General features: G+C 44.3%; 2 protein-coding genes across 13 annotated transcripts; one reads left to right on the top strand and one right to left on the bottom strand.

Moving 5' to 3' along the window:
- Positions 1-19,228: 19,228 nt before the first annotated feature.
- On the top strand, positions 19,229-172,811 carry CYRIB (CYFIP related Rac1 interactor B). Of its 12 annotated transcripts, XM_030875799.3 has the most exons (14): positions 19,720-19,938; positions 58,185-58,237; positions 119,326-119,364; positions 141,136-141,218; positions 142,142-142,224; positions 148,924-149,045; positions 153,109-153,214; positions 159,230-159,366; positions 160,771-160,848; positions 162,848-162,964; positions 163,873-163,952; positions 165,578-165,704; positions 167,148-167,218; positions 172,071-172,811. In XM_030875799.3, exons 5-14 carry the CDS (start codon positions 142,152-142,154, stop codon positions 172,132-172,134), a joined length of 975 nt encoding a protein of 324 aa, XP_030731659.1. In that variant the 5' UTR covers positions 19,720-19,938; positions 58,185-58,237; positions 119,326-119,364; positions 141,136-141,218; positions 142,142-142,151; the 3' UTR covers positions 172,135-172,811. The 12 variants fall into 12 exon arrangements, with proteins under 12 accessions (XP_060143074.1, XP_060143072.1, XP_060143071.1 ...); XM_060287091.2 differs by lacking the exons at positions 19,720-19,938; positions 142,142-142,224 and adding an exon at positions 19,229-19,299; XM_060287089.2 differs by lacking the exons at positions 19,720-19,938; positions 141,136-141,218 and adding an exon at positions 19,231-19,299.
- Positions 172,812-189,575: 16,764 nt separating this feature from the next.
- GSDMC (gasdermin C) lies at positions 189,576-194,394 on the bottom strand. Its single transcript, XM_060287075.1, is given in 6 exon segments — positions 189,576-189,816; positions 190,495-190,573; positions 191,034-191,157; positions 191,482-191,621; positions 194,179-194,217; positions 194,220-194,394. Coding segments are annotated over 6 exon segments (798 nt in total).
- Between the last annotated feature and the right edge of the window lie 68,207 nt (positions 194,395-262,601).

Raw genomic sequence — 262,601 nt, 5'->3', positions numbered from 1 at the left:
AGGTTTGCTCTGCCCACTGCATACTGCTGACTCTCACCCAGTAAACAGGAGGCCTGACAATGGGCCTCTTTCTATGGTGCATTAAGCTGCAGAACAAAGACGCACAAGAATACGTTGTCTGAATGCGCAAGCTTAGTTCCTGCTCAGCTGGAACCACTTAGAAAACCCAGCCACCAGGGCTCCCCTGGCCTGCTCCACCTCCGGAGAGCAGTCGACTGCTTCCCTATCTGGGTCCCCTTTTACGGCTCTGCCACCATAAGAAAGCTCTAGAGCTGATGAGCCGCGAGTGCACCCAGGCTGTCCTGCTTTCCCTTCCAGACCAGTGCCGGTGGCCGGGGTCCGCTCTCCAGCCTAAAGCCAAAGCTGAGTCTGGTCTGTGCCCAAGTAGGGGGTGCGGGTGATGAGCAGCTCACACGGCGCGGGGAAGGGAAGGGAGTCTGGGTAGGCCGAGAATAGGAGCAGAGTCAAAGTGAAATCGGCTGAATGCCTACAACAGCTAGACATATGCACATGCCCCGTGACCCAAGGCTCCCGGGCAGAAGTCGTGCATGTGCTGGGCAAAAAAACATGCTAGAGTGTCCATAGCAGGACTGTTGATAACAGTAAAAACCTGTAAACTACCCAAATGTCCGTCCCAGTAGAATGGTTATATAAATAGGGGCATCTTCACACAATGTGTACAGCAATGAGAATGAACCAACCACACACAATAGGGGTGAATGTCACAAATGATGTTGATTGAGGCAAGAAGCCACACTCAGGAGAATTCACCTTTGATTCTACATAATGTACAAAAATAGGTCATATATGTGGTTACAAGTCACAATCACGGTTACCCGAAGGGGAACTTGGAAGGGAGGCTGGGGGAGGGACTTTGGGATACAGATGCTGTTCTTTCTTCTTCTGGGTGCTAGTTACACAGGTTTGGTTCAGTTTGTGAAAATTCCTCGAGCTGTTTGCTTCTGATAGGTGCACTTTTCTGTGTGTATGTTATCCTCAGTACAATGCTGATAAATGTGTAACCAGCTCTCAAAAAAAAAAAAAATTTTTTTAAGGCCCTTATTTGTAGCATTTGCCAATTCCCATGGTGTAAATATTTCTACCACGGCTGATTCCAAGCTACCAATATGATGTCGCTGAATGCCAAGTTGGGAAAAGAGGTATACGATCCGTTACAATCCGTTCTTGCAAGTGGGACTGAGCCAGCTCCAGCAGACCACTGGTTATACTTGAACAAAAGTGTTTTAAAAAGTAAAGTCTGCTAAAACGCAGAGGTGAAATTAGGGCTAATGAGGATAAGCCCCTTCTGACCTAGCTACCTGCTTGGCCCCATGTGAGCAACACCCACCACCTACCCCCCCACCTCCCTATACTCTTTTTAAAAGAATGTTATAACAGGCTTATTGCAATATAATGCATATACCGTACAATTCACTCATCAAGTATACATTTCAGTGGTTTGTTTTTAGAATTGTACAACCATCATCACAATCAATTTTAGAACATTTTCCTCACCCCCGAATGAAACCTTATACCCTTTAGCAATCACTCCCATTTTCCTCCAACCCCTGACAACCACTAATTTATTTCCTGTCTCTACAGAGATTTGTCTTTTTTGGAAATTTCATATAAATGGAATCCTAGATGGTCCTCTGTGACTGGCTTCTCCTACTCAGCATAACGTTTTCAAGGTTTATCCATGTTGCAGCATGTATCAGTATTTCTTTTTATTGCCAAGTAATGTTCCACTGTATGGATATCCTTCATTTTGTTTATCCACTGCTGAGCAGTTGGGTTGTTCCCACTATTTTGACTATTATGAATAATGCTGCTATGAACGTTCGTGTGTAAGTTTTTGCGGGGACGGGTGTTTTCGTTTCCCTTGTGCGTATACCTAGAAGTTGAATTGCTGGGTCAGAGGGTAACTCTGTGTAACCGCCTGAGGAACTGCCAGACTATTTTCCAAAGCAGCTGCACCATTTTGCATCCCCACCAGCAGTGTACGAGGGCTCCAGTTGCTCCACATCCTTGACAACACTTGTTATGATCTCTCTTTTTTATTACGGCCAGCCAAGTGGGTGTGGAGTGGTATCTCACTGTGGTTTTGATTTGCGTTTCCTTGATGACGTGACGTTGAGCATATTTTCATGTGCTGACTGGCCATGTGTACATCTTCTTTGGGGAAATGGCCATTTAAAACCTTTGCCTATGTGTCTTTTTGTTATTGAGTTGTAGGAATTCTTGATATATTCTAGATAAAGTCTCTTATCAGATGTGAGATTTGCAAACATTTTCTCTCATTCTGTGTGTTATCTTTCCCTTCTACCCTTTTGAACATGGATCTTGTCCTCAAGAAGATGGAACGTTCAGGAATCACAAACTCCAAAGCCTTCAAAAGCCAGGCAAATCACCTAAATATGTGAGATGAACTTGGGTTCTTCTCCAGTAATACCACTGTTCAGGCTAAATTAAGCGTCTCTGGGGCCTCTGCAAGCATAGATGTGGGCAGTGGATTCTCTGGCCCTGGGTTTGATGTTGCATGCCCCCCGCCCCATAGCTGTGTGAATGTGGGCAAGTTAGCTGGCCCCTCTGAACCCTAAATTTTCTTTTTTTAAAAAATAAATTTATTTATTTTTGGCTGCGTTGGGTCTTCGTTGCTGCGTGCAGGCTTTCTCTAGCTGCGGCAAGCGGGGGCTACTCTTCCTGTGGTGCACGGGCTTCTCTTGTTGCGAAGCAGGGCTCTAGGCGCGCGGGCTTCAGTAGTTGTGGCACGTGGGCTCAGTAGTTGTGGCTCGCAGGCTCTAGAGCGCAGGCTCAGTAGTTGTGGCGTACGGGCTTAGTTGCTCTGCGGCATGTGGGATCTTCCGGGACCAGGACTCGAACCCGTGTCCCCTGCATTGGCAGGCGGATTCTTAACCATTGTGCCGCCAGAAAAGTCCCCTAAATTTTCTTGTCCATGAAATGTGGGTACTACCGCTGCCCTCACAAATGGAGATGGACAGAGAACAACTTGGAACATTTTGTAGCAGGCCCTCCTGTATAATGGTTAACTCTGTGCACACTTTACTTTGATAAATTTTTTTACTATAATGTAAGACCTACATCTGGTCTGGCGTCTGTTAGGGCTCTGTCGGGGGTAGTCCCCTCTCCCACCCTGCTGTTTATGCCAAAGAGCCCCGCCGGGCTGCCTCCACCCTCCATCCCCTGAGCCTTCCTGATTGCTCAAAGCTGCCTTTAGCTGCCTGAACCTGCTACCTCTTAGTGCAGTGGGGAGGGCGAAAGGGCTAAATATTACTACTTTTGCTTTTATTATTATTAAATCGGAGACCAACAAATGTTTTTCAGCTTCTGGGGCCAGTAAGAACTTTACCAATAATTGAAACCAAAAGAAAGTGTGGTTTCGCTCTCCTTTCAAGAGGAAGTAGCCTTTTGACCCCATCAGGGGTTTCTCAGTCTCCCCCGCGGTAGCCACCACCCCAGCCCCTGCAGCAGAGCCCAGCTGGGCATTTGTGCCCCTGGAGCCCGGGGCCTGGCTGCTCTGACGAAGCCCGCAGCCCGTGAGGTCGGCCTGCAGAGGGGCTGAGGGCAAGGGGCAGGGTCTCAGGTCCCCGGGGGAGCAGATCTGGTGGTTCCAAAGCCAGACTTCCTTTAACAGACAGGTATACTCAGGGATCACGGACACACCACCCAAGGTCGAGCTGTGAGTTTCAAAACAGCAATGAAACTCTAGAAGTGCCTCATCTCTGCCCCTCTGGCTCTTAACAGTAAAGTCACTCCCTTCCATGAGTCAGGCTGGGAAGTGCTGATTTCACGGTAACGCATCACCTCTGCTTAGAGAACCCTCCCTGCCAGGCAGGATTCTTGCGGCTCCGACACACTCAGCTCCCCGCGCCCTGCGCCCGGGGTGCCCGTGGGGTCGGGCCGTCCTTGGGGAGCCAAGCCCAGAGCAGGAACCTGCTGCTCCCCTTCCTGAGGCAAACCCGCCCATTAAGCTCCATCTATCTCTGCGTCCGTCTGTCTTTATCTCTACTTAAGCTGTGGGTCTCAGACTTGAGTGTTAAAAATGCAAACCCCGCACCCTGACCTCCCTGATTCTGAGTCAGCGGGTCAGGCCGAGCAGGTGGGACCCGGGGTTTTGTGCGTGTAGCAGATATGCCTGGGCGCTCTGATGTGGGTCGTCACGGACTGTCCTTCGAAAAATAACATTCACATGGTTCAACATTTTTTTTTTTTTTAAACCGAAGCAACGTGTGGATCTTGAAGCCAAAAGAAGCGCTTTGTTGGGTGCTGGCCTGGCCCCTCCAGCTTCATCCTGTCTCACCGTCCTCAGCCCCTTCCAACCCTGGCCGGGGCCCTGCTCCATCACAAGCACCTGTGGTCTCCTCCAGCCTATTCTAGGGCTCAGGCCACCGACCAGACATAAAGCTGCTAATAGGTACCGTCTCTGCCTGCCTTTCAGCTCCCTGCAGCCAAGAGCCCATAGGGTTCCTCAAACAACAACTTTAAGTAAGGGGGCCACTAAAACCCCGACCCCAATCCACCAACGTTATCCTGAGAGAAGAAAGACGTCAGAATTACAGGAAGTGGTGTCTTTCCTCTGGCCTGGTAGAGGGTATTCAAACACAGCTCGTCTGTCTGCTGTCGAAATGGAGTCCAGTTGGACTATCACAAATAAAACCCTGCTTGTGGGGCTTCCCTGGTGGCACAGTGGTTGACAATCTGCCTGCCAATGCAGGAGACATGGGTTCGAGCCCTGGTCCAGGAAGATTCCACATGCCGGAGCCACTAAGCCCGTGCGCCACAACTACTGAGCCTGCGCTCTAGAGCCCACGAGCCACAACTACTGAAGCCCACACACCTAGAGCCCGTGCTCCGCAACAAGAGAAGCCACTGCAATGAGAAGCCCGTGCACCGCAACGAAGAGTTGCCCCCACTCGCTGCAACTGGAGGAAACCTGCGTGCAGCAACGAAGACCCAATGCAGCCAAAAACAACACCCTGCTTGTGCCTGCATCCAATTAGGAGGCGAGAAGGTGTGCAAGGGGGCAGCTCTGCAGGGCAGCAGGGGCAGGAGAAGCACTGGAACCCGCCCACTGGGGTCACCACCCCCAGGGCTGCTGAATTGAGGAGGGGGAGCCTGTCCTTGCCTGGCTCCAGCCAACAGAAAAAGCTCGGGCGAGCCTTTTCCCCTCTACGCTTTAGTTTCATCGCCCGGAAGATAGGGATTGCATAGGTTGGCCTATGGTTATGCCATCACATCTCCTTTTTCTGATTTTGACCCTCTCACCACCCTTTAGAATGAATTGTGATATCGGACCAACTCAGGCAATCCAGGAGAGTCTCCCCATCTCAAAATCCTTAATCACACCCACAAAGTCCCTTCTGCCATGGAAGGTCATATAGTCACAAGTCCCAGGGGTAAGGACATGGCCGGGGCAGCGGGGGCGGGCTGCTTTATTCTGTCTATCACAAAGAGCTCAAACAAGTCTCCCAAAGTCACAGCGCTGGAGAGTAGAGAGTCTGGGTTAGGTGACACCCAGGTGGCTTTTGCTTCCTTTAAACCTCTGTGACTCCATGCTGATGATCCGTGAGCTCCACCCTGTTCTCAACGGAGTGGCAGAAGCAGCAGCAGGACCCATCTTCCTAGACTCACACTCCATCCTCCTCCGAGAGACCCCTGTCTTTCAGCAGGCATCTCTCGTGCACCTACTATGTGCCAGACCCCAGGGACACAGGATAATCAACACCACACGCGCCGATGTGGACACTCAGAGTCAAGTCAGCAAAACATATGTCCTCGGTACTTCAATAACGCAGCTTCCAAGATGGGGGCAGTCTAAATTATCACAATCCTTTTGGCAGTACATAAGAGGCCCCCCCAAAATATTAATACACTGGCCAAAATTCCAACTCTTGAGAATTTTTCCTAAGAAAAATAAAAGATTTATACTATGCTGTTATTTAAAAAATTCACATGGCTGATTAATTATGGTACATCCACCCAATAAAAGAATATGTAGCCACAAAAAACATGCAAACATACTTAATATATGGTGTTTCAGGGTACAATCTAACCACCACCAACAGGGGACTGATTTACAAAGGTAAAGTGCTTCCTGACAATGGAATGCTAATGGCTGTCACAAAGAAGAAATTGGAAATTCTCCACATGTCAAAAGAGAAAGATCTCCATTACATGCATGGTTTATACGTGGAAAAATTCTGGAAGGATTTGAGTACCATAGTTCTGAGGTCAGAACTATACTTGGCACTTCCTTATATTGTGATATATATATTTTTAATCTATTATTATATATAGTAAGCTGTGGGTAACAAAGTGTAGCATAACCTCTTTGGAAAGTGGGTAGTAATATTTAATAAATTCAAAGTTACACGTATCTACCTACTACTCAGCTACTCCACCCCGGGTACAAAGAGATTCTTTCCTACATGTGCACAAGGGGACATGGAAAAGAAGATCCGTGCAAAAGCACTGTTTAAAAGAGCAAAGTATTGGAATAATGCAGATGTCATCCCCAGAAAAATGAACAAAGCAACCGTGTTAAGTTTATCCAGCGGAATACTACCCGATGTTGATTAATTCTTGGAATGAATTAGCCAAATTTTTCAGGTATGTACTAGGTACAGTTCTTATACCTAAAAAATGATCCCGGCTCTCATGGGGCTCCCACTCAACTGGGGAGAGGTAGGGAAGAGAAAGTGGGAGAGACACAAAGACTCCACAGTTTTTCACGTGGTAGTAACGAGTGCTGTGAATCACGGAATGAGTAGACATGGGCTACATGTAGCAACATGAATAAACAGTGTGGAGTAGAAGAGAAAGTTGCCGGAAGTGTTCATACGAAATGAAACCATTTATATGAAGTTTAAAAAAAATCTACAAAATTCTACGTGTTGCTTATGGATATATGGGGATGATTAACCCCAAACTCAGGGTAGTGGTTGTCTCAGGGAGGGGGCAGCGGGGGAGCCACAGGCATGGATGCTGGCATAGGGCTTCCGCTCCCCCATCGCCCCCTCCCAAAGAACAGGAAAGAAGCAAAGAAGGAAGGGGAAGATCTGATGCAAACATGGCAAAATGTCAAGACACGACCGAGTACGTGGAGAAGGTGGACCTGGAAGGAAGGTTGTGATGTTCACGGTTGGGACCTGGGGGCGAGGAAAGGGCTTTCCGGAGAGAAGAGCCTTGGGAACAGACAGGTGCTTTTTCTATCACGGAGCTGAAACTCTTTCATAACTTTAAAGAAATGAAAAACCAAGTTGCTTTTCTTTCCTGGGCCTGAGCTGTAGTCAGGATGGCATCCTCCCTGCCCTTGTCCACATGATGCTCAACCTCATCTTGGGTCTGTTTATTCATTTTTGCCTCTTGTGGTCCCTCCCGCTCTGGCCTTTTCAGCCAGCAGTTGGTGAGAAAGTACACAGGATTCTCCCATAAAGCACAGCTGTCCAAGCTCGCGTGCAAATGCCAGCAGCCCTGGGGCTGGGGAATGTCTTCTGTGTTCTTCCAGGAAATACTTACAGAGCACCCGCTGGGTGCTGGGCCCTGCTCTGTGCTCAGGATACCACAGGGAAAAGGATAGACAAGATCCCCATTTTCCTGAAGCTTCCATTCAGTGGGAGGAAGCAGAAAATAAATAAGTGGAATAACTAATACCTGATAATAAGTGTCCTGGAGAATATGAAACCAGATAATCTGAGAGTGACAAGTGTCGCTTGGTAATCCCAGGGTAATTTAGAACCTTCTCTTTTTCCCACAACAAGGTTTAAAATGAACTTTTGTCAATCCAAAAAAAAAAAAAGGTTTTAGGTTTACAATTCTATTTCACTGAAAGAAGAGGGAATTCAGGTTAAAACAGTGTCATTTTCCCAACTGTTAATTTTGGAAAGAATCATTTTACTCTTTCTTGTCCTCCCGAAATATCTTCAGTGTGCCAAGAATGTGACTTTTCGGAGCTGTATCTCTCTGATGATAATATCTGTTCTATCCCTGTTCTTGCCACAAACAGTTAGCAACAACTATTGCAGGAAAAAAAAAAAAAAACAGTTCCTCCTGGTACCCATCAGGTGGCATACCCAAAGATTCACTTTTTTAAACTGTAAAACAAAAATATCAAGGGAGACTGTGATGATTATATCTGTACTCTTTTATTTTTAATTAATTTTTTAAATTGACATATAGTTGATTTACAATGTTGTGCTAGTTTCAGGTGTGCAGCAAAGTGATTCAGTCGGTTATACACACACACACACACACACACACACACACACATATGTTCTTTTTCAGGTTCTTTTCCATTATAGGTTATTACAAGATATTGAATATAATTCCCTGTGCTAGTAGGACCTTGTTGTTTATCTGTTTTATATATATTAGTGTATATCTGTTAATCCCAAACTCCTAATTTATCCCTCTCCCCTTTTTCCCCTTCAGTAGCCATAAGTTTTTTTTCTAAGTCTGTGAGACTCTTTCTGTTTTGTAAATAAGTTCATTTGTCCCATGTTTTAGATTCCACATATGTGATATCATATGGTATTTGTCTTTCTCTGTATGACTTCACTCAGTATGATAATCTCTAGATCCATCCATGTTGCTGCAAATGGCATTATTTCATTCTTTTTTATGGCTGAGTTATATTCCGTTGTATATACGTACCACATCTTTATCCATTCATCCGTTGATGGACATTTAGGTTGCTTCCATGTCTTGGCTATTATAAATTCACTCTTTTAAACGCCTTTTTTTTTCCTTTTAAGGATAAATGGCACAGGAAAAATCATTTGTTCTTCTTTCCAGAAAAGTTTCATGAACACCATCCTGTGAAGACCATTGTGTTTGGAGTTGGGGTGCAGATGATGGAAGGTCGGAGCCTCCTGACTATCAGGTCCTCAGGCAGCCCTAGCATGAGGCAGAAACGCATCGCCGTAGGATTTCAGGGCAGAACAGAGTATACTTCCAACGGGGACATTCAGGGCCTACTCGTGGAGCTGGTGACAGTGGGGCTGGGCTTTGAAGGATGAAAAGGATTCCCAAGTGAGGCACAGAGGCTGGAGGCACAACCCTCTTTATCTTTTGTCAGGAATCACTGTCCTTACTGCCTATTGTCCTGTGTCTGAAACAGTATTTTTTCCTTTTTTTTTCAGTTAAGGATGGAGAATAATTCCAGTCCTGTTACCCTACCTCAGCTAGTCCTCCCAACCTGTTTTTATGGGTAAAACCTCTTCCTATGGGTGGTCCCTACGATTCATATTAATGGGGTTACCCAGTGACTCGGTTCCTAGGTATCCGAGGGCTCATTTGGATTCTAGAGTGGGTTCTTGTAACGGAGCTGAGCACGGGCATGGGGTCCGGAGACCAGGTTCAAGTCCAGCGCCTGGTATAAATAGACGGTGTTGGGCACATCACTTTGACTCTCAGGCTGCCATTTCCTCTTCTGTCAGATGACAGTAGCAGTACCTGCTCACCTTGAGGGACAGGATTTGAGGGTTAAGAGAGTGGGTGTAAAATCCCTCTGTAAACTCAAAAGCCCCATGTATTGCAAGGTCTGTTTATTAGCCAATTTTACAGCCACCCTTCTATCATCCAACAAAGCTGGTGCTCAAGGAACCGTTGGATGGTGGCTTAATCAACTTATAAACGGGCACGAAAAGCAATGACAATATGTTGAAAAGATGTGTGTCAAAGACAAATGTAAATGGAACGAATGCGTGTGGCATTCACCTTTCGAGGATTATCTGTGCCATTTGCCACCTCCCCTTCTTCATTTGTATATGTAACCACAACTATTGCTACAGATCATCTTTCTTAGAACGCTTCAGGGGCTTTTCCTTTTCATGAATGTGATTTTTACCAGCACTCTTCTCCCTCCAAATAGCGATAATGAAAAAGCAACAACCACTAACATCCTCAGTCAGCTCCTCGTGTGCCCTGTGCAGCACTAAGCACCTCAGCTGTGTTAATCTCATTGAATCCTCACCGTGGCCCTGTGGGCTGGACCGTGATCATCCCCATTTTCCCGACGGGTAACCTGAGGCTTAGAGGATTTCAGGAGTGAGTGCCGGATCCTGTCTCTAACACCTTTCACTATTCAAGCAAATCAAGTCAGATTCTCAAAAGCCAGAATGCATCCAACTAGAACCCTCAATTAACTGTGTGCGTGTGCACACGTGTGCATTCTTTCCAGCCCAGTCAACTTCAAGAAGAGAGAAATGACTATATAAGCTTATTTTGAGAATTCTTGCCTTTTTCTTTAAGTACAGCTTGAGGGGTTATGCCAGAGTCAGTTGACACCAGGGAACTGTAACATTCATTTCATTCATTCATTCATTCATTTTCTTTCATTCATTCATATTCGTTCATTCATCTCACTTATTTAGCCCTGACAGTTCCAGGCACTCTGCCACGTACACAGAAACATAAAAAATAATGACTTGAAGACGTATTGAATTGTGGTGAAGAGAATGGATGCAGGCAGCCGTTTGCATACTGTGTGGCCTTGGGCCAGTCATTTAGATTCCTGGGCCTCAGATTCTTCATCTGAAAAATGGAGATGACAGTGGTGCCCACCGCTAAGTGAGATCACGTATGTCAAGCACTTAGTTGGGTGCATGGCATGTAGTAAACACTCTGTGAGTATTTCCTATGGACACCCAGCCGAGGCACAGCCAATGGACTGGAGCCACTGGGCTCCCAGCAGCACACCGCTAACGATCGTGATGGGGGTTTCTGTCTGGAGCAGCTCCAGGTGCCCAGCTCTCCTGCCTCCAGGGCCGGATCCGGGCTGGGTGCCCACGTCGGTAGGCGTGTTGCAGGCGCCCCCTCTGCCCCCACGCTGGGTCTGGGCATCTTGCTCAGCTTCCCCAGCCTTTGGCCTCCACTACTCTGGCCTTCACAGTTGATGTGCCCACTTCAGAGCTGGCAGCTGCCGGTGACCCTGCCCAGGTCCTCGGAAGCTGCCTGCCACAGTGAACGTTGGGTGAAAGAAAGGGCAAGGCTTATTCTAGACCTCCGTGTTCCTCAAACTTGAGTGTGCCTGAGAACCACTTGGCAATGGCCATGAAAATGCAGGTTCCTGGGCCCACCCAGACCTACTAAGCAAGACAATGTGGGAGGGGGCAAAGCCTGGGAATCTGTATTTTTAACAAGTACCCCCAAGGGATCCTGATGCAGGTGGCTCTGGGACCATGCTTTTGGAAAACTTAGTTTTCTCATCTGCAAAATGGGAACGCTAATAAAACTCCAAATGACAAGCATAAAGTACAATTATTTTCATAACCAAAAATTGTTAAAGAACACGGGATTGGGAGTCTGGAGAGCTGGGCTGAGACCTATGTCTCTAACTCGTTGTGTGACCTTCTGCAAGTCACTCAACTTTTCTGTGACTCAGTTTCCTTGTGTGCAAAGGGAAGGGAAGAGTAGTGCCTTATCTTCATCACGGGGCTGTTAAGGGACATCCCAGGAGACCATGGCTGTGGAGATTCTTTGAAATGTAAGAAGTGCTGAGCTTCTAAAACCCAGGCCCATGGAAAATGAAACCAGAGCAGGAAAGCATGAGGGCTGGCCCAGAGGCAGCCAGGGCCTCAGGGAGAGCTGAAGGGGGGGACCCAGGGGACATCCCTGGGGAGGCGGGGAATGTCCTGTGCGTGGGTGAAAAGAGGCCAGCACGAGGGAGGCAGCTCTCCAGGTGAGGCAGTGAGAGTAGACAGACCAGTATAGACACACTGAGACTATAGCCCTTAATGGGATGAAAAGAGATCCTTTAATCCACATGGAGCCATTGCAGAAAGTGTCACTGGAACTCAGACAGAAAACCCAAGTTACAGAGGGATATGTACCAGGAGACCTTTTATGTAAGTTTGAAAACGTGTAAACAATATTTCATGCATATTTTATAGGTGCATACATATGTTTACGTAGTAAAAGTGTAAATATATTTAACAAGCATGTGTATGTCACTCTTAACGTGCCAAACTCTATCCTAGGTGTTTTGTAAACAGTAGTTCATTTAACCCTCCAAACAACATGCAGAGGTGATACTATTCATATCTGCAGTTTGCAGACGAGGACCATTTGGCCCCAGAGAGGGTTATTACTGGGTCAAAGTCACACAGCTAGAAGGTGGCAGAACCAATATTCCCCACCCAGTTGTTCTGGCTCCAGAATCCTCATTCACAGTATGGTTCTGGCTCCTGGTAAGAAAGGTAAAGAGTAAAGTTAGGACATAAGTTACCCCTGGAGCAGGAAGGAGAGGAACAGGGGATGGAATAGAGGGAGCTCCAGTTCTATCTGTTATGTTTTTTGGGTTTTTTTCAGAGAATCTGAGCAAATATGAATGTATTTGTTTCCCACGGCTGACATAACAAAGTACCATAGACTGGGTGGCTTAAACAACAGAAATTTATTTTCTCACAGTTCTAGAGGCTGGAAGTCCAAGGTCAGGGTGTTGGCAGGGTTGGTTCCGTCTGAGGTCTCTCTCCTTGGCTTGTAGATGGCTGCCTTCCCTCTGTACATGTCTATGCCCTAATCTTCACTTCTTACAAGGATGCCAGTCACTGTGGATTAGGGCCCACCCTAATGGCCTCATTTTAACTGTAGGACCTCTTTAAAGGCCCTATTGCCTCATACAGTCACATTCTGAGGTCCTGGGGGTTAGGACTTCAACACAGGAATTTGGGGGGCGACACAGTCAGCCCATAACAATGGCCAGATGATAAGTTATGACAGAGCTAATGGTGGGTACATGGTTGTTTGTTATGTTAATCTCTACACCGCTTTGTATGCATGAAATATTTCTTAATAAAATAAAATCAGTGTGTTTGATAACAGTACCGTGTTCACAGTAGTGATGAAAACACAGTGGCTGGGAAGGCACAGGAATCCAAGAGGAATAAAAGGGCCACCTGGAGCCTGTCTGCCATCCGGATCAGGCTCCTCAGCCCTGGCTGCACATTAAAAGCACCTGAAGGGCTTCCCTGGTGGCGCAGTGGTTGAGGGTCCGCCTGCCGATGCAGGGTACACGGGTTCGTGCCCCAGTCTGGGAAGATCCCATATGCCGTGGAGCGGCTGGGCCTGTGGGGCATGGCCGCTGGGCCTGCGCGTCCGGAGCCTGTGCTCCGCAGGGGGAGAGGCCACAGCGATGAGAGGCCCGCGTACCGCAAAAAAACCGCCCCCCCCCCAAAAAAAAAGCACCTGAAGAGCTCTGAGAACATGCTGAAGTCTGAGCACACCCAAGATCAATTAAATTGGAATCTTGGGCTGGGCTCAGGTATTGGCGGGTAAACAGCTTCCCCAGGTGATTCTAATATGCACCAGGGCCGAGATCCGTGGCTCTCAAATATGAGCGAGTCTGGAATCACCTGGAGGGCTTGTCAAACCCCAGGATGCCGGGCCCCACCCCCAGGTTTCTGAGTGGGTAGCTGGATGGGGTGGAGACTCCTTTCCTTATCGGTTCCCAGGTGATGCTGGTACTATTCTCCAAGGACCCTGCTTTGCGAACACTGCTCTGAGAGGTTGCCCACTGCAAACAGACGCCTGGTTTTTGATGAGCACGAGGTGTTGTAAAGATTGGAACGTGAATGTCTAAGGATGGAGGATGTGCTCCCCTTCACTACAGTCCCCACCATTCCCTGTTGCTCAGATGGGCAGGTGTCAGTGGCTGGACCTGTCAGGTAAGGTATCAGTATCTCTCCCCCATTCGCCCATCCATTCTTTATTCAGCGCACCTTTATTTAGCAGTCATAATGTTTCGGGTACCATTCTAAGGGCTGGGACCTCAGTGCTGAACAAGACATGGTGTCTGTCCTGGAGGAAATGGCACTGAAGGAGTGCTTTGCTCTCTCACATGCTCCTTCCCTTCTGTGTGGGTTTCAGGCCAGCAGTGGCCTCCCAGTTTATTATTTAAACCTGTGTGGGATGAACTACCTCACGCAGAAGTGAATGAAGAAGTGAATTCAACATTGCGCATACAGTGTGATTACAACTGTTTTAAAATGCATTTTAAAAAGACTGAGAGATAATACATCAAAATGTTAAGAAAGAATGGCTGACCCTGGACAGGACATTATGGATGAGTTTTGCTTGCTTTCTTACACTTTTCTCTCTTGATTTTTCTTTTCTTTTCTTTCTTTTTTTTTTTTTTTGCGGTAAGCGGGCCTCTGACTGTTGTGGCCTCTCCCGTTGCAGAGCACAGGCTCCGGACGCGCAGGCCCAGCGGCCATGGCTCACGGGCACAGCCGCTCCGCGGCATGTGGGATCCTCCCGGACCAGGGCACGAACCCGCGTCCCCTGCATCAGCAGGCGGACTCTCAACCGCTGCGCCACCAGGGAAGCCCTCTCTCGATTTTTCTATAGTGAACATGTATTACTTCTTTTTTTTAATTTTTAAATTTATTTTTGGCTGCGTTGGGTCTTCGTTGCTGTGCACAGGCTTTCTCTAGTTGTGGTGAGCGGGGGCTACGCTTTGTTGTGGTGCACGGGCTTCTCATGGCGGTGGCTTCTCTTGTTGCAGAGCACGGGCTCTAGGTGCGCGGGCTTCAGTAGTTGTGGCTCGCGGGCTTAGTTGCTCTGCGGCATCTGGGATCTTCCAGGATGAGGGATCGAACCCGTGTCCCCTGCATTGGCAGGCGGATTCTTAACCACTGTGCCACCGGGGAAGTCCCATGTATTACTTTCATAATTAAAAAAATAACTCATATAAACACCCTCTTGCCCCGGGTGTGTATGCACGTGTGTGTGCACGCTCACACCTATACTTGTGGACCAGGGTAGAGACATGTTTTATGCTCTGAGAAATGACTCATTTAGAAAGTGGTTTTATTTCAGTGTGATCGTAGGGGAGACATTTCTGTGCCTTCTCACGTAGGGCCATTTGATTTCCCATGGAACATGTCACTGATACAAGATCACACCTCCACGTAATTGAGTTTTTCTGCACAGTGAAAGTTGACCCATTTACACAGCAATTCCCCTGTAAGTAACTGTTTAACAGCACTGGCTCTAAAATCACTCCCAGCTTTTCTCCAGGATTTAGGCTCTTCGGAGAGTGTGAAGGGCTAGTTTCCCCTCCCACCACCATCACTACATGATCCCAGGGAGTTGGCAGTGTTTTCACTTTGCTCTCTTGCGTTTAGTGATTGTCACTTTGCAAGGGACCAGTGACAAGCCGTGCGTGTCCATCGATTCCCGGGAGGGGCGGAGAGCGAGCGGAGCCGGCTGCGTCTGCGTCAGTCACATCACCGCTGCCTGCCACGTGCTGTGCTTGGGCACGTGTGAAATCCCTCTTGCAGGTGTGCTTTGGTTTGTGCAGTTCCAAGGCTCTGAAGTCTAGGCAGTGCTTTCTAAAGTTCCCCCAAGAACTCTGGTTCCTTTTCTCCGTGGCCCCGTGCTCCGGAAGACACTGTATATCATATAGTAAGAGCCACAGCAACGGCCATATACTAAGTATCTTCCAGGTGAAATTCTACCTGTGCTCCACACTCGGCCCCCGCAATGACCCCATGGCGTCGGTGTCATCGTCACCCCATTTTACATGACAGGGAAACACAAGAGGCTGAATACTTTCCCCAAGGTCCTGAGGCTGATGAGAACTAAAGTCAGGATTTGAATTCGGGTCTATCTTGACCCTGGCTTTCCCACTATGCCACTCTCTTTTCTCAGAAACCCAAATTAAGGTACAATAATAATAAAAATATTAATACCCAAACTGCATTATTTCATGCTAATTGCTTTTACTTTCAGTTGTTAAAGGATCCCTTATATAAACTGGCTGCTCGCAAGGAGTTCCAGCGCCTGGTTGCCCAGATTCTGACAGTTTGGTTCATTTGTGCAGCTCTATTGTGGCTCTGTTGAAATACCAAAAATATACTAAAGGTCCTGCTCACTAGCTTCCCCCACCCCTGGCCAAATTTTCCTTCCATCCTTTTTTTTTTTTAAATCCAGGTAAAATTCTCATAACCTATAGTTAACTGTTTAAATTTTTATTTTATTTTTTAATTGAGAAACAGTTGATGTACAATATATAGTTAACCATCTTAAAGTGAACAGTTCAGTGGTATTTAGTACATTCACTGTGTTGCACAACTACCACCTTGATTTAGTTTCAGAATATGTTCATCACCCTTAAAGGAAACCCCTAAGCAGTTACCCCCATTCTCTTCTCCTCCCGGCCCCTGGAAACCATCACTCACTAGCCCTGGTTCTGCATGGCAGGTTAGGGTCCCTGTCCCAGCCTAAAGGCGAGCTCTCTCTCCACCTCTCTGAGCGGGATTCTCCAGCCGGAAGGGGCTGCCTGAGCCACCTGCAAGCCCCCTTCCAGGAAGGCAGCCCCTAGAGGGTTCAGGCTTTGTCTCCTCCCTTAAGTCTGTTAGTTCTGAATGGCTGGAGGTGAAGGGACCCAGGTGACCAGGTACGTAGAGCGTCACTGAGTTTGCTTTTACCCCAATGGAAAATGCAATCTGCTTAATTGCAAAATACTAACCAGCAGGACAAAAACGGAGTCCCTGTGTCTCCTGACTTCTACCTTCTGTTACCGTGTACACGTAATAGCATTCACTCTTGGGGAAAACGCAAATGCTCAGCAGGGAAACATAGTTTTGAGGGGCTTTTGCATGTGTGATGGAAAGAGCTAGCTACTTTGCTTGAAAGATGGGTGGACTGCCTGTGCCATGGGAGGACAGGATTCTAAGACTGAAATTAAAATGTGCATATGCTATGTTACAGTTTATACAGCATTCAAAATTCATTACCTCATGGTGCCTTCTCAACGACAGAATGAATGTTATTATTCCCATTTTACAGACAAGCAAATTAAAGGAGTCAGAAGTTAAATGACATGCCCAGGTTGCACAACTGGAAATGGTAGGCCGGCCTTCCCGACTCCAAAATCAGCTCTGTTTTCAGCATGCTGGATGTTACGAACTGCATGTTTCTGTCCCGCCAAGATTCCTGTGTTGAAACCTAATCCCTCATGTGATGGTATTGGGAGGTGGGACCTTTGGGAAGTAATTAGGTCATGAGAGCAGAGCCTTCATAAATGGGATTAGTGTCCTTATAAAATAGACCCCCAGAGAGCTCCTTCCCCTCTTCTGTCATGTGAGGACACAGTGACGAGGGCCGTCTATGAACCAGGAAGCAGGCCCTCGCTAGACGGCAAATCTGCTAGCGCCTTCATCTTGAACTTCCCAGCCTCTAAAACCATAAGAAGGAAACGTTGGTTGTTTAAGCCACCCAGTCTGTGATATTTGGTTACAAGAGCCCAAACAGGCTGAGACATAGATTTCTACCTACTGTTGTCAGGGCTGATACCTCAGGGAAACAGAGCAGGTCACTGCAGTGGTGAATTGCCGGAGCTTTTCCCAGGCATTATCCCCAGGTTTCCATTTGCTTGAGTCTGTCAGATCTATCAGGACCTGATTGAATGAGGCAAGGTCAAAGGCCAGAATCATCCCCTTAGCCTCCCTGTATCCAGTGAGCGGAGGCACACGCATATGAGTTGGACCTCTCCTCTCCGGCATCTATGAATTCAGCGGAGTGCAGGGGGAGTGTGATGCAGCCCCTGCCCATGCCCTCACCTACCCTTCCCTGCTTCCTGACTCCCCACATTTACACTCTAGGTTACAATCACGCCAAGCTGTTTGCAGTTCCCACGCGGGCCAGAAAGTTCCTGCCCCCATGCCTTTAACAGTTACTGTGATGATAACTACAATGGTGATAGCTCTCTCCTGGGTCCTGTTAATGTGCTAGGTTCTACACATGTGCTATTTCATTTAACTGCCCCCCACACCACCACCTAATGAAGTAGTTATGATCAATCCCATTTCACAGATGAGCGAGCTGAGGCTCAGCGTGGCTAAGTGCCGGGCTTTGAGCCAGACAATCTGGGTGCACGCCCAGCTCCACCACTATCGAATTAGTCTGACCTTGCGCAAATTCCTCCGGACAGCTCCAGTATCTTGCAAAACACTGAGCCCGATGAACCTGCCCCCTGGGGCTGTTGTGAGAATTAAATTAGATGGGGACAGCGTTTGGCACCTGGTGAGTATTTCCGAAATGTTCAGAATTTTTCATCCCACTGTGTAGGCGGCCAAGAAAGAAACTAAACTCAGCTCAGCTGTGTCTGATTCCAAACCCTTTCTCTGCTTCTGGTCACATTCATAGTTCAAGACCCAGCTGTTCCACTCCTCCCCATGCCACCCTCCATCACTGCCAGGGAGGCAGGCATCTGTTCCCCTTTTGTAGGGGTGAGAGCGCCAGTGCTCAAGCAAGCTTCCAGGTGCTTCTAATGCCTCCCAGAACTTCTAGGAAGGGCTTTCTGATTTCCTCCTGTTGTTCTCTCTTTGGCTCCCTCCCTTCCAAGCTGGGTAAACACCCCTTCCCCCTGTCTCCTCTATACACTGTCATCTGTCCTACTTTCCTGCAGGTACGGATTCATGTGGGCCCCATCTCCCTCCAGGGCTAGGAGCCTCTTGGAAGTCCTGTTGGAATCCTACCATCTCAGTGCCCCCAGCTCCTAGCACAGGGCTTTAGAAGGGCTCGCTAAAGAAACAAACAGGTCATAATCAGGTAAGTCAGCACTCAATATTATTTGGTGACTGGTCACCACATCCCCTTTCCCGGCAACACATCCAGGAGAGGTGGAGGGTGGAAAGACCATGGAAGCTTCTGAGGTGATTCTTGATGTCCTGCTGGAGGTCAGAGGAAATACTTTAAAGAACATTGTCTATATTCCTAAGAAATTTGGCTGAATTTCAAGACAGTGCTGGATGCCTTTGAGGGCTGGGGGAGCAAGGCAGAGGGAGGAAAGAAGCATTTCAGTTTCCTAGGCATGTCTTGCTACATGGAGAGAAATGCACTCTTTGCCATTACAGACGAGGGGAAAGATGAGGTTTCTTACAATACCGGAAACGAGAGTTCTACTGAGGGGCATTTTGTCTGGGAATTTCAGTGCTGGAAGTCCTTGGAGAGCCTCGTAGGGTAGCACAGATGCTCCAAACCCCCCCTCCCCGCCCCCGCGGTATCTTTCCTTCTGTAGCATTAGCACCACCAGACACATCGGATGCTTGTTTATTGCCTGTCACCCCCGCTCCCCACCCCCGCCCCCCACCCGCGGCAGGGATGTTGTTTGGATTCCCAGCTGCCTCTCGGGGACCTAGGACGGCCCTGGCACTTGGTAGGCCCTCAGCGAAAATCTGTCGAGGGCCGAATGGATGTTTTGAACGCACAAGCTGTCCACGCCTCCCCCGCCAGGGGGGCGGGGCAGGGATCAGCATCCTTCCCCACGCACAGGTGAGGGGGAAGCGGACCCAGGGCTGGGAACCCGGCCGGCCTGAAGGTCGGGGGAGCTGAGGGCCCGACGGGCTGTGCCCTCGGGCCATCCCCGCGCCTCGCTGAGCTGGAGTTCCCTCGTCTACGCCACCGGGAGGGCGCCGAGCCCCCCAGCGCGCCCCCGGGAGGCCGCTCGCCCGCCTGCCGCGACTTGCCCAAGGTCACCCGCGCCCCGTACCCCGGGTTGTGGGGCGGGGGCCGGCGCGGGGCGGTCCCGGGGCGCCGCGCGCGCTGACGCCGGGCCCCGCGATGCGGCGGGGACTGGGCGCGGGGGGAGGCGGCTTCGGCGGGCGTCCTCCTTTTGTGAGAGCGCCGGCGGCGCGGCTTCTCGAAGGTAAACGGCGTTTCCTCTTCCTCCTCGATGCGTCTCTTCCTTTTATAGTTATTTCTCGCCTGGCAGTCGCCGGGGCTGTTGCTGCTGCTGCTGCTGCTGGGCCGCCGCGGCGGGGGCCGCTCGCAAACCTGTGGCGGTGACGTGAGACCCGCCAACCCGGAAGCAGCGGCGGCGGCGGCGGCGGCACCCGAGGCTCCGAGGCTCCGAGGCTCCTGCGCTCCAGCGCCGGCGGCTGCGCTCCCCTCGCCGCTCGCCCGGGCCGCCAGGTACGTGCCCGGGGCTCCTCCGGCGCCGTCGCCCGGGCCGCCCGGCTCGCTTGCGCGCGCCCTGGGAGCCGATCTGCCACCGGGGAGGGCGTGGGGTGCGGGGCGCGCGCGCGATGGGTGCAGGGAGAGGTGGGAGTGCGATCCGGGCCGCGCCGGGCGCCCTGCGGTTGGAGAGGGGGCGCCGCAGCGGTGGGAGTCCCCGGCGCGTGGGGCGCCCCGAGGATGCGCCTCAGGGGGGAGGGGGCTGGAGGGCGCGAGGGGCGCACGCCGAGGGGCCGCCGCCCGGGGCCGCCCAGCTGTGGGGAGCGCGCGGCTGCGCCTGGAGGGAGGGGTGCCCGGCGTGGCCGCTCCCCCGCAGACCCCTCCTGCTAGCCAGGTGCGGGCGCAGGGTCTGACCCCCGGCGCCGTGCACCCCCCAACCCCCCAGCTAACTTCGACTGGGGGCTTGGAAGGCCAGTCTCTTAGAATTGAGGAACTGGAGGGGGTGAACAGAATCTCCCTTGGCTTCAAGACTTCCTCGTGGGGTAACCACCCGCCTCTGTTTAAAGAGCACTTCCTCTTTGCCCTTTATCTTTTCGTCGAATTTTTTTTTCCATTTTTTTGAAAATGTAAGTTCAGTGTTAACGAGTGGATGCCCCTGTAGCCTGCACGGCTTCCCTGGGGTTGTGTACACACCCCGTGGGTATGGAACCTTGTGTGTCCTGTGTCGGGGGTGGAAGGAAAGAGGAACCGAGGACTTCCCTTACTGGAGCCCCCGGCGGCGGTCTTTGATCCTCCCCCTGCCGCAGAAATGGAGCCAGAGGGGGAGGGGTTGAGTGGGAAGGAGGCCCCGCCGGGGAGTGTCACGAGGACTTTGCACCTAGGTTTAATTCCTTGCTCTGCCACTTAATAGCTGTGTGACCTTGGGCAAATCGCTTGCCCTCTCTGAGTCTTAGGCGCCTGTCTCTAAAATGGGCTGCTTTGAGTTGGGCCTCGAGAAGAGGAGCGTGTATTTCCTGGCCTGGAGAGGGCGCAGTGATTGGACGTGTCATTGTCAGTCACCTTTAATTTCTGCATCCCCACCGCCTAGAAGGGGGGCCTGGGGCACATGGGAGGTGCTCCATAGATACCTGTGAAATGAATAGGTGGGTGGTGAATTTTCAGAAGTGAGTGGCTGGGTGTGGTCCCACATTTTGGCTTCCTTGCCCTGTAACATCCATTCCATGGTCCCCAGAGAGCCACATTTTGCCACCTGGGATATATGTAATCCACCCCCTTCCCAAGGAGGATTAGCTTGTGAAAATATTGACTTCTTATGAAAAGGAGCTTAAACTCTGACTTTGAGCCTCTCCTATTCTTGGAAGATTGCATTTAGTGGAAATGAAAAGGAAGCCTCATTTTGATTGCCACCGCCAGATGACTGGCCGCCGGGGCGGGCTGCCAGGGCTGACAGCTGGGCTGATTTCCCAGGCATTGGGGTTCCTGTAAACAGGAGGAAGCTAGGGAGAGGTGGGTTTTCTCCTAGGTGGGGCGTGCAGAAGTGGTCAGCTGGCTTGAGTTTTCTTCCTGGGGAGGCACGTTGTAATTTGCATTATCTGGATCCTTGCTAAACTTTAGGCATAGGGAGGGGCAGAGCGTGTGTGCTGAAGGAGCCTAGGGTGGATTCACCCTCAGGGGTACTTGGAAATGGCCTTCGTATAAAGGCTCACTATGCATTTCCGCAGGTCACTTGGGGAGATTTTCAGGTAATTTTGCTTTCTCTGACAGCCATTCCTTTTCTCCTTTCTCAGCTCTCAAAGGCCTGTGTGCACTTCTCTTAGGATCCTTAGCTGTGCTTTTTTTTGGTTTTTTTCTCTCACAGCTGGAGGGCAGGAGATGAGCCTGAGTGCTGCTATCATTTTAAGAGGCAGAAGCAGGCACCTCTGTGTGGCCGGCTGCGGTTTCAGCATATGCGCGGATTCATTTTTAAGGCATAGAGTGGCCATAGTTACCTATGAAGTAGAGATTTTATTCTCATCTTGCGACTTAGAGAAAGTGCAGGACTTGGCCCAAGACCCTCAGCCAATTAAGCAGCAGATTCAAGGTCCTTCCTCTAGACTTCCTACTGCAGAGCTCTCCCGCTTCCCGGTGCACTGTGCTCCCTTCTGAAGGGCCTTTGTGTTTCCCCTGGCACCTGGCAGGCTGTCTGGCATATGCTGGATACTCAGTACATGCTTTTTTTTTTTTGACAGAATGAACAAAAGAGGGATGGTTTGCTCTTTGTGGAGGTACAGTCTGTCTCTACCTCAAGGTCAGCGCACTGGCCTGTAGGTGACCTTTTGCACTTGTTCTCTGGCCATTCCTCCCAAGTGTGTCTTGGTTCCCCATTGTGGAATCCCAGTCTCTGTCAGTTCCTGCTTCAGCACCCAGAGCCCATGACGGGAGGGACTCCTGAGGGGCACCAGTGCCAGGAGGTTGTGGCCTTAGGCCCATCATCTCCCTGATGGAAGAGACCACTGTCCTGTGGCTTTGGAGGTCTGGGACTTGGCCGCCAAAGCGGTTTCTCTCTCTCCAGAGAAACCATCTTCCAGCAAGCATTGTGGCCATAGTGTTGTGTCAGTGAAACATCAGATTTAAAATCAGTCCACTTTAGCTATGCCCTGGCCTGAAGCCTTAGAGAGGTCATGGCCTTCTTAGAACTTTCTTTTCCTCATGTATAAATGGGCAAAATCATCCCTGCCCCATTCCATCCAGTTCACAGGACTCCTGAACATGAGGACAGGATCCACAGTCACACCTCACTGCCCCCTCTTACTGCCTGTGTGCATGTCACAAAGTTCCTTCACCTCTCAGAGCCTCAGTGTTCTCATTTGTAAAATGGGACGATCTGTCGGGGGGATGGTTTTGCTCATTGCGGTCATGTGAGTGATGCTCTCAGCACAGGCCCCCGTTAAATGGCCATAATCGTCAATGTTTATTATTATCAACAGCAGCAGCAGTAGTGATCCCTGTGTCCTCAACTAGAGAGAGCATAAGCGTCTCAAGGGCCAGAGCCATGTCCCTTTTTTTTTTTTTTTTGCGGTACGCGGGCCTCTCACTGTTGTGGCCTCTCCCGTTGCGGAGCACAGGCTCCGGACGCGCAGGCTCAGCGGCCATGGCGCATGGGCCCAGCCGCTCCACGGCATGTGGGATCTTCCCGATCCCGGACCGGGGCACGAACCCGCGTCCCCTGCATCGACAGGTGGACTCCCAACCACTGCGCCACCAGGGAAGCCCCATGTCCCTTTTTTAACTTGAATTGGAGCTTCTGGATAGAAGTAAATTGAGGAAGGGTGGGGGGAAGTGTTGATTTTATTCTTTTTCTCCTTCCCTGTCTGGGACACTTGATAAAGGCCTGATGAAGAAAGAATCATGATGATCCTGTTTTTCATCCATCCCTGAGGGTAAAAGGTCTTTTTTCCTCTCTCTCATAAAGTGAGCTCTTTATGTGCCTATGACACTCATTTCATATCTTCTCATAAACTTCGTATCCACTCCTTCCAGATATCACCCAAGACTTGATCCCCCCAGATTGTCAAATAGACAGAGTTCTGTTGTGTGGGTAGAACTTTGGGAGTTAAGTCTTCGATGGTCTTAAAAGGGGTGATTGGCCTCACCAGGTTGAAGGGAAGATAATAGCTTTGTAGCCAAGGATGCATGAGGTTAACAGCATCTGTATTTTCCTCTCATCCTTTTTGGCTTCAAAGGCAGCATGGGTGTGGGTCTGGGGGCCAGACTGGCTGGGTTTCCATCCTGGTTGTGCTGCCTACGAGCTCCGTGGCTTCCTCTCTCTGGGCCTTCCTCATCTTTCAAATGAAGAATAATGTTTGCTGCCTGGAAAGGCTGTTGTGAAGGTCAACACAGAGGTGGTCTGGGGAGCCTCCCAGCACAGTGTATGGCACATAGACGGTGCCCAGCAAATGTCAGTTACTTTCCTGCCACCCCTGGGCTCTTTCTGTCCTGGCCCCAGTCCCATCGTCCTGTCCCTCCGTTAACGGGGCTCCAGTTCCCACTGCGGATCAAGCCCTTGGGTGACAGCTTCATCCTAGATTCAAGTTCAAGTCTCCATGCTTTTCCAAACCACTTGTTGACTGGCCACAGTATGGTGCTTCCACTGTGAATGGAGAGATCCTTGTACCAGAGCTTGTCAAGGAGAGTAAACTGGGGAGTCACTGAGTTTACGTTTTGTCCCGTTGATTTTTTTCCCTCTCCTTTCCAGAGACTTACTAGCTGCCATCTGCTCCGAGGGAAGGAGACATCATGTTCATAAATACATAAATAATCGAAGCTGACGAGGAGATTTGTTTAAAGAAGTGATGCTGAGAATGATTTTTATAAATATTTAAGATAATCTGAAGCCATTAGAGGAATCGCAGGGTTTATTAAAAAAAAAAACTGAAAGCATGTTTTGGAAGGGTTCCTTTCCCTTCCAAGTTGAATAAACGTCAAGAGTAGTGGACGCAGGGCCCGCAAGGGGCAGGTGGCCTGCGGGTCTGTTTGTCTCTGCTGTTGGCTGTTGGCAGTCATCCATTTATGGGGGCTGATGGATGGGGAACACGAGGGTAGTCAGAGCCACAGCACTGAGGGGGAGAGCTCTGAACATTTTGAAGCTGCCTGGGCTTCCTTGAGACTCAGAGAGCCAGTGGGTCACACATGCCAGGAGTCCCCCTGGGGGGGCTGTACATTTCAGATGCTGCTTCTAGAATCTGAGAGTCAGTGGCAGGCTTCTAGAAGGTTCCTAAGGTGAATGTTTTTTGCTTAATGACAGGCTACATTTTAGTGAGCCCTACTGAGGCCCACAAGTCGAGAGGCAGCTGGGTGGTCAAATCGAGGCATGTGGGATAGGGCATGTCAGAACCAGGGGACACCTTGCAACACTTCCCAAACTGGCGTGTGCCCCCGGATCCCTTGGGGATTCCCTTGCAGATTCTGAGTCACAGGCTGGGGTGGGCGGAAGGCCTGCATTTCTAACACCTCCCCATGTGATGCTCTGGGTTGTGGACCACACTTTGAGTAGGGAGAGCTTGGAGGTCCCCACCTGCCTCATTCATTTGGGACCCCAGCTGGCACTGAGGTTGTGGATCAGAATAGAGTCCCGGAGGCTCCTGGGAGCCGATGGCTTAGTTAGCAGAGGAGACAGACATGCCCCAAATCGCACGGTACGAAGATGGTGGGAACTGAAGGGAGAGTGGAGAAGAGCTCCCTGCACCCACCCAGAGGTGCTCCATAGCCCAGCAGGGCCCGGGTGCTCTGGGCAGTCCAGGTGGGGTGGGAGAGGGAGGGAAGGGAGGGAAGCAGGGGGAGTGTGCCAGGCCTTCACCCGTGATAAGGGCTGGAAGGACTGGACAGGAGCCTCTTGCTCAGAGTTTCAGGTTTCAGGCGTCCCGTACTCTTTTTTTTTTTTTTTTTTTTTTTTTTTTTGCGGTACGCGGGCCTCTCACTGCTGTGGCCTCTCCCGTCGCGGAGCACAGGCTCCGGACGCGCAGGCTCAGCGGCCATGGCTCACGGGCCCAGGCGCTCCGCGGCATGTGGGATCCTCCCGGACTGGGGCACGAATCCGTGTCCCCTGCATCGGCAGGTGGACTCCCAGCCACTGCGCCACCAGGGAAGCCCCGTCCCGTACTCTTAATTGAACAGATGAGGGAACTGGGATCCAGAGGGGGAAGCATGTTGCCCAAGAGGCAAAGTCAGGACCGGAACCCAGGTCTTCTGGCTCCCAAACCGAGCTTATCACACGGCTCCAGAGTGTCTTTCTGCGAGCGCCTCGGGGCCGCCTTAGTGCAAGGCTCTGAGGCCAAGGAGATGCTGGGGGCTGGACGTCCCCAGCGCAGAAGGTACCTCTGCCCCTGACCTTCCTTTGGCAGGGGACTGAGCCCTTAAACCCACAGTGAACAAGAAGGCCCGACGCGGGAAAAGTGATGGCTTTGAAGCCGTGCACCCCGCCAGGCTCCTGGCCTCCTCTCCCTTACCCCAGTCAGCACCCTCATGTGAGCGGGGGAGGGCAGCGGTGCAGCCGTGTGGAGGGGCTGAGGGTGGGAAGAGGCCTGGGCAGCAGGAGGAAGAACAGCTCCATCCTTGACTCATTCGCTTCGTGGAGTCTCCTGGGACCGGCTCTGTCCGACGGCTGGGGGCTCTGTGGAGTGTTACCCCAGTGCCCACTCAGCAGATACTGTCGGACTGTGGAGCCGGAGGCGTCCTGGCGCTACCACTCAGTAGCTGTGTAACCTTGGGCGAATCGCAGGGCCTTGCTGAGCCAGAACCATCTCGGCCAGAGCTGGGCTAATAACACCTGCCTCTCTGGATTGCCTGGAGGACTGAATGAGGTAATGTGTGCCCTAGTTGCTAACCTAGCCCCTTTGTAGAAACACTCCAAAAAGACACCCCCCGGCTTCCCTGGTGGCACAGTGGTTGAGAGTCCACCTGCCGATGCAGGGGACACGGGTTCGTGCCCCGGTCCGGGAAGATCCCACATGCCGCGGAGAGGCTGGGCCCGTGAGCCATGGCCGCTGAGCCTGCGCGTCCGGAGCCTGTGCTCCACAGCGGGAGAGGCCACAACAGTGAGAGGTCCACGTACCGCAAAAAAAACAAAAACAAAAAGACACCCCCTCCCCACGAAGACATAGTCACCGCTGGGTGGGGACGGATTTGTCCAGTGCTGATTTCAGGCCAGGGCTGTATCCTTCTGGCAGTGACGCGGGATATGGATTTGAAGGGAGGGTAGGTATGTCTGGAAGGTCATTGCAAATTGCTGCAGTGCTTTTATGCAAAACTGAACGCTGGGGTTGGCCCCCCTGGGGTTCTCCTTTGAAAGGGAGAAGAACCGTGGAACTTAGGACCTGGGACCTCCTGGTTCACACATGACTCCCTAACTGTGGCGTCTTCTGCAGCTTGCCTAACCTCCCCCGGCATCCCAGTGCCTGTTTTGCAGCTCGTTGTGGCTCTGAAGTTGGAAACCGGTGCAGTCGGCCTGGCGTAGGGCCTGGCCTCTCACAGGTGCTCAGTACTTCGAGGCCCCTGTCTCCTCAGCCTCAGGGTCTGGGACTCTGGGAGGAGTCCCAGGGGAGGGGAGGCCTTTACTGCCAGTTTGTGTGCTGGCCTGGCCCCAGCTTTGCTCAAAACCAGAGGTGAAGTACAATACAGAAAGCAGCCAGGAAGTGAAACTCAGCCAGTGAAACCCTAAAATGTCTGCTCTGCTCCCCTGAACTCTGGTTTTGTGTAGCGCCCCAAGCTCTGGAGGCACTGGAGACCGGCCAGTGCGGGCGTTCAGGTCCCGCAGGCTGCAGACGAAAGCTGAGGGGTATCTCACAGTCCTTTCCAAACACGCTTTCGTAGCCATCAAGTGTTCAGTGCATTGTGGAGAGAGCAGGTCCGTCCTGCTCTTCAGCCACAGACGCTGAGTGAGTACCTACTACGTGCTGGGCCCGGTGATGGGTCCTTGGGGGGAATAAATACTATGTGACCCCTGACACCCCACACAAGTCCCTAAGGGCCTGAGCAGCTTAAGAAGGAAGAATTTGGATTTGTTTCCTTGGGCTCACCCAAGCCCAGTCCCTCCAAGCCTGTCCTGTCCCTCAGGAATTGGAAAAGTGCTCTAGCTAGGTTTGGAGATAGGGCAGTAGGGAGAGTCACCGGGCACCAGAGGACAGGGCGGCAGGGTGATGGAAGGGGATGGGGGCAGGGCAGCGGGAGTTGGGGAGCGAGACAGCATATCTGACACTTTGTGTCGCATTTATGACCCAGCCAAAGGCCTCCCTAATAACAAGCCTCCTGTAAATGTCACATTGCGGGTTTTTGTGATTTTGGTTTTTTTGGGGTTCTTTCGTCTACCTTGTTATAGTAATAACTTTCCCTTATCGGACATGGACAATGTGTACTTTGCAGATGGTATTTCTTACCTCACAGTAACTCTGTGAGGCAAGTTATATTATCCCCACCTTACAGATGAGGAAACAGAGAACACTTAGAGGCTAATAAAAAGCAGAGCTGGAATGCAAAGTGCTACACCAGCTTCGACACCTACCTATTGTTTTTACTACCTCTTCTGAGTGTACTTCAAACATAACTCGAAAAATCTCTGAAGAGAGTTGTCTACCGAGGAGCAGACACGGCTGCTGCTGGACGATGCTAGATGTTGCTAGAAGACGGTGGTGGTTTTCTAAGTGGGCATCTCATTATGATAGGCGCCTTGGCAACCATCACTGCCGAGAGCCACCTACTGTGAACTTGTCAGCCCAGGAAGTTCCGGATTTATAAATGACTCTTGTAAGTAGATTACTTGGGCTAATTTGAGTGGTGAGGTTTTTGGTAAATTCAGTGTGAAACTGACTGGTGCTGTTAATACACCTCTTGATGTGTTTGGTGTTGGGACGTGTAGCACATGCATCGTCTGCATTACTCTGTCTGCATGCTCCCCCAACAAGGCAAGGTTTTGGGGGGAGGAAGTGTGCTCTGGGTTCATGCTTTGGGGTGGATGGTTGAATTGGGCAGGAAAATCCCAGTGTTTGGGCACTGGTCACTGTAGACTTGAGAAAATAAGGTGGATACAGGATGAATCGCTGGACTTGTAGTGTTTCCCCCATCCATTTTCAGTGTGTGAATTTACCAGAATATTCTAGGTGTGGGTTTCCTCTTGCCCAGTATTTCTTTTATCTGACCATAACTTGCGTATGTTTAAGCTTCCTGGGTGGGAGGGTCAAGAATCCACATTTTTAGCAAGCACTCAAATGATTCTGACGCATTGGTCCTTGTCACCCAGTTAGAGGAACCCCACGTAGCATAATCTTTTACCTGTGTACCACCTGCTTCTAACTGCTGAGGGTGGGGCAGTTGGTATAAGATGGAAAGGACATTGAAGATCACCTAGTCCCATCCTTCTCAGCCTTTTTCAGGCCACAGCCCACTCAGGAAACAGAATTTATAAGGTGTGGGTTGGGGAATGGGCAGTAAAAGAGGAAGCATCTCTCGGCTGGAGATGACTGACCCTGGGGCCACCCACCCAAAGTGCTGAGGAGGTCAGTATCTCAACACAGTGTAATCTCGTCTAGGAATCCCGCTTGGGAAGCTCTGATTCTCATCCAAGGTTGGAACCTGTTCACACAGCCCATGGAAGCCCAGAGAGGTGATGTGAGTTGCCCAGAGTCACGCAGGAACTTGAAAGTCATCTAGGTCACTCACTGAAAGAATGATCAGACCGAGGAGGGGAAAGCCCTACTAAGGACCACACGGCCAGCTCGTGGCCCAGCGAGGAGTTCTCGTGACCAGACAGCCTGTCCGTGGCAGGCGGGTTGCCGAGCCATGGTGGCCTCCCCAGCACTCACCAGCCTTGGAGGTCTGGTTTCCTGTTCTAATCCGAAACTGATTTTCTGCTAGTTCCTGACAGAGAGACACATCCCTCAAGACCTAAAAGCACCAAAGGAGAAGAAACCTTACACAGGGGACACATCTCAATCGTGAAGTCCGGAAGTCAGCTCAGCAGGCGGAACTGCATATGGTGAAAACGATTCAGACAGTCTCCTAGTTTGCCCCTGAAGGATCGTTTGTGCACACGTGATTTTGTGTATGTGATGCTGTGCGGTAACACGTGTGTGTAAATGTATCGCACAAGCCATAGTGTACAGTATACGATAAAGGACAATTATAATATCCAGACAGAAATTCAGTTAAATACAAGAGACAAAGTACACTTTTATTATTTAAATTAAAAAAAAAAGCATTTGGCCCTTTGAGTGTAGCTGAATACAGCTAAGTTAAATGAGCGTGAGATACAGTTCCATTGTATGTTGTGATACATTGAGGACATCTTGAGAACGTGTAGCTGTCCTGACCCAGTGGCGTGCCATATATTACACGTGTATGTACAGTTATTTCAGGGGTCTCTTCTGCTTGAGTGTGATTAACTTTGGAGACTTTTGGGGGGTCCAGCTCCAGTGTGGGAGACCTAGTAGACTGGAAGGACACAGCCTCTCCTGGCCTAGTGAGGCCCGACTCCGTTTTTTGAATGAAAGCAGTCTCTGATCACAACCTCACGCCTGTGGTTGAATGCCCCATTCTGGAGTTGATCTGAAAGGGCCTCCTGGGCCCATGGGGGACTCCAGCCTTTAGAGAGGACCCCAGCTCCCTGAGGCCCTCCTCCCCCTGACCCCAACACCCGCAGTGGAACTGTCTGTTTCCCCAAGCGGTGTTTCTCAAAGTTTCAGTGGTGAAATGCAGAGGAAGTGTAGAAAAACGAATTTGCATACTTCTGACTTCACCCTGGCCCTCTCCCTCTCGGCAGTAAATGAGGAATAGGTGAGCTGTGACCTTTTGAATGTCCCCCACCCATTCCCCCAGGGACCCCCTCCCCCATGATCATGGCTGAGAATGTGATTGGAAAATGCTTCTCTCCAGCTAACCCGATCTTTGTCTCGAGACCTTGGACATTTAAAACCCAAAGAAAAGGAACCTGATCTTTTGTTCCCGATCTGTTAAGTGGGGCAGGAGGGAGTATTTGATTCCACCTTGGAGCTTATTCTCCTACGCATTATGGAGCTGCCACTCAACAGCAGGGATTGAAGAGCACCTGAGATGCACCTGCTGATGTGCAGAGACTGGAATGTTCTCTAAGAGCTCACTCAAGAGAAAACCCATCCGGTGCCCCGCCCTCCCCCCAGGATTGCTGTGAACCGTGTCATCCTCGGAAGGCACCTGTATCTTCTTGCTGGTGGCCAGCTGGGTCCTTGATCAACCCTTCTGGGCAATCATGGCAATTTATATCAAGAGCCATGAAGATCTTTGTAACCTTTGACCCAGTGACCCCACTTCTGGGAAGCTGTCACAAGGAAACAATAAAAAATCTAGACAAAATGTTGCACAGAGATCTTCAACTCAGCTTTTTTGACAATAACAAAATAAGTTGGAAATAACCTAAGCGTCTGACCATAACCAAAGACCTGAATCAGTTCTGCTGTAGCCACTCAAGGTGAAGGCCCAGGGAGGCTGGGCGAAACTGAGCAAAGCAGTCATATATAGGAAAAAAGACTGGAAGGAAATACACTCCAAAATGGTGTCAGAGGTAGTGGAAGGCAGATAAGAATCTGGACGAATTTCTTTTCCTTTCTCTCTTTGACGCATTTTCTGTAATGTGGTGGCTATGTCACTTTTATGGGAAGAAAACCTCTTTTCTGTCTCTTCTTCTAAGAAACTGAGAACTCTGCTGTTTCCAGGGAAAGCAAGAAAACCAAAGTGGAGATCCCTTCCTACACGACGCATAACAAAACAGACCAGCTCCTGAAGCTTAGTCCCGGGCATTCCTGAGGTTCCAGTGCTAACAGGCCTGTTAACAGGGATATAAGACAACTGGAAAAAGAATAGCTGGTAGTTCTTGAATATAACAGCCACCCTGGATCAGACAACCTAGACCCAGGCAGAAGACATTATTGTTGCCATTTAATAGTAGTAAAATAATCAATGAGGTAACCCAGGGGTGGGGGTGGGGGTCAGAGGAGGTCATGTGACTTTTCTAGACTCACCGTGTCTAGAGACACCACAATCCCAGGAACTCTCCTCGGGTCATATGGAAATCATTTTCTGGGAAGGGTAAGGTGAGGGTCAACTACCAGTGAACAATAGCAAGGTTGTTTTCTGTTTGGGTGGCATTGTCTTTGTAAGTGGCAAGCAGAGTGAACTCTGGTTCCAATGGAGGAGAAGCTGCCCTGGTGTGTTCTGAGTGGAAGAGATGTATCCTTATGTCCACAAGCAGGGGAAGGCGCCGAGGTGAGCTATAGCCAGTTACGGGGATAGTAAATTTCCAGACAGTCTCTGTTGTGTTTAAAATGCCATTTTCTTTCAAGTTCTGTAGCTCACCTGTCATCTTTGCCTTCATTTTGGAGCAGTTCTGATTCAAATAACTCCTCAGCCATTTTTTTAAGGGAGGCACAAAAAAGGTGCCTGGGAACTAGGTGCCAGAGGTGGGTTTGAGGAAGAAGCGTATGAATTAATTTTCTGCTTTGGGTGGAAAATTGAAATGGGAGTGTTTTAAAATGTTCACTTCAGGGACTTCCCCGGTGGCGCAGTGGTTAAGAATATGCCTGCCAGTGCAGGGGACACGGGTTTGAGCCCTGGTCCGGGAAGATCCCACATGCTGTGGAGCAACTAAGCCCGTGCGCCACAACTACTGAGCCTGTGCTCTAGAGCCCGCGAGCCACAACTACTGAGCCTGCGTGCCACAACTACTGAAGACTACGCGCCTAGAGCCCGCGCTCCGCAACAAGAGAAGCCACTGCAATGAGAAGCCCATGCACTGCAACAAAGAGTAGCCCCCGCTCTCTGCAACTAGAGAAAGCCCGTGTGTAGCAACGAAGACCCAATGCAGCCAAAAATAAATTTTAAAAAAGGTATAAAAAAATATTCACTTCAAACCCCAAGATTCATATTTTTTGTGTATGTGTTTCTGTGATCACATAGGAAACGGGGACACGTTTTAGCATCATTTCCAAATAGCCATTTATTGAGTGTCCGGAAAAGCCCTTGTTTTTTCCATTCTCTTCCTCCTCTGTTCTCTGTTGGGCCCGGCATCTGGGCCCTCTGCTCCCAAGCACCTTCCAGAGGAAGTGACAGGTAAATCAGGCAGTTGTGCTGCTCTGGCCGAATGACTGAAGCTACTTGCTGAGCTGAGCCCTGGGCCACAGAGCTGAGTCACTCCCCTCCCTCATCTTCGCAGTTTCCAGGGTAAGGACCAGAACACACGGTGGGCTAAGTTTCTGCCTGGGCCCATCATCTCATTTAATCCTCACCTGCACTCTGCCGGGAGATGCAGGTCAGCTCAGCAAGTCCTAGCGGGCGACCCATCAGGTGTTAGGCGGGTTTAGTAAAAGCTTTCATCCTTGGGCGAGGCTGAAGCCCATGAAAACTCCAAGGTTTTTGTTACCTGAGGGTGTGGGTTTCATCTGCTCCTGAGAGGGCGGAGGCTCGGGAGAGCCGCTGCTGGACACGAGGCCTTGCCTCTGCCGTGGGTGCCCAGCCCCGCGAGTTGCTTCACGTCCCCTCGCTTCTCTGTGGAGGGGGCATCATGAAGCATCCTTACAGGAGGAGGAAGCTGGGTGTGTGATAGGCCTGTCACCTCCCTGCCTCCCTCTCCTAAGGACCATACTCTGAGGGCTCAGTTACCCGTGTCCTCCCAGAGGGGTGTAGCTGCTGTCTGGGCAGTGTGTGTGTGGGGGCGTCTGTTCTAGGTCTGCCCTGCTCTCCCCTCCCATCTTCCTTCCCTGTCTGTCCCCCTCGCCGCTGTCAGAGCCTGGGACAAGCGCTCCGTTGGAGAACCATTGAGAGCTAACTCGAGGAACAGTCCTCTGTGAATAGATGTGCCGGAAAAAAGCCTTGGCCAAGTGTAAGCCCAGCTGAATATTGTTGACGCTAAATTAAAGATGAGCCTCCTGGCTCTCTGGTCTACTTCGCGTTGACCACACACCACATCATGACCCTTAAAAGAAGAAACAAGGAAGGGAGAGAAAAAAGCAAGGGGCTTCTATGACAGAAAATAAAGTCTAATAGCAGTACCTTATATCCGTAGCGTGCTTTGTGTTTATGCCGTGGCCTTCTTCCACTAAGCATCGCCGAGCCCTGGGACTGGGCCTTTTACTCTTTGAGGTCCACAGGTCAGGCCTCGATCCAAGAGTGTTTGTAGAATGAGTGTGTAATTTTTTCAGAAAATTGAAGCCCAGAGAGGTTGAGTGATTTGCCTAAGGCTGCACAGCTGCTGAGGGCCAGAGTTGGGACTCAGTCTTGGTCCTGGCTCTTCTTCAGCTCTACTTGATGGCCTCCTTACAGGTGCCCTTCAGGCTGGCAGAAAATTCAGAAGTCAGGAGACACACCTAATGAATGGAAGGGGCATTTACTGAGGCCTCATCCCTCCTTTATTCTGAAGGCTGGTATTCCTTGTACTCTGGAAATCAGCCTGCTCTCTGGCCACCTGAACTGTCCTCCCATCTCTCCGGCCCTCGCACGTTTAAGCATTTTCTCATTTGTCTCCTCCAGAGCTCCTGGAAGCCCCCTGGGGCTGTGTTATTTAGTACCGTCGTTGAAAATCAGAATGCAGCCCACGGCTTCGGCTGTGGGAGCTGGAGTTGAACGAAAGAGTGCATTGGTCCTCAGTGAGAGAGGACCTTTGCTGTCCGTCAGAGGGTCCCCAGGTTGGGTCCTCTCTGGGCCATCACACTTTCTGTTCCAGCCTCTCCATGTTCTTATCTGCAGAAATGATGGTTCGTTCACCAGGCAGGCCCAGAGCCCCTACTGTGTGCCAAGTACAGTACTGTGGGTTCTGTCCTCATATTAAATGCTGCTCTGCCCCTTCAGCCAGCTCTGGGCTGGCTTACTTCGGTTCTGTACGCCTTCAGACTCCAGGGATTGGGAGGCAATCGGATGGCTCCTTCTGCATCCCTCCCCCCATTCCCTTTTTGGGTCCCGTGGGGAAAAACCCTGTCCTCAGTGTTTTCTTCTTTTCCTTTTCCTCCTCCCCCCTCTCTCCCCTCCCCCTCTTCCTTCCCCTCCCCCTCCTTTTACCATTTTCAACAAGCAAGCATCAAGCATGAGCTACGTGCCAGGGTTTGGGTTGGGTGCCCATATAGAGAGCTTAGCGGGAATCATTGCTCACAGAGGGTCCCGGACTGTGGGAGGAGATGGACATAAAAACAAGTCATTGTACTAATATGCAAAGTGTTATGGTTATGCAAAATTTACAACTTGCCAAACAGTGATATACATTGTTTAAGGAGTACAGTCATATGTAGTAAAAGCGTAAAGAAATGCATGGCAGTAAGAATACCCCATTCAGGACAGTGCTTGCCTCTGGGGAACTGGGGAGACAGATAGTTTTGGGGTGGGGTACCCAGGGGACTTTGCTTGTATTCACTATATTTTGTTCCTTAAGCTTGGTGGTGGGCAGAAGAGGCGGTTTTATTATTCTTTATGTATTTTTTTGTACATCTGAAATATTGCACAGTAAAATTTTTTTTAAAAAGTTGCAAGCAAGAAGTTATTTGGAGACACTAGCCTGGGAGGGTCAACAGCCAGATATGGGGAAGTTTCTCTTCTCTGTGCATCCAGCCAAGCACAGCCCAGGCTCACGCATTCAGGACATGTTGAACTGAACTTTGCCTGAAGGGGCTAGGGCAGGCTTTATAGATAAGGTGACAGTTTGAACTGAATCTTGAGGGCTAGCGCCGGGAACAGCATTTCAGACAAAGGGAAGAGCGTGTGCAAAAGCTGGCAGGCAGGCCAGCGTTCAAGGAGCTACATGCAAATGCTCTCAAGGAGCTACATGCATTTGCTCTCCCAAAGTCCCCCACCCGCCTGCCGCCTTTTTCTTTTGGGGATGTGCCGCAAGGAGGAAAGCAGACACTGGCCCTTCCGCCTCCCCCCGCTCTTCGGAGCACACAGCAGTTTCCCAGATGAGTCTTCAGTGTCAGACAATGGTAACCTCGGCCCTTTTTCTGTACAAGAAGAGCTTTCTCGCCAGTGTTTGCTCTCTGCTGGTCCAACTCCTTTATCAGAGTCCCGGTTTACCAACGGCTTCCTCCTGCCTGGACTGAGGGAGAGCAGTTTGCGGGCAGCTGTCATTGGAAGGGACCTTAGCCAGTGTCTGGTGCAGTGACCAGATGAGGAGACCGAGTATCCTGATAACAGTGAATGTTCTGGAAGGTGGCGGCCTCAGCTTCTGAGCTTCACGTGGGATCTTAGTTCCCTGACCAGGAATTGAACCAGCGCCCCCTGCATTGCAAGCACAGAGTCTTAACCACTAGACCAGAAGGGAAGGAAGTCCCGCTGTTGATCATTTATACTCAGAATGGCTCAGAATCCAGGGTGGTGTGGAGTTGAGTTGACTCGGGATGGGCTTCGCTCTGGTATTAACACGAAGTCAGATTCCCAAGAGCACTTCGACGTTTATCGGGGCCTTGGCTTTGTGAGAGGTTGGTCCCAGCCCAAGGGGATGGGCTTTGGTTTCAAATGCAGAAAGCCGGGCTTCCCTGGTGGCGCAGTGGTTGAGAGTCCGCCTGCCGATGCAGGGGACACGGGTTCGTGACCCGGTCCGGGAAGATCCCACATGCCGCGGAGCGGCTGGGCCGGTGAGCCGTGGCCGCTGAGCCTGCGAGTCCGGAGCCTGTGCTCCGCAATGGGAGAGGCCACAACAGTGAGAGGCCCACGTGCCGCAAAAACAAAAACAAACAAAAACAAATGCAGAAAGCCGTTGGTAAACCGGGACTCTGATGAAGGAGTTGGACCAGCAGAGAGCAAACACTGGCGAGAAAGCTCATCTTGTACAGAAAAAGGGCCGAGGTTACCGTTGTCTGACACTGAAGACTCATCTGGGAAACTGCTGTGTGCTCCGAAGCGGGGGAGGAGGCGGAAGGGCCAGTGTCTGTTTAGTGGCTTTTGGGGAATCATGTATCTTCAAGATCATTTTCTTTGAAAACATTGCAAAGCCAACAAAACTCCTGGGGGAGCCAGATCAAAGCAGTGACGGGGAATTTCATCAGCGCTTAATCAAAGACATCGACTGTTTTCTGAGCCTCACTGGTTCCTCTCCCACTGTTGACTTTAATTGTGGAAACTTGTTCATTAGGGTTTCGTTACAGCTGGCCCAGGGTGTCACCCCTCGTTTGCCCACTTTGATCTCTGGGAAGTCGTGGCTTTTTGGGAGATCCTTGGGCTCCTGGCCATTTCTGCCATTCCCATTCAAATTCAGGCCAGACCTGCACCCAGATTTCAGGAGAGAGGTCCTTTTCCACACCCCATGTTCCTGCCTGGCCTGAGGAAGAGCAGTTTGTGGGCAGCTGTCATTGGAAGATACAAGGAGACTCCAATAAAGATGTTAAAATTAAAAAAATAAAAGATACAAGGAGATAGGAGCCTATCATTAAAACAAAGAAATGGATTCCTAATGATGGAAGGTCGAGTACTCATTTATTCATTAAACACATATTTACCGAACACCCACGGTATGCTCAATTTTAGGGGCAGAGATAACTCCTGATAACAGTGAATGTTCTGGAAGGGGGCGGCCTCAGCTTCTGAGCTTCATCAGGTGCCTCTTTTAATCTACGAGAGGCTGTCCCCAACGAACCTGCAAGTCCACAGGCTTTTTAGATGCAGTCTTGACGAGCTGTGTAACAACCTAGTGGCAGCAGGGGGCAGGGAAAGGTGCAGGGTCCGGAGGAACTCAGCGTGGGTCTCCCACCGGGGACCAATTAATTCCGCAGGAAGTTATGGTTTACATTTTGCCCTGGAAACTCAGGCCCTGCACACACTCATGCGCCTTGGCCCTCAGAGCATCCTCTTCGCGAGTTTTGTTTAATCACAGTCATAGTTGAAAACTCCCAGCATTTTCCCCTGATTTTATTAGCTAGTCCTTACCCGCATTGCATCTGCCTTGTCTTAAACACTTTTTTTGGGTCTGTGTTTATAGACCCTAAGTAAACTTTAATTAGGAAGCCAGCAATGGCCAGAAAAGGTTCATTCTGTCTCTTTCGTACTGTAGCTGTTGAAAGTGCAAGTGAAGGCAGGGAGATCCCCAGTAGCTAGTAGAGTGACCTGGGGGTGAAGGATTGTGTGGTCTCACACCCCCCAACAGATCAGGTGCCCTGAGGCAGCTTCAGTTACATCGACATTACCTGCAAGAGATCACTTGATGTTACCTTTGATTGATTGATTGATTCATTCATTCATTCATTCACCAAAGGGATACCGCCTTTTTGTAACACCATCTCGTGACCAGACCTTAGAGGGCAGTGATTTTTGCCTGTGTTCACTCCTGCTTCTCTGCCCCTAAAATTGAGCATACCGAGGGTGTTCGGGAAATATTTGTTTAATGAATAAATGAGTACTCGACATTCCATCATTAGGAATTCACTTCTTTGTTTTAATGATAGGCTCCTATCTCCTTGTATCTTTTATTTTAATGGGATCCGGATTTGGACATACAGACCTTGTTCTCGGTACCGTGATGGCTGACTCAGGAGGTAGCTCATTGTGTGTGTGTGTGTGTGTGTGTGAATGGAGTCATGCCCAGCAATTGCTAAAAAAGGTCTGCAGCTCATATTCAAATCCCTAACTCTGCACTACAGTTGCCATCCCCAAAGCAGAGCTTGCTCTTTTTTTAATCCTCTCCTTCATCCAGCTGAACTTCTGGAAGCCAGGGATGGCAACTGATTCATCTTTGTAACCCTAGAACCCAGCAGGGAGCCTGGCACATCTGGATCTTGGAACAGTTTGCAGAGTGAATGAACAAATGAATGATAATGCCAATTAAGTTATCCAGAGTGTAGCTGATGCCTAACGTCTTCATGGGGTAGAGAGAGAGGATGTTTCTGGAAATGACCCTTTGCTACTACGTTAGGTGTTTTGCAATAGCAGATGCTTGAAATTCTGCTTGACGCTTGCTCTCTGGGGTGAGAGATGAAGAAACACTTCCTTTGTTCACACTTGGCTCCGGGGCTGTGTAGACAGGCAGAGGCCTCTCACTTCTGCCGCCCTGGGAGCCCCTGGGTCCACCCTGTGGGCCAGTTATGGTGAGACAGGGCTCGTGGATCTGCAGTGACCTAATTGCACAGTTCAGTGAGTTGGTGTGTCTTGTGGGCATTTTCTATATTTTGGGGTGCTCAGCATCCTACCCACCTCCCTCTTTGGGGGATCTCCCAGGATGAAGGTCTTGGAGGGGAGCAGAGCTCTGCCCCCCGGTACGGGAGCTGAGGTGGACCAGACATGCTTTCTTCCCACGTCCAGCTGCTCAGGCCGTGGCGTGTGGCCTCCGTGTGGCCACGTGGCTTAGATTCCGGGTTGAGCGGAGCAGCAATGCAGGTGAGTTGGAGGTTCCTCGGAGTCAGGAGTATCCTCAGCAGAGGTCCTGTGGGCACAGCCTTGGCCACATTTCCCCTCTGCCCATCTCCCCTGGCCCTTTATCCCAGCCTGGTTCTCCAGCCTGCCTGGTGATTCTGGGAGCTTCCCCTTATTGTCTCATCAAATTCCGATTTTCCTTTTCTGCTGTCTGTAATCAGTAACCCTGACTGACAGGTACCACTGAGGCCAGCATGAGGCGCCCCGTCCCCAGCAGGGACCTTGGGAACATGGTGAGACAGGTGAGCTTGCTCTGGATGCCTCCCTGTTTGTGCTCTAGACACCATCCAGCCTGATCCCATTCCTTGAAGACCCAGTGTGCTGCAGTTCAGCTCCGTAAACATTGGGCCACCTACTGTGTGTCAGGTTCGCACTCAAAGGCACAGGGATGCGGAGATCAAGAGTCCCTAATCCTGGCCGATCTGGGGCTTTCTGGCCGTTCATCCCTTCAACCAGTATTTATTGAGCACCTGCTAAGTGCCAGCAGGCACTGTGCTAGGGCTTAGGGATGCGGAACCAAAGAGATGGAATGTTTGCCGTCCTGGAGTTTGCATTTCAGCTCTTCAGCCTGTTCTTCCTTTAAACCATGTCTTATTCTTTGCCTGTTCCTTCATTCATATATATATGTGTGTGTATGTATACACACTTACACATATATACACACACACACATACGCATACACACATATACATACACATATATATCATTCACTGAATACCTATGTTCTCTGTATAAAAATACTTATATACGTATACTTGTTGCTGTATAAAACATGCATATATATATGAAAGCAAGCTTTCCTTGAATACCAACTGTATGCTACAGATAAAAACATGTTTTTATATATATATAACATGCATATACACTGTATACATCTACATGTATCTACAAGTGTTTACTGAATACCTGCTTTGTGCCTACACTGTGCTAGGCATGTGGCAGAACATAGCCTAGCAGAAGAGACAGAAGAAAACACTGTTTTCATACACTGGGAAGGGCCATAACTTTGAAGGATTAGGCAGAGAGGTGAGCTTGGGAGGGTTACCATAAGGCGTGAAGGGAGAGCAGGCATCAGGCTGCCACGGAGCAGAGGCCGGTCCTGGTTGCTCTCCTCCATTACCTTGACAAGGACGGTCTGGTCCAGGTATCTGCTGAGGTGGCAACTCTGAGTGGCTCCTTATGTATTGATTTAGGTGCTTGCCAAAATCAGAGGTCGTCTGGGGACTAACTTAATTTAGGTTCCTTTAAAATAATCAATGAGATGGAAATTTCAGAACACTAAGACGCTCAGATCTGTGCAGACATGAAAGTTCTCTTTTTCTTTAGAATTGACAGTGAGGGGAGGACTAGGGCAGGGGGTCAAGTCAGTGGAAACTAAAGGCATTTCTCCCACTCTCCTTTCATCCTCTCATTCATCTAGAACTTGACCAATTATCCGGGTCTTCTTGCCAGGATTTAATTGTTCTCTTGCCCCATTCCCTCCTGGGTTTTGAGGCCAAAATGAGGACCCTTTCAGTTCATTTACGCTGCACGTGCTGCCCTAGGACAGGGCTCCGGAGGGCTTCTTCAGCGGTGGGGGTTCTAGGCGGTCACCTGCATGGGTCCCACATGCTGGCCACATCCCGCACTGGCTAGTTTTTTGTTTTTGTGACAGCTTTAATTTTTTAAAAAATATTTATTTATTTATTTTGGTTGCGCTGGGTCTTAGTTGCGGCGTGCAGGATCTTTAGTTGTGGCGTGCAGGATCTTTAGTAGTGGCATGTGGACTTCTTAGTTGCAGCATGCAGGATCTAGTTCCTTGACCAGGGATCGAACCCAGGCCCCCTGCATTGGGAGCATGGAGTCTTACCTGCTGGACCACCAGGGAAGTCCCATGACAGCTTTATTGAGGTGTATGTTAGACAGAATAATGTCCTTCCAAAGATGCCCAGGTCCTAATCTCCATAACCTGTGAATACATTACCTTATGTGGCAAAAGGGACTTTACTGAGGTGCCTAAGGAATCTTGAGATGGGAAGATCATTCCGGATTATCCAGGTGGGCCTTAGAAGAGGGAGATGGGAGGGTCAGAGTCACAGAAGGAGGTGTGATGATGGAAACAGAGGGTCAGAATCAGAGATTTGAAGCTGCTAACACTGCTTTCTTTGAAGCTGGAGGAGGGGGCCACAAACCAAGGAATGCTCACAGCCACCAGGAACGGGAGAACAGGTTCTCCCCTAGTAGAAGCTCTGGAGGGAGCCTGACCCTGCTGACACCTTGACTTCAACCCAGTGAAACCCATTCTGGATTTCTGATCTCCAGAATTACAAGACAATACATCTGTGTTATTTTAAGCCACTAAATTTGTGGTAATTTGTTACAGCAGCCCTAGGAAACCAATGCACGGTATATTTTATGTATCTAAAATCTACCCATTTCAAGTGTACAATTCAGTGATTTTTAGTCACTTTACCAAGTGGTGCAGCCATGGCCGTAATATAGTTTTTTGAATATTTTCATCAGCCCGCTGAGATCCTTCATGTCCATTTACGGATAATCTCTGTCCTCAAGCCCCAGGTAACCACTGATCTACTTTTTGTCTCTATAAATTTGTATGTAAAATTGCCTTTGGGACATTTCATATAAGTGGAATATGGGATCTGTGTCTGGCTTCTTTTACTGAGCGTAGCGTTACTGAGGTTCACCCATGTTGTCAGTACTTTGTCCTTTTTACTGTGGAAGAATATTCTGTCGCATGGGTATATCACGTCGTTTCTCCACTCACCAGTTGATGGACAGCTGTGTTGTTTCCAGTTTGGGGCTATTGGGACTAACGCTGCTATGAGCATTCGTGTACAAGCCTTTGTGTGAACGTGGGTTTTCATTTCTCCTGGGTAGGTGCCTAGGAGTGGAATTTCCTGGGTTGTGTGGATTTCTATATTTAACTTTTGAGAGGCTGCCAAACTGCTTTCCAAAGTGGTTGCACTAGTTTTTATTCCCACCAGCAATTCACGAGGGCTCCCTCCACCCCCAGTGTAAACCCCACAACTCAAGGAATTATTATTAACAGTCTGTTGGGGTTCTGGATCTGTGACCCTTGATCCACCCTACCTTCTCTTATCACCAGGTTTGTTTTGGGTGTTGTCAAAATTTGGGGTTTTGGCATTGGATGAGACCTGATGTTGGTACTTGTAGTATAAATAATGAGGCAGAAAGTTCAGGTCGAGACATTGGGTGAATCGAAGGGTTAACTCACCGTGCCTTTCTTCTTTTATTATTATTATTTTTTTTAATTGAAGTATAGTTGATTTACAATGTGTTGGTTTCAGGTGTATAGCAAAGTGATTCAGTTATACATATACATACATTCTTTTTCAGATTCTTTCCCCTCATAGGTTATTACAAAATACTGAGTATAGTTCTGTGCTCTACAGTAGGTCCTTGTTGGTTATCTATTTTATATATAACAGTGTGTATCTGTTAATCCCAAACTCCTAATTTGTCCCTCCCCCCCTTTCTCCTTTGGTAACCATAAAAGTTTGTTTTCTGTGTCTGTGGGTCTATTTCTGTATCATTGCTTTTAGATTCCACACATAAGCAGCATCATAGGGTACTTGTCTGTCTGGCTTCCTTCACTTAGTAGGGTTATCGCTAGGTCCATCCATGCCGCTGCGCACACCATGCCTGCCTTTCTTACTCCAAGCAGGTCTGCCATACATTAGCATCCCCCCCGCCGCCCCGTTCCAGCTTCTGCTTATGAGTTCTGCTTCTCCCCCCTTGTCTGAGCCCATCTAGACTCCTCACTGGGTGGGGTTGGGGGCTGGCGAGCAGACATAGAGGGTTCAGTCTATAGACAGATGTCTACCCAGAAGGAGATGGGGGTGAGGGGCCCTGACCCTGCCGTAGGGGGGGTGGGATTGACAGAGATGAGATCCAGACAGAAAGCCTGATCGTTCAGTCTGAGCTTGGTGGGTAGGCAGGCCCCTCTCACTTCCTCAGTGACAGCAGTAAACAGAACACAAGCTTCATTCCGGACAGAGATGGGTAAAGGAATCTTGCAAGCATTGCATTTTCAATGTGGGAAAGTGTTGTATAGACTTCAGTGACTTACTTTAAATTTCCACGAGGGAAAAAGCGAGTAATTTTATGGTGACCGTTAGAAGTTTTTAGGCCTTTGAGGAGAAACTTGACCGTGGGGCTTCTTGGCCAGACCTGGATGACCAGGTGGTAGAGCTGGGCCCTGGAGCTGACAGGGCCTTGGGGGCACCTGACCAAGGGGTGGTTGGTCCCCAGGCAGGAAGGCGGCCGCCTAGGGCCTGACTCTGCGTGAGAGGGAGGTGTGGATGGGATGACGTTGGCTGGCCTGGTCTGAGCGGGTCTCTGAGGATCGGTCTCTGAGGATCGTGGCCTGTAAGTTAAGCAGTTAATGGGAGGCGGAAAGACTTAGAGAATCCAAGGTGATGACCTAGGTCAGCAGAGCGGCCAAGCCCCCCCTTTTCTTTCTTTCTTTTTTTTTTTCCTTTTGGCTGTGCTGCGTGGCTTGTGGGATTCTACTTCCTTGACCAGGGATTGAACCCGGGCCCTCAGCAGTGAGAGCACAGAGTGCTAACCATTGGACTGTCAGGAAATTCCTGCCAAGCCCTTAAATAGAGCCCGAGGGGCTCAAACTCTGTTCCGTGGTTGGTGTTTCTGCCATTTTATGAAGATGTAGCAACTGAGCCTCAGAGAGGTTAAGTGACTTGTCTAAGGTCACACAGTGAGTGAAAGGAGCCGCCAGAAATTCAAACTCCAGGCTGTTTCTGAAATCACTGCCACTCCGCAAGATGCTTTTTCTTTAGAGATGAATGGGACATACACAGAACAAAACAACCCACACTGAGTAATGAATGAATGTCCTCATGACAAGTTGCTGGGTCCAGGGGTGGGTAGACATTTTTACAGAGTGCTGCCTCCACCGCCTAGGCCCACTTTAGGAAGTAGAGGCTGCCTCTCATTGCATAACCAGCAACTGTTATTGTCTGTGTTGGCCCTGTTGATGTTGTTTATGGGCAGCAGGGAGGGTGAGAAACCACACAAAGTCTAAGGCCTGGAGGGCTCCGGCGGCGCTGCCAGGAAACAGAGACCCCAGTGAGATGTGCAAAGAGCAGAAAATACATACAGAACTTCTCTGTGGCTCACATTTTTAAGTGAGTGTGTATGAATTAGTGTTGTAATAAAATAAAGTAAATGAAAGTAAGGTTATTATTTCTAAATTATTAGGGGGGCAAGAAGCAGAGAACCTGGTGTTTTGTCCTGGCTCCTCTGCCTCCTGACTGTGTGACCCTGAAGTATCATTTCACTTCTTGGACTCTCAGTTTCCACTTCTGTAAAATGGGAAGGTTGCACTGGGAGTTCTCTAAAATCTTTCTTGAAATGAACTCTCTGTAATTATAAATGCTGTCTGTTTATGTTCTGTGTCAAGAGAAGTTTTATCCATAGACTTTTTCCTATGGCTTTGAATGAAATTTACACAGCCAGGGCTTCCCTGGTGACGCAGTGGTTGGGAGTCCGCCTGCCGATGCAGGGGACGTGGGTTCATACCCTGGTCCGGGAAGATCCCACATGTCGCGGAGCGGCTGGGCCCGTGAGCCATGGCCGCTGAGCCTGCGCGTCCGGAGCCTGTGCTCCTCAACCGGAGAGGCCGCAGCAGTGAGAGGCCCGCGTACCGAAAAAAAAAAAAAAAAAAAAGAAATTTACACAGCTGGCCGATTTTTCAGTGGAAACTTGGTAGGGGAGCTTTAATTTACATAACAAAGGCTTAACTCTGAGCCACTTTATGGCTTCCGTAACAGTTAGAAAGCTTTTGGGAGGGCCTTGAAAGTCATCTGCGGCGGGCGGGGAGGGGGTGGGGGTGGGTGTGGGTGGGTGCGGTGGGGGGGGGGCGCGGGAAGAGGCTGTGTTTATGCAGTTCTCTCAACACTGACTTAACTCCTGTGAAGAGTGGGGTCTTTGACCTCAGTGGACAGGATGTGGTTTACAGAACATGAGGTGCTCTGGAAGAGCTTATGTAGTCAGCTGGGATGGTTTGGAAACACTGTTCCTATCTGGTGGAGCCTGCAAGTGCCCGGACCTGGGAGGGATCTCGGAGTAGTTCCGCGTGGCTGGACTGGAGGGTTCTTGTGGAGAACACAGGTCATCGGGGCCTGTGATGGCAGCCTCGTGAGCTGTGTTCAAGGAGCTTGCATCATAATCCTCAGGCAGTATGGGGCCACTGCAGGATATGTGTATTACAAAAGGTAACTAGGGACATCCCTGGCGGTCCAGTGGTTGACTCTGTGTTTCCACTGCAGAAGGCGTGGGTTCGACCCCAGGTCCGGGAACTAAGATCCTGCATGCCCCGCTGCGTGGCCAATAAATAAATAAATAAAACTAAAGAAAAAAAAAGAAGCCTTAAAATTTTTTTAAACAAAGAAAAAGAGAAAGAAAAGGTCAGTAGTGGTAGCTTGGGAGATGGAGGGCAAGAGACCGGAGTCTAGGGGTCCAGTGAGACGGATGCTCAGTTTGCAGGGAGCGGAGGCTGTAGGGCCTGGAGCCAGCCTCCCAGATGCCACCAGCAAGCCACAAAGTCACAAGAATTGGCAGCCAGGGCAAGAAGCAGGGCCGGGTAGCAACGAGCATCTTCTCACGCACCCACTGAGGAACGTGTCAGTCAGTGCTCCGGGTTGCAAGTGACAGAAACCAAACTCAAGCTGGCCTAGGTTTGAAAAAGTTCATTTACTGTGTCAAGTCGCTAAATGGTCAGGGGTGGCTGAACCAGGGCCCAACCATGCGCTGGCCGGGTTTTGTCTCCCACTGTCTCTTGGCCCTGCTTCCCTCCCTCCTTGTTTCTCAGGCAGTCTCTCCCTGTGAGATGGGTTCAGGCTTTCAGCCTTTCAGGTTAACGACCCTGTGTGTGGGCGAGGAGGGCACCCTTTCCTGGTGCCTTCAGCCAAAGTGCTAGAGTAGGTTCTGATTGGCCAGTTCGGGTCACATGACCATTCTTGAACCTCGAGAGGACTCTTTTATTTAGCTAGTTACTTATTTATTTGGCCTCACCGGGTCGGGTCTTAGTTGCGGCATGCGTGCGGGATCTAGTTCCCTGACCAGGGATCGAACCCGGGTCCCCTGCACTGGGCGCGTGGAGTCTTACCCACTGGACCGCCAGGGAAGTCCTGAGAGGGCTCTTACAGGCCAGTTTTGGTCACATGCTTGTTCTTGTAGCAGCCACTGATTCTGGAAGATTCTGTGCTTTGACAGCCCTCCCCTTGGTGATATGCTAGCCCCTGGAGCACGTGGAGGGGAGGGTCAGGGGATGCCCCAGAGGACACTGGTACCATCCCAGAGGGGCTGGAGGCTGGGCAGGGCAGGAGCCCAGAAGCTTCCTTCTGCCTGGTTACGGTTAGGGTTAGGGTGAGAGGTCAGCACAGACTTTCCTTTTGCCTGGCCAGGGAGGCTTCTGTGACAGTGGTGTCATGACCTTGGGTGGAGTGAGTGGCCCAGAGGGAGGGAGGCGCCGTGGTTCCGTGGCCTGTCCTAGGTGCTACTGCCAGCAAACATTTATTGAGGGCCTTGTCCCTTTTCTGAATCCCTCAGAATGTTATTTGCCTTTTTCATGAGCCTTAACTGTGCCCAGGGGTGATGGTCAGAATGTTTAACATTGGGCACCCATCAGAGTCCTTTCTGGAAGCTTCCACAGTGCCGGATGTTCATCCTTCCCTTGCTGGGTGCCGGGGTAGGTCTGGGAGCTCTGGGGAAGGGCCGCCGGGGAGAGGGGCTCCGGACAGCAGCTCTTTCCCAAGCTGTGTGGAGTCCTTCGGTGTTTTAACGCCAGCTGAACGCCGCCGGCTAGTTTGGAAGCTCTTGGGGCGGGGCTGGAGGAACTCCTCCTGGCTCGCACCCCTCCCCCACCCCTCCTTACACTCACACCCTCGAGGATTCCCCCTGGGCCACGGGCATGAGCGAGTGTGCCACTGAATTTGTGGAGGCCGCTGGAGAGAGGCCGGGGAGATTGCTCTGGAAATGACAGCCTTCTCCTGCTCAGCTGGGCTGAGTGCTTCTTCAGATCGGCTGCCCTTTCCTCTGAGCTTCAATGAGGCCGCTGCTGCCCACACTTGCTCTCTTTGCACCCAAGTTTTTTTTTCTCTTTCCTGTGAGCAGTTCGGGTTTACAGGCCTTGGAGAGTGTGCAAATATTTGACTTCAATTAAGGAAGTCCCGAACGAGGAATAGAAAGAGTTACTTCTCGTTTATTATTTCTGGGGAACTCGGGAGTGAGGGTGGGCATGACCTCTGATGCCCCAGCCACCTGGTCCTCCAGGGCGGTGCAGGCACCCAAGAGGCCAGGCCAGGCGCAGTGCGGCGGGCCAGCTGGCCCAGGGTGGCCTGTGGGAAGAGAAAGGCAAGAGGGTGCAGAGTTTAGGGACTTCCCTGGTGGCGCAGTGGTTGAGAATCCACCTGCCAACGCAGGGGACACGGGTTCGAGCCCTGGTCTGGGAAGATCCCACGTGCCACGAAGCAGCTAAGCCCGTGCGCCACAACTACTGAGCCTGCGCTCTAGGGCCCGCGAGCCACAACTACTGAGCCCGTGTGCCACAACTACTGAAGCCCGCGCGCCTAGAGCCCGTGCTCCGCAACAAGAGAAGCCACCGCAATGAGAAGCCCGTGCACTGCAAGGAAGAGTAGCACCCGCTCGCCGCAACTAGAGAAAGCCTGCGCGCAGCAACAAAGACCCAACGCGGCCAAAAATAAATAAATAAAGAGGGTGCGGAGTTTGGAGGCTTCTACCATAGGCCTGAATCTGGAGCGCGGAGCAGGTGATGAGAAGGGTGGTGCTCGCTACCTGAGTAATACCTACCAGCTGTTAGTACTTCCTGCCGGCTGGTCATGGTGCCCGTGTGATCTGTTTGACTGACCTCACTGAATAATCCTCTCCACGACCGTGAGTGGTAAATATCATCATCCCCATTTACAGCTGAGGAAGCCGAGCCCAGAGAAGTTAAGGCATGTGTCCAGGACCACGCAGCTACTCAGTGGCAACTTGGGTATGTCAGGCTCCAATGCTGGGCTGAAAACCAACCCCCTGTATAGTGCCCAAGGGGTGCTCTTAGACTCCATGGACTGTTTTGAGGACAGGTGAGGGGTCCTAGAAATCAGAGCCCAAGGATACTAGATGAGAGTTTACCCTGGTGGTCAGAGCCTGGATATTGGCTGCAGGAGGGAGAGGAGAGAGCGTGGGTGAGGGTAGAGGAAGCAGTGGGCCTCAACCTGGGGTATAGGAAAGGGAATGAACCCAGGCACCCAGAGCTCCTGTCCCAGCCCTGCCACCGCACCATGGGCCTTGGGTGAGTCATACCGTCTCTAGATTCTGGTTTCCTTTTGACTGAAATGAGAGTAACGACCACAATGACAGCTTTTACTGTGGGCTTCCTCAGTGCTGCGGCCAGCCCTGGGACCCCAGGACCGAGAGGTGTATGGATTAGGGCTTCTGCTCACGGGTGCTCAGGGGCTAGTGGGGAAGGAGGCCCCTCCCCACCGGTGCTGCACATGAGACATGGGACAGGTCAGCCCTGGTGAACCGGAAGGGTCCCTGCCAGTTGGGGCTGGAAGGAGGGGAGCAGCTCGTGTCCCAGCTCTGGTTGCGGGGTCCTGCTGCCATCTGACTGTTGTCCCTGCAGCCAGAGGGAGGGACCCGTTGACAAGGGACTTCTTTCCCCAGCCCTAGCGCTGCCCTAGACAGTCCTCAGCAGAACCACCTTCCCAAGCGCTCAGGTGAAGAATACCAAGTCCCAGCCATGCCGCATAGTCACCTGGGAGCTGTCTGCAAATACCGATTCCCAGGCTGGGGAGCACTGTTTCTAAAAACTCCCCACGTGATTCTGACCGCAGCCTGCTTCTCCGGGGACCTGCTGCCCGTTCCTGCCGAGGGTATGGATTCATTAGGGCTGGGGAGAGGTTCCAGCAACCAGATGCCTCAGGGGCTTCGCAACTGCACCTGGTTCCCAGCTCGTTACTGTGTCCTGACCCTTTCGAGAGGCAGCAGGGGTGGCATTCCCTGTGGATGTGCAGGACGCGGGATGTCCCCAGTGTGCCCCGAACCCCTGGGCACCAGCGGCCGGCCTGGGGTGCACGTGAGCCCTCTGGGGCACCTGGGCTTCCTCTGGGCGCTGCTTCCTCCCTGCTCTGGGAAGAGCCTGGATCCCTACCCCTGGGACTGTGTAGGGCCACGCTCAGGTGACCTAGCACAGTATCTCCCCGTACCCAGTGCCTGCTGCCCCAGTGGGACTCAGTGACAGCCAGCCACAGGCCTGGGACAGAAATCAAGCAGGACGGCCATGGCAGTTTAGAATCCGAATTTAAACCTGACAGGGGTGTTGGAGATCTGGTCGATATGATGCTCTTGCACTCTTGGGTTCAGAATCAGATTTTTCTAGCATTTTTACATTGATTTGGTTTCTCTCCTTCTAGAGAAATCCTATTTCTTGAAGTTCTACTAGGGGCCAGCCACTTTCTGAACATTGTGTCGTAGTAAATTTGCAAGGATTACAGAGGGAGAAACGAGATTCCCCAAGGAGTTGTGACACGTTTGCAAATGACTGAGTCAGGTTTCGAACCAACGTTGGTCTGACTTCAAAGCTCATTTCTGTGCACAGAGATGTACTGTAGCTCCAATTATGTAAAATCAGAGCTGAGCTGTTCCGTACGGTGGCTGCTAGCCATATGGGGATATTTAAATAGAAATTAATAAAAATTAAACATAATTAAAAACTCAGTTACAGTAGCCAGAGTTCAGCCGCTCTGTAGCCGCATGGGTCTGGTGCTATGGTATTGGACAGTGTAGGTATAGAACATCTTCAGCACTGCAGAAAGTTCTATCAGATAGTGCTGAGCTAGAGTGACCGAATGGCACAGACAGGGCTCCGGGCCTGGCACGTATGGCCGAGGATGGTTAGAGGAGGGGACATGGTGAGCAGGCCGTCTCACCCTATTGGCATCCGCTGTTAGCGTCACCAGCTATCCTGGTTTGCCTGAGACTGAGGGGTTTCCTGAGACTTGGGACTTGCTTTGCTAAAGCTGGAAAATTCCCAGGCAACCTGAGACGAGTCAGTTACTCTGTTCGCTGCACAGTGTCCCTGTAGATGTCACGCCTGTGCTCAGGTCCAGGACACAGAGTTGAGCAAAAAGTTGCTGCAAGTTCGGAGGGAAGCTAGCTGATGGAGTGGCGGCACCATTCAGGTAAAGTGGGAAGAGTGCTCTGAGAAAGGGGAGCACCAGGTACGGTGTACCCGGAAGCCTCTCTGAAGCGGGATACACCCGAGCTGAGAGTGGACATCCGGTATGCAGTTAACCAGGTGAAGGAGTTTGGAAGTGTGCGGAAACTCAGTGATCAGCCCTGGGTAGTTAGGAGTTGGGAATCTTGGGAGACGGTTCTGACTCTGCTGTGATCCTGCTGTCTTCACCACAGGCATGTTCCTTTCCTTCCATGCTTCAGATTCTCTCACCTGTAAAACCAGGCAGTTAGACCAGATACCCGCAATAATATTCTCTAGCTCCACCAATGTCACTTTTTCAGGTAAATTGTGATATGTCTTTAAAGGTAACAGCCCTACACTGACAAAGTGTTTCAGAAACAACATCTTTACCTTGCTTCTCTGTTAATGAGCTTCTTTCCTTTTCTCCAGTTTGAAAAGGGTAGGGCTAGGGCTAGCCCACAGGATTGAGGTTTTCCTGAGAGGGTATTAAGTCTGGCTGTTCAATTCCCAAGAGGTCTTTTCCTTCCTTGTTCACCTTCTTTCTTTCTTTCTTTATTTTAATTGTTGAAGTACAGTTGGTTTACAATGTTGTGTTAATTTCTGCTGTACAGCAAAGTGACTCAGTTACACATATATATATATACATTCTTTTTCATATTCTTTTCCATTATAGTGTATCACAGGATATTGAATATAGTTCCCTGTGCTATACAGTAGGACCTTGTTTTTTATCCATTCTCTATATGAGTTTGCATCTGCTAACCCCAAACTCCCAATCCATCACTCCCTCCCTCCCTCCCTCCCTCCCTCTTGGCAACCACAAGTCTGTTCTCTGTGTCTCCCTTCTTCACCTTCTTGTTAGATTTCTTAACTCAGTGGTGTGCTGAGCTGCAGCATAAAAAGAAAAAGAAAGACCATTTATTTTTATTTATTTTTAAAATATTTATTTATTTATTTTGTTGCACCGGGTCTTTGTTGCAGCAGGCGGGCTCCTTAGTGCGGCTCCAGGGCTCCTTAGTTGTGGAATGTGAACTCTTAGTTGCGGCATGCATGTGGGGATCTAGTTCCCTGACCAGGGATCGAACCCAGGCCCCCTGCATTGGGAGCATGGAGTCTTACCCATTGCGCCACCAGGGAAGTCCCCCAGGACACTTATTAAAGTACACAGTAATAATTAATGTTATTAGTTTAAAGAAATGATTGATTAAAGCTTTAAAATATTTTGAACATTTACCAACATGTAAGCACTCTACTATGTAGTGTCTCCACTCCCCCTAAATGAGGGATTTTTTTTTTTTAAGGTTAAAGGCAAGTTTATTACCCAGACATAGAGCTGCAAGTACTACAGCTTCATTAAAAGTATTGTAAAATATATAAGCAGTAGATCATGATACTCTGGAAAAAAGTGTGAGATGTTTATACATCTTCAGCTGAAATCAGCCTGTGCAAGGAGAATGGTTAAGCATCATGTAGAAACTATGTTTTGGATTTTATCCTGCTTCAGAATTCGACCCTGAAAATGGTCCATCGTTCCAGGAGAGAAGGGATGTAGAGGGAAATGATAATAAACGTTATTGCTGAATATTATCTTTGAAAGAGAATAGCTCAGTACAATAGCAGTGTCTCCCCAAATCTCAGGCCCTGGATTTGGGAGAAAGGTGAGCTCCGGAGTCAGGTCAGAGTCCTTCCACTTAGAGGGTTGCCACCTCGGGGAAGAGAGTATGTGAGTAAAAGAAGCTCGAGTACGTGCATACCTTGTTTTATTGTGCTTCGAAGATACTGCATTTTTTACAAGTAAAGATTTGTGGCAACCCTGTGTTGTCAGATAATACAAAGTGGCATAGGATTTAGTGTGGCATAAGTTTAGGTGATGGGCGTCGAGAGGGTGGTGTGATTGATGAAAGCTGCAGTAGTTATTTTAACATTGTTATCCACAACCATTTATCTCCTATGTGCTTATTTATTTTTATTTCCTAATTTCTGATTCTAAATATTTAGGGCTGCCCCTGTGACCCTATCCTTTGCGTTTCCTTGTCACCCTTGGGTCAGAGTCACACTGTGTCACAGTAGCCAATCCACACTCTCCTTGGAGCCTGAGATCCTTGAAGATGGGAACTCTGTCCTCATGTCCATCTCTCTGGCACCTTTGGAGCTGCCTGGCATGTGGCAGTCAGTCATGACATTCTTATTGAGCAAACCAAGCTGTTACTAGCCAAAGGCCCATGTGTGGTCACTTTCGACTTTGTTGTTTTAGTTGTCAAGGCTGCTATAACAAAGTGCCACAGACTGGGACCTTATAAACAACAGACATTCATTTCTCACTGTTCTGGAGGCGGAAAGTCTGAGAGCCGGGCGCCAGCATGGTCGGGTAAGGGCCCTCCACCCATGACAGAAGGAGTGAGGGAGCTGTCTGGTGTCGCCTTTATAAGGGCACTAATCCCATTCGTGAGGGTTCCACCCCCATGACCTCCCAAAGGCCCCACCTCCTAATACCATCACATTGAGGGCTTAGGATTCCAACACTGGAATTTTGGGGGGACATAAACATTCAGACCAATAGTGCTTGTTATTGATGTATAATATGCATGTAAAGAAGGGCACGTCATGATTATTTTTGCATGTGTGTTGATTTAAAACATGAAATGGCAGATGTTTGGAGATAGAAGGCAAAGAGAAGCAAAGGGTAGCGTGCTCAGGTGTGAGCTGTGGAAAGGTCTCCCGATAACAGTGTGAATCCTGAACCAAGCACAGCAGATCTTCCAGCCTAGCTGCTGAACGCCTCTTCTGCTTAGCGCAACCCGAGACAGATGCGGACTGGCGTAATTCATCTGAGCAGGGCAGCAAGAGGTTTGGAAATGTTCTAAATAAGACCTCCTCATCCTGATTAAGAAATTATATTCTTTTTTTTAAAACAGATTTTTGGTTTCTTAGTTAGAACTGAGGGGTAATGTGAACATATAGAAAAATCACTTTCCTAATTCAGGGTCAGGGAGGCAGTGGTAGGGACAAGTCGGATTAAGAGACCACTTTGAGCTAATTGCAGTGTTAGCATTTTCAAGTGGCTATGGAAACTGCTGAGTGTTCACAAGTTACTTTTGCAGGGCCCCCTTGAATGTGCAAGATAAGCTATCTACCTGTGCAATGATCACATTTAATATTTTTTTCACAAATTTATAGAAAGAATTGATGTGCTTAAAAGTCTCTTTTTATAAGTTTGTTAAAGATTGCCCGGGTAATTTTTTTACATTCTTGCTAAGTCCTCCAGATAGTATAAAATAAGTTTCAACTGAAGTTATAAGAATTATCATGAATTCTTATAAATAGCTAACATTTGTTGAGTATTTAGTATGTATTAGCCACTGTTCTGGGGGAAAGTTTTATTAAATAAGTGATTAAGAGTTGTTGGAAATACTACAGAGCTCCTGTAATTGAACAGGATTATGGGTATACGTTTCTAATTTTATTAACAAGGATAGATTCTAGCCAATCATGGCTAAGAAAAAACAGCATGTGATAAGCCAATAAAATTACAAGATGAATTTACTGAGGAGAAGGAGTAATTATTTGAATTATTATTTTTTTGTTTAATTAACATTTATTAAGTGTCTTCTGGGTAACAGGCCCTGTTAGGTACTTTTACATCTGCTGTTTTATTTAATTACGATGCGTTTTTCACTTCCAGATAAGATTTCCCATGGGCTTCCTTTGTCTAATGAGTTATCCTAGGCCCAGTGCTTCACTGTCCTGTTTGCACCATACAATCACCTGGGGATCTTTGGAAAACTATAGTGCTGGAGTTTCATCCTTAGAGAGTCTGTTTAATTGTGCAGGCTCGGGATCCAGCGGCAGTATTTTTAAAGGTTTTCCTCCCTCCCCTGTGGGCTCTGGTTGAGCCGGGGTGAGAACCACTATGCTAGGCTGTTTGAGATGTTACTTCACTGGCAGAAAAATATTGCCTTAAACTCTTCAGCAATAAGCAACTATTGCAAACTTTGGGAGTTTGCTGTGCCAGGTGGATATAAGTAAAACACCTGCTTTGCTTTGTCTGTTTCCTATTAACTGGGATATGGGAAGTGTCAGAATAATAATTAAATGAAGCAGGCTAGAAAATGTCACCCTCAGTGTCTCAGACCCAGAATTTCCAGGTGCACTTAATTTGTCACCTGGGTTTTGCTCGGGGGTGGTTTCAGAAACATCATGCCACTGACTTGCATACTAAGTTTTTTTTTTTTTTTAAGAAGAAAGTACTCTAAGGAACTTCTACACTAAAGGTAATTCCTTTAAATGAAATACATGTGTATGTACACAGTATAGATTTGTGAATAAAAACTTTAGGAGGACACAGGAATTATGAGGAATTCTGTTGATGGAGGGGTTATATAGGTCGAAATGGCCTCCTTAAAAATCGTGTTTGCTGTCACAGTAAAGCTAATGTCAAAACATTAAAAAAACAAGAGGGAACTAAGTGGTTTGGGGAGCTCAACTTTTCTTTAAAAATTCTTATAGCCTGAGATTACATAATAGAGATTTAACCTAAAAAATGATCCGTAATCCAAGAACATATTCAATCCCTAAAAACTTTTTTAGTCACCTTCATAAATAGATTTGTTTCAGTGGGAACTTTTAGTCCTGCCTAGAAAATCCCAGGAGTTTTGAAAGTGTGGTGTAATTGGCGGTCAGGTAAAGGAAAGATTCCGTTAGACCTGCCAACATTAAGCATTTTCCCCTAAAATAAGCAACGTTTCTGGTAGGTGTGACTAGATAGCCTTCCATTTAAGAAAGTTGTCCAAAAAAAAAAAAAACGAAAGAAAAAGAAAGAACGTTATCCCCCTTTTAAAAACATTATATTGCATTTGCTAAGAGACCTTGGGCAAGTCATATCATTCTTTCGGACCTGAGGTACTTCATTGGTAAATAAGGGGGGCTGTTGGTTTTCCGATGGGGCTTTGCTGAGCACCTGGAGTGGCTTAGAGAGCCCTGGCAGAGGAGTTTTGAGCTGGTACCTCTCTGGGTCTCTGGGTTTCCCGCTCTGGCCTCAGACAGAGCTGCTGTCTGGGGCAGCTCTGGATGGGTGCTCATTTGCAGAGAGAGGAAATCCTTTCGTTCTGCATGTGTTTTTGATGACCTGCTGTAAGTCAGGAATAATACCAGGTGCTGGGGACACCAGGATATGACCAAAACAGAGTGGGAGCCCTCAGGTAGCTTGAAGTGTCCTGGAGCAGACAGACAGGGACACAGATAATTCCAGTGTTTCTTCAGCTAGGTCAGGGGCTGGGTGGGAGAAGGTTGGTCAAATAACTGTGTATGTGAGCCTTGGGTGTAGTTTTTTAGAAACAAATGACAAGAAGAGGACAGTTCCCTCCTTGAGTCACTGCCTAGTCACTCTCAAAGGGAAAAGAAAGAGGAAGGAGGAGGGCCCATGTGGGATGCTTGGGACTTCCCTCGTGCCCTGGAGTGGACTCAGGGACTTGGCTGTGCTGGTGAAAGGGCTGTTGGGAAAAGAGGACGAGCTGGGCTCTCAGAAGACCACAGAATTAGCCCTTAGGACTGGGAGGGCCCCTGGGAGGTCATCTAGTCCAGGCAAGTTACTCTGGCAAGCCCACCTGCCTACATATCCAGGTCTACATATCCTATGTCTCTCTCCCTACCTCTTGTGCTTGACCTTGTAAAACAGCAATTTGGTCTGTGGGCCTTTGCAAGTGCTGCCAGTTCTACTTGGATCCCCTTGGTTGGGCAAATTCAAACTTGTCTTTCGGTTCTCAGCTTAGATAACACCTCCTTGGGGAAGTCTTTCTTATACCCATCACTTTCCATCCCCTGCTGAATTAATTAAATACCCTTTCCTGTGATTGCCCAGCACCTGTACTCACCCCTGTTGTAATACTTTTTGTTACTCCATTGTAATTGCATGTCAGCCCGTAATTGCCCCACTAATCGATGAGAGCCCTTTGTGGCTGGGATGGTTTAATTCCTGGAATTATTCCCATGGCCACATGCTTGGTACATCGTAGGTGCTCAGTAGATAGTTCTTGAATGAATGAGTGTCCTCACTTGATAGCAGCGGCTGCAGGAGCTCAGAGAGGTTCAGTGACTTGACCAAAGTCACACAGCTCTGGGAGACCGAGATGGGACTAGAGCCCATGCTATGAGTCTAAAAAGGAGACAAGATCAGATCCAGTTTCTGGAGTCATGGTCCTGGTTCTCTCTGCCCATATAGAGGAAGTGAAACAAAGTCACCCCTGTTTTGAGATGAACACTTTCCTTCTAGGGGAGACATACTCTATCTCCTGGGTTTGTCTCTAAGTGATGCAAAGACCAGCTTACTCTTCATGTTTAAAAGAACTCTTCATGTTCTTAAAATAAAACCAAACAAAGAGTTTTGGGGGCTTCCCTGGTGGCACAGTGGTTAAGAATCCGCCTGCCAATGCAGGGGACACGGGTTCCAGCCCTGGTCCGAGAAGATCCCACATGCCGTGGAGCAACTAAGCCCGTGCGCCACAACTACTGAACCTGTGCTCTAGAGCCCGTGAGCCACAAGTACTGAACCCACGTGCCACCCCCGCACATCTAGAGCCCGTGCTTCGCAACAAGAGAAGCCACTGCAATGAGAAGCCCGCGCACCGCAATGAAGAGTAGCCCCCGCTCACCGCAACCAGAGAAAAGCCCGTGTGCAGTAACAAAGACCCAATGCAGCCATAAAAATAAAATAAAGTAAAAATAGTTCCTTAAAAAAAAAAAAGTTTTGTGAGAGTGACTTAGTATGCTTTTTTCCAATTTCTGGGACTTTCAGCCAGGACCCTAAAATTTTTCCCAAGTAGACAGCTTGTCCTGTTTTCTGTTTTGTAAATCTGGTCAAAGAATCAGAAAGAAAGAAAAAAAAGTCCTTTATGTAGCTGCGAGACATAGCGAGTGGAGTCAGAACTGTCATCATGTCTCTGGGCATCTGTGTGCGCGTGTGTGTTGTGTGGTACGTGCACGCGCATACACGCAGAGTATGGAGCGTGTGCACACATCTGAGGTCTTAGCTTGTGAGTATGTTTAAATGGTTCTAAATGAAATCCCCTTTTTCTTTGGCCACTGGGCAGTTTTGTGATTTTTCTTTAAGAGAGAATTTTAAACCACACTCAGGCAACAGCGGAAAGAAAACCTGTCCTGGTGAACAAGAGGATTGCTGGCAAAGTAGCAGGAGTGGTTGACGTGATCGGCTGATAATGTTCTCCCACGACACTTAGGAAGGGCCCCCAAACCTTTTGTGAATAAAGTGAGGCTGGTTAAGTGGCTTCCGGTAGTCTCAGCCCCCGGTGAAAAGCAAAGAGAAAACACCAAGGCAGCTGAAGATTTAATCAAAATTAAGGCCAGAAGAGGGCATTCTTCCAGGCAATAATAAGAGCGTCTAGACACTGCAGACCTTGCTCCTATCTTCACACTAAATGCTGGTGAATCGGTTCGAATGGGATATTGTTTAACTGTGGTTTTATGGAGACTCCCTTTGATTCATAAGTATTTGTCACTGTAAGAGATTTTGAGGGTGACGAGGATGGTGTAATATACATGTTTGTTTTCCTTTCTCTGCGGTGTAGAAATCTAAAGCAGGAAGCGATTCAGGGGTAGAATGACTAAGACCAGTTCAAACTCAAGTTGAGCTGAGTGTTTTGCTGAGACTAAGACTTGCTGAGGTACCCCAGGGTTCCAGCATCCTTTATCTTAGAATTCTGAGTCTGAAAGGACAGCCAGGCCCCACCTTCTATGTCCCTGGGACAATGCAGTCCAGCCAAACTGTGCCTTCGTCGGAGGAGTTTGATTTGGGTTTGCTCTTTACTTGCTGTGCAACCTTCAGCAAGTTACTTAACATCTCTGAATCTCCATTTCCTTTTTTTTTTTTGAATCTTCATTTCTTTATTTGTAGTACACAAGACTATTTTGAACATTAAATGAGAAAAACGTTTGTGAAACATGCTCTGTAAACTATAATGGTCGGGAGAAATGTTATTTGGATTGAAATGCTATTGGATAGAAATGCTATACTGGGTTGTTATTCCTGGTACAGGAAAAAACAACAGTGGTTAGGATTTACTGGAGGCTTTCTTGTGTGCTGGAATCTTGTGACTTGCTTAATCCTTGCTATAACTCTGTTTTACAGGAGAAGAAACTGAGGCCTGGAGTTTGAGTAATTCGTTCAAGGTTACCAAGTTGGTAAGTAACAGAGCTGGATTTGACCACCCGGCTTCAGAACTAAGAGCTTCATTTGAATTACCTTAAGCTTCGCAACAGCCCTAGAAAGTTGAGGTTCAAAGAAGAGAAGTAACCTTGCCCAAGTTCATTCCACTGGTAACGAACGGGTCGTCTTAGTCTGTTCAAGCTGCTGTAACAGAGTACCATAGACTGGGTGGCATATATACAACAGAAATTTAATTCTCACAGTTCTGGAGGCTGGGAAATCCAAGATCAAGGTGCTGGCACATTCGGTGTCTGGTGAGGCCCACTTCCTGGTTCTTTGTGTTATAACTTCACATGGTGAAAGGGGCAAGAGAGCTTTCTGAGGTCTCTTTTATAAGGGTGCTAATCCCATCCATGAGGGCTGCATCCTCATGACCTAATTAATCACTTCCCAAAGGCCCCACCTCCAGATACCATCACATGGGGGGTTGGTTCCAACATATGAATATTGGCGGGGGGACACGGACACAAACAGTACACTGCAGGGGTCGATTCAGTATTCCCGTGCAGCAGTCTGGCTCGAGAATTACTGCTCTTAACCACTGTAAACTTGCTGCTCTTGTAAAGCCCCTCACGGAAAACCAGTTCTGTGAGCCTGGGTGCCCTCTACCCCCGAAAGGGCACTTCCCTTTTCTGCCCTTTCCCTACGCTTCCTGGTACCCTCACTCCCCTCCATTTGACTGTCCATCTCTGGAGAGGTTTAGCCATAGAACGAAGACAGAACTGGCAGAATGTTATCCAGCAGTCTCTCCTGCATGCCTTTAACTTTTATTTTAGTTGAGGTATGACTTACGGACTGCATAATGCCCATCTTTTTTAAAAAATTTAATTTTATATTGGAGTATAGTTGATTAACAATGATGTGTTGGGAAGAGATATGGGAACATATGTATATGTATAACTGATTCACTTTGTTATAAAGCAGAAACTAACACACCATTGTAAAGCAATTATACCCCAATAAAGATGTTAAAAAAAAAAAAGAAAAAGAACATTAAAACCTTCAAATGGAAAAAAAAAACAATGATGTGTTAGTTACAGGTGTACAGCAGAATGATTCAGTCATACCCATAGAATGCACACGTCTTAATCATATATCTTGATGAATTTTTAACATGTTGCACTCATCGAGCCGCCACTCAGATCAGGATACATGGTATTCCCGTCACATAAGTTCCCTCATGCCCCTTTGCTGTTAGTACTGCCCCTGGAGATAGCCACTATTCTGACTTATAGAAGTCAGATCATGTCTGTCATAGCATAGGTTCCTGCTTCTATCCTATCCAGATCCATATATACTTGCTCCACAGAAACAAAATAGAGGGCTTCCCTGGTGACGCAGTAGTTAAGAATCTGCCTGCCAATGCGGGGACACAGGTTCAAGCCCTGGTCCTGGAAGATCCCACATGCTGCGGAGCAACTAAGCCCTTGCGGCATAGCTACTGAGTTTATGCTCTAGAGCCCGCGAGCCACAACTACTGAGCCCGCGTGCCTAGAGCCCATGCTCTGCAACAAGAGAAGCCACAGCAATGAGAAGCCCGCGCACTGCAACGAAGAGTAGCCCCCACTCGCTGCAACTAGAGAAAGCCTGCGCATAGCAATGAAGATCCAACACAGCCAAAAATAAAATAAATAAAACAAACAAACAAAAACAAAATAGAGGTAAAAATCACACTTTAAATAGCGTGGGTGACCCTGTCTTTCCACCAAGCAGGCACGTCTCTTGGAGTGAGCTGAATGGGAGACACAGATCTGCTGTTCCTTCTGTTGGTCTTTGTTCCGATGGCTTTTTAGGGGGTGAGCATCTTGTGCTATCGGGTGTGTTTCTCATATTTATAGATTTTAATTATCATACAACGTGGGCCCCCAAATCCAAGCCGGCTATCTCTTCTTGTGCTCAACCTAAGAAACGCAATCCAGTGCTGAAGAAGAAACTGGCTGTGTTGCACTTAATGAGAGATGGTTTGTCCGTCTCCGTGATGAGCCTTTATTATGGGATTATCAAGAGGAATTCCGATGCCCTTCCACTTTCAATATTACAAGTAGACTTTAGAGGCTAACCCTTGAGTAAGAGGCAGTTGTAATGTGGACAGAACTCCAGCATGGGTAATTGGGTGTGTTAGACTTGGTGACCTGGAACACTTCTGGCAACATGGTGGACTGACTTGTGTGACTCCTTCCTGATAGGAACACAGAGTTGACTGAAATACAACAACTGTATCTAGGGCAGCTCATCAGAAAGGGAAGTCTACAAGTGTCAAAAATGAAGAGAGATGTCTAAGCCAAATGGTTATGTGAGCTGAAAGCCTGACAGCTTATGGGGCTTCTGCACCCAGATGGAGGCTGTAGAGTCTGGGAGTTAAGGTTTTAAGACCACAGTGGGTCTAGAAATGAGCCCTGGGTCCAAGGTGGACTTGAGTGCCCAGGAGCGTTAAACATTACACGTCTTCATGAAAAGGGGCTAGAAAAACTCCACTGTCTGGAGAAACAGAGAGGAAGCTTGTTTTGAGTGGAAAAAAGTCACCAGCAAGAAATGAAAAACCTGGGGCTGTACCGTATGTGGTTGTGGAATCTATATTGTTATTGTCATGAGATATGAGAACTCCTCAAGCTGAGAAATTAACATAAAAACTGGCTGCCTACTGTGGGAATCCCTAACACAAACACAGAATCACTCCACGAGGATACTTCAACAACCCAGACTTAACAGGACGCCTACAGAAAGAACCCTGGGATGAGTTCACAATTAAATCATATGGACTTCTCAGGAAATGAATGACTTTGAGTTGAAAGCAATAGAACCATCTAAAAGAGACTATAAGATAGTGTACATATATATATATATTTTAAAGTATCATGTTTTCATTTTAACTATTATTTTTTTAAAATTTATTTATTTTTGACTACGTTCGGTCTTCGTTGCTGAGCACAGCCTTTCTCTAGTTGTGGCGATGAGGCGCTACTCTTCGTTGTGGTGCACGGGCTTCTCATTTTGGTGGCTTCTCGTTGCAGAGCATGGGCTCTAGGTGCACGGGCTTCAGTAGTTGTGGCATGCAGGCTCAGTAGTTGTGGCTCGCGGGCTCTAGAGTGCAGGCTCAGTAGTTGTGGCACACGGGCTTAGTTGCTCTGTGGCATGTGGGATCTTCCCAGACCAGGGATCAAACCTGTGTCCCCTGCATTGGCAGGCAGATTCTTAACCACTGTGCCACCAGGGAAGTCCCAAGCCAGTATATTTTCAAATGATTAAAGACTAAAGGTGATTCAAAAATGTAATGAAAGACAGAAAAAGAATAGGTTGATTTGAAAAGCTGCCACATGGAAATGAAAAGTAGTCATTGAAATTAAAATCTAACAAAAGGGTTAGCTGACAGACTAGACATAGTGAAAGAGATAATTAGTGAACTGGAAGACAATAATAAAGTTTACGTTTGTTAAGTCCTTAATATGTGCCAGACACTGTTCTGTGTCCTTGCATTAACTCATTTAATCTTCAGAACAAAATTATAAGGAAGGCATTATCATTATCATCTGTATTTTATAGATGAAGAAACTAAAGTGTAGTAGTTCAAGCCACTTGCCCAAAGTCACAGAGCTGGTAATGATGGAGCTGGGATTTGACCCCCAGTTGCCTAGTGTAGCCTAGAGTCTGTGTTTGCAATTACTACACTGTAGAAAATCATCAAGAATAAGCACTAAGTGATAAAGAGATAGGAATATGGTAGAGAGGCATGGAGGAGAGAAGGAGAGGGTACTACTTAGGTCTCAGCACAGGGACTAGGGGAGAGGCATCATTAGAAGACAGAATAATTAGCTGTCCCTTCAGATCTCCTCCAGTCCTTAGGTTCCAAGAACTTGTGCCCCTGTTGAGGGCAGAAATATTCAAAGAAGGGTAGCAGAGCCTCAGTTTCCACGATAGTATGAATTGATGGGCTGATGTTTGACAAAGGTCTCTCTGGGGGAAAGAAAAGAAGCCCTGACTGTAGCATATACCAATGTCTATGGTATAAATACTTCCACCACGACCAAGTTCAAGCTACCGACATAATGTCAGTGAACATGGCCTTGGGAAGAGGTGTGCGTAGTTGGCTCTTTTGAGCCAGTCTGAGCCAGCTCAGCAAACCAGGGGGTCTGACGTTCATTCTTTTTTAAGCTCTGATCTCTCGGTTGTGCATCCAAGGGGCAGAATTTTCAGGAAGTAGTAGTATCATGTGTAATATCTCAGGGGCAGGAAGAGACAGTGGGACAAGAGTGGAGCTCTGCCCCCACTTTCTTCCCTTGAATTTAAGAAACAAGAAAACATTTTGTGAATGTGTGTGGAGAGACTGGTATCCTTATGACACTGTTGGTGAGAATGAAAGTGAGTCCAAGCTCTTTGAAGGCCATTCAGCACCATCTGCCAACATTTTAAGTGCAAGTACTCTTTGACCCCGCAATTCCACTTCAAGGGTTTTATCTTATAAATCTCATCTTTCCTGTAGTTACACATACGTGTGAAGATGTGTGTAATGTATGTTCATTGCAACATTGTTTGAAATAGCAAGACCCTGGAAGCAACTGAAATAAATGTATGTCAGGAGAGGATTGATTGAAGGGATTATGGTATATCCTTACAGGAGAATACTGGGCCACTGTTTAAAATAGTAGGTCTTATATACCAAGAAGGAATCATCTCCAGGATGCATTCTTTTTTTTAATATATGTAAATTTATTTATTTTAATTTTGGCTGTGTTAGGTCTTCGTTGCTGTGCGTGGGCTTTCTCTAGTTGTAGCGAGCAGGGGCTACTCTTCCTTGTGGTGCGTGGGCTTCTCATTGTGGTGGCTTCTCTTGTTGCGGAGCATAGCTCTAGGTGCTCAGGCTCAGTAGTTGTGGCGTACGGGCTTAGTTGCTCCGCGGCATGTGGGATCTTCCCAGACCAGGGATTAGAACCCGTGTCCCCTGCACTGGCAGACGGATTCTTAACCACAGCACCACCAGGGAAGTCCCCATTCTTTTTTTTTTTAATTGAGATGTTCTTTATAGTTGACATATAACACTATATTAGCTTCAGGTGTACAACATAATGATTCCCTATTTGGATATAATGTGAAATGATCACCACAGTAAGTCTAGTTAATATGCATCACCATATATAGTTACAACATTTTTTCTTCTTGTGCTGAGGACTTTGCAGATCTACTCTCTTAGCAACTTTCAAATATGGACTGTAGTATTATTAACTATAGTCACCACACTGTACTTACATCCCCATGATTTATGTACTTTAGAACTGGAAATTTGTACATTTGACCCCCTTTACCCATATTTCCAACTCCCCAACCCCCAATTCTGGCAACCAGCAATCTGTTCTCTGCATCTATGATTAGGGATTTTTTTGTTTGTTTGTTTTTTAGAGTCCACATGTAAGTGAGATAATACGGTATTTGTCTCTCTCTGACTTATGTCACTTAGCGTAATGCCTTCAGGGTCCATCCATGTTGTGGCAAATGGCAAGATTTCCTTCTTTTTTATTGCTGAGTAATAGTTCATTATATACATATATACAATAGATCACATTCTCTTTATCCATTTATTCCAGGATGCATTCTTTTTTATTATTAATTAATTTATTTTTGGCTGTGTTGGGTCTTTGTTGCGGTGTGAAGACTTCTCATTGTCGTGGCTTCTCTTGTGGCAGAGCACGCACGGGCTCTAGGTACACGGGCTTTAGTAGTTGTGGCACATGGCTTCAGTAGTTGTGGCTCGCGGGCTCTAGAGCGCAGCCTCAGTAGTTGTGGCGTGTGGGCTTTGTTGCTCCGCGGCATGTGGGATCTTCCTGGCCCAGGGCTCGAACCTGTGTCCCCTGCACTGGCAGGCGGATTCTTAACCACTGTGCCACCAGGGAAGCCTCCCTGTTTAACTTTTGAGGAAAAGCTGAGGCAATGGTGGGTCTCGGGTGGATGGAGGATATCTTACTGTATATCCTTTTTTTTTTTTTTTTTTTTGGGGTTCGCGGGCCTCTCACTGTTGTGGCCTCTCCCATTGCAGAGCACAGGCTCTGGACGCGCAGGCTCAGCGGCCATGGCTCACAGGCCCAGCCGCTCTGCGGCATGTGGGATCTTCCCAGACCAGGGCACGAACCCGTGTCCCCTGCATCGGCAGGCGGACTCTCAACCACTGCACCACCAGGGAAGCCCTGTATATCCTTTTTTTAAAAAAAATTTTTACGGAATTCCCTGGCGGTCCAGTGGTTAGGACTCTGCACTTTCACCACCAAGGGCACAGGTTTGATCCCTGGCCAGGGAACTAAGATCCCACACACCGCACAGAGCAACAACAACAAAAATTGTTTTTTTTTTTTTTAGGCATAAGCATATGATATTTTTATTGTTAAAAACAAACTAATTAACAAAAACTTCACTTTGGGAGCTTTCAACCCAAACCCCTCTTATTTTTAGGGGAGATTGGCAGGTCTCCATGGGGTTGCTGATCCCCAGCATTTATTGAGCACATGCCAAGTACCAGGCACTTGCCCGTGTTGTCATACGCTGTGGGTCTCTCCATTGTCTGACTCTTCCCGGACTCTAGTAGTGGCCTGGTCAGTGTGTGATAAACAATAATCCCATTTTCAGGAAGAGGGGAGGTAAAGTCTTTGTGGGAAGTCATGTGGCACGCAAGGAGAAGAAGTGGAATTCAACAGCAATCTTAAAAGTGCTTTGTGAACAGAGGGAACCAAGCCGCTTCTTAGCAATCCCAGTTATCCGCAAGGCATCTCAAGCCTCTCTCCCTCCTGCCATTAATCCCCGGAATCTCTCTTGAGACCACATGAAAGTGTTCTATCAGTGTTAATTTTTCCAGCTCTAAGATTCTTTGCTCTGGAAAGTTGGAGCTGTGTTTCTGGACCAAATGAATCGCTGATGTGTTTAGAAACCACAAAGGCAAGGAGAATTTGTCCTGTGCTGTCCTCCTTTTCTGACTTATTTTATCTTCACAACTCTCCTGTTGAGTTCACATCATCAAAGATCTAAGAGACACTGGCTCTGTTCACTTAAAAAGAGCGACCTTCAGGGCCTTTCTTAGCAAAATAGATGTTCCCAGAGGTGCTTTCATTGTTGCCCTTGTTGTTTTCAGCAATCAGCCACATTTCTAGCCCATCATGATACGTTTTATGGAACCAGAGACTTGCTTTCTCTCTCTCTCTCTCTCTCTCATCATTTGGTAATAAATTCAGTAAATAGGTTATACGTCTTGAGAGGGCTGTTGTGATGTTTTTGTTTTAATTTATTTATTTAATTTATTTATTTTTGGCTGCATTGTTGAGTCTTCGCTGCTGAGCACGGGTTTTTCTCTAGTTGTGGCGAGCGTGGGCTACTCTTCGTTGTGGAGCACGGGCTCTAGAGCGCAGCCTCAGTAGTTGTGGTGCACGGGACTAGTTGCTCCGCGGCATGTGGGATCCTCCCAGACCAGGGCTCGAACCCATGTCCCCTGCATTGGCAGGCAGGTCCTCAACCACTGTGCCACCAGGGAAGGCCCTGTTGTGATGTTTTTGTGATTTGATCAACAGTAATCCAAATGGGCAGAAAAACTGGAGTGAAAACTTAAGTTCATGGAATCAAAATCACAAAACCTGACCTGAATATTATTTAAGAGTGTAACATCATCTGTAACATTGGGATGAAATTCTTGCAAGGGAGGGCTGTTTGACCCTGCTCTCGACTGTTGCTGTTTTGTGGGCTCATCCAGAGAGCACCCCTTAGTGCTTTAAGTGTCATTGGCCATCCTGCAGTGTGGGACGTCATGGTTTTGGTTTACTGTGAGATGACTGTGTATCAACAGTGTTGACTTCCCCTAACAGTAATGCTATCTTCACTGCCGGAATGAAGATACAGAGGACGTTGAAGTGATATTTCTTGCATGAGGCCTGCCCTGACTCCTCCCTGTGTTCCCACTGCGCTGAGCATTGCTTTCTGTAGTATTTAGTTCAAGCAATTATCTTATTGGCTTTATTTTTTTAATGCCCTTTTGTTGTTATTATTATTTACTTATTTATGTATTGGCCGCACCGCGCAGCATGCGAAACTTCCCCGATCAGGGATCGAACCCATGGCGCCTGCAGTGGAAGCGCGGAGTCTTAACCACTGGACCGCCAGGGAAGCTCTGTTGGCTTTAAATAATTGTAGTTGTTTGTAGCTGTCTCCACCTCAGACCAGGTGCCAGGAAAGATGGCCTGGATCCTCTCGCTTCATCTGTTTATAACCAGCATGCAGCTTATGTCATGGCACTCCACATTTCATGAGTTAGGATTCTTTTGACCTCGTAACAGAACCCCACCTTGAACTGGCTTCCACAGAAAGGGGATTTGCTGGTTTATGTAGCTGCAAAGTCCAGGGATGGAACTGAAGGTATGGAGGCTTAGACAGTGTTGCTAAGGCTTACACAGGTTTTCTCCATCTCTCAGCGCTGCCTACTATTTCTTTTTGGATTGCGGCGGCAAGATATCTGTCAGCAGTTCTAGCAGCAGGGAAGAAAAGGCCACTTACCCAACAGTTCAACAAAAGTCTTAATATCTCTGATTGGTCTTCCCTGATTGGTGCCCGTTCCTAGCCAATCCCTGTGGCCAGGTGAATGAGATGCTCTGACTGGCCGCCTTGGATTAAATGTCCGCCCCTTGAAGAAGCCGGGGTCGGGTCTGCACCTCCCAGAGCCCAAGAACCGAGAATGAGGGAAGGCAGATGTTCCCTGAGAAAATCTGGGAACCATTTGTGAACGGGGGTTAGGCAAAAGCAAGGATGTCCAATATAGTAGGTTTTTAATCAGTGTTTACCCAGTGAATGAATTAACAGATGAATGAGCAAACAAGAGCTGCTGCTGATTCTGTGAGCTGTTTATACGATACCCAGAGTGGGGTTTTAACAGATGGAGCCTTTGCAGAGAGGAGGATAAAAGAGAGCCTTGAAATCAAGTCATGTAAGGATGACATTAAAGTAGCTGAGATACTTAACAAGAAATAGGAGACATATGATGGCTGTTTCCGAATGTCTGAAGGGTGTTCATGGGGACGAAACATTTGCTGGGTTCCTACTTTGTGTCATAGGTTCTAGGCTAGATGCTTTAATCGCCATCACCTTACTTTTATTTTCATGTTATTTTTACTACACCACCAATTTATGTTCCTTATAGAAAATCCAAAATGCACAAAAAAAAAAAGAGAAAAATAAAAGTCCTTCCATGATCTAACTACCTAGGGCTAATTGCTATTAATATTTTGGTGTATATTCTCTCAGTCTTTTCTCCCTGTTTTACAGATGCATTTAAGAATTCTTATCTAATCTTGGTAGTTGTGTTTGTCAGAGAGAAACTGGCTTAGAGAGTTTAGGAACTTGCCTGAGGCCCCAGGAGTAGGCACTAGAATTCTAGGACCAGAATTTGGTCCACACCTGTCAGCCCCAGAAGCCCTCTCTCATTCCCTGGTCTTTGATTTACCTGTTGCATAACCAGCACTCTGTGTCCTAACTAACAGGGTTTTACTACAGTTCTATTCAAAAATCTTGATTTCATCGCTCTTTGCTTATCCACACATTCATCTTTATTCAGGTACTCAGGAAATATTTCATTGGGTGTTTTGTGGGTGCTGGGGGTAGCCCAGTGAATGAAGCGAGGCTGCTGCCCCTCTTGGAGCTGACAGTTGAGCTGAGTTCTGCATCACTGTAAATGGTTGAATCAACAGCCTCTAGGGATGTGCAGATCTGGGATACTGCCAATTGCACAAGTCTCACACCTCTTTGAGGAAGCAGCCAGCAAAGCCAAAAGGAAGCACCATAGCCAGAAAGCTGGACAACCTAGTTTTACATGTGCCTTCTGCCCAAGACCCCTCTCCTAAAGGGAGTGGGTTTGTGTCGAAGGATGGGAGGCTCAGGGTGTGCGTTACCAGTCCCAAGGCTGGCTCTGCTGAGTGATCTGGGGTGTGGCCCACCATCATGTACATATGATGACTCTACCTTCTGAACTCTGGATCAGAACCCATGGTATGAAGCAGGGTTAACTGAATGGAAGGAGGGAAATACACATTTCCTGAATATGGCCTCTACCCTGAGTGCTTTCACGTGGCCCTTCTTGCGCAGGAAGATGCGTATTATTATTCTCATTTTACAGGGGAGAAAGCTGAAGTTCATTTGGAGTTTTGACTTGAGCTCAGGCCTGTCTGATGGCTCCAAATCCTACGAGCTTCCTCTTCAGGCTCTTCTGATAGAGGCACATCTGGGGAGTGGGGCTCTGGAAGGTTCTGAAGCCCCAGGTGCTTTGGTTTCATTCCATTCACTTATTTTAAAAAGTATTTATTGGGCTTCCCTGGTGGCGCAGTGGTTGAGAATCTGCCTGCCAATGCAGGGGACACGGGTTCGAGCCCTGGTCTGGGAGGATCCCACGTGCCGCGGAACAACTAGGCCCGTGAGCCACAACTACTGAGCCTGCGCGTCTGGAGCTTGTGCTCCGCAACAAGAGAGGCCGCGATACTGAGAGGCCCGCGCACCGCGATGAAGAGGGGCCCCCGCTCGCCGCAACTGGAGAAAGCCCTCGCACAGAAACGAAGACCCAACACAGCAAAAACAAATAAATTAATTAGTAAACTCCTACCCCCAACATCTTAAAAAAAAAAAAGTATTTATTGAGGACCAGGGTCCAGGAACTCTGTCAGGCGCTGGGATGTGGGATGACCAAGACCAGTGAGGGCTCGTGCTCCTAGGGAATTTGAAGTCTGAGTTAAGTCACTGGCACAGCGATGATGCTTCTGCACAATTCTTTGTTCAGTGATTCATTCAGCCTTGCAAGAGGGTGTATTAGGCTGCTTTGAGTTGCAAGGGACAGAAAACCCAGTTCAAATTGGACAATTGATAGAAGCAGTTAAATGGTTCACATAACCAAGAAATGGAGAGGTAATGTAGGTTTCAGGCACACTTTGGTCAGGGCTCCAGCTTCCTCTTTTTGTGATTCTCTTGGCTCTGAACTTCTGTCTGTTGGCTCTGTTCTCTGGTGACTCCCTTCATAATAGTGAGAGGGCTGCCAGCAGGGCTTCTGTATTGCTCGGCACCAGGAGACACCACGTAGAATACACGTGCTCGAAGAAGTACAGGGGAGAGCTCTCCATTTGTGGTGGCCGGGCTGCTGGTACCTCGCAGAACGCAAGCTTGCTTGTTTATATCCAGGGAAGAAAGAGCTACCATCTCTCCCCAGAGCCATGGAACAAAATTTCTGAGCTTCCCTCGGATTGGATCGTCTCAGGATGCGCTCTATCTCTCAACGAATCACGGTGGCAGAGGAAATGGGATAACACTGATTGGCTTAGACCATTCCGGACCCACCCCTGGAATTGGAGATGAGGGCTGAATGAATGAGGGGGTGCTGCTTGGTGGGAGAGGAATGGAACAGATGTTAAAGAAGCAATTGCTCTCTCTAAGGGGCAGCGTTTAGGATCTGGGTATCGAAAGATGAGTAAGGCATTGTCCCTTCTCTTGAAAAGCTCCCATTCTAGTGAGCTTCCTGAGAGTTTGGCAGTGATCAGGGGAAAGAGTGTTTACATTGTTGAAGGCTTGGCACATTACATGTTTTCTCAGTTCTTATAATGTTCTTGTCAGGCAGGTATTTCCATTTTACAGGTGAACAAACAAGTTCAGAGAGGTTAAGTGGCTTGCTGGTAATTGCACACCTAGGAGAGGAAAGCAAGGTGTTTTGAGCCTGTGGATTCCACATTTCTTCCTCTCCTTTTTGTGATGTAGTGAAAATAGATTAACAAAGACCCTGCAAAGCTTCGTCCGATGACTCCTTCACAATAAGCAGGGCCTTGGGAGTAGGTATTGCTTTTCATTTCAGGCTTTTATTAGCGGGATCCTGCCTGCTTTTTTTCTTTAACTAGGTCTAAATGGGAGGAAAACCCCTCTCCCTGGTCCAGATAAGCAACAGATAATTGAATGAGCTTCTGAGGAAAGCAGAACCATTGTTAGCTCACAGTGCATCAGGAGAGATGGTTGCATTCAGATAATTTTACAAAAATGATTTCTCTCTCCTTTTGACTTTGCTGCCTGAGGCTTCCATTTGGTATAAAAATAATAGAGTAACTATTATGTAATCGTATACAATGCCTCCTCCCCCTGGGCCCCGAGTTAACGCGAGTGTTCACAGCACAGAATACATTTTTTGGTAAACAGTTTATGTAAAGCCAGAGTGATTCCTAAATTAAACGGCCCAAACAACGGCAAAGGAGTTGGAATTTTAGTTTTCTGCAGACTCTGCAGAGCCTTAGCATGCAGCAGAGCAGGAGATGATTTTGCTCGTGTACTGGTGGCAAAATGTCCGTGTTCATACTGTTGCCTGCACCCAGCGTGCGTATCTTGTGCTTTGCTGCCAGGTGAGAGGCCCTTGTTTTGTTCATAGATCTCCTGATCTCACTTCCACCCCAGCAGATGTAATTTCATCCTGAGAGAAAGGAACCAAAAGTGGGAAATCAAAATGATGGTTGGTAAACACTTGACCCATAAGGTTTTCAACTTAGATGCTGTACTTTTTGAGTTTCTGCTTTTCACTTCTTTTTACGTAATTAGTGATGATAATGAATTTACCTATTTATCCACATTTCCCTTCAGTTGGCTACTATGTTTTGGGTCTTGGGGATCGAGAATTAACAAACTCATAGTCTCAGTTACTAATAGTTTTGGTGGCTCTCCTTTGACCAGATGTCCTCCCAATCTGTCTCCACTAGTATAATTTTTTGGCTCTGATTTACTATGGGCCTGGCAAACTTGTGAAAGTAAAGAGGAAACAAGGTCTGGGGGTAAACTCCATAGGCCTCAGTGTCAGGTAAAGACCAGAAAAACATGGTTGCTGGGCTCATCTAGTTGACCCTGGACGGTGCCCACTGTAGTTGTCGTTAGGGTTAATATTTAGGGGCTATTTGTTGCCACTCATAACCTCACTGACCCAAATGATATGAACACCACTGTTATAAAGGTGGCTGGATTTATGGGACCTGGGAGCAGACCAGCTGGTGTGTGTACACAGGGACATATGTGTCTGTATAGATGTGAAGCTTGCTGCCTCTATGATGGTGGTTCTCGAACTTGTCTGCACATTAGAATCACCTGGGGAGCTTTCAAAATTCTAAAGCCAGGGCAACAGGCTAGATGCATTAATTCACTGACTCGGGGGCTGGGACACAAGCACTGGTAGTGTCTAAGCTCTCCAGGTGATTCCAATGTGCCGAGGAGTAAAGGAACCACTGGTGTATGAGAATTATAATAATAACATCATTATCATCATTTGAAGATGAGTAGGGATAATGGTTATGACAGGGGTACTAGCCACCATTATCATTTACCAACTGCTGCCTATAAGCTAGGCAGTGTCCTGGGTGTCTAACAAACAGGATCACATCCAGTCCGTACGGCAACCCTGCAAGACAGCTTTATAGGTGGTTGGATAAAGAAAGCAGGGGGTCATGTCTTTGAAACTGATGTCAGCTACAGAGTTGCTTAATCCAGAGTGTTAGGTAAAGTCTACAAAGATGGAGTTGTTGGGTTCCTTGTGTTGATCCTAGAGTGACCAGTGTGGTCATCATTGGGGTTGAGATTTAGGGCTTGTTTGTTACCACAGAGTAACCTGGACCATCCTGACAGATGCAGCCATCCTTTTAATAACCACAGTGGATTCGGGAGTCGATATGCAAAAGCGTATTTTGCAAAATTATAAATTGAGGGAGAGTTTATTTTGGCTTGTGGCTTGGAAAGAGAAATGAGTGTAGTAAACCAGGCTATTAATCTTGGGTTGGTTGATTCGTCCATCAAAATCAATTCAAGGAATCAGGTGAAATAAATTAATAAAACATTACCTTGTATTTCTGTAGCTCTTTTCTCAATGGAGGACATGGTGCTATGCAAACCTCATACCATTGCTAGTCTTTTTGAAACATCCTAGGAGGACCGTCAGGTTAAGTAGGGCTGTGTGTTACTGAAAAAGGTAAAAACAGGAAGTAATTCACATTGAAATCCTTATCCAATGTCCATAGAGATGCCTGACCGGAGTCTTGGTGGGTAGTTTGGATGGGAAGTATGGGAGTGGTGGGAAGGGTGTTTGTAATAGAGGGAACAGCATGGGCAAAGACACAACAGCAGGAATAGTATTTATAGGAACTCTGTGAATAGTTCAGTATTACCACCAAGAACGATACCATTCCTCACTTAAAGGTGATTGGGAAGTCCCATGAAATCTGCATTTCCACTTGTTTCTTTTTTTTTTTAATCTTTATTTTATTTTTGGCTGTGTTGGGTCTTTGTTGCTGCACGTGGGCTTTCCTCTGGTTGCGGCAAGTGGGGGCTACTCTTCGTTGCGGTGCGCAGGCTTCTCATGCGGTGGCTTCTCTTGTTGCGGAGCACGGGCTCTAGGTGCGCGGGCCTCTGTAGTTGTGGCATGTGGGCTCAGTAGTCGTGGCTCGCGGGCTCTAGAGCGCAGGCTCAGTAGTTGTGGTGCACGGGCTTTGTTGCTCCACGGCATGTGGGATCTTCCTGGCCCAGGGCTCGAACCCGTGTCCCCTGCATTGGCAGGCGGATTCTTAACCACTGCACCACCTGGGAAGCCCCACTTGTTTCTTTATCCGTCCGTACATGTCTCCTAACTTTTTTTTTTTTCTACCTTGGAAGAGATTTGTGAGTAATGAAGGGCCAAATAAGGGTAATGTTTTAATTGACCTTGTTTACCCTGGAAGATCACACCAGATACCACACTGAATGTTACACACTGCTTATTAGTAGAGATTTTTTTGCAGGACTCTGTTGACGCCTCAGTGATCCAGACTAACCTTTGGAAACGAACTCAGCAGTTCTCTGACAGTGTAGATGGGAACCCATGTGATCCTCACTCTGGGCCCAGAGTCCAGGCCTGGGGGGCTTTGCTCCTGTGGGTCCCCTCTGGACCTGTCTTGGGCCCCTCCACTTTCTAAAGAGCAAAATGTTAGATAAAGGTCAATTCCAAGGTTCTTTCCATGTCTAAAATTAGGCGATTCATTCAAAAACTCTGATGCAGGCACTCATTAATACAAGTGACCTATTAAATAAAAATGTTAAATAAAATGCTGAAATGGATACCACAGACATTTCTCCAAGCCTGTGGGTTCAGACGAGACCAGAGCTGGGGCATGGCAGCATTCCGCTCTCTTCTTCTGTGCATTGAAACTGAGGAGGGATGCTCTCTCTTTAAACCTGTCTTCTAACATGAAATCAGCACCAGGATTTTAGAGAGGAAGCTAGCTAAACCGGTTAAGCTTCTTCTTAACTTGGGCCATATTGGTTCTCTCTTGGAAAGGTTTCCTCTTTTCTTTTCTTTTTAACCTTATGCAATATCTTTTCTTCTGTAGCCCCCAAATTCGAAACTGTGAGAATCTAAACTCTTCCCAGGCTCTTAGCTCCTGTTTGACTTATCCCCATTGTACTGTCTAAAGCTCTGTATTTCAACTCTTGGGTCACACAGCTAATGACCTTATCATTTTGGCTACTTTGGGGAGGGCTTAAATCTCACCTTCTTAAGCTGCTTATCCAATTCCCTGGTTCCAGGGCTGTGGCCATATTAGGGCTTCAGAGTAGGGTAAAGGCCCTAGGCCTGGGTTAACTCAGCCTGGACGCATGCCATCTCTTTGACAAGCTGCAGCGGTTTGAGTGCGTGCCTTGTACCAGGCATGGTGCCCGGCTCTGTGCTAGCACTGGGATACAGCGATGACAAAACAGGATGGCTTCTGCCCTGCTGGAGCTCACAGTGTTCAGGGAAGTACACAAATCACCATACAATTACAATTATGTTATGTGCTGGAAACAAGAAACACGGGTCGGTCCCAAGAACTCTCCCAGCTGGGGATCTGACCTGCTTCGCTCAAAGTTCAAAGGCATGGCCGCGATGAACAGCTCAAGCGAGCGGTTGGAGGCTGGAGGCATTCAGAGTAGCATGTGATCCCAAAGGCAAGACAGGACCAGGTGAAGGGTTCAAGATTAAGTCCACAAACAGCACTAGGGGCCCAGTGATTTGGTAAAGTTCAGGACAAGGCTGGACATCTCCTCCCTGCCCCCTCCCCTTGGACTCCCCCAAACCAAAAGGAATGATTCTTTCCCTTTAATTTTCCAGGCCATTTGTCTGTATCAATTTCTTTGGCAGTTGTGTGTTGCTTTGTATTGTAATAAGGTAGTGTGTCTTTCATCCCCTGGAAGGGAAGGCTGTTTCCTGTACTCTGTGTGTTCCCCCCAGTGTGTGACCCTGGATGGAATTTTCGGTCAGTTGGTTCATGAAAGACCTGTGGTTTACCAGTTAACTGTAGTATGTGGGCCTCATTCTTCTTGCATCCACAACAGCAGCTCAAGAGAAGGCTCAGGACTGATGAGAACAGTAACAGGTAACACCCCAAGGGCCCCTTAGTGCTCAAATTCACCAAAGCTTCCGTTGATTGAGGCAGTTAATGGGGAACTTCTATCAACCTGGGAATAGTTTAATAGATATTCGCTTGTAATTAAAAGTTCAAAATAAATTGGCTTTTCTTTTCTGCATCAGATTACCTACTTTTCCTTCTGCCCCTGTGATTCTGTTTCCATTCACAGAGTAACTAACCGCCCAGAGCCTTCTATCCCCTACGGCCCCGGCCCTTCCTCGTGCCCTCCTTCAGGTCCACTCCCATTTCCCGTGGCTACTTCCATTTCTCTTTCACTTTTCTCCTCTCTACATGCTTCTCTGTTCGAATGCTATCTTTTTGAACAAATAAAATTGTTCAAAACATTGAAGGAAAGTAAAATTCTTTCATCCCTGCTCTCATTGTGTTGTCAATTGAGTTTTAACTTCTCTGATCCCATTTGCCATTTCCCCATAAGGGTAGATATTTTATATGAATGACATTCTGTTTTATGTATATACTTTTGTACTTTGCTCTTTTAACTTAATATTCACAAATTTTCAATCAGCAAATGTTAATTGAGCTCCTACTATGTGCCAGGCATCACTCTAGTGGCTGGGGATAGACAGATTGGTGAACCAACCGGACCTACATCCCTGTTCTCCTGGTGCTTCTGCTTATTTCATATTCACAATAAACATAATAGAAATTCTGTTAGGAGGTGATCACTGTTACAGAAAAAAAAAAACACAGGGTTAAAGGAGGTTGGGATTATTAATTCATAAAATATTTTATCATGTTGCTGTCATCTTTCTATGTACCTAGGGGTTGCTTATTATCCTTGATGTTGATGGATTATAATTTATTTAGAACCTTAGGAATATAAACTTTAAATCTGGAGAGGGCTTATGAGTCATTGAGAGCAGACCCTTCATTTTCGAAGTGAGGAAACAGATCCAGAGAAAAGAAATGATTTGCTCAAAATTATATGGCCCCTAAGTGGCAAAGCAGGAGCTTTTAAATTTTAATTAAATTGGTTTTCATTAATTCTAAAGACAGTTCTTTCAAACCCAACTGTGCTGTTTCCCTATCGTGGGAAATTTCATTTGTTTTTGGTTTTTATTATACATAATGCTAATATGGGCGGCTTTATGCAAATACTGTCTTAATGAAAGTAGCAAGTTAATTAATAATAACAATAATAACAAATAATAGAAGAGACTGCTATTTATTGAGCACTTACCTTTGCCAGGCAGTGCGCTAAGTGCTTTACATGAAATAATTCTGAAAGTGAATACCATTACTTTCCTATTTAAAAAAAATAATTAATTTATTTCTTTTTGGCTGCGTTGGGTCTTCGTTTCTGCGCGCGGGCTTTCTCTAGTGGCGAGCTGTGGCTACTCTTCGTTGCAGTGCGTGGGCTTCTCATTGCAGTAGCTTCTCTTGTTGCGGAGCACGGGCTCTAGGCGCGTGGGCTTCAGTAGTTGTGGCACGTGGGCTCAATAGTTGTGGCTTGTGGGCTCTAGAGCGCAGCCTCAGTAGTTGTGGAGCACGGGCTTAGCTGTTCCGCGGCATGTGGGATCTTCCCCGGCCAGGGATGGAACCCGTGTCCCCTGCATTGGCGGGAGGATTCTTAAACACTGCGCCACCAGGGAAGTCCCTACTTTCCTATTGTTTTTACAGATGAGAGAATTAAGGGATTCAGACTCTGAGTCCAGGGTCTGAGCTCTCAGCCACTGTGATATACAGCCTTCCGAGTCTGAATACTAAAACCGCAAATTTCAAAACCCAAGATAGTCTGTAATGTACATTTTTTAAAACCATTTAAGAGTTTATTTGGGCTTATTTGCTCCGCGTGTGCCTATTTTATAGATGACTAGTCTAGTGTTTTAGAAGGAGCTTTGACATTAAGTGGTTTAATTAATGTTTGTAGAAAGAAAGGAGGGGTGGGAAGCAAGGAAGTTTGAGTGACTCATGAATATAAACGGCTCTAGGACCTGGGGCCTAATCCTGGCTCCATCTCTTAGTAGCTTTGTGACCTCTAGGAAAATACTTAAAAACTTTTTGTACCTTACCTGAATTTTGTTACCTGGAAACTGGGAGCGATAAAATCTTTCTCATGATGTCATTATAAGGATTGAATTATAAAATGAGTGGAAATCATTTTGTTCCAAACCAGCCAAAATGAAACCATTGATCAGAGGTGTTGGCGGTAATAGTTCGTTCTGTCATCATTATATTTCAAACCAAATTCCCTTCTCTTTTCTCTAACCATGGTATTTCTGGAAAACACACACAAAATCTTTTTTTTTTAAATTGAAGTATAGTTGATTTACAATGTTGTGTTAGTTTCAGGTGTACAGCACAGTGATTCAGTTATATGTGTGTATTGTTTTTTAGATTCTTTTCCATTGTAGGTTATTACAAGATAGTGAATATACTTCCTTGTGCTATAAGTAGGTCCTTGTTGTTTATACATTTTATCTATAGTAGTGTTTATCTGTTAATCCCAAGCTCCTAATTTATCCCCCTACACCCCCGTCCCTTTTTGTAACTGTAAGTTCAGACAAAATCTTTGTTATTTTTTAAGATTTATTTTTATTTATTTAGTTTGGCTGCCCTGGTCTTAATTGCGGCACGCAGGATCTTTTTTTTTTTTTTTTTTAGTTGCGGCATGCGGAGTCTTAGTTGTGTCATGCGGACTCTTAGTTGAGGCATGCATGCGGGATCTAGTTCCCCGACCAGGGATCGAACCTGGGCCCCCTGCATTGGGAGTGTGGAGTCTTACCCACTGGACCACCAGGGAAGTCCCACAAAATCTTTTTTAAATGGCATCGATAAATTAGTGACCGATGACACAATTAGGGATTCTGTTTCTTTACAGATAGTTTCCCTCTGCCTCCGATGGGGTACCATATAAGGTGGTGGAATAGCAGATTAACCTCTATTTGGGTTTCTGGGTCGCAGGGTGGTGAGGCCCAGGAATGGAAAGGCCCACCCAGCCCTTCCTCTCCCTTCCCTCCCTGCGGCACCATCTCTGATTTTATATCATCTCAGCCCCACCTTCAGTGACCCCCTTCTGTGCCTGTGCATCTTGACAAGGTGGCCCACCTGCAGTGGGGGTGGGCAGGTGGTCCAGGCAGCGGGCGCCCTGGCACACTGACGGGTCCTGCTGGAGTGGGGTCTGCTGTGCCAGGTGGGCAGAGGGAGGCCTTTTCTCGTGGAGGGTGTGACTGTCAGAGCTGAAAATGCCAAGTGGCTCCCGACCCACACAGGGGGCTGAGAGAGCTGTTTGTGGAAAAGGGCAGCACATCCTCGCGTGCCCTCTTAGACTTTTCTGCAGCCACCTCTGCTTTAAACGGGGCAGTGGGCTTTGGCCTGTGGACTGCTTACAACAGCAGTAAACTCCGTGGACCAGTCCATCCCTCTTGGGAAAAACTTGGCCTCTAAACAGGGCTTGGGAAGGAGAAGTGAAGACGTACAGAAAGTCTTTCTTTTCCTCTTTTTACGTTAAAGTCTTGGCAAGAAAACATGTTCTTTATTTCTGTCGCCTGTATCAGCAGCAGATTCCCGAATTGAACTCCTAGGCATCATCCTGGCTTTGTCATACTTCAGCGTTTCCGGCTGCAGACAATTTTGCTTCTCTAGTTGACGGGGACTCTAATAACTCCAGGTGGTGAATGGGCGGCGGGGAGTACAGTTCTGTAGAAATACAGCTCTAAAGCAATACAAACACAGAGGGAAAAAATGGGAAGCTTGTCAAGAAGGAAGTGCTGTATTACAACATGTTACCTTTATTGACATTGAAGAGACCTCCCCTTTAGCTTAACACTAGGAGACTTGTTAAATACTTTGTGGTGTAGCTGCATGGTCCAGTGCATACGTATTATAGAGCCTTTAACAACAAGGTGCTGAAGTACCTTTGTTAAGGAAAGGTGACTAAGATAAATCTTGAGATGAACACAGCAGATGATAATTCAGAATATGAACCATTTTTATAAAAATATATGCATTATCTTTATATGGGTATAGACACAGAAAAAAACATTTGGAAGTGTAGCCACATGGTATGGGAGGTTGGATCATGGGTGTTTATATTTTCTTCTTTTTGCTCATCTGTATTTTCCAATTTTTTTCTGCAATCAACATGTATTATTCATATAATCAGAGTGAAAGAAAGGTAGAGGGGGCCAGGAACCTCTCTTTTTACCCAAACTTTTACCCAAAAAAATCATTCCATGTATTTATTGAGGGTCTCTTAAGAGCTGGGTGGGCACAGTGACAGGTGTCGGAGTGGGCAGGGTAGCCCTGGCCTCTGTCTTCACTGAGCCGACATTGTGTTGAGAGTCTTTTCTTACTTAAAGTGTTTTTTTTTTTTTTTTGTGGTACGCGGGCCTCTCACTGTTGTGGCCTCTCCTGTTGCAGAGCACAGGCTCCGGACGCACAGGCTCAGCGGCCATGGCTCATGGGCCCAGCCACTCCGTGGCACGTGGGATCTTCCCAGAACGGGGCACGAACCCGTGTCCCCCGCATCGGCAGGCAGACTCTCAACCACTGCGCCACCAGGGAAGTCCACTTAAAATGTTTTTTAAGCTCAAAAATAAAAACAATAATTACAGGTTGTGATAAGTGCTATCAAGGAAGAAGAAGCCAGTGACGTATGAGGGGATGATGGAAGGGAAGACTTTATGATGGATGATGGATGGTGGACTTTAGGAAAGATGATGGGACCACTTTGAGGAAGCGACCCTTGAACCTGGAGACTGAGAGACAGCCACGTGAAGATGCTGGAAAGCGTATTGGAGGCGCAGGCAAGGACCAGCAGATGCAAGGCAGTGAGGGTCTGCTGCTTTCCTGCAGGTCACTCAGAGGGCTGGTGAAACTTGAACTAGAGCTGCCCACTTGTGAGAAATGTGTTACACTTGGAAATGTGAGGAGCCTCACAGATACACCCTGTAACTGGGGGAGTCCGGTCATGTGGACAACTTTATGGCCCCGGAGAGACTGGTGACTGCTTTGCTAAATAACCAGAACGTATTGGGTTTGAGCTGTTGGCTTTGTTCTTTGGTTCTTTTCGAAGGGCAGCTCTGATGCCATCTCTCATGCTGAACAGACTTCGACTGCTGCTCAGGCATTCGCAGGCCTCCTTCCTCGTGCTCTTCTGTGTTCGTTAAATGCACCCACTGTGTGGATGCGCATCTGTAAGGCCTGACCCTGGAGTCTTAGTTCTCAGCCTGGGCTGTGTTGGAAGTATTTGGGAAGGCACCTCTTTGTTCAGGGATTCAGTATTCATTCACTCTTTGAAGAGGAGGAGACAAGCAGTCGAGAGAAGTTCCTGAATGTTAGATTGAGGACAAAGACTGGACACAGAGGCAGCGGAAGCTATAATCTAGGCGCTTAAACATACTGAATGGTGTATGTGAGTTAACGATGACAGCAGCTGTTCACAGGGTCCTAAGAGCAATTGGGCCGTGCCAATCAGGAACCATAACGATGTTCAGATCCTTCGACCCAGTGATTACAATCCACGGAACTTATGCTGAAGTCATCATTTTTTTAAATGGGAGAAACCAAGAAAACAGTGAGGTCTATAATAGCAGTCATAGTCAGTAATGACATAGTGCTTTGGGGTTTTGAACATATTTTCCTATATAGTATTTATGAGAGCATCACAACATTCCTGTGGATAGGTTTTTATTCCCATTTCACAGATGGGAAATGGAAGGTTAGAGAGATGAAGTGAGTGCCCTGCTTCACTCTGGCAGATTCAGGCTCTGAACTCCAGCATGTGCACTGTCACCTGGTGGGTGTGCTCAGAAACTAAGGAAAATGTTGGAGTCAAGGAGGCATAGGGGAAGGATCCAAGACTGAAAATAATTACTGAACTTAATGTATGCTTCGTTCTGTCCCAAATACTGTACAAATTTTACCTAAACTAATCCTTACAACAAACTTGTGGGGAAACTGGGGCTCTGAGAGGTTCACTTGTGAAGGGTTTTGAATAGACTTCAAAACCTGGCGGGGCTAAATCCACAGCTAAATAAAGCTGCCTTCAGCTCTGCTTTATTGCCCTCTGCTTCACAAGAATGCATTGCTCCAAGAGGGAATAAATGAATGAAGCAATGAATGGATTAGGTGGGTTAGGACTTGAGAACCAGCTTCCATAGGGAAGTAGACATCAGGATTCCCACGGTTGATAGGTTCTTTTCAACAGCTTCGCGATTTCTGCTTGCAGTACAGTTGCCCAGCCTCTCCCACGAGAGTTGCAGCTTTGCTGGCCCTTGAGGCTATGCTTCTCCAATACCCTTCCCCTAAAGGCTCTCTTTCTACGCTCAACTCATCCTTTGTAAAATGCCTGGAGCCAAATGAGTCTAGGGTGAACCAGGCATGCAGGGTGTGGACCTTTAGCAAGTGAAGGAAACAGAGCTATTTCAACATGATGAAATATTCTGCAGCCATTAAAATGATAAATGTGACTGGAGAAATAGGAAAAAGTATTTGGGAAATAGTTGCAGACATCTGAAGATACCAACTGAAACAATGTGCGTTTACAGGGATAAAGGTTGAGAGAGAACAGGAATGAAAGCTGTGTAAAGGTTTTGGGATTGGATGGTGTCACCATTCAATTAGTCTACTAAGCTAGGAGCCTCAGGGTCATGCTCCACAGCCCCTGCTTTTTTTCCCCTACATTCAGCTAGTCACAAACTCTCGTAGATTCTACATCCGTAAATATCTTAATTCTGGTGCCCATTCTTCCTCTCCATTGCTAGTTTCCTAGAACGAGCTCTTATTATCTCTCGCCTGCACTTCACAACAGCTTCACTGGTCTTCTGGTCTCCATTCTCTCTCCCACTGTAGTCCATATTGGACACTGTGGTCAGAGTGATCTTGATATAAAACACATGTGATTATGTCTCTCCTTTGCTTAGAAGCTTCTATTTACCAGTGGTTGCCTTCAGGAGGTAAGTTCATACTCCTTAGCTTGGCATATGAGGAGGTCCTTTACAGTCTTACCACCCCAGCATGTGTGAACTCTCCTTCCTATGCCTCTGTGCCCATGTGCCTTTGCCTTTTCTTCGTGGCCCTTGCCTCATCTCTTCAAGACCAAGCTCATCTTTTTTTTTTTTTTTTTTTTTCCGGTACGCGGGCCTCTCACTGCTGTGGCCTCTCCCGTTGCGGAGCACAGGCTCCGGACGCGCAGGCTCAGCGGCCATGGCTCACAGGCCCAGCCGCTCCGCGGCATGTGGGATCTTCCTGGGCCAGGGCACGAACCTGTGTCCCCTGCATTCGCAGGCGGAGTCTCAACCACTGCACCACCAGGGAAGCCCCAAGCTCATCTTCTCTGAAGCCTTCACAGCCATGCCAGGGAGGGTTAGTTCCTCCACCCTCCTAAATTACAACGAATCATGCCATGTCATAACTGTGAGCTTATAGCCCTTCCTTTTACGAAAGTTTGAGCCCCTCCAGGGCAGGGACCACATGGCTTACTGTCCTCCACCCTAAACTCTCAGCATGGTGCCTGGGACATAGTAGAGGGGCAAAAACATGTGTTGACTGAATGACTCAATGACTGATTTTGTAAAGTAAAAGAGGAAATGCGAGTCGAGGGCTGATAGCATAGTGCTTGACACATACTAAGGACTCAAAAAAATGCTAGCAAGCCACCATGATTAAATTATTGGAGCTTAGTGCTTTTATGTAAACATCTTTTTTTTGCATCCTTCCGCTTGTTTTTTCAACCTAAAACTTTGACCTCAGCTGAAATGTGATTCCATTCATGCAGAATGATGAGGAGAGGATTGTGGAAGAATAAATTCAGCACTTAGGGTCTTGTTTTCTGTTCCTTCTTTCAGGACATCCCCCATGGGGTAGTGCTAGAGCTTCCTCATGAGTTCTTACACAGATCAGGAACAGGTCTAAGGCTGATAAGGACAAAGGTGCCTCTGAAAGGGGCACTGCATCTTCCTCACGGGACTCATTCTATTTTTTGGTTATCACTCATCAAATGGACTGTTTTCTTTGCTGGACGGTAAGCTCCCCCAGGCCAGCATCATGTCTATGTTGCTTTCCAGAAATAAAATTAGAACCAATGGATGACAGTTGTTGGGCATCAGATTTCTGATCAGTGTAAAAGAAGAGGCTCCTCACAATTAGAGGAGGCTGACCATTGTGATAATGAGCTCCCCATAAATGGAGATACCCCCCCCAAAATGGAGATACCCGAGCTAAACTGGATGTTCAGGTGTTGAGGATATTACAGAAGAGATTTCTGCTCTCAGTGGGAGATTGGGTTACAGGTGTGTGATTACTCAGAGCTCATCTCTAAGGGACTGAGCAGGTGTAAGAACTAGATAGAGTTCAAATAGAGGCTGGTGGGTTGATATGGACCAGGGTTATTTAAGAGTGGGTGTCCGTGTGTCAAACAAATGGACCAGAGTTCTTGGATTGTGAAGACTGTTCTCTCAGCATTAGTGTTTGCAAAACCTCAGCTCCCTGTGTTTAATTGAAATTAATGAAGATTATAATGGATACAGTGTAGGACCCCTAAATCATCCATAAGTATGATAATTAGGGTAAAAGTATGAGGCCTTGGACTCTTGCCCTTAGAGTGTGCCTTGAAAAAGTCACCTACTCTCTCCATGACTCTCTTAACACATTTCTTTGTAATATGGCCAATATCACTTGGTCTCCGTGTAACTCAAGAGGAAGAGGAAGACAGAAGGCTAAATAAGGTTAAGGGCTGCCCTTCTATACTTGGGGCAAGGAGTGATTTCTTGGCTACATGTGCTGAGGCCCAGATAGTTACTGGGATCTTACGCATTTGACTAGAACAAGGGTTCATAATCAGGGTTTCACAGATAGGCTTCCTGGATCCAAAAATCTCCTGAAATTGTGTGCAAATTTGTGTGCACATATGCATTTTCCAGGAGAGAAAAGTGCATACTTTTATGGGGTTTTCAGTAGGGCTCTTGACCCCAAAATGTTTAGAACCATTTACCTCCATAGTAACGACCTGCTCCGCAGTCACATTGAAAATATCCCTGGGAGAGGTAACGTTGTGATCGTTTACACGTTAGTGTTAATGAAAAAATCTGAGAGTTTCATAACAGTATTAGGATGAGCTAGCTAGATGGAATGTTCTGGTTTTGTAGGTAAAGAGGGAGCATTTATGCTCAGAGTGAAAAGGGAATTAGGGAAAAATGAAGAAGCTGCGCCCTCTGTCACATTCAACTTCTCTGTCCATCAGATATCTTTGCCCAGAGCAGACCCCAGAACAAAGTCTCGTTTGTCTGAAAGTGCTATGAGTAGCACCGTGCAAGTCTCACGTGGCGCCTGATTTCTGTTCTCAGACTGATTACTTAACACCTCCCAAGGGCGTCTCCAGGATACCTTCGCAGGCGATACCTTCGCACTCCCAGTACCTCTCGGCTCTGGGGAGCCTGCCAAGCGCATCTGCCTTGTCTGGGAGTGTGAGGCTCAGTACCTGGCAGAGAGGGAAAGGCGTGCCCACCAGCCCAGCCATTCCACGCATGGGGGGGTGATGGTATGTGACGACTTCGATGGGTTCAGCACAGAGCCCCGACCCGCGAGTCTCGAGTTCCAGTTTCTGCCATTTCTGAGTTCGCTGACCTGAGGTAGGTCGCCGTCACCTCTGAACCTCAGTTTTCCATCTGTAAAACGAGACGTCTGCAAAACCCCGACCCACCCAGATGCCATCTCCGCGCGAAAGTGCTGCCCCTTTAAGGAGGGCGGGGGGAGCGGAGAAGGTGGCCGCGCCCCCTTCGTCTCCTAGCTGAGCCCTCCAGACCACCTGTCTTCGGCCTCGCCCCGCCCCCTTGGGGAGGGGCGGGGAAGGAAGGCTGAGGGTTTACCTTACGGGGGAGGGCGCGCGGCGCATGCGCACGGCCGGACAGGTCCGCGGCGCACTCACTTCCTGGCATTCCCCCCTCCCCCTCCTCGCCGTTACCCTGTACATCCGGGTCACTTGCCCTCCCAGCTCCGAACCGCCGCTGCCGCTGCCGCTGCCGCCGCCGCCGCCGCCGCCGCCTGGCTCGTCGCGGCTCCGCCACAGGGGCAGGTGCGGAGGGGCTCCCGGTCCGGCTGCCGCCGCTGCCCCGCTCCGGGCCCGGGGCTCCCCCTAGCGCCGCTGAGGAGCCGCCGTCGGGGCTCGAGGAGGGCGGAGGAGCGGGGCTGAGAGAGCCTGGAGGTTCGCGCGTAGGGTGAGTGATTTATTTTTACCATTTCCCCCTCTTCCCTCACAGTTCTCTCTTTCCTGCTCCGCGCGCGACCCCATTTTGGCGGAGAGGCGAGTGCGGTGGGACCGGCGCCGGTGCGGGGCTTTCTCATCCCCTGGCGCGGGGGCCCGCCCCGGCGCTGCGGCTGCCATCTCCGCGGGCGCCCCCGGCCCCTTTCTCCGCGACCCGGGCCCCCGCGGCACTCATTCATTCGGATCTTCCTTTCTTCCGCCGCTTCCTTCCACTCGCACCTCCGCGCGCGTGCTCGCCGCCCCCTCCCGCCCCCGAACCCTGCCGCCGCCCGTGACCTTTGGCTCCCCGGGTTCTTCTCACCACCCCCCGCCCCCGCCCCGCGTCGAGTTCGCCCCCTACCCGCAGCTCCCACCGCCCGTTACTCCTAGCGGCCGCCTTCTCTCCTTCCCTCTCTGCCGGTGCTGGTCCCTAGTCCACACCCCCTTGTCCCTCGGACTCCGCCATGCCTCGCCCGGACACCCGGCCCTCCCGGTCACCCGCCTGGAAGTTGGTGCCCCCATCCCTTCCACCTGTGCGGCCAGACCGTCCACCTTAGGTGCTGCGTTGACCTCTCACTTCGCAGCATTTAAAGTCCAGATTCTCAGTCCTAGGGTGTGGTCTTAGTGTGTTTCCAGAACACACATTTCTAGTCTAATTACCCAAATCCATGACTGTCAAACTGTAGTGGAAGTGGCATTTGGTGTGTGTGTGTGTGTGTGTGTGTTCCGCATGGCTATTCTGCGTCGTACCAAATATCTCCTTTCGCTCTCCCCCCCCACCCCCGGAGGACTATGTATCTATGATGGATTAATTTGCTCTGAATGTAAAATTTGGCGGAAGATTGTTACTTTTTCGATTCCTCCACGTTCCTTCCCGCGCAGTCCCGTGACTGATTTGCAACATTACCTGTTAATACTGTTTGTTGGTGAGACTTTTTCTCGGCTCATCTGTCAACATTAGTTACTGAGTGGCTCCCGGTGTGCCGAATGCTGATGAAATGCCTGAATTCGTGCAGTACCACGAAACGCCATTCTGGATAAGACAGATTTGGGGCATTTGTTTACACTTTTTCCCCCCCTCCTGTGAATTTATTGAGCTTGCCATTTTTTTACTCTTTAATGTTTAATGTAGAGAATGAATATCCATTTATCGATTGTGTGTTCTTACAGTCTTGCCATTTGGAAGACTGGCATTCCAGAGGAGTGTTTTGTATAGCTGAAGGAATTTCAGTCACTTGGGTGTTCAGGGACTTATTGCAAATCATTTTAGACTAATATATCTCAAGAAAAATACACTGATCCTTTTAATTCTTTAATTATACTTAATAGAAACAGAAGCTTTGTCTGAAACAGCTTGATAATTGGGGCTTATTTGATAGCCTGCTTGTAAAGTGTTGCAGTTAACTAAAACTGCCTGATTCAGCATTCACAAAATGAAATGACAGCACTTTTTTTTTTATGTGACATTCATAGTCCATAATAATGAACTGCAAGGAAGGTACTTAGTCCTGAAGTACACTTACCTGCGTATCAGTGTGATACAATTGCTATCAATATTAATAGCTTTTCCTAACAGCCCTTTCTTCTGGGGAGCTAGGTACTAAAATGGTGGTTGGTTGGTTGTCCCCTTTTAGGTTTTGGATGACCGCTTTAAGCACTAAGATTACTTAATTCAGAGTCAATATTGCATTTTTTTGGTAGAGCAATATTGCTAGATAATATATTTTTAAAATTCCTTAAAACTTTAACAGTTATGTAGCTTCTTGAGAGGAAACTCTTGTTTTGTAAAATGTAGGATATATAGTATGAACTCTAGATTATTTGATAGTTGCATCGAGGCTAGATTTTTCTCTCCTAAGAAAATGGTTCAGCAGAGGGAGGCATGATTGGTAAATTGGTCCTAGTCGCCTCAGCAAAAATGCAATTTCAGATGCTGAGTAAAACTCAGTGAATGTAGCTTATTTCTGATAGGTTACAGGTGACATTTAACATCAAATTTAAGATTTATTTCTCTGAACTTTCCCCCCAAAATGGGTAAAAAATTATGTTAGTTAGAGGTCACTCTTGAGATTACTTGACTCATTTGAAGTGGCCATTTACCTTTACTTAGTAAGTAATTGAGCAGTAGAGAGGGATGCTTATTTCATTTAATCCTAGTCTCCATGGGGAAGATATTGTACTGTCACTTATATGAGGTTACTTAACTCATTAAGTATTGATGCACTCAACCGTTAGAGCCTACAATTTGCTCTTTCACTGTTCAAGGAAAACAAAATTATAAAATTTCAAAATATTTAATAATATTGTTAGTGGCTTGCCCACTCTTACTTTTGGTCTCTCCTTTTCTGTTACTACACCAGAGTTTAGCGCAATGCCTGCCTAGTGCACAGTGGATATGCAATAAATGTTTTGACTAATTGAATGAATGGCAGGGTTGCAAAGAGTTTGACTCTTAACATTGTTTTGTAATTATGTGGCAAAAGTTCTGGAGAAAGATGTTGATTCCTCTCAGCTGCAGTTTTCTCAAGTAACTTGTACATTTTGAGAATTGTTATATTTGATTATCATTATAATTATTTATTTATTTATTTGCGGTACGCGGGCCTCTCACTGCTGTGGCCTCTCCCGTTGCGGAGCACAGGCTCTGGATGCGCAGGCTCAGCGGCTATGGCTCACGGGCCCAGCCGCTCCGCGGCACGTGGGGTCTTCCCGGACTGGGGCACGAACCCGTGTCCCCTGCATTGGCAGGCGGACTCTCAACCACTGCGCCACCAGGGAAGCCCTATTTGATTATTTTAAACTGCTTTGAAATCTTTGGGGAGAAAGTAAAGTAGACATTGGTTTGTGTTATGCTTTAGTTCACTGAATAGATTTGTTCACTTAGAATGGGTATTTGATATGTGTATCTTGTCAGCATTCATGAGCAGTGGTCAATTCAGATAATTTCTGTGCATTTAAAGTTTCTAAAAGTCAGCATAAAAATTCTTGAATGTGTGAGCTCATGTTATATTATGATCAGTTCACTAAATTAGGTTAATTTTTCAAGGAGCATTTTTTCATATAGTAGAAATGTAAGGAATAATCCAACGTGGCAATGGTTACTTAACATTTCAGTGGTGATGATGATAATGACATTATTAGTAACTAACACTTACCTAGTGTGTGCTACTTGCCAGGCAAGTGTTGTAAGACATTTAATCTTTACAACACCCTAATGCTAATAGGTGTTAGTATTTCCATTTTACAGACTAGGAAACTAAGGTTAAGTAACAAAAGTGACGCAACTACTAAGTGGTAGATCTGGGTCTTGGCTCTTAATTGTTACGCAGTAATAGTGAACACCTCTGTGCCAAGTTCTCTGTACACATTAAGTTAGTTTTATGACAGCTGTGCAAGGTGTAGGTTAATTCCTAGTTAATTGTTAATTAACATTAGGAAAGTAAGGCGCAAACTGCTTAGGTAACTTGTCCAAGCACACGCCCAAGTAGGATGAGGAAGGCTGGCATTTAAACCCAGGCCTCTGTGACTTGTAGTCTTCCCTAAAATTCTGTTTCAAAGTATTAATTTGAGGTCCTGTATTTTACGTTATATGTTTAGAAGGCATACTTAAAACGGCAAATCTCCAGACTTTTTCACCTGCCACACAGGGTGGATAGTGTTCACTGTTCTTTACTCTCTGAGCATATACAGGATTATAATTTCCTGCTCACTGGCTGTAGCTTCACCCCTTTCACACTCATGCAAGTATATTGGAATGCAAATGAGTGACATTTGTAAAACTATTTAAACAAGGAAATCATTCTAAGAATTTTGATCCTTTAACTATACGCATTTCTTGTGACATGTGCCACTTCCTGATTGTGGTACCATGGGTGAAAATAGCTGTTTACAAAGACATTGGGTGATTTTGTTTAAAAAGAAGACCTAATGCAAAGATGTATTTTTGTAGCTATTTAATTTGAAAAGATGATGTTCTGTGGTACTATTCTGTGCAGCGTTGTGAAGCTTTCAGTCCTGTACAGTTATTTTCTGCCATGCAAGTAATCTCTGCTTGATGTAGTCTAGTTGGTGCATTATGTCTGGTCTATATTAAATTTAAACTGATACACTTTTCACTGTGTCTACATATACTGTGCCTAAAATCCTCCTCCCCGTCATAAATTGGCGTGTTCTCAGATAATCCAAATTACACTGACTACTAAGGTCACACAATTTGAGAAAACGCTGTGAAAAAAAATTATGACGGCTTCCCTGGTGTTGCAGTGGTTGGGAGTCCGCCTGCCGATGCAGGGGACACGGGTTCGTGCCCCGGTCCAGGAAGATCCCACATGCCGCGGAGCGGCTGGGCCCGTGAGCCATGGCCGCTGAGCCTGCGCGTCTGGAGCCTGTGCTCCGCAACGGGAGAGGCCGCAACAGTGAGAGGCCCGCGTACCGCAAAAAAAAAAAAAAAAAAAGACATATTCCCAGATATTATTTTTTGGGGGATTATTTATGCCATTTCTCTGTTCTAAGTGAGGGTAGTGGAGAATTGAAGGCAGTAATTTAAATGAAAACGGAGATTGACTAATTCTTGAAGTGGACTTTTGTAGTTTGTTGACTTGTGCTCTTTTTGTTTTTTTTTTGGCCTTGCCGCATGGCTTGCGGGATCTGAGTTGCCAACCCAGGATCGAATCTGGGCCCTTGGCAGTGAAAGCGCGGAGTCCTAACCACTGGACCACCTGGAAATTCTCAACTTGTCTTATTGATAGATTCTACTTGTAAAATTTTAGTATGTATGGACAAAAACATTGCATTTAAGCCCTGATTTGCTCTTGTCTGATAGTATTGTCAGATCTATAAGATAGGAATAATACTGCCTCTGCTACGTGCCTCATAACACTCTTGTGAAATTTTTGTATTAATTTCAGTGCAACATAATAGGGAAGGATGTGATGCATTTCTAAGTCGAATGATCATTAAAATTCTTTTTTGGTTTTGATCGTTTGTTTTCTTTGACACCTGGCACAATACCTGGTGTATGATTGCCATTAATTACGCAAATAGTTATTGAGCACATAAGCAGGGTTATATAACAGTGAATAAAATGTTAGTGGTTCCTTTTTTTTCAGCAGAAGAAAAGATAGAGAAAAATAGACAGTATGAATTTCGCAGGTACCTAATCTTATTTTATGAGTCAGGATAAATGCCCATGTTGTAATGCCATCTAAATTAAGATCTGAAGAGTGGACCATTAGTCAGTTGGGCAGAAGGAAGAATGCATGCGCATTGGAAGAGGGAGAGGCCAGAACCTGGAGATAAGAGAAGTCCTGTACGTCTTTGAGACGGTTATTGGTTCTGTATGGCAGTAATACAGGTTATAAAAGAGGTGTGGGAAAGAGGTAGACAGTAAGTAAGCTGTAAGACTGGCTGTCTGAGTCATGTTAACAAGTTCAAGTCAGTTTGGACTGAAGGCCAGGGGAAACCATCATAGGACTTTAAAAGGGATGAGAGTGAAATACTCATTCGTCCTTTCAGAAGATTGTTCTGACAGCTGTTAAAGAATGGATTGAAGGTAAACTAAGATTGAATACAGGCGAGCAAGTTAAAAGGCTGTTGCTAAAGTCCAGGAAATAATTGATAGTGATCAGTACTCCTATTGACAATGGAGGGATGATGTTAAGTCTACAAGATGTGATGATTTACTGGATGTGGGCTCCATTGAACCCATAACTTTGTGTCCAGTGGTAGAATAGAGGATGAATTTCCCCCAGAGGGCTCACTACCACTTTTTCATATAAAGTTGAGATGTGGGGCTAAGGCAGTCCAGCTCTGTTTGCAAATATGCGTTTTCAGTGACTCTCCATATTGTTAGTCATTGAGTATGAGTTGATTCACCCCAAAGTAGGAATATCAGACTGGAACTTATGAGGCCTCCATGAGTTAGGCATTCAGTTTCCACGAGAGCCCAGTAGCAAGCTAATAGCTGCTTAACAAAAGGAGCGTGCCTGATAGCTGTGTCAGGGAGGCAAAAGAGTCCAAACCCCAGGGGCACCTACAGGTGGCACCTTTGTCAGAGGCTCCAATCAGTAAAATCGTGAGTCACAGAGACTTGTGACTAAAAATGGTTATGAGGGTTGTGGAGCCCCAAAGGTACTAGCATACTAGCACTTTTCTACATGCAGCCCTTCCTGATCGGGAGAATCCCCTCTGGGACATACAGGAAGGGGAAGTACAACCGTATACCACATAAGTTCCTACTATACATGAGGATGGATGTAGAAGCAACAACAAGAGGACGTTGAATTGGCCCAAAGAGCCCCAGCAATAAGTCACTTCATTTCCCTTCCCAACTGTAAATCCTGCCCAAACCGTATTAGCTGAATCTGATGTCCCTTCTTCTGTGGGACCAGATAGGAGGGTGTCTGTATCCAGGAGAGCCATAAAACTTTGAGTCTCTCTCTAAAGTTTTCTGGACAGCTTCTCAGGGGTATGTATGCCCTTCAGTCCTTCTTGGGGGTCAGGGAGACCTCAGCCCTATCCCTTATTATTTTTCTCTGTAAAGCAGAAGAGTTTGGGGATAGTAGTAGAGAGGGATAGAGAAGAGGGCACCAGGGAGAGAGCAACTCTGTACCAGGAATCAAGGCTTTTGTATTCACTTTTGGTCATTCCGTTGTAATTCAGCCAAAAGAACTTCTAATACTTTTGGACCATCTAAAGCTCTATATTATCAGCAAGGTCTTCATTACTTACATAATCTATTTTAGCTCTAGGGACTCTTTGGCTCAGCAGTCACAGCCTTTCGCCTGGAGACACAATGCATGTTGCCCATCATCATGACACATCCCTTCCTTTGCCAGCCCAGGGGAGAATGAGTAACAGCCAAGTCACCATTTCAATGCCTGATTTTGATCCCACTTCTCACTGCTCAGTTTCCAAACATGAATTCAACTCCTTTCATTAACCGGACAGTGGGGATCCTTATTCCCACCTTCTGTCCACCCACCACCAGGATCACTCTGATTCGTGTGTCTTCTCATTTCTCAGAACTCTGACCTCAGGGGGCCTTTATTCTCTCTCTCCTAGGAAGTCATGGCTATGTCAGTATCCCATTCTTGTTGCCAAAACTGTCCAGAATCATGACGATCTGAGATCTTATCCTACTTTGAAGTGAATAAGTTTCCCTGCCACGTTTTCATGGTTGCTGGTAGAAGACATGAGACTCCTGTGTAAGAGAGGAAGGACAGTTTATTCCTCTCAGTAATAACAGTAGCGAGAGTATCAATCAGCATTTGTAATGGTTTCCTGATCCTCAGGCACCCATAGTGGGTCCATGTTAGTGAAGAGAAGCCCTGCGTTTAGGGAACCCACATCTTTTGTAATGAGCAGTAAGCAAGTCTGTCCTTTGCTCTAGAGGGATACATTATACTGGACAGTAAGCATGCCCATCCTTTGCTCTAGAGGGAGCCACTGTCTTTATCTTTCAAGGCTGTTTGCTGCACGGATGTCCTTGAAAATATAGTTCGAAGGAAAAGGCAGTTGGTACGTCTGCTTGCAACATATTAAAAAGACAGACCTATAGAGAATTGTTTCCCAACATACGTAAATTATACTTCAATAAATCTGATTTTAAAAAGAAGCTGGCATGTAATAAGAACACAATACGTATTATTATTGGTGTTCATGTCCTTGATTTGTTTTTGAGGGCAAACCTCTATGCAATGACTTTCGTGGAATTTTGGGGTTAATTTTCTCCAAGGTAAGTTGCTAACTAATAACATTTACTCAAAAAGTAATGTCTAACATGTTCAGATGCCTTTTGATTTAAAAAAAAGAAATCATATGTGGAATTTCAGGAACATTAAAGTGAAATATGAGAAAACCACCTTGGGTTGCAAGGAATGGGACTACTTTGCTTTTCTTTATATCAAACTACATTGCTCTACTTAAAATTCTGGCAAATTTTAAGAAACAAAACAATGGTAATTAAGTACAGTGTTTTTTTAAGTGAGGCTTCTTTTTCTCTAGATCTTGAGGCAGTATAGATTTAGGGGAGAGGCTAGCATAGTTAGTTGGAGGGAGGTTTAAACTTGCAGTTTTTCATGTTTGTTTTGTTTTTAAGGGGGTAGGGCTCCATTTTATCAACTTGCATTTTCTAAATCCTTTCCAGTTATTTTCTGTAAACAAGCATTATAGACGTATTATTTTGAAAGTGACTTTACTTGCTGAAGATTATGTTTGAACTTCTTTTGACTTAAACATTTAATGTGTTCTTATATTAAGTAAATATATTTATCCAAGTTGTTTTTAAAGGTACAGAGAAGTCAGCTTCATTTATTCCATTCATTTGGCTTAAAGTGTACATGAATTTAGACTTGGAAATGTAAAATAATCTTCTAGTTATGGTGGCACTAGTGCTAAGTTGCTAGTGGGTAAAAGTAGGTTGATGCCTAAAAATGAAAGGCTGAAGCATTTTGGAAATAGTCTTTGATAAGTGGGACTTCCTATATTAAAATGTGAATATAATTAAACTAAAGCTTTTCTTTTTATTTATAGAACAGTATGTTGAAGCAATAGTCAAAATATGTAGCCTGGAGTTGGCAACCCTCTGAAATGGGTGTGCCTAAGTTCCATTATAGTATGTGTCATGGTGACAACTGGCCAGTGTTCTGTCTTTGGTATGTGTCACTGACCCCTTTTTAGTAGTCTATTAGCATATTTAATGTGTGCCTTTTAAGAACTTCGTTTTAGTTGATTTTCAGTGTTTTCTTTATAAGCAACTTAAAAATGGTGTTATCTTGTTTTATTAAAATCAAATTTAACTTTTTAAACCATTCTCAATTTGTCTAGTTTGGATAGGTAGATAGCTTATGCATTTAACTAATTTTTAAAAATGTTTAAGCACTTTGAAATTCCTAGTTGAGGTATACAAGCAGAAATTTTTGTGAAGTCCTTTTACTGCCTCTGGTCTCTCAGACCCCTTCTAGGATTTTATTTGGGCCTCACAAGTGAAAGATGAAAGAACAGTTTTTTAAGAAGTATAACTAGTTTATGGTGTTACAGGAAACTGCCCTCAAGTCATAAAGTAGGGTTAAACAGGCGCTCTAAGACAGTTTATCCCAGGCACGTCTTTCCCCTTGTAGCAAGGTCACATTGCACATCAGGGCTTCTTAACTAATTCATTGTGCCTAAAATCTTTATGTACACTCTCTTCCATCGTCTTCTGTAAAATGGGAACTGTAAGTTACCTTTTCATGAGTTAGTTGAGGTTTCTGGAAAAGACTGCTAGGAACTATTCATTATTTGAATAGTAGTGAATAGATTTAAATATTTAATATGTTCTGGTATTTCATAAATATATTTACCAAGTTATTTTCAAAAGTACCGAGAAGTCAGCTTCATTCATTACATTCATTTGGGTTAAAGCATACGTTGAATTTACCTTCAGTCCCCTTCTCTTTAGGTATAACCTTGCTGGATTCCTATCCAGAGAGTTCTGGAGCAGACTTTGGATAATTCTGCTTTCTTTTTTAGTCTCTGGTATAGGAATATACAAATATGTAATATCCATGTGTGTGTGTTTGTCTTTATATAGCTTTATTCCTGTTATGATCCTGTATAGCCAGATTATATAATTAATATGGAAGAAGCAGGTGACTTCTTTTTTTAATCTTAGTAAAGATGCGGGGCTGTTAGCTAATTTGGTCAAACAGATGTACTCCCATGACTCTGAAGTACTGTACAAAAAAGTAGAAAGTAAAAATCACCTATAGTCCTGATAATGGAGATAAGTGTTACGTGTGCTATTATGATATGCTATTTTAATGTATATTTTCTTTTAACACAGTTTTGTTGTATCACTGGTTTTTAACGTTGGCATCTAGAAGAAACCAATAATTCTGTCAATAAACATAACCATGTGTTAACTACTTTCCTGCTATTGTTTAAAAAAATTTTTTTACTGAAGTATACCTATCATAAAATTCACCCATTTTGTACAATTCCATGATTCTTAGGAAATTTACTGAATTTGAAAATTTACTGAATTTACTGAATCATAATCCAGTTTTGAAACATTACCATCAACCCGATAAGTTCCCTGTTCCCTATTATACTTCATTTTCATCCCTACCCCCAGCCCCAGGTAACCGCTTACAGTAGTTCCCCCTTATCTGTGGTTTCAGCCTGGTCACCCTGGGTCTGAAAATATTCTATCAAAAATTCCAGAAATAAACAATCCATAAGTTTTAAATTGTGTGCTGTTCTGAGTAGCATGATCAAATCTTGTGCCTGTTCCATTCCATCCTGCCTAGGATGTCAGTCATCCCTTTGTCCAGTATATCCTGCTCTTTAGTCACTGAGTAGCCATCTGGGTAATCAGATCGACTGTCATGGGTTCGCAGTGCTTCTGTTCAAGTAACCCTTCTTTAACTTAATAATGGCCCCAACTGCAAGAGTGGTGATGCTAGCAATTTGGATATGCCAAAGGGAAGCTGTTAAGTGCTTCCTTTAAGTGAAAAGGTGAAAGTTCTTGACTTAATAAGGACAGAAAAAAAGTCTTATTCTGAGGTTGCTAAGATCTAAGGTAAGAGCAAATCTGTTTGTGAAATTGTGAAGAAGCAAAAATAAACTTGTGCTTGTTTTGCTGTCACACCTCCAACTGCAGAAGTTATGGCCACAGTGTATAAGTGCTTAGTTAAGATGGAAAAAGTGTTAAATTTGTACAGTGAGATATTGTGAGACCACATTCACGTAACTTTTAAGTATGTTGTTATGATTGTTTTATTTTATTATTAATTGTTGTTAATCTCTTACTGTGCCTAACTTATAAATTAAACTTTATCATAAGTATGTATGTTTAGGGAAAAACATATTATATATAGACAATTGAAAATCTGTGTATAACTTTACAGTCTGCCCTCTGTAGCTGCAGTTCTGCATTCTCAGGTTCAGCCAACCTCATCATGTAGTACTTACTCTATTGCATATTTATTGAAAAAAAGTCCACGTGTAAGTGGACCTGTGCAGTTCAAACCCATGTTATTCAAGGGTCAAGTGTATACCAATAATTCGTTCCTTTTTATTGCTGAGTAGTATTCCATTATATGGATATACTACATTTTGTTTATCCATTTACCAGTTGATGGACATTTGGATCGTCTCTTTTTAAAAAAATATTTATTTATTTATTTGGCTGTGTCGGGTCTTAGTTGCGGTGCGCGGGCTGTTCGTTGTGCCGCGCGGGCTTCCTTCTAGTTGTGGCATTCAGGCTTAGTAGTTGCAGCGTGCAGGCTTAGTTGCCACGTTGCATATGGGATCTTAGTTCCCTGACCAGGGATCAGACCCGTGTCCCCTGAATTGGAAGGTGGATTCTTAACCACTGGACCACCAGGAAAGTCCTTGTTTCTACTTTTTGGCTATTGAGAATTATGCTGCTTTGCACATTTGTGCAGCCATATGTTTTCATGTCTTTTGGGTAGATGCCTAGGAATGGAATTGCTGGGTCATGGTAAATTTATGTTTAATTTTTTAAAAACCTGCTGTTGTCCAGACTACCATATGAGGATTTCAGTTTCTTCAAATCCTCCCAACACTTGTCATTGTCTTTTTGGATTATAACAATTTTATTTATTTAGTTAGTTATTTTTATAAATTTATTTATTTTATCTTTGGCTGCGTTGGGTCTTCATTGCTGTGTGTGGGCTTTCTCTAGTTGCGGTGAGCGGGGGCTACTCTTCGTTGCGGTGAGCGGGGGTTACTCTTCGTTGCGGTGTGCGGGCTTCTCATTGCGGTGGCTTCTCTTGTTGTGGAGCATGGGCTCTAGGCGCGTAGTCTTCAGTAGTTGTGGCACGCAGGCTCAGTAGTTGTGGCTCGCGGGCTCTAGAGTGCAGGCTCGGTAGTTGTGGCAAATGGGCTTAGTTGCTCCACAGCATGTGGGATCTTCCCGGACCAGGGCTTGAACCCGTGTCCCCTGCATTGGGAGGCAGGTTCTTAACCATCGCGCCACCAGGGAAGTACCTGGATTATAACAATTTTAGTTGGTGTGAAGTGATATATTACTGTGGTTGGAATTTATATTTCCTTAATGACTGATGACTAATGATGCTGAATATCTTTTAAAGCCATTTTTATATCTTTTTCGGTGAGATGTTTTTCAAATCTTTTGCCCATTTTTTATTGGGTTGTCTATTTCTGAGTCATGAGAGTTCTTTTATATAGTCTGGATCCAAGTTCCTTATTAGATACATGATTTGCAAATATTTTCCCCCAGTCAATGGCTTATCTTTTTATTTTCTTAATGGTCTCTTTTGAGTTGCAAGGTTTTTGAATTCTGATGGAGTCCAGTTTATCTTTTTTTCTTTTGTGTTTAGGATCGTGTTTTTGGTGCTGTGTCCAAGAAATCTTTGCCCAACTCAGGGTCCTGAGATTTACTCCTATGTTTCCTTCTAAAAGATTTACAGTTTTAGCTCTTACGTTTAGGTCTTTGATCCATTTTTAATTAACTTTTGTATATAGTGTGAAGTAAAATTTAAGTTCATCTTTTTGTATATCAATATCCAGGTGTCTCAGTACCATTTATTGAAAGAGACTGTCCTTTCCCCTATTGAATTGCCTTGGTTTTTTTTTTTTTTTTTTTTTTTTTTTTTTTGCGGTACGCTGGCCTCTCACTGTTGTGGCCTCTCCCGTTGCGGAGCACAGGCTCCGGACGCGCAGGCTCAGCAGCCATGGCTCACGGGCCCAGCCGCTCCGCGGCATGTGGGATCTTCCCGGACCGGGGCACGAACCCGTGTCCCCTGCGTCGGCAGACGGACTCTCAACCAGTGCGCCACCAGGGAAGCCTGCCTTGGTATTTTTGATTGATATTGATTGTTGATAATCAGTTGACCATAGATATATGGGTTTATTTCTGGACTCTCATTTCTGTTTCATTGGTCTACATATCTGTCGTTCTGCCAGTACCAAGTACTTTGATTACTGTTGCTTTTCATACCATATTGTAATAAAGCAAAGAGCATTCTTCTTTTCTTGTAAAAATATGTACTCATATTCATAAAAATTGAAACAATATAGAAAAGTAAAAAGCAAAAATCACCATCTAAGTAGTCACTGTTTTGGTGAACATGTTTCCAGACGTCTCTGCACATATATGCATGTTGTATGAGTGCACACACACCCTCCACAGTTATACATAAAGACACGTCAGTATTTGCCCACGCTCCTTGTTCTTGTGTACTTTTTGAGTGAATGCATCTGTTGTCAGCTTTGAGAGAACTGATTGTTTTTCTTTCTTCGGGCGCTTTTGTAATTCTGTGAGTTTTTACTGACACAAACTTGTGAGAAGAGTGAAGATTCTTTGGACTGAGAACTATGAATGCTGTTTTCTTGGTAGCATGTTAAATGGAATTTATTTCTCACTTCATCTGCTGAAACATGGCTTTAAAACAAAATTTTAAATGTGTGCTCCGTGAATGGATGGCAAATTATATGTGAAACTTTAACAAAATTAATCCCCAAATCCAGTTTTAAACATTTAAAGTTTTGGGACTTCCTTGGTAGTGCAGTGGTTAAGAATCCGCCTGCCAGTGCAGGGGACACGGGTTTGAGCCCTGGTCTGGGAAGATCCCACATGCCACAGAGCAACTAAGCCCGTGCGCCACAGCTACTGAGCCTGTGCTCTAGAGCCCGAGAGCCACAACTACTGAGCCCGTGTGCCACAACTAATGAAGCCTGCGCGCCTAGAGCCCGTGCTCCGCAACGAGAAGCCACTGCAATGAGAAGCCCAAGCACCGCAACGAAGAGTAGCCCCCGCTCGCCGCAACTAGAGAAAGCCCGCACACAGCAACAAAGGCCCAATGTAGCCAAAAATAAATGAAATTTTATGAATAATTAAATGAATAATTCATCCATTTAATTATTATTCATAATTATTATAAATGAACAATTTTTTAAAACCCAAACGTTTCAAGTTCCCATAAATCTCCTCTTGAGTATTAGATAAACTTTTTGGCAGTTGTGACAATGAGTGTGGAGCCAATAAATATATATGTATGGGTAGTAATAGTTTTATTTGCAGTCAGATGGGGACTGATCCCTGCTGCAAGCTTGGTTTTTACCATGTTATGAAGGAATAGCATATTTGCTCTTTTGTGCTTTGTGAATTCAACCTCCTCGCCTTGGTGAAGATGGATCCTGAGATACTTTGAGTAGCCATTGTGGAGCTGTGACCAGACTCATGTGAGTGTAGGTCAAATTACATGATCAGAAACTTCTCCGACATTCACATTTTTCTTGCAGTATGATTTTATATGATGAATACATGGTTTAAAACCACATTTAGAGGTGTAGCAGATATAGGAGACCATACAGATTATGCTTAATTTAAAAAGATTGAAGTTTAATTTCTGGCAGTGGGGATTTTGACTTTGGGGAGTGACAGAGAGAGACAAGTTTCAGAAAGCTACCTGCACATTGGTTCAGTGGAAATTTGGTGTTTGAAAATGGCATGCTTAGATTGTGTGGAAAAATGGATTGCTCAATGAAATTATATAAATGAGGTGTTTTCGTTCACGATTTTAAAAAGTTAAAACTTGAAATAGGAAATTTTCAGATGACAAATGGACTCTACAGAATGGAAAGCAGTTAGCAGTGGCTAACTCTGGTGGGATTATGGATTTTTCTTCCCACTTTTGGTGGAAGCTTTAGAAAAAGTGTTAAGTATATTATGTAATAAGATGTTAAAATGGAACTCTTACTCTGAGTTTAGCCCTCAGTCAGTAGATGCACAATTCTGAGATGAGTTGTAAGAACGCCATTCAGGTCTTGCAAAAGAAAGAGCCAGAAAATGGATCTTGTGACTTCTAACACCTGCCCCATCTGTTGGTATAAAAAGATTCAGGAAGTTGGAAATTAGCAGAGTTTTTGAACTGAGTTGTTGGTATGCTAGGAGTTTCTTCTAATATCCCTCCCAGTCTGGTGCCCCGCCCCCAAGTACAGGCAGTGACTTGGACAGCTTACTCTGCGATTGGTTCAGTTTTGGGGGACACAGTGGGTTGATGTCTGTCTCACCCATGCCTGGGCGAAGGAGACGTTGTCTGCCCTGGCAGCTCAGGAAAACGAAGACCCTTTGTGGGTTAGTGTTCTTTGGGGCAAGGGGTACGTGTTTCCTGTGGACCTTATGAGGGCCACTAGTGAGAGGAAGCCCATAGGAGCAGGGTGGTATGGGGCGGAGTGGGGAGGAATAAACAGCTGGATTCCCAGAGGAGATGCATTGTTCTCCATCAAGGGAATTTCAATGAGAGATCTCAAAGGGCTGGGGTGGGTGAGAGCTTCCCAGGACCCTGAAAGCAGTTCCTGACAGATCGGCTTTATGCGTTTTTGAGCTAAGAGGGTGCCCATGTCCTGCAGAGACGCTTAATTGACCACCCTGGGTTACTAAGGTGGAACGGAGAGGGGTAAAGCACAGTCCTCTAATACTGCCTAAGCTGCTAGCCTGCATAGGGGAGAAGCTGTAACATTGAATGAAAAATTTTGACAGTTGTACTAAACTGGATCTATCAATTTGTAAACTCAGATAGTTTTTATAATTTGAAAATGACCAAAGTCATAGGCTTGCCGAAATAAAAGTTCAGGGACATTAACTGTCACCAAAGAATAACTTTAAAGGACAGCAGTGAACAAAAAGTTGCTTTATGGTTACATCCCACAGGTTCTGCTTATTCAGGGTAATGGTTACTATTGTTTTTCTAATAAGAAAAATATCAATGAAAACAAATTTTTACGAGAAGAATGTGCCCATTGAGGCATTTTGTTGTGGATAAAATGACATCAGCTTTGGGACCAGGCAGATCTGTGCTTGAGTCACCCCTTGTTAGCACTGACATGAGGTAAGTAAACCAATTTTTGAGGTTAATTTTCCTCATTTACTTTTTATAAAAAGGGTAACATCACCTGCTTTCTAGTGTTTTACAGAGAGGTTATGGTCTACAGCAAAATGTGTGGCACACAGTAGGTATTCACCAGTACCAATAGCCCCCTTTCCTCATTGAAGCAGATGTTTCCTATAGTTCTAAAGGTTCTTACTCCCCTTAACATGTGTTTTACTTCCTCTAAATGTATTTCTTTAAAATACAAAACGGATTAGGGGATTTATAGGACTACAGGATACTACTATCAAGGATGTAAGAAGTGTTAGCTTTTAGTATAGCTAAAAATTCACTTTTGACTTGAATTGTGAAAGGTTTTCAGAAACAATGAAAAGTAGTTTTACTTATGTGTTGGTTTTTAGTGAGGAAGCATGTGAAATAGGGGTCTAAAGAAAAGGTAGACCCAGGTGGAGAATCTTTTCATTACTGTTCTTGGAGCAATTTATAAAGAAAAATGAAGGCATCCTACCCCAGAGAGAACACTTTGTAAAAACCGGTATCATTCTAGTGTTATTTTCTCAAAACATGCTTCAGTGTTTAATTTTTCTGGAAAGCTTTTTTAGTTTTTTATTTGATTGATACAGTTTAAAATGATCTTGGTATTTTGTCATCGCTTCTGGATGTTCTCTTATACTTTTTTTAATGTTCAAATTTTATACTTTGGAACTTCAAGTGTTAGTTTTAGTGATACAGTCACCTCTTAAATGTCTCAAAAAGCTGATTTATGTCATCTTTAATTTCATAGTATTTTCATACTCTGCACCTGAGTTACATTTGTAACATAGTTAAGTTTTGCTTATTTGTAGGAATGGCTTTAAATCAGGAAGGAAATTATAATTAGCTTTGTATTTGAGCCCAGAATATTCTTTATAATTAATTCAAACATCTTTGGTTGCAACTTGCAGAAATTGACAGGGTGATTTGGATAGAAAAGGAATTTATTGGGAGGCTGGCAAGTAAGCTCACAAAATTGGTGCAGAGACTAGGAATTCAGGCTCCAGAAACTGAGCAGTAACCAAAGGGGAGGGCAAGCATCAGGAAAACACAGTCCAGGTTATATATAGTCTGGTTAGGACACTGGCACTGGTCTTTTGTTGCTGCCACTGTGAATGATTTCTCAAGAATCCCTGGTCTTTGGATCATTTTCTCAAAATAAGAAGTCGTAGGGGTGGAGGTGCAGTATTTGTGGGCTGACCTTCCATGACCTCTACTCTTGTACTCCATCCACCCTCCGTGTATTTTTCATTTGGAGGCCCTTGACCTGGCGCATTTAACATGGCCGAAATGGAACGCCTGCTTTTTTTTTGGTAACCTCATACCTGCTCCTTCCAATCCAGGCAGGTTGTCTTAGAAGTTATTCCATAATTTGGATTTGTCTGTTTTATGTCTCCTTGTAAATAGATTCAGGCTAAACATATTTGACAGGTATTTTACATAGGATATTATTGAGGATGTCCCATTGTATCACATCAGGAGGCATGCAATGTCTGTCACGTTTCTTGATGATACTAAGTTTGATCCCTCATTTGAGGCGGTGCCTGCCAGATCTTTCCCTTGTAAAGGCACATTTAAAATTTTAGATTTATTTTTAAATTATGTGATTTATTTTAAAATCATATCTTGTTCATTTTTTTATATAGGTAAAAATTACTGATGATATGAAGGTATTCATAACAGCAGTTGAAGTATTGCAGTGATACATTCCTTTGGTTTGTGGATGTTCATCTGTTAAATCATGTAAACTAAGTCTGTAAAATAAAGATAGCACAATATTAGTTTTTTCTCTACATAGGTTGGAGAAGTTTTAATTTATTGATTTGCCTTATATTCTTGTGTTTATACTAATGTTTAAGAATAACACTCATACACTATTTTGAGCATGTAGCACAAAATGGTATGTGTACATGTTGACAGTAATTTCAGGAAATGACAGTCCCTTCTTAGTACATAAGAGGCAGCATTAGGTAATATACATATGTATGCCAAAAATCTGGAAATACTGCTTATTTTCCACTTGTATATCTCTGTAAAACCTCTTAAAGTTAGGAAAAGCAAAGTTCCATTAAAGAATTACCAGCTCTTTTGAGAAATTAAATTAACCTATATGATGTGATGTTTTTGTAGTTGTTTTTGTTGATGTTTTGTATCTGTTGAACCCATTAGATACCATGTGGCTACTTTCATTCTTAAGAAAAAAGCCTGTAGGATATGTAAGTTTGTTTTTAAAGAGGAGAAGATAGACACACAAAAAATCGATTTTATCCCAAGATGTGTAGCTTTTTTGGACAGTGTTTTAAAGATAAAGCTTTAACACACACACGTGCGCACACACACACAACACACACACACACTTTGGTCATTAAAGAATAATTTTTAGAGTAGTACGTGTTTTTTTCCTATCTGTTTATTCCAGTTTTATTGAGGAGTGATTGACATACATCACCGCATAAGTTTAAGGCACACAGCATGATGGTTTGATTTCCATATATTGTGAAATGATTACCACGATGAGTACATGTCCTCTCTTGAACGTGTTTCCCCCTTAGTGGGTATATAAATTCAGGCTTGAGTAGTCAATATCTAGAATTATCTAAACTCTCCAATAAGTAGAAATAAAAAAAAGACAAACAGATTAAGATTTAAACATGCATAGCAAATGGGCTAGTAATTGTTGAAAAAATTGGCGTGGTTTTTGTTGTTTAGTGGGACTGAAAAATCTTACCTGTTGTTCTGTGGAATTCTTTCTTTTTTTTTTTAAGATTTTTTTTGATGTGGATCATTTTTAAAGTCTCTGTTGAATTTGTTACAATAATGCTTCTGTTTTATGTTTTGATTTTTTTGGCCCCGAGGCATGTGGGGTCTCAGCTTCCCTATCGAACCCACACCCCCTGCACTGGCAGGTGAAGTCTTAACCACTGGACTGCCAGGGAAGTTCTGTGTTCTCTGGAATTCTAGATGTTGCCTCAGTCTCAGTTTAACAAAGCTTTTTCTTAAGGACTTTAGCGTTAACCTGTTATGTGCCCCTTGTTAGCAACCAGATGGATAGCATTTAAAATGCCCCTTTTAGGAGGAGAGAATATCCTTTTTTCCCCGGTTAATGGATATGCTCATATAAATACTTAAAAAAATGTTTTACTTAATTTAAAGCATATGAAAAATGTTTTTGGAAGTTGTTAGTGGTGGTGGTGTTTTTAAACATACAAGGCAAATTCAAGGGCCATCACTTCTCTAGCTTTCTCTGACACTGTCCTCTAGGCAGAATTCAATTACTCCTTCATTTGTTTTCCCAAAGCATTTTATCCACAGAACTCTGGTATAGCATTGTATTACACTGTATTGCAATAATTTATGTGTCTTCTCATAGACTGTGAGCTTCTGGCGGGCAGGTCTTATATTATTACTCAGCATTTTATACTCTGCCTTGCATGTGACATCTGGTGTTGGAAGTCCTCTACTAATCTTTGTTGAATTGCCATTAGGAAACAGTTTAGCACATTTTTTTAAAAAAAATTATGTGACAAGGCATTTTTTAATAGTTTTGAAAAATCTACTATTTGATGACTACTCAGATAATTGTGCAGTAATACTACAAATCAGACATACAGTATCTCTTCAAAGTGGTTATGCTTGTTGCAATTGAATTATTTTGTTAGCCTGGAAAAACCATTATCTATAAAACCACGGTGCACACCTTAGAGTAATTTATTTAAAGTCTGTTTATTAATTTAAATTTAAATAGGGGAAATAACACATTTTTCTAAATTTTATCAGTTAACCCATTACTTTTTTTTTTTTTTGCGGTATGCAGGCCTCTCACCGCTGTGGCCTCTCCTGCTGTGGAGCACAGGCTCCAGACGCGCAGGCTCAGTGGCCATGGCTCACGGGCCCAGCCGCTCCGCGGCATGTGGGATCCTCCCGGACAGGGGCATGAACCCGTGTCCCCTGCGTCAGCAGGCGGACTGTCAACCACTGCGCCACCAGGAAAGCCCCAGTTAACCCATAACTTTAAAAAAATATTTATTTATTTGGCTGCATAGGGTCTTAGTTGTGGCACTCGGGGTCTTCGTTGTGGTGTGCAGGCTCTAGAGGGCACGGGCTTAGTTGCCCCGCGGCATTGGGATCTTAGTTCACTGACCAGGGATCAAACTCGAGTCCCCTGCTTTGGAAGGCGGATTCTTAACCACTGGACCACCAGGGAAGTCCCCTAATCCATTACTTTTTTACTGATCTCTCCTTATCTCTCATTTTCCCAAACAAATCCTTTTAGCAGAATGGCCAGTCTTATGGGGCCATAACTCTAAACAAGTCACATTTATTCTGGTATCCTTAAATCATTTTTCATATTGTTTGCTTAATTCACTCATCCGCTCATCCAGGATACACACATTGGAGACTACAACGTGTCAGGCATTGTGCTTAGTGCAGGGGATACAATGACAATGAACAGGCTTTCAGTCCTGGGAAAGAGCCAAACATTTTGTTGAATGAACTGATGTGTTGTGGGGTCCATGAAAAGATTCTTTAAAAAAAAAAATTATTTATGTATGTATTTATTTTTGGCTGCATTGGGTCTTTGTTGCTACATGTGGGCTTTCCTTAGTTGTGGCAAGTGGGGGCTACTCTGTATTGCGGTGCGCGGGCTTCTCATTGCAGTGGCTTCTCGTTGTGGAGCACGTGCTCTAGGTGCGCGGGCTTCAGTAGTTGTGGCTTGCGGGCTCTAGAGCACAGGCTCAGTAGTTGTGGCGCACGGGCTTAGTTGTTCTGCGGCATGTGGGATCTTCCACACCAAGGCTCGAACCTGTGTCCCCTGCATTGGCAGGCGGATTCTTAACCACTGTGCCACCAGGGAAGCCCCATGAAAAGATTCTTAATTATCTTGGAATATACCTTCTCACACTAAATTTTATCTAAATTTCTATTATAATTGTAGTCTGTAACAGTGATCTAGTATGGACAGAATTGTTAAGGACTTGTTACTTTTTCCATATGCAAGTATCATTTCCACAGGAAGTCATAAACCTCTTTCAGGATAAAGATTGGCTTATTTCTTTGTATCTCAAGCACAGCTGGAGATAAGATAAAGATTTTAGTACTGCTTGTTGAATCAACAAACAGAAAACTCTGTCACCCTCCGGTGCTGCTTAAACTCTTTGGGCCTTGAAAACTGCAAGAATGGTAGTAACGGCACCTATGCAGAGGGAATGCTGTTGGCCTAATGTGACAGGTTAAGACCTGGAAAAAGAGCCAGACAGTGGAATAAGTGCCCCTCGTACATTATTTCTGAGTCTCTCAATCTTATGAATAGGTATTATCTTCCTTTCTACAGATGAAGAAATTGAAGCTTTGGGAGACTTAAGATTCTTGCTTAAAGTTTAAAAGCTAATGCTTTCTTTCTGTCAAATTGTATTACATATGGATCCGTATTTTTGTCAGGAAGATGATTAAATATTTGTTTGGGTCATAGAACTCTCTGGAATTAGGAGAGCAGTGTGTGACAACCCAGGCACAGAGCTTCTCTCTGAAGCTCACAGGCCCAGTATGGATCAGGTCTGTAATGCTGGCTTGGTTGGTGTCATTCTGCAGTAGCTCAGACTAAATGGTGCACTGGTTTATGTTATTTGTAAGCAACACAAATTACCTTTCAATACAACCAGATTTTGCAAGTTACTTCCCTTAATTTTTAATGTTATATTAAGGATTAAGAAACTTTAAGAGTGGCATGCGTACATTTGATTTTATCAGTGGTTCCTAGTTTTATTTTGCATAGATTGGTTTTTTTCATTCTAGTGTATGGAATAAGGCTTTTTTAAAAAGACTGCATAGATGACTCAAAATATAACCATCTGTATTTTGAAATTTGTGATACTGCAGTTCAGACCCAGAAGTTTGAGAACATGTTGCGCTTAAATATATACTTTTGTAGAGCATTATCTCAATATTTGGCACTTTTGGTATATTGCTGCCAAACACTTAGGTTGTGTATTTCCAGCAGTAGGAAAAATGGCTAGAGCAAATTAAGAAGTGGACTTAGCCTTGGGACTTTGGATTTTCCAACCATGGACTTGTCTGTCTCTGTTACTGTGAAGTGTAATTTTCAGAGGTACTCTGTGGACTGCCACAGTTGTAGAAAGGGACATGAATGGATGGACTTTGTATTCTTTGCTTCCAAAAGAGACCATTTTCCTTTTGTTAATGTAGGTTAGACCTATTAATATTTATGTATTTTTACATAGGTTAGATCTATAATATTTACTGAGAAATCACATGCTTCCTGCCCCCCGCCCCGTTGTATAGCTTACAATATGGAGTATCATTTTTATGGCTTGGCCAAATTGTCATACGTTTTTCTAAGTCTGGATCGGCTTCCAACATCCATTGCCTTCTCAATGTCATGAAACATATCTGTGAGTTCCTTTAATAAGAATTTTTTTGTCGGTGTCACTTCCTCTGAGACATCTTCATCCTTTTCATCATACCCACTTTTCTCACTTACATTGATAAGTTTGCCTCCACGAAGTTCTTCCTCCGACTGCGTATTGGTCTCCCTAATGGCAGCAGTGTCAACGTTCTTCGCAGTCAGCTGTTTCTTCTATAGCTCCACTTATGTTCCATTAGAATTTGACTTCCAGTGTTAGCACTTTTGTTCCTTTACTGTAGCTTTATCTTTGTTGGCAAGTTCTCTTGTTTAGTTATCCTTTTTTGTAAAATGTCACATGGGTTTGTCACTGGGAGACAAGGAGGAAACACAACCATATGCTTTGCAGTCTGTGTATGACCTGGATAGCAGATGTTCAGTGACCAATCATTGACTGGCTTTGAGAGAAGTGTTGTGATTGGTCACTAATAATGATGTAAAAGATTGGAGAAAATTATAAAACTAGAAATATAAAGCATTCTGTATTTTCAGTATTTTCATTTCTCATTACATTTTAAAAAGACAGCCTGGTGTTTTAGAAAAAATATATCTATGGGTATCGTTTATACAATAAACCATATTTTAAAGTGCTAAGCATATATTCATTTACTCCTCACAATAATCCAGTGAAGTAGGTATTACTGTTTGTTATCCCTTCTACAGATGAACAGAGAGAGAGTAATTTGTCTGGAGCTTATCCTGACAGTCTGACTCCAGAGTTCATGCTTTATGTTACATTTTGTAAACCAGCACTAGTTCATAAACTGTTGCCAGTCTGCAAAGAATTGGGATTTGAATTTTGCAAGTCTTTTAAAAACTACTTTTTTTTTTTTTTTTTTTTTTTAGTATTCTAGGGTTTTTTCCCTAGTATATTAGTATTCTGGGTTTTTTCTCTTTGGACCATGATGGATGGAAAATTTAAAAACAAAACAGCTGTCCTTCACCACAGAGAGCTTGAAAAATCTCGGTAGGCTATGCAGGAAATCCCATTCAGTACTCTAGAAGTGATCCGTATTCAAAGAATGTGTCTTGGTCTTCATAAAAGGATTAGCTAATGAATATGCCATATATATTACATCTATCTATCTCAATCAAGAATTTTGCTGAATTGAACAACTTCTGATTCTGATTATCCTGATGGAGAAAAGAGGGCTTTTACTGTAAACCTTAGAAAGAGGCAAGGCTTCTCTTAAAAACTTCTGCTATTTTGAAACTGGAGCAGATTCCTGAAAGTCAAGGTACTAAATTGTACCATTCACCTTTGTGCTTTGTGTGTAGGTTTATCAGTTTCTTTAACAGTGATAGGAGAAAACATGCTTGTTTGCTGTCACCATAAGCATGACATGCAGATTAAGAATTCACTGACTCATTTTACCGAACCGTTCTGTAATGTGCTTCAGCACTTCATATATGAAAGATATGTAAGTTATAAATCATTAATAAGCATAAAGTGAAAGTCCATGAACCTCACCACTAATTAAGATCTAGGAACCTACTTTGTTGCTTCCCTATACAATTTCCCTGCCTCCCCCTAGAGGAAAATACTCTCTTGAATTTTGAGAGTATTTAAAAGTATTTTGAGAGTATTTAAACTTTTGAGAGTATTTAGAAGTTTATCACTTTTATAGATTAAAAAAACCCATAAATGTCTGCATCTCTAAATAATATGTATTTTAGTTTTGCTGTTTCTTGAGCTATGTAAAAATTGTTATGTAGTCTTCTTGAGACTTTTAATGAATTCATCATTGTTTCTGAAATCATCCTTATCTTTCTAGGTGGCTGTAGCTCCTTTGGGCTGCTCTATACATTTTCATTGTGTGAAAAAGCTACAATTTATTTATTCTCCTATCAATGACAGTTTAGATTGTTTCCAGTGTTTTGTTATTTTTTTTTTTCCCCTCTGTAACAGTGAATGCTGCTTTGAGCATACTTGTACATTTCTCCTGGCATCTATATGCAAGAGTTTCTCTAGGTATATACCTGAGAGTAGAGCTGTTAGATTGTAGGGTATGTGGTGTTCACTTTAACAAGATAATGCCAAATGTTTCCTAAAGTGATTGTAGCAATTTATAATCCCACATACTGGGTGTCTAAGAGTACCTATTGATACCCATTTCTGCCAGCACTTAATATTGTTAGAGTTCTTAATTTTTACTAATCTAATGGGTGTAAAATGGTATTTCATATTGTTTTATCTGATAAATGTCAAGGCTGAGGATTTGCCTTTTGTGCTTCTTTTTATTGAAATGCCTCTTCATGACTGTGGGCCTTTTTTCCATTGATTTCTTTGTCTTGTTATGAGTTCAGCAGTTCTTTGTATACTAGATACTAATCCTTTCTCTGTTATATACATTGTCAGTATCTTTCTGTAGTTTAGTGGTTTATATATTCAGTTTCTTTAAAGTGTCTTGATAAACAGGTTTTTGATACTAATGTAATCAATTTTATCAGTCTTTTCATTTATGGTTAATGCTTTTTATATTTCATTTAAATTAAACACCCCTTCCCTACCTTGGGATTGTAAAGAACCATTCCTGTATTTTCTTGTAAAAGTTTGAGTTTTGCCTTTCAAGTTAAAGTCTTTAATCCCGTGAGAATTGGTTTATGTATGGTATAGGATAGGGATTTTATTTTATTTTTTATGTGAATAATCAATTACCCCAGCTCCATTGATGCAACAGTCTCTTTTCCCCAGTGATCTGCAGTGCAGCCCCTTAACATTTACTTTCTCTTCATAAAAGTCTGTATTTGTTCCTGTACTATGCATTCTGCTTTTGGACTGTGTGCTGTCTTTCATTTGCCAGTTTGTCTTTATGTTAATACCATTCTGTCTTAATTACTATTGTTTTATTTTATTTTACTTATTTATTTTTAATTAATTATTTTAGGCTGTGTTGGGTCTTCGTTGATGCATGCAGGCTTCCTCTAGTTGCAGCGAGCGGGAGCTACTTTTCATTGTGGTGCGTGGACTTCTCATTGCAGTGGCTTCTCTTGTTGCGGAGCATGGGCTCTAGGCGCGCGGGCTTCAGTAGTTGTGGCTCATGGGCTCTAGAGCGCAGGCTCAGTAGTTGTGGCACACGGGCTTAGTTGCTCCGAGACACGTGGGATCTTCCCGGACCAGGGCTCAAACCTGTGTCCCCTGCATTGGCAGGCGGATTCTTAACCACTGTGCCACCAAGGCAGCCCCTGTTTTATTTTACATGTTGATATCTGATTGGGCAAGTTGTCTTGTTTGATTCCTTGAGCGTTTTGACTGTTCTTTGGGTTTTTGCTTTTTCACGTAAAGTTTAGAATCAGCTTATAAAATTTTATAAAAGAATACTTTGGGGATTTTGGTTGGAAATGCATTTAATATTTACATGAATTTTAGAGAGAATTGACATTTCTTACAGTATTGAGTCTTACGAACATGATGTCTTTACATTTATTTATGGCTTTTTATAAAGTTTTATGATTTTTTCCATGCATATATTGCAGAACTTTTGTTAGATTTATTCCTAGTTACTGTATTTCTTTTTGCTATTGTAAATTGTGTCTGTGGGGAAAATTCTCTTTTGAGCTTTTTACTGGAAAATAGAAATGCAATTGAGATTTTCATATTGATAATAATATTCAGTTACCTTGCCAAACTCAATCAATGAATTGATTTTTCCTTAAATTTTTTTTGACCCTTAATCTCTTTCTCTTGACTTTTAAAGTTGGCTTGAACCTGCAGTATGGTGTTGAATAGAAGTAGTAATAGCAGACATGTTTGTCTCACTTCGATTTTAAAGGGAACGTTTCTAACAGTTCTTCATTAAGAATGATTTAATTTGTTATAGGCTTTTGGTAGAGGTAGATACCTTTTATCCTTTCTATTCTTATTTTGCTAAGTTTTTTTTTTAATTACACGTAAGTATAGCTCTCATCAAAAGCTCTTTCTGCATCTTTACCTGTTCATATGTGAGTATTTTTCCTTTAATCTGTTAATGTGGTAAAAATCAGTTCTAGGTTTTCTGACCCGACTTTGCATTTCTGAGATGAACCAAATTTAGTCATAGTTTGTTTTTTAAAACTTTTTAATTCAGAGTAGGACTAAGAGTGGAGAGAGTGGCAGTGATGGGAGGGGTAGAGGTGATGAAACAGGGCAAGAAGCTGGAAAAGATAGTCATTTCAGTGCTAATACAGTGACTTAGGATGCTTTTGGGGCATTATGTTCTTAGGAGGAAGTATAATTAAACAAGTAGGTATTTATTTGATCTTTTCTAAAATTGACCCTAGGGAAAATGATATTTGCCTTACATATAGAATTGTAAATTTTTCCTGTTATTACCTCTCTTCTTATTTACCATTCCTTTAAAATTAAATCCTATGTGTAAATTATATAAGGGATTTTGAATATATGGAGTAGATTACATGAACAACACTGAAAACTATTTTCTTTGAAACAAGCATTTGTTTTACAGAATTTGAGTTTATGGGACTGCAAAAATAGGGTATGTATTTGTTTTACAGAATATATCTTAAGCCTGTGGAATCTTTAGGTTGGGATGGTTGCAGCACCTGTTGTCCACAAATGCATCTTACAATATGTTTGCTGCCGTATGTTCCAAAACATACCTGAATTTAGGTATTAGAGAAATCCCATTGTAGAAAGTCCAGTAATCAGGGCAAGGCGATGACGGTAGCCAGGAGATCCAGAAGTAAGAAGGTTCTGCATAATGTTCCCAAAGCCTGGTGATCATTTTTATGAAGCCCCTGCCTCAGGGTTTCCAGTTACGCTGCTGTGGGTTGTTTTTTAAGGAATCATTGTAATTTTACGAGGAAGTTAGTAGGGAAGTAGTATTTATTTTACAGAAAGTCACATTTACAGAAAGGAATATTGTAACTGTTACTGCTTTAACATTTTCCTGAAAAATAGTTCTCTCACCTATTCCCTGCCTTCCTCCCCCTCTTTCCCTTTCCTTCTTCTCTACTTTCACCCCTCCCTCTCTCGTGACTCTGGGTAAGCTACTTCACCCTTTAAAGCCTCATCAAGGAAAAGAGGGTAATAATTTTAATCTCATTAGATTGTTAGCCTTCAATGAAATAAATCATGCCAAGTGCTTAGCATAGTGTCTCAAACACCATAAGTACGTATGAAATGGCAGCCTAGTAGACAGAAAGATAATATTTAAAGACCATATCTAACTTTATCATATACATTTATATTGAGTGTTTGATCTAGGAAGTTCAAACTTGACAGTGATCCTCTTAAAAATAAGTAAGGCCTTGATAGAAAAATGAGAAAGGGTTAGTTTTACAAATGCGGAGGAAAAACTACTATATTAGTAGTTCAATAAAAGCAGTGTGGAAGAAGGCACCATATTGTATGTGTATGTGTACAAGCACACATACAGGCACACTTTTTTTTTTTTTTTTTGCGGTACGCGGGCCTCTCACTGTTGTGGCCTCTCCCGTTGCGGAGCACAGGCTCCGGACGCGCAGGCTCAGCGGCCATGGCTCACGGGCCCAGCCGCTCCGCGGCATGTGGGATCTTCCCAGACCGGGGCACGAACTCGTGTCCCCTGCGTCGGCAGGCGGACTCTCAACCACTGCGCCACCAGGGAAGCCCCACAGGCACACTTTTTAAACAATGAAGCTCCTGTCCAGGATGCATGGTTCTGATGACAGTATAGATTGGAACACACCTTTGTAAAGCAATTTGGCATTAGGTATCAAGACCTCTACGTATCTTAGTTTAAACTTATTTCAACAAAGATTTGTGTTGGTCATAGCCAGGATAATTATTCACATTGTTCTCTGCACAAAGGGGCCACATCTGTATATCAGGCACAACACAGAAATGTCACTTCTGAGGTCATGGCTGGGTTTAAGGATCAAGGCCTTCTGGCCACACTTTGGAGCAGCGGTTGCCTGGTATGTAGATGCACAGCAGCATCTGTGGCGTGTCTGGACTCAGGAGTGCTCATGCTCACGGCCACACTGGTGTGTACAACAGTGTCTTGTCTGGATTCAGTTCCAGGCATCCCCTGAGATTATTTTTTCACTTACCTGCCCTTTTAGGGGATGATTCTCAAACTCCCACCTCCCTACCCCTACCACCCCCTCTGACAGGAACTAATGTCGTAGTCTCTTCTGAGAAATCTGGGGCAGGCGTGTCTGGCACTGGCTTAGGCATATTTGTGCCTTGATGTCCAGGGGTTATTTTTGTGAGTACGCAAGAGCATGACTCATGGGCAGGGATACATGTATGCACAGCCAGATCTGTTGCTTGCTGGGGTTCTTGAACCCCAACCCTGGCACAGCTACCTTGTGTAGTTGTTCAAGTTGTACAATAAAATACCAGTTCATAATTTGAGAATGGGATAACTTTTGCTAATCTGCACAAAGTCTTTATGTGCTTTTGGAGGCCCTGGATATAGCATGTACAGTAGTAGGAAAGTGTTTGAAAAAAATGTGATATACCCATATGATAGGATGGGATGTAATGATTTGGGAAGAATTTTTAATGATGTGAAAACGGTGCTTATGATATGAATGATAAAAAACAGGATGCATACAAAGAAAATGGTGTTCAATTGTGTACAGATATGCATAGAAGAAGCATTAGAAGGGAATGAAATAAATTGTTACAAGTAGTTAGCTTTGGTTGTGGGATTACAGGTAGTGATATTTTTTCTTTCTATTTTCCCTCTGTATTTTGTTTAGTGAGCATGTGTTGCTCTTATAGTAAAAGGGAAAATGAAAATTATAAGAAATTTTTAGAACCTACAAAAATAAAGTCATGTTCTGAAGACCTGCAGCTGTCTATTCAACTGTTACTTGTAAATTTACTTCTTCCTGGAGATAATACAACTTCTTTAGACTCATGAGAAATGTCTATAATTTATACCTTTGGGAGCATGAGTTTACAATAGAGTTTACGCATTTACTGATAGTGCCAATTTAAGATGTATTTAAGTTATGTAGTATCAAAGGATTATATAGTTAGAGAAGGTATTAATTATTACATAATATCAAGGTTGATCGTATATATTATATATACCTTGATAATTTATCAATATAGAAAATGTAGTTCTTGGTATAGCACGGAGTGGGGCCCTTAATGTAACCTTCACACTTTCTTCTCATGAAACCAGCTTTGTGGTAGTAATTATGGTGTAGGATGACATAGAAGCCTGAGATTTGTATTCATGTATTTTTCTGCAGTGTCTTAGACATGGATACTTTTAAGTATAGTGTACTCGAGATAGAATATCAAAATAGATATGTATATATTGTTGTAATTTTAATATTAAATGAGAAAAATAGTGATTATGTTCAACAAAACTGTCATTTCCATTAATCTTCATACAATCTTTAAGATTATTTTTGCTATTTTACAGATAAATGAAACTGATGCTCAGATAACATTTTACAGATAACCTAATAATTTAAATAAGTGGAAACTCAGCCCAGGTTTATCTCATTCCAGAATCAGTGTTATAAACCACTTTGCTTATATTTCCTTTTTATTATTAGGGAATATACATTTTTTCATATATGTGTTTACTGTTTTGCTTTCTCATACAAATTACCATGATAATCTTTTCCTCTCTTGATGTGATTTTGTGTATATTTACATGAACTATTAAAACATTTTAGATTTCCTTTATGTTAAATTTTTATATGGTTGATTCTCTCCATTTTAAATTTCTTATAGTGCTTCAAGTTATTCGTCTAAAGATAAGTAAGGTATTATTTTCTATTTTTTGAGATTTAGCTTTAAGAAATTAAACTCTTCTCTATCTAGAATATGTAGGCTGAGAAGGTTGTATCTTAGTTTTTCATGGAATTATTTCAGCACCATTTATTAAATAAAGTTTTCTTTCTTCATTGCCCTGTGATGACTACTTTATACATTCCTCACATGGAATGTTCTCTTTGTACTTTTTACCTTCTTGTCCAGATGCTATTCATTCTTCAGAATCTACTTTAGCTACCAGAGCTCCATAGCTTCATAAAATCTTTTCTAATACCTGATTTCCTAGCTGGAATTTTGTAATTGCCACGGCACTGTATGTAGCTGTTACTCATGCTACTCATTTTTACCTTGAACATTTAAATTGCTATAGTAAGACTAGACATTTTTAGAGAGCACAGTCTTTTTCATCATAGTATCTTGTAGGTATCTATTTTGGTGCTGTATACATAAATAGACTTTCTGATAAATATTTGGTGGTGTTTTTTTGTTTTACATTTATATACAGTTGGGCCTATTCTGATGTCTGTTCTCTTCCCCTCACTATATATCTATACCAGTTCCACAGTGTTTTAATTATTAATGAGTAGGATGAGTCCATCTCACCTGTTCTTCTGTCTTTCAAAAAAATTTTGTAGATTTGCATGTTTCTTTTTTCTCAAATAGATATAGAATAACCTTTTCAAGTTCTCAAATTTAAAACTTAATCAGATATTTGTTGGAATTATGTAATAATGCACTTTTGTAGTATTGTCTGATTTGCAAACATGGTCAATAGGCCCTTTATTTCAAGTGCTCTTTTCTGTTTCTAAGATGGCTTTTTAAATTGCTTTGTGTATGTTGAGGGGAGCTTAAACAAATTGAATTCAATTAGATTTTATCATGTACCCAAGTGAAGGAGGAATGCAATCTAGGTTGAGAAGGTTGTATCTCATTTTTTCATGGGATTATTTCAACACCATTTATTTAATGCAGTTAGATTTATTTACCATCATTCAAAATATTGGAAAGCTGTAAATGTGGCTGACAGTGCTCTGAAGTCATAACTCTTATGTTTTGCTGGAGGCAGAGAAATTTTAACACTTGAGGAACCTCTAGGTTTAAAGATTTTAGATGCTTGGATTATCTAATTTACATATTATCTAATATTCATTACTTAGGACCTGACATTTGATTTCTAAGGGTGAAAACAGTTACAAGTGTTTTATTATTTCTTGATTTATTAAAAATTAGAATCAATGGAACTTTTTCCCTGTGGTTTTATGTAAGTGGCACTGGTTTTTCTCCTGTGGTTTATGCAAGTGGCCAGCCAAGCCACTTGTTTTATTTCTGGGTGGCTGCATTGGGTCTTAGGGAAGGAAGTTTTCCTTTGGCAGAAAAAGCAAAAATGTGTTTATTCATTCCATTTGTAGTAGCATTGATCCAAGAGGAGCTTTTGAGGAAAACCAGAGCAGTTAGGCTTTGAATATAAATAACTTCCATTCATCTCCTAACTGATGGAGGAAAGTAAAAGATTAAGGATTAATACTATATCAATTATAGACAATACAGAGTTCTAGAGCAGAAGTTGTAAACTGATGGTTCATCAACCAAATATAGCCCTCAGACTGTTTCTTTTGCCTACTGAGTGTTTCCAAAACTTATTTAATTACTTTATAACATCTAAAAATTGTTTTATATGAGTACTTTGCATTGGATCGATCACCTGTATTTTCAATCTGGCATGTTAATAGCTCTGGCACTCTGTAGATATTAAGCCCCACTTAGCACTTCTAACATGGTCTCAGCATCTAACTTTGCAACGCCTGTTCTAGAGGCGCTTGAATACAGAAGTAATAGTAGATCTAATACTGCTAATGCTGCGCTGAACCTTCAACATTGAGTAAACAGGAGATAGAATAGTAGCCATGAAGATTTTAGGTAGGGAGAGTTTGAGTTGAATATGGGATGTATGAGAAAGAGTAGCTGCGGAGGAATCCAAGGTTTTTACCTGAGCAGCTGTACGGACAGAAGTGCCATCAACTGAGAGGAGGGAGACTGCGGGCAGATCAGGTTTGGGGAGTGAGATGGAGTTCAGTTTTGAGCATGTTAAGTTTGAGGTCTCTGTTAAAACATCCTAGTGGAAATACTGAGTAGGCAGTGCTATGAGAGTGCGGAGGTGGAGAGAAATGTCTGGATTGGATAAATAAATTTGAGCTATATAGATGATCCAGAAAGTCTGAGATGGGATGAAGTCACAAAGAGAGTGGAGAACCTGGGACTGAGCCCTGGGACGTGTCAGCATTCAGGGATTTTAGAGAAGAGGAGTTCAGCAAAGGAGATGAAGGAGCATCTAGTGAGGTGGGACAGAAAGGAAGGAGGTGTGGTATCCTGAAGGACAAGTGTCTAGACCTGGCTTCACCCCCAAAGCAGAGCCTGAGACAGGGACTTTTTAGGCAGGTGATTTATTTGGGGAAATAGTAACAAGAAACAGAAGTTGGAGAACTAGGGCACGTAATACAGAGAAGGAAAGTCAGTCTAAGGGTGTATTATTGACCTGGTCAGTTCTGTGAGCAGCTGGGGCTTGATCCTTAGGAAGCCCTCAGAAGACATGAAGAATATGCCTTTTGGTGGGAAGAAGAAGGTATTTATCTACCAGACCTCATCCCCCCATCGGTTAGGGGTTGCCCAGCGTGTTGGTATTAATACCTTCATGCTTCCAGGTTCATTATGACTCAGGATGGCCGAAGAGTTCCATTAGGTATCTCTTATTGCAAAGCCTTTGAGCGAGAAGTGAGCCCTAGCAGTGCAGCAAGCAGCTAAGGGGAGGTGCCTCAGCTGTACTGCAGATGTGAGGCAGAGCTTGAGAGGTGTCCCATACAGCCCACCCTCTTGTACCCTCCATTGAATGCTTGCCCTTTACTGCGAAGCTTTCAAGGTGGTGGCTGGCCACAGTCTCTACATCAGACTTATAGCAGGAGGGTTAGTGGAATAACGTTCATTATTTCAGTCCACTGCTTATTCTAGATTTTCCTCACCTTCAGCCAGCAGTTCAACAGGCTGATCCATTCTCCTGGTAGAGTGACCCAGATTTTCTTCCCCAGGGGATCAGTGCCTGTAGTGACTTTATCCTTGTCGGGCCATAGTTGCTGCAGCTGCCCATTTCCAGTTATCCCTGGGCACGGCAGCCTCAGTCGAATCCCCTAGGTTCGCGATACCCTCTCTCCTGTGCCTGTTGTGTAGCAGCAGCCATAAGTCCTCGTGGTTGTTAGGGTCAGTCTACAGGACCCCCACCCCCCGCCGCCCCGCGCTGCCACGTCCCCTCATTCCTCTCCCGTTTGATTATTGCTTTGGAATTCTTCCTGTAGCTCCTGACTGAAGCGCCTCCCCTTCTCCTGCAGAATCAGAATTTTTAACCCAGTGGAGCCTAAGGTTGCCAGTCTACTTTTCATCTTTTGGTTCCTGGATTCTTGTTTTTATTTTTTTTTAATCTGTCAGAGACACAGTGCCACATTTTGGCCTTGGGAAGACTGTGTCAGATCACTTACCTGCTTGGATGACAGTGCCCAGTTCCCTCAAGATGTTACCAGTCTTTTATACATAGAAATTTTTGTTATATTTGTTAATCTGGGACTCTTAGGTTATATAAGATAAATAATTAGGGGAAGAAAATTTCACATAAAGGTGATTAGTTACATTAGCCAAATGTATCTCCTCACTCTGTGAATTAAGCTAGTTTGTTATCTGGCTTTGTTCTTAGTTGCAAAGTTAGAGTAAACTCATTCTTAAAATTTCATTTCACCTAAAATTGTTTAATAAGGCTTTGAAAAAGTAAAACCAGTCCTAGAGAGGACTTTGTGGTTCGGTGAGTTTTGCCAATGTGCCTCTGGCTTATAATAGGTTATTGTCATGGAATATAAGGATCTTAGTGCCTGTAATAAAACTGATTTTTTAATACATTGAAACAACTTAAACTGTGATAAGAATATAGAAATATGCCTCTTTTGATAATTTTACAAGAATAAAGATGAATTACTAATTTTTTCTCTTGGTATGTGAATAAAGAAGAATTACTAATTTTTTTTCCCTTGTTATCTCCTGCTTCATAAGCTATGATGAGAACTGTGTACTTTTCTTGGTACACCTGCTTGTCTTTTAATATCTTGAGGGTGACAACTAGGGTGTTGTATCACCTATTGGTATTTCTCAGGGCTTAAGATCATGCGTTACTCTTAGTAAGTCCTCCATAAATAGTTGTTGAGTTAATCCAAGGGGAGAAATATATGGCTCATGCATGTGGTATGTGATAGCATTGATGAACTTTGTTGTTAAAGTTAGTTTTCATAAAATTAAAACTTGTTTTAAATTAAAATAATGTTTTAGACTTTCTTCCTTTTTTCTTTCTTTAAACAGATAGAGGGACAAGAACAGAATCACCAGCACTGGCTGAAGGTAAATATGTCTTTCGGGGAAATGATTATTCAAATACAAATGAAAAGTTATGATTTAAATAAAAAACTATATTGACTAAATATAAATTAAGGAAAATGTTCTGTATATAATACTGAACTGCTAAAAATGTCTGTAGGAAATACCCTATATTGTTTAGTTTCTGGCTTAGAATGGGAAGTAATATAGATTAATTAGAAGTTTTTTTTGCAGCTTCCTTTCAATAGGAGAGGTATGTGTTTTTCTTTGAATTCCTTTTTAAGTCATTTTAGCTGTCACCAGTATAATTGATCAAAAAATGTCTAAGCCATAATTGTAGTAGTTAAAAATAAAATGTATATATATATTTGAAAGCTAGCTAGAAGGAAAGACACTTCTACCTATAATGGCTTTTGGTCCTTTTATAAAGTCTTGAAAGTAAAGAACACAACCACAACAAAAAAATAATTACCGTTAAAGGGTCCTGAGTACCTAACCATTTATAATCCTATAATTGTTTTAATTATAACAAGTTAATAGATATTTGAAAATGTAATTTTTCTATACACATACTTTGTGTTCTTCAAGTGAAAATGATCAGCTTAAAGTCTCTGTGTTCTTTCTAATTATAAACAGATATTTATATTTCAAAACTTGCCTGTCATTTTATTAGAACTGATATGACAGTTATCATAGTAGTCCTTTGGAATTGTAATCATCTCACCTACTCTCTGTGTTACAGTGCAGGAGTTCTCAACCATTTTTTTGTTCCATGAATTCTAATAATAATCCATGATTTTATGAAGTAAAATGCATAGATTTAAAAAGGAAACCAGTTAGTATTGAAATGTAGTTAACAAATATTAAAAATGCAATTTTTTGTTAGAGTATTATATATGCTTCTCACATTAGAGAATAAGCTTTAGTGACAATTCTGCTAAGTACTGCAATTTTGAATAATGATGAGTTTGCAGTAATTGTAATGTAATGTGAAAATACCTGTGATGTTTATTAATGACAAATTCATAGATATTTCTAGTCCTACTGTGGTTTTTTACCTATAATCTTAATTGAAGGAATTGCTAAATCTCACATAGAGGTTAGTAAGAAGTTTCCCATCCAGATTCAGCAGATCACTGAATTCTCTCTCTGAACCTCAGATTAAGAACTCCTATTAGTGAAAAGTCAGCTAGACCTTTCTTTCTCCATCATATTTGAGTAAGTGTAGTTTTTTATGTTCTGTATAACTAATCTTACAGAAGTAGAGTTATACATCCATTCCTTAAGAAATATTCTAACCGAAATAGCTTTGAAGAAACTTCTGTTTGCTGATCAATAATCAGAGAAACAACAGCATATTCTATAGAAAAGGGAACAGAAGATAAGTGTGAAGCCCTGGAGAGTGCTTGCCTTCAAAGACCTCACATTCTTGTTCAGGGAACATGAAATAAACATGTAGAAAGTAACATATCAGTTTGAGATGCTAAAAGTTTAACAAGAGAAATGTCATAATTGTCATAGGAAGGACGCAAATAGTAAGTGCTCTGATGCTTGTGTTATGGAAGCACAAAAAAAGGTCAAGACTTGTAAGAAGTCACCAAGTGTCTTCCATTTACTTCAGGGGTATGAACTATACATGAGAACATGCCAGCCTAAGCCAGGAAGAGCCTGGAATGGTGTCACTAAATTTGAATGTCCAGGACCTTGTAGCTGACTACTAATAAAGGGAATGGCAGGTGTATTGAAGTTTGGTTGATGACAAAAATAGCCCTAATATTTGTTTTGAAGAGGACATGGAAGGGGTGTCTGACTTTCATGGTGTTTGTTTGGGTTTTTTGGTTTGGTTTTGTTTTTTTTCCTTTTTTTTGGTCGCGGTCCTTGATTCTTTCTATCAGTGTGATCTGACTCTGATGCCATATTCTAAAGATGTTCTTAAAAGCTGCACTGTCAGCGTCATTGGAATAAGCCCCACTTTTAAAAAACTAATTTGCTGCTTTTGCCCAAGTCACCAAGTTTCTCTAGTCCTCAGTTCCCTTCTTTTATGAATTTAGAGAATTGAGCTACATGATTTCAAGTCATTTCATGAACCTTATATTCTGGCCTCAGATTTTCTATCCCTTGTCATTCCCTTCATTTCCATCCTTTCTCTTCTCCTTTCTCCCTCCCAGCAACTTTAGACATATGGTAAAAAGATTCAAAGTAGTTAAGTGATTTGACCTTGGATTTATATAAGTGTTGTCCTTGTATATGCTATGAGAAACTTTAAAAGCTATAATTATTGGGTAGCATACTTAATTCAAAAAAGTTTATATGATATACACATACTGCATTTTGGTCTTACTTAATGGTTTCAAAAATTCATTTAAAAGTAATATGCTCCACTATACTGAGAAACAGTAGATTACCTCCAATTTTTTGTAAATCAGTTTTTTTTTGGTTTGTTTTTGGGTAAATCAGCTTTTATAACATTAGTTAGTGAAAGGTATCAGACCATGGTATTTGAAAATAATTATAGAGTATGTTTGTTAAATTTACTGAGGGAATCTGTCTACTCTCTAACTGAAGTAAAGTACTATTTTTAAAAATGATATAAATAAAGCATATATAAGTGGTTTTAATTACCACCTCCTCTGAAAGATCAAAGTGTAATGAATGACCCCTGTTGGAGTCTTTTTAGCATTATCTCTTAAGAGAGATATCATATAATCTTTTAAGATACTGATTTAAAGATGTACAAAATGTAGAAAAATTATTGAAGTATGTATCTTAAAACTTATATGATTACAAAGAAGAGAAAATTTATATTTTGTTTTTGTATTCTGTTTGATTATGATGAGCCTGGAGAAGTTATGTGTAAGAGATTTTAATTTAAGTTCAAGAACAAGGAAAACGTTTAAATTCCTTTTATTTTTAATTTTTTTATAAATTTATTTATTTTTGGTTGCGTTGGGTCTTCGTTGCTGCACGTGGGCTTTCTTTAGTTGCGGCGAGCGGGGGCTACTCTTCGTCGCGGTGCGCAGGCATCTCACTGCAGTGGCTTCTCTTATTGTGGAGCACGGGCTCCAGGTGCGCGGGCTTCAGTAGTTGTGGCTCGCGGGCTCTAGAGCGCAGGCTCAGTAGTTGTGGCCCATGGGCTTAGTTGCTCTGTGGCATGTGAGATCCTCCTGGACCAGGGCTTGAACCCGTGTCCCCTGCATTGGCAGGCGGACCCTTAACCTCTGCGCCACCAGGGAAGTCCCTAATTCCTTTTAAATTCCTTTAGCGTGCCAGGCTCAAACAGAACAATCTGACAAGGTAGAGAAATATTTAAGGACATTTCTTAGTTAGCATCTGTTGTCTTTTTCTAGTCATCGTATTTTTTTTTCCTTGAAATTTTTTTTCTGTGAGAGTTTTATTCCTAATTTAGAAATTTTAATGCTGGTACTGAATTAATTTCTTTTAGGAATAATTGAAAAATTTCTTAACTCCTTTCGGATAAATTATGTGTACTTTTATTTATGACCAAGAAGCAGTACGGCCATATGGTTAAGAGAAATGTTGGGAGCCAAATTTCCTCAGTGAGAATTCCACCTTCATTGTTTACTAATTGTTGACCTTGAGCAAGTTACTTAATCTTTCTGACCTCAGGTTGCTCAGAGGTAAAATAAGGATTATGGTGCTAACTAACCACATAAAATAGTTGAGGATTTTATGAGATAATACTGTATCTGTAATACTTTAGCATATTATGTGATACACAGTAAGATCTCATTCATTGACTTTTACTTTTCATTTAGTAATTACTTTCCATTAGCACCTCTGCGAGGTGCTTTGGATATAAAAGTTAGGTTATAGTTGCTCAGGGAAAAATGAATTCTGTTGCCCTTAGTTCCTTCAGTCTGTAATGTTTAAGAAGGTCCTTAATTTCCTAAATAAACCCTTCTAAATAAAGTTCTTTCAGAAGCTAAATCCTCGTAATTACGAGACAGGAGATTATCTTGTAGTTTTTTGCATACGTGAGCGTGTGTGTGTGTGTGTGTGTGTGTGTGTGTGTGTGTGTGTGTGTGTGTGTGTGTGTGTGTGTGTGTGTGTGTGTGTGTGTGTGTGTCTGTGTGTGTGTCTGTGTGTGTGTGTGTGTGTATAGTCTGATGCATAACTTTCTTTTACCTCAGTTTAATATATTTTAAGCTACTTCAAATGTTTGATGAGTTGTCAAGCAACACAGGGATTGTTTGGTTAGTTTGTTTCCAAGAGGCCAGTGGAAACTGGGACCAATGAGGAGAAATTAACAAGTGGGTGAGTTTCAGCTTAATACAAGTTTTGTGTGATTCTTGAGGGTTGAATTCATGTCAGATTAAGTGTGTATCATTTGATTATTGGCTGAAGTTTCTTAAAAAGTTTTTAAAAATTGACTTGAGTCTAAAAATTTGTCATTTGAAAACAGAATGACTTACTCTTTGGATGTAGTCGTGCGGAGTAAAGTATTTAAGTAGAGGCTAAATGACTACTTGGCATAGATCGATGTTGTAGAATAAGTTCTTACTAAGGTTAGATGGTCAAGCTTGAGTCTTCCATTTTAGTGCATGTCTTAGTTTGGGCTTCTTTAACAAAGTGTCATAAACTAGGTGGCTTATAAACAACAGAAGTTTATTTCTCACTGTTCTGGAAGCTCAAAGTCCAAGGCCAGCGTAGATGGTCCCTTCCTGGTCTAAGATTCACTTACTCATTGATGATTGGATATTAAGCCATCCTGCCTGATAGCTTTCACTCCTCATGGCGACTATTAATGTTAAGAAGAAACCTCAGTCCACCAAAAAAAAAAAAAAGGGACTTCTCACTTCAGGGAATACTTTATCTTTTTAGTTCAAATTATGAGGGAAAGTAGAAGGACAGTTTTTTTTATTTTCATTTTTTTGTCCGTGCTGTGCGGCATGTGGGATCTTAGCTCCCCAACCGGGGATCGAACCCATGCCCCCTGCAGTGGAAGCACAGAGTCTTTTTTTTGTTTGTTTGGCTGCGTGGGGTCTTTGTTGCTGCGTGTGGGCTTTCTCTAGTTGAGGCGAGCGGGGCTACTCTTTGTTGTGGTACGTGAACTTCCCATTACAGTGGCTTCTCTTGTTGCGGAGCACGGGCTCTAGGCGCGTGGGCTTCAGTAGTTGTGGTACACGGGCTCAGTAGTTGTGGCTCATGGGCTTATTTGCTCCTCGGCATGTGGGATCTTCCTGGACCAGGGCTCTAACCCGTGTTCCCTGCATTGGCAGGTGGATTCTTAACCACTGCGCCACCAGGGAAGCCTGAAGCCCAGAGTCTTAACCACTGAACTGCCAGGGAAGTCCCGGAAGGTCAATTTTTAAGAGCCTCTTGACCATTTCAATCATAAAAAGATAACTAGAAATGCTTATTCCTATATATCAAATCCTGGAAGATTTCCTTGAGATTGGAGGTCTCCTGCTTTCCCCCCTCTTTCTCCTCCTCTGAAATCTCTGAGGGGAAAAGAATGATGACAGGTTCATATTTTATCCTTTCACTACCTTGAGACCTCCTAACTTGGCATTGAGGCCCAACTTCCTTGCCGTTTTTGCTGTAGTTTGGTGGCTGAGAGAGGAATCAGAGGCACTCTGATTCCTGGAGGGTGAGGCAGAATGTTTATATGTAGTGGATGAGAACCTCTGTAGCCCTTAACCTCCGTGCCAAAATATATTAAAAAGCGATTTTTCTGAGGATGACTGTTGTGTTGTAGGATCAAGATTTTAAGAATTTGGGCTCTCGTTGCTGTAATGCATAGGAACACGAGAAATACCGATGATGATTAGTTCAGTGGTGATAAAGGGTGTTGTGGGAAGGTGTCAGTGCTGTCTAGACCAGCTTTGATGTGTTAGCAGTAAACCTTTGCCTGCTAACCTTGCCCTTGATTGGGTTTCTCAACTTTGTGGAGCTTATATTTGCATTACCCCTTTGTAGGCAACACATTCCATAAACTTACTCCCTACTTTGTGTGTTTTTTGTTTGGTTTTTTTTGTTTTTTGGCCGCACCACACGGCATGTGGGAATCTTAGCTCCTTCACCAGGGATCGAACCCGCGCCCCCTGCAGTAGAAGCGCAGAGTCTTAACTGCTGGAACCTCTGGGAAGTCCCACTCCCTACTTTGTAAAGTTGCAGTTTGTTTCATTTGACCTAAAGCTACACCTTTTACAGGATGCCCTTCGTTTAGATATGCTCTTCTTTGATGAACAAGCTTTTTTTACTTGAATTTTAATTCATTCATTAATTCAGCTAATGTTTATTGAGTAGTGACTGTATAATAGAATGTCTGCCAGAGGCTAGAGGTTCAAAGATGAAAAAGATGTTTGGAAGAACTTTCCCATAAAACTCATCAATGAACTGATGTGCTCTATCTTCTGTAAACTGTTCTATAGAAAAGAAAGAGCCAATATATAAAATATCAAAACCAGATAAGAACAGAGAGAAAAATTACTGGTTGGTCTTACATGAATAATCCAAAGTAAAATATTAGTAAATCAAATCTAGGAATATGTATTTCTTTAACTGACCAAATAGAGTTGGTCCCAGGAATGCATGGATGGTTTAGAAGTAGAAAATATATTCATGTAATCTACCATATTCATAGATTAAATGAAAAAATTGTTGATATTTTATAAAAAATGGCAATTTTGCCTCAGAATAATATATATATATATATGTGTGTGTGTGTATATTTAATGGAAAATCAAATCAAAGTCCCATCGAGATTTTTTTTTTTGTAGAACCTGACAATCACATGAGTGAATAAAAGGCCAGGAATTGCTAAGGTAGTTTTGAGGATGAAGCATTACTTAAACAATAAGCACAGACCACAAAAATATGATGAAAAATTGGATTGCATGGAACAAATGGCACCGTAAACAAAGTTAAGACATATTACGGACTAGGAGAAAGTATTTGCTATGTATATAAGCACCAAAAGATTGGTATTTAGAATTCCTAAAGCCCAGTTGGGGGAAAGAATGGGTGGTGTATCAGTTGGAGTCAAGTTAGGAAAACATACTACTCAGTATTTCAAATAGAGGGAATGTAACATAGAGGATTGGTCATTAAAGGTATTAGAAAGACTGGAAGAGCAAAAGGGAGAAGGAGAGGAATAGAGTGACAAAAAAAGGTGGGGTGTTGCCTGCTGCCACCAGAGTTAAGCTGCTACCTCTGCTAGACTTCTGTCTCTAACTGGGGCATTGGATACTGGAATCACCCCAACCAAACTTCTCCTACAGCAACTGCTAGTCTGTGTTGGCTAGAAACAGGAAGCTTCTCTCTTTCTTCAGCCTTCTCCTCGCCCTCTAGTGCCGCTTATCGAAATAACCTAACAGGAACCCAGCTGGCAGGGCAGGATGTCTAGGGGATGTCGTTTACAGATCCGAAGCCCCAGCAGTATGGAGTAGAGTAGTGTATGCAAAGGTGGGTGTGGGGCTGAGAGACAGTGGAAAAAATAAATGGCACAGGTGGCAAAGGATATGAACATACATTTTACAAATGGCCTATAAACATACAAAGAAATACACATTTATTACTGGTAATCAAGAAAATGCAAATTAAAACATCAGATATTTCACAATCTAAAAATTAAAGCTTGAGGTTTTGGAGGCTAAGAGAGAGGAAGTCTTTTGCTAGTGGAACAGTGCATTGATAGAAGTACTTTGGAGAGCAATTTGGTACAGTTTAGTAAAGTTAAAGCTGCCTTTTGATTTCTAAATAGCTGTTCTGTGGAAACTCTTCTACATAGGCACAAAGTATGGGTACTGTGTGTAAAGTAGAACTCATTAATAGAGAGAATTTGAACATCCATTGTCCCTCAGTAGGGGAATGAATAAACTGGCTTCTTTGAACAGTGGCGCAGTATGTAACATCTAAAATGACTGAACGTGGATAATTCTCAAAACACCATTGAGTGGGAAAAGTGAGTTTTAAAGGAATATGGACAGTGTGTCATGTATGCAGATTGAAAAGCAGAACAATACTATGTTGTTTATGAATACGTACCTTCGCAGTAAAATTTTTAAAATATGTTTGGCAAGGAAGCATGTTTTGAAGATGCTGATTACCTTAGGAGATGTGAGAGGGGAAGAGAGGAAAGTTGGTTGGGAGAGGTTGGGAGATTAACTACACAAAAAAAGTAGGCCAGAGTCTGAAGCAACTATGGCACAAAGTTATTGCTGGGTGGTAGAGTATGTGAATATGATATTTTTAATGTTTGAATTATTTACTAATTTAAAGAGATAGAAAATAAGAAAATTAAGAATCAGCTCCTCTGGGAAGCCTTTGGTTAGGTGTTCCTTTTTCTGTATGTTCATAGAGGTGTTGGCATGCTTCTGTATGGGAGCATGCCACATTATCTGTCTGGTCTCTTCCAGTTGTCTGAGAATTTTTCAATGCCAGCTATTCAGTCTTTGTCACAGTGATTGGCAGATAGGAGCCAGGGAAAGATTGTTTGATTTAAAACAGCAATAGCAACAACCAGGCACTGTAAACAGCTAGATATAACAGTTAGGGTTTTATAATGGTAAGATTTTCATTTAATGGACCATCCATGCATTGCTGCATGTGTTTTGGGAGAGTTCAGGCACCTGAATTCCGCTCTGGTCATTTTTGTTGGGCATCTTTGAATGAGCCACATGTCTTCTCTGAGCATCAGTGGCTTTAGTTTTAAAATTTTTAGAATTATTGATACAGACAAAAGAATGTATACCTTTATTTGTGAATTTAAAAGCCTAAAAACAAAAGATTTCCATGAATCCACCAGTAATTGAGGGACTAGAGTATTTCCTAAACCTTTGAAGTTTCCCAGTCCTATGGCCCTGTCCCTTGCCAGAGATAACCAGTATCTTAAATTTTGTGTTTATCATTCCCTTGCATTTTAACATGTATATTTTTACCACCTATAGGTATATATAATTTTTTCCTGGATTTGAAAATAGTGGTAAATTTTAAGAAAGTGAATTCAGTTCAGTGATCATATTTTTTTAAAGAGAAACTTTCATAATAAATCCTTATAAAATAGGTAATTCTGAGTTTCAGTTTTGTTTTGTTTTGCTTTAATATTTCCATCACACACCATCCTGTATACTCCTAAATTATTTACTTCAGAACTTTATACTGTTCCTTCTCATAACCTTTGTCTGTCCCTGAATACAGGACGTTAGAGGAGGAAGCATTTCTTTCCTCTAAATTTGCAACTCAGGCAGCTAATTTGCATTGGTGGTTTAATTTTTAATGGCTGGGTACATAGAAGAGTACTAGTACTAGTAATCTTTGAATCAAACTCCAAGATGCCATGACAATCTGATGTAATACTCTTTTATTATGGCTCACTTCCATTTAAGGAGCAACATTGGTCTCCTAATTTATTGTACTTATTGCACATAGCCAGGCATCCTAGTGAGTGTTTTATTTAAAATAGCTTAACTGGGAATTCCCTGGTGGCACAGTGGTTAGGAATCCACCTGCCAATGCAGGGGACATGAGTTCGAGCCCTGGTCCGGGAAGATCCCACGTGCCAAGGAGCAACTAAGCCCGTGCGCCACAACTACTGAGCCTGCACTCTAGGGCCTGCGAGCCACAACTACTGAGCCCACACGCTGCAACTACTGAAGCCCGCGCGCCTATAGCCCGTGCTCTGCAACAAGAAAAGCCACCGCAGTGAGAAGCCCGCACACCGCAACGAAGAATAGCCCTGCTTGCCACAACTAGAGAAAGCCCACGTGCAGCAACAAAGACCCAACATGACCAAAAATAAATAAATTGAAAAAAAAATTTAAAAATAAAATAGCTTAACTAAAATTTTTCTTTTTAAAATACTAAATTTAAGTGTATCCACTAGATGTCAGCATATCGTACCATATGTAGACTCAGCGCCAGAACAAATGTGAGACATTCAGTCTACCAAGTGAACTGACCTGTGTAAAGTCACATATTTTGTGATAGAGTCAAAACTAGAAATCAAGTCTCCCAATTTTCATTCCATTCTTTGTTTACGTCATATTTCTTTAAGGCAAGTAGCTTAACTCCATGTTAATCACTAGACTAATAAAATACATTGTGCTAGGGATTGGTGGTGAGATTTTAGTACTAGTATGATGGTATTGTAGCTGCATCATGCTTCTCTTCCTTTATATTGCAGAGTAAAGAGAATCAAAGAGTCAGTTTATTAAGAGGTACACTAATACCTGGTGATGATAGATTAGATAGTGTTGGTAAGGTTAAGAATTAAGCTACTCTCTGTGAGTTCCTCTGTATAAGTCAGATTTCAACTAGGAAAGCAGAAACCTTGCTAGATATTTTAAAACAGGAAATTTAATATATGTATTTATTTACGCAAGTGTTGGAAGCCTGAGCAAAAAGAGGATGCTGGGGTCTGTGTTTTTACTTAAAACAACTTCTGTCACCAATTCTGGACTGTTTTCCGGCACCGCCTCTGACACCAAATGTGTGGGCTTTTTTCCCCACACCAGCCAGTTCTTCAGCTCTCCAGACACTGTCTAGGTGTCCTATGATTCATTTAATTGTAACACTATGTGGAGTGAGTGTAGACCCCACAGGTTAAGGGCTGCATCCCGTAAGACTGCCCTCCACTCCAGACGCCTGTCTCAAATCCTAGGCCTCCTCTACTTCTGACCAACCAGCTCGATATTGGGGCTTCCCACGACCCCCTTCTCAGGTTCAACAAACTGCTTTAATGACTCACAGAACTCAGGAAAACACTTACTCGTTCCAGTTTATTATAAAGGATTTTATAAAGGGTACAAATGAACAGCCAGATAAAGAGGTACATAGGGTGAGGTCTGGAAGTATACTGAGCGTAGGAGCTCTGTCCCCGTAGAGTTGGGCTGTGCCACCCTCCCAGCATGTAGGTGCATTTACCAACCGGGAGGCTCCATTATGTAGGCATGACTGATGGTAAATCATTGGCTATTGATGGTCAAACTCAATTCTTTTTTTACAATTAAAAAATGTTTAATGCCACCCATGACCCTTCGATTACAGAGTATATTCATTGGAGAGAATAAAATTCCTTAACCTGACGTCTAAGGCTCGCTCTCATTTGACATCAAGCCATATTTCAGTAGAGCAGAGTGGCTAAGGGCACATGGAGACAGGCCGCCCCAGCCAGAATCCCAGCTCTGTGGGAATCTCCAGTCCTTCTCCCCTCCCCAGAGGTCAGGAAATGGGGCTGAAAGTTCCAACTCTATAGTCACGCCTTGGTCTTTGTGGCAACCAGTCCCCATCTTGAAGCTAAGTAGGGGCTTGCCAAGTATCATCTAAAAAACAAAAGAGGCTCCTTGCCACCCAGGAAATTCCAGGGATTTAGAAGCTCTGTGTTAGGAACTGGTGATAAAGGTCAAATATATATTTCTTATTATATCACAAGAGGTAACTGAGATATTTTGAAATTTAAAAAAATGATTTATTTATTTTTGGCCGCATTGGGTCTTCGTTGCTGCACACCGGCTTTCTCTATTTGTGGCGAGCGGGGCCTACTCTTCATTGCGGTGCACGGGCTTCTCATTGTGGTGGCTTCTCTTGTTGCGGAGCACGGGCTCTAGGCACACAGGCTTCAGTAGTTGTGGCGCACGGGCTCAGTGGTTGTGGCTCGCGGGCTCTAGAGTGCAGGCTCAGTATTTGTGGCGCATGGGCTTAGTTGATACTCAGCGTGTGGGATCTTCCCGGACCAGGGCTCGAACCCATGTCCCCTGCATTGGCAGGCGGATTCTTAACCACTGCACTACCAGGGAAGCCCAGTAACTGAGATGTTAATGGTAACCACAGGAAGTAACCATCACTCCTAAAGCTGGGGGAGAAAAGGCAAGAGGTGGATTAGGCAGAATTTAGGTGTGTGAAGGAGGAAGGCTGGAAGCTTAGACCTCTGAAGGGGGCCAGGCATTTTGCTGCTGCCAGGAGTTCCACAAGAAGCTAGAGCTTGAAACCATAGCTGTCTTTTGCTCACAGGAAATGCTGACAGGACTTGAAAAACAGAAAGAGAGACCTTCTTTCTTCCCACCTTCTAGTTTTCTTTTAGTGGTTCTCACTGATGGAATATACTGAGAAGTCAGCTGACAAAGTAGTCTAGGACGTACACTTCACAGCTTCCTTTCCCCAACATCACAGAGCAGATTATAGAAGGATAAGCTTGGGGGTGTGAGAAATAGGTAACAAACCGTCACTGTCCACCTCTTTGACTCCACGGCATTCGTTTAGCCATGTTGATTTAAGGACGACAATAACAGCATTTTCATGCTTCCTCTCAGAATTTTTGTTCTTGGATAGCTCCTGCTCTAGGGGTACAGGTGGAACGGGAAAAACACTGTATGAATCCAGAGTCCCAGAGAGGACGCTGAGTCTACTTATTTTGCAAGTTCAGTGGAACCAGATGTGGGGAGAGAGTTGCAGTCCTGGGAGCTCAGGTTCTGCTTAAGCATGTTTACCACAAAAATATCAGAAAACAGCAAGGGCAAGAGCAAAAGGGAAATCTCGGTTGTGCTATTTAATGAACAGATATTTGTTGCCAGTCACTGTCATTGTGTTAGAACAAAAGATTCTGTTTAGCAGCTTCTCTTGTTGGGAAGAAAGGGGGAAAGGAAAGTGGAGAAGTAGGTGTGAGAAGGTTAGGGTGTGATGTGCATTTGCAGTGCCATCAGGAAAGCAAATGGCTTAACGTCTTGATAATTATTACACATACTTTTTGATAGACTTGCTTGAGTTGGTTATTTCTCTCCATTATACTGGCACTCAACTTTTTCAGCTTCTTACGTAAAATTATCATGTTTAATACCATTAACTGCTATGTTCCTAATGTGAGTTGCAGCATTATCAGAAGCTAAGAAGGAATTATGATTTTACTTCTCCTTTGAATTATTGGGTACCTAACTGATCCTTTACATAAAAGAAATACCAGTGGATCCACCTATTTACAGTCATTAAATTAATTCATTAGATACTTACTGACTATTAACTCTGCCCTATGTTGAATATTTCCTTTGTGTACTTGTATCAGGTACATCAAATACACATTTGGCCAATAATCAATATTCAGCCAAGGCCAAAGCTGAAAATCATCACAGAATGAACTTCTGAGATGCATGAATAAATCTGAAATTTTATCAAAATTTAATTATTATAATGTTATTAATTGTAGTAGTCAGATTTTAAAAGTTTGATATATTGAAATTTTTATTCTTGCCCTGTTGTCAGCTGCTGGATCACTCCTGGAGTCACTTCTGCTGTTCATTATTAAATCGACACTTGCTTTCAAATCATGTGGTGATGCAGTTTAGGAGCAGTTCTGCAAACAAGACTTTGTGCACTGTTTGAAAAAGATGGTGCCTGGATTTCAGAGGCAGACGTGCTAAGTGAGATTGTTGATATCATTTGAATCATTTTGAAGTTTCTACTATTTTAGCCTGTACTTTCTGCTTTATGTAATCATTTGAGAAATGTTTATCCTTAAACCTTAGACCTAGAAATGTGGCGCTGGAGTTACATAACTGGTTTTCAGGATAGTTTCTTCTTGCCTTTCACTTTTTTATTCACCAAATTGCAACATTTTCTGTGTAATAGATTGATTAGAAGGCTTTTTTCAGCATGTGTCGTATCATATTTCTGTAATTGCTCTCTTCCAGCACATCAATTTTGTTATTTCTTCAACAGGCTCCAGCAGGTGGAAGTTATTAGTGATTTTTTTTGCTGTTGGCATTAATTATCTTAGTGCAATATTGTTGCTTTTTACGTTAAAGCAGATTTTTAAACATGTAATAACTACTTGGTTGAATATATGAATGGCAAAGCGATTCCAGACTCCTTTGTATCTCTGGTAGTTTGTCTTTGGAAGGACAATTATTAAAGCGATTCTTTATTTTTAGCTTGTGCAAAATATTACGTTTTGTGATGTTACATTGTGTTATAGTTTTTGAATACACAACCGAAGAGTGTGAACTTGTGATTCCTGGCCTTCATCATGTGTGTACCATTGTCAGTGAACATTGTATCATATTTTTCATTACTGATTTTCCATTCTGTTAATATTGCTTCAGAGTCACGGTACATGTTACATGAGAACCAGAAATTTCTTGGTTGACAAGTAAAGCAGAAGCATAGTTGCATTCCAGAGTAACTCACCATCTTGTCAGTTTTAAAGATTTTCAGTTGCTTCTACAGGGCTGAATATCTGTAAGATTGAGAAATAGCATATTTAATATTAAGTAATATTTTATATACGACAGCATATAGTTAAGGAACATTGTCTGGTAGTATGTTTTCTAGAAGACCTTTTTGCCTAGGATTCAGAGCTTGGGTAAATATAAGAAATTTTTTGTTTTTAACACTAAAAATGGTAGTTTCTAGTGATCATTTTGACAAGTTTTTTCACATTCACACTTTTTTTTTTTTGCAGTACGCGGGCCTCTCACTGCTGTGGCCTCTCCCGTTGCGGAGCACAGGCTCCGGACGCGCAGGCTCAGCGGCCATGGCTCAGGGGCCCAGCTGCTCCGCGGCATGTGGGATCTTCCTGGACCGGGGCACGAACCCGTGTCCCTTGCTTCGGCAGGTGGACTCTCAACCACTGCGCCACCAGGGAAGCCCACATTCACACATTTTTAGTCCCCGTAAATTGGAAGAAATGGGATTGTATTAAGGCATTCTTATGAAATCTATTGTTTGGTGGTTTTATTAGAACAAAGTATGTTTTCAGTATCTCCTTATTTTCTTAACACCACATTTCTCTGCATTTTTTTATGCATTTATCTGAGTTGAAGATGGTAATGGATATTGGCTTGATTTTGGAGTTTGTCCTCCTTGTAAAATTTTGAGGGGACAGAATTGACACTCTGCTTTTAATTTTTTATCAGAAGATGTGAAGAATTCCCAAATAGGACTTTCTTGGAGGATGTATGGTCTAAAGGAGATTAAATAGAATAAGCTTTAAAATGTGGGTTTAAATTTTAATGTTATGAGTGCTGTTCGGTTTTACAAAGATCAGAATTCTGATACAGGCTCGTCTCGATTCTTGTTTATATTTTGGAGCCATATTTATGGCTGTGGGAGGATACTATGTTCTTCCTAAGTTATCTTGGCAAACTGTAATTTTCTTGATACTCATAGTGTCTGTCAGTTTATTTCCCTAATATTTAACATTTCAAAAATTTTAAATTTTTGTACATAAAATTAATGGTTTTTATGGGAGGATGGGGGGAGGGAAGGACTGTCTTCATTTATTTGCCTGAGAAGGCAGTGAGCTCTTCCTAAATTCTCAGACCATTTTTTTTCTTTTTTCAACTTAGAGTTTTCAGTTGTCAGTATTTTGGTCTTTCGTCTCTCCTTGAAATACTCCTGTAATTTTACAGACAAGTTTTTGTTTTCTGTGTGTATTTTTGATCATGGAATTATTCAACACATATTTGTTACTACCTACAACATTGTAGGCGTTACTCTGGGTGCTGGGGATAGAGTAGCGTACAAAACAAAGCTCCTGTCTCCTTAAAAGTTCACCTTGCAGTAGAAGACAGACTAAACAGATAAAGGAATGAATGTGTGTTAGCTGGTGCTAACCATCAATTTGGGAAGGGGAGAGAGAGGAGAGAGAGGAAGAGGTATTATGGATGGATTGGTGAAGGAGGTGCTCTCTGAGGTGGTCTAATTAAAGCAACGACCACATGAAGTGCAGTAGCTTGTCATTTAAAGGTCTGTGGACAAAGCATCCCAGGCCAGGGAAAGGCAGGTACAGAGGCTCCAAGGAGAGAGAAATCCTGCTGTGTTAGAGAAACTGCAACAGGGTGTTGTGGAGAGTGATGGGAGATGAGGCCAGAGTGAGTTGGGGACAGATCATGTAGGGTTTTGTACGACCTGGTGAGGAGTTTGGATTTTATTCTGAATGTAAGAGTAAGCCATTGCATGTTTTTGAGCACAGAAAGGATGTGGTCCATTTGTATTTTTAAAAGATTGCTTTGCCTCTTATAATAAGAGATGTAGTAGGAGGCAAAGGCAGAAGCAGTTAGGAGGCTTTGGAAGTAATCTGAGCAAGAGGTAATGGTGGTACGAACCGGACTGGTATAGCAGCGAAGGAAGTGAGGGAGGGCATCCTTTAAGCTACTGATAAAAGTATATTGAGAAGAGAGTGTCATATGCTCCTGACAGGTGAAATAAGGTATGGACTTGAGAATTGACCATTGGAATTAGCAATGGATGTTATTTGATGACCTTGCCAGACCAATTTTGGTGGTATAGGATTGGGCACAAAGCCAGGTTGGAGTGGGCTTAACAGAGGGTAGAAGGAGAGAAATAAAAGACAATGAGTGTAGGCACTCTTCTTAAGGAATTTGCTGCACAGAGAAGCAGGGAATAGGGTGGGAGCTGGGGAGGGAAATAGAATGAAGATAGGTTTTTGTTTTGCATTAAGGTGGGAGAAATAACTGCATGTATGCCAAAGGAAAGGATCCAGAAAAAGAATAGCCATAAAGCAGGAAGGAAGCTCAGGAGAATGTGGTGTCCTAAATGTCAAATGAAGAAAGGGTGTCGGGAAGGAGCAAATGATAAATTGGGTCAAAGGCTCTTAAGAGATCCAGTGAGTTGAGGTGTGAGAATTGCCCTTTGGATTTCGCCAGATGAAGGTTTCCGTGAGCTTGACAGGGACCAGCTTCATCGTAGTGGTGGGTGTAAAAGCCAGATTGGAATGAGTTGAGACAATGAGAAGAGGAAAAGTAGGAAGACATAACTACAGACAGCTCATTTGACAGGTTGCTATAAAGAGGACGGGCAGGACGATGTGGTCGGAGAAGGGACGTGAAGCTTTGCTTTTCATATAGAGAATAGGAGAACGGGTGCCCTGAGGAAAGGTTGTCTATCAGGAACAGGTGCAGAGGTAAAGTGAGTTGTTACTGATGAAGAAAGGGGGGTAGAAAGAATAGTAGGTGTTTCCTTTTCTTGGTTTTTGCGGGTAAAAGATCTAGGGAGGTCATTTCTTCATGTGAGGATGGAAGATAGATTGAGATTTGAGGAGATTTTTTTAAAAAGCCTTGGGGAATGGTCAGCTGGTGGAGGGGGAAGAAGAGTGACTGCAGGTAGGAGTAGGGTTGCTAGGCTAACCTGAGAGTGCGCTTCATGTCTGTGGTCACACGTTGAAAGCAGTGGTTCTTAACTGGGGGCAGTTTTGGCCCCTAGGGAGTATCTGGCGATATCTCGAGACGTTGGTGGTCACAGCCGGGTGTGGGGTGATACCAGGTGTCTAAGGGGTAGCGGCCTGGGATGCTGCCAAGCATCCCACAATGTACGGGACAGCCCCGCGACAAGGAATTACGGTTCGCATGTTAATAGTGCCGAGTTTAAGAAACCGTGGTTTATAGTGAATCTTGTCAGTATGTTTATGAGGTTTTCTTCCTTCTTTCCCCACCAAGAAGTATTTATTAAATTTATAAATAGGCTGTGAAGAAAACTGACACTAAACAAACATAGTCACTTAGATTGCGTTAGGCGCAACTACTGTTGGTGAGGTTGGCAGACAAAACCTCTCTGAAGAGGGGCATTTGAGGTGAGGCCTGAAGGGTGAACAGAAGCCAGCCGTGGGAGAGCCCTTGGAAGTGGCATTCCAGGCATAGGAGACAGTATTATAAAACCCCCCTGAGCCCCAAAGAGTAGATGAAGTAACAGCATCTCTTAGGAATTTTCTAGAAAGAGAGATGAAGTAACATATTAATGGTACCATGTAGTTGTGTTTCTAGTGGCTTCTATTATTCTAGTTAAGGAAACTTCTTTTCAAATGTTTTATGGGAAAATGGTCTAATGTATTTATTAAATGCTTTTCGTGAGCTCAGAAATACATTCCACAGACTACCGGCCAGGAAGAGCATGTTCCTTTCCAGATAAGCCTCCAACTTCGAAACAAACACATAACGTGAGAGCTCGTAGTCACAAAAATACGTGGAAAATATTGCAAACACTCGAAGTACACTATATCTGACTTCTGTGTATCAAATTTCTTCTTAGCTTATTTAGTAAATATTTATAATATTTAGTTTAAATCCAAGGATTACAATAAAAAGTACGTCGAAAGAAAATTCTTTAGTTTTTCCCTCCTAAATTCAGATCGGATGACAGTTTATTATCCTAAGTTGTAATTTTTATTATTTACCTTGAAATAGTGCCTCTAAAGTATATCAGTATTTTGGACCAAGTTTTATATACTCTGAAAAATCTTTTATATCCTTTGGATCAGATTTATTTATTCATCTGAAATTTAGAAATCATATTAGTCAGAACTCTTTTAGATGCAAATGACAGAAGCCCAACTCAACTAAAAAGGTAAAAGGGAAATTGAAAGAAACCAGGATATGTTAAAACCAGAGGAAAATCTAAACTCAGCTGAGGTAAATGGCAGCTGAAACTTGGGAACAAATAGAATCAGAAATTAAGGACTTGTGAACGCTTTCTGTGGCTCTCCACTGCATGTTGGCTTCATTCTTTTGTGACAGACTGGCTTCCTCTAGGGCAGGAAATACAGCTGCCACACGCTCCAAAGCCTCACATCCACAGGTTCTGCTACCGGGGACAGATCCTGTGGGTCAGTCAGGTCACTCTAAAAACAGCCAGAGCGAGAGCAGCAAACACTTTGCCAGGCATGATGCTAAATGTTTTGCTTGTATTAACCCGTTTAATGATTTTATGAACCCTCTGCGGTGGATATTATTATTATACACATTTTGTAGATGAGAAAACTGAGGAATGGAGAAGTTAGGACACTTGACTAAAGTCCCAGAGCTCGAAAGTGGCAGAGCTGGGGGGTTTGAACCCAGGCAGTCTGGTACCTTGCAGAACTGCCAAGTAGCCATTATGTCATATTCATTGAAATCAGTCACACTGAGGGGATGGAGAGGTTTTTTGGTTTGGTTTTGTTTTTGACTGAAGAGTTAAACTATGCAAGACAGCAGGGATATGGTTTTCATTTTTTTGTTTTTTCCTATAAAAAGATATGACAACTGAGAATATTATAATGAACTGTTTTCAGACCTTCGAAAAATTCCATGAGTTTTTGTTCGGAGACACACATGATGTGGGTTGCCTGCACAGCATCTTTCCTGTGTGCTGTAGGGTTTGCCCCCTAGGAGACATTTGCCACCGTCCAGAATCATTTCTGGTTGTCACAACTTGTGTGGTGGGTTACTACGGCATCTAGTGTGTAGAGGCCCAGGATGCTGCTGAAGACCTTAACAGTGTGAGACGGACCCCTCTCAACAAAAGAATTACCCAGCCCCAAATGTTAATAGAGCTGAGGTTGAGAAACCTGTACTAGATAAACTGGGCCATTTTCTAGCTAAGAGTCACTGTTTGGGATGAAGAGATTAAAAAATTCCGAATCTTTGAGTACTTGTGAAGAGTGAGTATGTCAGGACCAAGTATGGTGCAGGGTGAGGGGTGTTGGGGTCACATTAGGCTGGGGTGCCTCGAAAGAAGGACTAAATAATGGAAGGAATTTGCAGAAGTAGATGTAGAAAAATGGAGCAGACAGACTTCGATAGTTTCAGTATTTTCCCTGAGGATCAACTGTGTGCGTACAAGTACAAAGGTAAGGAAACTTAAATCTGTCCCTTCTCCCTCTCTCCTATACCTGATGAAGGTCTCATAGGACTAATTTTAGGACAGCATTTTAGCAATATTCTTGACAAAAGTGAGCTAAAAGTAGGTTTTGTGATTTACTCTGATTTGTAACATTGAAATTCATTGACAGATTGAAGACTGTGGTTTGTGTTAAAAGAAGTAGAGCCATTATTATTTTTTTAAAGTGATTTTGTGATTTTGGGGTTATAACAACAGGCAGCATTTTTATTGAATGCTTTCTGTGTGCCATACACTGTGCTAATAATAAGTCAGTGTTTAATCTCATTGAACTCTCATAATAACCCTTTATTTAAGATGGTTACAATGAAATGTGTGTTTTACTGAGGAAGAAAATGAGTCCCAGAGAGGTTGACTACCATCCTCAAGGACAAACAGCTATTTAGCTAGAGTTGGAATTTTGGTTTGATTCCATAGTCTAAACTCTTTTAACACCAAATGGTGTGCTGCCTTTTCCTCTTAAAGACAATTACAGTCCTCTCTCATACTGATTTTCCATCTGTGGTTGAAGTTTTGATACCACTAGGTAATTCTTTGTATATTGCTCTTGGTTCTTGTTAGTGAGAGAATTTATGTATGTTTGGAAACATACTCCGTATATATTTGAAAGCTTTTGAAAATTGAAGCTGTGAAATATTTTTTTCCAAATGTTCCTAAAATAATTTATTGAATAGATTTAGTAACAATTTAAGGTAATTATTTGGATGTGATGATTTTGGAAAAATGGTTATATTTTCCTTATATATATAAAAGTTTGGTATTATTAAACTTTACAGTGTAAAAGATAATTAAGATGAAATATTTCCCTTTTAGTTTTAATCTCACGTAGTCCATCTGTGTCATACATTGGACAGAATCTTTCCTGTGAATTCTGTGTGATAGGGATTTTAATATCAAAAATAACATAGATCCCTACCTCTCCCATAGGGGGCATCATTTTAAAAGAGGGGATCCTTCGTATTAACCATATTTGTGAATAAATTAGTTTGCTTTTAACATTTCTAAGAAGTATGTGTCCACCAGATTTTGATCTCTAAAGCAAATAACTGTTATACATATACTGTTATTTCCTCTTTGCAAAGCTTAAAGTGAGGAACATATGCCATTGTCCAGAGAGTAGGTGGAGGAAGGGGGCACAGCACAGCTGGCCAGAGTGCTCTTTTCAGATTTCTTGTAATAGGGGCGAGCAATAAGGTGTTCTTTTTCATTGATAAAAATATTGTTACTTTTGTATTTTGTTTCATTTACATTTACCAGTAGTTCCATATTTGGAGAAAAAGTATGGAGATTGGGGGAGGGGAGGGTATGGGATGCCTGTGACACCATAGTCTGCCTTTCCTATAGTTACTGCAACTACAAGGTTTGAATCTGGTTTCCTGGACGTTCTTGACCCCCTCCTTCCACCTTCATCCTCACTGAGTCATGGCAAATTCTTGGGCAAGATTTATACCATCGCATTATTTTTCCTCTGCAAATTTATGAAGTTGTAATAATTGCTGGCTCCCTTTGTGTTTGTTTGCTGTGTTAACTTCTAAGTTACATACTTTGTATATAGTTGATATTGTTGAATAATCAATCTGTGGGTTAAATAACAAAAAGTTTGATTATTCTTAGGAGTATAGAAAATGTAAGAAATACTGGTTTATGTGTGGTAAAATTTAAAAAATGGGTCATTAATTGATATCTCCCTTCAGTCTTTAAGTGTGGTTTGAGTACTGTTTTCCATGTATTCCCAATAGGATTTGATTCTGCAAGAAGGACAATATCCCTATTATTTAAGAATAATGGTCTCAATATTTACTTAGTTGAGAAATCTATTTTTGATGTTAATTTCAGTTGAGAATATATGCCTCAAACATTTTAAAGAATATATGCCTCAAACATTTTATGGCATAGATACTAATCAAATGTAAATATTGCAAGTTATATGTAAAAATCTAATCTTTTTGCCAGTTTTGCCTTATGTAACTTTTTTGATATGTGGAAAAGAGGGACAAGAGCTATAAACTCAGAGCCAAATGTGCTTTTGTTGTTCCAAATTTTCAACGCCAGAAGCATATAAAACCTGCACCTGTTGGTAATTATGAGCAAGCCAGCCTTTGCCGAATCCCAGGCCTCTGCTTAAAAACTTTTTTTACTGGAACTAAATGATGTTGCCATTTTTATTTTTAGGTTTGCTGGCATGGGTAATCTCATTAAGGTGCTAACCAGGGACATAGACCACAATGCAGCACATTTTTTCTTGGACTTTGAAAGTAAGTCTCTTAGCCCTTCACGGCTGGTGCATAATGGTAAAGGTGAAAGATTAATTATACTCACACCACAGTGAAGGCCAGCCAGACTATCTGTTAATAAAGTATGGGGATCAAACAAAGTTTGCATGACTTTTTTCTTAATCGTAGGCAAGCATCACCATCATATGTATAATTTAGTTTTTCATTTGCTGAAATCATGTTGAGTCTGTAGCCAGTGCTGTCCTTTCATTAGTCCATGAAGCAAGTAGCCTTATGATGAACATTCTAATAGTATGCCTTAGTGACTATGCCCAACAATCTGTTTGCTTATAATCTTATGATAATTTTTATGACAAATCAGAGTTGTGCTGCATATCCAGAATCAGTACTTTAAGTAACCTCCACAAATTATTGAGAATCCAAATTTGCTTAGAAATACATGCTTTATTTAACGGCATACAGGAAGTAGTTTAATATTCTGCTATTTTAAGGTGAAATGCAAAGGTGAGCTGTGGCCAAAACTCTTAATATTCGGCTTTGAAATAAATTGTTGTTTCAGTGCAATATTAAACAAGATTACATGTGAATAATTCTTGATCAGAAATTTCTTTTTCAGAATACTAGCACTATTGGAATACTTAAAGAATTTTTCATTATAAGGCCATTAATGAAACTTGGGAGAATTTTAAGAAGAATTAGAGCAACAGTTGTGCCATTGTGTACAGGAAAACTACATTTCACCTCTAGGTCCTACATATCAGCACCTTGAGAACCCGGTTTGCTGTCTTCCAGAGCACAGTCTGGGTAACCTGAAGGACGAATTCATGGCCTAATGAACATTTTCCCTGTTACTGTTTTTTGTTTTTTTTTGGTTTTTTAAGTAAATTTCAGATGTTCTTTTTTATAAAGGGATATTTTCTCTTTTCTCATTCTTGTCTTGACAGGTACCTTAACATGGGGAATCTTCTTAAAGTTTTGACATGCACAGACCTTGAGCAGGGGCCAAATTTTTTCCTTGATTTTGAAAGTGAGAAGATGATTTTATATCTATTTTTCTTTGCCTGCAGTAGACTGCGTTTGTCTTGCACTAAATGAATGTTTCCACTTTGCCATCTTTTTAACTTTTGCTTTGCATGACTGAGCTGTGAATTGTTTGAGTAAAATTTCTGGTGCCTTCTAGAACTGGAAGTCATATTTTATAGATTAAATTGTGATAAAATGTTTTTGAACTTTTGTAAGAGACTCATATCTCTTAGTTGGACATTATTTTATAATTTGAGATCTCTAATGAAAATATTTGAGATTCTCTGAAAACATTTTTATGAAAAATTTTGGTGGAAAGGACAAATGCTACTTCAAGCTTTGTTAACTAGAAGCAATATTTGGGGAAAATTTTATTGCAGTTGAGAAAAATTGACTTGGTTTCAGTTACTCTGTGTACCTATTGAAATACTTTGAATACAAAATCTGTTCATGAAGGCCATTCAGAGCTCAGTAATTTGGGCATAATATTAAAAGGTAAGTGTGAACCTTAATTATTTAATCTTTGCAGATAATTAATTTGAAAAGTTAAATTCATTATATGTATTTATTTCAGGAATTCATTTTTTTTCTAACTCTAAAAAGAAAAATAATGGGTTCACAGACCTTTAAGTAATTTGCCTTCTGTTTGTTTTATGTTGCATGACCTATTATAATATGGTCTAAGAGTGGCAGGTAAGTGTCATTGACCCCTGTGCATGTTGAAAAGCTTTTGCTTTTTTGGCTGTCAGTGTTGCTTTAGCTTGTCTGGTTGTCAAATTGGGAACAATGATATTAAATTGGTGTTTCAGTGTGAATCTTGCTATTTTAACTCATCATTACAAAATTGTTAGGAAAGGGTGAAGAGAGAGCTTTTAGGTTATAAATCATGTGACCCGCTCCCCCCCCCCCGCATTTTCATCTGAGATTAAAACATTTGAACAGATTTTTAAATACTTAAAATTTAAGACCTTTTCTGATTTTTAAAACAAATAAATCTCTTAAAATAAATCCACAGAGAGACATTACATTTTCCCATCAACTTCAGTTTAGTTTATGTGATATTATACAATTCATTCTATTATGAATAATTTATATATTTTTTTCTTTAAACCAGGACAGTTCATATGAGCACATTAATTTATAGCTTATCTCCATTTGATGGGATAATTTTTGGTCTCTGATATTTTTCTACTTTTATTACATTCCTATTAATGTTCCGTTACAGTTTGGGTACTGTGTGCAGGCCAGCAAAGAGTAGTAATGTCAATATCAGGACCATATTGTTTGGTTTTTAGGGGACAATGTTACCGAGTAGTAGTTTTCTTGACCCTTCTCAACAATTTAACAGTGCTGTTTTAAATGCATGTTAGCATGAATTTTAATCAGCTTGGGGATGTTGAGCAGATTGCTGACTTGAAGATTATTCTTTCAGATGAGGCAACTTACATTAGAGCTGTATTTTAGTTTATTTGCATCTGTTTCAAACTTGCTGTTGTATATTTTCCTGCTATTCTGTCTCCTTTTTACTCTTTGTCTCAAGTTCCTTACGTTTGCAGAATCTTGGCTTTGATATAGTCAAGATCTTGTTCAAGACTTGGCACTTGATCTTTTTATAAACCTAGCATTATGTTGTGGTCAAGTGAAAAGCATGAATTTACTGTAGTTTAAAAAGTATTATTGGGTCTTGGTTTTCTAATCTTTGGGAGTTTAGATCATTATCCTTAAATTTTAAATAGCTAATTTAGTAGCAGGAAAAGGTAAAAATTGCTAACAAGAACAATAATAACCAACAATGAAGAACTATATATAAAGTGTTAACGTCTTAAAGGCAGATGTAAATTAAATATTTGTTGCTTATATCAGCCAATGTAGAACTTTTGGTTTGACACTTACTGGTATACTGTAAATGAAATTTAGTGAAAACAAACTGCAGACTAGGCCAGAGTTTGTCCCTTGTTAATTCTTAGTTACATTTTTAAATGTTTTCTTTTGAATCTAACATCAGAGTTCTCTTAATCAATTTTATCTGTCATCCATTTGAATATTTGTCATCTTTTTGGAAATATGCACTTGTAAAAGTGTATTTTATCATTAGGCTACTATAGTGACCCCTTGAAACTTCCTTTCTTTAACCTGTTTTATACCAGATTCAAAAGTGCCAACACAGTTGATTTGCCAGTTCATTATGATTACTAAGGATAAAGTCATATTCTTTTATTAAATAGAGTATTAGTACTACATTATTTCTAGATGAACAGTAATATTTAGGTTACCAGAATAATTTAGCTTTACTGTTTCCATCATTCTGATTGGTTAAATCTAGCTCAATCCATGTCCATGGTTCCATACAGACAGATGTACTGGCGTTTTGCATCGAGCTGTATAAAAATTAACTATTCTGGTAATTTTAAAGTATGATTTAATGGAATCCTGTAGTTTCCAAATGAAGACGGTCTTTAATCATTATCCCTTAATTTACGTGCTTGCACACACACATACTGTTTTTCACTTCAGTTCAGCCTGCCTCCTGTATGCCAGCCAGTAGGTACTGGGGATGCAAAGATAACTAAAATTCAACCCTTGCCTTTGGGGAGTTCTCAATTCAGTAGAATAGAGAGAAATACAAATCATTAGAATAGATAGAAATGCAAACTAATTATTTACATAATTTACATCATTCAAGGTGTAGTTCAGGAAGGGGATTAACTTTACCTAGCTGTGAGTAGATTGGGCATGGAAGACTTTCTGATGGTGATATTTGAGTTGGGTTGTGAAGGGTGAATTAGAATGTTTCAGGCTGATTTAGTGCAGTATGTTGTAGAAAGAAGGAACAACATGTAAAAAAGCCTTAAGGCGTGAAATGACATTCTGTGTTCAGTGAAACATATCATTATCTACTCGATGTACTAGAAAGAGGGTCTTTTTCTGAAAGCAGATTGTACCTATATGATTTTAAGAATAGTGGTTTAATTAATACTCATATGTAAGTCCAGAATTGGCCCATACAGTTCGGCAGCAGTTATGCTAATGACAGCATATTAAAAGCACTGAATTGGGGCCTGTACGACCTCTTCTAGTTCTTGAAATTTCTTACTTTATAATGACATTGTTAATTTATAGGTCATTCTAATGACAGATCTTTAGCCTGAGTAACTACTATATCTATTAGTTCACTAGAGTGTTTCTTGGGAGAAGAGGAACTTTTATATTTATGTCCCCTCCCAACCTTAGCATAGTCCTCTGTAATCATAGAAGTTCAGTATTCATTAGTTAACCTTGATTTAGTTATCTCCAGGTAGGCCAAAATAGGAGAGTAAATATAGGTGGTCATTTGTAAGTGAGAAATGAATCTTACTTCCTTTGATTCTTTGTTATAGTGCCTTTCCACTTAGTCATACATTTCTTCTAATTCTTGTGTCTTTTGTGTTGCCTGTTCCCCTTACCCCCCATTTACAAAAAATATTGATAATACCCACCCTTTTAGTCTAACTTTGTTTTTCCATTTTATTTTTGTGTATTTTCAATTGCTTTTTCCCCATACTTGGAAATTTCTGGTGGCATTTTCTTATATTTATTTTTCTAAAATGATGTAGGATTATATTTATTTAGAGTTAAAAATGCATAATAGCCTTCTTTAACACATGCTGGAGGTATATTTATATCTCTGTACCTTCTCATTCATTCAATAAATATTTATTATGGAAAATCTACTAGGTACTGAGTTTATATACTATACAGTGGTATGTACTCTACATTGAGGTCCCTGCCTCGATGAGACTTGTGGTGATTGATATACTGTAAATATTTAATGAATGAATGCAAGATTAAAGCAGACAGACCCCTTATCACAATTACAATTTCTACGTGTCTTTTAATTTTTTTCCTTTCATAGCTGATCCTTTGCCTCGTTTTGTATCATAACAGCTTCAATTTTAGCAATTATTTTCAGTGACTCTTCTGTAGGAAACTGGTGTGAATTTATTAAAAAAATTAATTTTACCTTCAAATAGTACGAGCAACTGAAATATGCTGTAATTTCCCTTGAACAGCTTTTAAAACTAAGCTTGATGAGTAATCACTGTGGTTACTCTCAGTAGTATAGTAGATACATTTTGCAATCAATTGAATGGCCGTCTGTTAGCTGGCTAAGTGACGTGTTTTTCCTCAAGTAATAAAAGTTTTCATTTTTTGCTATGAAAAATCAAAGTGACAAGTCTTGGTTGTATTATATGATACCATTTTTGGAAAAAAGTGTTTTATTTTATGGAGTCCTTTCCCCTCCCTAGTATTTCACCCTTTTGCATGACTTGCTATCAGTAAAGTAGTGCTTTACCTGTCTGCTATTTTCTGTTTGTCTTCATCTCTACAGCAGTCTTCAGCAGCTTTCAAAATTATAAATGTGACTTTCCTGTGACAGTCTAAAAAATGTTTAATCAGTGTGGTGCTGGGTACTTTTTCCACCCTTAGGGGAAACTGGAATCTTCTCCTTTATTTTTAAATTTCTTGGTATTTATTAAATCTTTAATAATTATTAACTACTTCCAAGGTCTATTTAAATCTATCTGATAATGTTTCTTTTGTATGTAATTCTCAGTGTCATATTTTTCTGTTAACAGCTAGTCACCACATCCAAAATACATAGTTTAGTATTTTCAAACTTCACAAATATCTTTTATACTATATAATAGTCAAAATATTGTCCTTTGTCATGAATTCCCACTTCATGAATTCAAACTATGATATGTGTCTACTATTGATGTTATGTCCGTAGTTTCACAATTCCATATGAAAAGTATAAAACTGCTGTTTTTGCATGTGAAACTATTTTTCTCTACTGCATCTGGTGTAAGTATAAAAGTTATGAGGTGTACCTTTTTTTTTTTTTTTTAGTGTGTGTCTAACTGTGACTTTGGAGAACATGGTCTGGCTAAATGTGAAAAAATACTACTGCCAAATGACAGACTGTGATTTTTAAAAAATCATTTAGCTATAATATCAGTATTTGCTCCTAGTAATACCTTTATAGCTTTGGACACAGACAGGGTCTTTTTAATTTTTCAGTTGACTCCTTGTGTAATTATTTTGTCATAACATTTTCATTAAAAAAATACATGATTTCTGAAAGTAAATTTGAAAAATAAGGGAACAGATATGAAAACACAAATTCTTGAGTTGGCTTTGCATGTGAATGTTACTTATTGTTGCTGTAGTAATGTCTTAAGTATGTTGAAATTGATACTGTACTTGTTGATTTAAAAAATATAAATGGTATATTTTTGACTAGTTGGCAGGTTTAATAAATGGAATTGAATTATGACTTGCCCCAAGCGCAAAATAAAGTTACAGGTTTTAGACATCTGGACTCCTAGTTTCACGTGTGAACTAAGTTTGTAAAATTTTTCTAAGGAAAGGAATAAATAGATCATTGTGTACTTATGGGGAGGTGGAATATGTGCAGAAAATTCTAGGTACTAGTTTTATATGATTGGTGAACAAGAGATTTATCAGAAATGTTCTTAATTCATGTTATAAATTTGGTCTGCCTCCCCTACCTCCAGAGTAAGAGAAAATTTTAGCATGGAGGAATTCTGACATCAAAGTTGCTCTCTAAAACATTATGGTAATCATAATGTTTATTATTTTAAGTGCTTTATGCCTTATCTGCAGTGTTGGATATAGTCTAGTTGGAAAGATTTATGAAAAACTCATTTTCGTCACAAAGCGGCCAATTCTCCCCTCCCCACCCAAAAAAAGAATCAAATGTATTGAATAAAAAAGATTTATCCTTAGAGAAACAAGTGACCAAGGTATTGAAAACAGGATTTTTGTCACCTCGAGTCTAACAGAAATCCAGAATTATTCATCTATTAACCTAAGTTTTGTGGCTAACACCACAGGTAGTAGAAATGCCCATATGTTTGTGTTCCTGATTATGTTTTTTATAAGTATAATTCTCCATTTTTCCTCTCAGTCCCAAGTGTATAGGAACTCGGTTTTTGCTTTAGTATTTCAAAATTTCAGTGATACTATTGTATCTTAAAGTATCTAGTTTTTAGTAGCCTAGTGATTCTGGAGCAGTTTCATAGTTCGAACTCCTCTGCACAGGAATCTGGACCTTTTGTCCATCGGCAGAGAAGTTCATTGGTACAGAATATAAAGGTCTTTAGAAAAAGGGAGCATCTAAAAACTTTTTTTTTTAGTTTCTAATTTTTTTATATCAAAACTCAGTCATTAAAATGAACTTTATAGGAAAATAGTTTGTCTTAAACCGTAGATGAGCAAGATGTATTAATAGGCCTTTCATTTCTGTTGCATTAAAATAGATCATTACTCATACATTTACAGTCATTACTGTTAGTGATGCATATAGTAGAAACAGTGATTATTAACACTCACAATTAAAATTTTTGAATTATAATCCTTGTTTGTTTAATATACCACGTCATGATTTGTAACTTAAAATAAATAGTAATGTTTGGTGTTCCCTTGCTTCTTTGTGATATTTACAAACTTGAGGATAGTTATTCAAATGTAGAACTATGGAAAAATTGTCAGTCTTTTCTAAGAAGTGCAAAGTTAGCACTGGACAAAATGTTAGTCATCTTTAGAAAATCAGATTAATCAATGCTTAGAGTTATTATACATGTACTAAAAAAAAAAAATCATGTGACTCTAAATTTTCTTGTGCTTTCCTGCTATTTAGATGCCCAGCCTACAGAGTCTGAGAAGGAAATTTATAATCAGGTGAATGTAGTACTAAAAGATGCAGAAGGCATCTTGGAGGACTTGCAGTCATATAGAGGAGCTGGCCATGAAATACGAGAGGTAAAGCATGTTTATACATTTTCCAATAAACTAAAAATTACTATGTCCCTCTTTTTAATCTCTATTATTTTCTATACTTTATTGTCTGTTTGCATATTAAATATTCTGTTTAAAGGAAGATCACTTGCATTATTTCAAAAGTGGTTGCAGTGATACAAGGGTAAAAGGAAAACAAGGTTCTATAAATATGTAATTTATATATATTAAAGAAAAGTTTATTTTTTTGGTTTATTCTCACACCTGAAATTTACAGTATCCATGGTGGCTATTTATATTGTTTTTGGAGGGGAGAACATGAGACTTTCTGTGGCTTCTTTTTGTCCTGCCAGTCTGTTTTTCTGCTCCTCCTAAGCTTCCTAGGAGAAAGCTGAAACCATCCTTGTGATCTGGACCCCCTCAGCTCTGTCTGATGACTTGGTACCACAGAGCAAGTGTTTGGTGTGGTCTCCCTCAGCTTTCTTCTCCCAAACCTCTGAACTTAACCAGGTTTCCATCTATCTTTTTTTCTATTTCTTCTGTTTTTTTTGTTTTTTGTTTTTTTTCAGAAGAAGCTGTCCCTACTTCTTACCAAGACTAACTTCTCTACCTTTGTTCTCCACCCTCCTCTGGAACTTTACTCTTTTAATTTCCTTCTCTTAATTACATTTTCTTTCTTTTTTCTTTTATTGACTCCTTCCCAGCTCATGTACACATATACGCAAGTGTCCTATACTACCCAAAGAAACTCCCTGGCCTCTGGACCTTATCTCTCTTTTTCTCATTACATTTCTTGAAGGCATAGCTCACACTTTGTTGCTTCATTTTTTCCTGCCCTTCTGTCTCTGTTATTCTTCTCTGTAACTAATAGTGCAGAGGTTTTCAAGGATTGATCTCTTGGGTTTACAGACCATATGGAACCTGATTCCTGTAGTGACATTTGGAGTACTAGTAAAGGAAGAAATAAGTGCACACACCTGAAGACACTGAGTCACTAAGTGTTTTGGACTGAGGGGCCACAGGTTTGGGTGATTGACTGGATGTTTAATGTAAAGGAGAAGGAGGAGTTAAATGGTTCCATGGAATCTAGTTTAGATTAGCAGTTGGTCGTATCGTTAGCAGGGAAGTTATAGATAATGTGAATTCCATGTTTTACCTCTCCTGCACTGGACTGCTTGTTTCCTGAATGTCTTACGTAGGTACAGTTACTTGCCTTTGTTTTTGTCTGGAATATGCCCTTCTTTTTTTCTTTTCCTTCCTTCAAATCCCAATAATCTTCTACTTCCCTGTACTCTTTTGCCACAGCACCTTGCACATGTTTTTTATGGTGGCCATCACTTTGTTTTAAACCACTGATATATGATGTCTGTATCTCCACTGCTGTACTGCTAGCTTGAGGAGGGTGAACTTGGTTTCTTACTTATTTTTGTGTTATCAGCACCTAGTATAGTGCTTAGTAAGCAGTTAGTAACTGTTGAAGAAATAAATGCAAGAGCTTTAGATTAATCTTGCCAATATTATTAGCTTGAGTAAAACCTTAATATTTCAGTAAATGAAGGCATGTAACCATTTCTGTGAATTTCAAGTTCCCTAAACATATAAAAGCTGAGTATATACCAAATACATAAAGAACAGATATAACTACCAAAACTGCCATAGGTCAATGTGAAGACTTAATTGACTTAGTAGAACAACCATTCTACCTATGAGAAAACACACAATAGAAAAATGTTCAGGTTTACAATAAATGCCCATCACTGTCAAGAAGTTTTACTGCATACAGTAATAAAGTATTGAAAGTTTCATATTGGTTGGTTTATGAAGAAACAGGTAGTCTTAATGCAAGTGGTATTGTAGAATGGTATCTTTTTGGAGGTCAGTTTGGCAAGGTATAAAATTAGATCTGTAAAATTATTTATACTCTTCTATCAGATACTTAATTTTAGAAAATATTCTCCAAAAGGCTATCATTCAAGAGGGAGGGAAATGTAAAAACCTTTATGGCCACCTTATTCATCGTAGAAAAAAGGTAGAAGCAATTCATAGAGTCGTTTTGAGGATAAAGTTAGATAATCCATCAGCAAAGACACATAGAAGCTGACACATAGAACATAGACTGAGAGTTTACTGTTATTACTGTGCTAATGATGTGGATTATATATGTATTTGTTTAAATAGTACTTTATTAAACATGACTCTAAAATTGAATAAAATGTGATTTAAGATATAATCTATTAAATAAACAAAGCTTACTCTCTAGAATAAACCACTAGAGAGGGAAATAAGAACTTTCCCTAATGTTTTGATGTATCCATAACAGCTTTAACATTTTTGAAAATGAAAGTTATAATATTTGCTCCATGACAACCTCACCATTGACATTTTACTTAAGTGCTCTTTTTCATGTTGGGCTATGATGGGTGCTGTACCAGAAATGTTATCTAACAGCAGTAAAACTGATCTGAGAGGAGAAAAAATCAGAATTATAAGGAGAACCATAAAATGTTGTCATAAAAGAGCAGACAGTGTCTTCAGTTCTAAATCCAGGCAAGGCAGGGCCAAGGAAATAGTTAACTCTATTCAGTTACGAAAATGGTTGACACTTGCTGGAGCACTTTAATATTATGAGAATGAGCCGATATTTAGAAAATCATTTTTAGATCCTTGCAAGAAAGGTTGGATAGACTTCTGAGGAGAAGAAAATAAATTTTAAAATTCTATCTATTTGCTTATTTCCCAAGTAATAAACAAATTTTTACTACTTGATATGAAACCATTGAGACTGGACTTGAGGCTAAAAGGATATTTTCATATACATCAAGATAATATCACAGTCCCTTTGAAATAGTCACATTAATACAATGTGAAATAAGGATTGTTACATGTTGTAATGTCTGGTTTTCTTTAACATTACAATATTTCTAGATAGTCATATAAGTGGGATTCATTTCAGACTCCTATTTGTTTATATAAAAAAATCAAGAAAATTTGAATACAATGGCAAGCTTATAAAGCAAATTGCTTAAACAATGTATAGCCCATTTATTTAGTTTGTAGCTAATTTATTTGAAGCATCTTCTAAATCTGTCTGGCTTCAGTTTTATTTTGCTGTCTTATTTTTTGGTTTTGTATGGATGGAGTCAGAGTACTAGTGTCTTGGGAGAATCTAAGTGTGCCATTTAGATTGCTGATATGTTACAAACAGGCGCTGGTTATGCGTTTCACCTTTCAGATGGTGTGTTTAGCTCATTTGAAGATGTTAGAGAAAGCAAACCAAGGTGTGGAAAAACGGTGAAGAAAGGCATCTGTAAGCAAAAGGAAGATGAAAGCAAGAAAATATATTTCTTTGGGAATAACCCTCTATATTTACAAATGATTGCCTGATGGCTTGGAAGACTGGGCAGAGAAAGAGCATATTCATGTTTATTTTAGAGGCTCTAGATTATGTTTTATTTTCTCCCCTTTCACATTTGAAACTAGTTTTTCACCTCACTCAGGAAAACCTAAAAAAACTTAGATTCCAGAATAGAGTTTTAGTTACAGGGAGGGGATAAGTGACAATTTCTGAATCACATTTTTCAGGCTGATTTAGGTTTTCAAGTGTTTGGTAACTTTTTAAAAACTAGTTTGGACCCTGGAATTTGAATTATTGAAAGTTTATTAGCCTATTCCCAGATTGGGTCTTATTTCATTATTGCCTGCCTTTTTTGGTTTCCTTTTATTCTACGAAAATAATCCTTAAAACAGAATTTCTAAGAAAGCTTGTCTGTGATATTGGAAACATTTTGGTTTCTTTTTGTGGCTCTAAAAAGTATCAAGGTGTAATATACCTAACAAACATACATTGTGTCATTTTTTATTCCATCTCTCCACATCCATTGCAAGAATAACGAAGAATGTATTATAATAGGTTTAAAGTATCCATGGAGTTGAGAAGGCCACTCGCAGCATTTCTGGGTCCATTATTCTGAATTTCACGGACTATACCAGGGTTTCCTGTGTTTGCCAAAACCTATATTTTAATGTAAAAATAATACTGTTGTGATTTTTTAAAAATCTAACTATTTTTATTCTTTGGATTTTGAAGGCCATCCAGCATCCAGCAGATGAGAAGTTGCAAGAGAAGGCATGGGGTGCAGTTGTCCCACTAGTAGGCAAATTAAAGAAATTTTATGAGTTTTCTCAGAGGTTAGGTAAGTTGAGAGTTTTGTCATTATGACTTGCCTAGTGAGAAAGACAGTTACTGATACTGGAAGTTATTTACAGTATTTTATGTTCATACTGCTAAATTTATATGTTTCATAAGTAAAGCAGCTTGGTAGACTATGAGATTATAGCATAATCTTCCTATCATCCTATTCAACCAGGTGTTCAATTTATTTAGACCATTTTCCTCAACAAATTTTGACTTCCATAAGGAAATTTCTGATTTTTTGCAGCTTAAAGGGTCCTACTATGGGAAACAGCTTGGTAGAATTTCTCTCCAGCTCCATAGCACATCCTTTCCCATATGTGGGAACTAATCCAAGGTCTCCTGGGTTATTTAGATTTTTGTGTTCTTAAGATCATGGCTGGTTATGATCGGTTCATGTACCTAAAGCTGTACGAGATGAGAAATAGGAAGCTAATGTCATATGCGAAGTTATCGAGGGAGTCATTAAGTAACAAGAATTCATGACCATCTGCTTCTGCCCTCACATGGGAACAGTTATTCAGAGATCAGAATTGTGCCTTTAATACAGTGAATAAGCAAAATTGGAGTTCTTTTTCTTGGAGAAGGAGGAGGTAGAACAGGTAAGATTTAGCTCTCTAGCTGCTTGTGTAATTTGAAAGATGTAAACTTTGTGAAGTTGGGAGCATAGGGGAGGAGTGGTACAGATGTGTCAGAAATTTGAAACATTTCAGTTTAAGTTTTTGATACGTGTTTTTATATAGTTTTGCTTTTTGAATCATAAAAATGTGTTATATATTCTAAATGAGTACATACAATTTGATAAGGAAACCAGTACTGTAAGATAGAAGTCAACTGGCGGCTCATAAGCTAAATTTAGATCTGAGATATGGTTTGTTTGGCCCACATGGTTTTTAAAAATTCCTGATTAATTGCCAGGTTTTAAAATTGGTAATTATATGTGTTGTGTGTGTTTTACGTCCGGTTGCTTTGGAAAAATCAATAGCTTAGCCAGCAGTTGAGCAATGGATCTGCCTCTCAATTGGCGAAGCTAAGTGGCAAACTGACTCTGTGTCCAGTAGTTAGGGCATGTACTTTCTAGTTTGCAGTGGGTCTCTACTGCATCCTGGTTTTTTATATCTTGCTCTCTTTATATTAGCTACTTGGCCATTTGTGTTTACAACCTCTGCTTCAAAGTTGAAGTTCTATTATTATTTTTTTTAATTTGAGCTTTTTATTTTTTAAATATTTATTTATTTATTTTTGGCTGCGTTGGGTTTTCGTTGCTGTGCAGGCTTTCTCTAGTTGTGGTGAGCCACAGCTACTCTTCATTTCGGTGCGTGGGCTTCTCATTGCGGTGGTTTCTCTTGTTGCGGAGCACGAGATCTAGGCATGCGGGCTTCAGTAGTTGCCGCGTGCGGGCTCGGTAGTTGTGGCTCATGGGCTCTAGAGCGAGGGCTCAGTAGTTGTGGCACACGGGCTTAATTGCTCTGTGGCATATGGGATCTTCCCGTACCAGGGCTCGAACCCGTGTCCCCTGCATTGGCAGGCGGATTCTTAACCACTGTGCCAGCAGGGAAGTCCTGTGAAGTTCTGTTTTTTTTTTAAAAAGCGCATATTTTTTAAAAAGTAAGAGAATTGCTATTTTTCCTTAGATGCAGTATACACTGTTAAATGCAAAGACAAATAATAGTTGAGATAGAAGTGTTTGTGTAAATTGTCCTTTTTTTTTTTTGCGGGCCTCTCACTGTTGGGGCCTCTCCCGTTGCAGAGCACAGGCTCCGGACGTGCAGGCTCAGCGGCCATGGCTCACGGGCCCAGCCGCTCCGCGGCACGTGGGATCTTCCCGGACTGGGGCCCGTGTCCCCTGCATCGGCAGGCGGACTCTCAACCACTGCGCCACCAGCGAAGCCCTAAATTGTCCTTTTCTTACTAGAAATAAGAATTATAAATTATTTTCCTCGAGCATGACAGTCAGTTCTTTCAGTCAAGTATCTACGTAGTCTGTAGCTTTGTAACCTCAGAGAGCCCAGGTCTTTCCATTTTAGTTATCTTCACGACTTATTTAGGGTTTTGCTGTGCTGCTCGTTCCTAGACGCTTTCGAAGTTAAATGGCTTTAGATGCCGCTCAGGTCCTACTCAAGTTCATCTTGGTTTCTTAGCATTTGCCAGTAAAAAAAAAAAAGAGTAATTATAAAATAGACCAAACCCATCAGGCTTACGTATTTTCTCATATTTTAACTAATGGAATTACATCAGGTTAGTGTTGTGTGTTTCGGCACAGGAGCTGGGTTCCGTTTCAGCAGAGGATATAGTAACACAGGTAATAGCAGAAAGCTATCAGTTTTTTATTCTGTCATGTGGGAGCCTTGAACCTTCATTGTGTAGTCTAGGGCTTCTGTAAAGGTATGAACAAAGTACAAATTTAAGATCTGGTGGTTTACTCCTCATCTCTCGGCCAATAACCTGGTTTATAATGTTTCCAGTTTCCTTGCTGACAGGGTACATGTCTTTGCTTGCATGTGATAGGAACTCAATGTTGAATGAGTGAGCAAGTGATAGATAAATGAGTACGTACATCTGATATATCAAATATGTGTCGGATATTCAGGAGAAGCAATAGTAATGGATTTTAGGCTTTCAAGGCATGATGGCCTGTGTTTGAATTCCTCTGTTTGCAGTTATTAGCTGTGTGGCCTTGGCTACATCATTTAAATTCTCTGAGCTTCAGTATCCTATCTGGACCTCCAGTCAGTTGAACCCTCTGCTTTAAGTCCACTTAACCTCTGTTGTCTCTTTTCTTCCTACCTCCCTGTTGAGCCAGAGATGAGGATAAACACCACAAACAGCACACAGAATACCGCACAACTGTGAAGATGCACATGGGCCTTCAGAATTCCAAGAAGGTTGCTTGGTTCAAGCACTACAGATAAACCATGGGGTGTACTCCAGAAGAGGGACCCTGATCCCTTGCTGGTTTGCATATTTATAGAGGGACAGGGAAGGGACCACTTGACTAATTTGGAAGACACTGAGCTTTGCCAACATGGTTTAACCTTGCTGGCACGGGAAACATCCTGTACTTGCTTGTTTCAATCTGAGGCCTTCCCAGTTGAGGCAGCTATCTGAGCAAAGGTTTTGTGGCCAGACAGTACATAAACTGCTTTGTGTCTCCTCAGTCTTCCTGTTCCAGGGGCTTATTGGGGCCACCTCCAGGGGTCATAGTGATGAGTCTATCCAACGTGTTGACTCCTTTTCACTGGGCTAAATTTATCAAAATGTGTTCAAAAGGTTCTGAAGTGCCCACAATGGTGGTATTACCTCTTGGCTGTTTCAGATCCCCTGCACTCCACATCCTTTGGGTTCTCTTCTGGGGATTCAAAGACTGCTCTTTGATAGTGGTTGGTTGGCAGTAGGTGCGAATATATGGCTCTTGTCTGTAAAGGAGCCTTCTCTTCCTAGTCATCCGTTGTTTCCCCTTCTGGATCTACTTTGTGGACTGATCTGTCATTATTTCTCCATTCAGTCTCTTCCTTGCAGCCTTCTTACATAGCTTTGGCTTCTGCACTGGTTTACCAGCTAATGCTTTCCAGAATTTAGGGCTTAAGTAGTCCAGTACTTTCCTCCTTGCCGTCTACCTTTTGTAAGAGTCATAACCACATCATTTTGTTTCAGGAGCTTCATCAGAGAGACCAATCCGTACATCATCTGTTCTTTGACCTCCCTTTCTTTCTAACTCAGCCAGAGACCGGAGCCACCTTCTGAGATCCTCTCTCTCTGACTCCCCTCTTGTCGCAGGGCACTGTAGTCTAGGAGGACTGTCTTGTATCAGCAGAGGGCCCCGGGCTGATCTAGCTGCTTCAAAGACAAGTAAGCAGCCTTATCATTTTGAGTTTCTCTTTCACGGACAGAAGTTCTCCCCGGTCATTGGCCATCTCAGGTCAGCCATGACCTGACTCACCCCTCAGTGTGGGGCTGAGGAGTGTCTCCCATTCCCCAGAGCGGTGAGCACTGTAGATGCTGGACTTCACCCTGAGGCTGGATCAAATCCAGGAAATGAGAATTTCTTTTTTCTTTAACAGCTTGTAACAGTATTGGAGTTTTTTGTTTTTGTTTTTAAAATGGTTTTTCCTGTTCTCACATCTCTCAAACGTTGTTTTCCACTTATATTAATGCTGACACATGAGATGAGTAATGGGAGAAATAAGCCATTTTTCAAAAGAGCCAAAAGTTTTTTCCTTTTAATTGATCCTCACATCCACTCTTGCACCTCTAGAAGCCATCCATACTCCCACAGTGTGTTCTCCACACTGCAGATGAAGTGGAGTTATTAAATGCTAATCTGATGATGTCACTACCCTGCTTAAATAGTTTCTCCAGGGACATTATGATGACATGGCCAGGGTGCTTATTAATATGGTCCTCGTGTTGTTTTAGTCTTAGGTTCCTCTCCTTCTTGCCTCTCCCTTCCCCTGTACTGGTTGTTGTAGGTTTCTCTACTGTGTCACGCTCTTCTCAGTTCAGGATCTGGCTCCCTGCCCTATTGGCAAACCCCTGCTCATTCTTAGTGCACAGTCCAGTCTCAGCCCAGATGTCATGTATTCAGGGAGGTCTTTTCCTGAGTCTTGAACAAGGTAAGGTCCTGTTTTTATACCTTTCCACGGTGCTGTGCCCTTCTCCTTCTTAACACACATCCCAGCTGTAGTAAGTTGTCTCTCTTCTCTGTATAATTAGGCGCTGTGTGGGCCTAGGGCATGTCCATCTTCATCTTTCCCCAGTGCCTGGCACATGTTAGACCATCAATACATTTTCTGACTTACATAAAGAAAAGGATAGTAGCTGACATTTGGAGTTACTGTGTGGGTTACAAATAGTGTCTAGCTCAGTACCTGCCATATAATAGACACATAAGGAGTACTTACTGTTGGTACTGATCAGTAAATTAATCTTTTATAAGGTTGCAGAAGGCTAGTTAGAATGTCGCTTTTTGTGAGAAACAGTTTATTATGGTGGAAAAAATAGGGCTGTGAAATCAGAAACACCTGGCATTTATGAGCTATACCCTTGGGGGTCTAACCTCTGAAACTCAGTTTATCCATCTGTAATGCCGATGTCACAGTTGATGGTGAAAGTTAAATGACAGACTAGGTTAAATGCATAAGTATGAATGTTGGTTCATAATTGGGTCTTCATAAACGGTAGAGTTGGTATTTTTTAAATGAAAGGTTGATGATCTGACATAAACTTGTTATCACTAATAAATATTTATTCTAACATTTATTCATAAACATCAGATGACCATCTAACTCTGTAAGCTCTTGTTTTCTCTGAATAGGATCTACCATTGTTTTCTGATTCTGTAATTTGTAACTGAAATAGTTTGATTTCTGTGGTTTTTTTTTGAAGTGCAATCAGTATTTCCATTTTTAAATGGAATATAAAATAAGCTGCTACGTCTGGCATTCCAAAAGTAGCAGTTGTTTCAAAGGAACGGTTTTATTTATATAATAAATGAGAATATTTATATTATGGTCCTGAGATACCAAGTTCTAAAACACTCAGAGAGCTAATTATTAAACCAAATATTTGGTTTCCTTTAGTAACTGAAAGAAAGCAGTTTGTGTTTATAAATAAACAGTATATTTAAAGTATGTGAAGTTGGTAATTCATTCACACCCGTGTACCGATTTGTCTCTGTGGCCACAGTGCCCCTGAAGAAGTTACTCAGCTGTAGTAACAGTTACCATTTCATAAAAATCAACACAGTAGAATGTGAAAATAATATAAAATTTGTCCTTTGATCCTGGTATCTCATTCACATTCCACATGATTTTGAATTTGTGTTTACAGAAATTGAGTTAGTCACTTCAGGGTTTCTATTCTAGTAAACAGTATTCAGTTTGAGTGTTACGTTTAGAATCTGGCTTTTAAAGAGACCTTACTTTTATGGGAATTGAAGTCAAAACATTTAAAAATCGCTCACGTTTTAATAAACAAATATCAGGTACAAACAACATTTTAATCTTTTTTTCTTTAGAAGCAGCATTAAGAGGTCTTCTGGGAGCCTTGACAAGTACCCCGTATTCTCCTACCCAGCATCTAGAGCGAGAGCAGGCTCTTGCTAAACAGTTTGCAGAAATTCTTCATTTTACACTCCGGTTTGATGAACTCAAGGTAGGATTGTTCTGCTGGTCCTCATTGTTACGGAAATCAGGAGTCTTTCAAAGAGCACTAGGAGGAGATGCCTGGAGACCTTTTCAAAATGTGTTTAAATGCCTGCTGGTCCTTAGCAAAAATGCCGATTTAACACTTACGCAGGCCTTTTGGTATATACATAGCAAACAGCAAATTACCCAATATTCAGTTTTCATTTTTTAATTTATTTTACTTATTTATTTTTTGGCTGCACTGTGTCTTCATAGCTGCGCACAGGCTTTCTCTAGTTGCGGCGAACAGGGGCTATTCATTGTGATGCGCGAGCTTCTCATTGCGGTGGCTTCTCTTGTTGTGGAGCACAGGCTCTAGGCACGTGGGCTTCATTAGTTGTGGCTCGCGGGCTCACTAGTTACGGCTCGCAGGCTCTAGAACACAGGCTCAGTAGTTGTGGCACACGGGCTTAGTTGCTCCGCAGCATGTGGGATCTTCCTGGACCAGGGATTGAACCCGTGTCCCCTGCATTGGCAGGCGGATTCTTAACCACTGGACCACCAGGGAAGTCCATCAGTTTTCATTTAACTTCATTTTAAAAATCATCTCTGAAACAACAATATTGGCTTTTTCTAATATATTTTTTCTGCTCATCCCCACTTTTTTCAACATTCTTCTATATAAAAATGTTAAGATACTTTTTCTTTCTCTCACCCATCTCCCTCCCTCTCTCTTTCTCACCACCCTCCTTCCATCTACCTACCTACCTACCTATAAATGTCCTTTTTGCTGGAAGGAGTGAGAGTGTAAAGAAAGAAGCACTAAATTCCATGTCAGGAGACCTTAGTTCCACTTTAGGCTCCGGCACAGTAACCAATTATGAAGCAGGTCCTTTGACTTTTCAGCGCCTCAGGTATCTTGTCTAGAAAGTGGAAGAGCTGGATTCCTAACTGCAGCTTTTTATCAACGGTGTATCATAGACAATTATTCTCTTTTATTAATACTTTGAGCACAAATGATTTGTATATAAAGTTTTAGTCTGTTTGAAGATTGCCCTGTTGACCATATATATACTTTATTGTAATAACCCAAAATAAGTGCCTACACATTCCTTTTTGTTTATTTGGTAATATCATTTTTGGTAAACAGACTTTTAGTATATTACCTGAAATTAATGAAAAGAAAGAAAGAAAGTATACTGACTGACTGAAAAACAGTGTGCATGGTCTTCTATGTTCAGTAGTGACTGAATACGGTGTTATGTAACTTAAGTGCAGATAGTCATATTGGATGATAATGGTTTTAGTTCTTAAGATGATATTACAAATTAGGGAATGTTACTTAACTAATTATAACTAGTAGATCTTTCGCTTAATTTGTGTACTATATTTAGTAAATAATACCTTTTTCTTTCATAAATATCTTCTTTAGATGACAAATCCTGCCATACAGAATGATTTCAGCTATTATAGAAGAACATTGAGTCGTATGAGGATTAATAATGTTCCAGTAAGTTAATGCTTTGAATTACAGGGTGGTAATAATAATTCAGCTCTCAATTTGTTCAGTTTAATCTTTTGCTCATGCATTCATTCATTCAGGTAAAGCTAAAGCTAGTAGTAAAGTTAGTAATTATGGGCATCCACAGCTGTGGGAAGAAAGAGCAAAATGTAGCAAACCATATTGTTTTTACCCATTTTTCCACCCAGGCCCTGATTCCATAACTAATCCAGTAAAATTGCTTTTTGCCTATATAACGTTGATACTTAAAAATTTCTCTTTGCATTCTCATTTTAACTGCACAAAAATTGTGTGAATTAGTGGTTATGAGTTATTTGTCCCCATATTCTTAGAATGGAAGAGTCCTGGGGAGAAATTGACCAGGGACAGAGAAATATTAACACTGGCAGGACGGGAAAGTGAGGTCCTGGACGTCGAGCATGTCCGTGTCTGACATGGCTGTGTGAGAAATGGCTTCTGTGCCTGTTGCTTGGCTAGCATAGCATCTCTTCTGGTTTGTTAGCATCTTGACTTCTCCTCATTTTAAGCTGTTTAGTACCCTTTTCTCCAGGATGTCAAATGCCATAAGTAAAACCTTAAATATGAAGAAAATACTCTCTTTTTCTCTAGATATTTTGAGGACCTATCAATATATTGTGCTAATTGGTATGAAAAATAGAAAATTCCTAGGGTCAGGCCTGGCCTCAAGTAGATAGTTTAATAAAGAAATACTATATAAGATTATAAGGAGTGATAAGTGGCGTAAGAGGTTAAAAGAAAAAACAACCAAAGGAGACCATTGAATAAATATTTTATGAAGTAGTTGCTCTAAGACAGGCCTGGATTGGAAGAAAGATTTCTTTTCCATGAAGCCTCTGGTATATGCATTAGTTTGGTTTTGCATAGACTGGTTTCTTTTGTGAGGCTGACCTTATCATCTGTCTTTTTCATACTCACCATGTAAAATAAAATAAAATAAAATCACCCAATCCTCTATTATAGCCATCCTGCCATGCATCAAGGGCAAAGGCATTGAAATCATCTTTGTACGTCTTTTGCTCTCAATAATTATAGGTAAATCCAGTCGTTGTCAAGTGACATCTCTCTCACATCTCTTCACTGCCCCCCTTTCCATCTCTTTGTACTTCTATCCCAGTTGAGAGCCTAATACCCACTTTCTTTTTGGCAACCATTCTATAATAGCTGTAGAACGTATTTTCTGACATACAGTCTCTTTTTGGTACAGTCTGCCCACTATCATTAGTTAAATTTATTTAGAAGATTGACTGAATTGTTATTCCTTTCTTTTGACCCTGTAAGTGGCTCCCCATTACATATAGAAGAAAAATATGACCTTAAACTAGGATTTCACTTAAGCTAGGATTTAGTCCTACCCCAGCTTTGCTTTCCAGCCCTTCTTTCAGTAGTTGCCGTCCCTTATTACACTGACTACATTGACTTACACTCTACCAAGCATTTGAAAGCATGTTCTTCCGCCTGACTGGTTGGAATTCCTTGTGTGCCTGCCCATCATCACCTACAAAAAAACTCTTCCATGAGTCCAGTTTAGTTTCTTCCAGTCTAACTTAGTTTTCCCCTTCCCCCCTCTTTCATCCCTTGTCTCTTAGCATGTTATTGTGGCTGCTGTGTGGGTACTTATGTGCTCCCAATAGAGGCAGGTATGATGTCCTAGGCATCGTCCCATCCTCCATAGCATTTAGGATGATCCCTTGTATACAGTAGGCAGCCCATCAAGGTTTTATTTAATTGCTTAATATCATTTAAAATATTTTTTAAAAGTTAATCTTTTTTAAAATGGCTTAATATTATTTTTAATCTTTTTATTTTTAAAGAGTATTTAAGTATTGTGTGCATTTGAGGGTCTAAAATATAAGAGTATTTATTAGATTAATTTAACAAGCATTAGATGGGCACCCTGCCTAGGCTCTTTCATAATATTATTTAATAACTTATGAACTGATATCAAGTGTCTTTATTTTCCACACAGGCAGAAGGAGAAAATGAAGTAAATAATGAATTGGCAAATCGAATGTCTTTGTTTTATGCTGAGGCAACCCCAATGCTGAAAACCTTAAGTGATGCCACAACAAAATTTGTATCAGAGGTAAGCATTGTTACTCTTCTGCCTGTCTGAAGATAGGATGATCTGAGCGAGACCATGACTTTAAAGACCATCTAAGCTGATAGACTGAGATGCAGTTTGTGCACGGGGTCTGGTCCTCTTCCCTGAGGCCCATGTGTGCACATCTACCGCCTGTTTGCAGTCGCCCTTTGGATGTATAAGCCACACCTCAGTAGTACCATGACCAAACCGAAGTCTTGATTGTTTTTCCCAATCCCGCCTTTTCTCCAGTTTTCCCTGTCTCAACTAACAGTAACACTGTGCAAGCAGATAACTTAAGGATTATCATCCTGAATTGCTTCCTTTATCTCACCCCCTACATCCACTCCATCAGGCAAGGCAGTCTTATTGGCTCTTCTTACAAGATATACCCTGAATCTGAAAACGTAACCCTTTGCTACCTCTAGCTACCTCTCCAGGTCAGCGCACCACTTTTCACTTGCATTTCTGCATTCCTGCTCTGACTGTTCTTACTTCTTCCACTCTTGACCCACTGCAGTCCTTTCTCCAAAGAGCAGCCAAGTAATCTTCTTAAGACATAAACCACATTCCCTTCCTCTGCTTAAAATGTTTCCAGTGACTTCCCAGTACTTGTAGCATCAGATCCAAGTACCTTGTGGCTATGAGGCCTTGTCTGCGTATTGTGGTTGTTCCCACTCAGCTCTGGAATGTAAGGGCTTCTTGGGAGAAAGGAGGCTTTTAGCTGTTTTGCTCATAGCTGTATCCTCAGAGCTTAGAACAGTACCTAGAATCTAGTGCATTTTTTAACAAAATTAAGAGTAGGGACCAAATTTTAAAGTTGCTAATTTTTCATGTTTTGCTAGATTTTAAATTTTTCTTGAGTAATAACTGTCACTCTTACTTTTTTTGTTCTCCGTACACTTTTACAGAATAAAAATTTACCAATAGAAAATACCACAGATTGTCTAAGCACCATGGCTAGTGTGTGCAGAGTCATGCTTGAAACACCGTGAGTATTCACTGATCTTTTTCACTTGAACAGTCCTGTTGAAATGATTGTCCAGATGTGAATAAGTTGTATTTGGAAGGTGGAAATGAAGTATATCCCAAGTATGTAATGCTAACGTATGAACAAAACTAAAATAATTTGACAGCTTAATGTAAGTTCTAGTTAAACATGTAAAGTTCATTTGATTTTCAGGTGTGTCAGACCAGTCAGACTCTTCAGAATAGGGATTTTTTGGTGCTTTTTTGGGAGTAGGGGAAGAGCTTAAAAGCGCGTCTGGTTATGCCTCTCATAAACATTATCGTTCCCTTTTCATAGAGAACTTTGCCCTTTTTTCCTAGAGGGCTAGAGTTGTTCTACTTATCCCTTTCTCCCAATATTAGGTCTCAGTCTTCTTTTTTTTTTTAAACCCAACATTCACCTAAATTCTCTTCTGGGTTTCTCCTCTCTCTCAAGCCATTTGTAACATGTACCACAGTGTTTTCTGTCTGGATTTTCCTGTCAGCAGGCAGAAAGAATTCCTCCTGTGTTCCTGAATAATATATGGTTTTACTAGATAACTTTAGTTTTTGTGGAGCTTTTTATTTTCCAAAGCACTATTATATACTCATCTTATTGGAAAAATTTATGAAGTAAGAGGGCAGCTGCTAATCATCATATTATCATCATTCTCGTTTAGGGGAGTAAGGTCCTGGGAAATGAAGGGACTGATGCACAGGAGCTGACCTCACGCATGTGCTTGGATGTCTCCATTCTGCTTCTGGACTCTTTCTGTTATGCCATGCTGCCTTTTATGTAGACAAAAGTGCTATTTCCTTTTTCCCATTTGAGAGAAGAATATAATTGAATCTTAGGAAATTAAAATCCAGTAAACACAATAATGTGTTTATATCAGCTTAGCCCCTAAATAGCAAATGTACTTTCTCTGTTAAGCTAGTGGCTTTTTCATCATATTGCTGGTGACAGCCTTTCAGAGCACCCATCCCTGAACTTTTACTTCGGGCCACTTTTTTTTAAAAAATAAATTATTTAAATTTTTATTTGTTTTTGGCTGCGTTGGGTCTTCGTTACTGCACACGGGCTTTTCTCTAGTTATGGCGAGCGGGGGCTACTCTGTCACAATGCGCGGGCTTCTCATTGTGGTGGCTTCACTTGTTGCAGAACACTGGCTCTAGGCGTGCAGGCTTCAGTAGTTGCAGCACGTGGGCTCAGTAGTTGTGGCTCGAGGGCTCTAGAGCACAGGCTCAGTAGTTGTAGCGCATGGACTTAGTTGCTCCGCGGCATGTGGGATCTTCCCGGACCAGGGATCAAACCCGTGTCCCCTGCATTGGCAGGCGGATTCTCAACCACTGTGCCACCAGGGAAGTCCCTGGGCCACTTTTGATTTCTCTAAAATTGTCTCATCTCCGCTAAGCAGAAGGGGTAATATACCAACGTGCATATAGAGACCAGAATATGTAAGTGATAACTGCTCCACCCCCGTCATTTCTCTGGGAATCTCATTGCAGAGAAGGTGGGGCTATAAGCTTAGCGTCCCTTTTAGATATCAATGGAATACAACTTTGAGCATCAGTCAGCTCATGAGTTTGTGACGTGCCTCATCCATCCATATCTTTTCTATCCTCCAGGGAATACAGAAGCAGATTTACAAATGAAGAAACAGTGTCATTCTGCTTGAGGGTAATGGTAGGCGTCATAATACTCTATGACCACGTACATCCAGTGGGAGCATTTGCCAAAACTTCAAAAATTGATGTAAGTTATATTTGTTTTATATAATTACCAATAATTTCCGTAAGTGGAAACCATAGGTTTTTATTTAAAGAGCTGGCAAGCTGCACTCTGTCCCAGAATTTATTTTTATGGTTTGTGATAATAGTGGAGTTTGGTTTCCTCTCTCTTGCGGTGTTTCTTATAGCCTATGTAGAGGTGGAGTAGAGTGACTGAGGGATGACTGTACTGTCTTGTAAAGTGTCTCCTCAGTACTGATAGGTGATACTTCTGCATATTTGGCAATATATGTAAATAAATAATCAGACAGATTTTTTTTATTGTATCCTTTCATTCCTTTGGCCAAAGCCCATTTTAAATGATTTACTTACAAATGTATATTAAAAGCCAGTCGAGGTGCCTCAGTGCAAGAAGTTGAGGACTGCATCTTTCCCTCCTCCTCCCAGTCATAGTGCTTTGTGGCTGTAGCCTGGGCTTCTCTGCTTCGTAAGTTCTCTCCTCGCTCTCACACCTGGTTCATAAACGTTATAGCCTGTAGTTTACTGAGAGTTGTCTTCCAGTTACCCTTTGACAGCTGGCTTCAGGCTCTTTGCATTTCACATGTAGACTACTGATGACTAGGCAGTCTTCTTGCCTTCGCTCATATCTATTCTGTGTAAAGAGAGCTAAGTCAACATTTATTGAGTGATTACTGTGTCCCAGGGATTTTAACATTTGTTCTCTCATTTAACTCTGAAAATACTCTTAGGATATAGGTGCTATTTTCCCTGTACTAGCAGAGAAGTAAAGTTTAGAGAGGTTTGTAATATAATTGCTAGTGAATGGTACATGGATTCCAAACCCACATCTCCATGGCTTCCAAAGCCTGTGGCATTTCTACTGTGTTATGCTTTTTCACGATAATCAGGCTCATCTTCCTTACAGGTCATTTTCATTGAGTTGTTCCCTTTCAAAATAGCCTGTAATGAGTCCCTGCCATCCCTGTCAGTTCCATATGAGTCCTTCTGCCTTTCGAGGCCCTCTGTAAACTCCCCTGTGTGAGTCATCTCGGCCCTGCAAAATATTGTCCTCTGCATGTGATGAACTTTATTACTTTTGTCATGGGGTTCGTCTACCTGGAAGGTGTCTTTTTTCCTTACAAGTGTGTCCATTCTGTCCTTTAAAAGGCTACTCAACACCTTTTCCAGAAAGTCCTCCCTTTAGTAAACCCTTAGTTTTCCCATTAGTGGGGGTGGTGCTTCAGTTTGTCTGATTTGATTCCCAAAAAGTTTTGTTTGATTGACAAACTGAAAATAACACTTAGGTAGATTTTTTTCCCCTAGTCTAAGAATAATTATTTTGACATTTCTAGTGTGTACTTTCTCATGAGTGCATAGTTATGGAGCTGGTTTAAGTATTAACTATTTTGAGAATGAATGTTAGATGAAAAATCGATGTTTTACCTTTTCCGTTTCCTTTTCTACTTAGATGAAAGGTTGTATCAAAGTTCTTAAGGACCAGCCTCCTAATAGTGTAGAAGGTCTTCTCAATGCTCTCAGGTGTGTATACACGTAAAGGTATATATGTATAGAACAAATGTATTAAGAAAATGCTTCAAAATATGAATAACACATGAATATAAATGTTAGAAATGTGAAGATCTCATTTTGCTTATTGGTAATCTTGCTTTCAGATATTGGTAACAATATTTTTATAATAAGTGTGTGTGTGTGTGTGTAAATGAAAATAGCAGCTTCATTTCTTTGCTAAAGAGTTTGGCTTTCACTTTTTGCCCCCCTTGAAGGGAGGATTGCATATTTTTTGTTTTTTAATGAAAATAGTTGTAAATAAAATTCAGAAAACAGGAAAATTTAAAGAAAAAGAAGGAAATAATGAAACCTCACTATTTTGAAATAAACCACTATTAACATTTTGGTATATATCCTTCCAGAGTTTTTCTTTTTTAAACACTTGTATATGGTCATAGCTCTATATAATAGTTATCTTTTTACAAAATAATACCATACAATCTGTTTAATAACTGACTCTTTTCCCTTAATATAGTATAATTACATTGCTATGTTCATAATACAGATCTCTATTATTTTTGTGCATTTCTTATAATATTTCTTACAATGAAAATAAAGTAGTCATTATTTGATGTCTTCTCAGCTTAGACTTACTTGATTTAGTTACTGAAGCTCCTAAGAATCCTGTAATATTTTTAAATGAAAATGTCAGCACATTATAATATCTTGACTACAGATATTTAATTGGTAGTATAACTTGCTTAACATAAAAAGATGATTTGCTTGTTACTTGATTAGTTTGTGTTTGAACACAAAAATTATACGAATGCAGAAATATTCATTTAGTGACTTTTTGAGGTCATAGGCCATCTTTGCTTTTCACTGCAGTGCGTTGTAGTTCACATAATAGAATAAAATGATTTCCAACTTAGTATTATATTCCCCACATGTTTTGTGAGCAAAACAGATTGTTATTCCTTTTGGATACTTCGTCACCTGGTAAGTCATAAAGCAAAATCTAGGATGTGTATTTCAGCTGAGTGGAACCATGAAATTATTTTATTAAGATGATGATGAATATTCTACAAGCAGTGACTGCTGAATAAAGGAGATGTATTCTAAGTGAACACCAAACGCTTAAGGAACGTAATATAACAACAACAACAAAATTCTTATAATGTCAAATTATTTCAACCGTAAGCCTATCAAAAACCTTAAGTTTTTACTCTGGAGATTGCTCATTGGTTTTACCAATATTTATGGTTGTGTGAATCTTTCCTGCTGGGTCCCTTTCTGAGGACTCCCTGTGTCCCAGTCAGCCTGATTTTTCTCCCAGGCCCTCTCTTTCTGATTGGTTAGACTCTTCCAAAGCCAGCAAGTGAGAGGACATTTTTTTAAAGTAAGAGGTAATAGAGGTCTAAGAGGTTTTAGTATTACATATTTCTTTACCCTGAAGGGACTGTGCTTCAAACATTAATTTAAAAACTCAGAGTTTACTTTTATTTTTCAAAGTGTAAAAGTAGTTTGGTGTAAGGCAAAGGAGGGCAGTGGCGGTGAGTGAAAGGGTGCTGAAGTCTGCCACACAGCGATCCGTGTCTGAGGGAAAGAGGAGGAGAAGCACCACTGAGGCGAGAGCCACCTGTCAGTTTTCAGTTTTCTTTCCAAACGTGTAATGGAAATCAGAAAAGGAAAGGTTGTTGCAGAGAGAACTCTTGAACTGTTTTTATTCATAGTGCAACACATATTCTGTGTCTGGCTCTTAATTTTCACCTGGGAGGTTTTGTGAAGTTTATCAGTATACTTGCTGCTATGTAGTAGTGGTTATAATTAGCATTTTTATGTCACTGTACGTTTACAATGCAATTTCATGTCTGTGGCTTTATTGAATCTTTACCACAGCTTAGTGAGGTAGGTGGTGGGCATGGGGTGTTGGGGGTATCTCCATCATGCAGTAGTTACCTTAAGCTCTTGAGAGGCTTAAAGATTATATAGCTAATAATAAGCATTGGAATCTATTTTCAAATTCAGGATTTTATTCTTGAAATCCCATATACTTGATGCTACATCATTGAGCCTTAGGTGTACCATGAGACTGAACTTCAGTGTACTTTGGAATTATCTGGATGGAAAGGGACATGCAGATTCCCAGGTTACCGCCTCCACAGAGTCTCTTCATTACGTCTGGGGTGGGGCTCAGGCACCTCATTTGATAAACACCCTGTCTGTTGTAGATAATGCTGAAACTTTGAGAAACACTGCTCAGACTAAACCAACCTAACGCTTAATATGCTTCACTCAGAGCAAAGAAGATACTGTTAAGAAAGCATTTTGGAATTCCCAAAGTGCTGTGCAAGTGCTGTTAGTTCTGCCTCTACAAAATGGAACACTTTTTTGCTGCATTATTTTCTTTTAGTGAATAGCTTATTTATTAGAGATGCTCACGCCATCATTTTCCTCAGAGCCAAGTTTCAAATAGGAGTGTAGTTGCATATATATACACGTTGCCTATTTTGGGTGCTTTTCTGTGGTAATGATACAGTTCCCACCAGCTTATACTATGTGCTTAAGAGAAAGCAATGAGCCATGTCTGCATTTTACAGGTGGGGAAATGGAACCAAGTGCCTTTGATTAAAAAAGAGAAAATGAAAGCTAGAGCTGGGAGTTAGGTTCAGTGCTAGATAATTGCCTTCTTCATTAAGTTTAAAAAGAAAGGTAAATAATAGTTGCTTTTCTTCAGTAGAAAAGTCATATGCACTTGGAAAAGGACTTCGTGTTTATGCATAAAGTAAAACAATACCATACATGTTCATACATTATTTTCATTTATGTTAGATGCCATTGGCCTTTTCTTGATAAGAGTGTGATGATGATGCGACATGCCTCTGGATTGGCTCTGTCCAGGAGGCTCTGAGAACTGCTGAAGCTTGTGATCACATCCCTCGGGGGGAGCGAGAGCTCATATCTGGGTAGAGAGGAAGGCGCTCAGCACTCCTGCACGGGCACAGTCCACTGCTGAGTAGTCATGCTTTACTCTGCACTTGACATTTTGTCGTGCCTGTTACTTGGCTCTTTCCACTGTGCAGCTGTGTAAAGGAGATGGAAACAACAGAAATGAAGGAATGGATGTTGAAAATTCTTATTTCCTGACATCAGTAGGATGATGTATAGCGATATATATGTTATCTGCACTTGGGAAATAAAACAGAAAGGTTAAGTCTTTGCTACATCACCTACCGCTTAGTGTAAAACTTCTCCCTTATGGAGTTTTATTTCAGGCTGGCTGCTTAGCTTCTTGTCTTCCTTCCACAAATATTAATTGAGTACCTGTTATGTGCCAGGCTGGTGTCTTGTTCTGTAATACGAGAACAGTATGGAGGTGGCCTCTGAGTAAAATTGTAGAGTATATCACAGACTTACTGAAGCACGTATTTGGCTCTTTACCTCTCTAAGGATTTACTTGAGTTGAGGTACTTTCTTCAGTTTTTAAATTGATTTGAAATGAACCTGACGAGAATTGAGTTTAAATTTCTTTAACACAGAGAGACCATCCGTGTGTATCTCCTTAAAGAGATACATTTCTTAAAGATACGTGAAATGCTTGTGAAGCAGGTTGACTGATCCAGCATTAAAGTTCTGTGTGAATTATGTCCAAAATGTGCCCCCCGTTCAGGCATCGCTCCTAATGCGGTGCAAGCCTGGGTCACTGGGCCTTCCCAGCCCCCGGCTGGTCCCCTGCTGTTCCTTCTCCCTGCGCTTCTCCCTCAGCAACCGGAGAAGAACCGCACATCACCCCCTTGCTCAGCATTCTCCGCTGGCTTTCATTAACCTCAGAATAATCTCGAAACTCTTCACTATGGCCTGTAGTGTCTGCGTGACCTGGTCTTTCTTTGTCTCTAAGGCCCCACCAGTACTTTCCTCCTTTGCTCCTAATACCCCTTCTGTAGGGGTAGTGTATTATCATCTTTCTCCCTCTGCTAGGTGGTAAGCTCCTGGAACGGTGCCTGACACACAGCAGGCCTGCTTATTGAATTTCTGCCATTAAAAAGAATCCTATGGTGAATCTTCTCGTAAAATAATAGTCACTCCTAGTGATTCCTTTTTTAGGTTCTTAATTTGCATTTACATATTTAAAACAAAGCACATCTGCCTGGAAATAAGGCACTTAGAGAATTGAAACATTTTGGGATATGACAGAACTGAAATAGTTGAACTGTTTTTTTTTTTTTTTTTGAACTGTCTTAAATACAGAATAGAACAGGGGTTGGCAAACGTTTTTTTGTAAAGGACCAAAGAATAAGCAAGTATTTTAGGCTTTTTAGATCATGTGTTGTCTGTCAGAGCTATTCAGCTCTGCCGTTGTAGCAAGAAGGTAACCATAGACAGTACTTAAGTGAATCAGCATGGCTCTGTTAGAGTAAAATGTTATAAACACTGAAATTTGAAATTCGTGTAATTTCTACGTTAACATGAAATACTATTTTTTGACTTTTTCTCCCAACCATTTAAAAATGTAAAAATATGCTTAGCTCACAGGCCCTACAAAAATAGGTGGTGGGTTGGATCTGATCCACGGGCTCTAATTTGCCAACCCCTGATATGGGACAGCAATTATTTTCCTCTGAGTGAGAAGTTACTTTAGAATTTAACCAGGTAGTTTCAACAAGGTAGTTCTAAATAAGTTAAACAGCCATTGGATATTCTGTTTAAAAGGTGAGAGGAGCATAAGCTAGCAGGACCTGAATAGGGTTAAAGCTGGAATGAAAAGGCATAATTTTGTGAGAGAAGATTGCCTGGCCAGTTGCCTCTCTTACCATAATTATAGAACCTGATGCAGGTTATGTTTGTTTTCTCACTCCCTGAAGTTGATGTTTTTCCCTTTTAGGTACACAACAAAACATTTGAATGATGAGACTACCTCCAAGCAGATTAAATCCATGCTGCAATAACAGCTCTGGAATAAGCACCTGCTGTAGACAGAAGACAGTATTCTGCAGTGACTGAGAATGCACAGTTTTTAGTGATTGCAATTACTATCTCATTTACTCTTGCTTTTTATTTCTTTCCTCTGTTCCTCTCCCTCTTTTTTAATCATATTCTTGTTCTTAAGACTTCTTTTCTGTGCCAAAATCAGTAAAGTTATACTCTGAAGGGATGTTGTCCTTTCAAACAGGCCATCTAAGGCAGCTAATTATGCATTGCATTGGGGTCTCTACTGAGAAAAATTCTGTGACTTGAACTAAATATTTTTAAATGTGGATTTTTTTTGAAAACTAATATTTAATATTGCTTCTCCTGCATGGCAAAACTGCCTATTCTGCTATTTAAAAACCCTCAATGACTTTATTTTCTACTGCCGCTTTTTTCATGTGCAGCCAAAATGAAAATGTTTAAATTAACTGTGTTGTACAAATGGTACCCAACACAAACTTTTTTTAAATTAGTAAGACTTTTGTTTAAAGTTTTAAGTTTGCATTTTGACTTTTTTTGTAAGGATGTATGTTGTGTGTTTAACCTTTATTAACTAATGTTAAAAACTGTGATGTGTGCGTAGAATATTACGTATGCATGTTCATGTTTAAAGAATGGCTGTTGATAAAATAAAAATCAGCTTTCATTTTTCTAAGTGTGGCTTGGTTTACTGGTGTTTTGTTTTTAGGCTTCTAGAGATTTCCCCATGTGTATTTTAATGGAATGTATATACACATTACATATTTTTTCCTTCTTTTAGGGCAGGGCTGGGTGTTTTTCTTTTTTATCATTTTAATTGCTTTTAAAATCTTGCTAAGTGCAGTAAGACTAGTGATCTTGCCATACTTGACTTTTCTCCTTGACTTACTCTTGTATGGACGTAGTAACAAGGAAGTAAGACTAGTGATCTTGCCATACTTGACTTTTCTCCTTGACTTACTACTCTTGTATGGACGTAGTAACAAGGAAAACTACACTCCTGCTTGATAGGCATTTTCCAGCAGCGAGAAGGTAGCAACTGGAAACAGTGTGGAGGAAGAACAGTCCTTATTACTGGGAGGAGAGTGAGTATACGAGGGACTTCCTAGGAGAAACTGAAGGCCACAGTATCACTAGTGGTAGGAAACTCGCATGCTTATTACTTCAAGCTCATAAAACCGTAATCATGAAGTCTAAGTGTCCTGATTGGGAGAAGCTGCTTAAAGGTTGTCTAGTCTACCCATGCTAGTTTAACAGTTAACTATGGGAGAAAATCCCAGAGGATTCCCTCAAAACCTGGCTTAGTAGCATCAGGTCACCATGCCCACAGCCCTTCGTGATGGAATCCCTGTTGACCTCTCTGTGGTCTCACTGTCTCGCACCCACACCGTGCTCCCAGCCAGGCTCAACTGTGTGCTGCTCAGATTGTTCCACGCAGTGTCACACCTCCGTAACTCGGGTCCGCCTGGTCCCTGAGCCTGTCATTCACTTCCTCCCCTGTGTCCGTCTGATGAAGAGCAGCTCTCATTTTTCAAGGACCAGCTTGTGTCACTTTGACGAAGCCTTTGGGATATACATGAGCCACCTCCTTCTAGGCACCTTCTAATAAGAGGGTTGTAATGGGTTAAATAGTGCCCTGTCTCCCGAAGATACGTGCACCTGGAACCTAGAGATGCCACCTCATTGGGAAAAGGGTATTTGCAGCTGAAATTAAGTCAAGGATCTGGCGATAAGGCCGTCCTGGATTACATGGGGCCCTAAACTCAATATAAGAGAAAAGAAGAGGAAACGGACACAGAGCAGAAGGCCGTGTGAAGATGGAGGCGGGATTGGAGCAGTGTGTCTGCTAGCCGAGGCACCCAGAGTCGCCGGCAGCACCAGAAGCTGGAGGAGAGGCCTGGACCGTTCTCCCGGAGAGCCTCCGGAGGGAACCAACCCTGCTCACACCTTGGTTTCAGACTTAACGGCTTCCGGGACTCAGGATAAGCTTGTTTTATGCCACCCAGTTGGGGGTAACTTGTTATGGCAGCCCTAAGACTCTAATACAAACTGTCTCATCCAACACTGCTGATATTTCACTGGACCTCTTTCCTGATACTGTGAGAACTTGAGAAAAGAGCCATGTCTGAGGTCCCTTCAGTGTCCCAAGGATCTTGCCCTCTGCCCGAATCTAAGTAGGTCCCAAGTTTGCGTGCTTGAACGGAGCGAATGAACGTAAATTAAACATAAGGTTGCAGCTGAAATAGATAAAGTAATACAGCTGCGGCCTTCGCAGTTAACATAGTTTGAGATCTGCACGTTGGAGAGTAAAGTGGAAAGATCTCTCAACCTCTGACCAGGGCTCAGCAAACTCGTCTGTGAGCCAATCCTCCCGCCACCTGTTTCTCTGCAGCCTATGAAATAAGAATAGTTTTTACATTTTTAAAAGGTTGGCAAAAGTCAAAATAATATTTTGTGGCATGTGTAAAATATATGAAATTCAGATTCGATTGCCCGTAAATAAAATCTTATCGGAACACAGCCTCACTCATTTGTTTACATGTTATTTTTGGCTACTTTTGCACTACAACAGCAGAATGGAATTCTTGTGACAGAGGCCATATGGCCCTCAGAGGCTGAAATATTTGCTGTCTGGCCCTTTACAGAAAGTTTACCGATCTCTCATCTAGTTACAAGAGCAGGTTTCTTTGAGAACCTAGTGTGTCGGAAGCACCGTGCTGCAGAGTGATACAAGGAGCCATCTCTGCTGCCAGAAAGTGGTGGGTTTAATTTGGTCTAATATTTGCCGTTCAGATAGCCAGAGAGAACAAAAAGGCATCTTCTCACCTGCCGAGTCTGATCCCTATTCATGTCTATCCTCAGAATGAAGGATTATGGGGCCGGCCATGGGCTCATCAGGAAAGAGGACCAGGATTAATTAGCAGGATCTGCCCTGTGTACTGGAGGGAGGTGTGACTCCGTTCTGTGCAGGTAAATTTTCTGTCACCCTAAGGCAGCCTCCTTTTGCCCCCTCTTACCTCTAGAACAGCCCAGTCGGTATCTCTCTACTCACCCTGGGCCCCAGTCCCCGTGTCTCTTCCTTCACAGTGTAAAGTATCCGTTGCATCATGTCTTCCACCAGCGATACCCATGATGGTCTGTTATCTGCCCTGTTTCTGCAGCCCTCCAGCTAGACGAGTAGAACTCTTCAGCTGGCTGTTCTCTCTCTTTAGAGATTTGGATTAAGAAGCCCTCTGGACTATTTTAAGACTGCTCCAAGTATTTTAGACTTGTCATAAGGATAATTAACATTTGTGCTCAAACCCAGGTCTTTTGAGTTGAAATGCCATACTGGTTCCATTTGAGATTGCAGGAACTGCCAGTTCATAAATTCTTACAGTCCCTCACAGAGCACATTTCACAATCTTTACGTGGTGCAATTTGTTCCATATACTGTTCCGTACTTTGCTTTATTCACTTAATGAGGATCGTAGATTGTCCCATGTGTTTACCTAGACAGCATCCTCATCCTCTGTGAAGGCTGTGTGGTATTCCATTATATGCCTGTACCATAATTCGCAAAACCAGTCCCTATCTGAGGGACTCAGTTTATTTCCAAACTACTGTCACTGTAAACAGTGATGTGAGGACAGACCTTGTACATACATCATGCATGTACACAAATATCACGTCTCCTTCACTCCGCGTCAAGTCAGCCCAGCCACGGTGATCTTGCTGTTCCTCAAATGCAGTGAGGGCGCTGCACTGTGAGGCCCTTGGCAGTGGCCGGTCCCCCTGTGGAGTGGCAGATGGGTCATACCCTGCGTCTCTGATCAGGTGTCATCCTCCCAGTGAGGCCTGCCTTCCCCACCTCCTGCTTATAATGGCATCTGTTGGTCCTGGTGGGGGAGTGGTCCTCCAGGGAGCATTCGGCAGCGAGAGGCTGGGAGGAGGGGCAGGGGCATGGAGGGTGGACCGCAGGACAGTCTGTGTAGAGGACAGTCTCCCCTGTATGGGTTCTACTCCCTTTCTGCCCCTCACTCACTGGCTTTACGACTTCCCTGGGCCCCATTCTCCCCATCTGTAAAAGTCAGTCTCTGTGGTCCCACCTCTGACCTGGAATAGCTGCTAAGACAACAGTGGCTTCCAGGCTGTGCCCCAGGTGCTTGGGGGAGGTCCTGAGAAGGGAGAACTGCTCCGGGCGGTCAGAGGCAGAGGAGGTACCTATGCACAGAGAGGAGGCTTCCTCAGACGCCCACAGCCGCAGGGCAGCTCACCTATCCCAGCTCTGCTGCTGGCCCCAAGCTAACAGCTCCTAGAGCCCCTGACTTAGCTGCTGAGGCATTTCAGACAAGGATCATCCTGTGAGCGCCAATGAGTGCGCTCTCTAGGGGTCCTGTAAAGGGAGGAAACCACTGTACATAAGCATGCTATTGAAGGGGCACAAACATAGGGAGACACTGTTACCCCCGTTTTATAGATGAGGAAACATTCAGAGAGGTTAAGAAACTTGCCTAAGGTCACACAGCTACCGCTAGACCACTGCTCAGTCTAAATCTGGTTTCAGGGCCCTTGCTCTATGTTACGTTCTTTTTCTCCATCTTTGATGCTGCTGCTGCTGCTAGAACTCTCACTTTCTAGAACTAGTTTGATTTAATTATATTGTTGGTTCAAATTGTGACTACCTCTAATTTCAGGCAGAAGCTAGTTTTCAAGAAAGTTGAACTTAAACATGTATGTGTTATGGAACAACATTTATTATTATGTTCACCAGACCACAAGAGAGAAGGCTTTCACTTCCACTGGCTGTCCATTCCCACCCCTACAAAAGGAGAGATTCTTGCTGGGAGAGAAGATGGGCCAGTTTGTGTAATGAAGTTCAGAGAGGGGAGGGTGTGTGAGGAGCAAGAGGGGGATGGGAGGGGTTGAGGAGAAGTCGGCGGGCGGAGGGGCGGTCAGAGGGGCTGGGGCAGCACAGGAGGTGAGGGGCTGCGAAGGGAGAGGGGATTTTCATGCAGACCATGTATATGGACTCATTTAATGCCCTTTAAGACATGTGAGTTGAACATTAATCCCTTTTAAATTACTTGTGGCTCATTAACTTATTAAAACATGGGCCTCTCTGAGCCCGTAAGAGCAACATGCAGAAAGAAAGACTTGATTAATGTGACGGGCTGGACAACTGGCAGTGAAGAGTGGAAAGCATCTATGTTCTTTCTCTCCCCACAAGGAGGAGCCCGTGTCCACACTCTCCAGACGGAGCTGAAGATGCTTAAATTTGGTGAAAGTGTGACGTTGGTGCATTATTTCCAGAATAGAGCTTTCCAGGGGTTGGTGTAAGGTCTGCAAAGATTCCCTTGCCCAAAACCTCACTTCTCATGCTACAGAGAATGTTTGATGGCATACACACAATATATTACATTTTTAAAAAGCAAGTTTATGACATCATACATACGTTACCAGATTTTTCTGCAAGATAATTTATATGAACGCATGGAAAATACTGAAAGGATAAACACCAGAATGTCAATACTGGTTATTTCCGGAGAATGGGATTAAGGAAATTAAAATGTTTTTCATACCTTTCTGAAACTTTATTATTTCTTTTACAGTGACCATTGTTTTGATTGTTAGACAAGTTTTATCAGGAGAAGAGCACATATAAAGTGATCCTGCTGAGAGTGGGCAAAACCACGTGATCTGTCTGCCTCTGAGCGCTGTCTTACTGAGGTCTGTTTCTGTCGGGGTGTGCTCTGCTAGGAAGAGCACGGAGCTGAGAGTCGGGAGAGCTGCTTCTGGCCTGTGGTGTGTGCTCAGGCTCTTCCCCTGCTCCCTGTGCACGCCCTTACACACGCGTGTGCGTGCCCGTACCCCCCACTGCTCACACAAAGATGCACAGCCCTTGGCCTGCACCCCAGTCTGTAGTGGAATCCCTGAACGGTGCAGCCGGGTGACAACTGTGCAGTTTGATCCGTCACTCTCATTTTACAAATGGGAAAACTGAGGCTGAAGGAGAGCTGCAGGGAGCTGAAATTAAGGGGAGATTGTCCAGGTCCTTTGTTAACCTGGAGAAAGGTCTGGCAGCTTCGTCCAGAACAGTGATACGATTATTAATAATAACAACATCGCGCAATAACAGCTGACAGCCAGGCACTGTTCTGAGCACTTTGTGTACAACTTTTAAAATCTTCGCTACAATCCCGTGAGCTAGGAATTCTTATCACCCCACTTTACGGGGGTAATTTTACAGGAAGAGGAAGCACAGAGAAGACCGGACACGCCCAGAGCTACGCAGCTGTCGGTGGTGGAGCCGTGAATGGAGGCCAGGCTGTTCTGGAACCAGCCTCTGCTGACTCCCCAGGAAGAATCCTGCTCCAGGGTAGGACCCTAGCCTAACTGGTGCCCCCCGCCCCAGATGTGGACAGGCAACTAAAGTCTGGGGGCCAGCCTGTGAAGGGGAGAAGAGGGTGTGTGAGCCAGTCCCGGGGAGCCCCACAGTCACCTGTGGCTGCCGGAGGGGCAGCTGCATCCCGGCCCCATGCAGAGGCTCCTGGCCAACAGCTTCCTGGAGGCAGCGTGGCTGGAACCCTGGGGGAGGATGTGGCACCCTTCTCAGGCATCAGCCTGGAGGGCTGCAGGGCCGGGGGTGGCCAGCAGCTGCAGCCCTGCGAGGGACACGTAGAGTGCGGACAGCTGTGGCACCATGCCAGGGCCCCAGGTGAGTTGGCGGCCGGGGCCCTGCGGCTCCAGCTCACAGCCCTCCACCAGGCTCCGGGTGAGGGCCACATCCTCACTCTGCAGGGACGAGAGCACTTCCGGTGGGAGGGAGAAGGTTGTTTCCTCCAGCTGGTTGAAGTTTGGCTCTAAGATGCTCGCCACCTGCAAGGAATCACCCAGAGTGAACAGATAGGTCTCCCAGGGCCGGGAGCAGTGGAACACCCCCTCCGCTGAGGGTGGGAGCCTGGGGCCTCTGTTCCCCTGCCCTTCCAACAACGAAGCCTCGGCCCTGGGGCCTTGTTCCCAGCAGAACTGTGGTTCTAAGTAATGCGCCCCCCAAATGCTCTTCCCTGCGCTGGCTGCAGTCAGTGGTTTCCAACACTCCCAGTGCCTCCCAGCCTTTGCATACGCTGTTCTGCCTGGACAGCCACCCCCCCATCCTTCATCTGTCAATCCACGAACTGCATGGAGGGGCCCCCGCTCTGGGAAACACCCTGAGCTCCCACCGCCACCTACACAAGCTAAATCAGGCTCTGTCTGTAATCACCTGTTGGAGGATCCCCTTGAGCAGCCTGTGAGGGACAGGGCTGCCTCTTCCACCCGTGTTCTCAGGCCCTAGCAGAGGGCCGGGCACAGGGGAGGAGCCCAACGTCATCCGTGAATAAACCCGCGTATTTCATCATTGCGAATAAACCTGGGTGTAGCCCGCCCAGCAGAGGCTGCTCAGGTCTGGGTACACAGAGGTCAGAGCCCAGCGCATGCTCTGCAGGTCTGTTTCCCCAGATGTCCTCCCCACATCCCCTCCCCAGGTTCTCACCAGCTCCAACCGCTGAGGCAGGACCCCTCTCTCCAAGCACTGGGCCAGCAGGCAGTGTTGGGTGTCACTCAGCACTGTGGAGAGACGGGGTGAGGGGGTGGGGGCCACCAAGGGTCTGTGGCTCTCACCTGTGACCCTCTTCGTGGGCCTGGCAGCCCCGGCAGGAAGGGCTGGGATACAGGAGCCCTGAGCTGGGGAGAAGCCCCACCAGGTATCTCTGGGGCCATCTTTCCCCAGAAGATTCCAGAAGGTGGGAACTGTGCCGGCCCTGGAAGTGCTGCGTGGTCTTCAGTAAGACTACTCCCGTCCCCCTCAGTCTTCCTAAAACACAATCCATCAAGGGTGGATGGTGGGCTTCACTTACAAAAGGTGTTCGTGTGTATTAGCTCGTCTTCCGGCCCGGCGGCTTTGCAAGGTGTTTATTAAGCAGGACACGGTGAGGCCTGCCCAGGGCTGCCCATGGCTGAACCAGGACGAGGACCCGGCCAGCCTGATCCCCAGCGTGAGGCTCCAGCCACGAACAGCATCTTTCTCCAGGCTCTCTCTCCTTCCCGACCCCAGCCCACGGGAGTCCTCTTACCTACTAGTGCTCCAAGATGCAGAGGATAGCCCTGCCTTTCGAGGGTGACAGGCTGCCCGAGGGGTCCTGGAGGATGCCTAGGATGAGGCCTGCAGGGCCACCCAGCTGTCCCAGCACCCCAGCGTCCAGGGCCTGTTCCAGCTGCAGGAGAGCGGCGAGGAAGAGCAGGGAGAGGCAGCTGTGGGTCCCCTATGTCCACGTACTCTACCACCCAAGCTCCCGTCCCCATGCTCTGGGTCCCCAGCCCTTCGTGATGCCGGTGAAGCTGGGACGAGCCTGGGTTCATTGCCAACAATGCGGAACCAAGGTCCCTCCTTGGGCTTCAGGGAACAAACGCTCAGGGAGATTCTGATACGACAGCTGGTACGGGGCAGCACCCAGTCACCCCAGGGCCTTCTGAGGTTGTGTGCTACCAAGACCCATAGCATGTCCCGTTCCTGCCTCTCATCCCCCTAGCCCACCCCTCTCTGTCCTAGATGCCAGCCCCCAGCCCGGGTCTGGCTGTTGAGCCCCTTACTGTGTCCTCGAGCTCCTGCGGTGCCCAAGGGTCCTGGAGCAGCTGTTGGAGGGCGCCCAGCAGTGGGTCCCGCAGCTCTGGGGGCAGCGTGGCCAGGTTCTGCAACTGGGCCCTAGCCTGCCTCTGCAGGCCCCGGAAGTCAGGCTCCGTACCTGGGGCCTGGCCAGAGGCCGTGCCTGTGGGGAGAAGCATTGGCACCTGCTGGAGCCTTTCCCCGGGCTCCCTGCCCTGCGCCAGCCAGGCCCTGGTGTCCTGAACCTGACCAGGAGGTCCTGGGGTCACAGACCTGGCCCGGGGAAGCTCGTGTGTCAGGCAGAGCACATCTTTATGGGCTCACCTCTCCCTTCCTCCCTCCTTCCCTCCCCTCCCCGCTTCCTTCTGAGCATTTTCTGAGCACCTACTACGTAGCAGGTGCCACCCACAGGGCTTATCCTCGCCTCTCCCCTTCTCACCCACCCTGCCCAGGGCTGACGCTTCAGCTCCAAGAAAGGCCACTTCTCTGCCCAAGGGCCTGCTGTGTGTCTGCTCCTGAGACGCCCCAGGCTGAGCCCCACCTCCGGCCAGCTGCCCCACTGGGATGGCTAAGACAGGGCTTCTCAGGCTCTAAGCACCACGGCACAGGTGGGTGGGCCTGGCAGGGTGGTCAGGCGCCCCTGCCTTCCCACTCCTGTCTTGTTAACCGTACAAACTGCCTCTTGAGAGCCAACCTTCCAGGTACTGAACGCTGTCCAGACACCATCACTGATCCCCCCCACCTGGTAAGAAAAGTCCCAGCCTCCCCGCTGGGCGGGTGTGGAGACCAAGACTGGAGCTGGAGCCTGGAGCTAGCCTGCGCCTCCTACACTCAGCATCCTTCTCCCCACAGCCTGGTCCTGGTCTTTCCAGCTCATCTCCTTCCCACGGGGGAGAGAGCACACGGCCCTCCCTGCCCGAGTGACACGGGGTGACCGCATGCGGAGGGAAGGGACCCCAGCGATGGGGTCAGGGCATTCTTCGGGGAAGGAGTGATTTCTGGCTGGGTTCTCGGGCTCTGGTAGGGGTCACTCACCTCCTCTCTGTCTCTCCAGAGCTCTCCTTCAGGCAGGTACAGCACAGCTGCGTGGGAGCACAAGGCAGGGAGAAGAAAAGAGTCCCCGGGCCACGGATGAGCAGGACCAACCCTGGTCCACGTGATTCTCTGCTAAACAGATAACACGCCCCTTCCTCCAGTCACATCCCCCCCATCCCCGGCCCCCCGGGACAAGCAGGGCACAGGCTGGGTTGTCAGCCCTCCCTGAGAGCTGGTCTCGGCAGCCCCTGTGAAAGGCATATCCTTTCAGCATCTGCCTGGCTCGCTGCTTGCTCAGGCCAACGGGGAAACGGCCTCCCTCCCCCTCTTCACGGCCCGCACTTGGGCGCAGCCCCTGCCCCCCTCCCAGTCCTCCCAGAGGGAGAGTCGCGTGCAGCTGTTACTGCTGCTCCAGGCTCCACGTACCCCAGCGATCGTCCTCCATCACCAGCTGCAGCGCCCAGTAGGCCAAGACTGTGCTCCGTGGGATGGCCACCGTCTTCTCTTTGGCCATGGCGCTCTGACCCTGGAGCTGGGAGAGAGGCAGGGAGAACAGGACGTCTTGTCCACACAGGATGCTAGGGCCTGCAGGAAGGGGTCTCGGGGGCAGACAGGAGCAGGGGATGGGGTGACACGGGGGGAGGGACTGCGAGGGTCCCTCTTGGTGACCAGGGCCTTCTGAGGTTGGCGGGGAGAGGGAGATGCAAAGGCAGGGGACACTCAGGCACAGCACAAACAGCATTCTGCCAAATACGTTGCACATGAGGTATTTCCAAAAAACCCAAGGCACTCTGGGGTCAAAGCAGTACACGGGCACGGTAAAAGCTCTACACGGTCCCACCATAAAGAAGTGAGCTTTATTTTGCCTCAGTAAACATTGTCCAGAGTTTGGAGTGTTCGCTTTGGGAAAGGCTGAGCTGGAATCCTGGGGCCCTGCCCCTGGACAGCCGCCAAGCAATCTCGAAGTCGTCCTCCCTCGTTGGGCAGGTGGAAACCGAGGCACAGAGGGGCGGCTGTTGGGGGGTGCTGGGAAGCCGGGGCTCCTGACGTGGGCCAGTGGTGGCCCTGTTATCGCCCTGTTCCCACAGGAAAAGGGCTATCGACTGGCACTCACCTGCACGCCCGGGGATGGCGAGAGCTGGGGCCCGGAGCTGATGCTGAGAGAGCAACTCGATGTGTGGAGACGAGAGCCCCGGAGCCCTAGCGTGCTGGCATGGGGCCCAGCCTCCCCCCGTCCCAGTGGGGACTGGCAGTCCATGGACGCTGAATGACCAAGGAACAGAGCCGCTGAAGAGCAGGCCCAGGTCTTGAAGACAGGTGGAAGGAACACTGACTGTCCTTGCCCTCAGCACGTCCGGCACTTTTCTCACATCGCTGCTTAATCCTCACCCCGATTCTGCAGCCCAGCTTCATGGACCAGAGAAGTCAAACTCAGAGGGTCAAGTGACTTGTCCAAGGCCACCCAGCCAGCCAGGGGTGGAGCTGGGATTCGCAGCCAGACACGCCCAGTTCCAAAGCGGATGCAAACCCCCCTGCACTGTGATACTACTCCCCGGCCGCAGCAGGTAAGACTCACCTGGGAGAGTTAAAAGAAGACCAGCAACTGGGTCCTAGTCCGGACCAGTTAAAACAGATTGCGTGTGCATGTGCGTGTGTGTGTGTGTGTGTGTGTCTGGTATTTAAAAAATAATAGTCAAAAAACAACACGACGCCTCTCCAGGGGATTCTAAAATGCAGCGTTGAGAACCACGACTCAAGTGTCCAGGAACTCCACTCCTGGTTTAGATGGGGCGACCTCCAGGGTGCAGCTCTTTGGCAGGAGTCAGGGTGGAGGGGTGGGCCCCTTGCTGGCTTTCAGCACCCCCGGGACACCCCCTGCACCTGGAAAGGGCTGGGCCGGAGGAGTGACAGCTGCCCCGCTCCGTCTCCTCGGCCGAGGCTCTGAAGCGTGGCGTCCTGCGCAGCCTCCACGGCCTTGTCACCACATACGGGCTCTCCCTCTCCTTCCGGCTCTGCAGCTCCCTGAGGAACGAGGGCCTCGGAGTCCTCAGTTTCCTGCCAGGGGTGTGGGGTGTGGGCAGGAGAAGAGGCAGAGCTGGTGGGGCTGCTCTCCAGGGCTCCCCTGCTCAGGGGCCTTTCGAAGCGGGCAGCCTGGACTCTGTGCTGCTGCAGGCAGCGGGAGGGTACAGCGGGCAGCTGGCCTGTCTTCCGGCCTAGAGTTCAGGGTCAGGTGGGCGTGGTCGCAAAGGGGAGAAACTGAGCTCTGAGACAGCTGTCTTCTACAGGGTTTAAGATGTCCAGAGGCTACCACCGGGCTTTCTGCCCGCTCAGTCGGGCAAAAGGCATACGTTACTTGGCTCACGTGGCATTTAGAAATTTTGAGATAATATGGCACTGCACACCAGTGCGTGTGTTTTAGGACGAGAGCTTGGGCAGCCGAGAGCACAGCCGAGTGGAAAGGGAAGACTTGAAGAGCTTATATCCAGAGGGTGTGACCATGGGCTCCAGCCCGAGGGGACAGACTTTTCCCCTGCCGGGGGGAAGTTGGGTGGAGGGAAGTGAGGGGCTGACTTCTCCATTAGGCATGGTGCCCAAGGCCCACAAAAATGTTTTAATTTATTTAAAATCAGAAGAAAGAAAAACTTTTAGCTCTAAGAGAATGTCATAATACTTAATATTAGAATAGTCATCTGTATACCAATACACTTAAGGCCAAAGAGAAATTTAACGTATGGTTGGGAGTGGGCCAGTACAGTCTTAAATGGTAATTTTAATGTTTTTACGGAGGAAGGTGCCCACGTGGCCGGGGTGCAGGAAGCAGCAGGAGGCAAAGGAGCGGCCCGCAGACGTTCCTGCATCAGGCCTGCAGGGGGCGCCGGAGGCACGTCGCACGAGCGCGGGGAGGAGTCGCCGTCGGGCCCTCCAGGAGAAGGTGAGGAATTCAGGGTGGGGCCGTGGAGAGGACCCTGGGGGGACAGCCTGGGGCACGCCTCATGGAGAGACAGAGAGACGCTCTCCAAAGGAGAGGGGTCCCGAGAAGGGAGGGAAGCTCGGGGAATCGGCGGGGGGTGGGGGGGGGCCGGGGCTGACCAACCCCGCGGGGCCGCTGTGGGGCGCCCTCGCGCTGAACCCCGCCGCGCGCCCAGGACCCGGGTCCGGCCTCCCACCCGCCGCCCCACCCAGTCCCTACCTGAGGCTCCGGGCCGGCTGTCCCCGCGAGCCGTGGCGCGGCGGCCGTGCCAGTCTTGGACCGCAGGCTGCGCCCCACGCAGGAACTCTCTAGGACCCCTGCCCAGGCCACGGGGTTTCCAGCCCCGCCCCCGCCCGCGGTCGTGGCCCCTGGGGAGCGGGGTCTCCCACGCCTCCCTCTGACCCTGACCCTGACCTTGACCCTGACCCATGGAGGTGATTCTCCAGCTTTCAACAAGGGCGTTTAGACGTACGCTAATATTTAGGCTCTGTTTTTCTTTCTTTAATCAAAGTTATACATTTACGTGGTTTAAAGAATCAAATTGTGCCCAAGTTCTTTTTTTTAAACCTCAGACTCTCCCGTTCCCCGTCAGCCCCATCTCCTCCTGGCTTCTCGCCAGAGGCATCGCTTTGAAGTCTTTTTGCTGCTTGTCTTGGTAGCTGCCTCTGTTCTCTTTCTTAAAGGACCGTGTTGACACCACGCAATCCACACACTGGAAATGTACACTTCCGTGGCTTTCTAGTGTATTCACAGCATTGTGGAACCTCCACTGCAGTCAATCCCAGAACATTTTTATCACCCCAACCACTGATGGACTTTACGGATTTGCCTATTCTAGGTAGTTCAGATAAATGAATACAAGGGGGCAGGGGGGGAGGGAAGTGAGGGGCTGACTCCTCCATTAGGGCACGGTGTCCAGGGCCCACAGAATGTATTATGATAATACAAGATGTGGCCTTTTGTATCTGTCATCAATTAAATAAGAAGCTTGCTGAGTTGTAGGCATTATCCATGGGTTTACACCAGGGAAGATGAGGATTTAGGGCCCCCTCTTCCTCTACACCACACACAAGTCCCATCCCTCATCCTCTCAATAGAGTAATAATTCTCTTTGTTCTTTAATATTATTGTGACTCTGTAAACTCTACTCAGCTATTAGTAAACTTTTTCCTTTCCTGTAGGATTTTGATAGTTTCTCATCGTCGTTTTTTTCTTTACTTTTTTTTTTCTATTTTCTGTGAATTTATATCTAATTAAATCCAAACTCTGCCAGATGATTAAATCTCTTCCTATTATGTTCAGATTCAAGGTATTTTTTTTTTTTTTTAATCAATTTCATCTTCCTGGAGAAATCTCTCCAGGAGCCTTCCTGTCTGTTCAGGTCAGGGCTTTTTGTCCTCTGGCCTGGCACTGAGTGTCATCCTGGGAATCCCCCGGTCTCTCTTCCACAGTAAATCTCCTTTCTCAGTAGCCAGCGTCTTTCTCATGTTTCTCTTCACTTTGGTGTATCACATCCTCTTACATCTTTCTGGAAGAGGGAACATGGGCAGTCATTGTTTTAAAAAACTTTGTTTGAAAATGCCCTTATTCTACCTTCAAACATGATATAGACTTTGAGACTGGAAATCATTTTCCATCAAAATTTAGGAAGGCATTGCTCCATGGCCTCTAGTTTGCTGTGTGGTTGTATTTTAAAGTCATTCTCATATAAGATCTTTTGTAAATAACCTGTTTCTCCCCCTGGATTTTCACTTCGTCCACATGTTCTGAAATGTCCTCAAAATATTTTGGTATGGGCTCATTTTCATGTACTTGTGTTAGGCACAAATATCAGTAGGTCTTTTTTCTTTCTTTTTTTTTCATATTTATTTATTTATTCGGCTGCACGGGGCCTTAGTTGCGGCACGCGGGATCTTCGTTGCCACGTGTAGGATCTTTGTTGCAGCGTCTTTAGTTGCGGCACGCGGGATCTAGTTCCCTGACCGGGGATCCAACCGGGGTCCCCTGCGTTGGGAGCGTGGAGTCTTAACCACCGGACCACCAGGGAAGTCCCAGTAGATTTTTCTCTTGTGCCCCCCAGGAAGAATCTTCTAGTCTCCTGCCTGCTACAGAAGCGCTGGGAGAAGGGAGTCAATTGGGAAAGACCACGCTCACAGCTCGGAGAGGAGGTGAGGAGAGCGGTGCAGGCTGTCTGGGGGGTGAACTGGAACTTTCTGTGAACAAAAGGGCTCTCTGGCCACTTCTGTGCCCCACTAGTGATAGGAGAGACTTCTGGAATGTATCCTTTTTTTGTCTTTTTGCTGGATGGAAAGAGAAAAGAGGAAATGTTAAGCACCCAGAGTTAATTATCACGATCGTTAACAAACAAAAAACTCCAAGGACATTTCAACACAGGAGAGAACAGAAAACGTGAGTCAGACAAGATCTTCTGGGGGAACAGGAGGAGGCTGGAGTGCCGTGCACCACTTTACAGGCTCTTAACCCAAGGCCAGAATTTTGTTTTGTTTTTAATATTTATTTATTTTTGGCTGCGTCCGGTCTTATGCGGCACACGGAATCTTCGTTGAGGCATGCAGGATCTTTCGTTGCGGCACATGGGATTCTCTCTAGTTGTGGTGTGCGGGCTCCAGAGCGCATGGGCCCTGTAGTTGAGGCATGCGGGCTCTCTAGTTGTGGCACACAGGCTTAGTTGCTCCGCAGCATGTGGGACCTTAGTTCCCCGACCAGGGATCGAACCCTCGTCCCCTGCTTTGGAAGGCGGATTCTTAACCACTGGACCACCAGGGAAGTCCCGAGAGTTTTTAAAAATAAATATTTTCCCCCTCGTCTGCTTGGCTGAGCCATTGTGGGGAGGGGAGAAAATGGATTGGAGGAGGGCAAGTCTGGGCGTGGCTTCTGGGAAGAGGGGCGACACTGACCACAAGCAAGTGTTTGGGGGAAGCAGAACTGTATTAATGAAAAGTGATAGCCACGCCTGTAGCCGGGTCTCGGCGACGGAGTGTCTTGCCCAGGTGCTGACTCACCTCTTCTCCCCCAGGGAAGCCAGGTGAACTCTGTCAAGGAGGCTAAGACCCCTGAGCCCCTCCCCCCACACACACTGACCTCTCTGAAGACGCAGAGGTGTTCTGTGCGGAGAGAGAGGCAAATGCCTCTGCTGAGGTGAGGGAACCACACCCCGGGGCGTTTAGCCAATCCATACGCGACAGGACAGAGCCCAGGCCAGCCATCCAGGACTCCTCAGAGCCCAGGGGAATCCCTCCTTTTTCATGCCATGACCGTAGCCAGTAGGAACATGCTCCAAACAATAATTTGCAGCAGCAGAGAAACAGGTCTCAGTTCTGGTGGTGGGGAAGAAAGAAACACTTACTACCCTGCCGTCTTTGTGCAGATAGAGGGTTTGGACAGAGCCACTTAGGCTGGGAACGAGCAAGATGAATAAAAAAGGGTGACACAGCATCTGTGCAAACACTATATGGAAAGAAGACAGTGAAAGAATCCATTCAGGTAGAAAAGTTAGGTTAATGAAAAGCACACCAGGACTTCCCTGGTGGCGCAGTGGTTAGGGATCCGCCTGCCAATGCAGGGGATACGGGTTCGAGCCCTGGTCCGGGAAGATCCCGCATGCCACGGAGCAACTAAATCCGTGTGCCATAACTACCGAGCCTGCGCTCTAGAGCCCGCGAGCAACAACTACTGAAGCTCGCACACCTAGAGCCCCTGTTCCACAAAAAGAGAAGCCACGGCAGTGAGAGGCCTGTGCACCCCAACGAAGAGTAGCCCCCCTCGCTGCACAGCAGTGAAGACCCAATGCAGCCAAAAGTAAAAAAAAAATTAAAAAAAAGAAAAGCACACAGTATCTTAATTATTTTGTATCAAAGCAAAATCATCTCAATAAAGCAAGACCTCAAAGATGAGAAGATGAAACAACAGAATTAAGTGAAAAGGGAGATTGCAAAGCTGAGGAAACAAATTGAATATCAGAATGACAATTTCTGAACTAATAAATTAGAAAAGCAGTAGAACGATAATTGCAGTTGAGGGTTGAAATCACAGACATCAAGGAAAGACATGCTCTGATCTCAGAGAATGCAAAGGGATAAAGGAGAGATTAGAGCAATTAGACAAGATACAATGTATTTAGAGGACCCAAAGGACATTTGGTGACTGAAACAGAGAATTCAACAAACAGAATGTATAACGTGTTTAATGATATTGAGTGAATCTTCCTTAAATGACGAAGAACCTAACCCACAGCTCAGAAGGCACAGTCAGGAACACTCACAGGATGACTGATGGACACACAGATATAATTGTGTGTGTGGGGGGGTAAGTTTTATTTTGAAACAATTCCAGACATACAAAAACATTTCAAGAATAAAAAAGAACTCCTGTTTTAAATATTTCACCACATTTCCTTGATCCCATATTTATCCATCCATCAATTCACCTTATTTTCTGATACATTTCAAAGTAAGTTACAGATATCAGTACACTTTACCCAATACAATTCAGAGTGCATATTAACGAGAGTTCAATATTTGTGTACATTGCTTTGAAGTAAAATTAACACGCAGTAAAGTGCTCACATCTTTAGATGCTATCTGTCGAGTTTTGACAAATGCATAAACCTTTTACAAGATACAGAGTATCTCTGTCACCCCAGAATGTTCCCTCGAGTCTTTGTTGGTCCCTGTGCACCCAAACTGGAGAGGCAGAGAAGCATGGCCCCAGGCTCCCTGAGCACCAAGGGTGCTCACAGCACAGACGGGGCTGTGGCCAGGCCTCTCTGGACTGAGAGCCCAGGGGAGGGCTCAGGCCTTGGCCAGCTGCTGCGGCACTGAGAGGGACCCGTACAGGGTGAACAAGGGCTTCTTGGCCTCCAGGTCTCAGGTCCCCTTGGGGCTGTCGGGAGCCACCCTCAGGCTGCACTCCTCCAGCAGGCTGAAGGTGACGGCCAACCCCTCTACCTGCAGCGGGGTGAGGAGCTTGGGGGCCAGGGTGAAGGGGATGTTCCAAGGGTACTTGAAGTTGGGCTCCAGGATGCTCTTCACCTGGAAGAAATGAGGTCAGGTGTTGCAGGTCAGCCTTTGAGATCAAGAGACAAAACCTTCTGTCCCGAGAGCCAGGGGCCTCACCGGGTCATGGAAGAGGCAAAGTCATGGAGTCAAGGGGACCAGGAGTCTCGTCCTGTCCTGTCCTTTGATCGGTGTGATCTCGGATATGTCATTGGAAATTGTTGCGCTTTGGTTCTTCAGCTGCTAAATGGTGATACTAACATTGACCTTGCAGAATAGTGGTATCTGGAATTACATGTGTATGTGTACGTGTGTGCAATGTGTGTGTGTATGTGCATACGTCTGTGCACACATATGTACTCATGTATACATGTATGTGGAGAGAGAAAGAGCAATTTGCAAATGGTAACTGTGTGAGAAAAGCAGAGGTGTTTCAGATCCCCTGAGCCCCCCAAACTTTTATTCCTCTTTTAGAACTGTGGGCGCCCTCTGCTGGGGTTGCCATGGAGACAGAGACCCCCATGAGGTAGACTCACACCCACCGGGCTTGCTCCCCAGAGGGAGAGGCAGCCAGAGAATTCCCGGTGGCCACACGGGATCCTTTCTCCCCTCTCAGCAGAATCTTACGTCACCTCTCTTTCCTCAGGATCATTCTTATCCCTGGCTCCCTCACCCCTATCCCTGGAGGCTGGCCCCTGGGAATTGATTTCTTCCCAGCGCCCGCTGCTGGAGCAGGATCCTCTTCTCTATGGACCAGGCCAGTAGCTCGTGTTGGGTGTCACTCAGCCCCGGGAACGAGGGGACATTTGGGGAGAGAGAGTGATGAGTAGTCAGATTCTTCCTCCCTACTGTGAACTAGGAGACCCCATGAGGGGGGGACCCGAAGGCAGAGGAAGAAAACCCGCTCGACTTGAAAGGCGAGTTCCCTCCTTCTGCTCTTGGGATGGTCTCCAGGATGCTACATAACATGGTCCAGCGGGTGGGGTTCTAGGCTGGAGTCTGGAATCATCCACACCCAATGATAGGCTGGGTGAACTTGGACTGGTCTTTCTAGATCCCGGGCTGGTTCTGTATCATATGGTGAATTTATCTCACTGACCCCTCCTGACCTTGGAGAGGGGCGTGATGTGAGATGAAGACCATGGTATTAGACGGGTTTTAGAGAGGTGGGCGGCATCTAACCCTGTCCTTTTTGGGTCTAGAGGCCAAATTTGTGACGTTCCCATATTTCCCTCAAATCATTCTTACCCAATGTGGCTTTAAGGAGGGAAATGATGTGCAGTCTTAACTTGAGCCATAGATTTCTTGAGTCCTCTTGCATCTCACTTAGGAAGGTACCACCAAAGCTGTCCAGATGATCCGAGGGGCCCCGATCCAACTACAGGAAACTGGTATTATTAGTAATACAACAACAACGATAATGGTAATAGCAATAGTGATGTTGTTTTGCAGTTTTGCCAGTATCTTTTGAGTCTACAAGTGATTAACCAAGGTGGGAGGGGGCGGGATCTTCACCTCTCCCCAGATTCCAAGCAGCTTCAGCATGTGGGCTGCATGCCCTGGACCTGGTCATTGTGCCTGGACCAGCGTTTGGGACCCCCTTCTGCAGCCCTCCTTCCCCATGTATCTTGGCAGTCTATCTCCTAAACCTGCCCCTTCACAACTTGGACCAGCCTTAGGTAGAGTGGCCCCCCCCCACCGCCAAGTCCATGAGGTCCTGCAGAGCCTCTCGGTCCTTGAGCCTGGCCAGGATATTGTGGAGAATAGCATCCTGAGTGTCCTTTGGGAGCTGGGCCATTGCCTCCATTTCCCTGCAAACCTCCTTTTGTAGGTGCTTGAAACCTGTCCTCAGGCATCAACATCAACCAGAAAGCGGGGACAGTTCTCTGATTAGAACATCCGTGGTGAGATGAGCCAGGCACCTCCATGTCGTTTATCTACCAACCAAAAGCATCTCTGCAGACGGCATGTTTGAGCTCTGGGGCTGGAGCTATCATAACAGGCTAAAAAGATGGGCAATCCTCGTGCTGTGAAGGGACCCGGGGTGGGGTAGAAGGCAGGGAGGAGAGAAGGAGATTCTGGAAAGAGGTCGTGGGAAGTGGAAGAAGATGACCAAGTGCTCTTTTCTGGGACACGTCTAGAATAACGTGGATTCTAGCATTGGGCTCTAGAGATGAGAATATTAGGTGCTCTGGGCTCAGTTTCCACATCTGTTTAGTGGGAGGTTATGAGGATTAAATGAGTTCATGTATGTAAAATGCTTGGGGGAGTACCTGGCACACATGAACTACCCTCCTTATGTAATTCTGCCTGTATCGTCTATGACCACACAAAATTAAGCAAGGAGTGGAGTTGGGGGTTCTCTGCTTCTCCTAGGAGACTTCAGGTGGCCTCCAGCTGATCTGCTGAGAAGGGGAGGTCCAGGGAGGCAGACATTTCTGTTTGGTCCACGGCCGTATCCCCACTGCTCAGAACAGTGCCTGTTGCCTAATAAGTCCTCAATAAGTGTTTGTTGCGTGCATGCACGAATGAATGAATGAACGAATGGGGCTGAACAAAGCGTCGATTTGGAAGTAGAGCTCAGTTTTGTGAGTTGCATGCAAGCCACCTTTTGGGTAGTTGGCTTTGCAGTTTCCCACTCAGGAAGTCCCAGCTTCCCTCTTAATAAACACTGACCTTGGCCAGTGGGTTCCCGTATTCTTCCTGGAAAGAGAGTCACAAGTGATCATCTCCCTTTCTCATCCCCCAACTTTACTTTTGAGACATTTTGGAGAGTCCTGCCCTCTTAACGCCTTCTCCCTTTTGCTTAACCTCTTCCTGCCCCCATCCCCGTCTGTCCCTCCCCCTCCCTGGCCGTGTGGAACCCCTCCCATTCCACAGAAACTAGGGCCAGGCCCCGGGGCAGCGGTGGCAAAGGCAGGGGCCATCTGCCCTGCTCTCCAGACGTATGTGTGCCATTAGGACCCATCCCCCATCCCAGGAAACACACACTCACCCATTGGGAGGATGGTGCCTAGAAGAGAAATTAAATCCTTACCCAAGAGTTAGTCTCTGAAGCCACTCGGTTTCTCTGACCCTCTGCCCCCTACTTCCCTGACCCCCGTCCCCTTTCTATCTACCCCTTCCCTCCCAGGGGGCCAGACCCAGCGACTTGGGTAAGGACAGCAGAGGCAATCACGTGGCATTCTGGTTGTGACAGGAGGCCTCGGGGAGGGATCAGATCCCACTTTCCTGGCTGTAAAATCAGCCACTCGCCCATCGCCGATTGCAGCTGACGCTCTTCTGGAAAGATAAACAGAAGGACTCACTCACCAAGAGTTATTTAACCTCCGCTCCCCCCAGACACACACACGTGCACACACGCACGCACACACACACACCCCCCGGTATTCAGAGGAGAAAGGTGCCTTCCTCTGTGGCCCCAAGAGTCTATGGCTTGTAAAAGACAGAAGCAATTGGCGGGCTGTGGAGGAGGTTAGCTTCCCTCTGGGTCTGCTGGCTGAGCCCCTTGCATGGCTCTTATTAGCATCCAGAGGGGGTCAGAGTTGAGGGGGGCCCGAGGTGTAGGCAGAGAACCTGCCCAGCTCAGGAACTCACCTCTGGAAAGGTTTTCCACTTATCATCATCTGAGATGAAAAGAATGTCTGGATGGGGAAGAAGCCAGGTCAGGAGAGGCCAGGTTATTCCTGCTGGATCCTTTCACATCCCTGCACCTGTAGTCCCCCCCTCCCCCCCGAGCCCATCCCCAGCTTCTTCCTCCGGATCAGGTGGGGCAGCTTTCCTCAGTGTGGCCTGGGGACCCCTTGCATCAGAATCACCTGGGATGATGGTTAAAAACTCAGAATCCCTGACCTCACTCTGTTTCTTCTGAATCAGATTCTCTAAAGAGAAACCTGGAACCTACATGTTAAATAAGCACCTCATCAAGGGATAACGTCCTAGCCCTAAGAAATGATGGCATCACTTGAACAGTGGTCCAGTAGAGACACAGCAGCATCTTTCCAGGCACAGCGTCAGCCCCAGGATGCAGCTCACTGAGCAGAAAATGTTTGGGATTTGGAGCCAGACAGACCTGATTTGGATTCCAGTTCTACCAGTTCCCAGGTGTGTTAACTGTGAACAAATTATTTTGTAAGTTTCAATTTATTCTTATACAAATGGAGATATTATTCCTAACTTCAGAGGCTGCTGTAAGTGTTCAATATGCTAAAAAAGTGCCTGGGTCCAGATGTTAGTAGATTCTCAAATAATCGTAGCTCCTTGCCCTGTGCCTTTAGGCAAGGCTGGTTTGATATCTACCTGTGCGGGTGTCTTAGGGGTTCTTGGCTGTCGCACCAAGAGTCTATCTGAGCACCCTTGTTTTTCACTCCTTGCCTCCTTCGTCCCTGGTTGACACTACCTGGGACTGAAGAACTTGGCTCCAGGATATCCGTGAGGTGTATTCTACTGGAACAGCAGGCTGTCCCCAGAACTGTGCGTGCGTCCCCTTCTTCTTCTATAATAGCGCCAGCTGACGGAATTTGTTGGTGCTCAACAGGTATTTGACAGGCCTCAGGTCTTTGTCTCCAAGCTCTTTGACCAAATTCTTGCTAATAGGCTCAAACAGGGAGGGCATGTTGCTAGGAGAGGATGGAAGGGGAGTGCAAAATTCCGTTGGGAGGCAGGGAAGAGAGTGGGCAACCTCGTACAGATCCTTGATATTCTTCCCGAAGGGACGCACATTATAGGAGGTGAATTTAGGTTGTAAGTCAGACACAGAAAGACAAATACTGCAAGATCTTAATTTTTTTTATTTTTTGCCGTACGCGCGTCTCTCACTGTTGTAGCCTCTCCCGTTGCGGAGCACAGGCTGTGGACGCGCAGGCCCAGCGGCCATGGCTCACGGGCCCAGCTGCTCCGCGGCATGTGGGATCTCCCCGGACCGGGGCACAAATCTGTGTCCCCTGCATCGGCAGGTGGACTCTCAACCACTGCACCACCAGGGGAGCCCTGCAAGATCTTATATGTATGTGAATCTCAAATAGCTAAACTCATAGACGAAGCAGAGAGTATGATGGTGTCCAGGGCCTGGGGGGAAATGGAGTGACATTGGTCAAAGGGGTCAAAGTTTCAGTTGTACTAGATGAAAAAATCCTGGAGATCTAATGTACAGAATAGTGACTATAGTTAACAATATTGTATCGTATACTTGAAATATGCTGAGGACGTATCTTAAGTGTTCTGACCACACACACACAAAAGGTAGTGTGTGAGGTGATGGATATGTTTATTAGCTGGATTACGGTGATCATTTCACAATGTATATACGTATCTCAAAATGTCAAGTTGTAAACCTTAAATATATACAATTTTTATTTGTCATTTATATCTCGATAAATCTGAAAAAAATTAAAAAGATTTATAAAAAACACAAAAAAGAAATGAACCCCAGGCAGTCGTATAGATTGGAGCTCAGAGCTAAGAAATGCCCTGGAGATCCAAGTGTTTGAGTTATCTGTGTGGACGTAGTAATCGAAACCAGCGTAGTAAGGATGCAGACATGAATACATAGTGAATAGCTGGGTAGACAAAAATGTGAAGTGCATTTTACAGACCACACTGAATGAGAGTAATTCATTGGAATTGCTCTCTTCTGGGCAAAGAGGAATTCGATTTCCCAGTTATACAGAATTCAGTTTTCGAACATTCACTGAGTGTTGAATAAAGACAGAATTTTCAACAGATCAAGTAAAATCCCTGATGTGACTTTCAATTCTGTCTCGCGTGGGCCCTGCAAGGGATCAATGGACAACAGAGAGTAACAAGAACAAAAAAAGATTCTCTAAGCCTGGACCTGGATAAAGATGTATCAAAGATACATCCCTGAGCCTTACACGCTTGCATGTTGTTACCAGGAATTCTCCTTTATTAATGAGAACTTTAGGAAGAAGTAGTACTTTGTTTGGGGGTCAGATTAGAACAAAAAAACCACCTCAAACAAAAACACTTCTGTTCATTTGACAAATCTATCCTGAACATTTCTGTCTCTGGCAATAGTATCCTCTCTTCTTATTCATCCCCTGATTCCCCAGTTAGAACTTACCAGACTGTGTATTGTTTTGTCTTGTAGAGAAAAGATTCCAATTGAGTAGGGTCCCTTTCAATCTTCAGACGTCCTGATGTCAAGCAGAGTTTGTCAGACGAACTCCAGAGAGCAGATCAACGTGACTCTGCTCACTGTGTTTTCTTTCCACCAATAGGTCCCTGACTCAATTTCCAACGCAAAATCCTAGAAAAGCAAGCATATGACAGTCCCTCTTCTCTTCCAGGAGACTGGGCCCGGGGCTGAGCGCTGGATCATGGAATCTTAGCCTCCTAAGTCTTCCTATTGCCCTTCGTCTTACTCTCCTCGAAACTCCTCCCTCACCTGTCTTCTCCCAATCCCGCCCTCACCCAGGGTGATTTCCAGTTTCATATGAGAAATGTTCAGAGCCCTGAGTCTTGCCTAACACCAAAGATTGTTTGTCAGGGGACAAGAGCCCATGAGGGAGGCAGAATGGAAACGGTCCCGTAAATGGAGACCCCATAGATCATGGTGTCGTCCTATCCGGGGACAAGAGAGCTCCAAGGAGAGAATAATCAAGTGTGTGTTCCTTGGTAATGTACGTGGGGTAAATTCGCCGGAGGACAGACTCCAGTGGGTGCCAGGGAGGGGGTGAGGACACAGGGTGTAGGAGATTCTTAACGAAGTTTCTATGAGGGGCAAGCGGGTGGGAGGAGGCGATCACTGGAGGAGGAGGACACTTGGGGGAGGGGTTGACAAGCTGCCAGAGACCCGATCGTGTCGTCAGGTCATGGGGAAGCATCCAGGTGACCTGGAGAGGATGAAGATAAGCTTGTGTCCATCACGTTGTCAGACATTTTTTTCTAATCTTCACATCAACTCTGGAGAGATGGTCTCATTTCCGGTATACAGATGGGAAGGCTGTGTAAGAACAAATAGAAATTAAAAATATGAGGCTTAGGGCTTCCCTGGTGGCACAGTGGTTGGGAGTCCGCCTGCCGATGCGGGGGACGCGGGTTGGTGCCCCGGTCCGGGAAGATCCCACATGCCGCGGAGCGGCTGGGCCCGTGAGCCATGGCCAATGAGTCTGCGCGTCCGGAGCCTGTGCTCTGCAACGGGAGAGGCCACAACAATGAGAGGCCCGCGTACCGCAAAAAAACCCAAAACAAACAAAACAAAAAACATTAGGCTTATTTCTCCCAGTTGAAAATCAGGGAAGAGATTTCCTTCCCCTCCTTTTCCTTAGAACCTTTATTTTAGAAAACTTGGGTAAAAGTGTAAGCACTTTCTCCTCTCTTGGAAATGTATATAAATCCTTTTGGAAACTCAACTTTAGGACCCAGGAAAGTCTTTCTCAAGGATCTGAGACCTATTCTTTGCAATGTAAGCACCTAGTATCACCCCTCCCGGATTCTGTGGAAGGGCAGAACCTAAATTCAGCGGGCACGTGCCCCAGGGTACAAATCGACTTCCTCTCGTAAAAGTTAAAAGTTTGTTTTTCTTCTGGATAAAACCAATTAGCTAACAGGTGGTCACTTCGATTACCAGGTAAAGTCAGGATAAACTACATGTGATAGGCGGTTCTGTCAAGGCTTCTTACCGGAGGACTAGTTATTATTTATCTTGAAAATAAGTCTGTGTAATTGGTTGTATCTGCGGGGCTATATATGAAAGGGTGAGATTTCTTTCTGTTTTTGCAATCTTTTAGTGGATTGCTTATGACATGCGCCACATTCTGTTTTAATGCTTATTCAATGATAACACTGAATTCTTTCTCTATTCCCTTCGTGGACAGATTTTCTGGATTGGGAGATTCTAATTATATTTCCCCAAGAGCTGAAACCCAGTGAGGGATTCACATTTCTACCAGTTACACAGCAAGTGCTCTGGCAAATGACTGATCTGTTAGGCACATTATTTCCCTTTTTGGTTTGTTATGAGGATTAAATTAGTTCATGTAGGTCCAATGTTTACTGCCCTGGACAGCATAGTAATGTTCCGTCTCTTCACCCTTAGGCCTTGTTAATATCAAGCAAGCCACGCTCGTCCCCTAGTGGTCAACACGCGACTTGCAGGCACTTCTGTGAAGTTAACCTTTCATCTAAGTTCATTGTGTTCATACTTTCCAACACTGGCAAAAAACACGATATTGTTGAAAATGAGGATCCGTTTTTCTCCTCCCTTAATTACAAGCACTTCATCATCCCTCATGACCTTTAATAATACTACCTTCTCTTGGCGCCCTCAGCACAGCCTCTGACCTCTGATTAACTCTTGGGTGGGGAATTGAATTTTGCTTCTAGGCACCATGAGAGGTCCCATCCTCCGAAGAGGTGTGTGTTTGCTGGGATGAGGGATGGGGTCCTACTGGCACACGTACGTCTGGAGAGCATGGCAGATGGCCCCTGCCTTTGCCACCGCTGCCCCAGGGCCTGGCCCTAGTTTCTGTGGAATGGGAGGGGTCCTAGGAGGTGGAGAGATGGACCAGGATGGGGGCAGGAAGAGGTTAAATGAGAGGGAGGTGGTGGTAGGATGGCAGGACCCTCCAACTGTCTCAAAAGTAAACTGAGGATGAGGAAAGAGATGATGACTCATATTACGTGTGACGCTCTGTCCAAGAAGAATATAGGAACCCCTTTGGCAAGGTGAGTGTTTATGAAGAGCGAACCTGGGGTTTCCTGGGTGGAAAACCATAAGACTGATTTCCCAACTTGGAGATGACCATGAAAACATGGTCAAATGAAAACATTTGTTGAGGACTTGTTGTAGCTGTTTTGTTATTTTTGAGTATAGCCGTCCTGGTGGGTATGAATTGGTATTTCATTGTCATTTTGATTTGCGTTTTGCTGATGGCTTATGATGTGAAGCATCTTTTCAAATTCTTATTTGTCGTTCATATTATATCCTTTGGATAGATATCTAACCAAATCTTTAACAATTTGATGATGGGATGAATATTTAGAGTGATGTAGAACAAGACTGGGTAAGGGGTCTGACCCAGCTGGGTTTAAGTTTCTGGCTCGTGCTCCTGGGTTCTGGTAGTGCTGTGCTTTGAGAAGCAGTGGCTGACAGGCTTGGGAGAGGAGGATCTTTTATTAGTTTGGGGGCATATTGAATTGGAAAAGGCTGTGAGATCTCCCAGTGAAAGTGTCAAATAGGTAGCTTGAAGTAATGGCCTTGGAGTTGAGAAGTTGGGTTGATGATGTGCATTTGGGAGAGATTGCTCTATAAATGGTAATTGAAGGCATGAGGATAGATGAGGTTGATCTAGATCTAGAGGCAGTATATGGAAGAAGTGTACCTGAGACCATTTCTGAGGTTCCCCAACATTTAAGGGTGGTTGGAGAAGGTTGAACCAGGAAAGGAAACTAAAAATGAGGCGGTATGGTGGGCAGCACTTTTCGCAGCGGTCCCCGAGATTCCACGCCTTGGTCCCCAGATCCTGTGACTGTGACTTCACTCATGGGACTATGTTATGTTATATGGCACGGCTGGTCTTAAAGCACAATGCTATCCTGACGGGTCTAACCTAATCAAATACATCCTTAAAAGCGGAGAATTTCCTTCAGCTGATGGCAGAACAATTCAAAGGAATTCGAAGCATGAGATGCATTCCACAAGCTGTTGCTAATCTTGAAGATGGAGGGGCCACATGAGAAGGGCTATGGGCAACCATAAGGAGTGGAGAATGAGGCCTCAGCAGACAGTCGGCAAGGAAATGGGGACCTCAGTCCTACAGCCTCAAGGAACTGGATTCTGCCTGAATGAGCTTGGAAGCAAATTCTTCCCAGAGCCTCCAGGACCTTGACATTGACCTTGTGAGACCCTCAGCAAAGAGCCCAGGCAAGCTTGTCTGGAATCCTGATCTAAGGACTGTGAGGTAATAAATAAATGTTGCTAACAAATTGTTAACAAATTACCACCAGCTGCTAAACTGGTGGTAATTTGTTAAACAACAACAGAGAACGAATGCAGATGGCTAAAGCTAGGAGGAAACACCAGGGAGGAATTACCCATGTTGCGGAAGGAGTGTTTTTCAAGGAGACAGTGGCCGAAAGATTTGAATGCTGCTGAGAAATGTAAAAAAGTGAATTAAACATACACATCAGATTTAGCTACATGGATGTCGTTTGGGGAGGTTAGCAAGATCTGTTTGTGTGGAGTGATGGCCCTGAAATCTCGTCGCCGTGGACTGAGAAATAGTGGCAGGTGTAGATGTTTCTAAAGCTCCCTTCCTGTTGGCGGAGAAAAGATCATTATAAGACAGTAGGTGACTCGAGGGGCTGGAAGCGTTGGGTGGGAACTTTTCCTTCATTTGAGCGAGATTAAACACTGATGGGAACTATCAGTGAAGAGGGAGAGGTTGAAAATACAGGAGAGATGAGGGGTACAGGTGAGTTATTTTGTGATTTTTCCTTCCTTTTTGTGAAATGAGTTTTTTTCAACTAGATGATTTCTAGTTATTTCTAAGGTGCTCCTGTTCTGTGATTATCGTCTTCACTTTTAGCTAAACTCTCATTCTTGCTTCAGCTCTTACAAATCTTTGGGAACTTCCTTCTGTTAAAGTCAAACTTTTTATATTCTGTAGACCATCTCTCTTGCTCCCCAAATACATTCCAAGGAGTCCGTAGGGATGTGTTCCCTCCGAATGCTGTAGAGGAGAATCCTTCCTCACCTCTTCTAGCTTCCGGTGGTTACTGACAACCTTTGAAATTCCTCAGCTTGTGGCCGCATCACGCTGGTCTCTGACTCCATCTTCACACAGCCTTCTTCCTTGTGTGTCTTTGTGTCTCTTCTTATAAGGATACCAGTCATATTGGATTTAGGGTCTACTCTTATCCAGGATGGCCTCTTCTTAGCTTAACTCCTTACATCCGCAATGATTCTGTTTCCCAAATAAGGTCACATTTTGGGGGTCCAGGTGGACGTGAATTTCCTGTCTTCAGGGAAGTGAGCTTTCCTGACTTCAGGGGCCACGTGGGTAAATAAACCCGTGAAGGGATGTGCATGTCTGTACCGGGCATGTGGGAGAGGTTGGCAGGGGACTGAGGAGATAGGGGGTGCCCCCGATAAAGCCGTTTCAAACACTGCTCTGGACACGCACACACACAATCTGAGCTGCTGAACCTAGGCTTGCAGGCTGCCAGTTGCGGATCCCTCATGCACCAGAGGAACAAGTTTGTCCCAAGCAAAATTTGTCTCCCAGTTTAAAGTCAGTGGAGACTGGCTGCTGGTGGGGGGATGGGTCAGAAGGGTAGGGAGAACACTGAAGAAGTTTCTCTAGTTGTCCAGGCACTAGATGGTAGGAGCTTAAAAAGGGAACATACCGAATTATAGTTTAAATAGATCCCAGGAAGACCTTGGAGCGTAATTTTGTTTTTTGAAACTTTATTGGTATATAAGATGACATCTTTGTGGTTCATCTAATGAATGACTGACAATATTATCTCACGCATTTCCAATTTACGCCAGAGGGTGGCAGCATTGTCAAGCAGCTGGAAGCTTGCCGGGGATGCCAGACTACCCTTCCTTTATTTGCTTTGGGACCTACTGAAGTAAAGACGTCTCCTCAATCCCATCTCTGCTGTCCTGCCTGCCCTCCCCCACGTCTCCCTTCCTCCCTGCTGGGTTTACAGGGAATGAGCTGGGAGAAATGGGACAATGGCAGAGGGCGTTAACACTGGTTTCTTTTTATATCCTCAGAATAGAGTCTCCCTCTTAAACATGACGTTGATTGTATTAAGTGTCTTCCTTAAAAAAATCTCTAGGAGGGGGCTTCCCTGGTGGCGCAGTGGTTGAGAGTCCGCCTGCCGATGCAGGGGACACGGGTTCGTGCCCCGGTCCGGGAGGATCTCACATGCCGCGGAGCAGCTGGGCCCCTGAGCCATGGCCGCTGAGCCTGCGCGTCCGGAGCCTGTGCTCCGCAACGGGAGGCCCGCGTACCGCAAAAAAAAAAAAAAAAAAAAAAAAAATCTCTAGGAGGTAAGACCTGAATTATGGGGGAACTTAGAGCTATTTTCAGTGTTTCAGAGACGCTGTGACTTGGTAAAATGTCAACCGCTTACGCCGGGATTACTGTGGATTCTGTGATAAATCTGATTATTTCATGCTGAGCAAAAGCCCGGTTGACAGCTCTAAATGTCTTTCAAGAAGCGGGGAAATATTATTTCTAGATAAATTCAGCCAGGCAATTAAACTCTTTCAAAATCTTGGAACCTTGATCAACACAGAGGAAAGCAGGGGTGGTGAAAAATCTTGGGATTCACTGTCTTGGTAGAAACAAAGATTGTCTTCAAATACTTAGAGGACTATTGTGACTGGTCGGTGGGGACACACGTAAGAATCTGGGTTTGGAGTTGAACGCATCACCTGCTTTGTGACCTCTAGTAGATAATTCAAATTCTCTAAGCTTCATTTTTCTCATCTTACTGAACTGCTGTTGGATCAAATTAAATAAGGTATATAGGATCCTACCATGGCATCTAGCACATAGCTGATACTCAATAAGATTTCCTTGAATGAATGAAATAATGGCAATAGTAACCTGGAGTTTTAGAGGCTGTATCCTTGGTATCATGGCCTTACGGAGACTCAAAAGCAGTGGGTGGGAAGAAGAGCAAAATGTGATTCTCTCTTTTGGGATGTTTAAATTGCTATTTAAAAATTTTAGTTATTCTTGGATAATTGAGCATATTTTAAAATGTCCCCTCCCTCTGGAGTGGGACCTGAGTAACTGGGAATCAGAGGCTACATAGTACTGTTCTTTCATGTTTCACACAAGTAGTAGAGTACACATCAGTTGTTGAAAAGAAAAGCCAGCATCGGGGGGTCTTTGCATTTGAGTACAGTTAGCCCGCAATGATCTGAGATGACTTGGAGGGCAAGTCTAGCTTTTAATCTGCATCGTCCTCATTGTCACCGAGGAAGCAACACAGTGATTTGCTGCCATTATTCACCCTCTCTTATCTCTACGGAGGTGTGTAGCCGGTCCTCAAACTGAGAGTCTCATCCCAATGATGGTGATGGGAAGTGTGTGGACCTGAATGTGGGAAATGCTGGTGTCCCGTCCTCCTCTTCGGTTTTGTTCCCGCCAGCAGAGGGCAGCAGAGTGTGCGCCCCACCTGCCTCCCAGGTGTGCAGGGAGCAGAGGCAGGAGTTGGTCTTCAATCGTGGCAGCTCAAGTCAGCAAGGTACCGAAGGGTTATCTCCTCCAGCTGGATTTTTTTTTTTTTTCCCCAAGAAGCAAATTCTGGCATTTATTTTAGGTTACAGGAACAGTTTATTCCCATTCACTTTCAACAATCTTTAAGGCCATCCAGCTGGCCTGTGTAAGCTTGAATGCCTCTGATGACTTTGCTTCAGGAGAACTTCAAGAAAACCCCCAAGTGGGATCTGAGACCTCAGTCCCTCTATTCCCTTTCCTTCTCATGAGAAGAATGGACTTCTCAGGCTGTGCCCTTTGTTCATTGCTCTTACCTTGGATACATCAACGCCTTATATTCCTTCTATATGTAGCTCCCTCTCACTCCAAGTAGGGGGAAGGATTGTACAAATTCTAACTACTTTTTCAATAATTTCTAGTAGTTCCTTTTTTGATAATTATGCTAATGGTTCTTTGTTTAAAGTCCCCCTTTTTTTTATTGGTGAATTATGGTCTGTTTTTGTGTGTGAACCTGTATGTATAGGTTTTCATAAAAGATTAGGGACAAGGTTGTCATTAAATGAGCTGTTACCTATGGTTTACTGAGTGCACACAAGATGCTAGGTGTTGAGGACACAGAGTGAAGAAGACACCTTCAGGGAATCTATATTTTATAAGCTGTCATCTCAGAAAAGAGGAAAGATTATATTATCTATTGCTATGTAACAAATCACTCCAAAACATAGTGGCTTAAAATAGCAAACATTTAATGTATGTTTCCCTGTTCCCATGGGTCAGGAATTTGGGAGTGGCCTTAGCTGGATGGTTCGGGCTTGGGGTCTTCCGTGTGATTGGAGTTGACGTTGGCTGAGGCCATGCTCATCAGAAGGCTTACCTGAGGCTGGAGAATCTGTTTTGAAGATGGTTCTCTCACATGGCTGTTGGCAGGAGGCTCGGTTCCTTACCATGTGGGCCAATCCATGGATGGTTTGAGTGTCCTCACAATATTGCAGGTAGCTTCCCCCAGAGTGAATGATGAGAGAGAGAAAGACAGAGAGACAGAGAGAGAGGGAGAGAGAGAGAGAGAAGGGAGAAAGTTTCGATGCCTTATACGATCTACTCACACACTGCGAATTCTGCCATACTGTATTTGTTAGAAGTTAGTCCCTATGCCCACCTCTCCTCACACTCCATCTCTTGAAGGGAGAGGTACCAAAGAATTTGTGGACCTATTTTAAAACCGTCACACAGATGTTTAACTATGTTTGTATCCATCTACCAATGTCACGATTCCCTCAAGATGCAGAAGCAGGCCCTTGTGCTCACATATTCATTCATTCATTCGTTCATTCATTCATTCAACAAGTATTCATTGAGCACCCACTACTTGCTGGCAATCCCAGCATAGAAACATAACTCTTTGTTTCGTCATTGGGACTCTGGAAAGAATAAAAAATACTCTGAGCTTAGTTAAAAATTTGAAGAGCTATCATATAGAGTAACCGAGAAGTAGACCATCTCACCAAGGTAAGGGTGCACTCCAACCAGTTGCAAATTAAGAGTGCAAATGCACTCGCATCAAGTGTATGCTGGGTGGCTTTTTATTTTGGAAATCCTTCTGCTTTTGTAACGGTTGCCTAGCAACCAGAGCTTTGTTCTCAGTTCACACCAGGAGTGCTGGAACCGAGTTGCTCAATGGCATTAAAATTCACTGGGTTTCCCAAGCAGCAGAGAAAGTCTGGATGCTGAGCCCTGTCGGTCACCTGGCCGTGCACAGGGTGGACATCGACGTGGGGAGACCCTGGAGGGAGTGGAGTTTGCCTAGGGTTGGGGGAGGGGTGTGCGTACAAGGCCGGTATTTCTCCTAAGAATGACATGATTCACGTCTAAGAAAGGATAACACTTGTTTTCGAATGTCCTTGACACTTGCTTCTGCAGCACTTGTATTGAAATGGGAATGACACAGGAAATACAGCACGGGCTGTTTGTGAGTGAAACATTCTGCAGTTTCATGATTAAAAGCTATCCGTTTTGGAGATGCTGGCGTATAGATAATGCAAATCCAGCTACTTCCCCAAATTTGCCCTAGCCCCAAACAAGAAAATCTTATTTTCCTTTTTTAATATGTTTTGAAATAAATGAAATCCAGTAAACAGCTATCGAGCACGTGGTACATGCAAGGCTCTGGATTAAATGCTGTGCAAAAAATAATAATGTTTGAGCCCTCTCATTCATTTGTTCAGTCAATGAAAATTTATTAAGGGTACAGTTTGCCAGGTACTCTGCTCGGTGCTGGGAATACAGACATAAATAAAATTGATACATTTCCTGTCCTCATAGTGAGGCATTCTAGTGGGGCTCATGACATGATGGGAAAGAGAAAACCTCGTACCTCTCCTGGGGAAGGAGAAGGGAAAAGGACTCCAATGGGTGGATGAGAATTGTGACAGCTACACAGGAAACCCAGAGCTGCCCAAATCTGCATTTCTGGAGGCTTTGCTGTGAACCCCATCCTCGAGTGTGGATTTTATTTTTAAATTGAAATATAGTTGATTTACAATCTCCGCTGTACGGCAGGGTGACTCAGTTGTACATGTATATACATTCTTTTTAAAATATTCTTTTATGGTTTATCCCAGGAGATTTGATAGTTCCCTGTGCTCTAGAGTAGGACCTTGTTATTTATCCATTCTAAATGTAATAGTTTGCATCTACCAACCAAAATTTCAGTCCATCCCTCTCCCTTCCCCCTCCCCCTTGGCAACCACAAGTCTGTTCTCTATGTTTGTGGGTCTGTTTCTGTTTTGTAGATAGGTTCATTTGTGTCATATTTTAGATCCCACATATAAGTGATATCGTGGTATTTGTCTTTCTCTTTCTGACTTACTTCACTTAGTATCATAATCTCTAGTTGCATCCATGTTGCTGCCAATGGCATTATTTCGTTCTTTTGTATGGCTGAGTAGTATTCCATTGTACATATGTACCACATCTTCCTTATCCATTCATCTGTCGATGGACATTTATGTTGCTTCCATGTCTTGGCTATTGTGAATAATGCTGCTATGAACATAGGGGTGCATGTATCTTTTTGAATTATGGTTTTATCTGGATATATGCCTAGGAGTGGGATTGCTGGATCATGTGGTAACTCTATTTTTAGTTTTCTGAGGAACCTCCCTACTGTTCTCCATAGTGGCTGCACCAGCTTACATTCCCACTCACAGTGTGAGAGGGTTCCCTTTGCTGAGGTGTGGATTCTTATGTAAAAGAGTAGTTTATAAGCCACACCAGCCCGAGGCGCCCAGTTGGGCTACAGGAAACAAAACGAAACTCTAACTCTCTCCCTCCCAGTGATTATGACATTACAGCTTCACCTCTTTTTTTTTTTTTTTTAAGTCCCTCTCTCTCATTCAAGGAGGGCTCTGAAATTCCTCACCGAGCTTGCAAATTGCCATTGCCTGAACACCACAGGCCTCCAGTGGGGAGGCAATGAAGGCTTGTGAACAAGGGAGAGAAATGATCAGCAGTGTCTTTAAGATGAGTTCACTGACAGGGAAGAGAGTTAATCGAAGTGGAGTGAAATTGGAATTGAATACAATTAAGAGGAGTATTGGACAGCTTTTTTTTTTATCTATCTCTCTATCATCCATCTTTCTATCCTCTGTCTCTCTTGCTGATTAGCAGTCTTTCCCTATTTTGGGCAAAAGCTCCTCATTTTTGCTTTGGGGGAACCATCCTTCCTACTGAAAGTCCTTATGATTCGGATGGGGCTGATCTGGAGCTGGGGTTAGTGGATTAGATCTGACTAGTGAGAGCACACACATCAAATTATTCTCAAACCACAATAGTCATGTATAGAATGGTTGCTGGGACCCTGGGTGAGACACCTTCTTACGAATGCAGTGGCCAATTGGTAGGATGTGAGCCCAAAGCCGTGTTTGCCATTGTATGGGGAAAGCGTGGCTGAGAGTGAAGTCAACTCAAAGAATTAGATCAGGGGTAGAGAGAGGGAATATCTGGTAATGACGAGGCCTTAGATGCAGCCTTGCCTGAAGCCTATGTTCAGTTACACTAGTCAACAAATCACCTTCTTTATTAAATCAGTTTAACTCGGGATTTCTGACGTTGGCACAGAAAGAATCCCGGCTGACGTGGCAGAATACGTAACACAGGCGAGCGGTAGCAAGGCTTTAACAGAGTAAAGTAGCTGAAATTAGGGCAAGTTTTGAGAAGAACTGCAAAAGAATACGGCAGATGAAGGAGAGAGGGAGGAGGCCAGAGAGCTTTGGCGTCTTGAGCCTGACAATTAGGATGGTGGTGTCCTTAACTGAAGCAACGAAGTCAGGAAAAAGATCTGGAGTGAGGCCAAAGCGTGAGGCCCGTTGTAGGTGTGTTGAGTTGCCAGGGCTGGCTGGGCATCCAACCTGGTAGCTGGAAATTTGGGACTGCAGCTAAGGAGAGAGACTATGTTTTAAGTGGGAGGAAATAGTTAAAAACAAAAACGTAATGAGTGAAATCACCAAAGGAGAGCACGGGGGTGGGTGTATTAGTCTGCTTGGGCTGCCATAACAGAACACCAGAGACTGAGTGACGTAACAACAGAAACTTATTTCTCATGGTTCTGTCTGAAGGCTGGAAGTCCAAGTTCAGGATGCCAGCGTGGTCAGGCCTCTGGTTTGTAGACAGCACCTCCTTGCTTTCCCTAGGTACATGAACGTGGAGGGGGAGGGGGGGAGGGGGAGGGGGGAGGGGAGGGAGAGGGGGTGGGGGAGGGGGAGGGGGAAGGGATCTCCCTCTTATAAGGACACCAGTGTTATCAGAGTAGGACTCCACCCTTATGACCTCATTTAATCTTAATTACCTCCTAAAAGTCCTGTCTCCAAATATAGTCACAATGGGTGTTGGGGCTTCAACATATGAATTTTAGGGGGACACAGTTCAGTCCCTAGCATGTGTATAAGACGGGCCATGGATAGACCCAAGGAGAGGACCCAGGTTTAGGACTTGAGAGGAAGAAGAGGAACCAGTGAAGGTGATTTCTTGTCCTGGTGTGTGTGTGTGTGTGTGTGTGTGTGTGTATGTATGTGTGTGTGTGTATGTGTGTGTATGTGTGTGTGTGTGTATGTGTGTGTGTGTGTGTGTGTATGTGTGTGTGTGTATGTGTGTGTGTGTGTGTGTGTGTGTGTGTGTGTGTTCCAGATCCCCTGGGATCCACTGCTCTGTGTCAGTCATTCTTTGAAGACAGTTCAGATGGCACCTCTTCCAGGCAGTCTGCCTTGCCTGTCGCTCACATGCACATGAGATTGGGCTTCCTAATACCTATTTCAGTTTCCCACTGTACTTACCATGTTTTATTATCATTATGCCTATGAGTTTGCTCTGTAACAGACTTAGCTAGGATTCGAAACTAGGATTTGAAACCAAATCGTAGAACCCATGCTTCTCCCATTATGCTTTGCTGGGATGATATCTAGCCTGACTCCAGTGCAAGACAATTGAGACCCTAAAATGAAGCGATGAATATGAAATTGCTTTGTAAATAGTAAGTTAATATATGATTATAAGCTGACATTCCTACTATAAGCCTTTATAATTTATGTTTGTGTATGTTTAAGGTGGCGTTATTGCAAATGGCCAGAACGTTTGTACATATGTTCATTAATATGTAATAAATCATGTGTATATGAATACAGAATAGCATTCATATTTTATGTGTTTGGAATTATTCTTTTTTTAAAATTCATTAATTAATTTTATTTTTGGCTGCACGCAGGCTTTCTCTAGTTGTGCCGAGCGGGGGCTACGCTTCGTTGCAGTGAACGGACTTCTCATTGCGGTGGTTTCTGTTGTTGTGAAGCATGGGCTCTAGGTGTGCGGGCTTCAGTAGTTGTGGTGCGCGGGCTCAGTAGTTGTGGCGCATGAGCTTAATTGCTCTGTGGTATGTGGGATCCTCCCGGACCAGGGATTGAACCCGTGTCCCCTGCATTAGCAGGCAGATTCTTAACCACTGCGCCACCAGGGAAGTCCCTGCAATTATTCTTATAAGTGTATTTATACATGATATATGTGTGATATGTATGATGTATGTGTACGGGGGTGAATGTGTGTGTTTTTGTCTCAGTACTCTGAAAACAACCATCATATTACTGGCTTTTAAAATGTACACTGTTAAAGAGGAATTTAGGCAAAAAAAGAAATGTGGCATGTCCTGGTATCAGAACATAAATACATTTGTGATCCTGGATGTTAATAATAATAGTTGTTAAACTTTACTTTTAGTAAATGTGTGGTTTTTAGCCTGTAAAGCACGGTCACGAGCATCCTCCTGTTTGTTCTCAGCGCATCCCATGAAGGCACTTGATTTGTATGTTGGGAGAAGCACATATTTTGACTGGGGAACTTACTGGGGCTTCTATGCTGGCTGCTGCCAATTTACCAGATTGGCTATTTTTATAATAGTTACATTTTATTCTAATAGTTACATTGTTGAATACCTTTTATGTTGAAGTTCTTTTACCTATGAATGTGTCTGAAGTTCCTATGAACTCTCTAAAGGGTAGAGATTGTTCTTCCCATTTACAGATGAGAACACTGCCTCTCAGAGAAGTTATATGATCCACGTGGTCAGGGAACACGCTTTGTGTGACTTGAATCCTTTTAAATGTGTTAAGATCTTTTATGGCCCAGAATACAACCTATCTTGGTACGTGTTTCATGTACCTTTGGGAAGAATGTGTATTATGCTGGTATCGAGTGGTGTTCTGTAAATGTCAATTGGGTCTTGATGGTTGAGTGTGTTGTTCACATCTTCTGTATCCTTACTGTTCTAGCAACTCTTGAGAGACAGGTATTGAAATCTCAGTGTGGAATTGCCCGTTGGCTCAAGAAGGTTTTACCTGGCAGAGTTTCTAGCTGCGATTGGTGGAGGAGACAGGCTGTGCTCGGCTTGCTCCGCCTCGGCTGGGCCTCATGTTTGCGCCTGTCTTTTTCTTCTACTTGATGAGAAGCTCCATGAGGCAGGGTCTGTTTGTTATTCATCAGCGTCATTTTCATAAGGCGAATGACGCCACTGTTTAAGGATGTGGGTAAGGACCTTAACCTGCTATGATGAGCTCATTTTCATTTTTAATTGCAGTATAGTTGATTTACAGTGTTGTGTGAATATCTGCTGTGCAGCAAAGTGACTCAGTTATATATATATATATATATATATATATATATACACACACACACACACACACAATATTTTTTCATATTCTGATATGGTGTATCACAGGATATTGAATATAGTTCCCTGTGCTATACAGTAGGACCTTGTTGTTTATCCATTCTATATATAATAGTTTGCATCTGCTACCCCCAAACTCCCAGTCCATCCCTCCCCCACCCCACTCCCTCTTGGCAACCACAAGTCTGTTCTCTATGTCTGTGGGTCTGTTTCGCAGATAAGTTTATTTGTGTCATATTTTCCACATATAAGATAAGATAAGAATCTTATAAGATAAGATTCCACATATAAGTGATATCATATAGTATTTGTCTTTCTCTTTCTGACTTACTGCGCTTCGTATGATCATCTCTAGGTCCATCATGTTGCTGCAAATGGCCTTATTTCGTGATGAACTCATTTTCTAACCGGAGGATACAGAACACTTGACGCCACGTGTGAACGCGAGTGTAGTTTGGGTGGATGATACAACACAAAATGCATGAATTTTCAGCCAATGTAGGGAGAAAATTTGAGGTTTCATTCACACAAGCCATTGAAACAGAATGGTTAGACATTTTACGTAGGACTAGCCAATAATTTGGCACTATATAAATTATGAAATAAAATAATATAACTTACAGGAAGATGTGTGTTTTCAAAACCTCTTCTCGTGCGAAGGTGCCTCAGAAGTGGCTTTTAGAGCAGCTTACTCACGGGTGGTGTTAACCAGTGAGAACTCAGCTTCTCCAGCTCCATGCTGGTCCCACGTGCACAGTCACAGGTTTCCACCGGTTCTCTGCACTCAACATCCAGACCTGTTTATGTGGCACGTCCTGAGCAACGTAATAAAATGCAAAGCTTAGTGACTGTATTTGTTTGCCAGGGCTGCCATAACAAAGCACCAGAGACTGGGGGGGTGCTCAAACATTTGATAGACATTTATATCTTCACAGTTCTGGAGGCTGGAAGTCCACTATCAAAGTGTTGGCAGGTTTGGTTTCTCCTGAGGCCTCTGTCCTTGGCTTACAGATGGCCATCTTCTTGCTGTGTCCTCACATGGTCTTTCCCTCCGTGCACACACATTCCTGGGGTCTCTCTGTGTGTCCAGATCTCCTCGTCTTATAAAGACACTAGTCTGATTGGATTAGGGCTCACCCAACAGATTCATTTTAATTCCTCTAACAGCCCTGTCTCTAAATAAGTTATTTACTGAGGGTCTGGGGGTTAAAGTTTCAACATACAAATCGTGGGGGGTGCAATTCAGTCCATAACCGTGACTGGTTTTATTTTATTTTATTATTATTATTTTTTGGCTGTGCCACGTGGCTTGCTGGATCTCACTTCCCTTGCCAGGGATCTAACCTGGGTCATGGCAGTGAAAGCCCGGAATCCTAACCACTAGGCCACCAGGGAACTCCCCACGGTGACTGATTTAAAAAAAAAAATCAGAAAAGGATAGGATTATATCAATGACAAACAACAGGAGTCAAAAAGACAGACAATGTCGATAAGCATACAAAGAATCATTTTGGAAAAACGTAACTTACCTCCTGATGCCTTTTGCCTTGGGCTTTACTACCTCTACAACTGTCTCTAATCAATAAGTGTTTGTCAGCTGTGGCATTGGCCAACGTTTAGCCATTCCTGAAACACCTTTAAGGTTTTCACCGTATTCTTGTAACACACGGGCTATTCTTTAATTATTTTAATTTATAGTGACACCCTTGTTTTACATGAAGAACTCTGACAAAAAATTTTTTTATAGCATACCATAAATGAAAAATCAGTATCACTTGCCATGTATAGATGACAACAGTGAAATATAGGTACAGTGAAAATGAAACACTATTAAATTCTCTCTTGTTGGCCTGGCACTGAGCATGAAATATGTTCTGTCTTTGTAACAATCATGCCCTTTGGGAAATACTGATTGGATGGATAGATGGATAGAGAGCTGGATGGATGGATAAATGAATGAATGGAAACAGACTTTCTGTCTATTCATGAAATAAAGATTTAGTGAGCCTCTCTTCTATGACGGCGCTGAATTGTCTCTGGTATCACAGTGATCACGCAACAGATGAGGTTTAGGACCTCAAGCCATTTTGGTCTGGCAGCTCTCGTGAAGGAGAGGAACCAGCCTTTACCTGAGAGCAGGTTTTGATGGGGCCAGACCTGGGGTAAGTGGCCAACTTGAAAAGATGTGCGGTGGAAAGGTCGTCAGGGGTCAAGGCTTGCTGCCAGCTGCTGCAGACTCTCCCTCCCTCCCTAGGATCCGGCCTCCCAGATTTTCCTCCCTTCCAGCTCGACCTCAGCGGGGATGGGTAGTGTGAGCTGCTTCCTGTGATGTATTTGGAACCTTCTCTCAGTAATATAACTGTCTGTTCCAAACATCTTTACTCAGCATTTAGCGAGAGCCCGACCTTTTTCCACCCAAGGCCATTACTTCTATCAGTGGCTCTGTGTGTGCTCTTAGCCAGAGTAAATCCCCCCGAGTCAGGGGCAATAGATCATGAGCTCCACCGTTTACGGCCTGTAAATTAACGGGCGGCTGGCTTCTGAGCCTGGCTGCCTGCTCCTTCGATACACAGGGTCACTTTTTTTTATCAGGGGATCGCGGGGGCAGGCTGTCTGGTCCCCTTCTGAACCCCCTGAAAGACAGTATTTACCGGCTGTGGAAATACTTCACCACATGTTTATTTCTTAGAGACGCTCTGCCCCAAACTCATGGGCTGCTTGTTCTTGCCTCTGTCCCGAGCTGTCTGGGCATTTGATGGCTTGGGTGGTGTGCTGTCCACATTTCCAAGGCTCCTCAGTGGCAGCAGAATATGCTTTTAAAAAACCCACCACACCCAGAGTGTTTGGGGTTTCATAATGGCAAAGCGTGGCTGTCTTCAGCGCTCTGGAGGTTGCATTCCTCAGACAGGGTGTTCCTCTCTTTGCACGGAGGCCACAGAGCTCCACTGACGGCCGGGACCGTCCCATCCCTGCTCCTCGAGAGACCTGGCGCCACTCTAGGGGCTCCGGCCTCCCCACGGCCGTCACGTCCCCTTGGAGAACAGACGCACGACTGTGGAATCACAGATCTCAGGATGACCTTGACTTTGTAGGGAGACGGTTCTCAGAGACATCTCGGCCAGGTTCAGATTTCAAAGAATTGTGCTGTCTCTGTATTTCGAACGAAAGCCTTATCATGTAAGCAGTCCTAAGATGCCTCGGTTGAGCCCAAAGATAACTGCGTGGTGATCCAGGAGGGGGTGGGGTGAGCACAGGGGGATGAGCCTGTTGCCATCAGGGGACTGCAGACTTGGAGGGTGTGTTAGAGGTCGTCTGGTCCAACACTCTACCGAATGAAAGAATCCCCACCCTGACCTTTGGGACAAATGCTCATCCAGCTGCAGGCTGAAAGGTCGGGCCCTGCCTGGTTCGCAGCCTTGGGACGCATCTTTCGCTGTCAGCTGGAGCTCTCAGGACCCCTGCTGTCCCAAGGCTGGAGAGCTTCTAGAAACCCTGGGTGGGTTGAATGAAACTAAAATTCAGGTTCCCCTTGGGCTGCTCCTCTACGCCCCATCTTTGCCCGGTTATCTGGTAACTGGGATGAAGCCATCCTGATACCAGCTACCCATCCCTCCTCATTCTCTGTGTCAAAGTCCCCACTTCCATAGTGTAGATACTTCCTAGCCCTGCCTCGCCCTAGGAAGATCGTCTTCCTGGGGCTTGTAGCCTTGTCCCTGAGCCCACGCCTATGACTCAGGTCCTGCTGACTGAAGACAGACCTCCTCGATGTAGACTTGTACTTTGAGCATAAATTGCTCCCGATTTCTTGTTGCTGTGCTCTGTCTTCTGTGGCCAGTAGAAACCCTGAGCTAGCTCCCATCACCAGTGAACCTGCTCTGCGCCGGAGTCAGGCTGCTGGGCTAGATGTTTTTCTAGGACTTGTAGCTCAGCCCGTGCACAAAATGTTTAATTTCAAATCCTGGGTTGTCCGGGACCATCTGTCTGTATCATCCAGCTGTAGCCACTCAGGAGATTCCTAAGCACCTACTGAAAAAGGAGAATGAATCTGTGGAGGTGGGAAATTTATTTAAGGATAAAACGTGTCCTGTATTGAATACGTACTACAGGCCAGACACTTTGCTTGTAATGCTTTACATGCATCAGATCCCCAAAGCTTATGAGATGGGTGGTATTATTATTATTCCAATTATTATATTATTCCTGTGTTCAGAGCACAGGCGCTATAGCTGGAGCACCCGGACTGAAGTTCCAACTCTGCCGCTTTCTAACTGGGTACCTTGAAGAAGATGCTTAGCCTCCTTTTGGCTCAGTTTTCTCACCCACAGATTAAGACCATTAATGCCCACTTCCAAGGGTTGTGATGCATTTAAAGCATTTAGAACAGTGCCTACCTGGCCTAGAGACGTTGAGTCACGTGCCTGGCAACACACAGTGAATGGATGGTAAAGTTGGGACTTGCCAAAAGGCCCTCTGGCTTGAAGGCTGTCTCTTCCTCTGCATCTCACTGCCCCCTTTCTCAGCCCTGGAACTGGGAGATTAGCCCAGGTGATGCCTTAGGTGGTAGTTCTTTGCAACCAAGGCCTTGCTTTCATTGATTTTGAACTAGTCCCTTTGCATCGGTAAATACCATGTTATTAATCTGCTTGTCAAGAAAAAACAGCGCCTCTTGGTCTCGTGGTTCAGAGAACAGAATTGGTTTTGGGAACATTTGCGTCTGGGATCAGCCTCTGCCACTTCCCAACTGGGTGATCTTGGGCAGGTCAGCTGATCTCTTCCTCCTGTTGTTTTCTCATCTGTAAAAGAAGGAGAAGGAAATTTCCCTCGCAGGGCTGCATCGGATTCAGTTAGATTGCGTGAATAAGAGTGGGTGTGAAAGCATCTTGTTAACCGCTTCAGTTTTCTCCTTTGGAAAGTGGGACGATTCATACCTGCTCGTAAGGACTAATTGAGAAAATCCGTGCACGCTACCTGGCACAGAGAGACTTCTCGATTGATACTAGCATTGTCCTCGTTCTCATCCTTAACACGTCCTGTGCAGATGCAAGCAAGAATTCACCTGTTTTCCTCTGATGGAGGTTTTCAGCTAAGCCATCCGTGCCATGCCCTCCCCTCTCAGACAAATGCATGAATTTGCAAGATGGTCGCCCAGAGTGAGCCCAGAGTGTGGCTGCGAAGCAGATTTTCCCTCTGCCTGCCGATAACTAGTCTCTAGGGGGCCTCAGACCTGTGACCTTGCCTTCATTAGCCATGTGAACTGGCTGGCCCGGTCTGCCCTGGGTAATAATTCCTGCCAGGTCACAAAGAATATCTGACCCCATGAGCCTTGGCTTACTACCAACCTTTGACCCTATTCACTTAAAAGGTAATAAGCAACAGAAGCTTCCATTCATTTATCCAGAAAACATTTATCAAGGGACATTCTTGAGTTTCTCAGTCCATCATGACTCAGTGTGCCGGCTGCTGACTCTTTCAGGCTGCCGCATTCTTCCCAAGATAAGAACAAAGTCAGGTATCTGAGTTTCCCCGTATTGGGGCCATTCATCACCTTTTCTCTTCTTTCCACACCCAATCGAGTCAGGAACTCGCATTAAAAGGGCTTTGAGCAGAGGACTCTGAGAAAGCCCAGGACCCTGGATCCCTTTCCTTTATGATCCCATTAGCGAGCTGATGGGTGACAAGCTGCCCTGACAAATGCAGAGCACATGTTGGCTGTCGCAGGGATGCGGCACTTCCTTTACACACACAGGTCCGCCTAATTCAGTTCAGTCCAGCAAGTTTTGGGCAAATGCCCAATTGCTCCTTCATTCAATGATTCGTTCATTCATTCATCAAACATTTTTTGAGTGTTGTATACAAGCGCTGTACTGTACTGCATACAAACGAAATCTATAACGCTTACCCTGCCTGCATCCTAATGAGAGATACGATTTGCATTTGCAAAACACCCAGAAAAGAATTACATGCATAGGGGAGAAGAAAAAAAAAATGACTTCCCTTAGCATTCATCCATTCATTCATTTAACAAATACTTATCAATTACCAACTGTGTGTCATGCACTATGTTAGATGCTGGTACCCAGAGATGAGCAACAAGTACATTGTTTCTACCATCACGGAGCCTTGGGAGACCTCCTTAGACGAGGTGATCAAAGAACACCACAATTATCCTGAGATCTCAGTTAAGAGAAAGAGAAGGTTATGCCAGACGTGGGGAAAGGGCGCTCCAGAGGGGACGGCATAAGAAACGGTTCTTCAGTTCTCTTGCTTTGTGATTGAAGAGGACTTTCAGCCGTTCTGTCTGCCGTAGGTGAAGGGTGGTGGCCCAAATGTCCATCTGGCGATGCTTGAGTCAGGGCCAGGTGTGGGCCATGTCCTAATAGGAAGCCCACCTGGCTGCTCTGCCGGTGACCAATGGCTGGTCCCATCTAATTTCAGTGCCCTCCCATTTCTGATCTGACGGCATCTCTCATCAGCGCGTATGCAAGACACCCTTCTTTGGCTAGGACTGGAATTGCCGGGGAATCTGAGTCCTGGTGAGCCTGGAAACGTTGTCTTGCCCCTTTCCCCCTTTCTGAGCTCAGAGAGGTTCCTCTGAGGCTGGCCTTAGGAAGCTTGCATCTGCTTTCTCTTGCTTCTCACCCCACATTTTCATCCGTAATTCCCAGGGGGAGACAGAGCCTTGCTTGCTGTTCTCTTGGCAGGACCTGGAGTGCTTTTCTCCTGGCTAAGGAGACTCCCCGAAGTAACCAGTGCTCCCTGTTTACCCAGGTCTAACTGGCTAAACATGTCTGTGGGCCTCTGGGCTCTGCAGGAGCTGATGATGCTCCAGCCAGGACCTCATCAGGGCCATTCCCTTGGCTGCGAGCCCTTGGTCCCATCTAGGCAGAGCTGGCATCATGGGCATGTGACGCGTGTAGCCACATAGGGTTCCATGCTTAGAAAGGCCCCAGCTTGGTTTCATGCTCTGCTGCCACAGTCTTGAAATCCTTAATTTTATCCTTGACCTTGCATTTTGTCAGTAGATCTAATGGTACAATGAAGCGTGCACAGCATGTGTGCCCACAGTGCCTTAGCTCTCCACTGTCACAGGTAGTGTGTGTGATGTGTCGTGAGCACTGGATTCTGATACGTGGGAGGGCAGCGTGGCGCAAATGAGTACAAGGTAGGCGTGTTATGTCCACACCAAAGTAAATGGAGGTGCTGACAGCCCCGAGGAGCGTGCTTTCCATTTGAGCTAGAACTTGGTTTGAACGCAGAAAGAAGGCAGTGGTGTTCTAAGAAGCAAGAACTACCGAGGAATCTTATCCTATCCTATCTGTTCTTACATATGTTGCTTCCTGGTATGAGTCCTCACTTATGCTGGGGATGATGGCATAGAGCAAAAGGCAAAGATAGAGCAACTCAGAGTTCCCTTTCCTGAAGACAGAGGGTGGGTAGAATGTGTGTGCATCCAGAAATGAAATGACAGTTGACTTAGTTTCTGCTGTTTCCACTTTTCTGGTAAGAATGAGGTACAAACTACCAAATTCAAATTGTGTGATGTCGGTGATGCTTCAGGAGTTAAATGTGTTTACATTTGCGTTTAAAAGCATCGCGCAATATAAAGATGAACAGTAAAATTCATGCTAATAATTTAAAATGCCCAAATTCATCCCGTAGAATAATGTTAAATAGCACATGGAAACACACTCTGACTAGTTGAAAGAGAGGCCACGAAAGAGAGGAAAAACCTTTGTATTTCAGTTCCTCTAAGGGCACTTTCGTCCTCCCTCTTGAACAAGGGGTCCTGTGTTTCTATTTTGCACTGGGCTCTGCAAACTATGTAGCTCTCCCTGCATTCAGGGCTTATCCCATCAAATATTTTTGAGATGCCTAACCTGGACAGCTACACTACTTAGCTGAGACACAGCAGAGCTGTCTTTCCATTCTCTGATCATGTCACCCTTCCAGAGGCTGGGCATCCAGAGATAAAAGGATGCAACCCCTGCTCTGTAAGGAGTTTACAGTCTAGGGAGGGGAGCACAGGGCAGGGGCACTGGGGTGTCTGGGGAGGTAGGGAAGGCCATGTCTGGGTGAGGTGCACCTATCCCAGGCACAGCGCCTAGTACAGGGTGTACTAAATATTTATGTATCCAGAAATATTTGATGAATGAGCAAGCGGCGTAATGGACATGAAAGCTCCGTGTGAACTGCCGAACACTGTAGAAATAAGAGGGTTATCACTAATGGTGGGGGAAATATAGGTGCTAAGAGAATACAGCTTTCCAAAGGTCAGCCAGAGCACAGCAAGGTACGTGCTCCTCTGTCTTCATAAGTTTTGATTGCTTTTTTTCCTCCATGTACTTTTTGGGGGTGTTGGACAGATGTTCTGCCTCTGTGTCTATCCAGATGAGGTTTCTATCTTGGGGTGAGTGGTGCTTCCTGATATCAAGTGACTGCACACAATTCAGACTTTCCTTCCACAAATATATGATGAACATCTACTAAGGACCTGGCTCCATTTATGGGCCGGGAAGCATCAGCACCCAGGCAAAGACAGGACCTGGAAGCCATTCATTGCGTGCACTCATTCCCAGACATGGACTCGCAAACTGGTACTGCTGAGGGATGCTTTCACGGGGTCACAGAAGAATGGTGAGACTAGCCTGAGGTTTCAGAGAGCTGAAATTGTGAATTTAAAGGATTTCCTTTATTCTGAGATCATATTCTTCCTTCTTGTTAAAATGTGAATGTGCCCTTTTATTTATTTTTTAACAGAATGGCTACAATAGCAGATGATAATTGAATTTGTTTTCATATCCACTGTTGGCCAAAAGTTGGCAACCCTCTGTCAGTCCTCTGGTGTTTTGGTGGGGAAAACTTTTATTGTCCGTGAAATCCAAAATCTGGGGAATTCCCTGGCAGACCAGTGGTTAGGACTCCAAGTTTTCACTGCTTTCACTGCTGAGGGCACGGGTTCAGTTCCCCTGGTGGGGGAACTAAGATCCCGCGTATGAAACCTGGAAAGTGCTCGTGTCCAAGTAGCAGTTCTGAGCCCCTCTTCCAGCAGGATCACCATCCTGAACAGAACACGAGCAGAGAGAGGCCTCCAAGGGCAAAGAAGCTCCCTGACTCTGTAAAAGTTATTCTTAAAATGTCTTTATATTAATTATTATTTTATTCCCCAGTAATTTCTTGTATCGGGTCTCTGCCTGTGAGGGCCCCATATGAGTGTTCATGGGTTGGTGGATTGCCTGATTGCCTTCTCAGTCATTAGCTAACACTGATTAAGCGTGACTGAAATGCCACACGGCCTACCAGGAGCTGGGGACACAGAGATGAAGATGACAAAATTGCCCTTTCATATATTTGAGGATGACTTCTATGCCCCCATTCATTCCTCCAAGTTTCTCTGCTTACGATTAACCATCTCTAGTTTTCAGGCCCTTTTCATACGAGAAGGTCTTAAGTTTCTACACCATTTGGATTCATCTCCTTTGCATGTCCTTCAGTTTATCTAAATTTCTCTGAAAATATTCCCCCCTGAAACGGACATACACAATGTGTGGTCTGATCATTGGAAATTACATAAGTGTTATCACCTCCACCAATCTACAGGTTATATCCTCATTAATGCAGCCTAAGGGGTCTTTGGGTTTTTTTGAGGGAGGCACAGCTGCTGCACACCATGAATGACAATAGTACTTGCTTATAGGATATGTACTGTATGGCAGCCGACGTTCTAAATGTATTACATATACCAACTCGTATACTCTCTCGATAATCCTTTGAGTATTTTATAGAAGAAGAAACTGAGGCACCAAGTGTAAACGACTTAGGCCTGTGCCCTTAGGAGAAGGGGCAGCAAGGCAAGTCCCTGGCTGAGCTCCCAGGACCCGGATGAGATTCTCCCAGGTTGGGGGAATGGAGAGGGGTCTGCAGGCTTCAGAGCAGTGGTGACCCGTGCAGCACACCAGGGAGGCCGTGAGATCCGCACGAGGGAGAGCTGGCCGGTTGTCATGGGAGCTGTCACCCGAGGCAGCTGGTAAGGGATTCCGGAGGCTGGAGCTTGGCCTGGAAGCAGTAGAGAGCTGTCCCACCTGGAACACCTGGGGACAGGGATACAAGCATCTTTGCAGCCTCCTGTGTGGACGGGTGGTCGTCACCAAAGCTGCCCTTCATGTGCTTTTTCGCACTGAGTAAGACCCTCAGAACCTTAAAGTGACCCTATTGTGTTAGGGGGATGTTCCCAATGACCGAGGTGGTGGAATCACAGTTTAACAAAGAAATTGTTTGTTTATAGTGTCCTATGTGTGTGACGCCAGAAGGAAGGAGGAAAGAGGGAGGGAGGGAAGGAGGAAGGACGGAGGCAAGGAGGCAAGGGGGAGGGGAAAGGCTCTCTCCTGTGTCCTGGTTCCCACACTTCCCTCAAGGCGAGCTGTGGCCTCAGCTGTCCTATTGCATGAGTGAGTGAGAGCAGGGCTGTCTGCACTTGGTCGTGGGGGGCAAGGAGCCCATTAGCCGCAGTGATTTACTGCAGGTCAGAGTGCTGCACGTTGGTGCCTATCACAGAGGCTCTGGAAGCCTTGTGATGAATGAGAAGCCAGGTACCGGAAGGGGAGATGCTTGGGCTGGAAGCAGTATGGCTCCGGGGACAGAGCCCAGGCTGGGACAATAGCGCAAGGCCCAGCACAGCCAGGCTCTAGACTCATGGCCGATGTCCTTGGGCAGGTTGCTTCTCTCTGGGCTTCGGTTTCCTATCAGTAAAAGGACGGGGCTGAGCAAGATGCTTTCCTTCGGGTTTGGGGGGAGGTCAGTTTTTTCCTGTGCTTCCCATATTCTGTGCTCATCGCCAGCAACAATACCCTCATATTCTTCTCATCTGTGTCTCTTAGCGGGACCGGTGGTGGCAGGTCACGTTGTCTACACCGTCTTCCTTGCTTCCTTTAACTTCCCTCCCCTTTAAATCCCAAGCCTGTCATGCAGCCTTGAGGCCCGGGCTCATGTCACGCTCCAGACCCTGCCGCCACGTGCATCTTGCGGCACCCTTTCTGGGCATCTCCGAGAAATGAATCAGAATCTTTCTACGTCTTGGAGTGTTAAAACCTAACTTCTAAAATCATGGGGACTTCCGTGGTTGTCCAGTGGTTGAGACGCTGTGCTTCCACTGCAGGGGGTGTGGGTTTGATCCCTGGTCGGGGAACTGAGATCCCTCATGCCTTGGGGTAAAGGCAAGAAATAGAAAAAAAAAAGTAGTATTGCAAAGAAAGAAAAGCTGTAAAGAAAAAAAAACGAAATTAAAAAAAATGTTATACAGCAGACAGAGACCTAGATTTATCATGAGAGGGATTTCTTCATTTTCCCCCCCTTACTGACAACTGATTTCAAACATTAATTGTATGTTCAAACCAACACACTGCTCTATGGTGGGGTACAATGCACAATACCTTTGAACTTTAAGCGGAGACCAGAAACTTCAAAGAAACGTCCTCCTCCCGGGGGCTAATTTGGGCCCCCGTGTCTGACTTCTGCGATTACCTATTCATCCTCTCCTGCCGTTTGGCCTACATCCTTTGCAAACTCTGAAAAGCACTTCTTCGCTCTATTTCTCCTTCCTGCCACACCGCATATTTTTGTGACGCCCAAGAATTCTGGAAGCCTCAGGACTCTCTCCCCCGCCGTGGAGCCTTGGTGGGCAAAGAGCAATCTCAGGTGGGTGAAGATTTCGGGGCCCAGGCTGGACCGGGAGAGGCCGGGGTGGGGTTGCAAAGAGTCCCTGAGCCTGGAGAAGAGATTCTTGAGTCAAGTGAGGGAGGGAGGGAGGGACGCTGGGGTCCAACAAACCAAAGAGAGGAACCCACCAGGCGAGACACATTTCAAAGCAGGGCCCGCCTGCAAGCAGACCTCCTGTGGGCACAGCTCTGCTAGTGCGACACAAGGAAGATTTTCTCAGTCAGGTGCCTGATGAGGTTCAAAACTCAAGCCAGTACGTGCTGGCGGTGCCACTGAGGTGCTGAAATGAAGATGCAGGAAGCTGGCCTGGTTGTCCGGGCAGAAGCCAGGAGCTCTGAGAGCAAGGGTGCTGGTACCACAGGCTAGTGTGAGGTCTGAAAAAGGAGGGCTTTGAGGCCGTGGTCTAGAAAAACAGCAGTGTCTTCCAAGTGTGGTCTGGGGCCCATCTGCCTAAAAAAAGCCACCTGTAGGGGAGCTCCCCGGTGGCCTAGTGGTTAGGATTCTGGGCTTTCACTGTCGCGGCTTCCATCCCTGATTGGGGAACTGAGATCCCACAGGCTGCGTGGCATGGCCAGGGTGGGGTGGTGACGTCACCTGGAGATGCTTGTTCAACACGCAACCTCCCAGCCTCCTAACTGGACCTACAAAATCGGTGATCCTTACGTACACTGACGATTTAGAACCAGAGGTGAACCCAGGAAGAGCAGGGCCATATGGTCTAGCTCAGTTTAAAGAAAAAGGCCCAGGATAGGGTTGAACTTGAACTCAAGCAGAGCCTCAGTGGAGGAGGTTTCAGGCTCACTGCAGGCTGGGAATGGAGGGCTTTTGACCCTGAAATGTTCTCTGACTGTCCTGGTAGCATCTCTGAAGCATGCAGCGCACTGCCTGCCACATACGATAGGTGCTCCGGGAAAGTGTGATTCTCTGTGAGGACCAAGAAGACCCTGGAAGTTCGGCCCGAGTCCCCGCTGTGCTCAGAGCTGCAGGGGCGTTTCTGCAGCCCTCCAGGCTCGGGGCCGCCCCTTCCCAGCAGCTGGCCCGCGTCCTTTGCCACCCCTTCTCCACACTGTGTGGCCCGGCAGTGCCCGCTCTCTGCAGAAGTCCCTGGCCTCCCTCCAAGACCCTGTGGTAGACAGGCCTCCTCCTGAAGGACGGAGCTGGGCCGAGAGGTGATTTCATCCTGTTCTTCAGCTGGGCCCAGCTGTTTCCAGCTTGGGAAGGACCCTTCCCTTCCCGTTTCTCATTTGTTCTGGGATAAAGCTCGGAGCTTGCTTCAAGGTTTCTAGACCACCCAGGACTCTGGGCCTTGCTGGAGGAGGCGTTAGAAACGTTCTTGGCTCTGGGGACCGTCGTGGGGAGGGGATGTGAAGGCCAGCAGTGGTGGCGGGGCGGGGCAGGCCAGGCCTGGGGACGGTGCGGGCCCTGGGTGACTGGGGTTTGGATCCTGGCTCTGACAGGTGGTTCCCTTGGACACGTTGATTCTTGGGCGTCAACACTTCGTCTGCATTATGGGAACGCTATCACCATCTAGCAGGTTCTCACGAGGAGTCAGTGAAATAAGGTGTATGCAGGCAGTATCTTAGCTCTGTCTGCAACCCAGGGAAAGATGGAAAGGTGCAGTTCATGACCAGGATGAAAACCACACACTTAGATGACCCTGCCCGGAGAGAGTCCGGGGGAGGCAAGAGGGCGCTTCCCTCTTCAATCGGATGTGGACATCCGTGAGTCCCTCCTCCCTGACAATCCCTCCTTCACCCTGCCCCCCAGGGTGCCCACGGGGCAGCGCTCCATCTTTTTTAAATTTTCATTGCAGTATAGTTGATTTACAATGTTGTGTTAGCTTCAGGTGTACAGCAAGTGAATCAGTTATACATATACATGTATCCACTCTTTTTTAGGTTCTTTTCCCATATAACCATTACAGAGTATTGAGTAGAGTTCCCTGTGCTATACAGTAGGTCCTTATTAGTTATCTATTTTATATATAGTAGCGTGTATGTGTCGATCCCAATCTCCCAGTTTATCCCTCCCCTGCCCTTACCCCCTGGTAACCATAAGTTTGTTTTCTACATCTGTGACTCTATTTCTGTTTTGTAGATAAGTTCATTTGTACCCTTTTTTTTTCCCCAGGTTTCACTTTTAAGCGATATCATGTGATATTTGTCTCTCTGTGTCTGACTTACTTCACTCAGTGTGACGGTCTCTAGGTCCATCCATGTTGCTGCAAATGGCATTATTTCATCTTTTCTTATGTGCAGCCCTCCATCTTCACCTCACTCCCCATCGAGTTCATGTTCTGGTTCCACGAGTACTATCTTGTTATTCTTTGACAGTGGTGTAGGGTGGAATGAACGCCTTGGCTCCTTTTGAAGCTGGAGGTGGGAGCAGAGATGGGGTTGGGGGAGGGGGAAGTGGGGCGGAGACGTTCATCTGTGAGCGGGACATCTATGAGACGAACACTTTTGTTTGCTAATATGGACCACCGTTATTGCATACTTGCAGCATGCTATTCTATTAACAGAGGCTACGTTTTTCTTCTTACCAAAACACCCTCCCAGGAAAAGATTGGGAGGGATGAACGGCACCCCGCACCCCCTGCCGCCCTGGGGTCTAATACAAAGTCTCCAGTGCAGCGGCAGTAACAGGTGCTGGCCATCGTTATTGTTGGTAGCAGCGGCATTTCCAATGGGCATGTGAAGGTTCTGATCTTATTTCTCTAGCACTCCAAAACAGGGTGGTGAATGGGTGTGCTGATGACAAGGTGCCCCAGAGCAGAGGACAGACTCTCAGCCAGGGGGTCTCTGACTCTCACCAGTAGGGGTGGGGAGCACGGCTGGGTGGAGCTCAGGTTATCAGCAGGGCAGGGTAACAGAAACCAAAATACTATCTCTGGCAAACATACGGTATCTAGGTTGTCAGTCTCAACTTCTAACAACCTTCTAATGAGAAGCTGAGTACTCAGAATTGGACAGTGGCCTGTGTTCAAGTGAATACTTTTAATTAAAGTGCAGAAAAGCTGGAGCTTTTAAATTACCAGCTTCTTGGGGGAGGGGAGAGGGCTCTGTATTTTTAATGGAAAGAGTGATGCAACCGTTGGGTGTCTCCTGTGTACGTTTGCAACCAACACTTGAACTAATTATGTTTATTTTAGTGATGGAACAGTGAGGCTCAGAGAGGTTAAGAAACTTATCCAAAGTCACACAGTAATGTATAGAGGCAGGGTTCAAACCCCAAGCCCAGTGATTTGTCTGCTCTGTGACGCTATGTTTCAAAAGGTACACATTAGGGACGTCCCTGGTGGTCCAGTGGTTAAAACTGCACTTCCACTGCCGGGGGTATGGGTTCGATCCCTGGTCGGGGAACTAAGAACCCACATGCTGCGTGGCGGGATTAAAAAAAAAAAGGTACACATTGTAAGCAAATAAGCTTATGGTCTTATTCAAATCTGTATTAGTTTTCTATTGTTGCTGTGAAAAATCGACATAAACTTAGTGGCGAATAAGACCATAAATTTCTCTTATAGATCTGGAGGCAAGAAGTCTGAAATGAATCTTAAGTGGCTAAAATCAAGGTATCAGCAGGCTTCTCTTCCTTCTGGAGGCTTCCTTGCATTTTCCAGCTTCTAGAGGCTTCCCACATTCCTTGACTCATGGCCAAGGAATCTCATTCCACCCCCTTTTCTCCCTCAGCTCCAATCATCACATCACCTTCTTCTATTTCTGATTCTGACTACTCGCCTGCCTCTCTTTTATAAGGACCCTTGTGATTACATTGGACCCACCTGGATAATCTAAGATAACCTCCTCACTTCAAGATCCTTAACTTAGTCACATCTTCAAAGTCTCTTTTGCCATATAAAGTTACAGGATCCAGGGTTGAGGTCATGGACATCTTTGGGACCGTCATTCTGCCTACCGCAATACTGGAGTAAGGTTTTAAGTCAGTGCAATCAGGGTAATCTCCTCCCCTTTCAAACCCTGTAATCGGCACTGTTCAATACAGTTATTATGCTCGAATGAAGACCCTTAGCACATGAAAAGATGCTCAACATTGCTAATTATTAGAGAAATGCAGATCAAAACTACAATGAGATATCACCTCACACCAGTCAGAATGCCCATCATCAAAAAATCTACAAACAACAAATGCTGGAGAGGGTTTGGAGGAAAGGGAACCCTCTTGCACTGTTGGTGGGAATGTAAATTGATACAGCCACTATGGAGAACAGTATGGAAGTTCCTTAAAAAACTAAAAATAGAACTACCATATGACCCGGCAATCCCACTCCTGGGCATATATCTGGAGAAAAACATGGTTCGAAAGGATACATGCACCCCAATGTTCACTGCAATTCTGTTTACGCTAGCCAAGACATGGAAGCAGCTTAAATGTCCATCAACAGAGGAATGGATAAAGAAGATGTGGTGTATATATATATGCAATGGAATATTACTCAGCCATTAAAAAGAATGAAATAATGCCATTTGCAGCAACATGGACGGACCTAAGGTTGTCATACTGAGTGAAGTAAAAGCGTCAAAGACAAATATCATATGATATTGCTTATATGTGGAATCTAAACAAGAATGATATAAATGAACTTATTTGCAAAACAGAAACAGACTCACAGACTTAGAGAATGAATTTATGGTTTCCAAAGGGGAAAGGTGGAGGGGGAGGGATAGATTGGGAGTTTGGGATTGACATGTACACACTGCTATATTTAAAACAGATAACCAACAAGGACCCACTGTAAAAAAAAAAAAAAAAAAAGAATGAAGACCCTTAGGACTTGTCATGTGATAATAACTGCCTACATTTATTAGATGCTTACCATGTCTCTGGCACAACTTTAAGCACTTAATTGCAACCTCACTTAATACTCACCAGCCTTATGCAGTCAGTACTGTTATGATCTGCGTTTTTCAGGTGAGGACAATTACGGCACAGAGAGGTTTAGCAACCCACCCCAGATCACACAGGTAGGAAGTGGTGGGCTGGAGCCCTACAGTCTGGTCCCAGAGCCTCCCATGGCTGTGAGCTCTGGCACGACAGAGCCTGAGTCTGTTTTACTGACTGTTGTATCCCCTGCGTGTGTCTGTATGGTGCCTGACTACAGTAGGCACTAAATAAACATGCTCTGTGTACGAAAGCATAACACACCCGAAACCCAACGACTTGTTTCTCTGCATGGAGTCATTGAGCGAGAGAAGAGGAATCGGGCATGGTAGAGAGACGGAGTATCCTTCCCAAGAATTAAATTAACTGTGTTTTTGCTTACCTCACCAGTAAGCAGGAAATGAAACCTTTTCTCTTTTACCAGGAGTTTCTATCATCTAAGCACTGTAATTAACGGAGTGTCCAGGGCTTTCAGCGGCTCCTCTACGTGAAGAGGGAGACTAAGACACATCCATCTCTGAGTTACAACCAAAGGCTCAAATGTGGTGACAATACAGGGCTTGATCTTGTGTAAGCAGATGGGTGGTCTCATGTCGGGTCACAGAAATGGGTAGGAAAAATCCCTCTCTTCAAATCACTTCTCCCAGTGGGGTCTTGAGGATTTCTTGCCTTCCATGACAGGTTTTGCCTGGCCAAGCTTCCTTTATTGTGCAGATACTCTCTGCGAACGTACAGCATTTGAGGACGCTAATTAATCACACTCCTTTTATTACTCAGAGTCTAGAACTTCCTAAGAAATTGAGAGAGGAAACTGGCAATTGGAAGCATAACAGTTAACTTAATTACTGCTAAGAACATCGCTGTGATGTGAGCCCCAAGTGCTTCTCTGTTAGTGGCAAAGCCATGGTCTTATTTGGAGAATCTGAGTCTCAGCACACCAGCAGCATGCCAGGCTTGGGACTGGGGGCTTCCGATTTCCATACCAACCTATCAACTTGCCTTTTTGCCATAAGATGGCTTAAATCACATCCAGCGCCCCTCCCATTCAATGCGGTCAGACCCCTATATTCCCTGGTTATTTTTATATATATATATATATATATATATATATATATATATATTTTCGCGGTACGCGGGCCTCTCACTGTTGTGGCCTCTCCCGTTGCGGAGCACAGGCTCCAGACGCGCAGGCTCAGCGGCCATGGCTCACGGGCCCAGCCGCTCCGCCGCATGTGGGATCCTCCCGGACCGGGGCACGAACCCGTGTCCCCTGCATCGGCAGGCGGACTCTCAACTACTGAGCCACCAGGGAAGACCCCCTGGTAATGTTTGATGCTTAATTCTTTGTGGCCATGGGGGTGGTAGGGTATTTAATGGGGGAGGGGGCGGGATGAAGGCGCTCCTGGGTTAGGCTGCTGGGAGAGGGTCTGGGACCCTGAGCTTATGCTGTGTGGTGATGTCATCCACGTCCAGCAGATGGCGATGTTGCTACATGCACGAGGAGTTGTGGACAGTGGCTCGAAACTTCCACCTTCCTTTCCAGAAAAAAATAAGCAGGCAGGTTTTGTTTTATTTGTTTGTTTTTCCTTCTTTGAAAACTGGGGAGAGAGCTTTCTAAAAGGATGTATACTTCTAAGCTTTAGGTAGGATTTAAAATGAATTTGAAAGAAATTATATCCTCTTCTCAGGCTTATTCTGTCTTTCCCCTCTGCTGGATTCAACAATGTCAATGGCCCCTCCCTGCTTCCTCCCTCCCCCCCTCCCCCCTTCTTCCTTCCTTCCTTCCTTCCTTCCTTCCCTGTGTTGGCAACACTTTATTTAACACATGGAATTTTAAAACAATGTAACATAAACTAGGAAAGATTACATTTGTACTTGTTAATTGCACAAACAATTCCGTGTCAAAAAATGCAGAAGAAACAAAAAAAAGACTAGAAGGAAATATGCCAAAATGTTAATAGGGGTTTCCTCTGTGGCTAGGAGACATTTTTGTATTTTTTTGATTTTTATTGATTTCATTTTTTTCAGTATTTGTATTTTATTGATTTTAATTTTTAAATCATCCTAGAGCAAAATTGTCATATGTTGGTGTACAATTCTGTGAACTGTAGCATATGTGTGGATTTGTGTAACTACTGTATTGCTGCTTTCTCTCCTCCTTTCACCCTCACCAGCCCCTCTCAGCCTTTCCTCATCCTCCTCCCTTTCTGCCCATTCTTTCCTGCTCTTCTCACCTGTCTTCTTCTCTAAACGCCTCTGAAATGCTGGTGTTTCAGCATTTTTTTTAAAAAAACAGGGACTCTATCCCATGGTGACCTCATCTACTCCCCTAAATGCTATCAATCACCTTCATGACAAGTGGCCTCTGGACTGTAATCCACTCCAGATCCACTTGCTTGCATACCTTTTGGACTCACGGGGACGTCCCATAGGTAACTCCAACACTGCGTATCACAAACTAAACTCATTTCTCTTCCTGTTTTGGGTGTGCCTCTCTTGCTCTCAAATCGCTGTTAATGGTGACACTGGAAACCTGGCTCCCAAGCTAGAACCTCAGAAGCATGTTTATACTGTCTTTCCATTGCCTTCCGTGTCAATCTATGACCCAACCCTGTGTGTTGGGTTTTGGGCATGTCCCTTGCTCCATTCCCTTGTCTCCATCTTCGTTCTTTTTTGCTCTAATCAGGGCCCTTATCGTATCTCGCCTGGGTTCCCCTTGAAAACCTCCTAACTAGTCTCTTACTGCCCAGTTTCTCTTCTCTCCTGTCCATTCTTCCCATTGCCAGCATGGGCTGGAGCTAAAAGCAGATGTGACCATCTCTCTCCCATGCTTAAAACCCTCCCAGAACCACAGCATGGCGTTCAAAGGTTTAGGGTGACATCCAGAGCTTTCACGATGGCCCCAGGAAACCTGGTCAGTCTCATCTTCCTCTGCTGTCCTGGCCCAGCTCCATGACAGTGACTGGGGTGCTCCAGCCACTCCAGGGTCTTAGGGGCCTTGCACATTCCTCCACCTGGTAACCTTCTACACTCAATAATTAGGTCAAAATCACCTCCTCTATGCCACTGTTCTTGACTCTCTTAGGAAAATTGAATTGCTCCTTCTTTTGGGATCTTCCACATGCTGACCATTGGGCAATGGGAGTTGCTCTCTAGAAGGGATGGTCAGAATCTAAAGGACCTTGATCGTATGAGGAACAGTCAGAAAATAACAGAATGAGATAAAGACCAAAAGAGACATGGAATAGGAAGTAGAAGGAAAACAAAGGTTTAAAAACCAGGAGGGATGGAGACTTCCCTGGTGGTCCAGTGGTTAAGACTTCACCTTCCAATGGAGGGGATGTGGGTTCGATCCCTGGTTAGGGAGCTAAGGTCCCACATGCCTTACAGCCAGAAAAAGCCCCAGAAACAGAACACAGGCAGTGTTGTAACAAATTCAATAAAGATTTTAAAAAAGTGGCCCATCAAAAAAATTTTTAAACAAAGCAAAATAAAAACCAGGGGGGATGCTAGTGAGTATTATCATAGAACGAACACTTCTTAAGTGCCCCCGAAGCTGTATGGCATTTCTTACATAGTCTTCACAATAATCACAAGAATCTGTTTTTCTGACTAGAAAGGTGAAGTTCAAAGAATTGGGGTAACCTGCCCCAAGTGACACAGTTTGGTGTCAGAGCCACTTTTTTTTTTTTTTTGCGGTACGTGGGCCTCTCACTGTTGTGGCCCCTCCCGTTGCGGAGCACAGGCTCCGGACGCGCAGGCTCAGCGGCCATGGCTCACGGGCCCAGCCGCTCCGCGGCATGTGGGATCTTCCCGGACCGGGGCACGAACCCGCGTCCCCTGCGTCGGCAGGCGGACTCTCAACCACTGCGCCACCAGGGAAGCCCCAGAGCCACTTTTGTGTGAGTCTGAAACCTCATGCTTCCCAGTGGAGGTACTTTGATCCGTGACTCAGCTCTGGAGGGAGCTCATTCTAAGTCAGAACGTGTCTTTCCTTCTGGGTGTCCACAGAACCAAGCAGAGCAGACCGAACAGTCCTTTGCTAACGGTTCGCATCCTGCGTGCTCACTGGCATCCAAAGGAAGCCTCCTCAGCACAAACCCGATAAAACCCCTAGAGCCAGGAGAGCTGTGGAGCCAGCTCAGCGGACGCCAGTGGTCGTCCAAGCTTCCTGCCCAAACGGATCCCATTCCCACCGTGGAAGAGAGAACAGAGTAGTAACAGGGTCCAGAGCAAGACCACCTCCTGGTCTTATCAGAGTCACTCCTGGCAAATGATGTGGGTTCCCAGAACCCTGGACCCATCTGTTCTCAAGTGCAACGATTAATAAACCGATCCAAGTGAAGAAGGGCGAGAGGACAGGAAGTAGAAAACCTTCTGTGCTGAGATTTAGGAGATCTGGGTCTAGCTCTGACACTCACGAACTCTGTGGTTCGAGCCAAGAACTTAATGTCTCTGAGCCTCAGAGCCCCTCTGGTCACATGTGGGTCATAATGCTTATCCCATGCGTGAGGACTTGGTGAGAATTTTGCGCTATTCGTAATCTACAAATCATGTCCGGTCCCCCAGTTGCTTGTGAACTCCTTGAAGACGTGTGGAGACACTTCCTTCGTCTCCATAATCCTTTTACATAAAAATAAACAGTTAAGGGCTTCCCTGGTGGCGCAGTGGTTGAGAGTCCGCCTGCCGATGCAGGGGACACGGGTTCGTGCCCCAGTCCGGGAAGATCCCACGTGCCGCGGAGCGGCTGGGCCCGTGAGCCATGGCCGCTGAACATGCGCGTCCGGGAGAGGCCGCAACAGTGAGAGGCCCGCGTACCGCAAAAAAAAAAATAATAATAAAAAAATAAACAGTTAAGATATCTATCAATGCCTTCATAGCTCTTATAAAATTTTCTTTTAGGATTTTGATCATAATACGCTTCTATGTTAATTAATTCACGATTCTATTCATTTGGTCAGCGATTTATTGATCACTTACTGTGTCCCAGGCAATGTGCAGGTTTTTGGCAGGTGAAGATGAAAAAGCCAACACATCCTTCACTATCCTGAGATTAAAGTATTAGTGGGTTATAATCATTACACACACACACACGCACAAGTACAAATTGAGTTCCAAGAAGGAAAAAAAAACACAGCAGGAAAAATGGATGAATGTGTTGGGACGAGGGGCGTGAGTGGTTTGTGGAGAGTGGGCCAGGCGGGCATCTCTGAGGTGGGGGGCATCGTAGGGGAGACCCGAAGGCTGACTAGGAGCCAAAGAGCAAGGATGGGGGTAGCTGCTGGGAGGTCCCAAGCAAAATTCATTCTAAGGTACGTGTTGGTTTGATTCCACTTGAGGGAGATCAGTTCAGGAACTATCTTTTTTGCTGGCCGTGCAGCACAGCATGCGAGATCTTAGTTCCCCAACCCGGAGTCAAACACGTGCCCCCTGCAGTGGAATTGCGGAGTCTTCACCACTGGACCGCCAGGCAAGTCCCTGGAACTATGTTTCAAGAGAGTTTCGAAGCATGGGCTCCAAAAGCAATTGTAGAGTCAGGCTCCTGGCCACAGGCGAGCTGGAAGCGGAGGTTTTCGAGTCACTGCACAAGGGCAGTGCATCAATACGACTGATGTCAAGGTCCCCCAGGGGTCCAGGGAGAGGGTCTTGGGGCCTGTGCAGGAGCTGCCAATAACAAAGAGATGCCTGTTCTTGCCCATCCCCACCTCCACCCTGGCCCAGGGGCACAGCCTCTCCTTTGACCCTTCCTTCTGCCGCATCTGTGTGAAGACTTCCCACTCCAAACTACTTCAATGGCAGGAGGTGGCTGGGAACAGCTGGGAACTGTTGTTAGCTTCTGGCAACATCCTGGAATGTCTTCCTGGTGGATCCTGTGCCCCTGAGCTGCTGGGGCCCCCTGACTTGACCTGAAGTTGAACTTAGCTGAAGGGTCCAGGGCTAGGGCTGCCTCTGTGTCAGCCCTGATAGCAGCATGAAATTGCACAATCTTTCTGAGAAAGCCAAGGCTGCCTTTCTCGCCATTCCTGGGATGGGAAGACTATCAGAGGCCACGGAGTCTGCAAATCCATTCACGTTTTCCAGGGGCAGGATGGTGCATGAGAGAGTGACCAGATAAGACCCTGGCTTTCGTTCACAGACACCCGGAGGAGGTCCCATGTGAGATAGCAACGCTCCTGGTGGGGATGAGGCAGAGAAGGGTGGCTTCAGATAAGATGCTGTTTGAGGAGAATGGCTGTTTTCGAGGGTGGAGGTGCAAAGCATCCGTTAATGAGTTTGTCCAAGGGTGAACTTTTCATTCACAGAACCGGAGAATGCGGGAGTTGCAGCAATTCTAGTCTTTTGAAACCTTTTTTGAAGCGTTTTTTTTTTTTAAGCACAAGGAAAAAGAGTCCAAGAGGGGGGTAGCGACTTTTCCTAGATCACGCAGCAAGTCAGAGGTAAAGCTCTTTGTAGAATTTGGAACCTCTGACGTGGAATCCACTGCTTTTTCCACTCTGTACAGTGTACCACTTAACCTCTGCATCCCAATACATCCCTCCTGTCGTCTCTGTGCACATTTATTTATTCATTGACTAACCCATCCATTGGTTCATGCATTCCTTTATGTGTTCACACATCAACATTTATTAAGAATACAAAGATGGGCATGACAGCTCTTCGAAGAGTAGTCAGCGTGTTGGAGTGGACACCCACGAGTGCAGGGCAGTGGTACCAGCCAAGCGGCATGGAAGAGGCAGAGGGGGGGATTGTCATGGTAAGAATGCAGAAGGTTCCATGGGCAAGATGGCTTTTGAGCTGTGCCTTAAAGGAGGAAAAGGATTGCATTTGTTGAAGGAAACAGATGCTTTAGCTCTGTACCTCTAGAGGCAGCATGAAGGATGGGTTGAAGAAGTGAAATGTTGGCCCCCAAAAGATGAGTTATAGCAGTGAATTCATCCAACAAGCCAGCAATGCACACTTCTTGTCTTCAGGGGCCATCCTTGGTGCTGGGCAGTGTGGGAACCTCAAGATGAAATGATCCACCCTTTTCCTTGAGCAACATGCCAGCTAGTGAGGGAAAAACCAAGTGTGGGCAAATAGAACGATAAAAGGCAAAACTAACAGTGGCCTAGAACTTGTGAGCCCGGGGTGTTAGCCGTGCTCTGCCTTTTACCTGTATGGTGTTTCAGCACCTTGGTTTTCTCACCTCCCCAAAACTGAAACTTGACCTGCCTTCCTATCCTAGTGGAAAGGAGAGGGCAGTGTCCAGTTTTGAGCCTGTTTCTTATTAGTTGTGTAACTGTGAGAAGTTATTTAATCACACTGGAGCTCAGTTCCTTACTGACAACATACAGAGTCGATTCACACGTATTTTATATTAATGTGTATCTACATATATTTCATGCATTCACGACATACATAACTTTTTCTTAATGTTTTTCGATATTTGTAGGCTATGCTGCTCATCTGAGAGTTTTTCCAATTGTTGCAAATCTCCAAAAAAATGTTTCCAGTATAATCATTGAAAGAAATCCTTGCAGAAGTGGACCTGCACAGTTCAAACCCATGATGTCCAAGGGTCCGCTGTCTATGAAATTTCCTTATGATAGGAAATGCCCCCATGGATTTCTTACATGGGGAGTCCGGAGGCTCTTGAGGTTGGGCCCTGTGGCCTCTCCTCCGGTCCTTTCTCCTCGTAGTGGGTCGCTGGACGAGCCTTCCTCTGGACCCGCGCATCCTTTCCCAGAGGCACACAGAAGGCAACAGGTGTGAACACGGTGACAGACTGTCCTTGACTTTCTGGCCCAGAGACAGCTTCAGACATCCTGCCTCATTCCTCTTGGGAGGACCTGTTAGCCTGTGTTGTGGGTCAGAAAATGGGTCCAGTGTGGATTCAACTCAGCCACCAGCAGCAACAACTGCCGTCCTCAAATTGTTCAACAAATCCCTTTTGTGCTTTCTTCTCCACCATCCCCACGCCTACTGCTACTTTTCCAGGCTCCTGCAACCTCCCACTCCCACTTACTTCATGCCTTTGTCACTCTGTGCTTTGCTTCTGCCTCTAGCATCTGATTGACCCTCCTTCCCTCCTTCTGGTCCTCTCCACAGTGAAGGGATCCTTTCTGCTTTGATCTCAGGGTTGCTATGGAAGCAGAAGATGCAGAAGACTAGAAGAAGCAAGGAGGGTGCTGCCCCTTTCCTGTCTGCACTTTGTTCTTGTGGGGGTCTTCTCTGCTCTCACATTGTTTTGTTTTTAGAAGGACAATTATTTCATTACAATTTCATTTTTTTTTTTTCTGCAGAAGGATCAAGTGCAAACACTTGCCATTCAAGGCAACGCCCACACTGAATCCAGCCTTTTTCAGCTTGTTCACAACAAACTCCTTCAAGTATAACATGGTAATTAAGAGTGTGGACTTTTCAAGACAGATGGTGTTCAAATCCTACCTCTGCCACTTACAAGCTGTGTGATCTTGGGCAAGTTATTTAACCTCTCTGGGCCTCTGTAGTCTCATTCATACATTGGGAATGATTATACTTCACACCTCATAGGGTTATTGTGAGGGTTAAATGAGATGATACATGTAAAGCTCTTAGAACTTCACCTAGCATAGTGAGTACTCAATCAATATTACCCGTCCCAGAAATCTCCATCCTAACTAAATCCATCTCTGTTAATGGCCTCGAGTGTGCTTTTGACTTTCCTACCTCTGATTTCAGATGTTCTTTTCACCTGCTTGGAATGACCTCTCCTTCCTTTTGCTTGTGTACAAATCCTCCTTGTTGTTCAAAGCTGAGGAAACTTAGGAAAAGGCCTGGACCTAGACAGACCCTCCCTTGCACTCTGCTTTCACAGCTGAGTTACTGCAGGAGATAATTTGGCCTCTGGGTTTAAGCTCCCCACTCTGTGAAGTGGAAATATATATATATATATATATATATATATATATATATAAGTATAGTTGATTTACAATATTGTGTTAGTTTCAAGTGTACAGCAAAATGATTCAGTTATATATATATATATTTTTTTCAGATTATTCTCCATTATAGGTTATTACAAGCTATTGAATATAGTTCCCTGTGTTATACAGTAAATCCTTGTTGCTTATCTATTTTGTGTATAGTAGTGTGCGTCTATTAATCCCATACTCCTAATTTATCACTCCCCCTTCTCCTTTGGTAACCATAAATTTGTTTTCTGTGTCTGTGAGTCTGTTCTGTTTTGTATATAGATTCGTTTGTATTATTTTTTAGATTCCACATATAAGTGTTATAATATTTGTCCTTCTCTGTCTGACTTACTTCACTTAGTATGATATTCTCTAGGTCCATCCATGTTGCTGCAAATGGCAATATTTCATTCTTGTTTACGGCTGAGTAATACTCCACTGTACACATGTACCACATCTTCTTAAACCAATCGTCTGTTGATGGGCACCCCAATGTTCATAGCAGTACTATTTACAGTAGCCACGGCGTGGAAGTGGAGATAATTATACAGACCTGGTGGAGTTGTTGAAAGTACAATCCTCAAACCCTGGCAGGTATTTGGTGCTTAATAAATGATAGATCTTATGAAGCCAAGTCTTGCCAGTCCTCCCTGTCTGAACGTCCCCTCTGAACTCTTCTAGTAATTAATGATTCTAATATTTATCTGGTTAGTCATTGACCATGTAGACCGTGTAGTACTTTGTGTTACCTTTTTTTTTTTTTCCCTGCTTGGAACTACTATTGGAATCTTACGACTGTTTAGCTTTTCAGACACACATAGCATCCTCCTCACTGCCATGGGGGGTCCTTGAGGGAAGACCCTGCACAGGCATTCCTAACTTGACCATAGCTTATTGAGCAAATTGCTGTTCCAGGAGCAACAGCGGGGCTTGAATTTTCCAACACCTCATTGACTTTCCACGGTGGTACCTCGGCCTGGTGCAGCTATGGCTTCAAGGTCCCAGCTCGCTCATGAGTTTTGGGTTGTTTTTGCATCTTTACCTTTGCATGGGACACTCTTCCTCCCTGGCTTTGGACCTTCCCAGCTGCCCCATTGACCAGCTGTGAGGCTGAGGCCAGCCCCTGAGTCCAGAGCTGGGACAGAGCAGATAAGGGCTCATTCTCAGAACCAGCTTGGTGATAGTTGGGTGCCTTCCTCTCCTCTCTTTCTTCTCTGTGAAAACATGAGCTTTGCAATTGTGTTCCAAGAAACATGTCAACGGTCCTGTGCCCTGAACGTGGCCTCACCTGAGATAAGGCCTGGCTGTGGGCTCTAGGGAAGGAAAAGGTACAGCAGCGAGGACGATCTGATCAGTGAAGATTCTTCAGGCAGGGGCACCACCTCTGACAGCAACGGCCCGGAGCCTGGGCTGCCTGGGTGCACGTGAAGACCAGGCCCGCCCCCAGAGGAGGAACTGTTGGCACTGCCTGGGCATCCTCTCCTGCCCCAGGCAGGTGCCTCCTGAGAGGTGTGGGGGCTTGCACCTGCAGGAAGCACTGGGTCCCATGATGGCAGCTGTCCAAGGCCTCAGCTGAGGCCTATAGCTGAGGCTATAGCTCCTGGAGCAGATGGGCCCTGGGTAAAGCCTGGTCCAGGTCGTGTCACTCAAGCTCTTTGGACCTCAGTTTCCTGCCTAGAAAAGAAACGTGTCATATCAGTGGTTTAGACATTTTATAAAAAAAAATCAGAATGCTTTTAAGTTTTTTCCAAAAGGGAATCGTGTGCATATTCCAAGTTTATAAAACAGATAAAAGGAGCAGCTCTTTCCTGCCATTCGCTGCTACCACATGGCAGGTACCCAGGGCACATTTGTGTGAAACTGGCTTCCCCAGACATGACTGAAACCCCGTGGGCTACTTACTCTCAGCTGTCTGTTCGAGGTCTCCCAGGCTGCTTCAGTGATTCTCTCTGTCAACAGAGACGACAGAGCAGTGCTTGTGTATAGGGACAGGGGGCAGAATATTTACCCATTATGACCCAGTCACAAACTGATCAGAAAGGGTGCTGGTTAGTGAACTGGTTGGATGTCAGTCATGCTTTTGTGTTAGAATCATATGGGAAATGCTTTCAAAATACATTCTTTGGGTCCCATTCAGATTCATTTGAAAAAAATTGGGGGGCTATTAGTTTCATTTATTTTCTTTTTACTTAAAATTTTTTTATTGAAGTATAGTTGATTTACAATGTTGTGTTAATTTCTGCTGTACAGCAAAATGATTCAGTTTTGCATGTATATTCTTTTTCATCTTCTTTTTCATTATGGTTTATCATAGGATATTGAATATAATTCCCTGTGCTCTACAGTAGGGTCTTGTAGTTTATCCATTCTATATATAATATTTTGCATCTGCTAATCCCAAACTCCCAACCCATCCCTTCCCCAACCCCCAACGCCTTGGCAACCACAAGTCTGTTCTCTATATCTGTGAGTCTGTTTCTGTTTCTTGGATAAGTTCATTTGTGTCATATTTTAGATTCCACATGTAAGTGATATCATATGGTATTTGTCTTTCTCTTTCTGACTTACTTAGTATGAGAATCTCTAGGTCCATCCGTATTGCTGCAAATGGCATAATTTCATTCTTTTTTATGGCTGAGTAATATTCCACTGTATATATGTGCCACATCTTTTTTATCCATTCACCTATCGATGGACATTTAGGTTGCTTCCATGTCTTGGCTATTGTAAACAGTGCTGCAATAAACATTGTGGTGCATGTGTCTTTTCGAATTATAGTTTTGTCTGGATATACATGAGGGCTATTATTTTGAACAATGTCCATAGGAAATAGGTAAATGCACTCCCTCCAACAACTCTAAATCAAAACACTAAAACCTTGATTCTGTCTCTTTGGTCGGGTGAGTGGTGTCCAGGTGGGATGGCTAAAATGAAAAGGGACTTAAGTTAACCCTGAACACAGTCAGGGCAAGAATCCCACCAATGATACCATGAAGCCCTTACTCTGGGATGGGTATCATGCTGAACAGTCCATGAAATAGGATTATATTGGTTTCCTAGGGCTGCTTTAACAAATTACCACAAATTTAGTGGCTTGAGAGAAACACTAGAAATGATTTCTCTCACAGGTCTGGAGGCCAGAATGCGAAATCAAGGCGTTGGCAGGGCTGTGCTCTCTCCGAAGGCTCTGGGGGAGAACCTTCACCTCTTTTAGTTTATGAAGACTCCAGGCGTTCCTTGGCTGTTGGCTGGATAACTGCATTCTCTACCTTTGTCTTTTCTTTTTTAAAGAAGATGTTGAGGGTAGGAGTTTAGTAATTTATTTATCTATTTTTGCTGTGTTGGGTCTTCGTTTCTGTGCGAGGGCTTTCTCTAGTTGTGGCAAGCGGGGGCCACTCTTCATCGCGGTGCACGGGCCTCTCACTCTCGCGGCCTCCCTTTTTGCGGAGCACAGGCTCCAGATGCGCAGGCTCAGTAGTTGTGGCTCACGGGCCTAGTTGCTCCGCGGCATGGGGGATCCTCCCAGACGGGGGCTCGAACTCGTGTCCCCTGCATTAGCAGGCAGACTCTCAACCACTGCACCACCAGGGAAGCCCCTCTACCTTTGTCCTTGTACAGACATCTCCTCTCCTGTATCTTCGCGGTGTCTCTTACAAAGACACTTATCAGTGGATAATCCAGGGGGATCTCATGATCCTCAATTACCTCTGCAAAGACTTCTTTTTCAATTAGGATCACAGTGATAAGTGTTGGAAGTGAGGATGTGGACATATCTTTTGAGGGGGAGCCATCATTCAACCCACTATAAGGTATTATTAACACTGTTGTAGAGATGAGGAAACCTGGGCTCAATGCATGGAGGTGATTTGCCCATGGTCGCTCAGCTGGTGGGTGCAGAGCTGGGCTGGGACTCACCCTCGGGCTTGCTTTGTACACCGTCTACTAAAGAGCATTATGGAACCTCAGAGAATGTAGGACAGTCCTTAGCAATGCGGCTTTCAAGGCTCTGCCTTGCCCACAGAGGGCGCTCAATGTAAGTCTGTTATGGAGGTAGTTATTGATTCTGAGGCCTTGACCTGAGCTGCTGGGTGATGGGGAAGTGATCTGTCTGCCTCTGTATCCCTAACACAGTGCAGAAAATGTCAGACAAATGAAATTTAATGCCCATAAGAAGACACAGTGCTCATATGTCCACGTGTCTATAGCTTAGTTAGCGGTAGTGCACAGATGCCATGGAAAAAGGCTGTTTGGGAAGGCATAGCTTCCTGAGATCTGTTCCTTGCCCACAGTCTACTTAAGGGACTTCAGATCAGTCACTCTGCCTTGCTTTCCAAGGATGTAAGGTGGGGTGAGTTAGTAATGCTCACTCTTCCTACAGATCTCATAGGGTGTTTCTAGGTTTTGTGGATTTAGGGGGGTCCTGTATGAAGGCAGGAGGAAGTAAAAGATAAAATTTCCAAGCCCTTTCAAGCACTAATGTTTTAGGAAAAAATTTAATTATGTTGTACGCCACCAGATGTAAGCACATATTGTAACTGTGAGGGCAACATGAAATAGGGGACAGTCATGCTTTTTTGCTTAGATTAGAGCAAGGAACCCTGCTTACACTTCGCTCGGAAGGATGGAAGTTCGACAGCAATCCCTTTGTGATGTTGGGGGATGTATTTCGTGGGAAAGGGTCCTGACACTGACTTCTCAGAGGAGAGTTTGGGAACCAGGAGGACGGTGGGATGTAGAAGGCAGGAGTTAAGGGTGATGACACATACGGACTTAAGGAAGCCTTTCCAAAAGTTACGGCTGTAAAACCTTGCAGTGGTTGACTTGGGAACGTGAGACGGCCTCGGAATCAACAAAACGGGGGCAGATCCTTAACTCTCATCTGTGGGTTTGGAGGGCTTCCTGCCTGGTAGAGGAATGAGAAGTCTCTGTCTATCCAACTTGTCTAGAGCTTGTGCTTTGGAGTCAGACAGACCCGGGTAAAGTTCCTCCATTATCATTTACCAATTATTGACTTTGTACAAGTTACTTAACCATCTCAGGTTCCTTGGCTGTAATAGCGATACTAGTATCCACTCCTTGAGGTTGAGTGTGAGATCAGATGCGTCAAGGCAGGAAAAACACTTAGAACAGTGCTTGGCACCCAGTAAGCATTTAGAGGTTCTGACGCGTATATGGGAAACCCTGTCATCCTCGTTTATGCGGTGAGGACAGTTTGGAAAAGCTCCAGGTTGGGTCAGGAGAGTCCTTGTGTGGTTAACGGACGAATGCTTTGGGACTTCCCTGGTGGCACAGTGGTTAAGAATCAGCCTGCCAATGCAGGGGACACGGGTTCGAGCCCTGCTCCGGGAGGATCCCACATGCCGTGGAGCAACTAAGCCCGTGCGCCGTAACTACTGAGCCCGCGCAGCACAACTACTGAAGCCTGCGTGCCTAGAGCCCGTGCTCCACAACAAGAGAAGCCGCCGCAATGAGAAGCCCGCGCACCGCAATGAAGAGTAACCCCCGCTCGCCACAACTAGAGAAAGCCTGTGCACAGCAACGAAGACCTAACGCAGCCCAAAATAAATAAAATTAAATCTTAAAAAAAAAGAACAAATGTTTTCTGTGTTTCAAGGTGAAGGCACATTGAAGCTTGGTGTTTTTGTTTATTAAACACTGTAAGGCAAGGCAAGGCTTGGTGGAACACCAGAAGGTCGTCGTTTTCTGTGATTGTGGCTCTTGGGCAGGGTGTTGGAATGCCCCCGCTCCCCGGGACTCCCTTCTGCTGCTTTGGTGACTGCCCACAGACAGGCCAGCTCCCAGGCATCCGAAACACCACTGGGAAGGCAGGAATTTGCAATCCGTTCCAAGCTGGAAGCGACTTTCATGTGATGGGGCCACCCTGCTCTGTGACTCTGTAACGAATTCTCCCAGTTCTGGCAATTTTCCAAATTCCTGGGACATGGTCAAGTGACCAAACGACTTCAGGTCAGAATCAGGAGAAGGCTGGATCTGGAATCTCGTGTGAGAGCATGCGAAAAACTCAAGCCCCAAGTTTCTTTATGATTTTCCGTATTCCTTCCAGGCAGCTCTTTTAAGGGAAGGAATATACAACCTTCAGAGTGGAAAGAAATTAAGTTTAGGTTAAAAAAAAAAAATCAGAGGTGCAGCTCGATGACCAAAGAGGTCACTATGAATGGCACACGTTCGTTTTTTTGGAACCCAAATCAATGGAAATGAACTGAATTGCCTTCCGTACATTTTTGTGAGTGAGTTTGGAACATTTATCGCTCTAAAGGTGACCTTATAAGAGGAATACTGCCGTGTGAATCCCAACCCTGGCTTCTAGCACTAGCTGGGCCTCTAACTCACTGTGAAACTGTGAGCAAACGTCCTAACTTCTCAGGAAGTCAGTTTCCCTATTTCTAAAATTAGTTGGCTTCAGAGTTTCCTTCCCTATTTAACATTCTTTGTTGTATTTTCAAGTGTTAGATGAATTCACCCCTGATGGATCCATTACAGAATTCGTAAGGATCTCTGATGTTTGCAGGGTGCCTCATTGTTTCATTTGTTGTTGAGAAGCTTCCGAGCGTGGCAGGAAGGTTTTGTTACCCCAGCGTATAGATTAGGAAGCTGAGGCTCAGGTCAGCTGAGTGTCAAGGCCAGGACTTTCTGGCTGGTGATCAGAGAAGGTGAAACGAAACCTCAGATCTCCCGATATCTAGTCCAGATATGAGTTCTTCCCAATCTTGCCACCTAAATTGTTGACAGAGCAAGAAACCATATCTAACCAGGGCTGGTCTCTGCCAGAGACAGAGTCCTGTTTCACTTGCTTTTCTGCATAATGTTATCAGCCACCTCAGGCGGTTCGTCTAAGGTTCCCGTTTGGAGTCCAGTTTACAGTCAAATGCGCTCCATGTTAAAGATGCAGATTTCCAATGTGGGTCTTACAACCAGGCATGCAAAGGCACCAAGGGAATGGTAGGAGGGGTCTAGGTTGGAAACCAGGCAGGTGGACATCTCTTTTCCACCATTAACTGGCTGCTCCTTTACCTTTGTTTTTCCATCTTTAAAATGGGTCATATCGTATCCAGTGTTTAGGATACTCGTACAGGAGTTCTCTTGCTCTCTTCCTCTTGTCTTAATCATTTGTAAATGAAATATTTGACATTCATTACAAATGATGCCATATAGGGACGTGGAATGCTAGAAAGATGGTTGTCATATGTTGCTATGGGAAACGAACGATACAGAGTAGTATGTTTTGTATGAACTCTTTTTGTGTCAAAATGTAAAATAAGGTATACAATGAAGAGAGAAGGATCGTCACCCGTGGGCTAGTTATGATTTTCCTTAAACGTGTAAGTTGACTCTATGTTATGTGTTAATTCTTTTTTTTCTTTTTTTTTTTAAAGTTTCTTTTAAAGGTGTGCAGGTGAGGATTCTATTTGGGAAAACAATTGGATAACCAGTTTACTTCCAGGTGGTGGTTGAATAAGACCGATTCCCACAAATTTTCAAAACAAATTGTGTTCTTCCCAGTAATTGCTGCTTAACCCTCTTTTTGTTCAAGACTGGCCCTTCCAGCTGCCCGGGGGTCAGTGGGATTGAGGGTGCTACTGCCAAGCGCAGTTGGGCCTCTGGGCGCCACATCTGCTGCTTGCCTTTGCCAAACAGCTGTGTTCTGAGCACGCAGCGTGATGACACTCACCTGCAGGAAATGTGGGTCGCGCACTGCGTCTGCAGGCCACGGGGCAAAGAGCGGATGGTTCCACTCCAGCAGGTGGGCCGGCCAATCGAGAAAGAGCTAGAGCAATGCAAAAAGAATGTCTGTTGCTCTTAGCAATGAGCGAGGGTGCCCCAGCTGTTGGACAAGACCGTGGGCAGGATGCTGTTGCAATTTGGCCAAGAACCCACAGTCCCTGGGCTCGGGACTTTCAACACAGAGGATCCTGAAGGGAGTTTTCCCGTAAGCTCCCTAGTAGGGCTGGAGAGAGACAGAAAGACAGAGCGAGAAAACCACGCACACACATGCAGAGGCATCAGTTACACATGTGGAGGCATCAACGTGACACACAGATTCCCTGCTCCAAGGTGTATTTCTGTCACGTTTCTCTCAGTCTTTTTTTTTTTTTTTTTGGCCTCGCTGCGTGGCTTGCGGGATCTTAGTTCCCTGACCAGGAATTGAACCCAGGCCCTTGACAGTGAACGCGCAGAGTCCTAACCACTGGACCGCCAGCGAATTCCCTCTCTCATCCTTGTCAGGAGCAGAGAGGGTACCTTTCTTTGCTCTCAGGAAGCAATGGCTCCAAAATTGGAAAACGAAATAACTATTTCATGCCTGAATGTAATTTTTAAAAAACATTTATTTTATTGGAGTATAGGTGATTTACAATGTTGTGTTAATTTCTACTGTCCGGCAAAGTGATTCGGTTATACACACACACACACACACACACACATACACTGAATGTAACCTTTATTTTTGTATTTAAGTGTATTTCTTTTTATGTATTTCATTTTGTTTCAAGGAAAGTGACATTGTTTTTCCATTTCTGAAGGTAATGGCGTTCTTTTAAAAGTACACTGATGTAAGTAAAATGGGGTCACTTATAATGTTAATAATATTGTTAGAATGTGGAATTGGCAAAAATCTTTCAAGGGATGCAAACCACCGAAATGTGGGCAACACCTTCCTCACTGGCCTGGGAGTTGAAAGACCTGTGGCTTTGCTGTTAGGATCACCTACTAATTGGGTGAAGGTAAGTCAGCGGCTCCGGAGCTTGTCTGTACATTGGAATCACCTGGCAGGGGAGTGGAGGGAGGGTTTCAAAAACTACTGATGTGTGTTTCTCATCCCCAGAGATTCTGATGGAGCAGACCTGGGGTATGGCCTGGGTGTTGGAGTTTGTAAAAGATCCCTAGGTGATCCTAATGGTAGGTGCATTGGGAACAGCTGCCCCGAACAAATTCTTATATCTCCCCTTAGTTTCCTTATCTGTAATATGGGGCCTTGAGTGTCTACAAAACAGGGGCTGCCCTGCCCTCCACATTCTTAAAAATGCAAGCAAATAGCTTCAAGTGAATGATTGAACACTTTCTCCCTGAAAGGGATTGCTGGACAGTATAAGACTTCAGCGTTCTAGAAGGAGAGGAAAATATCAGGTCTAGTCTGGGGCTATTGGTGCAAAGGGAAGAAGGTGGAACAGAAAATGGAGGGGAAAGGGTTGCCTCACAGAAACTCTTTTCTCCAGGCCAGCTTCGCTGATAATTCGTATTTTTAGATAGGAACAGTGTGGGGTGGGCAGAGCTAAGTAAGACCTGGATCTAGGAGACGTGGGCTGCCATGGGCTAGCGGTGTGACCTCAGACAAGCCACTCTACCACTTTGGGCCTCAGTTTCTCCATCTGGAGGATGAGGGGGTGGACTGATTGGCCCCTAAGTTCCCTTCCCTTGTGCCTGGGGTGAACCGCTAAAGCTTATTCTCTCCCCTCCCCCCGCCCCTGCCCAGTCCTTTTGGCTTTTTGCCAGCAGAGTCCCCAGCGGGTCGGTAGATGGCGCTAGAGACCTTTGAATTAGGCTTTTAGGGTTGTTGGGTCCTCCTGATTCATCCTCTCACCCTGGCAATGCTGGGAACGCTGCCCTGGAAGGAAGGCTTTTCTGTTGCCGGGCTCGACAGCTGCTGTCTGAATTTATTCATTTGTGAGCCACAAAGGCGCAAAATTTAAAGGAAAAGCATTTCTTTGGCGTTCCCAGCCCCACTAGGGCACAGTACACTAGGACCACGTTGGTGCTTGGATCCCAGTTATATCTTTCCTCTCTCACTGGGGTTAGACTTCACCTGTGTCTGATATTTGGTAGATGTTCCTGCAATGATGAATCAGTGAGGGAGCCTGGGCATGCTTAATAGGACTTTAGGGGTAAGAGAGAAATCTGGGTCATTTTTTAAAAGCAAAACCAATTTCTGGGAGGGACTTCAGTTTGGATATACTGCGTTCCATCTCCGTGAATGAATGAAGCGTGGAGCTCTCTCCCACATTCCAAGAGTTCTGCTGGCACACAGGTAGATTATTACATTGTGATGCAGTAAACACAATGGCAGTTGAGGCCCAAAGAACAAATGGCCTAGAGTATAATACAGACCTTCAAAAGCAAGGACTTTTACCTAGAGACAGAGATCATTGTTTCCTGTACAGGACCTGAGTCTTCTGATTATAACAAGAGCTGTGGATGAATACATCTAATGCTCCTGGAAATTAGAATGATATTCATAGAGGGGATGCTTAGAACGTGAATGCTACGGGTAGTTAGGGTGATGTTACCAGATTAGCCAAACACCCCTTTCAGACTTTTTTTTTTGGCTGCGCCGTGCAGCATGCAGAATCTTAGTTCCTCGACCAGGGATCGAACCTGTGCCCTCTGCAGTGGAAGAGCAGATTCTTAACCACAGGCCCGCCAGGGAAGCCCCCCCTTTCAGTCTTTGGGGGAACGTGCTGGGAGGGCAAGAGGATGGGGGGCAGTCTGGGATAAACAGACGCAGACTGAGAGCACTGAGTGCCTGGTATTTAAGCTGTCATGAGGTCACTTGGTTGGCTTCCCTGTAATTCCCAGGGTCAAGCTGGTGTGATAAACTTTTCCAGCAGTCAAGTTTATCTGGGATACGCTTTATCTTGGAAGTTACAGAAACTTCCAAAAAGCATCCAGCTGGGTTTTCCCTTGCTCCCTGTATAGTGCTGCCTCAGCTTCTCCACGTTTACGGTGTTTATGAAGATCCGTAACAGCTGGCCCCAAACCCGGCCCCTAGGAGAATCGTTTCCGGGAGGATTCCGAAGGCTGTGTTTCAGCTTCAAGACCAGCGAGAAAGTAAGTTGAAAATCCCGTGTTCATAACATTGCAGTTATAATCATAGCCGCCATTAATTAAATGCCTCCCAAGTGCCAGATGGTATGTTAGGGAGTTTTCACTTAATTGCACTGAAATCCATGAGAAGCCTGCAGGGCCCCATTCTTACACCCGTGTTAGTGGAGGATTGGAAGAGGGGGAAGTCGTTTGCCCTCGGCTCCCGTAGCTGGAGAGCAGCCGGGCTGGAATCGTAACTAGGGTGCCCAACTCAGCCCAGTTCGCTCAGGACTTTCCCGGTTTTAAGACTGAAAACCCCATGTCCCAGTAACCACCCGGGTCCTGGGCAGCAGGGATGGTTGGTCAGCCTAATATGCATGTGTGTTGGGTTCTCTCTGCTGTGCCCTGGCGGTCCTGAGAAGGGTCCTTCGCTCCTCTCATGACAGCCAGCGGTATGTGGTTTGCGCCTCTCCTTGAAACCCGCTATGGGACGTGCCATGCCCCTCCTTATCTGTCCCTGAGTGTCTGCTCCGCCACTGCCCAGGGCCTTGTCCCCTCCCAGCTGCTTCCTGGCCCCTCCATTGCCTGCTTGCTCTCGTTTTGAGTCTGTCCCTCTACCGTTCATCTGTTTGGAGCTTCCCCCGAGCAACCCAACCCATGGCTGGCTACAAACCATCTGAAGACTTGAACCGGAGGGGTCCAGCTGAGCCCCCTCCTGGCTGTGCCCCAGGCGTCCCTGGAGCCTTTGCTTTCTCACCCAATATGAGGTGATAGCTGTACTCACCTCAAGACACTGCCCTATAGTTTAACTTAAACGCAAGCTATGAAATTGATTTTGAACCTGAAAGGCACTGCACGCGTTGGCTCTCGTTGCTGTCGGCGGCTTCCTACTTTCCCTGCCTACCTCGGGAAGCTATGAGTTCGGTGGCAGTGTGGACCCTCCGAGCCTGGAAGCTTTTGGTGTCTGCTGGCCTGGATACCCATGGCTTGTGTGTCTTGGGTTTCTTCTCTGCATTTTGTGGCTTTAAAAACAGGATTTTGTGAGTGTTTGAGAAATTAGCTTGTGAAATGCTTCGTCTTGTCTCTGGACTGGCTTCAGGTTGAAAAGGACGTTGCAACCATGTGTCTTCAAGTCAGCCCTCCAGACCCAGCCCTGGGAACACTGGCTCACAGTGTTGTCCATAAGTATTTGTGGTGTGAATGGATCAGTGAATGAAAGTGACAATAAGTAATGGGGAGGACCTTACAATGGGAGGTAAATTTGCTTTGCGAGGCTAAAAATAGTCAATGCAACAAACAAGCTGATCTCTCACAAACACCTGAAATCTTTCTAGAACAAGGTGGCTTGTGAAGAAATACATTAAATAAGAAGTGTAACCCTTTCCCTTTTCTTTTCTTCTCTGTCCTAGTTCTTTTCACCCCTTGCTGTGGTCCTTCCCACCGTAATCCCATTGTCATCAACTAAGCACAGGTGTGAGCCATTTTTATCGTACCTACTTTAGCAGCCCTCAAGTAGGTAATTTTGCCTCCCTCTCCAAACCGATCCAGGGCGTGACCATTTTCAATTATTTCTGTTCTTTCATCTTATGTCACTGGTTACTTCTCAGCCTCCTTTGCTGGTTTCTTTTTTCTGCTTTACCTCTTACATTAGAAAGCCCAGGGCTCCATCTTTGGGGCCTCTTTTCTCTGTCTGCACTCCTTCCCTTGGTGATCTCATTCAGTCTTTTGGCTTCAATTATTATTTATATCCCATGATTCTCAAATTTGTAGTTCTGGTATAAACCTCTCTCCTGAATTCACACATTCAACTGCCTACAGGGCATGCTCATTTATATATATATATATTTTTTTTTTTTTTTTTGCGGTACGTGGGCCTCTCACTGTTGTGGCCTCTCCCGTTGCGGAGCACAGGCTCCGGACGCGCAGGCTCAGCGGCCATGGCTCACGGGCCCAGCCGCTCCGCGGCATGTGGGATCCTCCCGGACCGGGGCACAAACCCGCGTCCCCTGCATCAGCAGGCGGACTCTCAACCACTGCGCCACCAGGGAAGCCCGCTCACTTATATTTTTAATGGACATCTAAATTCAGCTTGTCCCAAACTGCACTCCGGGTCTACCCCTTGCCTGCCCCTCCCAACCTGGGTCCCCTGCGTTCCTCCTCATCTCACCTGAGGGCAGCCCCATCCTTCCCGTTGTTCAGGCCACAAATCTTGGAGACATCCTCTACACTTTATCTCTCATCCCCACTTCAAATCTGCCAGAAACGCTTTAGTTCAACTTTAAGACACTCCATTTCCTTGATACCAAGATACAGGCTATGTCAACTCTTCGTGTCTCCAAATTAGGAATGGGCCTCATGAACTGGCATCTTAAATTCAATGAGATGTGGTATAGCAAGGATTTGGCCATTTCTCAGCCGTCCACTGTTAACACTTGGGTCAAGGTCATACTCACTTGGATGACGGTCATAGCTTCTGGAGTGGTCCCCTTGCCTCTCCCTTGATAATCCATTGTCTATTCTCAAATGATAGCTGGGTGACTCCTTAAAAACATAAATTGGAAATCTTCCAATGACTTTCTGCCTCAAGAAGAAAAAAAGCTGATGTCCCCATAGCATCCGGCCCTTCCTTCCTGTCTACTGCGTCCTTACTCTGTTCATCCCTCACACACGCTTCCGCAGCCACACTGGCTTCACTGCTGTTCGTCAGGAAATTCAGACGTGCTTCCACCTTTGGGCTTTTGCAGTGGCTGTTCCTACTCTGCAGAAAACTCTTCCCTCAGTTATCTGCTTGGCCAACCTCTTTATCTCTTTCAAGCTTTGCTCAAACATCATCTTATCAGTGAGGTTTGCTTTGACTCTCTCATTAAAATTACAACCCATCTCGTGCCCTAATACTTACCTCCCATTCTCTGCTCTTTGATTCCCACAGCACTTATCACTTCCTAGCATATTTCACAATTCAGTTATAAATACCCATCTTCCATTTCTGGAATGGAAGCTTCACCAGGGCAAGAATTATTTTGTCCGTTTTACTTCCTGATGGGTCCCAAGTACCTGGAGGAGGTGCTCTTCCATATTTGTTGAATGTGTGAATGAATTTCACATTCAACAAAAGCAGCAGGAATCAGAGAACCCAAAGTCGAGTATGCGACCTTGTCAGAGACCCTGGTGAGATCTTGGTGACGACAAGAAACGTTTTCCCTCCTTTCCTTTCAAAGCAAGACTCCCAAAGCGGAAGCTATTATTGAAAGCAGCAGTGGGGAAAGGGTGGGAAAGATGGCTCGTGGAAAACAGTGAAGTCAGTGTCTTTAGTAGCTTGGGTGAGTCAAGAAGCTGGGTAGCCATGTCCGACTGTCATTAATCATCCTCTTCACACCACATCAACACAAGCGACAACTTTTGTCTATACCTTCTGCTTCCAGTGCCATGATGTATGGCCTGGGAAGAGTCCTGGGCACTAATAGTTGAAGAACCCGAAAAGATAAATGCTCACGTCTTGGCCTGTGAAGGAAGAGTTAATCATAATGAAGGGTGGATGGACGTGCAAACCTGCTTTGGCTTTGGCCTCCCAAGCCTGGTTTGGCTGTTCTCCTTGTACAAGGTCCTGGTGACTGTTATCCCTGAAGAAGAAATGGCACTTGTGCATAGCTTTGTGACCACTTGGTTGCATGGCTCTCTGAGAAGTTAGTTAGAAAAGAGAACAGATGAGGACAGAGTTGTAAGATCAGGCAGACCGATTCAGAACCCCTCTTTTCCACCCCAACAGAGAGCTCCAGGTGAGAGCACGTTATGTGGACAGAGATAAGGGCTTGGATTAAGAGTATCATTTCGCTATTTCCCACATTCTTGGGCAAATTATTATTTTTAGTTTTCCCCATGACTTATGAAGTGATAGTCTCTTGTAGCTATATAGAATTTTGGATATCACCAAGGGCTTTAACTTTTATTAGCTAATATGGTCCTCTCAATTCTGTAAGGTCGGGGAAGGTCTAATTATCTCATTTTACAGACAACCCCTCCCCACCAAGATTCTGAGAATTCAAGTCATTTGTCTGAGGTCACAAAGCTAGTAAACAGCAAAGATGGAATAAAAATTCAACTTCTTGTTTCCTAGCCCTCTAAAATTTCAAGAGTCTCTTAGGTATTCAAATCTAATTTATTGACATTGAAGTGGAGTAACCAGTGATAACCCTCCCAAGGAAAGATTTTCTTAAAAACGTAAGATGGAGGAAGGGCATAAAGACAATGGTTGACCGGAACAGCTGAATCCTGAGTTACATTTTTTCATTCATTCATTTCAAAGATTTTTTTTGAGCATCTGTTTTGTGCTGTGAGCTCTTCTAGGTATTTGAATTTTAGGTCCAATGGCACCTGGATATTGAAACATCTTTGTGTGGTAGGGAAGGAGGTCTTTCAAGTCCTGGAAGAGTTAACCACCCCACATGGTTTTCATTGTGGTCAGTCAACAAACCCTAGAGTGTTTGTGATTACCAGAAAAAGCTATGCCTTTGTTCATGCTGTTCCTGCCACGTGCAATGCCCTTCCCTCAACTGGCTGCCCATCTACCTCTGCTCCCCTTTGAAGACTTAACTTGAACACTCCCCCCTACCTCGGATGAAAACTGCCTTGATACTTCATCATTTCCCATAGAATTGACCACTGTCAACTCTTTGAACCCTGCAGACACTGTCACATACCTGCAGTTCTTCCTCACATTGGTTTATGTGTCTGTTTCTCTCTACCAGGCTCTGAGCATCTTGAAGGAAGACGTAGTGTCCATTCAGAAAATTTCGTAGAGTATTGAAAAATATAAACAATCTAGAGAAAACCATCATTAACATTTTCATATGTTTCGTTATATTACTAACATATACTTAAATATATCATTTTTCTAAATCTGAAATCATATGGCTTTATTTCCTTTCTTCTAACAAAGATGAATTTTCTCCTATATTTTGATGCTTCTTAAACTGGGACATGTTTTACAACCAATATTACATTATTGTTAATATTACAGTGTCTGTCAATACCCAAATTTGATGTTAAATAGATGGTGAGTTTTAAATTGCTGCTATCTAGAATTGAGAGAATACTATGTGTACATGTGTGTGCATATAACATACTTTCCCAAATATACATGTATATATAGTGTTTTCTCAAATAAACATATATGTACGTGTATATATTTATAGTCTATAGTGTGTATTGACCATATTATGTTGTGAGCATTTTCTCATGACAGTGAATGTTCCTTGAAAACATAACTTTTAACGGCCGCCTAGAATTGAATGTATGGATGAACCACACACTCTTTGATTATTCTTAGCCCTTTGAGCTCTTCCCAGTTTTTGTTAATATATGTATGGAGTTCTATGATGAACTTCCATGTGCATGTATCTGGTTTTATTTTTCAAATAAATTCCAGAAGTAGCATCGCTAGGCCAAAGACAAATGTGTTTTTAATTGACCGCAGAACAGGGTCTAAGCAACTCCTATCCAGACCCACCAGCCTCATTCTGCCCCAGTTCTACCTTCGAGGAGCACAAAGAAAGATAGATAGTAGTTACATGCCCCTTGGTGGCTGCCAGAGGTCACTTAAACCTTCTTTTGCAAAAAGTATGTCAGCAATTTAAAGAAGCACATTCCTTCTTCTATAAAAGACAAAATAAAAAAGTAAGATTTAAGCAAAACTGTTGCACGGTGACCGTATCCTTGAACCCAAGTTATTTTAGTTCTGAATGCTACAAGCTCCAAGTGGAGTCTTGAGTGCTGCGCCCTTGAGTCCTGAATACCATATGCTCAAAAGTGTCCAAAACTCTGATGGGAGGCGGGTTGGAGACTAACCCATCCAGACTGACTTGGACCAAGGAAAAATCATAAAACAAGAGAGCAGCTTTCGTGAAAGCATGTTCTAGTCCAGCTTTTAAACATGAAGTAAACACCTTCTGTATGTCGGCACCGTGCTGGTTCTGGAGACGCCATGATGACCAAGATTCAATTCTTACCTTCAAGAGGCTCAGAGACTAGTAGTAGAGTGAAACTGGTAAAGGCACGAGTTCAAGAAAGTGTCACCGTTGTTTTGTTGGGTTTACACATAACAGCAAGGGCAAATGGGAGGAAAAATTAACTGCAGATGTGAGAAGAGGAGGTTCAGGAAAGATTCACAGTGAAGTTTGAGCTGAGTCTGGAAAGATGCTGAAAAAATTTGATTTTTTTTTTTTTTGTTCCTTTCTTCCTTACTAGTACCAAACACTCCCTTTATAATTTTTACTGAAGGTCCAGTTATGCTGTGTCCAGGGAGGACACTTTCATACTCATCCCATTAAGCTGCTGGCCTGAGGGGAAAGGCAGACCATTGGAGGACCTTTTTGGCTTGGTCAGTGAGAGTAAACCTGGGCAAAACACAGGCTGGGATGATACTGATTAAGAATGGCCTCTTCTTGCAGGATGGCAGGATTGCTCCTTCCCCAGCATATTTGTTTTCTGTCATAATTCAGTTTTGCTAAGAAGGCAGAAAGGGAGAGAGAAACTTTCTGGAAAATGCCCCTGAGATGTGGGAGCAGATGTGAACATTAGTCTGAACAGTTTAATGAACCACCGCTAGGGGATCACACCCAGTAATTTAGTAGGACGTGGATGAGACCGTCCTCATTCAGAGGTCACTTATCTGGCCACATTGGCTATGTGACAAACATCTGAGAACCAGGAAATGGGCAAAAAAAAATAGACTCAGAGATGTCAAAGCCAGAGAGTCAAAAAGGCCATGGAGTAAAAGCAAAGTACTTTCTTTCTGGCTTTGGTGCAGAACTTATTTTTTCTTACTTCGGAAACAGTTCTGGGACTTCCCTGGAGGTTCAGTGGTTAAGACTCCGTGCTCCCGGGGCAGGGGCGCGCAGGTGTGATACCTGGTCAGGGAACCAAGATCCTGCATGCCGCGTGGCATGGCCAAAAAGAAGTAAATAAAGAAAGAAAGAACTTAAGAAACAGTTCTAACTTGGCAACCTCGTTTCCCAATACCTAGCCGATTAGATACAGAAAATTAAAAGTGTGAAGTGGAAGGGGCTGCAAGATTCAGCTCAAGCTGCGTAAAATCCAGAGACCCTGATATTGACCAAGCAGGAAAAAGCAGAGAAAACTTCTCAGGCCGTCTTCTGGCATTTCATGCAAAGACAACAGTGTGCTATTGGTCACTAATTCCCTTGGCTGTTGCAATGCAATGAGGGCGGACCCTTGGTCCCTGAACAGGACTAAAATTATGTTAAATGCCCTCAATTTACGAAGCCAAGAGAGACAAGACACTTTTCCTTCCAAGATAACGAGGATATTTAATTCACATTTAAAAGTTTTTTTTTTTGTAATTTGGAAAATCCATTCATTTGAGATTCTCCTTTCTTGATAACACTGGGTTAAAGAAATACTACTGTCTCAGAAGGCAGCTATTATCAAGGGGTAAAGTGGAACTCATCTGTGTGTTGGGAGTGAGAAAGTAGCGAGTGCAAAAAAGGGAAAGAAAGGGGATATTAGATATAAGCAACCCTGAGTGGTGAGTTATGGCTTCATATAGGCTTCCGGGGAGCAGAGGGGAAGATGAGTTTGGAGATGTTAACAGAGGTCAAGTCATGGAGAATACCAGTTACTTCCTTGTCTGCACTTAGCACTATTTTTTTAATTTTAGACATTCTGGTGAATGTGTAATGGTGTCCATGGTGATCTTAATTTGCATTTCCATGATAAGTAATACTTTTGAACATTTTTTCTTGTACTTATTGGTCATTTGTATGTTTTGTGATGCATCTCTCTTCAAATGTTTCACTCCCCACCCCCTCCCCAATTTGGCTGTTTTGCTTATGATTGAGGTGCAAAGTTCTTTATTTCTGAATACAAATCCATTGTCAGATATATGTGTTGTGAATATTTTTTTCTAGGCTTGCCTGTTCATTTTTTCAATGGTGTCTTTAAAAAGCAGGAGTTTTAAATTTCGATGGAGTCCAATTTATCGATTTTTTCCCTTATGCCTTATTTTTTTCCCTAAGAAGTCTTTGCCTAACTCAATGCTACAAAGATTTTTGTCTTATGTGTTTGTCTAAAAATTTTATAATTTTAGTATTACTTTTAGATCTATAATCTATTTCAAATTAATTTTTGTGAATGGTGTGTGATAAATGTTAAGGGTAATTTTTCCCCAGATGAATATCCAGTTGTTCTAACACCATTTGTTGAAAAGACTACTCTCTTACCATTGAATTACCTTGGCTTCTTGGTCAAACACTAATTAACCAGTTCAAGGATCCGTTTATTAACTCGCTCTTCTTCTCCTTTGATTTCCGTCTATCCTAATGCCAGTATCACACTGTCTTGATTAATGTAAATTTATAATAATTCTTGAACTTAGATATTGCTAGTCTCCAACTGTGTTCTTTTTCAAGATTGCTGACTATTTCAGGTGCTTTGAAGTTTTAGTATAAATTATAGAATCATTTTGTCGGTTTCTACAATCAAAAAAGCCTGCTAGGATTAAGACTGGAATTGTGTGATTCTGCTGATTAGTTTTGGAGGAGTGGCCATTTTAACAATATTGAACCTTGCAGTCCATGAAAATCAGCACACTTTCTATTTATTTAGGTCTCCTTTAAATTATAGTCTTCAGTGTACAGGTCTTGCATATAGTTTAAATTTATCCCTACGTGTTTCATATTCACGATACTATTGTAAATGGTATTTTAAAAACTTCACCTGCTGGTGTATAGAAGTACAACTTATTACTATTTTATTAATGTGACCTCCTACCCTGTGACCTTTCTAAACTCCATTATTAGTTCAATAACTTTTTATTTTTGTAGATTCTTTAAGATTTTCTTCACATATGATCAGGCCATCTGTAAATAAAGACAATTTTACTTCTCCCTTCCCAATATGTTTGCCTTTCGTTTCTTTGTTTACCTTATAGCACTGCTTGAGACATCTGGTAAAATTCTGATTAAAAATGGTGAGAGTTGGGACTTCCCTGGTGGTCCGGTGGTTAAGCCTCCGTGCTTCCAATGCAGGGGGTGCGGTTTTTTTTTTTTAAAACATCTTTATTGGAGTATAATTGCTTTACAATGGTGTGTTAGTTTCTGCTGTATAACAAAGTGAATCAGCTATACGTATACATATGTTCCCATATCTCTTCCCTCTTGCGTCTCCCTCCCTCCCACCCTCCATATCCCACCCCTCTAGGTGGTCACAAAGCACCGAGCTGATCTCCCTGTGCTATGCGGCTGCTTCGCACTAGCTATCTATTTTACGTTTGGTAGTGTATATACGTCCATGCCAATCTCTCACTTTGTCACAGCTTACCCTTGCCCCTCCCCATATCCTCAAGTCCGTTCTCTAGTAGGTCTGTGTCTTTATTCCTGTCTTACAGGGGGTGCGGGTTTGATCCCTGGTCGGGGCACTAAGATCCCAAAAAGTGGAAAAAAAAAAAAAAAAGGTGAGAGTAGATATTTTTGCCTTCTTCCCCAATTTAGATAAACATTAAATCATTCATTATTGTGTATGATGTTAGAATAGGTTTTTCATAGATGCTCTTTATCTGCTTGAGGAATTTCTTCTAATCTTAGTTTGCTGAGAGTTTTTTTTATCATCAGTGGGTTTTGACTTTTGTCAAATGCTTTTTCTGTACCGATTGAGTTGGCTATAGGGGGTTCTTTTGCCCTTTATTCTACGGATATGGTGAGTTGCATTGATTACTTCTGAATCTTAAAGGAGATTTGAATTCCTAGGATTGGCTGTTGGTACATCCGGTTTTAAATTCCTGCCATGGTCCTGACCCCTTTTTAATTTAGCTATAAGATTGCTTATGTTTTGAATCCTAAAATTTCACACATGACATGAAATGCTACTACTTGTTATGAAAGAGACCAGGTTGAGATAGGTATACCTTCTCATCATCACCATAGCACTCTGTTACTTTTTAGCATGTACATTTTACATCAAATTACAATGGTTACTTTCCTCTTTTACTTTAGTATCTTCCCTCACTAGATTTGAATTTTCTAAGAGCTGAGACTTTGTCTTTTTCATTTTGGTAACTCTGATGCGAAATACGTGATAATAGGAAGAAGGAGAGTAATAGCTGTGAAGCGGTGCTTTGCCTCTATTACTTCTAATCCTCCCCAAACTGTACTAGGTTGCCCTTCTTAGCCCCTCTAGCAGATCCCAGGTCACCTAGCTGGTAGGCACAAATCCATGACTGGAAGCTTGTTCTCTTTCCTCCTTGTTACAGAATCTCTTACATGGTAGGCTATTAAATGATTAGTTATTGGCTGAAGGAGCAAATGAATGAGTGAATGAAAGTAACCTTTCCCCCCTTTTTTTTCATGAATGGAGCAGGTCCCCCTAATGAGAAAAAAGTCAGCTTGGAGACAGGCCTGTTGGCAGAGGCATGAGAGAAGGGGAAAGGAGTGGGAGCTCTGGCTAAAAAAGAGAAAAGGAAGTATAAGCTATAAATTTACTTGACAGGGTTGCATCTCTGCGGCTTAGACGTTGGGCACTTCATCTTGGCACTATTATTATATAACAGGAGGATGGAGAAATGGCCGGAAAGTATTGCTTCCTATTACATAACTCTTACTATGTGCCTGACAGCCTTTCTGATAGTGAGAGAACAGAAAGTATGCCTCTCTCTGAGTGAAAGGCTTTCGAGCTCCTTGCAGTGGAATTAGCCTGGTCTTCAGCCGTTTAGAGCGTTAGAGAAGCCACTGATTTCCTCAGGCTGTCTCCCCGGTCCCGTGTCTCTGCACCCCCTTCCCCAGGAAATGTGTTATATTCACATTCCTTACAGTCACTTTTAAGATCTTCTAAGGATGTCGTCCTGTAGAACAAAAAGAGGGATTTCTGGTGGAGAATGCACTTGCATAGTTGAGTTTTGTCCCTGGGTCACGTTGGCTCCGGCTGAGCTGGGCCGTGTCTATTTTTTGTTTCCTCATAGTTTGGTGTTTTGGTGATAAGAAATTGGAACAGTCTTTGAATAGTTCCTACTTGTCTTGTTTGCGTGTTTCACAACGCTGTAGGATACAGTAGGGATTACCTGGTGGCTCTGTGGCGGCCTCTTAGATGGCTCTGAGTAGAGCCACCTTGAAGTCAGTTAGTGTCAACCTTCAGAGCCCCCAAACCAACTGTGCTTTCTGTCTGCGCCACTCCTTTTTGACCTTCACAGAGTCTGTTCTTTGCCCGGCAGTTGTTCTCCGTTGATACATCAAGCCAAACGAACACAGGCTGGAATCCTTCAATGTCTTTCCCCTTCATGCAGCCCTCCAGCAACTTCTGGTGGCTCTGCCATCTCTTTGGAATCCAACCCCTTCTTACTCTCTGCTCTGCTCCTTCCATATGCAAGCCACCTCCCTGCTTTTCCTCCTTTCACTTTTGCATCTCTAGCATTGATTTACCAAGCAGCGGCTGGAGTTAATATTTTCAAACCTGTAAATTAAAGCATGCCATAATGCTGCAAAAAACCCTCCAAATACTTTCTATCCCAATTAGAAGATCCCACCTTCTCCTCACGCCCTTAATGTCCACAGGATCTGGTCCTGTTCACCCTCTGACATTATCGTCTATCTCGCTTGTTCCAGACACGCTGGTCTTCTGTTCCCCAGACACACTTTGTCTTAGGCTCTTTGCTCTAGCTCTTCCTATTACGTGGAAAACTCTTTCCTGGGGTCCCGGCATGGCTAGTTTATCAGCATTCTGCCCTCACCTCAAATGTCTTCTCCTCCCGTGCTACCCAATCTAAAGCTTTCTCTATCTTATTAATTATACTGCTTTATTCTATTCATAGAACCTACGTTTATCTCCAGACTTTTGTTCCTCTCCACTTATTTCCATGTTTATTGTCTATCTCAGGGGTTGGCAATGATTGTGGGTCAAATCAATCCTGCCTGTTTTTGTAAATAAAGTTTTATTGGAATGCAGCCATACCCATTTGTTTACATATTTCTAGCGGCTGTTTGGCTCTGTAAGTACAAAGCTGGAGTTGTGACAGACATGTTGGCCTCCAAAGCCTAAAATATTTATTTTCTGGCCCTGCCCAGAAAGCACTGTGGACCCCTGCTCTCTCTCCCAACTTGTCTTGTTCACTGGTGAGTCCCCGAAAGTTCCAGGTGCGTGGTGGTGCTCAATAAATGTTCATCAAATGAAGTTAATGGATGAGGGAACACAGGATGTTGTGACTGGTTTTGACTCTAGGTGTGTGAGTCTTTGGAGCCCATATATCTTGCAGGCAGAAGAACTAATAGGACCATTTGTGTGTATACGTGCATGTACATATCTGAGTGTCTGGGGATGAGAAGGCAGGGGGGCAAGATGGACATGAGGCAGGTTTTGTACCCATACAGATCATCCTTCCAAACCTGGCTCTGTCACTTAGTATCTACATGACTTTGGAAAAAGTTCAACTTCTATGCTTCAGTCTCTTTACCCTAAAAAGGAGAAAGCGATGCCTACCGTTTCTGGTTCTGGTGAGCATTTTAGAGAGAACACTGGCTCACTTTAGACGCACAGCCAAGGCTGTGGAGTGCACAGCAGACTGTGCTTAGCCTTCTTGAAGTAGTTTGAAAGAACGGAGTTGGGGGGAGTGTAAAGAACAGCACCGACATTACGGCAGTTCAGTTCCGTTCAATCACCGGACCCAGTGGATGTCTATTAAGTGCCTCCTGCCCTCCAGGCACCATGCTGTGTTCCAGGAATGTAGACGCCATCTGAGAAGAGCTTAACAGCCCTCACGTCCTTGGGTGCCTAGTATGCACAAAACCAAGTTCTCCGAGCTGGGGAATGCAGAGACCAACAAGACGCAGTCCCACCCTTGCAGGCCTTCTGATCTTACACAAGAGATCGCAGGAGTTCACCTACCACACCTTAGCAGTGGAAGGTTGTAAGAACCACAAGAGATACGCAGATGCCAAAGAAGATCTACAGGAGGGTTTAGGACCACATCAAGTTTATTTTTAGGTTCCGACAGAGAGGCCTACAGTAATGTCAACCTTTTTTCTTTAGATAATTTCCAGTCCCCTCTGATTTTATTTTTAAATGGGCTTTATTTGTGTATCATCTATTCTGATATTTCAGATCTTATGTTTTTGCCAGTTAGGTGAACAATGTATATTTAACGAAAACAATCATAATACAAAAGTCTAATTTCAGACTTTGAGGGGAAGATAGGCAAACACGTGATTATTGGTAGCATACTAATTTTATTTTTTCTTATGTGGAAAGAAATCTGAGGATCGGCTTTGGGTGTTAGTTCATTAGTCATGCGTGGCTCACTTAGGCAGGCACATCTCCACCTGTGTCTTTCACGCCAGGTTTTGTGTATTAACTGAGGGACGAGTAACAGCATGAACATAGAGACACTGAAGAAACCTCCTCATTCAGTCTCATTCTTCTGAGAACGTATTAAATAACTCGTAGATACAGTGCTAGGACTTGAAGATACAGAGACGAACAGTCAATATTTTAAACCTCTGAGTTCTGTGCTCATTAAATGCTATTTACATTTCTTATGAAAAATAAGAAAAATATGAAAACTAAGCCACTCTCATCTCTCAACCATTCACTGAGCACAAACTCTGCCTGAGACACCAAAGTTTGGAACAACAGTCAAACATGATCCCTGTCCTCTGGGAGCTTATAGTTTTGTGGGGATATTGATGGGTGAATAGTCACTTGCTGTGGACTTTTTTTTAGTTTTATGATTGAGAGTCAGTGTATTGTAGGTTCAAATCCTGGGTCCACCCCTGCTAATCTGTTGAACCAGAGGCAAGTTATTTAATCTTTCACTACCTCAGTTTCTTAATCTATAACATGGAGATAATAATAATGACTAACCGTTAGCATTATTGAGAGGTTTGCAGGAGAAGGAACAGTGCTCAGCACATGGCAGGTGGTCAACAGATGTACTGATGATGGTAGAAGGAATCGTGTGGAGCTAAAAGAATATAACGTAGAGGGTGGGATGCTTAAGGGTGGGTTCTCCACTTTTCAGAAAGGACCTTTCCTAAAATTTCCCCTTGCAATCTAAGAATGATTTCGCCTCACCTGTATTGGATTGCTCCTCTGTGACAACTATTCACTCATGTTCCCTGTTTTTTTTCTCTCCTTCACTGGAATTCTCAGTCCAATGAGTCTAACATATTTCTGGTTTTGCCTACTGGGGGACATCTACAGCACTGACATTGCAACTATTCATTTTTTAAATGTTTTTAAAAAATTAATTAATTATTTGTTTATTTTTGGCTGCGTTGGGTCTTCATGGCTGCACGCGGGCTTTCTCTACTTGTGGCGAGCGGGGGCTACTCTTCGTTGCGGTAGGTGGGCTTCTCATTGCAGTGGTTTCTCTTCGTTGTGGAACACAGGCTCTAGGCCTGTGGGCTTCAGTATTTGTGGCACACAGGCTCAGTAGTTGTGGCTTGCAGGCTCTAGGGCGCAGGCTCAGTAGTTGTGGTGCATGGGCTTAGTTGCTCCGCGGCATGTGGGATCTTCTCAGACCAGGGCTCAAACCCCGTGTCCCCTGCATTGGCAGGTGGATTCTGAACCACTGCGCCACCCAGGAAGTCCTGCAGCTGTTTTAAAAAATTGAACTTTTTAACTGTGTCATTCAAGTTCCGTTAATAGAGTCATTGGAAACTTGAACATTTCCCTCAGAGGTAGAGGAGATTGCAGGTAGCATACTATATTTCACTTTGCATATTCAACTGATAGAATACAGTAAAGTATGTTAGCTTCAATCATAGTTTATGAAACCATGGAGAGACATGATGATTTTCACATCCCATACAATTGGGCACAATATATTTCTAGCTAGCAACAGATAGAGAAGACAAAATTCATTGGGTTGCAACTGTGTGCTAAGTTGTACAGAAATCACTGAGGATAATGTGATTGAGACATTTTATGTCTCCTGCCTTCATGGTAATGCGAAGAGAAGTTGAGTCCTTATTGTTTTTGGGGGAAAAAGAATCAAAAAATACTAATTTAATAACTCCTGTGTTGGGACTCATATGTAACTTTAAAATTCAATTCAATCCAATTCAATTCATTTCTTTTCAATTCAATTCAACTCATTTTTTCTTGATGATCTAACCTGATCCACTTTGGGAGTGGTCCAATTAGAGGCTATGACTTATTCTTTTGAAAAAAAAATTTAAAAATTTTACTTTATTTAAAAAAATTTTATTGAAGTATAGTTGATTTACAATGTTGTGTTAGTTTCAAGTGTATAGCAAAGTGATTCAGTTATACATATATGTACTCTTTTTTCAGATTCTTTTTGATTATAGGTTATTATAAGATATTGAGTATAGTTCCCAGTGCTATACAGTAGGTTCTTGTTGCTTATCGATTTTAGGTACAGTAGTGTGTATATGTTAATTCCAAACTCCTAATTTATTCCCCCCTTTCCTCTTTGTTAACCATAAGTTTGTTTTCTATGTCTGTGAGTACATGGCTTATTCTTGATCAAAATTTCTCCACTGTAAGTTAACTCTCTCTTTCAGTATCCTATTCTTTGGAAGTGAGCCCCTAAGCCCAGCCTACACTCAAGGAGAGAGTAATTAAGCTCCACCTCCTAGAATGGGGAAGACCTATGTATATTAGCAAAGGTAGTTATTAATACAAATTTTTCTTGACCACAAAGGAATCATACTGGATGTGCTTTTCTGTAATCTTCTGTTTTCTTCTTAATAATATAGCCTGAGTGGATTTTCACATCAAATATTCCTCCACACCATGACTTTTCATAGTTCAGGTTTCAGTTGTCTGAATATATCAAAATTTAATCCATTTATTAGTTTGGACATTTAAATTGTTTCCAGTTGTTTTTCCTGGCTATTATGAAAATCACTATTATTAACATCCTTCTAGCTAAATCTTTGTACAGTTATGTTTTTCAAGGTAAAAATCTAATTAACATAGATGTATCAAAGCATATGCATGTTTAAAAATTGGGGGGTATACATTGTCAAATTGCCCCCTAGAAAAATTACGTCACCATTACCTGCTATGTTCTGCTGAT

The sequence above is a fragment of the Globicephala melas genome, chromosome 17 (assembly GCF_963455315.2).
Source record: "Globicephala melas chromosome 17, mGloMel1.2, whole genome shotgun sequence".
Lineage (NCBI taxonomy): Eukaryota > Metazoa > Chordata > Mammalia > Artiodactyla > Delphinidae > Globicephala > Globicephala melas.
Note: the sequence above shows the minus strand (reverse complement) of the source record. Positions and strands in the feature narration are given on the sequence as shown.

Bases quoted from the DNA above. Each gene is read 5' to 3' on its own strand.
- CYRIB (XM_060287088.1), top strand. From the start codon at position 19,588: ATGCGGCGGGGACTGGGCGCGGGGGGAGGCGGCTTCGGCGGGCGTCCT. The intron at 165,705-167,147 runs GTAAGTTATATT...TTTTCTACTTAG, and splicing joins CCAAAACTTCAAAAATTGAT to ATGAAAGGTTGTATCAAAGT. The intron at 167,219-172,070 runs GTGTGTATACAC...TTTCCCTTTTAG, and splicing joins GGTCTTCTCAATGCTCTCAG to GTACACAACAAAACATTTGA.